Raw genomic sequence first — 205,856 nt, 5'->3', positions numbered from 1 at the left:
CCTTGCCTCCCACCGGCTCCAGGCACTGAAGATTCTAGCCAGGAACACAGAAGTGCAGGGAGGGCATTTTCATGTCTGAAAGGCCCTCTCGGGCCCACAACTCTGCTGAATTGTCTCCGCCCTCAGCTGTGTGTCCACGAGCTGCCCAGGTCACCTAGCTAGATGAGGCTGACGTGGCAGTGTGACCCAGGTGTCGCCAAAACCCTGTTCTTGTGTTTATTCCCCATTCAGCTACCCCGTGCCAGCCCTGACTTGGGGACGGGAGGAGGCTGGGCCCAGCTCCCAACAGCCCAGGCTCCTGGACGGGGCCCCGTGGCATTCTAGGCCCTTCTGGCTACCCCTGGGCCAGGTTCCCTGCTGTGCGCCAGGCCTGGGACAAGGGTCATGAGATAGGAAACCGAGGTGCCCAGTGGTTATGTTTGCTGCCCAGGGTTGCACAGCCAGAGAGCTGGTAGGACTGAGATTTGAAAGTAGTTCTGAGTGGGGTGCCCGCACTCTGCACTGAGTGTGGAGCCTGCTCGGGATTCTCTACCCCCCCTTCCCCCTCTACTCGCGCTTGCTCTCTCTAAACTAAAATAAAAAATGTTTCCTTTTTTTTTTTTTAACATTTATTTATTTTTGAGAGACAGAGCAGGAGCGGGGGAGGGGCAGAGAGAGAGGGAGACACAGAATCGGAAGCAGGCTCCAGGCTCCGAGCTGTCAGCACAGAGCCCGACGCGGGGCTCAAACCCACGAACCGCGACATCATGACCTGAGCCGAAGTCGGACGCTTAACTGACTGAGCCACCCAGGTGCCCCAAATTTAAAAACTTTTTTTAAATAAATAAAAGAGAGGAAGGAAAGAGGACAAGGGGGTGGAATAAAGGCCTCCGGTGACAGCCTCCGGGAGGCCAGAAGTCACAGCCCCACAGAGCCTGTGTGTCTTCTCTTATACACGACCTGGTATGTTTGTATTTATTCATTTACTTGCGGATCATTCCTCTGCCCCGCGGAATGTGTGTTGTCCCCACCGGAGCCAAGCATGGGAGAGGCGTTCGGTAATTATTTATTGAATGAATTAATGTTTGCTTTTTAATGTTGGTCATGACCCTCTAAACAGAGCTCACAGCCCACCAGGGGGTTGTCTCCCAGTCCTGGGCAACTACCAAGAAAGAGACTATTCTTGAGAGCGTTCTTTCCAGTGGCAGGAGTGGGGGGAGGCAGGGAGGGAGGTAGGCAGGGGCTCCCTGCTTTCAAACCCCTCCCCATCTCTGTTCTCATCATTTCTGAGCCCCCAAGGACTCCACTCTTTTGGCCCCAGGCCAGGCAGCCTGCCCTCTGGGCTTCAATCCCTCCCCCCACCAACGCCCTCCCTCCCCGCCTCACCACCTGCCAGAAGTGGGCACCACAAAGCCAGAGCTGGGCCCTAGTATGCAGCCCCTCTCCATCCTTGGTAGGTGCCCAGTCTGGGTCTGGGTACTCTCACCATCAAGCCCATGGCCTCCACGCTGCAAGGGGCTGGCGTGGGGGTGCTAGAAACACCGGTGAGCCAAAGCCCGAGGGTGGCCCTGGGGCCTCTGGAGCCTCTGAAGATGGGGCAGTGCCTGGCTAGACCACAGGTCTGTGCCTGCTGCAGGACAGGGCCTGCGGGTCTGTGAGAGCCTGGGCCCTGGGTGGGTGGGTCGCTGGGTTCCACAGTAGCATATGGAGCCACTGGGGACTCACGATGGCCTCAGGGAGCAAGGCGCTGGGGCTCCTTCAAAGTTCTTGACTGTGCTTTCCGCTGGCACCATGACAATGGTGAGCAGACCTCCTTGGTGGCAGAGTGACCATATTTAAAAAATGGAAATATACCCATTAGGATGACTGCTATTTAAAACAAAAACAAAGGGGCACCTGGGTGGCTCATTATGTTAAGCATCTGACTCGATTTCTGCTCAGGTCATGATCTCTCGAGCCCCGCATCGGGTTCTGCACTGACGGTGGGGAGCCTGCTCGGGATTCTCTCTCTCCCGCTCTCTCTGCCCCTCCCCCGCTCACACTTGCACACGCGCACTGTCTCTCTTAAAAAAAATAAACTTAAAAAAAAAAAAAAAGGAAAAAATAAAGATCGGCGAGGATGTGGAAAAAATTGAAATCCTTGCACCCTATCGGTGAGACTATAAAATGATGTAGCCACTATGGAAAACAGTACGGCAGTTCCTAAAAACAATTGAAGAAGTATCACGTGAACCAACAAACGCACTTCTGGGTAAATATCCAAAAGGACCGGGAGCAGGGTTTTGGAACAGATATTTGCACACCCACGTTCACGGCAGCATTATTCCCAGCAATCAAAAGGTGGAAACAACCCAAACGTCCATCCACTGATGAATGGATAAGCCTAACGTGGCTTGTACATACAATCGAATATCATTCGCCCTTAGAAAAAGAAGAAAATCCTGACACTGTGCTACAGGAGGGATGAAGCTTGAGTGAGGACATTATGCTAAGTGAAATAAGCCAGTCACAAAAAAGACAAATGCTGTATGATTTCACTTATATAAGGGCCCCAGAGCCTTCCAGTTTGCAGAGACAGAAAGTTGAACGGTGGTTGCCAGGGGCTGGGGGGAGAGGGTAGGAAGGGTCATCATTTCGTGGGTGAAGTTTAGGGTTTGCGAGCTGATGAGGTTCTGGGGATTATACAGCAACGTGAATATACTTAACACGGCTGAGCTGTGCACTTAAAAATGGTAGATGGTAAATTCTATGTTCTATGTATTTTGCCATCACTTTTTTTAAAAAGCGGGAGGGGGCGCCGGGGTGGCTCAGTTGGTTAAGCGTCTGACTCCGTTTTGGCTCAGGTCACGATCTCGTGGTTTGCGGGTTTGAGCCCCGCATCGTGCTCCGGAGCCGGCTTGGGATTCCTCTCTCCCTCTCTCTCTGCTCCTCCCCTACTCACACTCTGTCTCTCTAAATAAGCAAACAAACAAACAAATTTAAAAAAAGAAAAAGTGGGGAGAACACCACTTGCTGGGCAAGACTCTTGCGAGGGTTCGGTGAGGGGCGTTCTGGCCAGTGTCCTGCACACGGTGGGTTGGGCTTTGTGGGCTGTCACCTGGGCAACTGATGCTCCCGCAGCCCCACAGCTGGCTTAATGCTACTGTAACTGTTAAAATGCTTCATAATTTTTGAACAAGAGTACCTGCATTTTCATTTTGCACTGGGTCCCTCCAGTGATGGAGCTGGTTCTGGCCCTCGGCCCCTAAGAACCACAGGAGCTGGTGGTTCTTAGTAAGAAGGACACTTGGACAGACTTTGTCCCTACTTCTGTGCAGGAAGAGCTCAGTGTAGGGGACATGGATGGTGGGGGTAGAGAAGGGAATCAGGGCCACATGATGACCTCTTGGGGTGGGGGGGGGTTGAGAAGCAGTGGGGCCACCTGCGGAGAGGGCAGAGGGCCACAGAGAGAAGAGGTTGGGAAGGGGCTGGGTCCAGATCGTCCCAAAAAGGGGCCCTAATGATGCACAAGTCAGTATTTCAAGTGTCCCTTGGAACCGGCCTGGGAAACTGGCCGTTGCTGGTACATTTCATCCAGGAGATAAGGTTTATTGAACACCCATGAGCCAGCAGCGCGAGGCCGGAAAGCCTCACCTGCATGATCTTCCTGTTCTCGTTCACCTCCTTGGTTTAAGGTGACAACACCAAGGCCTGGAGCCCCGGAGAGACCAGGCACGGAGGGACAGGGGCAGTAGAGGGTGCGAACTCGGCCAGTCAAGCTCCGGTTAGTGCTGGTTCCACTAGGTGGCGCTGAATGGAAATGATGATGGACCTTGGCTAGACTTGTGGGGAGGTTTCAGGCACGCTCCTAAGCGAAGCTCAGAGCACCATCTAGAAAATGCACCTGTCTTCTCCACAAAGCGGCTCTTTATGTTCTGGGGAGGCAGTGGTGTGAATGGTCAGGTTTCCAGGGTTCAAATCCAGCCTCTGCCACTTACAAAGTCCACAAATTTTCACAACTTTTGAATTAAGTTAAAAACATAATTGAGAATATACATATGTTTTTGTAATATGGGTCCACTAATGAGGAGGATGAATTTCTTTCTTGGGGGGAGGAGGGGGGATAACTTTCACTAAATTGGGGTTCAAAGTTAGCGTGTTCCCTGTCATCCAATCGATTGCAAATGGTCATGGGTATAAACCATTCTTAGCTTTCTCGAACTGTAAAAAACAGGTGGCAGGCTGGATGTGGCCAGTGGTTTGCTGTCTCCTGACCTAGCGTATTAACTGTATCAACTCTGTTTCCTTGGTGCTCAGTTCTCCTTTGGCTGAATTTTGTGCCATGGTTGTTCTTTAATATTTTCGTCCGAACTCTCTCTTTCATGAACTGTTTATTCTCATGGGGCAGTGGACTGAATGTTTACATCCCCCCCCAACACTTAATTCATGTGCTGCAATTCTAATCCCCGACGTGATGCTGACAGGAGGTGGGGGCTTTGAGGAGTGATTAGCGCACCAGGATAGAGCCTTCATGAATGGGATTAGTGCCCATTGAAATAAAAAAGAAAAAAAAAAAAAGGACCTTAGAGAGTTCCCTCACCTCTTCTGTCCTGTGGGGACAGGGTAAGGAGATGATGGTCTGTGAACCAGGAAGTGGGTTCCCAGCAGACACGAAACCTGCTGGTGCCTTGATCTTGGACTCCCCGGCCTCCAGAACTTTGAGAAATAAATCTGTGGCGTGTGAAAGGCAACCAGTGTCTGGGGATTTGTGATGGTGGTCTGGGCAATCCGAGACGGTCTAAGTGCTGGATCTTCAGCACCAGTGACAATGGGATATGGTCATTGATCTTCAGCAAACCCAGAGGCACGACTGAGAAACAGAAGATCTGATTTATTTATTTTTATTTTTTTAATTTTGTTTTTAAATTTACATCCAAATTAGTTAGCATATGGTGCAACGATTTCAGTAGATTCCTTAGTGCCCCTGACCCATTTAGCCCATCCCTCCCTCCCAAGCCCCCTCCAGTAACCCTCTGTTTGTTCTCCATATTTAAGAGTCTCTGGTGTTTTGTCCCCCTCCCTGTTTTTATATTATTTTTGTTTCCCTTCCCTTATGTTCATCTGTTTTGTCTCTTAAAGTCCTCATAGGAGTGAAGTCATATTTGTCTTTCTCTAATTTCGCTTGGCATAACACCCTCTAGTTCCATCCATGTAGTTGCAAATGGTGAGATTTCATTCTTTTTGATCGCCGAGTAATACTCCATCCTGTATATATACCACATCTTCTTTATCCATTCATCCATCGATGGACATTTGAGCTCTTTCCATACTTTGGCTATTGTTGATAGAGCTGCTATGAACATGGGGGTGCATGTGTCCCTTCAAAACAGCACATCTGTATCCCTTGGATAAATACCTAGTCGTGCTATTGCTGGGTCGTAGGGTGGTTCTATTTTCAGTTTTTTGAGGAACCTCCATTCTGTTTTCCAGAGTGGCTGCACCAGCTTGCATTCCCATGAGAAACAGATGATCTTAAGACAAAACCTGATAGGGTAATTCTTTGGTTTGGATGCCTTTGGTATTTAGAATCTTGAATGATTCATCTTCTACTGTATTTGTCTATTTCTTCTGCTTTTTCATTGCGATTTGGGGGTGTGAGGGGAAATACGTATGTTCAGACTGCCATTTCAAAATTGAAACAAGTTGAACTTTATTTTATCGTAGCTTTTAAAAAATTACAAAATAATATTTTTGTGCTACTAAAATCCAGACAATAAAAGATACAGGCTGGGACTGCCTGGGTGGCTCGGTTGGAAAAGCATCTGACTTGATTTCCGCTCAGGTCATGATCTCATGGTTCGTGACTTTGAGCTCTGTATTGGGCTCTGTGCTGACTGCGCACAGCCTGCTTGTGATTCTGTCTCCCTCCCTCCCTGCCTCTCCTCCTCTCTTTCTCTCAAAAACACATTTTTTTAAAATTTATTTATTTATTTATTTATTTATTTATTTATTTATTGAGATAAAGCACACACACATGAGCAAGAAAGGGGCAGAGAGGGAGAGAGAGAATTCCAAGCAGGCTCTGCACTGAGAGTGGGGGGCCTGATGCGGGGCTTAAACTCACGAACTGGTGAGATCATGACCTGAGCCAAGATCAAGAGTCAGATGCTTAACCAACTGAGCCACCCAGGTGCCCTAACACGCATTTTCAATGTATCATTTAGCTTAGTTGATTTTCTTTTTAGCCTCTTACAAGTTATGCTTTCACAACTTGTGAGGATGGGTCTTTCTAAGCACAACAGGAAACGAGATGCTAAACTGGAAAAGGGTTATTAACAGATTGTAGCTACTTTAAAAACGAAAACCAAAAAAAAAAAAAAAAAAAATAAAAAAAAAAAAAAAGCGGGGCGCCTGGGTGGCGTAGTCGGTTAGGCGTCCGACTTCAGCCAGGTCACGATCTCGCGGTCCGTGAGTTCGAGCCCCGCGTCGGGCTCTGGGCTGATGGCTCGGAGCCTGGAGCCTGTTTCCGATTCTGTGTCTCCCTCTCTCTCTGCCCCTCCCCCGTTCATGCTCTGTCTCTCTCTGTCCCAAAAATAAATAAAAAACGTTGAAAAAAAAAATTTTTTTAAACGAAAACCTGGTTATCTTGATGGCAATGGAAAGCCCTTGAAGGCTTTTTTATTTTAAATACATTTATTTATTTACTATTATTTCTTAACGTTTTATTTTTGAAAGACAGAGTGCAAGCGGGGGAGGGGCAGAGAGAGAGGGAGACACACAATCCGAAGCAGGCTCCGGATAGCTGAGCTGTCAGCACAAAGCCCTACGTGGGGCTCCAACCCACTGACCATGTGCGATCATGACCTGAGCCAAAGTTGGATGCTTCACCGACCGAACCAGCAGGTACTCCTAAATACATTTTTTAAAAAGCTTATTTATTTTGAGGTAGAGAGAGCCAGGGAGGTGCAGAGAGAGAAGAGAGAATCCCAAGCAGGCTCTGTGCTACCAGCGTAGAGCCCAATGTGGGGCTTGAACTCACGAACCAGTGAGATCATGACCTGAAGTGAAACCAAGATTTGGACGCTTAACCGACTGAGCCACCCAGGAGCCCCCAGCCCTTGAAAACTTTTTAAACTACGTTTACGTGATCTCAGTTTGTCTTTTCCCTCTGGGATCACCTAGCTCCCAGTTAATTTTTCATATTGGCCACAACTTTTTTTTTTTTTTTTTTTTTTTACTGTTTGCTCTTCCCTGTGATGTTGGTCTCCTTCCATTGGCTGTCGCCAAGCCTTCTAGTATTTTGGCTGCTGGTGATGCATCTGGAGTGGCACGTATGCTGCATAAGGCAGGAGGATGTGGGAAGCCAAGTGATGCGACTTCCTAGGTGCCATGCACCAGGAATTTAAAATCTCTTCCACCCCTGAGAGACGGAGATTTCTCTGGGGAGAAACTGTAATGGAGAGGATCGGAGGTGCCTGTGCCCAAACAGCTAGAATGTATCAGAGCAGGGATGTAAAATTCTGTTTCTCCTCTTTCCGGCTACAGACAGGAAAACTGAAGGTCAGATAAGGGAAGTGACCTGCCGAAAGCCACATAAGCTAGTGGACTTTGGAGCGAGGGCTCAATCCAGGTCTGGCTCTGGTTTTAAATTTCTCACTGGGTCAAGCTGCCTCTTCCTGATAGAGTTTACAAAATACAGTTAGAGAAACTAGACCTGCGCCACGCTCAGGGGACACTTCACAAAAGGGGTGACCTTTGAGTAGGCCCCGTACTGATTATTACGTGCCGAGCACATGTCACCTAAGGACAACGCACCCGCCAAGGGAGGCACTACCGGCAGCGCCAAGCGCACAGACACGTTAGCTGAGCAGGAGAGGGGACCGGACCCCGGGCCCTAATCACCCCACGGCTCTGCCTCCCACTGTCAGGCTCCACCTCGCGCCCCGACCCTTCTCAACCTCATTCCTGGGTCCTGAAGCCTGCGAGGTTCCCGGGGATGGAGGGCCGGCTCTTCTAGGATCTCCGCCGAGCGCGCGGCGGGCGGGGGGGGCCTAGGGAGCGGCCGGGAAAATGTGACCCCGGAAGCAGTCGCCGCGCCGGCGGCCGCGTCTTCGGTTGCCAGAGCGCCGCCCCGGAAGTAGAGCGCGGCGCGCGGCGGGCCGGTCCGCGGGGCGGCGAGCGGCGTCCTGCTGCCGGCGCCGGAGTGGGGCTGGAGGCGGGGCCGGGGCCCGGCGCGGGGCCGCCCTGCCCGGTGAGGTCCCGCAGGTGAGGTCCCGCCGCCGAGGCCGCCGCCTCCCCGGACGAGGGTGTGGCCGCTCCTGGTGGGCGGGTGCGCATGCGCGAGCGAGCGTGGGCGCCCAGGTCTACGCGGCCGCGACCGTGTGGTTTAGATGCTGCTTGCCGGACCCGCGGCCCCCGGGAAGCCTGCGCCGATCACTGTGCCCCTGTTTTTCCTCCGAGTTCCTGTGACTTTCCTTGTGCTGCCCGCTCGTTGTAATTGCATTCTTCTTCATATGGGTTATCCCCGCATTTCATCGTTCCTGGGCGTTTCCCATTCATTTGCAGTCTGCATTGTTTCTCTCGGCATCTTTTGCAGGGCGCGGTGTACCTGTGGCGGCAGCTGTGGTCTGGAGACAGATTCGTGTCCCCCGCCCTGCTCGCCCTTCTCTGAGGGATGGGACCTAGGCACTGCCCCTCCCCGTGCCCTCATCACTCAAAGGGAGTGGGAGCGAGTGGGTAGGTAGCCATGCACCCCGTAGAGTAGCTGGGGCATTACAGGGCATTCGTTCGAGAAGTAAAAGTATCCTATTGTAAGCAGTTTACGGTTTGCAGAGAGGTTCTTTGTTCACGAAAACATTTAACGAGCACATTTCAGTGCTGGCTTGTGGCAGCGCTGAGAGGTTGGTCTTGCTCTGTGCCCAGGGGATTACCAATAGTGCTGAGTAGTTGCTGTGGAGGCTGGCACTGCCTCCCGGTGGGGTGTGGACCTGGATGGTGGCCATACAGCGGTGCGGAAAGCCCTTGTTTTTCACTATGAGCTATTGTTTTCTTTAAGGGTGGCATTTTTGTTTCCTTCTCAAGGAAGACCGGCCGGAAAGGAATCGAAATGCCCTTAGAATCCTGGGCTCGTTGGGACTTTGTGGAAAGTGATACTGACCAGAGTGTTTGGGGGGGGGGGGTAGTGGGGATGGAGACAGAGAGGGCTCCGGTTTTTGTTGTTGTTGTTGTTGTTGTTGTTGTTATTTTTTTTTTTAATGGCTGGACCCAGAAAAGTGCAGTGACTCTATGAATGGAAGTTCTTCCCTCTGTCTGCTTTTTCTCCTGAATGGCTGTCCTGGCTGTAACTGGATGTAGTCATAACTCCGGGATGTGAAAGGCCTTTTGGCAAAGTTCTGTCCTCCTGGGGTTGTGGGTCCAGCTATTCCCCGAGATGTTCTCTCGCTCAGCAGAAATCCGCCCAACTCCAGGTCTGCTTCAGGCCCCTGGAAAAGCTGTGGAATCTGTGGGTGCTTTTACTGGTTTTCTGTCCCCTGCAGGGCTGACGGCCCCTGTGGGGCTGGGCCGTGCCTCGTTCTCTACTTGGCGCAGACAGCACTTGTTTGAGGGTGTGCGGAGGGAATTCCCGTCCTTATTTTTAGTTAACTCGTGAAATATTGATTGAGCACCTGCTGTTGTTAGACAGTATTCTGGACGCAGGGGATTCACTAGGCAATAATGCGGAACAACACGTCTGCTCTCCTGGTGGGAGATGTGTGTGTCAAAGATAGGGAGCCACCAGGGAACCGAGTTCATGAACTAGACCAGTTCATTTTGAAGATTCTTCTAAAATGTTTCTTGGGTGAGTTTTGAGAGAGAGAGAACCAGCAGGGGAGGGGCAGCGAGAGAGGGACAGAGGCTCAGAAGCAGGCTCTGTGCTGACAGTGCGGAGAGCCTGACGCGGGGCTCAAACCCACACACCATGAGATCACGACCTGAGCTGAAGTCAGACACTCAACCGACTGAGCCATCAGGCGCCCCTAGGCCAGTTCTTTTCAAACTTGGGCAGGGGTAGGAGTCTCACCTGAGAGGTTATTAAGATACAGATTCCTGGGCCCCACCCCCAGAGAGTCTGAGCGTGTGTGCCTCGGTGTAGGGGTTGGGGGAAGCTCAGGAATGTGTCTTTCTAACAAGCTCCTGGTGGTGCGGCTGCTGCGGGTTCACGGGCCATGCTTTGAGTTGGCCCCGGACCGGACGATCGGGCACAGCCGGGGTGCCACCGGGAAGCAAAGCGACAGCGTGGTGAGTGGTTGGGAATTGGGAAGGCCACTCGGAAAGGCTGACCTTTGCGAAGGGGCCGGATGCAGGGGTAAGAGCAAAGCCTCAAGACAGGATGCGGCTTGGTGGGTGTGAGCAGCTGAAGAGAGCTGGCGCGTGGGGAGACGAGGCCCGAGAGGTGACGGGAAGCCTAGACTTCACGGGGTCCGCCTTGCAAGTCATCGGCAGACTGACAGCTTTATTCTGGGTGCTTTATTCTGGAAGCCCCTGGAGGCTTAGGGGCAGGGTGACGCGATTTGCCTGGTGCGTGTGAAAGGGGTCAGTCTGCTGCCGGGCGGGGAATGGGTGCGTTGGGCTGCGGCCGGCACTAAGGAAGCCAGTGGGAGCCTGCCATGGTCATCCGGGATTACAGGGACGCTGGGGAGAGACATAGACAGATCTGGAATCTTCTGGAGTAGAGCTGGCACGATTTGCTGCTGGATGAATTAGTAGTCACTTCCCCCTCAGGACCACGGTTGAGCTTTGTTGGGGCGCCGACGTACTTTGCCGCTGGGGCCCTCAGCGGATGGGGTGTGTTTCTTGCCTCCCTGGATCAACACCGTCCACGGGCACCTCGTCCCAGGCAGCTCTGTGCCTCCCGTCACGGACCCGGCACAGAGCGGCTGCCGGTGCTGAGGGGGTGGGTGAGAAAGAGGCTAGGCTGTCGAAGCACAGACCCCAGGGCCATCCCTGTGCCAGCCTGTCCTCACGCTTACGAAGGTCCCACCCACCGGCCCCAGCAGTGGGTCCCACGTCGTGTTCTGAAAATTGCCAACTGCCTGGTTTCCGAATGCCTTTGCCTGGCTGACGTACCTTAGGAGGTGACAACAGTCCGCGATGATTTCGAGCACGGTCAGCGTAGAGATCAGCACACAACTGACTGTTTTTCTGGGTTAGGTTTTCTGATGTTCAGTTTGAAAAGCAGCAGACCGAATGGCTTTAACGCGCAGTTCCTGGGAACCACTAGAGAGGTGACCTATCAAGTTCATTGCAGGCTACTGTTAACCGAGCTTTTTTTTTTTTTTTTTTTTTTCCTCTTCTAGGAGGAAGTAACAGGAAGACCATCTGACGGCAGGTATTTTCTTGATTTTTCTAAGGCAAAGGGCTTAGTATTTCTTAGGGTTGGGAAGGAGGCAGCCCCAGCTTCTGTGCCGGGGGCGGATTGGCCAGCTGGCTCCTTCGCCTGTTCCGCAGACCATTTCTGAGCCCCCTTCACTGTGCCTGGCCCCGGCTGGGTGCTGGGGGGACACAAACGAATCAGCCCACCCCCGGCCCTGTGGGTGAACTGACAGTCGACACTGTGGGAGGGAGGCGACTGTGGGTGTCCTCAGGCTGCCATCTGCACTCTGCCCGTTACTCTCGGAGCCCCACTGTCCCCATCTTATAAATGGGGAGAACACCTGCCCCCCGGCAGCCCGGGAGCCAGAACGGTACCCGTGGTAGAGAAGAGCGGGTGCAAACTGCCCAGCTCTGTGCCCCGTGGGTCCTGGTGTTCCGTGAATGGTAGCCGTTGTTTCTAGTGATAACATACAAATGCAGTTACCGACCCCGAGAGGGTGGGGAGGGTCGCCAGCACCCAGCCAAGGGCCCGGTGGGCCCACTGCAGGTGGGGCTGAGTGGAGGAGTGTGCAGGGCCGAATCAGGGAGAGCTGAGGCACTCGTTTCCAACCCAGTGAACCGGAGTCCCTGTGGTGTGCCAGGCCCACACCTGCCGACTGTGCCGTGATCCCCACAGTACCATGAAGGACCTGTGGCTTTCATTCCCGTTTTGGGGGGGAGTGCCGAGGCCCCAAGAGAACTCGTGAGCACCCGTGGGCGTGCGAGCACCAGAAACGAACCGTCTCCAGGGTTCAGGTGCAGAGGAACCTGCCATCCGGTCCTCTGGCCCCTCCCAGGCTGCCTCATCGTTGGTTCTCCGTGGTGGTGACCGTGCTGGTTTGGTGCATTTCTGAAAAGAAATCCTGTGTGTCTTTAAAGGAGAGGTGGCCTGAGTTCGTTTCTTTTTCTTCTTTTTTAACCGTCAATAACTGGTCTGCCCTGTCGCCCATCACTGTGCTGTGCTCTTGCTCCCACATGCGTATTTAAAGCCCTTTATGGGTGGAAGTTTCTTCTTCGTCTCCTCGTGTCTGGGACGGTTATATTTTGCGTAAGTTTCCGAGGGCCGTACTGCCAAAGGGCCATGAAGTGGGTGGCTCAGGGAGGCGAGAAGTCTGAAATCAAGGTGTCGGTGGAGCCACGGTCTCTCTGAAGAATCTGGGGCGGGTTCCTCGCCTCTTCCAGCCTCTGGCGGCCCCAGACTTTTCTTGGCTTGTGTCAGCATCGCTGTGATCTCTGCCTTCATGTTCCCGTGACCGTCTTCCCCGTGTGTCTGTACGACCCTGTGTCGTCACATGGCGTTCTCTGCCCGTGTCTGTGTCCAGATCTCCTTTTTTGTTGTTGTTAGTTTTTTTTAAGTTTATTTATTTTTGAGAGAGAGAGACCGAGAGAGTGAGCGGGGTGGTGGCAGAGAGAGAGGGAGACAGAGAATCCCAAGCAGGCTCTGCACTGTCAGCACCGGGCCCGACGTGGGGCTCGAACTCACCAACTGTGAGATCGTGACCTGAGCTGAAACCAAGAGTCAGACCCTTGACTGACTGGGCCACCCAGGTGCTCCTCCTCCTCCTCCTCCTCCTCCCCCCTTTTTTTTCAAGTAATCTCTACACGCAGTGTGGGGCTTGAACTCATAAGCTAGAGATTAAGAGTCGCGTGTTTCACCGACTGAGCCCACCATCCGGAGATGATGGGGCCGGCCGAAGGGACTGTGAGCTCTGTTGCAAATGCCCCCACCTGAACCTAGAAAGCATCGGTGGGATGAGAAGGAAACAGGTGACTGAGAGAGCCCTCACCTCGCACACTTCTAGAAGGAACGTACGCAAAGAACTAAAACACAAGCCAGGAAGTTGTGTGCCGACTGTATCCCAGGAGAGGGATACAGGAGGTTTGGTGGAGGGAAAAGGTGACCAGAGCGGCTCCCTGGGGGAGGCGGCCTTTGAACCGCGCCTTGTGTGATTGGCGGAGCTGGATCCGGAGCAGCAGCGGGGAGGTGGTGGTGTTCCACCCAAGCAGGGGTGCGCGAAATGAAGGAGTGTCACGGCAGCTCAGCGAGGCCGCGGGAGCCAGAAAGTAATAGAATTCAGAGATACTTGGCACAGTGAGGCCCCGAAGCATCTGGCGGCGTGCCCTTGTTCGGCAGAAGACGTATGTCCCGGATACCGTGGCGAGGCGCGGGCTTGCGGTCTTCTCTGTCTCTCGGTCTTGTGCTGTGTACATTTCGCCTGCGTGTTCGTTTTGTTTTAGGTAAGAACCCGCAGCACGAGTCACTGAAGGAGAGAAATTGGACGTTCCTGTTGGCTCCATAAGTACCTATGGTGGGTCCGGCCTGAGCGATTGGTTTTCCTTAGCACCCGTTGTCCACACGATGGAAAGGGGGAGCCGGGGGCGGGGGGCGGGGGCGCACCAAGAAAACCTCCCCTTGAAGGCTCCGTGTCCTTGCTCAGTAAAGTGAGGATGAGAATATCTGTCCTGTCTGCCTTATTGGTTTTGGGGATCGTGCCTGGGAAGCATTTTCTTTAAATGTTTACTTATTATTTTTGAGAGAGTATGAGAGAGAGAGAGCATGAGCAGGGGAGGGGCAGAGGGAGAGAGGGAGAGAGAATCCCAAGCAGGCTCCGCACTGTCAGCACCGAGCCCGACGTGGGGCTCGATCTCACTAACTGCGAGACCGTGATCTGAGCGGAAATCAAGAGTCGGATGCTTAACCGACTAAGCCACCCGGGCACGACTCCCCCCCTTCCCCCCCCCCCGGCCCCCCCCCCCGGAAGTATTTTCTGACCGTTAAAGCACAGGGCAGGTATCAGGCACTGTGCTGGGTCACCCGGGGTGGGTCAGCACCTGTGCCAGGGGGCAGGGGCGCACTGAGATGTAGGACTTCGCCCCTGCTGGTGGTGGCGGTGATGTGGGCGTTTCCGGCCTGGAGTCTGCAGTCTGACTGGAGGGGGCAGAGCAGAGCTGGAGCCGCACTGGGCAGGGACGCAGGCTCTAGAGGCCGCACTCAAGTGGGGAACCGGGCTCCCGGGCTCCACTGTGGGTCTTGACACTGTGGGGAGTTTGCTCGGTAACAGCCGTGGGGATCTGGCTCCTGTGCTGCCCCTACCGTCGTTCCTGAGCGGTGACTGCTGAGTCTCCACGTTAACAGCCTTACGTTGTCATATGGCACCTTCTGGCCCACAGAGGACGATTACCTTGACCCCGTGGCCACCGGCATCATCCTGACGAAGGCCAGGGAGGCAGAGGACCGTGCGAAAAGAGGTGGTGCTTCAGAGTCGGGTCACCTTCAGTTCAAATCAGGGCACCGTGGGTCCCTTCAGTATGATTTTTTTTTAATGTTTATTTATTTATTTTGAAAGAGCGTGTGAGAGCGAGTGTGGGCACCCACAGGCACGAGCGGGGGAGGGGCAGAGAGAGAGCCTCAAGCTGGCTCTGTGCTGGCTCGATCTCACGAACCATGAGATCATGGCCTGAGCCGAAATCAAGAGTCAGATGCTTAACCGACTGAGCCATGCAGGCGCCCTGTTCAGTCTGATTCTTTTTTTTTTTTTTAATTTTTTAATGTTTATTTATTTTTGAGAGAGAGAGAGAGACAAACAGAGTGTGAGCATGGGAGGGTCGGAGAGAGAGGGAGACACAGAATCCGAAGCAGGCTCCAAACTTTGAGCTGTCAGCACAGAGCCCGACGCGGGGCTCAAACCCATGAACCATGAGATCAAACCTGAGCCAAAGTCGGACGCTTAACCGACTGAGCCACTCAGGCGCCCCTCAATTTTTTTTAATGTTTATTCATTTTTGAGAGAGAGAGACAGAGTGCAAGCAGGGGCGGGGTGCGGAGAGAGGGGGGAACACAGAATCCGAAGCAGGCCCCAGGCTCTGAGCTGTCAGCACAGGGCCCGACGTGGGGCTCAAACTCACGAACCATGAGATCATGACCTGAACCAGAGTCAGACGCTAAACCGACTGAGCCACCCAGGCGCCCCAGCGTTCAGTCTGATTCTCATACAGGTTCTTAATCTTTGAGCTTCAGCTTCCTTACCCATAAGGGGGATGATGACAGTCATAATACCAGATATTTCTTGAGCACCCTGTTCTCAGTGCTTTAACGTGTTCATTCAATTAATCCTTACTATAACCCCGTGAGATGGGTAGTTGCTGCCGTTCCTCGTATTTTACGCCTAAGGAAACAGAAGTTCAGAGAGGTTAAGTGACTTGTCCAGAGTCACACAGCAAGTGAGTGTCAGAACTGGGCCTCAGACTCAAGCCCTAGAGCCCGCACTCTTACCACAGTCCCTCCTCTGACACCGCCATTGCCGGCAGGTGAGGAGGCAGTGGGCTGATTTCACGTGAGAGCCCCGCGGGAGTGCCTTCTCTTTCCCTCTCCGAAAGCAAGCGCAGGCCTGGGGCCACAGTCGGTCAGTCTGAATGGAGCATCCACTACATCCCAGGCACAGTGCTAGGCCCTGGGCACAAAGCAGCGAGGAAGAAAGCCGGCCCCCTTGCCCTCTAGCTGGGACAGAACTGCAGGAGTGCCGAGGGGCCGTGTACCTGTGTACCTGGCGTCAGGGAGGCCTGGTGGAGGAGGTGACATTCACTTATGCTGGCAGGTGGGTGGGCAGCAGCTTAGCCAGGCTGAGAGGGAGGGAGAGTGCCGCTGGCAGAGACAACCAGCACGTGCCAAGGCCCCGGGGTGGAGTGTGGGCAGAGCAGTCCAGTGTGGCGAGAACACAGCAGGTGAAGGAGAAGCAGGTGAGGGGCAGGGGTCTGCGTATCTTAAGCTCACTGGGGAGCCACGGAGACTGGTAGACGGGAGTGACGGGGTCAGATAAACTCGTCAGCGTCACCGGCACTTACAGAGAGTGAATTGGAGCGGGGCAGGGGAGGAGGCAGGGGCGCTGGGGGTGCTCACGCTGGGTTAGGCGCTCTCTCCCACCCTTTGGAAGTCAGCTCCAGGGCCTCCTGCTCAGGGTGGTTCTCCCCAGCCACCCTGATGGGCAGCTCCTGCCGTGGCTCTCACAGCCCCAGTGCTGTCCCTGCCTCGTGGCTCCTGTCACAGTGGTGATGTACACTGGGTGGCGATTATCCGATTGCTGTCTTTCTCCCCCGCTTAGGCCAGGATCTCTTAGTCTTGGCCCAGTTGACATTTTGGCCTGGGGGGCTTGCTTTGGGGCTGGGGGAGGGGGCGTCCTGTCCACTGCAGGGTATTGGGCAACATCCTGGCCTCTACTCACTAGATTCCAGAAGCCTCCCTGCCCCCAGTTGTGACAACAAAAGACGAGGCCAGAGGCGCCTGGCTGGCTCACTCGGTTAAGCATCCAACTCTTGATGTCAGTTCAGGTCATGATCTTGAGGTTCGTGGGTTTGAGCCCCGCATCGGGCTCTGCACTGACAGTGTGGAGCCTGCTTGGGATTATCTCTCTCTCATTCTCTCTCTGCCCCTCCCCTGCGCGCGCTCTCTCTCTCTCTCTCTCTCTCTCTCTCAAAATTAATAGATAAACTTAAAAAAAAAAAAGACGCAGCCAGATGTCCCCTGGGGGCCAGAGTGGCCCCTGGCTGAGACCCACCGCCCAGCAGGTCGAACTTGGGATGTGCAAAGGGGAAGCTTGTGGCCACTGCCGTTTCAAAGCTCTAACAAGTTGACTTCTTCCAGGATTATGGCAGGGAAAGTGAAATGGGTCACTGACATCGAGAAGTCGGTGCTGATAAATAACTTTGAAAAGAGAGGATGGGTCCAAGTGACAGAAAACGAGGACTGGAACTTCTACTGGTAAGTACGAAAAGCAGGAGTTGATTGTTTTTCCGAAGCCTGCTTTTTTCTTTTTTAACATTTATTTTCATTTGTTTTTGAGAGAGAGCGTGCACAGGTGCGCGTGGGGGAGAGACAGAGGGAGAGAGAGAATCCCAAGCCGGCTGTGCGCTGTCAGCACGGAGCCCGACCCTAGGGCTCGGTCTCACAAACCGCGAGATCATGACCTGAGCAGAAATCAAGAGTCGCTCAACTGACTCAGCCGCGCAGGCGCCCCTGAAGGCTTCTTACCAGTCTTGTGAATGGCGGTAGCCCAGGCACAGGCTGTGTTCTCAGAGGGCCCCCCACCCCCAGACACATCTTTCATCCCAAGCTCTTTGGGAGCACGCGTTGCGGGGTGCCCTCATACTCCCGTTTACCAGCCTGGCGTCAGAAGTCCCAGGACGGTTCTGCACAACCCGGCCTGGCGAATCCCGTGGGGGGTCGGGTGAGAAGCCAGAGGCCCCTCCTGGCGGTGCCAGTCAGTGCCTTATTGCCCGGCGCTGGGGAAGGGGACCGTGGGGGAGGGGCCTGTGCCTCCCTTGCTTCCTCTCACAGGGCAGAGGGCGCTGGCTGGACTGGTTAACGACAACCGAAAAGCGAGGGAGACGCACGAACGGGAGAGCAGTGTGTTTGGTGTTGACTCCCCGGTGGTGCTCCTTCCAGCCAGAAAGCTGGGAGCTGTCCTCGTCTTCTGCCCCCGCCCCGCCTCCCCCTCCTCGTGGGCTGAGGTCCCGTGTCCTCCCTTGTCCGGGCCTGGTGTGCTCCCCGCTGCAAGCCGGCCTCCACCCTCTGGCAGGGTCGTGCGCCCGAACACAGATCCGTGGTCATCTCGCCGGGCCCCATCCTCCGCAGCTCCCGGGCCCGGAGCCCTGAGCGAACCTTTGAGGGAGGGGAGCTGGTGGGTCTCCGGAGGCCTTTTTACCCCATGCGTCCCCCACTCCCTGAGACCCACTCCCTCCTGTTCCAGCCACTTCCTTCCCCCCCACGCCCCAGTGCAGCAGCCGGCACGCTTTCCCCTGCCGACCCGCTAGGACGGGCGGTGCTCTCTGCCTCCTCAGCCCATCCTTCGGGGACGCCACGCATCCGGTGGTTAGACGTCCAGACGCTGGAGCCAAGTCGTGCCTGGCTTTACACCCTGGCTCCCCCGCTGCTGCCTGTGTGGCCCTTAGCAGAGGACTTGACCTCTCCCTTCAAACGCAGCTGTCGGAAGCCTGAATGAGCCAGTAAAGCACAGAGCATGTGGCATGTGATAGCGGCCAGCGGTTGCTGGCCTTCGCACACCACTCCTCGAGCCTCCTGCCCTGGAAGCCACCTGTGCCCCCCAGCCTCCCAGGCGGCTCCCCTCAGTGCTGTGCAGCAAGTGCCGCGTGCCAGGATTTGGGATTTCCCCGCCTGTCCCGTCTTTCTGCGCTGCTGTGAACCCGATGACAGTGAGGACCTTGTCTGGCTTGTCCCAGCCTCCCAGAGCCCGGCCGTGGCCCAGGTGCGGTGTAGACTGGCAGCCTGCTTCCATCTCCAGCAGCCACTGCAGGGATGACCCTTTCTCTGCTCCCCTGGCAGCTGAGGATTACTTGTGCTTTAAACCACGATCCAGTTTCCGTGGGGGGGCATGGGATGCAGACGGGGAGAGGCTGGTAGAGAAGTGCAGCCCCTGTGTGGGCTTTGGCATCGGGTTCACGTCCTCGAAGGTAGAGCGAAATAATATAGCCAGAGCCCTGCTTCACGGGAGCTCTGAAAGAAGAGAGTTTGGTACTTACGCTCTGCGTCCCACGGCTCTGTGCCATGGGCTTAGCCAGTTCTCAGCGAGCCCTTTTGGCTTCTCTGGGTAATTGGCGCTGGGGAGGGTGTCGAGCGACTCCCGGCTTCCTACCACGGAAGAAGCATCTTGGAGCCAGTCTTCACAAGACAGAGAGAGAAAAGAGCAGAACTGTGTAACTTTGGCTCTTTGGTGCCTTAAGAGCTCCTGTCCTAAGCACTCTGTGTACCCTCGAGTCTTAAAAATTGCTTAGGGTAAAGGGGCGCCTGGGTGGCTCGGTCAGTTAAGCGTCCGACTTCGGCTCGGGTCATGATCTCACGGTCCGTGGGTTTGAGCCCCGCGTCGGGCTCTGTGCTGACAGCTCAGAGCCTGGAGCCTGTTTCAGATTCTGTGTCTCCCTCTCTCTGTGACCCTCCCCCGTTCATGCTCAGTCTTTCTCTGTCTCAAAAATAAATAAACGTTAAAAAAAAAATTAAAAAAAAAAATTGCTTAGGGTAAAATACCGGAAACAACTAAATGTCAGATGGTTAGGAAAAGGTAACCAAGTTAACCGAGTGGATTATGGTGCAGCCCTGAAAATAATTAGGACAATTATAAAGCAATTTGGAAAATCTTATAACAAAAAATCTGAAGAAAAACCTATTATGAAACTGTATCTGTGTTCTGATCACAGCTTGAGTATAGGGCAGGAAGTAGGAGCACGTGAAACATGGGAGTCAGGGCTGCGCTAGGGAGATGCATTAATCAGCGATTGCCAGATCGATGGCGTGTAACAAACACCACAGAACTTAAGGCTTGAAACGACCATTTGCATAGCACGCGCATTTATCGGTTTGGCTGGTCGGTTCCTTTGGTCCAGCAGGACTTAGCTGATCCTGCCTGGGCTTCCCCTGCTGTCACCTGGGGGGTCCAGCTGGGGCTTGTCTGGTCTTGGATGCCGTTGGCCAGGACCACAGTGCCTTCTCACCACAGATCTCTCGTGGCCCTCCAGCCAGCTGGCTTGGGCTTGCCCTCCTGGGGCGGTCGGGGTCCAGGAGGGAGGGAGGAAGCTCTCAAGGCCTCTCGGTGCTAGTCTCAGAAGCGACACGCCATCGCTTCTGCCTCTTTTTTGGCCAAAGCAGAGCCGAGGTGAGACGGGTCTGGGCCCAGGCCTTAAGAAACTAGCAGCTTCCCCTTCCTTTATGGGAACCGTCTGCGGGAGCCCCAAGCTGCCACGTGAGAAGCCTGGCTACCTGGGCCTCTCTGGCTGGAGGAGCCGTGTTGTGTGTGATAGTTACAGCCACTCCTGGCCTTGCAGCCGTGCCCACCAAGGTGCCAAACATACGAACGACGCCTTCTTGGACCCTCCAAATGGGGTCATCTTCCGGCTGAATACCACCGAGTGGCCTCGGTCTGTGCCACGTGGAGCAGAGGCAGGCTCGCCTGAGCCCTGCCCAAAATTTTGGTCCACAGGGACACCTGGGTGGTTCGGTGGGTTGAGCATCCAACTTCGGCTCATGTCACGATCTCGCGGTTTGTGGGCTCGAGGCCCACGTCAGGCTCTGCACTGACAGCTCAGAGCCTGCTCGGGATTCTCTCTCTCGTTCCCTTTCTCTTTGTCTTTTCCCCGCTTACGCATTTTCTCTCTCTCTGTCTTTCAATAAATAGATTAAAAAATTTAAAAAAATGTCTTGATCCACAAAGCCACAAGATCTGATGCAATGGTTGTTGTCTTAAGTTGCTAACACCAGGCACCTTGCTTTGCAGTAAGAGGTACCCAGAATATATCATCACATACCCGAGAGCGGTAGGGAAGCAGCTCATTATCTTGAAAACCGATAAATAAAGGGCAAGAATCAAGCATTTAGTTAGCCTTTCCTCTATGAGCTGTGTTTTGGGGTATCCAGATTGTTGATGAAGGGACATTTCTCCTTGTAGAGATATTCCTGCTAACACATGAACAAGAAATGCAAGCAGAGGATCACCATCTCGTCGCCCCTAATGACCTAAGGGTCTAGGCCCGCCCAGTATGGATGCCGCTGAGCTCAGGGCTGACGAGCACTTCGGCGTGGCGGGCCCAGTTGTAGGTGTGCCCCAAACGGACCTGCAGCTCCCCAGGCCTTGCAGTCTGACTCCTGATTTTCAGGTGGCACGGGAGCCAGTACACTGGGCTGAGGAAGAAGCATGTGAGGACCTAGAAGGCAAGTGGCCCAGGGTCCTCCAGAGACAGATGGCCTAGGGAAAAAGAAAGCAGGGAGACTGTAGGTTAAACGAGTCGGGAGAGAGAGAACAACTCATCAGAAGGCCTGACCCTTATCTGTACAAGCTCTAAAAATACTTATCAGATGACTTGGGAAATATGAGCACTGATTAATATTTGATGATATTCAGAAATCACTGCTGCTTGTTTTTAGTTGTGACAGCAGTGCGAAGTAGGATATCGTATCTCTCTTTAAAAATTTTTTTTAACATTTATTTATTTTTGAGAGACAGAGCACAAGTGGGGGAGGAGCAGAGAGAAAGAGACACAGAATCTGAAGCAGGTTCCAAGCTCTGAGCCATCAGCACAGAGCCCAACGTGGGGCTCGAACTCATGAACCACGTGGGGCTGAAGTCGGATGCTCAACCGACTGAGCCAAGGCGCCCCAGTAGGATATCATATATTAAGAAGTCCGTAACTGTTAGACATTCTTACAGGAGCATTTTGGTTGGAATATCGTGTCTGGGAATTGCTTCCAAATAAGCCAGTGCCGTGGGGCACAAGTGGGATACAATCAAGACAAGACCGGGTGCCTGGTTGCAGCCCCTAAAGCGAGCAATGGGTTCTCTCACACTTTCCTCTCTGCTTTTGCTTGTGGTTGAGCTCTTTCATAATGAAAAGTTTGAAAACTCCCCCATCATTCTAATGATCATAGACTCAGAAGAGACCCTTTGGGTGCTTGGGGCCCTCTGTAGGTTGGTGCCCGGGGTGGGGTGGGGTGGGGGCCTAGAGCAAGAAGCCATGCCAGCCTGCCTTGCCTGTGGCTCCCTTGTGAGTGCCAGTCCAGTCCTTCCTGCTCCCTCCCTCCCTCCCTCCCTGCCTCTCTGAGGGGCTGGTAGGGTGGAGGGGTGTGTCCGGGAGGCTGGGTTTCTTAGAGGATTAGAGGGAATCAATTTCTTTTTCAACCGTCCTCATTTACTGGGATGCTGGCCTGTCATCGGTTTCTACAAGAATATGACCCAGAGCCCTTAAATCACCCTGTGATTTTTTTTTTTAAGTTTATTTATTGTTTTGAGATGAGACAACGCAACCGGGATAAGGGCAGAGAGAGAGGGACAGAGAATCCCAAGCTGACTCTACACTGTCAGCCCAGAGCCTGATGCAGGGCTCAAACCCACGAACCGTGAGATCATGACCTGAGCCAAAACCAGGAGTCCGACGCTTAACCGACTGAGCCACCACCCAGGCGCCCCTGCCCTGTGATTTTGGTTTAAAGGGGTCCGGGTGCTTCTTGACTTTGGGTGCAAATACTGTGTAAATGATTTTCCGGATTTCAGAGTCTGAAGGAGGCCATTTTTCATTAGTTTGTAATCAGCAGTCAATGGTATCATTGATTCATCAGTAAGCATTTATCGAGCATCTTCTCTGTGCTGGGCAATGACACCGCCCACTGTTAGACGGACTCAGAAGTGCTCCTGCCTCAGTTCAGGTTCAGGTCACAGCCGGTCACCAGACCCAACGCTGTGCCACTGTGGCCCGGGCATCTCCGGGTCTGGGTGCTGGGACTCAGGGAACAGGCCAGCCCTTCTGGTCGCGAGCTTTAATGAGAACTGCCACCACGGGGACCTCCTCTGAGCTTTCGCCCTGCACGTCCCTTCTGTGCTTCTCTTTTAGGATGAGTGTGCAAACCATCCGAAACGTTTTTAGTGTCGAAACTGGCTATCGGCTCTCAGATGATCAAATAGTCAACCATTTTCCGAACCACTATGAACTGACCCGGAAGGATCTGATGGTGAAGAATATTAAAAGATACAGGAAGGAGCTGGAGAAAGAAGGGAGTCCTCTGGCAGAAAAAGATGAAAACGGGAAATACCTCTATCTGGGTTTGTGCCTTTTTCACTGGGCTCGTGTGTTAAATGAATCCTAGAGTTCCTTAGTCACACGAGCTACCGGGATGGCGACGGCTGGCTTTGGTGGGTGAACATGTTCGTGCCAGCTGTGACAGGCGCCTCTCTCATTCCACGTGTGTCTGGAATGGGCAGGCTGGGGCTCACGTTGGGATCTGAGTTTCCATGGGTGCCCAGGGAATGTGGTGCATGCGAGGGAGAGAGTGTCCCCGGTGTGTGGATGGAGGGAAACGGCGTGAGCTGCAAGCTGCATTTTGGGATTCACGGTCACTACCGCATCTGGCTGTTCCCAGGGGGCACGGCGTGTCCCTGTTCCATCTGGTGGGCTGGCCTGCCGGATAGTTCCAGAATCCTTTTACCTACCTGGGAAAAATTGTATAACCAATCTCTCTGGGCCTCCATTTCCTCATCTGATAAATGGGAATGATAACAGGTTGCCGTGGGCATTACAGGTTTGTAAAGCGCTTAGCACACGGGCAATGAGGTTATTGGACGGGGACTGAACGGCACAGGGCCTTGATCTTCAGACGCTGGCCTGGGGCAGAGGGCACGAAGCAGCCTCCGGGAAGGCCGTGGCAGTGTGTTTCCGTCCGTGGCCGCTGTTGGGCTAGCTCACCCGCCGCCGTCCTCTTTTTCACCTTGCAGACTTTGTTCCGGTCACCTACATGCTGCCCGCGGACTACAACCTGTTCGTGGAGGAGTTCAGGAAAAGCCCCTCCAGCACCTGGATCATGAAACCTTGTGGCAAAGCCCAGGGAAAGGGCATCTTTTTGATCAACAAGCTCTCGCAGATCAAAAAGTGGTCCCGGGACAGCAAAACATCTTCGTGAGTGCACCTGCTTAAGATCAGGGCCCAGGGTGTGTGGGTCTGAATCTCTGTCTACACTTACCGTCTGAGGACCTTTTGTTCTGTGGACGCTTACATGCTTCACCTGGGTAAACTGGGGACGGTAGCAGCACCATCACGGGGGCAAGACGGGGATGGGACAGGCGAACACGGGAGTGTCTGTGATCAGCGACAGGGGTAGCGCGAGGCCGCGTCAGGTCAGGTCTCTGCCCAGCGTTCGAGGGCTCCCCAGAACTGAGATACCAGGCCAGGCGGCTTTGTCTGGGGCCCGCCCTGCCTCTGCGGGTCCTGAACTATACAGAGATGCTGGAGGTGGTTCTCTCCCGGAGGGCTGGTGGCTCACCGTTCCCGGGTGTGGCAGGGTCACCTTCTCCCTGTGCGGAGCACTGAAGTTTGAGTGCACGTTGCCGGCCCCCAGGTGGGTCAGGCGCAGGGAGCACTTCCCTGGTGGGTTCCCGGGGCGGGGGGAGGGGCTGCTGGCACTGTCCTCTGGGGCGGGGTCTCAGGCTTGGGGGCTCCCGCGTGGACGCCAGCTCACCGCCGTCTTCTCCCCCGACGCGACGGGGGCCTTTGGACTCTGCCATCTAATTTTGACCGTCTCCACCGCCCTTAGGTTTGTGACCCAGTCCACCAAGGAGGCCTACGTGATCTCCCTGTACATTAACAACCCGCTGCTGATCGGCGGGAGGAAGTTTGACCTGCGCTTGTATGTGCTGGTGTCTACGTACCGCCCACTGCGCTGTTACATGTGAGAGTCGCTGGGGTTTTGTCCTGTTGGTCGGCAGCTCACGAGACGCAGCCCTTCAGAGACAAAGTAGATTAGCGGCGTGGGGGGTGACTGCTGGCGGTCACAGGGTTTCTCGGTCGTGGTAGTGGCCCTGCAAATCTCAGGATACCGAGAACCACCGCATCATACGCTTTAGGTGGGGGAGTCCTGTGGCCTAGGAATTGTACCTTAGCGTGACCGTTCGAAGAAAAGAACCGTAAAACATGAAAAAGCAGCTCTTTTAACGGCCTGAATCAAAAAGCAGGTCTTTCTATTATTATTTTTTTTAATGTTTATTTATGAGAGAAAGAGAGAGAGTGTGAGCAGGGAAGGGTCAGAGAGAGCAGGGAGACACAGAACCCGAAGCAGGCTCCAGCCTCTGAGCGGTCAGCACAGAGCCCGACGTGGGGCTCGAAGCCGCGAACCGTGAGATCTTGACCTGAGCCGAGGTTGGACGCCTGACCGGCTGAGTCCCCCAGATGCTCCAAAAAGCGGCTCTTGTAAGAGAACAAAGTGTTCGGTCTTATCTGTGCTTCTCCTCAGCGTGCTGACGCGGTCTGAATTCCCACGCAGGTATAAACTTGGATTCTGCCGCTTCTGCACGGTGAAGTACACCCCAAGCACCAGCGAGCTGGACAACATGTTTGTTCATCTCACCAACGTCGCCATCCAGAAGCACGGGGTGAGTGCGTCCCTTCGCTGGAGCTTACGGAAATGGGCTGCTTTTGTGGGTCTCTCTTTCCTTCTTTTCGCGTGCGCGGGCGAAGCGGGTCCGGGAGCCGGATTCCAGATGCCCTGGCACTCGTGAGGAGTGGGAGCTTTAAGGATCTGGCACATCAGCCCTTCTGGTTCCGTGGCCGTGGGCACGTCAGTTGGAACTCTCGGAGCCTCGGTTTCTCCATTTGTGAAAGGAGATCCTGTTACCCCCTCATGGGGGTGGCGGAAGGATTCACGAGAGGGCTCCTGCGTGGCCGTTCGTTCAGCAAAGTCTCCCTGAGCACCTGTCTGGGTTGGTCTCGTGCTGAGTGCCAGGGCTACATTGATGGTCCCCACTCACGGAGCCTGGCCCGTAGGGGAAGACGGCCGTCAAGTAATCACACTGGTGAATGTGTCATCACAAACTGAGCCGCGTGCTCTCAAGCTAGGGGACGCAGATCCGGAAGAGCATGGAATGAAGTCCCTGGTCCAGGTGGCCGGAGAAGGCTTCCGTGTGCAGAAATGCTCAAGCAGAGACCTGAAGTATAAGCGGGGGTTACCCGGGTGGAGGTGGGAAAGGAACGTTCTAGCAGAGGGTACAGCCTGTGCCGGGATCCCGTGGCAGGAAGGAGCGTTGCAGGAGCTGAGAGACGGCCAGGGTGGCTGGAGCCCCCAGACCGAGGGTGGTGGAGTTAGAGGTACCTGGTGAGGCCAGCGAGGCCGGGCCCCAGGACCTTGTCGGTTCTGTGTGGGCTTTGGGGCTTTAATCTGGTCCTAACAAAAATGTTCTGAAGGTCTCATTTCTTTATGAAAGACTCTTCTGTTTGGATCTTGCTTGATTGGAGGCCTTGAGTATCCTGGTCCTTTTTGTATAATTTGAGTGGAAAGAGGGTAAGCATTGATAGAAAACAAGCTTCTTTTTCTTTCTTTTTTCTTTTTTTAAGTTTATTGTTTTAGTAATCTCTGTGCCCACTGTGGGGCTCACATGACCCCAAGATTAATAGTTGTATGCTCTTGGGGCACCTGGGTGGCTCAGTTGGTTAAGCATTCAACTTTGGCTTAGGTCATGATCTTGCAGTTTGTGGGTTTGAGCCCCGGGTCAGTCTCTGTGCTGACAGCTTGGAACCTGGAGCCTGCTTTGGATTCTGTGTCTCCATCTCTGTTTCTGGCCCTCCCTCACTCAGGCTCTGTCTCTCTCCTACGAAAACAAATAAACATTAAAAACAATATTTTAAAAAAAGGGTGGCATGCTCTTCTGACTGAGCCAGCTAGACGCCCCCAAACCAAGCTTTTCTGAGTCACCTACTGAAGGCTTTGTTCAGAGAAGCATGGGCTCAGTCCCCCGTCTGTCACTTCTCTCTGTGTGACTTGGGCAAGTCACACGGCCTCCCTGGGCCTCCTCATCTGCAAACAGAGCCCTGGCATTACCTTGCTGGTAATGAAATGACAACGGCCACCATTTACTGAGGGCCTTGACGGTCTTCTGTGTGAGGCCAACTCTGGTTCACTGTCCCTCGGGTTTCCCTGGGAGCGAACTTCTGAGCATCACTGTTACATGGTCAAGATTAGAGGAGAAAGGATGGCTTGGCCAGAACTTTATTCAGAAGAATTGGAACAACGGAGACGCCTGGCCGGCTCAGTAAGTGGAGTGTGAGACTCTTGATCTCCGGGTTGTAAGTCCGAGCCCCACGTTGTGTGTAGAGATTACTTAATAAAATCTTGGAGTGCCTGGGTGGCTCAGTCGGTTAAGCGTCCGACTTCAGCTCAGGTCATGACCTCACGGTTCGTGGGTTCGAGCCCCGTGTCGGGCTCGGTGCTGACAGCTCGGAGCCTGGAGCCTGCTTGGGATTCTCTGTCTCCCTCTCTCTCTGCCCCTCTCCCGCTCACATTCTGAGTCTCTCTCTCTCTCAAAAAATAAATAAACATGAAAAAAATGTAAAAAATAAAATAAAATCTTGAAAAAAAATGAATTGGGAAAATGAGTTTTCAGGGGACGCAGCCGTTTGGAGAAAGCTGAGCAATGACATCAGGCCCTTTGTAGCCAAGTTAGTGAGGCCTGGGTGTGGGTGTGGCCAGTGGTGTGGGTGTGGCCAGTGACAGGCCTCCAGTCCTCTTGGTTTCTCTGAGGACAGTGCAGAATATGTTGGCCTGCCCCAACCCCCCCTTGGATTGCAGGGCCACACTGACACTGGGAGGGCTCCATTTGATGGGCCTTCTCAGGACACCAGTCAGCTGAGTCACTGCTGCATCAATAAGAAACAGAAGTCACTTTTTTTTAACCCGTGGAAGGAGAGAGCAGAGGCAGGACCTTACCTTGGCATTGCCGCAGTGTTCCAGAAGCCTCTGTGCCGTCCCTGTCGGTTCTGTTGGTAAATGCTTAGCTTTTTAACGTGAGGAAGTCCTTCCTCTGAGGAGACTACTTACTGGTAGCCTCACGTGGCTCCGATTCAGAATCGCACGAAGGACAGATGTTACACGGGACGCTGACACGTCAAGCAGTCGACGGCTGCATCTCCCGAGTGTCCCTGGGTGCAGAGCATAGCCCGACACCTGGGACAGAGATGCCCTTGGACAGCCTGCCCTCAGGAGGCTCAGAGACCAGCAGGGGAGGCAGATCACAGAAGGCTGATGATAAGGGAGGCTGCAGGGCTGCGGACGGGGTGCAGGAGTGTGGGGCGGGGGGCACCAGGAGGCGGGATCAATCCAGCAGGCAGAGAAGGGGATGGAAAGATCAGGGGTGCATCCCGACATGGGCAGTGTTTGCAGATTGATTTGATAGAGTGTCCTGGAGTAAATCTGATAAACTAGTGTTGCTACAGTCCTAACAGCAGGACACATTTCCTCGCTTTTTAGGTCTGTGCTTGTGGAAGACAGTGTTTTGCTGTGTATACTTTGTATGTCTAGAACTTATAATGTTTATTTATTTAAAAAAAATTCTTTTTAACGTTTTTATTTATTTTTGAGACAGAGAGAGACAGAGCATAAACAGGGGAGGGTCAGAGAGAGGGAGACACAGAATCTGAAACAGGCTCCAGGCTCTGAGCTGTCAGCATAGAGCCCAACGCGGGGCTCGAACTCATGGACCGCGAGATCATGACCTGAGCTGAAGTCGACTGCTTAACCGACTGAGCCACCCAGGCGCCCCTGTTTATTTATTTTTTTTTTGAGGGCGAGTGGGGGCGGGAGGGGGGGCAAAGAGAGAGGGAGACACAGAATCCGAAGCAGGCTCCAGGCTCTGAGCTGTCAGCACAGAGCCCGACGTGGGACTCGAACTCACGGACTGCGAGATCACGACCTGAGCTGAAGTTGGACACTTAACCGACTAAGTCACCCAGGCGCTCCTAGAACTTTATCTTTTAAGTAAACTTTTCTTGCTAGTGAGAATCTGTAACTGGAAAAAGAAAGGTGTGGGTGGGCAGGTAGCCTGGTTTCCCTGTAACTTCTCCGAGTCCCTGTTTTTGGGGTACAGACACTGAGTTATTAGAGAGACGATTTGAGGTGAACATGCTTGGGTAGCTCGTCTTTTAAGGTATCTAAGTGAAACTGATGTGTAAGTGTGTCTCTGACCTCAAAGGTATTTTTTTTAACATGGTTAATTCTGTTTTTCTATGAAAACCAAGTCCGTTTTGAGTCGGTGGTGTTTGTCCTTTCTTAGGCTGGTTTTCTTTTCATTTCTTTTCAAAAGTTCTCACCTTTTTATTTAGGAGAGTGAAACCTAGCCTCACAACCTCCAGATGTACTTCGGGATTTTTAGCTTTTTGCCTCCCAAAAAAGAGGAGTGGGGTAGAGATTTCATGTTTAGAGTCAGAGAAATAAAGAGCGCTCTGGATGGGGGGTGGGAAAGCCAGGCTCGGGTCCCAGCTCCCTCACAGCCTGCGTGGAACCCTGGGCAGGTCAGGTAACCTCCCCGAGCCCGAGTCCTCTTTCGCGCAGACGGGATGTTGTGACCAGCTGTGTGGTGCTCTTGGACCACGGTGCCTGGCACCGGCCTGTCTCAGGTTGGGTTCTCTGGAAGCAGACTCGGAGGCAGAAATGAATGCATGGGGGGTTTGCTGGGGCAACATGGGGAGGGCAGGGGGGTGAGGACAGGGCAGAGGGAGGGTCGAGCTGGGGCGCAGCTGCAGCAGGGGCCGAGATTCCCTGGCATCAGCCCGTCAGGGACTACGGGCCGCTGGAGCGGGCGTGACCTTGGACTGTTCTGCTCCCCTTAGCCAAGGGCAGCTCCCAGCGAGGGTCTCCGCCAGAAGAGGGAGTGTCTTGATCTTGAAGGGGGGTCTGAGTGACATACTCCACCCTCATTGCAGGGTATGAATTGCTAATTATGAGTGAACTACAGAGGTGGTGTTTCTTTTTTTTTTTATTATTTTTTTAAAGTTTATTTTGAGAGAGAGCACGAGTGGGATGGGGCAGAGAGAGAGGAGAGGGAATCCCAAATAGGTTCTGCACTGTTGGCACAGAGCTCGATGTGGGGATCGAACTCGTGAATCCTGAGATCGTGACCTGAGCCGAAACCAAGAGTCGGGCACTTAACCGACTGAGCCCCCCAGGCGCCCAGAGATGGGTATTTTATTTTTTTTTAATTTTTTTTTAATTTTTTTTTTTTAAATTTCTGAGAGAGACAGAGCATGAGCGGGGGAGGGGCAGAGAGCGAGGGAGACACAGAATCCAAAGCAGGCTCCAGGTTCGAGCCGTCAGCACAGAGCCCGACGCAGGGCTCGAACTCACGAACCATGAGATCACGGCCTGAGCCAAAGTCGGGCACCGACTGAGCCCCCCAGGCGCCCAGAGGTGGGTATTTGAAACCAAGCCCCGTATAGGAGGTCCAGGTCCTCACGGGGCAGGAGTACCCAGCACCGTTCTAGGGTGAGAGAGCAAGTGCTGGGGTCCTCAGGGTGCATTGCCTGGGGCCCCGTGTCCTTTCCCGTCGCCAGGAGGACTACAACCACATCCACGGGGGCAAGTGGACGGTGAACAACCTGCGGCTGTACCTGGAGAGCACCCGAGGCAAGGAGGTGACCGGCAAGCTGTTTGACGAGATCCACTGGATCGTCGTGCAGTCGCTGAAGGCCGTGGCGGTGAGAGAAGGGCGGGGGTCGGGCCTGGGAGCCGCCGAGTGGGGCGGGGAGGGCTGCTGGTTCTTTGGCCACGGAGACTCGTCTTTACGGGCCCACCTCCCTCGTGGCCACGCGTCTGCCAGAGGCGGGGGCAGCTTGGCGGAGGGAGAGGGGCCAGCTTCCGGCCGGGTGCCGCCCAGGGCGTGCCGGGTGCCGGGCCTTCCGCGGCAGCCGCCGGCCCAGGCGAGTCCTGCCGGTGTCCCCTGCAGCCCGTCTGTGCCATCGGATCGAGGGGGCGTGTTTTGGCGTAAGCTGCTGGTCAGAGGTGGACTCGCGGTGGCCTCCTCGAGTTCAGGCCTCCCGCTCTGTGGGGTCATGGACGTCGGGATGCTGGAAACCCACCTCCCTGTTGCCCCAAGCGTGCTCCTCGTTGGCTGGCTCGCAGTCCCCGTTGGTGTCTTATTTTGCTGTGCCGAAGCAGGTGTGCGGCTGGTTTTGAGGGAACGGGAAGGAATAAACAGCAGGCCACCGGTGCGCGGGCGGCTGTGCCCCGAGCTTCACGTGTGGGCTCCCAGATGCTCATCACCCCGCGACTCAGAAGCAAAACGGAGGCCCGGCCCCGGAGTGGGGAAGCGCGGGGACAGGCGTTGGGGCCCAGGCCTGCCGAGGGGGCTCCCAACAGACCGGCCCAGTGGGTGTGACACCTGAGGGCACTCGGCCCGGCTCGGAGAGTAGGCGGCACGTCCCGTGGAGGGTGTATGCCCAGCCCCTCTGAGCCTCGGAGGCCGTCTCTGGGAAACCGGGAGACAGTGGGGTGGGGGCTGGGGGAGCTAGCAACCTCCTGTCCTGCACAGGCTGCCTGGACGGTGGTGTGGGCAGTGGCCGGGGTAGGACCGCTCTCCGGCGAGATGCGGGCCCACTGACTCCCCTGGGAAACCAGCCTCTGCCCCCCCAGCCTAGTTTTCCTCCAGTGAGTGAGGCTGGACTGGCCTGCGTCCCCCTCAGGAGTTTTTGGTTCTAGATCCAGCATTTGAAGTAGAGTCCACACGCCCACTAATGTGTGAAAAGGCCTCACTGCTGTGTCTGTGGGCTTTACTCACTGTGGGGGACAGCAGGGTCCCCAGGTGTATGTGACATGGCTGCTTGCTAGGCCTTCCCACAGGTTTTCATCCAAGCAGCCTCGGTGGGGCCTGGGGACCTGCATTGTAAGCGAGCGGCTGGCAGGGTTTTTTATGTACCCAGAGAACAGTTTATAAAGTGGAATTGAAAGTTAAAAAGAGGGGCGCCCGGGTGGCTCAGTGGGTTAAGCGTCGGACTTCAGCTCAGATCAGGATCTCGTGGTCTGTGGGTTCGAGCCCCGCGTCGGGCTCTGTGCTGACGGCTCAGAGCCTGGAGCCTGCTTGGGACTCTGTGTCTCCCTCTCTCTGCCCCTCCCCACTCATGCTCTGTCTCTCTCTCTCTCTCAAAAATAAATAAACATTTAAAAGTTTTTAAAATAAAAATGGAACAAAAAAAATTAAAAAGAAAATCCCCAAATTTTTAGTAAACAGATTGGCTTGTCAAAGAGAACAGAGGTTCATAGCCTGGCTCCCCGCATCCCTAAGGACCTGAGAAGGGCCTGTGACGAGGTTGCACAGGCCTGCACTCTGGAGCTGGGCTTCTGTCCACTCTGAGGACAGTCCCATGCCAACAGACACATGGTTGCTTTGATCAAGCCTGTGATGAGTGAGACCCGGAGACACCGGTAATCACTTCAGGAAGTGCCCTCAGAGGCCGAGGGAAGTTTCCGAGTCTGGGCCCTGTGGGAGGAGCCGGGGAAGGATGGGAGGCGGCACTGGGGGTGGAGGTGGGGAGCGCTGATCTTGGTGGTGAGACCCCATACGTCACGTCGGGACCCCGAGCAGGTCCTGCCCCGTGACCTGCCCTGTGTTCGGGGCGGTGGTCCCAGCCGGGCCCTCCCGAGGCTGGCTGTACAAGACACTAGTTCCTTTCTTACAGCCGGTGATGAACAACGACAAACACTGCTTCGAGTGCTATGGCTATGACATCATCATCGACGACAAGCTGAAGCCCTGGCTGATTGAGGTAACCGCCCGCAGGAGCGCGTGTGGCCGGTCGCCCTCCCGGCTGCCTCTGCCCCGTCTCTCAGGCCAGGCGGCAGGGCCGGGGCATGTGAGGCTCTGGAAGGTGACGGGGACAGACAGGCAGGTCGGACAAGTTTGCTGATGGTGGACAGTGGGATCCGCCCCTGCAGGAAGCTGCCGGAAGAGTCAGGTTATCAGGGAGCAAACTTCCAAAATAGCACTCCCCGCGTTACTTCTTACGCCGTCCAACCCGCGTGTGCAGAGATACACACAGATATGTAGAGAGATCGACAGATGCGTGTGTAAAATATTTACGTGCTCTGGTTTTCCGTTTCAGAAGTTCAGTGCGCTAGCCATTGCACTACAGAGCCCTTTTTTTCCATTTTAAAGCGAGTCACTTGAATGGCAGTCAAGCTTTCCTTGATGAGCCAGGACCTTAATTGGGAATATGACGAATACTCCTTCTAACATAACAGACCTTAATTGTAGCCTATTTATGATAATTAGGGCATGACGATATGCTACAGTGGTAATTTCAAGGGCGCCTGAGGTTCATGCAGCCCCTTTGTATACGTTAGATACCCTACCAGCAGCACGAAGACACAGCCTGACTGTTTGGGAGAAACCCGAGTAACTTGCAGGTTTTTGCCTCCACTCTGCCGTGGCCTGACGAAGCAGCTAACCAAGGTCATTACAGCTGTGCCTGAAGTGGAGTAAATAGCTGGTGACTGAGGGCCTGCGTGACTCTCCACACAGTCCGTGCATTTTAACCTGAGGACTCCTGACGTTCCTTAGCTCCTCAGAGGCCTTAGGGGACTAACCTTCCGTTTATCAGATGGGTTCCATTTGTCAGAATATTGCTTTATTGGTGAGGTATTACTCTCTTCGCCAAAAAGGGGCCCACTGGGGACGCCTGACTGGCCCATTCAGTGGAACATGTGACTCTTGATCTCGGGGTTGTGAGTTCGAGCCCCACGTTGGGTGTAGAGATTGCTTAAAAGGCGGAGCGGAGGGGACGCATTCCTTTTTTTTTTTAATTTTTTTTTTAATCTTTATTATTTATTTATTTATTTATTTATTTATTTTTTTAATGTTTATTTATTTTTGAGACAGAGAGAGAGCATGAACGGGGGAGGGGCAGAGAGAGAGGGAGACACAGAATCCGAAACAGGCTCCAGGCTCTGAGCTGTCAGCACAGAGCCCGACGCGGGGCTCGAACTCACAGACCGTGAGATCATGACCTGAGCCGAAGTCGGACGCTTAACCGACCAAGCCACCCAGGCGCCCCTTTATTATTTATTTTTGAGAGATCGAGAGAGAGAGAGTATGAGCAGGGGAGGGGCAGAGAGAGAGGGAGACGCAGAATCAGAGGCAGGCTCCAGGCTCCCAGCTGGTAGCACAGAGCCCGACGTGGGGCTTGAATCCACGAACCGTGAGATCATGACCCGAGCCGAAGTCGGACACTTAACCAACTGAGCCACCCAGGCGCCCCGGGGACACATGACTTTTTACTTCAACCCACGATGCTACTTAGGGTAATTGGGTTTGCTGATTCTAGCAAAGCTCTGAGTGGCTTCCAATACTTGGGGGAGAGTGTCTACACAGGTAGACACGGAGGTTAGGTTTATGATCTGCGTTCACTTAACATTTTTATCTGTGTGCTGAGCGATTTGTAGGTCGTAATCCCAACCTGTGTCTGACTTTTTATATTTCATCTAACAGCTGAATGAAAGTAGGATCCTAAAACGCTTCCTATACGAGGTGCCTGAAGATACTATACATTAACGGGACGAATTGACAATTTTGCCTAAAACGCGCGGTAGCCCGCGTTTTCCTCTGCAGTGTGTGTTTTCATGCCAAAGGAGCCAGTGATCCACGTGAAGAGTGATTCCTTTCCTCTCGTAGGTAAACGCGTCCCCGTCTCTCACCTCCAGCACCGCCAACGACCGAATCCTTAAGTATAACCTGATCAATGACACCCTCAATATCGCAGTCCCTAATGGCGAGATTCCAGACTGTAAATGGAACAAATCACCCCCGAAGGAAGTTCTTGGCAATTACGAAATTCTGTAAGTTTGCGTGCGGACCGGGCAGCCGTCCTCGTGTGTGTCAGACGGAGGGGTGGCAAGGCCCAGCTTGGATTTTCTGGTTGTGTGTGGACTTGCCTTGTTTGGGCTGAGTCTTTCTTTTACTAACGGTGTTCCGGGATAGATCACATTGTCGCGAAAGAACGGGTATTAAACTAAGGTCTTTGTCTAGGCCTTTTGTTTGATAAGTATTCATGAAGCGTTTGCCACACGCTGGGCACCTTGTAAGGTGGGAACAGGAGATCTCTGTGGCTTACCTCCCACCCCCCCACCCCGGGCCCAGCTCGCACCCAGGCCCCGCCACTTGGAGATGTATGACATTGAGGAACTCTGCAACTCTTTGAGCCTCAGTTTGTGCGCCTTTTGCGTGGGGCTGTGGTGCAGAGGGAAAGACAAGAAATGGTAACAATAGTAGCAGGCAGTTGAGGGCTGACCACATGCCAGAAACTGCCAAGGGCTTGACTCACGTGTTTCCGTGCTTCGTTCCCCCAGCCCCCTCCTGAGGTCAGTGTCATCATTAGCTCCACCTTAGGCATGTGGAGACAAAGGTTTAGAGAGGTGGTGTGGCCCATCGGCAGTGACAAAAAGTGGGAGCAGCGTCAGGAGGGCAGTGGATACATGAAGTACCACTCGTTCGTACCACGGGGTAGTGGGTGGCCACTGACACGTGGCCCCGGAGCTCTGCCATGGGGCCGGGGACGCTGAGGGAGGAAAGCGCATCCCAGAATCCTTGTTAAACGGGCAGTGGCCTCAGCCCCCCCCCCCCCCCCCGCCCCCAGCGTGGACATACGTCTGTGTGTCGGGCTGCCTCCGTGAGCGTGGGCGAGCCCGGAAACATGGAGGGCCGCGCATCAGCTTGTCCACACGGATGTTGCCGCCACGAGCCGTGAGGTGTGGAAGGGAGCCGGAGAGAAAAGGGAGATAGCGTCCCGAACTGGAAGGGGCCCGTGTGTCAGGTTCACGTTACGTATTTCTGTGAAAGTAAAAACGCGTGTTTAATGTTTCAAGAAAACAAGGGAAGAAATTTGTAGTGAACTTCTCGCAGCACAAGGTCCCAGGCCCCCAGTTGGAGGCGCTGCGGGCGGGGGGGCTTGGACCGCAGAGCCTCTGCCCTGCGTGGTGTCGATGATGGGCGAGTGGTACAGGGGAGGGTGGAAGGTCAGCTCCGCAGACAAGAGTGTGGAGCCTCCAAGGGCGGCGGAGGGGAGCTTCAAGCGCGAGCGCTCGGTGCCCTTGACCGTTTTCTCCAGCCACGGTCAGCTGCCTGGTCCGAGTGCAGGGTGAGCAGAGGGTGGGAAGTGAGCCGCTCCGGGGGCTTGTCAGGCAAGGAGGATGGCGAGAGAGGAGGACGGTGGGAGGGGTGGGAGGTGATCCGAGATCCCGGTGGTTGGAGTCGCTGGGGTGGGGACGCCCGGGAAGCGAGCGGGAGAGGAGCAGTCAGGGTGAGCGTCTGCGGTCCGGGTTTTGCAGGAACGGCGGTTGCTGAACGGGACAAGGTCAGGTGCCGTGGGAATGGTCTGAGCTGGGGGAGGACAAGGTCGTGGGGGGAGGGGGCGCAGGGTCAGGGAACTGGGGTCTCCTCTGTTTGGTCATTGCGGTCGCCGGGGTTGTGAGCCAGGAGCCCAAGCCTTAAGCAGTTAGGGGCAGTGCCGTGGAGGGTTCTGGGTAACCGTGCAAGGAGGGTGGTGGGTCCTCCCGACCCGGGAAGGAGGTTTTGACCAGCGGGGCTCACTCCAGGCCCAGGGGCATGATGGGTGGGAGAGAGAGCACCCCTACGGGTGGGGCTGCAGGGAAGCAACGTCTTCAGGGAGAGCCAGGTTTTAGCACGGGAAGGTGCAGGGGACGTTTCCAGGATGAGGCCGAGGACTCGGGTTTGCTGGCGACGGAGATCTGAGGGCGCGAAGGAAGAGTTTGGGGGGGGGGGGGTCAGACTGGAGCGTGTGCGGGGCCTCCGGGGGTGGCAGCGAGGGACGTGCAGGGTGACGTGGAGGAGACGGGGGGCTGAGCCCCGACAGCCTCTGAGACAGGTGGGGGCAGAGCGTGGGGAGGAGTCTTGCCTCTCGCCAGCAGCGTGAGGGACCTGGATCCGCGAGCTCCCAGCCCAGGGTGGTGGGTGGCGGGGCTGCCGGGAGCCCGCGGAGGAGGGTGGCAGACACTCTGCTCCCCGTTGAAGATGCGGAGGTCAGAGCCTCCCCGCGGTTAGGTGAAGAGACGGAGAGGTGACCCCCCCTCCCCCCACCAACCCACTCAGCTGCCCTCTCCCCGCCCCACACGTAAGGAAGGCTCCAGCCCAGAGCTGATAGTTCCAGACGCTTCCACTCAGGACTGCTCCCCGTGCTTCAGATGACCCTGTTTGTGGCTCACAGCCTCGGCCTCCCTCCCGCAGCAGGAGGCTGGGCCCCGGCTTCCTGCCCAGCTAAGTGCTCTGCCTTCCTGGAGTGTTGCTCCCAGCGGTCCTCCGGGGGTGCCGGCAGGAGGAGGAGGAAGCCGGGGTGCCAGTGAACTGCCCAAGGTCACAGGGCTGCTGCTGCCGCCGGCCCCCAGAAATAGGCGCTCTGGTCGCCCTGATTGTCGTCCTGGCCTTCAAGCCATGAGGCCCCGCCCCCTGTGCCTGCGGCCTCCAGGCCCAGGTCTGAAGGTGCTGGGTATACTCGTACAGGCCTCAAAACACTGCCTGAACCCTGCCGATGACGGCCATCCACTTGTCAAAAAGCCAGGGGGAGGGGCGCCTGGGTGGCTCAGTCGGTTGGGCAACCAACTCTGGATTTCATATCAGGTCATGATTTTGCAGTTCGTGGGATCGAGCCCTGCATTGGGCTCCAAGCTGACGGCACAGAGCCCGCTTGGGATTTTCTCTTTCCTTCTCCTGCTGTCCCTCCCCTGCTGTGCGAGCTCTCTCTCTCGGTCTCTCTCCCTCTCTCAAAATAAGTCAACTGAAAAAAAAAAAAAAGCCAGGAGGAAAGCCTGCTGGAATGGGAGGGGGCCCTTGAAAACCCTCCTGCCTGATTCTCCTCCATCGGGGGCCATCCCACCCCTGGGAACAGCTCGTCCCAGATGCCAGCTGCTTGCCAAATGCTTGTTTCTGTCAGGTTTGCAAGCTGCACACACCAGCACAAATGCACAGTGAGACTGGTAATCCCTGTGTGGGTCTCCCCCCACCCCATCATTCAGCACATTCTCACTGCACACCCGCCCCAGAGCGAGGTGCTGGGGCAACTGCGAGCCAGACGGATGGGGTCACTCCGGCCCTTAGGTCAGCAGCACAGGCACAGAACCGGCAGCAGGTGCCAACGGGTGGGTGCTGACATGCGAACGGGGCGTCCAGGGGCTCTAGCAGTCCCTGGGGTGGAGAGGGGCCTGGGAGGACCCCCCACAGGCGGACCCTCCAGCATCCCTGGGGAGTCCTCCCTTCGGCATCATCTCTCCTTAGGGAGACGGGGGAGACGGGGGTCCCCCGTTGTTGCCCTGATCCCCATCCCGACAGAGAGAAGCCCAACAAACTGGCCTTCCCCCTCCTTGCCCTTCCTTCTCAGCCCCCAGTTTGCCACCAGAAGCACGATGCAGAGACTGTGTTCTGCAGCTTGAGAAGCTTCTGTCCCACACCACACTCTGATTCTGGGAATAAACATTTAACAGAAATATACCCTTTTCCCAAAGTGAGCAAAATTCAGCCAACGCGACATAACTCAGCATCTTAGTCCCTGTTGCATTTGGCACGGATGTCTGCTTATCACAGAGGGTCCTCAGTCAGGGCGTGGCCACCAAATGACCCCCGTGAATGAGGTTTCACAGCATACAGAAAGTGGGGATCGTAAGGCCCGCTGTTCTGAGTCAGGAGGGTGATGTGAAGTCACGGTGGGGAGAGGAGACCTCGTTCGCCAGAGCCTGCACCTGCCAGGGCCGGCGAGCGGTGCAGTGGGGTTTCTCCACCCTCATGGACCCCGTAAGAGAGGCTCATCGTGGCGAGAGGGGCCAGGGACTGCCCCGATAGATGTCATCATCGGGCGGGAGCGTCCAGGGTTCCAGCTCAGTTCTTTCCAAGGCGAAAGCCCAGGCTCTGTTTCCTACACAGATCATGCGCTTTCCTACACGGGCCTGGTGCGCGAATGTTAGTGGAGAGGGGCGGGTAAGTCGAGGCTGGTGGAGGCGGGATCTAGCCTTTCTTGGGAGGGCCCTGCTTTCTTGTGAGCCTCTCCCTGTCCTGGCCCCCTCCTCCCGGGTGGGTCATTCACACCCCGTTCCCGATCTCAACCGGGGTCAGTCATAACCTGCCCCCAGATGCTGTGCGTAAAAATATTTCCGGACGTCAGCTTTCTCCCTCACCACCCTGGTGTCTCACTCATGTTTCCCTTGGGGTCATTGCGCCGTTCCATCTGGTAGCCTTTTATAAGATGTCAGCTGTTCTCGAAAACAGTTTAACAAGGCAGCACGCCTGCGCTCTGTGGCCTCGGGCAGGGTTTGGTGGGCTGGGGGAGCGCAGGGTGGGGGCCGGGCCGCTTCCCTGGCTGCTGCGGGATTCGCCACGCCGCCGCTCAGTGGCCAGTGGCCGTGCGTGGCATTGCTGCTGCTGGACCCTGAAGATGTCCCTCTGTTTCCAGCTATGATGAAGAGCTGGCGCAGGGCGACGGGGCTGACCGGGAGCTGAGAAGTCGCCAGGGCCAGTCGCTGGGGCCCAGAGGGGGCCGATCGAGAGACTCGGGGAGAACCGTCCTCACAACCTGGAAGTGACCACCAGGAGGCGCAGAAGACCGCAGCCCGACCCTCCCACATGCTCCCCACACCTGGGCCTATTTTGAAATTTCCTTTTTTCTAGAGCTTTTTTTCCTTTCGTAAGCCCTGTAAATAAATAAAGGCACTTCTTTGGAAGGTTAAGGAGTGTCTCGCGAGGGAGAGGGGCCCTGCTTCTCCATCTCTCTCGCACGGTACTTCGGACCCAGACGGGGGGATTTTTCCCACCCCAAGCGATTCTGCGCGTCTCCGGCTGGTGCTGGGTGTCCTACGATTTAACTCAATTCTGACACCATCTGCCTGGAGATGGCGTCGGATCCCACGGGTGAAGGGCCCACGTCCCGCGAGACGGCCCCTCCCGCGCCCCCACTGATGCGCTTTTGAAGTGACGGTGGGGGTCCGGGGCCCACAGCCAAGAAAGAATTCTTGAGACGTCTTTGGTGCGAAAAGGTGATTCTGTTAAAGCACGTGGACAGGACCCTGGACAGAAAGCTGCACTGGGGTCGTGAGGCGTGACTGGTTCTATACCACAGAGTTAGGGGAGGCGAGGGAAGGCCAAAGGGAGGCCTCCAAAAGGACTTTCAGGGGCTCCTGGGTGGCTCATTCGGTTAAGCGTGGACCTCGGCTCAGGTCATGATCTCACGGTTCTTGAGCCCGAGCCCCGCGTCGGGCTCTGTGCTGACAGCTCAGAGCCTGGAACCTGCTTCCGATTCCGATTCCGGGTCTCCCTCTCTCCCTGCCCCTCCCCGGCCCCCTCTCTCTCAAAAATGAATAAACATTTAAAACTTTTAAAAAACAAAAGGACTCTCATTGCTAAGGAGGATTCCTAGGATACCTGAGCCTTTGCTTGTCAAGCTAAGATTGTTTTTTTTTTCCCTCCAGCAAGCAAAGCATTAACCTTAAGACCCCAGGGGCTTCCTGGAGGAATGTTCTCCTCTGTATTTGCCTCAGGTATCTGTCATTGCGCTGCAGGTTACAAGGACGCGTAATTTTATCTACATTTTCTTCTTGCCTTAGTTCCCCACAGCACTCTGGAGGGGAGGGTGACGTTAGGGCTCCAGGAAACGGAGGCTCGGAGGCTCGTAGGTTTCTGGAGCTTGCCTTGTTTTTCTTGTAAATCGTTAAAACAGTTGCAGACTGACGGAGCCTCCTATCCTGCAGGACCTCGATCTCTATCAGGTAATCATTTGTGCTTTCCTTTTTTAGCTTTAGGGCTCCCTCAACCAGCCCCCTCCAGGCCACCCCGGAGCCCCAGCCACCGCTCAGCCTTTAGCACAAACTGGTTCGTTCGAATCCGAAAAACGCCCATTTCAACCTTTGCTATCTGGAGCTATTTCAGGAACTGGGAACACACGAAACGTGATAACAAAGTGATGTCCCTGTAGCTCCTGGAAAGCAAATTAACAAGGGTTTTTTTTTTTTAGGAACCGTGTGACAACCAAATATATGTTGCTTATAAACCCCAGCGCCCCATTCTATTTCATTAGAGCTGGAAGAATGGATTCACAAGCGGAGGAGACCAGCTCCTTCCGCAGAGCGTACCAGCCTCGGCGTGTGATTTGGTTTTTTACGAGGTCTTCACGTTTTGAAAATACCGCACGAACTTCAAAAACAAAACCTGACTCTCTCCCCTGCCGCTGTGCCAAAGCGAGGTACTGAACCTGACAGCCGTCTTGGCTTCCTTCCCTTGCACTTGACTCTGAGGGAAACCTGCCCCTGCAAATACTGGTCCGTAATTTATCTTTACGAAGGCCTTTGTCTGTCGGTGCTGTCGGAAGACACCCGTTTCCGTCACTTGGGTTTTGTAGGTGAGTCTGTCAGATGGGCCCAGACGGTTCCCGCCCCGTGGCTTACGTGACGTCAGCATCTGGGTTTGCCGCAGGCCTGGGGGGTGGGGGGGTAAGCACTGTCCGAGGCCATCAGCCAGGACAAGCTCTGGGTGTGGTGTGTGGACACGATGCCACCCTGGACGCTAAGTGACCCAGAGGAAGACACGGGAACACCTGAGTCAGTTGGGCAGAGTGACTGACGCATGTTCTAACTTTGAGACGCGGGTTACTTTTTTCTTAATTTGTTTTAAGTTTATTTCTTTTTGAGAGCAGGGGAGGGGCAGAGAGAGAGGGAGACAGAATCCGAAACCGGCTCCAGGCTCTGAGCGGTCAGCACAGAGCCCGACGCGGGGCTCGAACTCACAGACCGCGAGATCATGACCTGAGCCGAAGTCGGCCGCTTAACCGACTGAGCCACCCGGGCGTCCCTGTGGGTTACTTTTAGTAAGAGCCTTTCACTTGACCTTCCTGCCGGACACCTGTTTGCTGATGCTTCAGTCACCGTCTTGAATCTATCTTTAGAACTCCCCCCCTCTGCTTTTTGGTTCCGGTGTTAGTCACAGGATCTGTTCTCATGCTATTGTCCCGAGGACATAAGAGATCGGGCTCTTTCCCGTACCCAGGTGTGAACGCACGTCAGGCTTGGATGTCGTGTCGCGTGTGTATGCGCGCTCCCGTGTGTTAGGGAAAAGGGCCTTTTACGTGGTAGGACGGAAAGGGACAGAGGTACAGTGTGAATATCAAACCAGCATCCGGATGAATTGCACTGGGGGGGGAGGGGGTTGTCTGCGGTGCTCACTTTAAGCCCGAGAAGCTTCCCCCTTAATGACGGGACTTGTATGTGCGTCTCGTGCAGCCCTCGATTTCACGTCCAGTGTTGACGGCGGGTGCGGCTTTGAGTTTGAGTTTGAGTCAGACCTGGGCTTGAGGCCTGGCTCTGCCATTTATTAGTTTGTCCCAAGGCAGTCAGTCGGTGGATCTTGGGACCTTCTCTTCCTAGCGTGCAGAAAGGGGATTAAGTATATTTGCTTCAGGAACAAGCAGGGCCCTGGTCCCCGGGTCCTGGCTCTGACTGCGGCCGCTCACCCCGGGGCGGGGGCGGCCTCCGGGCCTGGCTCCAGGCTCCTGCACGCAGCCTTTCCCCCCACGAGTTCCTACAACCCGGCTAATCACTTACTGGTGGTTCTGCTCTCAGTGTATCCCGGACAAGGGTGGAGTCAGTCCCTGGCGGGGAGCGGTGACCTCAGCCTGAGCACGGAGGGCAGCCCCGTCCCATCAGGAGTGAGGTGCTTAGTTTGCCGACGACCGGGTTGCTAGGTGAGAGCGAGTGTCTGCTAAATAGATTTGTCACATGTTGACTGTTCCATTAGTGACATCAGATGTTTCCTCTGAGCTTCTGGAACACAGGAGGGTGGGAAGTGCGCGATGGCCGAAGCAGGCCGGGAGAACAGCGGCTGTAAACGCGGCTCATGGCCGGGCCCAGGGCTCCAGCAGTGGTCCTCGCGTGGATTCGTCCAGATGGCACTTGGCGCTTTCTTGTCAGCTTCCATTATTTCCCTTTGGATGGGCACTGCGGGGGGGGGGGGGGGGGGGGGGGGCGCAGGTTCCCAAAGTCTGAGGGTCAATTTCACCGTGATTCTTTTTTGTTCAAAGTTTATTTTGAGAGAGAGAGAGAGTGAGTATGCGTGCACCCGAGAGAGAGAGAGAGAGAGAGAGAGAGAGAGAGAGCGGGGGGGTGGGGGGAGGGCAGAGAGAGATGGGGAGAGAGAGAGAATCCCAAGCAGGCCCCGCACTGTCCGCTTGGAGCCACCAACTGTGACGTCACGGCCCGAGCAGAAATCAAGATTCAGACGCTTAACTGACTGAGCCACCCAGGCGCCCCCGCAATGATTCTTGGTTTGATTTGTTTGGTTTTTCCCAGACTACATTCATCATTTGCCTACTTGGCAAACTGGGTGCTGAAGCTGGGAACGAAGATGTCTTCCTGAAAGTCTCCCCTCCCCCCCCAGCCCCTAAGCCTGGTGACAGCCTCCTCACTTAGCCTCCTCTCCCTCCCCCCCTCCCCCCCCCCCACCTCCCACCTGGACCCCTGCCAGAGCCCCCACCGGTCTCAGCCTGCAGCCCCCTCCCAGCCAGTCAGGCTCCACCCTCCAGCCAGTAGGATTTTTCCGGAATTACGGCCATTTCTCCCCAGCGTGTGGTGGTTCTACAAGCCTCTTGTCCTTGGGGGGATTCAGGAAGCCCTCCGTGCACGCTCTGTCCACCAGCCCCAAACCCACGTGACTCTTCTCTGCCTGGGCCATCTGTCCTCCCTCTGGGTCCTGTTTCCAGCTCTGCCTCCTCTCCCGGCCAGCCCAGGGGGCCTTCCTCCAGGCCACCTGGCCCTCGGTCTCCCCAGCATCAGGCTGTCACCCTCCCACAGGCCAGGGAGGCAGAGGAGGGTCTGCTGCAGGCACCCTGGCCAGCTTGTCTTCGGGCCCAGCACCTGGTTCTGCTCAGTGACCAGGCACCCACAAGGTGTCCACTGTGTCATTGGACAGGTGCTGCCCTCAGGGCATTTCAGGCCCCTTCGTGAGGCAACAGGGCCATCGTCCGATTTTGTTGCCTGTTTCTCATTTGGGAGGGTGATGTGTTTTTTTAATATGTTTTTAATGTTTATTTTTTTTTGAAAGCGAGAGAGAGAGAGACAGAGCGTGAGCAGGGCAGGGGCAGAGAGAGAGAGGGAGACACAGAGTCTGAAACAGGCTCCAGGCTCTGACCTGTCAGCACAGAGCCCGACGTGGGGCCTGAACCCATGAACCACGAGACCGTGACCTGAGCGGAAGTTGGACGCTTAGCCGAATGAGCCACCCAGGCTCCCTAGACAATGTATTTTTACATTCTTCTCACATATCTTCTGTTTTATCCCAGCCTGAACTATATTGTATCTCCTGTGCTTTTAAGTTGCAAATAGAATTTCCATACGTTGGCGCCTGGAAGTGTTCAGAACGGTCCATCTCACGCTCACTGGTGCCTCATATAGAAACAGAGCCTGGGGGACTGCGGTGTCCCCTGTAGGGAGCCACAGGCTTCGCCTGACTGCCACTTGCCCAAAAAAAATTTTTTTTTCATTTTCGAGTTTAACCCCCTTGATTTTCCTTCCATAAAAACGCTGCCTGGAAGCTCCAGCTGGACCCAAGGTTCTCTTTCCAGGTCCTTGGGTGGATCTTCAGAGACTGAGTTCCTGAGCACAGCCTCCTTCCAGGGCTCAGGCGAGGAAGCTATAGCTTGGACGGGACTTCGAAGGTGGCCGGACAGAGGGCCCAGGTGGCCGTGTAGGCCCTGGCCCAAGTGTAGCAGGCCTCACTGACCACCGCTGGTGGCAGCTTCCTGGGCGGGGGGTGGGACCAGGCATGCTCCACAGAACTGCGGTGGCAGGGGCCAGTGGGGCCTCGCTGGCCTCGTCCCTCGTGACCATTCCCCCATCCCCCACTGCCCCCAGCCTCTCCCCCCCACCCCCCCACCCCGAGCTGCTTTACCTAGAGCACCCCCAAGGGGTCAGGTGCTGGAACCCTGGTGCCTCCTGGGGAGAGGGGACCGTGAGAGCTCTCTCCTGCTGGGGGTCTCACCACTCACACGGTGGCCTGATTCCCATTCTGGCTGGAACAGCGAGGTGGACTGGCACAGGGTTCCAACTGTGTCCCCGTCCACCCGCCCACGGAGCAGCGTGCTGCGGCCGCCTTCCGTCCCAGGCCTTAGGCCCTGCTGGCCCGCGGTGGTTCGGAAAAGACATCTTAAAATGGGGGCTCCGAGAGCTCTTCCAGCTGGAGAGACCAGAGGACTTCTGTCCTCTGACGTTGTCCCCGAGGAACAGAAAGTAGCCCTGATGGCCAGGAGGAGTAGGCCTGGTCCTCACAGCGCGGGGGCCTCCCGTGGAATATAAACACTTACACGGAATATCAGCGTCCAACAAGGCCGCTAACGGATCATCAAGACGAAGACAAGACCCCTGGGTCATCACTGAACACGGACGACAGCATGAACATCGTTCAGGCCACAGAAGGACCAAGCCTCCCCGGCCCGGCTGCAGGAGCGCCGGCTGCTTCACCGGCCCCGGCTCCGGACAGGACCAGGCTCCCTTCCCTGTGGATGAAGATCATCCAGAACCCCCCTTCCTGCCAGCGGCCGGTCCGGAGCAGACCCCCGCCTCCTCAGGCCCCCCACAGCCCCAGCTCCCCCCACACGCCGCAGGTCCTTTGGGTGCCTGGTCACTGGGCAGAACCAGGTGCTGGGGTCCTCCAGGCCCCAGGCGATCGCCCCTCCAGCCTTGGTGGGGAGAACGCAAGAACACAGAGCACGTGTGACAGGTTCCTGTGGCGGACTTCGTTACTTTTGACAAGGCCAAGTGTTAAGAAAGATGGACGTCTTCCCCGAGGTCGGCAGGGGCCCCGTTGAATCTTGGAGGACAGGGAAACACATTCTTCTCTTCAGCAGGCGCTGTGAGTGGCGAGCGGGGAATCAGCCAGGGGATACCTGGCCGGGGCTTCTCTGCACACGAGCCCCGCGCCTCCCTCCCCTACGGTTACATTGCGCAGCTTGCAAACTGCTTCTCTCACCAAGCCCGAGGGGCCTGCTGAGAAATCATCATCATCATCGAATGCCAGCACCTCATCTGGGAACCAGGGGACGCGGCTGGTCCTTCACTGTGGGCGGAGCTTCCCAAGGTCACACAGCCGTTGAAGGGCACGGACCTGGCAAATGTAACTTCCCACCGGCTCTTTCCAGCACAGGGCGCTGTCTGCTAGGGAAGGGCTTCCTTTTCACGTGGAAACAGCAGGTCACTGTCGCCGCGGGACAGTGTCCAGGAACTGACACTGAAGATGATAACCCAGAGATCCTGGCTGTCACTCTCCGTGGATGAGGTGTGGGAGGCACACGAGGGAGCCTGCAGGGGGTAACGGAACAAGGACAGAATCGGGGCAGAAGAACCAGCTCTCTCCCGGCCCCCCTGCTTTCTTGCTGTGCGCCTGTGGGGAAGTTACTTAGCTTCTCTGAGCTTTGTTTCCTCGGCTGCAGGGTGGAGATAATAGCCTGTGCCCGCCCACCTCAGAGAGTCATGGAGAGAAAAGGAAGATAACGGTTGTAAAAGTGCCAAATCACTATCAGCTTTTTGCTACAACTGTTTTGCTACACATTTTTGCTACCCCTTTGAAGTATCCGCGCCTGCCCCTCAAGGAGTTCACGAGCTGTTTCTTGTAAAGACCAGGCCTATGCAGCAATGAAAGAGACAGCAGAGGCTCAGTGCGAGAGAAGCAGCATGGCAACCTGGGGCGGCTTCCTGGAGGAGGAGGAGTTTGAGCTGTGCCTTAAAGAATGAGTGGAAACTGCATGGAAGGCGGGGGAATGGTGAGGGCTAATTGCAGAAAGATGGCTCGGGGCCATATCACGAAGGATACTGGATGCCAGGCTAAAGAACTCGGACCTATTCCACAGGCACTAGGGAGCCATTGAATGTTTTTGAGGAGGGACAAGATTGGTGTCCTTAGAGATGTGAGTCTGGGGGCTGTTTTGGAGGATGATGGAGATGGGAAGGGGCGGGAGGGAAGCACAGCAGTGGAGAGCTGAGGAGGTGAACTCAGGGTGTGCAGGTGGGAGGGTGGGGGGGTGGCGGGAGTGGCTTCGGCACACCTGGGCGAGAGGGGCTCGGGAGGCAGGAGCGATTCTCAGTTGCCCAGCAGGCGGCGTTTGTGTGAAAGGGGTTTGAGCCTTGAAAGCAGAGTTAAGGAAACGGGGCAAAATGGAGTTAACTCGAGTGCATCCGATCCTCGAACCACGCAGGTTTGACCTGCACGGGTCTACGTATTCATCGGTGGCTTTTTCTCCATCAGTACAGTAGCGTAAACGTTATTTTCTCTTGCCTGTGATACAGTTTCTTCTCTCTAGCTCGCTTTGCTGTGAGAACACGGTATATAACCAATACATATCGAATGTGTGTTGATCAGCTTGTTTGCGCTACCAGTCAGGCTTCTGATCAGCAGGAGTTACGCTTTGGGAGAGCCAGAAGTCACAGGCGAAGTTGCGACTGCTGGCGGGAGGGCGGTTGTCCGCCCGCCCGACCCCTCGCTGTTCAGTGTCAGCCACGCTTTCCAGGAGACGTTCAGTGAGGCCCCGCTCCTCGTGACTGTGAAATAACACCGCTTCCGGGTCACGGCGCTGGGTCGTGAACAGTGAGAAGGTCACCGGCTCCTGAATCGGGGACTCGTGGAAAAGGAAATCAGAGCTTTCCGACTGAGAGGGAAAAGAAATGTGTCGGAAAACTGACTTCTAGGCAAACTCTTGTTGGTACGAAGGTGTCCCCGACAGAAATCTCTCTCCAGCGAGCCGACGTCCCTGCCTTTCCACGGAGTCCCCCGGTGTTGGAGGGGCGTCGACCGTTTGATCAGCAGGCCCTGGGGCCCAGCCGTGAACAGGACAGGCAAGTCCCCACTTAGCAGAGATCATTCTAACGTTTATTTATTTTTGAGACAGAGAGAGACAGAGCATGAGCGGGGGAGGGTCAGAGAGAGGGAGACGCAGAATCTGAAACAGACTCCAGGCTCTGAGCTGTCAGCACAGAGCCCGACGCGGGGCTCGAGCTCACGGACCGCGAGATCATGACCTGGGCCGAAGTCGGCCGCTTAACCGACTGAGCCACCCAGGCGCCCCAGCAGAGGTCATCCTAAAGGGGAGAGAAAGGAACAACGCCAAGGACGGGGAGAGATGCAGTGACGCGGACGGAGGGCAGGCACTGAAGGTCATGAAGGAGGTGCCATGAAGGGCCCGAGCTGAGTGTGGCTGGGCAGGGGTGGGCGGGGCCAGTGGGCCAGAGAGGCCAGCCCTCAGGGTTGTGTCTGGACCGATGCTCAGGATCAGGGGGGCCCGTGAGCTGCTTGGGGCTTTGGGAGGGCTGGCTGCGGGACACAGGTGATTTCCTCGGGGGTCTGGAAAGAGCTGATGCTCGCGCTACATGGGCCCCTCCCCCACGTTGGCCCAGTTGAGACCAGAGCGGAGAGACTGTGAGGCTGAGTTACTGAGGCGGAGTCCCCTTGCAAGAAGGACCGTGAGCTTGCAAGGCCAGGGTGTGGGGGCTGCCCACTTTCTCGATTTCCCTGGTCCCGACCGTTCGGTTCTTCCTTCCATTCCACTGTCCTTCCTCTCTGTGCTACCGTTAGCCTGAGCTGTCTAGACACGGCCTCTGATGCCCGCAGCCCACAGCATCCTCACCTATAAAAAGGTCACTGTGGTTTCAGTAAGGGACACAGAAGTGTCACCTGAATGATGGAAGGCGGCGGTCTGGAGAGAGAGGAGATGCTTAGAAATAGCGCAGACAGGACTTGGCGAGGGGATGAGTGAGGAAGGGGGAGAGAGGCGTCAAGGAGGATGCCCAGGTTTCTGGAAGGTTCTTTCAAGGCAGGGGCTCTGCGGGGGAGCAGGGCTCAGCGGAATGAGGACCTTCGGTTTTAGAGACGTTGAACTGTCACGCTGGCAGTTGAGGATTAGGCTGGGCAGTGACACAGAACTGAGGGCCACCAGCGTGGAGATGGGAGGGGTGCCCCAGCAGGTGGCCTGAGGGCAGAGGGCAGCTGTCCTAGGTCAGCCCACAGGAACAGGCAGGGCACGGCATTTCAGGAAAGCCAGGGGTGAGCACTGCACAGGGTCATGGTGCTGAGACCTGGGAGGGGGGGAGGGGGGACACTGGGACTTCACAACTTGGGAGTGCAAGGTCACAGCTCGGCAGGGAGACCCATGAGTGGGCCAGCCACGTAGACAAGTCTTTCAAGTAGGGAGATGCAGGAGAGGAGAGAGGGCGGGACCTCCCGCGGAGTCGTACGCCCAACTAAAGGCTATTACTTTTTATGGCTTTGTTCATTCATGCGTGCATTCGTTCATTCCGCCAATATTTACTGGGTGCTCACTGTGTGCCCAGCTGTTCTAGGTGCTGGGGACACTTCGCTGAAAAAGATGGGCCAGTCCCTGCCATCACGGACCATAAAATCCAGCGGGTGCTTGAGTTTTGTTGAGGTTGCAATTTAAACCGTAAACACTCAATTCAATGATTTTTAGCAAACGTACGGAGTTGGGCAACCACCACAGTCCAATTTTAGAACGTCTCCGTCCCCCGCAAGACCCCCCATGCCTGTTTACAGGAAGTCCCCATTCCTACTCCCAGCCCCTGACAACCGCTACCCTGCTTTCTGTTTCTATAGATGGGTCTTTTTCGGGCATTTCATGTAAATGGAATCCCACAGCATGTGACGTTTTATGTTTAGCTTCCTGTCCTTAGCATGATGTGTTTGAGGTGACAGGATACCCCAGCGTTTCCCCCCTTTTGACTGCTGGGGTACGGGTGGGTAGGGGTGGGGAGAACACATGGTGTTTACCCAGCACCGAGCTGATGGCCCTGGAGTTGTTTTTACTTTGTAGCCACTGTCACGGTTCGTAGCCATTGTGAGTAACACCACTCACCGGCTCTGCATATCTGTGCACCGTCTTTATGTGGACAAAGGTTTTCGTTTCCCCTGGGTAGATATCTAGGAGTAGAGTGGCTGAATCACAGATAAATAAACGTTTTCGGAAGCTGCCAAACTGTTTTCCAAAGCACAGCGCGCCATTTAACGTCCCCGCCAGCGGTGCGTGTTGGATTTATTTTTCTCCACGGCCTCGCCAATACCGACTGTCTTTTACAAATCTTTTGTAATGTTTATTTATTTTTGAGACAGGGAGAGGTAGAGCGTGAGTGGGGGAGGCGCAGAGAGAGAGAGAGACACAGAATCCGAATCCGAGCCGTCAGCGCGGAGCCCGACGCGGGGCTCGAACCCACGAACCGTGAGATCACGACCTGGGCCGAAGCCGGACGCTTAACAGACTGAGCCACCCAGGCGCCCCTTGACAGTCCTTTTACATCTAGCCATCTTTGTGGCTGGGAAGTGATGGGTCTCTGTGCCTTTGATTTGCGTTTCCCTGATGGCTAAGGATGTTGACCTCCTTTTCATGTGCTTATGGAACGTTTGTATGTCTTCTTGAGAGAAACTGTAGTGAAGAGCTGAATTTTTCAGTTCTGGTAGGAGATGGTGACTTATCTCTAATTCCGCGGTGGAAGGTTTCACGGACTCTTCCACGAAGGCCTTACTGATAGCTCTTGTCTACGCTGGTCTCCCCTTTCTCTTAGAATTTAAAGCATAAGTCAGATCGTATCTGAGGCCTCATGCCCTCCAAAGGAACTTCCCCTGGATCTGAGAATAAACTCACGCTCCTCACCCCTCTGGCCTCATCTCCCACCGCCCTCCCATTTCTGCCCCTGCTCGTTTCGCAGCAGCCTCTGAGTGTGCCACACTCTTCCCGGCCCCAGGGCCTTGGCACTGGCGGGCCTCTCTACCTGGAATTCTCTTCCCCTCGCTCTTTGCAGGACTGGCTCCACGGTCTCTTTTCACCTTCTGTTTGCCTCAAAGCACTGATCACCGGCTAGGACCATCTTAGTCAGGTGTTCGCTTGCTTTTTTCTTTTCTCCCCCTTGCAAAGCCTTTGCGAGGGCCACTCCAGCATCCCTCCCCCGGCCCTGGCCCGGCGTCAGGAGGCATGGGATACGGGTCGGCTGGATGACTGACCGAAGGGGACGCAGGTGTCTGCTCCTTTGTGACTGTCCTCACCCTCCAGCCGTGTGGCTCCCGCTGCCCGGGCCTTTGCCATCCATCTCCAGGCGGAGACGAGGCACAGCTCGAGATCAGGGTGACATTCCATCCTCTGTGTCCTTGACGGTCACTTGGTGAAGCATTTTGGGACCGTGTTAGGGCAGCAGGTGCTGGGGGCACCGACAAGCCAGAGCAAGACCAGACGGGGGTCCAAGGAATGGTTTAAAAGTTGAGGAAAGGTCCTCCCAAGAAAAGATTCAAGGGCAACGTGAAGGATCCGAAGGGCTGTAAGGTGAAGAAGAGTCCTATGTAATGGGCAGAGGGCAGAACGGGGAGCCGCGGGCGGAAGGAATGAGGGGGTAGGTGCTGGTTTGGCATAAGCGGGACCTTTCTGTTAGCACTGTCCAGCTCTGGAATGGCTCATCTTCTGAGGCAGTGAGCCCCCTGTCCCAGGGAGAGTCGCCCCTGGGTGTGGTGGGGGGGATACACCATGGAGAAGAAGGTTGGGACAGGTGGCTCGCTGGACCTTTCTGCCTCTGAGCCTCTAGGAATCCCCTAAGCCGAAGGGTGCGTGCCGCACCGTGCCAGCGTCCCGAGGTGGCCTAGAATTTTGATCTGGTGCTTCTGGAAAAGGGGAAAGAGCCACTTTGGGGGTGGGGGGGAGGAAGGAGAGCAGCGTGCGCGTGGCATCCCCAGAACCGGCCAGCAGGGAGAGGAAGGGCTTCCCTCCAAGGCCCTGAGAGTGACTTTGCTGCTCCCTCGCTGATTTGTGGGGGATCCCTCTCCCCCATAGCAGGTCTGCCCCACGAGGGCAAGGGCTTGTGTCATTCACCATGGCATCCCCGGTGCCCAGGACAGTGTCCAGCGTCTGGTTGGTGCTCAATAGACCTGAGTTCAAAGCCCAGTTCTGGAAGCCACCTCCCTGGGAGAATCCCCGCCCACGTTGCTCTCGGTTCCTTGACCTCTGAGTCTGTTTTCCTTGTTTCCTCAGTGTGGGTGGTGACAGGAGGGTGACAGTCATCCCTGCCGGCCAGGGGGTTGCTCTTCTGTTATTCTTAGTAGGTCTTTGTTGTTGGGTCCCGCCTCCCCCATTCCCACCGTCCCCTGGGCAAGGGAAACTTTAAAAAGTTTCCAGGTCCCGCCCCGCCCACCGACTCTTGGAGAAGGTCACCCTGGCTAGTGGAGCCAGAATGTGGGCGAAGGTGAAGGCTGAGTCACGGCCACAAAAACTGAGGGGCGTGTCATGGGGATACGATACCCCAGTTCCGGCCAGGAGGCTGCTGTGTCTCACGCCCCAAGGCAAGGAAGCCCAAACAGAAAGGCTTTGAGAAAGAAAGGAAACAGGGCTGTGAATGGAAAATTTCAACCGACAGCCATCCAGGAATCCCCTTGGTCTGGGGTTGTCTTTGGAGCATCGGTTCCCCACCGGCACCGGGTGGCCCCCTGTCACCTGGCCTAGAGTGGCTTCCCCATTTGTAAATACAGGTGAGCCTCCAGGCATTCCCCACCCCCCCAGGCATCCTTGCTCCGCAGTGTCTAGTCCCAGGGCCACAGCAAACACTGTGCCCACAACCTGGCGTCTTCTTTCGCTCCCACCTCGACCCCCTGAAATCCTGCCCCTTCCTGACGCCCAATTAAAACACCATGTCCTTAGGGCATCATGTCCTTAGGGCATCGGACTCTTGCTTTCGGCTCAGGTCGTGATCTCATCTCATAGTTCTGGGTTCGAGCCCCGCGTCGGGCTCTGTGCTGACAGCTCGGAGCCTGGAGCCCGCTTCGGATTGCTGTGTCGCCCTCTCTCTCCGCTCTTCCCCTGCTCATGCTCTGTCTCTCTGTCTGTCTCTCTCTCCAAAATAAAACATTAAAAATTAAAAAAAAAAATAAAAGAACAAGCTAATTTAAAAAGAGACAACATGTCCTTGAGGCTTCAAAGCATCTTCTGATGCAGCATCTGCCCCCCTCCTCTGCCTGCAGGTGACATTTCAGGCCTCGGTGACCACGACCTGGTGGTCAGCTGGGGTTGCACACTTCCCTCATCACAGGCTCAAGCTCTCCCACACTGGCTCATCTTCTCTTTCTCCCCAGCTCGAATGTGCTCCGGTGGCCTCTCCCATTTTCATGTAACTCTACACGTACTTACCCACATGTCTCGTCTCGTAGGTGCTTTTTCTGACCCTCCGTCTCCAGGGTCCAAAATGACTGCCCACTGAAAAAATACATCAGCGCCCCTTGGTTTTGAGCCAGACGAGCTGACAACTCGGGTCCACGCAAAATCCTGCACCTGGACGCCCATAGGACCTTTACTGCCCATCGCCCAAACTTGGAAGCTACCAAGGTGTCCTTCAGGGGCCGAATGGATACACTGTGTTGCACGGAAGGGGATTTTATCAGAGATAACAAGACGCGAGCTGCCGAGTCACAGAAAAGGCGTAGAGGCAACGTAAGCGCATAAAAAAATCTATTCATCGAGGCGCTTGGGTGGCTCAGTCTGTTAAGCGTGTCTGACTCTTGATTTCCGCTCAGGTCATGATTTCACGGTTCATGAGATCATGAGAGCAAGCCCCACATCTGGCTCTGCACTGACAGCTCAGAGCCTGCTTGGGATTCTCTCTCTCCCCTCCTTCCTTCCTTCCTTCCTTCCTTCCTTCCTTCCTCTCTTTTTCTTTTTCTTTCCCTTTCTTTCTTTCTTTCTCTCTTTCTTTCTTTCTTTCTTTCTTTCTTTCTTTCTTTCTTTCTTTCTTTCTTTCTTTCTTTCTTTCTCTCTGCCTTTCCCCTGCTCTCTCTCTCTCTCTCTCTCAAAAATAAACAAATCAACTTAAAAAAAGTCTATTCATTGAGGCACCTGGGGGGCTCAGTCGGTTGAGCATAGGACTCCTGATTTTGGCTCAGGTCAGCATCTCCCGGCTCATGGGTTCAAGCCCCACGCTGGGTGTTAGGCTTTGCGCTGATAGTGCGGAACCTGCTCGGGATTCTCTCTGCCCCTCCCCCGCTCTCTCTTAAAATAAACTTTAAAAAAAAGTCTATTCATTAAGAAAAAAGAGGGGCAGCTGGGTGGCTCAGTCAGTTAAGTGTCGACTTCGGCTGAGGTCATGATCTCACAGTTCAAGCGTTCGAGTCCCAGGTCAGGCTCTGTGCTGACAGCTTGGAGCCTGGAGCCTGCTTCCGATTCTGTGTCTCCCTCGCTCTCTGCCCCTCCCCCGTTCATGCCCTGTCACTATCTCTGTCTCTGTCTCTGTCTCTGTCTCTGTCTCTCTCTCGCTCCAGGGCCGTTGGCTGAATTTCCTACCATGCCCAGTGGGTGCAGTGAGAGGTTTCCACATCTGCACTGAGAGGGTTTGGGCAGCAAACAGTTCCTGAGCCCAGGTTAGGGGGCTGCGGGCTGCGGGGCACTGAGACGCCTGGGTTGGGCCTAATGTGGGCAGAGCTCTCACACTCCCAAAGGCTGGGCAGAAATGGCGGGTCCAGGTCCCAGCATCACCCCCTCCCTTCCTTCAGCTAGGTTTGTCACTTCTCTGAACCTCGCTCTTCTCATCTGTAAATGGGGAGCACAATTCCTGCCCCACAGTTGGGAGGGTTAGATCCATATCTGGGCTGCTCCCTCCCATTAGGCATGGGCGTGACCCCTGCCCTCAGGGCCCTTCTATCTGGTTGGGAAGGGAAGGCCCACGGACTTTTAAAAAAAAATGTCACACCCGCAGTGTGACAAATGAAGATATAGCAGGAGAGTTGCTGGAGACGACTTCTGTGTTCTCAGTGGTTTCCAAAGGGGGACAGGGCCATGTGAGAGGTCTTCTGGAAGCGTCCAGAGGAGGGCCTCCGAGGAACCGTGTATTTGTCTGAGAAGGGACGTTAGCCATTAGCCGGTGAGGAATAGCCAGCAAGAGCCAAAACAAGGAAGTGGGAGAGAACACCACAGAGCGAGTGTCCAGAAGCAGCCTCCGACGTCTGGCAGGCTCCAGGGCCAGTGCTCAGGGAGGCCCCCAGACCAGGAACACTGGCCAGTGACACGAGCCCTGCTCTTCCTGAGCGGTCTGTGCTGGGAGACCCAGCAGGGTCTGGGGATGCGAAGGGCGTGGTTTGGGAGCCAGACAAGAGCTGCATGACCTTGGACAAGTCACTTTACCTCTCGAACCTCAATTTCCCCAAATGCAAAGTGGGGGTGGTTGTGAGTTGCAACATACACAGCACCGCCACGGGGCCTGTCACCACGGAAGGGGGTCATTTGCGTGGCAGCCATGATTATTATTGGGGGCTGGGAGAAGCCAGGGCCGCTTGAACCCCTTGGACCCTCCCCGGGTGCCCAGCCTGAGACGCGTCCCTGCAGGTGCCCGGTGAAGGCTGACGGACCCACGACTGCACGGATGGGGGAGCGGTGGCTCTGTCCCCAGGCCTGGCCCCAGGGAGGGCCTGTCTCTGGGTGCCCTGTGGACCCATAGCAGGAAGGCCGTGACCCGTAATTAACCAAGGCCCGGCTGGGCGGGCGGCCAGGCTCTCCCTGGTGCCCACGTGATACTCCCGTCAGCCTCCATGAGCACACGTGCCGCAAGCTGAAACCCAGCCACAGGCTGGAACCAGTTGCACAGAGAACCGAGTTGTCACAACAGGAAGGGCGTGTTTGGAGGCTGCCAGAGGGACAGTGGAGGGGGCCTGGGCCCTGTTCTCCCACACCCCAGGCCGCCCAAGAGCTGCGAGGCCGCAGGTGCCTAGAACACGGCTACCGGGAGCGTGTCCTTGGCAGGGTGCTGGATTCAGCCCTGGCCAGCCATCCCTGACCTCGGCCTTCAATTGTGAGGATTGTTCGTGCCTTAGGAATCCGCGTGCCCTGCGCCTCAGGCCAACAGCTCCACTCCCGCTGCCTTCACGACCTGCCCCTGCAACATGTCCTCCCGAGGCCTGCTTATCATCTTGGGGGATCTGCTCAAATTCTGCCCTTCGCAGGAGCCTCCAGGGCCCCCAGGGCTTGCTTGGGCCCCTTGGGAGCCTTGTCCACAGCCCCCCACCCGGCAGGAGGCGCTCAGATGTAGATAACGTGTGTTCTTCATTCATGCCTTGCTTGGTCCCCGGTATTATGTGTCTGCTGTGTTAGAGGGAGAGGTGGCGTCAGTGTGGGTAAAGAACGTTGGAGAAGGAGCCAGGAGCCCCAAGTTTGGGAAGGATCCGTGGCCCTGGGCCTTCCCTGGGCCTCTGCTTCCTCACCTTACAAGGAGTGTAGGACTCACCTGGCTGCCCTGTGGGGTCTTGGGGCTTTGATGTTCTATGGTCCCAGATGCTGTCCCCAGTCTCCCCCCCCCCCCCAGCCAATCTCTCCCACCTGCCCCACTGCCAGCCCAGTACTGCTAATGTGAAACCGTCGCCCCTATGCCTGTTACCCTGCTGATCGCTTATCCTGATCTAGTGTCTGTCATTCACGCACCTGGAGAAGAAAAGGAATATTCTGAGCCTCTGCCACAAGGCGTTCACATTCGAAACCATTTGACCTTACCCTGGCAGCCTCTGGCTTGGATCTATCATCTGCTGCCCAAACCCAGAGAGAAGAGAAAGTTGCAGGCATGCGCGGTCCACCCGCCAGGGGGGGATTGCTTGAACCTCATATGGAGGGTCTTGGCCCTTCCCCACCTCCCACCTCCACTGGGGCCGTTTGGATCGGAAGGTGGGTTCTGATGGGTTGTTCTCAGACTTGGTTGGAGGCTCCCACAGAGGGAGGAGGGGCGGGGGGGGGGCAGGAGAGGAAGCGGGGGCAGGAGCAGAGGGCCGTGGGGGTGAGAATGCAGGCAGTAGGGTGGGGCAGCCTGTGAGAGCCGGTGCCGCATTCCTCATTCCTCCGCAGGTGAGACAGCAAGGCCACCTCTCTGGGAACAACATCTACCTGACAGGAAATGCAGGAGGATTTCACAGACCAGCAGGTGGATCTGGCCAGCAGGTGTATCATGGTATGGGCCAATACCGGCATCAGTCAAGCAGGTGCCTATGGCATTCTGGGCACCGTGTGAAGGGTTTTGCTTCTATCCCTGCATTTAATTCCTCAACGGCCATCCTGTTAGGTAGGGGTGAGCCATCGTCCCCCTGTCCAGATGAGGACATTGAGGCTGAGAAGTGAGGTGAGTTGCCCAAAGCTGTATCCCTAAAAGTATGCTAAAAAAAAAAAAACAAGTCTCTTAAAACAAAAACAGAGCAAAGCACAATACAAGGAATGAGGAACTTTTGAGCCTGTGACTGAGTCCCAGGCTCTCCTAATTGCTGGGGGAAAAAATTCTTCTTAGCAAAAGATTAAATGGCCTGTGTCACTCAGGCCTCTCCTCCTCCTTTCTTCTGACACGATGGGGTGACTGGGACCCAGTTAAATATTATCCTGAGTGGGGTGTCCCTGGAAGCCTGACCTTCACTGCTGTCTCTTGTACGACTGCCACGGTGGTGACATTATGCTGCGTAAAATCCTGGGCCCAAGACCATTTCACCAGGAAGTGCCCCGCCCACCCCAGTATGTCACAGATGGTGATTGAACACGTCAGCCACGGACACACGGACGCGGGTCCTGCCCGTTCAGCGGGACCTTTGGTAACAGCTGGTCTGGGGACCAAGAGCAGCCCTTGATGGCTCCCCACCGTCTTCTAGTTCTTTGTGTTTTTACCTGTGGCACTCTTTCCATGAAATTTGACGTCTGGTCAAAAGCGGCCCTCTATGGGTGAGCATTTATTTTGTAACATAAGCATGGTATACAACTTCTTTTATAAGTGTGAGTTTCTAGCGTTCATCTGTTATAAAGCGATTCAATAAAAGCAATGCCACTTTTGGGGTGCCTGGGTGGCTCAGTCAAAGCACCCCACTTCAGCTCAGGTCATGATCTCCCGGTTCGGTCCGTGGGTTCAAGCCCCGCGTCGGGCTCTGTGCTGACGGCTCAGAGCCTGGAGCCTGCTTCGGATTCTGTCTCCCTCTCTCTCCGCCCCCCCCTCTGTGCGCTCTCTCTCTCTTTCTCTCAAAAATAAACATTAAAATAAAAAAAGCAATGTCACTTTTTTGATGAACGCACATTCTGTGACCGCTGCAGCTTTTTTTTTTTTTTTTTTTTGATTAGCTTTGGTATCTAATTTCATTTGGCATCAAGGAAATCTGGAATCACAGAAATAGTTGCATATGGTAACTTTGTAAAACAAGAATTTGTTTTACAACCAGGAGACACCCTTCCATTTGGCTGATCCAGGAGCCTGCCAAGGGAAAGATGACACTTTGGATTCAGCATGGCATCCCTCCTGGCACCCAGGACCTCTCATCCTGCTGAACTGCAGGAACTTAAAGAGGGAGCTCGGGATGCGCTGAGAGGGCTGGGGATGTGCGGCTATGTTCGTTGCAGGGTCCGATGCATCACATTAAGCCTGGGCATTGTTAGGTCTTCCTCCAGTTTCAAAACATTCACTTTATGTACTGATTTCCTTGTTGCCACTTGTTCCCTACTAAAGTACAAATGGCAACGTTGTAACCTTGAGCACCCCCCACTGGCTTTTGCCCGGAGTAAGAGTCAGAAGAACCCTCTGGGAATACGAGGAGCTTGTGGAAGATGGGGTGATCCCGATGCAGGGTGTCCTGGAGATGCCCACTTTGGGAAACACCGTCCAGCTGATGCGACCATATCCTGCTGACTTTGGGCGGGAGCAGGCTCCCACCCTGCAGAGTCGGCTTGAACGTGGCACGCTCAGTGAGTGCAGCTATGTACTTGACGGTACAGTTTTACGTGAGCCGACGTGCACAGGCCAGAACGGAACAAAACGGAGCAAAGCAAGAAAGGCCGGGATAATTGCCTCCTAATCAATGACACATTTGCAAGGAATCCAGATCTTATACAACTTGGCAGGGAAGAGCTTCATTCTGAGGTGTATCCAGAAACGTGCTCCTCTAGCCTCCACTTAACGCTTTGGGGTCTCTAAAATATTAATAGTTGATGCAGAGTACACGTTCCTGCATCTGGTGTATTGGGTCACAGTTAAAAAATTTAAAACATTAAATATATCCCGAGGCACTCACTCAACCACTGCTGACTGCCAGGATCCGTCCTAAGGGCAGGTATGATCTCATGGATCCCTGAGGTTTCCCTAAGCATTGGATCCTATGATTTCCCCCATTCTGCATTTTTTAAAAGTTTATTTATTTTGAGAGAGAGAGAGAGAGAGAACATGAGTGGGGCAGAGAGAGGAAAAGAGAATCCGAAGCAGGCTCCCTGCTGTCAGTGAGCTCCCGAACTGCAGAACTGCGGGCCGAGATCAAGAGTGGGGCACTTAACCCACTGAGCCACCCAGGTGCCCCACTCCCACCGCACCCCCTTTTTACATTTGAGAAAACTGAGACCTGGCAGGGGGGCCGGGGTGGGGGAGTGAAGTGACTTACCAGCACCCACAGCTATTCCCTGCACGGCTGCCTTCCCCACCTTAATTCTCCTTATTTCTCCTCATGCCTGCAATGCTCTGGCCAAGCAGAACCCTCCTCTCTTCCTGGAGAGCAGGATTGCTTGCCTCTGGGCTTTTGCTCTCATCGTTTCCGTTCACCTTGGCTCAGTTAAATATCACTGCCTTCAATATTGTGGCCCTCCCACTGGACGGGTTCTGGTTCTCCGGGATCGCTGCTGTCCCTTGATGGGGAGGTCTCTTCCAGACTCGATGTCTTTGCTGGGTCTTCTCAGGTCCGTCCCTCCCCAGACTGCCAACTCCCCCCACCCCCCACATCCTAAACATTGGACTTCTTGTTTTTAAAGTTTATTTATTTATTTTGAGAGTGAGAGAGCAGAGGAGGGGCAGAGAGAGAGGGGGAGAGAGAATCACAAGCAGGCTCCGTGTTGTCAGCACAGAGCCCACTGTGGGGCTCGAACCCACGAGCCATGAGATCATGACCTGAGCTGAAACCAAGAGTCGGATGCTTAACAGACTGAGCCACCCAGGCACCCTGACGTTGGAATTATAGAATGGATGTCTGTAACAGCTTTTGATTTTTTTTTTTTCTCCAACAAGGAACATATATCTCTGTATAAGACAATTTACCAGCTATACAACTATATCTGGGTGTTTTTATTTTTTTGCAGAGCGTTTGGATCTCAGTGAAAATGTTTTAACCTGGGCTATGTAAAGTTTATCCAGGCTGCCGAGTGGGGAATGGCTAATAAAGGACTAACTGGGTCGCTCTTGGTTCCAGACCCAGGTAATGGGCACATTTTGTGGGGAGGAGGGACCACAATGTCAGTTGACAAAGCATGGCTGATGTTAACTGCTCAGATACTGAGTACTCACTCCTACATGCATGCTGTCCACACTCTTTTTTGTCCCACTCACTCCTTACCACAACGTACGATGGGCTTTGTTATCACCCCCGTGTCACAGATTGGGACAAGGAGGTGCAGGGAGCTGCAGTGACTTGCCCAAGGCCCCTCAGTGGGGAAGGGTCAGAGACAGGATCTGGCTCCAGGCCAGTTTGAATCTGATTGAAGGAGGAGGCTGGATCCAATTTTGTGAAATGTTTGTGGGGATCGAAGTTGGGATATTCACATCCCCGGCAAAGGGGAGCGCTCTTTGGAAAAATACCATGCTAAGCTGCTGGGACGGAGCGCAAGACTCAAAGGGCTCGGCAACAGTAGCTCAAATTGCTGGTGTGAGAAAACGGGGGGAATTTTGGGTTTGTCCTAAGACGGAAAGGAAGAGACAAGAAAGGAGCCAATGTGTGGAGGCTGGAGCGCTGCTTGGGTCAGGTGGCCAGGAAGTGGCTTCTGGGGCTTGGAGGCCAGAAAGGCTCGGGAGGTGTCTTACTGCCAGCCAGTGCCAGGCTCAGTGCCTCCCCGTGGTGTCCTGTCTGCAGGGACCCCCTTCTAGCCTCACAAGTGTGCAGCGTGAAGGGGGATATGTGTGAGCATGTGTGTGCATGGAGAAGGGGATGAGGGCAAGGACCGAGGAGTATGTGGGGAAGAGCAGGAGGCGGGAGACAGAGGTGTCCCACTGGAGGTTTCGGGGCAAACCTCTAGTCACAATTAGCAAAAACAATGCAAAAGAACGAACAGTTTGGAAAGTGAAAAAACACTCTCTTTGCGGACTCTCCCAGAATTTGTAGAATTTGTTTGTTTGAGAGAGAGAGTGAGTGCAGGGAAGGGGCAGAGAGAGAGAATTCCAAGCAGGCTCTGCGCTGTCGGTGCAGAGCCTGAGGCCAGGCTTGAACCCACGAACTGAGATCGTGTCCTGAGCTGAAATCAACCGGCTGATGCTCAACTGACCTATAGGCGCCCCTGTTGGTAGTGGAATTCTACAGTCTCCACCATTTTGTGTCCTGCTTCCCCTTTTACCATTCTAGCTTAAGCATGTTCCAGCATCGCTGCACCGTCCTCAGGGTTATTCTCCCGTGGAACCAGCGCAGATCTGGGTTGGGGCGGACTTGGGTTTCTAATCCTGGCTCCGCCCTTTACCCTCTTTACTCCAGCACCACCCCCCCCCGCCCCCCGCCGTTTAGCTCCCCAAATTGCCTGGCCTGTCTCCAAACCCTCCCTTGGGCATACTCGGATCATCCTCTCTACCAGGATCCTCGGAAGCAATGGTTGGAAAGCGGTCAGCGAATGTTGGTAATTTTGTACTCGTTGTTATTTCTGTCTGCAGAATGGGGCTAATACTCCCATCAAGCAAGGTCAGGTAAGAACCAGAAATAAAGCGCTCCATTGTGTGGACCATCCATATGCCCTCCCTGGCGGCTCTGTCCACACACACACCCCTCCACCACCACCACTCCTCCCAGGGCTTAAATTAAGCGGCTCAAGAGGAATGTACTCTTGTGGCGGGAATCGGAGGAAGCCCTGTTGACTTTGGCTTCGCCGAGCGCCCTAGGAGAGGAAACTTTCAGAACGACTACTTCCCTGAATTCCCAGTAGGGTGAGGCGCTGCCCTACGGCGCTCCCCACGCCTGGGTGCCAGCAAAGCCTCAAGACTCTGGCCCCAGGACGTGAGCGCGGCGAAGCACCGCCTGGGAGCGACCCCGGGACAGTGACCCCCCGCACCCTATCGGTTGGTTAAGTAGGCACTCCCCCTTGATTGACAGGAGACGCCGCCAATGGTGCCCAGAGGAGGTCCTTTTGGGCGCCAGGGGGCGTGCCGCCTCCCGGCTCCCTGGTCCAATCCGAGGTGTGGAAGGGGCCGTGGGGCGGGGCCAGGCGCTCAGCAGCCAATGGGGCGAGCACGGCGGGCGCGTCGGGGGCGGTGCGCTCCTGGCCGGCGGCAGCGGCGGCAGCGGCGGCCGCGGCGGGGCAGGGCAGGGCTGGGCTGAGGAGCGCGGCCGGAGCAAGGGCGGGAGCCGGAGCCGGAGACGCCGTCGCGGTGGGAGCGGGGTGAGCGGCGAGTCGGGAGAAGAGCGGCGGCCGAGGTGAGGGGCGCGCCGCGACGGTTGGGGCGCCGCGGGCGGCCACGGGGGCGTCGGTGGGCGGCCGGGCCCGCGCTGCTCGGCCGGGGGGAAGCCTGTGCGGCCGCGCGGCCGGCGCGCGGACTTCCTGTCTCCGTGGGAGGGGGCGTGTTCGGGGGCGGCGGGCGCCGAAGCGCGAGCTGGAAGATTCTCGGGTGGGGGTCGCTGGGGAGGGCAGCGCCGCGGCGAGGCCGGCGGGGTTGGAGGCTGCTGCCGAGGGGGCAGGTGGGCGCTCCGCAGACACTCGGGGAGGAGCGGCGGGCGCGCTCCGGGGAAGCCGCCCGGCCGAGGGGCGCGGAGGTTCAGTGGGGGACTCGTGGGGGGCGAGGGCGGCCGCGGGGGAGGAGCGGGGTGGCTGGTAGGCGCCACTTGGAGGGCAGGCGGGACACCAACGCGGATGAGCTTATTTGGGGGCCCTTTGAGGACTGCCCTCTATTTCCTTCCTTCCCACCCTCCCCGTGTCTCTCCTGGCTCCACGGGGGTGAGGGCGGCGAGGCCTTCCTGGCGAGCAGGTGCTGGGGCAGGGGGGACAGGCAGGAGAGGCCGGAGCTCTTGGCCCCCGTTCCACCCTCGGAGTTTTCCCAGACTGTCAGTGGTTCTTAGAAACGTGAACACGTTCTCTCTTCTGGGGTTTCCGAGCCTGCCCGGGCATCGGAATTGGAGAGGGGTCCCGGATTGGAGAGGTAGCAGTTTCTGCCCCTTAATTTCAGTGGTTCGTTGGGTTTTGGCTCCACTGGAGGCGGGGTGGGGGGGTGGGGGGGGCGGGGGACTTTGCTTTTCGGATGGAGCTGGTCGGGAGGGCAAACTGTGCTGCCTCCTTGGGACTCACGCAGCTGCTGTCTTTGAGGATGCTGCCCTCCAGTTGGGTGCCCAGGGGAAGGTGTCCTTGGAGGTGGGGTGTGTGTAGCCGTTCCCGGGTCTTCCCTCCTCTACTGCAACTGTCCTGTGTTTTTGTGGTTGAGGAGGGTAGGCTGCCCAGAATCTCCACGGCTACTCATTACACTGTTTACCAAACACTCCCTGGCTGTGCTGATGAAAATCAAGAGAACAGCTAAAAGAATTCAAACCTGAGTTGCCGACGGTGAGCTCATAGCTTCCTTCCCTCCTCTGCAGTTTTAGGCTGAAGTTCTGTTTTAACCCTCCCGGGATTGCCAGGCTGGAGCCCAGGGCAAGGAAACCAACCAGGTGGGCGCTGGTGAATGCCAGCCCTCCCGTTCTTGCCCCCAAATGTTCTTATTGGACTTGATTCGCAAGCCTGCTTGAAGCCTCCACGTACAGGCATTGAATAGGAGCCAGGGCAACTGGGGTTTCTCTTGATTCATGTGGGAAACTCATCTGCGTGCATCTAAACTTTCTTCTGGAGCTCGGCGTTCTCCTTGGTGAGGTTATGCTACTTGAGATATGAGGCCACCACATCAAAAACTTTTCTGTGGTGTGTGATTTTCTTTTGACAGTTGTCTTCAGGCTTTAAAGAAGCCGGCTGTTGGGCCGGTGATATTGATTACTTGGGAAAGTAACGTGACAGGGAAGAGCAGAAGGGTGATTCGGTCTGTACTCTTTATTCAGGTTTCGGAGAGGAATGAAAAACTCATTTGAACGGAAGTGGCACGTCCAGCTCGTGGTGTTTGGGAGTTGGGACTTTATTACTTTCAGTCACAGGTGTATGAGAGGTTGTAATATTTAAATTACCTAAAAGTATGCATCTGTGAAAAAGTGTGCGGGTTCCCGGCACCGCCTGCTGCTGGGAGATAAGGTTGTCTTTCCCTTGTCCTTGATGCCCAATCCAGATCTCTGATAGCCAGGCCATTTCTGGGGTGGGAGCTGAGGGGTATTTGTCCTTTTCATTTTCTTCTCTATATTCACTTGAAAATTGCGTTGACCGACTTAAGGACACGATGCTCAGGCTTCCTGCTTCTGACCGGGTCATCGGTTGATCCTGGGATGTTAAGGAATATCAAAAAGATTCCACAGACGCCTTAATTAATAGTAATGGTGCCTTGCGTTTAGAGATGGGGTAGCTGTTACCCAGTGCTCTTAGGCCACACTCAGTGGAGCCTCTGCGCTGACTCGTGCCTGCCTTATCTGCCATCAGATTGTCACGGTCGCCGTACGGAGGCCTCCCCGTAGATTATGGGGGTAATGACCACATTCATGTGAGCCGTGGTGCTGGCTCAGTTTTTTTCCAATTAGATTGTTTGGAACTGCAGTTGGCGTACCTGAAGGCAGGGTGGCAGTGCCTCAGTTAGGAAGTCAGTGTGCATTCCGCAGGTAGAGACCGACCTTTACGGCCCTGGCGGTGATCCGTCACAAACCTGAAAGTATCTTGGTGCCTGAAACCTGACTCCTGATGGGTCCCAGTGGTGGTCCCCGGGGCGGCTGTGTAGGAATTCCTCCAGACGTTTGGTATTGCGATGATTATGTCCTGTCTGCTGACTGCAGACAGTCTTAAAAGAATTCTCCAAGTATACTCAGAGGTATTCTGTGCCATGCAATGTTCTTGACGTGTGTGTAGTTCCAAAGGTAACTCTTTAAAGAACAGCGGCCATCTGGGAGCACACACGTTGGTAGTTTGATAAAAAACACACATAAAACAACAACAGAGGTGTCCTTTCTTTAGTTATGTGTTGGCTTCCGTTTATTCCCAGAATAACAATTTATTCATTCTGCACGTTAATCTGTTTGCTTAACAGAACACCATGTATTTTTTAAATTCCTAGAATAAAATATTTTGTATTTTAATTATTTATTTTTATTCTATTTTAGAGAGAGAGCATGAGCAGGGGAGAGGGGCGGAGAGGGGCAGAGAGAGAGAGAGAGAGAGAGAGAGAGAATCTTAAGAAAGCTCCACACTTATTGTGGAGCCCAACATGGGGCTGGATCCCATGACCCTGGGTTCATGACCTGAGCTGAAAGCAAGAGTCAGAGTCTCAACTGACTGAGCCACCCAGGAGCCCCTGTTTTGTTCTGTTTTTTTAAAGATTTTTTTTTTTTTTTTTTTAAGTAATCTCTACACCCAGCGTGGGACTCAAACTCACAACCCTGAGGGCAAGAATCACACGCTCCACCGACTGAGCCAGCCATTTGCCCCCAAATCTTTAGTTTTTAATTGAGATATATTGGACATACGTTTATGTGTTTCTCTAAAAAAATTTTTTTTAATGTTTATTTATTATGGAGAGACAGAGCATGAGCATGGGAGAGGCAGAGAGAGGGGGAGACACAGAATCTGAAGCAGGCTCCAGGCTCTAAGCTGTCAGCACAGAGTCTGATGTGGGACTCAAACTCACGGACTGTGAGATCATGACCTGAGCTGTAGTTGGACACTTAGGCGACTGAGCCACCCAGGCGCCCCTCAGGTTTTATATTTGTAAGGTGAAGGCCTGAGAGGTTCTTCACCTTTTGAGAATTTAATAAAAACTGGGCACTCCTTCCCAGAAAGCACACAGCTTCAGAGGGCTGGGCCAGATTGAGGTCTCTGGGATCACCCCATCTCTAACCCCCTTCACTGCTGATACTCTGTAATCCTATTTTCTCGGTCATCTTTGAGCTAATAATAACAATGACTTATATTTATAGAGGACACATTCCAAAGCATTTTCACCTCTCTCTTTTTTTTTTTTTTTTTTTTTTGGGTCCTTAAAATGTTTCTGAGTGGTTTGGGTGGTGATGGATAGTCCTTTTCATGATGAAGAGAGGCGTACGGGGGCTGGCTATTCCTTTGGTAGGATCACACAGCCAGAGGCTTGTCCTGGGACCAGAACTGGGGCACCTGGTTGCCAGCTTGGGGTTTTTCCATTAGGTTTTGCTTCCTTGGTGGTTGTCATTACCAGTTATGTTTGGCAGTGTAAATATCCCAGGATGTGTCACTTACAGAGGAAACTATTTGCTCATCTGCTGAAAGGGCTGTTTTTTTTTTTTTTTTTTTTTTTGTCGGAATTTGGATCACTGAACACCTTTCTGCCTGACTGTCAAAAGGATTATTTTGTTTTTGTTATGTTTTTCTTGTCATATTTTCATAGGGACACGTTTGTAGGACTTAGGTGTTTTGAGCAGACTCGTTTAATGTTTATTGATTAAAGGGTACATTGAAATGATTACCTCTCAGTTGCTTAGCACTTGAAAAACGTGTGAAGTCAGTGTTAAGTCAGAACTGTTAAGTCAGAACTCCAAATGTTTGACTCCATCCAAATATGTACTTCAGATGAGATGTCCCCTGCAGCCTGTGAGGCCCCTCCCTGGGCCCAGAGCTCCTGGGTGGGTTTGAGGGTTGGGTGGGGATTGTGCCAATGACCATGACTTTCCAACAGTGGCTTCTTGTGGCCTTCTGGCCAGAGCCTGAATATTTTAGGGACTGATTTTTTTCAGTTTATTAACAGAGCACAGAGTCTCAGCTCATGTATGCAAAAGAACACTGAATTTTAAAGACTCACGGACGTTAGGTGGTTTATTACTGATGGAAAGAATCATCGCAGTGAAGATGTTTTGAATACTCAGATGGAGGTGTAGGACGGCATACAGTAGGTATCCCTCAAACGTGGTGTGAGTACGTGCGTGTGGTCCTGTCTTCTTGTTAGGTTGCACCTGAGACTATTATTCATCGTCCAGAGGTGGAAGAAGGTATTTGCTCCTTATTTGCTCATTTCACCATGCACTTCTTTGGGAAACCTACAAGGGCCAGGCAGATATGCACCTTCTCCCTGACGCTGAACAGAAAGCCTCATGCCATGTGTCGGCTTCCTTAAATGAATTGCTCCCCAGAGAGAGGAATTGGTGGAGGCTACAGGCAGCAGTGAATTCTGAGCATTAAGCAGTTGGAAGTCCCCAGAAGTAGCAGCCTGGTCAGGAAATGAGGCTGTCGGAGGGCAAGGCCCATGACGAGGCCCCAGGCTGCCCGCCCCCTTGCAGGGATGGTGTCCAGTTAAACGTGACCTGCCATAATGGCTCCTTCATTAGCTCTGCTGGTATTTACAAGCCCTTCCTCTGACCAGGAAGCTTGCATCTGTAGGTTGGCGCTTCTCTTCCAGTGGCCTGCTCTCTGTGATTTAAATATCGATAAGAGTGGTTGTCAGCTCCATTAGACTGCCATGTCCAAGTGCCTGCTTTTTATTTTAATTTCACTCCCTGGGGCCGAGAGCGTTTGGAGAGATGTTTGTGGGTGTGGGGAAGTGGGCAATGGGGGGGGGTCGAAGCTGGGGGCATCCTGGCTCCCGAGTGTCCAGTGTGCCTGGCTCCGCCCACAGCTCTGGGATCCCAAGATGAAGGTGACTGTCACACTCTGCAGAGGCAGCTCAGTCAAGGAGGCTGACCTGGAAGCAATCACGTTTTACCAGGACAGTAGCAGATAGCGTGTACAAAGTAGAGGGGACAGAGGTGGGAGGGTCTGACTGCCCTCAGAACACTGCAGAGAGCTGACCTTCAGGGAGGTGACTTTGGAGGTGTTTTCCAGATCCACAGGTGCTTTCCAGGGGACGATGCCTGGAAGGAGAATCCCAGTCGGGGAGGCACGGTGCTGTTGAGAATGTGGGAGTGTGAGTGGCTTGGGGTGAGAGGAGCCTCTTCAGGTGGAGGGAGGGAAGGCTGGGTGGGCAGGCTTCAGGTTGTGTAACCTGCCCGGCACGCTGGCTCGGGTTTTGGACCTCTTCCTGGAGGATGGGAGTTCAGTGGGGAGCTGTTTCCGGGCAGCAGACACAGCAGGTTGAAGCTCTGCACAGAAAGGAAACGTCAGTTGAGAAGTCTGGGATGCAGATGGGGACGGGTGGTTAGGTAGCTCATTTTCACCAAGGTCACCGCTGTCTCCTGGAGGCTCAGAGATTGCCATCCAGGTTTTTAGGAAGCGGTGGCTGCACTCTCTAACGACAGGGGCTTCCAGAGTGGGATTGGCAACCGTCTTGCCTCAGTCTCTTTGCTTATCGTGTTGCTTCCGGTTTTGGTTGGTAATGCAGTGGCTGCCTGGGTTCTGCCTTTTCCCTGTGGTTTTTGCTCACCAATCCATGCAGTCAGTAGGTAACTTTCACCTCTGGTTCCTGCAGGAAGGTCATATTGCACTAAGCTATAGGAGGTAACACGGTTTCAGAGTCGCACGGTCCCGGTTTGAGTTCAGCTCTACCCCTAGGTAACCGTGTGGCCTTCCTTGGCCACATGCTTCAACATCTTCAGAACTGGGCCGCTGACCGCCCCCTCCTCACATGACCTAGGGAGGGCAGTGTGGCCCCGAGAGCTCAGCACCTGTGCCAGCTCCACGGTGCGGGCTCAGTAACTTTGGTCGAGCTCAGAGTCCAAGGTCTACTTAAGTGAATTTGCTGAGTAAGCAAGTGTGCCTATAAAATGCCTAATTTGATGTTATGTTATCCAATTGTATTGCAGGTCCTCCTCCAATGTTTTCTTTCCCCAGTGAAAGTCTGTTTGGTACATTTGGACCTTTCCTTGGTGACCCGGGTCATAGGGACGATGTCGGGTTGTCGATGGGGGCTGGGCCTCTGGCCATGCATGGAGTGCCGCCCGCCCTGGCACTTGCAGGGCCTGGCTCCTGTCTCCTTGCCGCCTCTCTGCTTCTGTCTGAATCTGCCCTTCCTGTTGGGGCGCAGGCCGGAGGGCGGTCCAGCCTCTCCCGAAGCCTTGCTCCTTCTGGGAGGGCGAGATTCTGTGCCTGAGTTGAATGTTCTAGATGGTGGAGAGCCTGAGTCTGAGATGACGGGCCGATGCTATGATTTAGTGACTCTCAGATTCGAAGGCGCATGTGTGAGGGTGATGATGGCTGTCACTGAGGTGACGAAAAATACCACGACTTGAGAAAGCCAGTTGCGAAGGTACACGGACACTCGTCCCATGGGGAAAGTGTTAGAATACGTGCAGCGATGGTAGTTAGGGCTGTAGAATTATGGACGGTTTCTCCTTGTGTCCCAAACTGCACCATGACCCTTCTCCTTTTAGAATTAGTATTTGTGCAGGAACTTGATTTTATAATGACAATATATAAAAAACAGCCTGGTTGTGCAGGCATCTGCAGTTTACCAGAACTTTCCTAGAGCTCTCGTTTTGTTTCCAGAGCAGCCTTATTGGCTGGCCTCACTCTTCATTGTTTGGAGGAGGAAAAGAGGGAGGCCTGGGGGGCCGGTGGTTTGGCTGAGGCCAGCCGGCCAGGACCCCGACCGGGCCTCCACCCTGAGCCGGGCTTCCCTGGGAGCCTCGGTGTGGGGCCTGTGCCGGGGCCTGCAGGCGGCCTTCACAGAACGGACCGCGTCCAGTGTTGTGACGTTTCCTATTCAACCGAATGAAATTTTATTATAAAGCGGTGCCTAAACTATGCTTTGTGAACATTCTCGTATTTGAAACTACAATTTGTGTTCCGTTGTGCCAAATTATGTTGTCGCCAACCGAGCGTGCCAAGTCTGTGAGTTGTGGTCTTCAAGAGGAACCACAGAGCCGGCTGTGCCCCCCGCACGGACCTCCAGGCCCGCTATTAGTGGGTTTTTATAGCTGACTCGTTGTTGGAGGCTGGAGCTGGCCTGCCTGGGTGCCGTTTAGCTTGGATGTGACGGTGTTTCAATGCAGGGAGCAGTTGGGACAGACGTCCGGTGCCAGTAAACGCATCCTCAGCTCAGGAGTCTGGGCAGGTACCGGCGAGGAGGCCCGCGACGGTGGGGGTCGGTCGAGGGTGGAGGCCACCACCTGGGACAGGCCTCTGGGTCCTGGGGTTCCCGAGGGACCGTACAAGAAGCTTTACATTCCTGCTCCCTTGATTCTTGCAACGAGAGAGCGTTAATTCCACTTCCACGTAAGCAGATCAGAGTTCTGAGAGATGAAGTGACCTTCACAGGCTCGCCGTCAGAGCTGACCCTCAGCTTGACTCTGAAGCCACACTCTTCTCACTCATCTGCTGCCTTGAATAAGTAGATTCTGGGTCAGTCACTCTCCTAGGAAAATAAGCATTACATGCTAGTCCTCCTTCCCCACCTCTCAGAAACAGAAAAGAGGTGAGTCATGTGGTCTTTTGTTTTAAGATAGGATCTATGCCTGCCACTAACTTGGGTAAGATAATCTGGAAGTTTGTAATTTATATAGCAGGGAGATAAGGGCGGAAAAGGGAGAGGCTTTTCAGTAGCCCAGCTGCTAGGTGTGTGGTCACGGCCTGTCCATCATCCACCTGTCCGCTGCCACTGTCCGCTCCTGACTGGTGTGTGTGTGTGTGTGTGTGTGTGTGTGTGTGTGTGGTGCTGGGGGGGGGGGGACAGCATGCCTGGGGATTCCAGAGCTCCCGGCTTAGGCGTACCCTTGCCTCACCTCCCACTGGCTGTATTTTGAGAAGTGTCATATATCGTTTAAAAACAGCGAGTTGAAGGAGAAATTACATTTCTGTAAAGCACTCATTTTGCACTGTGTAAAATTGTGAAAGATATTCACATTTTGTCGCCATCGTGATATCAAATGAAGATCCGTTGTCGAGGTAAATTAGAGCAGATGTTTGTTTGTATGCTGGTGATAATTGTTAAAAGGCTTTTACCAAACCCCGTTCTTGTCTTTTTCTTTTAAATACTGAAGGTGCAGAGGTTTTTCTTTTTTTTTTTTTTTTTTTAATGTTCATTTATTTATTTTGAGAGAGCGTGCACTAGCAGGGAAGGGGCAGAGAGGGAGGGAGAGAAAGAATCTTGTGCTGGTGGCACAGAGCCTGACGTGGGGCTCGAACTCTTGAACTGCGAGATCATGACCTGAGCCGAAAGCAAGTGTCAGACGCTTAACTGACTGAGCCACCCAGGCGTCCCAGAAAATAGAGTTTTCTGAATAAAGAACTCTTTCTGTGTTTTACCTTCCGCATGCATAGGGGTTTTCAGTTTATCTTAGGAGTAGTTGCCACCTGCTAGCTGCCTGCTTTGTTTTCAGGCTTCAGGGGAGGCCAGGGAGGTGCATTGCCTCTGTCCGACCTCTGACGTCACCAGTCTGAATGCAAGGACACTGCAGGAGTGAGACCGTGTGCCTAGTCCAAGGTCATTCAGGTTGTAAACAGGGTTGTAAATGGCAGGCACCAACCGCATGTGCCTCTTTTTTCATTAATCTTCGCTGGTAGGAATGCATTATTCAGATCCACTGAAATATTTTATCTGATGTTTTCCAGGGTTTTACCATCGTCTTTAACAAGACCTGTAATGATTTTATAATCTTGTGAATGTAATGAGATTAAACCATTTCCTTAATGCTGGCCATTTTAGGTAATTTCCAACTTTTTTGGCTATTGTAGATGAATTTGTAATTTACAGTTTCATTTTTCTTTCTCCATTTGTGTGTTCAGTTCCTGGGAATAAATTCTCAGAAATAGAAGTCCCAGATTAAAGAGTGTGAACGTCTTAGAGTGTTTTGAAAGCCTTCTCTGTTGCTTGTGGGTTTGTTTTCCTGATGCTTATGAGTGAAAGTATCGAGGGATTCTCTCTCTTTAAGATGCCTTGGCCTCTGGAACTTGCAAGGATCTGTGAGATTAAGAAACTCTCGAGAGGTTTTCTCAAATGAGTCACGTTTCCTTTCTAGGTTTCTGGCTATCGTTTTACTTGAATTAGCAGGAAACAGTCTTTGAAAAAGGCTTTGCTACTTTATCAATCACCCGAGCTAATGTTCTACGTCCCCAAGGTGGTAAATGTTTGTGGCTGCATTCCTCCGTGAGCACAGTGGTCCTGCCGCTCTGGGCCACCACATCTCTTCGTTCTCTGACAGTGTGCGTATCGGGAAGGGCTCTGCTGTGCCAGGTCGTCCCCGCCAGTGTCACTGGGATGTCAGGACAGCCTGGGGATCAAGTGATCCTGCAGATTTTGCCTTGTGTAGCTTCTAGAGGCAGCTCTCAGAGATGTTCCTGGCCCTGTGAATGGTTAGAGTCCAACATCTCAGAGAACATACTGGGAGGTTTATAGTGTTGTGCTTGCTCTCCTTGTTTTTTTTTTTTTTTTTTTTTTTTTTTTTTTTTTCCTGTTCGGAAGTTGTTGTGTCCTTCACTGTCCCTCACCGTGTCCCTTCCCCGAGGGATGGCTGGCTTTTTCATCTTCCACAGTCCCTTAGGTGTCCTCCCTCAGACTGAGTGGAGTCCTGTTTTCCTGGTGGCTCGTTTTCCAGGGTCTGCAAAAGACCTGCTTATCAGGAACTAGGAGGGGCTCTGGTGGGGAGCGGTGCCGGGCCTCAGGGCCTCCGCTCTCCCCCTCCTGGAGCCCCTCCCTTGGATTCCTCTGTGCCTCCTTCGTGGCCTCCCATCTCTGGGGTGGGCAGGGCCTGCTTCCCCTCGAGTCCTCTGTCCTCCCCAGGACAAAAACTCTTTTCTTAGTTCTTCTTATCCTGGCTAAGAAAGGCTGACGTCCACAACGGAACAGAATGAGAGACATTAGTATGAGCTAAGGTGGAAGTAAGAGGAAATCATCGCAAACACCACAGAAGCATAAGGAGAGTGTTGTCTCCCAGGCACCAGTGGGTTCTCGCTGCCAACAGTGCAGGACTGGCTTCTCTGGGTCCGCTCAGCTGGGTGCCACCTCCATTCCTGCTTCCCCTCCCCACTCATGTGTATTCTGTCAATAAACCCCAATTTTGTTTTCATTTAATTTTAATTTAATTTAATTTATTTTAATTTATTTAATTTATTTATTTTATTTTATTTTATCTTTAATGTTTATTTGTTTTTGAGAGACAGAGCACGAACAGGGGAGGGGCAGAGACAGGGGGAGACACAGAATCCGAAGCAGGCTCCAGGCTCCGAGTTGTCAGCACAGAGCCCGACGCGGGGCTCGAACTCAGGAACTATGAGATCATGAGCTGAGCCGAAGCTGGACGCTTCACCGACTGAGCCACCCAGGCGCCCCAATCAACCCCAGTTTTAGAGTCATGCTTTGCTCTGTGCTTAGCAGTCTGTGTTTGTATCACAAGTATGGAAACTGTACTTTGCCCTGGTTTCCACAGATGCCTAAACGGGCCTAGGTTAGCTGTTGCCTAGGCAACTTGCCAAGCCTTTGGTTGTGTGTGCGGCAGAGGCTTTGGCAGGGGCTGGAAGGCTCAGGCATCCCTGCAGCTTCTCAGCCTAGCTGGATGGTAACTACCAAGCCCCAGAGGCTCACGCTCTTAGCTTCCCCTTGTCTTTTCCACACTTCCTGTTTTATTTCCCGAGAAATGTCTGCTCAGCTGCGGTGACCTGGCTGGGTGGCGTGGCGTGAGGGCTACTGAGTCTCAGGACGGGCCCTCTGATACCTGACCTTGAGGCATGATTCCTTAGCAGCCTTTGAGCCACGCTTTATTCTGGGTTCAGCAGGGTGCACGGTGGTGGCCCACCAAGTTTCTTCTGCTTCTTAGACCTGGGGCTGGCCACTGGAGCCCCGGGCTGGGCCTTACCTGAGAGTCCCCCGGAAACAGGGCCTCGCGGTGGGGCGAGAGGGGTAGGTAGACCTGGCCACGTGTGAGTCATGGGGAAAAAGTTAACGTCTCTTTTTATGAAAAGTGAGTGAAGTGGTTGGTATAATAAATTCCAGACTTGTTTTTGTTATTTTCTCTTTAATGCTGCTTTTATTTCCTTTCGGATTTCTCTCTTCTTGCTCTTACAGGGGGGTGTGAAGTTGCCTGATTTGGGGGGAGAGGCTGTTTTATCACCTCCCTTTAAAGCTCAAGACCAGTCATGTGACCCTCCTTGAAGGTTTTGTGTTTGTGTGTGTGTGTGTGTGTGTGTGTGTGTGTGTGTGTGTGTGTGTGTTCGTCTCCAGAATTGTTGTTTTAGACCTGTGCTTTTTGGTCTCTAACCTCCAGCAGGAACGTGTAGTTTACGAAATTCAGAAATGGTTGAGACCAGGGGCTCCTGGGTGGCTCAGTCAGCTGAGCGTTTGTCTTTGGCTCAGGTCATGATCTCGCCATTCGTGAGTTCGAGCCCTGCATTGGGCTCTGTGCTGATAGTACAGAGCCTGCTTTGGATCCTCTGTCTCCCTGTCTCTCTGCCTCTCCCCTACTCGTGCTCTCTCGCTCAAAAATAAGTAAAAATTTAAAAAAAAAAAAAAAGAAATAGCTGAGAATCATGTGCCTTCTAACTGATAGGAGGCAGGGTGAGGGGACTCCTTTAAATTCCTGCCTTACAAAAACAACGTTAGCAGCATGATTGGAAGAGGTGGAGGCCCACTCCCGAGAGATGAACTCTGTCAGCCCTGGGTGCCGGGTGGGGGGAAGCGGCTTTCCCTCCCGGGGTGGAGGTGGCACGTTGCCCCTGTTCAGAGTCTGCAGAGCCCTGCTCTCAAGTCCTGCCGCCGTCTCCTCACCCTCCTCACCGGGGACCCGGGTTGCCTTCCCCTGTAGGAGGGCCCCTCTCTGAGCAGTGGGACGGGGACGAGACTGCTGAGTTCTGGTCACGGGCCAGCGCCGTTTCCTCCGCTACAGATGTATGCAGTTGAAGGGACAGGCTCACAGATCTGCTTTAAAGCCCTCTGGCGCATTGGTGGTCCCCACAGGGACGCTGGCTCCCCAGGAGGTGAGGGTGTGGCTCCAGAGGGATTGCGCACTCAGAGCTGTGCCCACCAGGCATAGTTTGTACACAGGGTTTTCGCTGGCTTTCGACTTTCTTGTTGCAAAGTACATTCCAGAATCCGAACTGCAGATGTAAAGGCTGGGGCCTGCCCACGGCAGAGCCGAAGACTGCGTGGTGGCCAGCCCTTGAGAAGCCTTGTAAGTTCCCCTCTGGTTGATTTTGCTCTGTGAAGTTTGCTGCCTTACTAACATAACCTTGGTCATTAGCGTTCTGAGATGTGGGTGGAACTCAGCGGTATATCCTGACTTGGGTTTAGTTCTGAGCTCTCTTTCGGAATTTCATGACAATAGACTCCCCCCCCCCCCCCCAAGAGGTTGCAAGCGTTTTTGCACGCACTTCCGGGGAGTTCATAAACCCTCATTTGTTTATTCAACAATATTTGAACGTCCGCCTCTTGCCAGGCCTGATTCCTAGCACTGGGGTTACAGCAGGAACACAGTAGACCAAGACCTTACATTCTGGTGGGGGACGACTCATCAGGGGACTAGGGATGCTTAGACAACGCATGCCCTAGTGCGGAGGGAAGGCCAGCCTCGGGGCTGGAGGGTCCAGGCCTCATCCCGCCTGCTTAGGGCTTGGCTCCTTCCAGCCTTCACTTTCCTAAACTGTTTTTTTTTTTTTTTTTTAGCTTCATCATTATCATAATGATACTTAAAAATTTAATATTTATGGAGGCTTCTTTGTGGCAGGTGCCCTGCTTTGCCATGCGTGATTACCCTTATCCTTATGACAACTTTGTTTTGCAGGTGGGAAGCTGGGCTTAGGTTAAGTGACAGGCCTCGTAGCTCGGCCGGCCGTGCAGTGTGTGTGAGCAGCTTGGGGTTGTGGAATTCAGCAAGCTAGGCCCGAGGGCATCATCAGAAAGGCCACCGGAAAATGAAGTCTGGCCCTTTTGCCCGGGACATCTCGTTCTCTGATTTCTTCCTTCAGCGCTGAGTCAGAAATGTCTTCTTTGCCTGACTGTCCCGTCAAGTGGTCTTGTTCCAGGATGGAAACGTGGGTTTCAGGCCCCCGTGTGGTAGGCATCATAGACACTTGATGCTGCCGTGTATACGTGTCTGTGCCTTTAGCAAAATGGCACGATCTCATCGCCAGTCCCAGACGGTTGCCTCGTGAATGGCATTTGAAATGCACGTTGTTCACTGCTTGGCTTAAAGGAGGAGGAGATTTATATGCACAACAGATTTTCCACATCAGAGAGTCGTCTTCTTGTTTTTTAACTTCTGAGGCACGGCCCAGAGGACACAGGGACTTCCTGAAAAGTTGCTTCTAAAAAGTTCCTCTCTTCTCTGGAGGGTGGGATGAGGTAGCATTTGCGATCTCGACTGGGCCCCTGACATCACAGAATCGTTACTCTGACTGGAAGTCGCAGGCCGCCGTCCTCCTGGCGTCCGTAGCTGCTGGTTCTTTAAATATTTACATTTAATAACTTCATAGCCTGCTTCCTTCTAAGGCTTGCCACGACTTGGTGCCAAACACAGAGCAGCACCTTTAGAGTTATTTTGAAACGTGACTGAGTGCCGGGGTTAAGTTTCTCTGCGGCCAGCTCATCCCGTGGAGGGTCGTCGGGTTCTGCTCGGGGCTAAGTCAGCATTGCAGCGTCCGGGCACTTTTCCTGTCGTTGGGTCCCGAGCAGTCCCGAGGCTGGGAGGGGCAAGTCATCGCTTCGTGCGCTCAGAGAGAGCGGGGAGGCGTTCTAAAGCGTTTCCAGTCGAAAGGGGGGAGGCGGAGTGGGGGGAGGCCAGATTCGAAGTCCAGTGAGATGGGGATCTGGGGATCGGGGAAGCGGTGGCGGTGGGGGGCGACAAGAGAATCTGTAGGGTTTCTGGGGCGGGGAGGCAGTTCTGTGGCTTCTTGCCCTGGCTGGGAGGCTGTGGCTCCGGGGGGGTGGGGGTGGGGGGCGGATGTTCGGGGGCCGCAGCGCACCCACACGCCTTTCATCCACACTTCAGTGTATATCAGACTGGGCCCGTGGGACTCCTGCCTGGGGCCCTCTTCCAACGCGACTCTCCCCACAGGGTGAGGAATCTGAAAGGCCAGGGGCCGTGCCTGCCCGGAACCCGTGTCTCTCCTTGCAGACCAGGCGCGGGGACAGAGACCCTGGAATTCTCCCCGGCCCCCTGGTAAGAGCCGTGTGGGCCTCTTCCCCCGCCGCGTCCTACTGAGGGCGGACCGTGCCTCGGTGGACACGCACCTCAGGCTGAGAGGCGACCGGATGGCGGTTGCGTCCGGGTAGCGTCTGCGTGGACGGGGCTCGGGTGTGCAGGCCGGCGTGTTCTCGCGAGTGCACGAGTGGGGGTCGTGTGGTGCGGGGAACTGCTCCGGATTCCGTGTATGTTTGGTTTCTTGAAGTGACAAAGTCCCTGCTCGGGGGACTTGAGTGTGCTGGGCCCTGCCGTCCTTGCTGCTCGGGGCACCCTGCAGGGCTGGGAGGCGTCCCTCCCTGCTTGACAGCTGGGGTTCGGGGAGGTGGGCCCCAGAGCAGGCCTGGCCTCTTCTCAGCTGTTCTGACCACCAGAGCAGCCGCACACGATGAGATCACTGGTCGGGCCCCGTTTTATCTGCAGTCTCCTTCTGGGGTTTGGCTAATTGAGGTCTTCGGGATCTTGGTAGCATTCTGGCACAGCATCAGAAGATTCCGGTTTAGATCGTGGCCTTCTTTTATTTCCGCTTCAGCTCAATGGACTTCAGCCTGGAAGATTCCCAGTGAACAGTTTTAATGTTGACATGTGAGACTTTTCCTTGCAGCAGAATATAGACACACTGGCTTTGGGGTAAATAGCTCTTCCAGAAACAAGGCATTTCACTTCTTCAGCAGCCAAGCAGCACTCCAGGAACCTTTTGGGGAACATACTTCTTGTGTCTTCTTGTCCCCTGGAAGGGGAGGACACAGTGTCTTGGGTCACTGCCGCAGCCACAGTGTCCCACAGTACACGTGACCTTCCACGGGGCTGTTGGGACCGGGGGTGGGGGTGGGGGTGGGGCGGGGGCTGCCCCTCCAGGAGTAACTGCCAAGTTGGACGTGAAGACGAGCCTGGGAGCTGCCTGAGGATTGTGGAGCCTCCAGCGGTGGCCCCAGCCCAGTGGGTCACAAAAGCTGGTCTGAAATGGTATTGTCACTAGTCGCCCCTATATTTTAGCTTTAAAATGCCCTTTCTTTTCAGGGGCGCCTGGGTGGCTCAGTCAGTTAAGCATCTGACTTGATTTTGGCTCAGGTCCTGTTCTTACAGTTTGTGAGTTCAAGCCCCACGGAGGGCTCTGTACTGACAGTGGGGAACCCGCTTCGGATTCTCTCTCTCCCCCTTTCTTTCTGCTCCTCCCTGGCTTTCTCTCTCACAAATAAATAAATAAACTTAATAAATAAATAAAATTGTCCTTTCTTTTCTTTTTTTATTAAAAAATTTTTTTTCATGTTTATTTATTTCTGAGACAGAGACAGAGCATGAGTGGAGGAGGGGCAGAAGAGAGGGAGACACAGAATCCGAAGCAGGCTCCAGGCTCTGAGCTGTCAGCACAGAGCCCGATGCAGGGCTTGAACTCACAAACCGTGAGGTCATGACCTGAGCCGAAGTCAGTAGCTCAACTGACTGAGCCAGCCAGGTGCCCCTGTCCTTTCTTTTCATGTTTGTGAAAAGAGCTGGTAGTTTTTTTTTTTAATGTTTTTTTTTTTTATTAATTTTTGAGAGAAGGAGAGAGAGAGAGAGAGAGAGAGAGAGAGAGAGAGAGAGAGAGAGAGAGAGAGAGAGAATGTATGGGGGAGGGGCAGAGAGAGAGGGAGACACAGAATCTGAGGCAAGCTCCAGGCTCTGAGCTGTCAGCACAGAGCCTGATGCAGGGCTCAAACTTGTGAACCATGAGATCGTTGCCTAAGCTGAAGTCAGACCCTTAACCAACTGAGCCACCTAGGCACCCCACAAGCTGGTAGTTTTTAGAGTATTCTTACCTGACAAAAGGTAAGCAGCTTTATGTTATTCTCCTCCCAAATTTTAATGTTTTAAATTTTAAGTCAGCTCCATGCCCAACATGGGGCTTGAACTCATGACCCTGAGATCAAGAGTTACATGTTCTACCCACAGGGCCATCCAGGTGCCCTTCCTCCACCCATATTTTAAATAGTTTTATTGAGTATAATCAACAGGCAATAAGATGTGCATATTTAAAGGTTACACTGTGATAAATTTTGCCATGTGACTACACCCATTAAACCATCACCATAATCAAGATAATGAACATATGTTCAGTATTCCTGAGCCACCTTAGTCCTTTCCTACTCCCTACTCCCTGGCAACTGCTGGTCTGCTTTCTGCCCTTGTACGCTAGTTTGTATTTTCTAGAATTTTACAGCAACGGAATCATACGGTATGTAGTTTTTAAGTCTGGTTTCTTTGAGCAGAATTATTTTGACATTGTACATGTAGCGTCTATCACTTTTCATTCTTTTTTTTTTTTTTTTTAATTTCTTTTTTCAACGTTTTTTATTTATTTTTGGGACAGAGAGAGACAGAGCATGAACGGTGGAGGGGCAGAGAGAGAGGGAGACACAGAATCGGAAGCAGGCTCCAGGCTCCGAGCCGTCAGCCCAGAGCCCGACGTGGGGCTCGAACTCACGGACCGCGAGATCGTGACCTGGCTGAAGTCGGACGCTTAACCGACTGCGCCACCCAGGCGCCCCTATCACTTTTCATTCTTTTCTGTCGAGTGTTTGGTGATGCCGCAGTTTGTTAATCATTCGCCTGTTGATGGACATTTCAGCTCTTTGTGGTTTGAGGCTGTTGCAGACAGAGCTGCCGTGAACATTTGTGTACAGGTCTTTGTCCAGAAGCTTTCATTTCTCTTGGGTAAATACTAGAGCAGAATGGCTGGGTGGTATGGTAATGTTTGTTCAACCTTTTAAGACACTGCCAAGCTGTTTTCTTTTTTTTTAAACATTTTAAAGTTTATTTATTTATTTTGAGAGAGAGCAAGCTGGGGAGGGGCAGAGAGAGAGAGAGAGAGAGAGAGAGCGAGAGCGCATCCCAAGCAGGCTCCACACCATCAGCACATCTCACAGTATGGGGCTTGAACTCACTGTGAGATCATGACCTGAGCCAAAACCAAGAGTCGGACCCTTAACCGATTGAGCCACCCAGGCGCCAAGCTGTTTTCGGTTTCTAAGGTGCCGCACCGTGTTACGCTTGCCCCATAGCGTGTGAGAGTTGTAGTGCCTGCGTGTCCTTGCCAACATTTGGTATGGTCGGTCTTTAACTTTTGCCATTCTGGTAGGTCTGTAGTGGTGGCTCACTGTGGTTTTAATTTGCTTTTCTCTAATGACTAATGATGGTGAGCATCTTTTCATGTGCTTCTTTGCTATCTGTATATCTTTCTTGGTGAAGTATCTATTCAAACCATTTGTCCATTCTAAAAAGTTCACTTATTTTTTTTTAGTTGTAATTTTTAAAAAAATTTCTTTAACGTTTATTCAGTTTTGAAAGACAGAGCGTGTGAGCAGGGGAGGGGGCAGAGAGACAGGGGAAACACAGACTCTGAAGCAGGCTCCGGGCTCTGAGCTGTCAGCGCAGAGCCTGACGCGGGGCTCGAACTTGCACACCGTGAGCTGAAGTCAGCCGCTTAACCAACTGAACCACCCAGGTGCCCCAAAAGTTCATTTATTTTTTAAATTATTTTTTACGTGTTGTTTTTTTTAAGCGAGATAGAGCGTGTGCACGTGTGCATGTATATGCACTTGTGCAAGGGGGGGAGGGGCAGAGGGAGGGAGAGAATCTTAAGCAGGCTTCACATGCAGCACAGAGCCCAACACAGGGCTTGAGCTCAATAACTGTGAGATCAAGACCTGAGCTGAAATCAAGAGTTGTGTGTTTAACCAACTGAGCCACCCAGGTGCCCCTGTAGCTTGTCTTTTCATTCTCTTGCCAGTGTCCTTTGGAGAGAAGTTGAAACAATTTGATCAGATCTGTTCTACAGTTTGTATTTTTTTGGTCGGTATCATAGCTAGAATTTTTGTGTAATCCGGGGTCACAAGTGTTTTCTTAGATTTTCTTGTAGAAGTTTTATAGTTTCAGGGTTTATGTTCAGGTCTGTGATCCATGTAGAGTCATTTTTTGTGCCTATGGGATGAGGTATGAATTGCTGTTTATATTCTCACATGTGGATGGATATCCAGTTGTTTTGTGAAAAGTCCCTCAAATTTGGGGGGAAAATTTTCAGTTAGAAATCCCGAGGTCTGGGAATTGTGGTTCTAGGCACACAGATCTCCTTCCTTTTATGACTGGTTACCGTTCTCATCAGCTTCACACAGCCTGGCTTTTTCTTCATTCCATTGGTGACTTAAGCCCTTGGCAGCAGAGGCCCTCTCCCTGGGTCAGGTGGGCTGGGAGAGGTGTGCTGGGCTCTCATGGGGTCTCTCCCTCCAGTCTGGGTCTTAAGAGCCCTGCGCACTGAGCTCTTAAGGACTTCCTGGCGGGCAGGTTCCGGGCAGTGTCTCACTTGTAGAGGTGACTGTGGAGGCCTGCTGGGTATGGAGAGGTGACGGGACAGCTAGCCCACTGTGCCCGGACAGGTGAGTGGGGCCCAGGCTAGGCACATGGGAAGGGAAGCGGACCCATCCCCCATCTGTGTGGGCTGGCAACAGTGTGACCTGTCTCGGACTGAAGGCCCTCTTGGCCCAGCTTTAGGACCATGTGTGCGAGGCGTGGGGTGCTCTTGCTTTGCCCGTCAGTCCCGAAGGGGTCCGAACAGCCTCCGTCTTTGCATCCACATGCAGCGGCTTCGCAGGTGGCCGGAAAGGCTCATCTGCTTTTTCACCTGTGGGTACTTGATCTTGATTCGTGTGCTGCTCCCATCGCCATCACCAGCACCCAACAGCAGTGGAGCTTTTCTTGTGCCCCGGGTCCTTTGTGTGCGTCGCCCATTCAATCCTTACAGCAGCCCTCTGGGGTGGCCACAGCCCATTTTACAGATGAGGAAGGAGGCACAGAGCAGGTGACCGGATGGAAGAAGTCTTCGGCCATGCTTAGCAGACATTATTGAATGTTGGAGGAGGGATCAGGTTTTAACATTTTTCATTAACTCTTCTGAACCACAACAGGAAGGGTGATTTACCTGGCTCTCTCTTCTGAGTCTTCCTTTCCTTATCAGCAGTGGGAGCAGTTGGGCTGTTTGACCAGATTAAAATTCTTTGGTGGCTCCCTGTGGCCATCACGGTAAAGTCCAAACTTGTGATCTGGCCCTTGCATGCCCCTTCAGCCTTATCCCTTGCCGCGCTGAACTTCCAGTGTTTCTCCCTTTCCACAGATCCTGTTATCTCTGCTGCAAACGCCCTTTCTTCCCGTCATTTGCCCGCCGAACTCCTCCCCATCCTTCGAAACTCAGCATTACTTTTACACCCTTGTCCCAGTCCCGGCCGCAGAGTGCAAGTTCTCGCATGTGGTGTGATTGCTGACCACCTGCTGGTCCTCTGCTGGGCTGGGAGCACAGTGAGGCGGAGGCAGGGGCTGCCTGTAATATCGGAGTCCCCGGGTGTTAGGTCTGTGCCGGCCAGTAATAACAGGCAGGTGGACATTTGTGGCATGAATGACTGTGGCACGAGTAACATGCGGACCCTCAGTTCTCAGGGCTTGCCACATTAGGGGAAGGAAGCAGCGTTGACTGACTGCAGCATGTGGTGTATTTAAAAAGCATCATTCGGTGATTTCTTTAAATCCTGAGCTGGGTTTACACAGATCTTTTTTTTTTTTTTTTTCTCTTTGAGAATAAGTTTCCTGTTGTGTTAAGAAATACACTATTTCTTTGACCATCTTTTAGATCACAGATTTGTCTGAACATTTTTTCCCTAAATGTGTGTGATGGCATTATACTTTTTTATGGCAAGCTCAGTACGTAATTTGAAGTTTTGAAAATGTTTCTTTGGAGTGTTGGAGCCATCATGGATTAAGTGTAGTTTGGTGTAGGTGCCTGGGTGGCTCAGTCAGGTAAGCGCCTGACTTCGGCTCGGGTCATGATCTCGCGGTTCGTGGGTTCGAGCCCTGCATCGGGCTCTGTGCCGACAGCTCGGAGCCTGGAGCCTGCTTCGGATTCTGTCTCCCTCTCTCTGCCCCTCCCCCACTCATGCTCTGTCTCTCTTTCTCTCAAAAATAAGCAACTATTAAAAAAAGTTTTTTAAAGTAAGAAAGAGAAGGAAGTTTGACGAGAAACGTTAACCGTGTTTAGCACAGAGCAATTTAGGAAGGCTTTGCTGCATTACACTGCAGTCCGCATGCCGTGGCCGCATGGGTTTACTCCTGAGCTGCCGTGGTGCCGGGAGCAGTTAGACGTCCGGCCAGTGGGCCCTGCGGCTGGACTCGTAGGGGTTGTTGAGATACGAACCTTTGAATGAAATTTTCAGTTCATTGCAGAACATGTTTTCCCTTTTAGGTTACTGGGAGGCAGGATTTAGCAATCTCACCTGTCTACTTTTCTACTGGGGAACGGGCAGTGGAGGGAGGTAAGGGAAATGGAAGGTTGAGTTGTATCTTTATGAAAATGAGTTCAAGTTTCATGTGGCCGTGGTCCACTCTTGCTCTTGGCACGTGCCTGACTTCTGGACATGGCACCAGTGAGGTGTGGAGCTGTCGGTCCTGAACTCAGAGTGGGTGGTCTTGAAGGACCGTGGTGGGTGGCCAGTGAGGTCCTCGAGGGGGGGCCGGTTGTATGTAGGGTTGGAGTCCTTCTCTGTGGAGAGCCGGCCGGTGGTATCCGTGGTCCAGCACGTGGCAGGTACTTCACGTATGTTCCATCCACCTCCCGCTGTAGTGCTGCAAGGCTAACGCTGCCTCCTTTTTCCATGGGGAGGAGACAGAGGCTCAGGAAGGTGAAGGTATGTGTTCACAGTCACCTAGCCAGTAAGTGCACAGCCAGGCCCGTCTTGGGCTTTCACCTCTGCCGTGGGATTGGCTGATGTGCCACGCTCTTGAGCTCCTTGGCATAGACCCTTCTCCCAGTGTCCGGTGGGTCTGGGCCAGGCTGCAGAGAGCGGTGAGGGTAGCCTGGGATGTGAGCACGTGGCCTGTGCCCACACAGAGTTCCGCGCTGGGGTGTCGGGTGACGTGCGTCCCGTGTTCACCTGAACGCGGCGAAGTGCACGGCTCTGTCCTGGTCTGTGTGTTGGCGGGGCGGGGGGAGGGGTAGAGACGCAGACACTCCCCAGCCGTGGGAAATACCTTTTCTCATTAACCAAGTATCAGAGGGGTGGTGGACTCTCTAGCTGTCAGAGTGGTGTGAGGGGAGAGTGCTGGGGGCCCAGCTGGTAAGTCATAAAGAGCGGCTTCCTGGAGGAAGTAGAGATGTCTGTGCCTCTGTGTATAATTTACATGGAGTGAAATCCACACGAGAAGTTTGGTTCTCAGGGACTATTACGTAGGCAGTAGGAATCAACAAAGTTTAATTTTTTTCACTTGAAATCAAAAAAAAAATTAAGATATAAAGGACAGTATAACATTATGTTAGTTGCAGGTATACAGTAGCAATTCGATGTTTGTATATTTTGCGAAGTGATCGCCACCGTTGGTCTAGGTAACATCCGTCACCGCACAGTTGCAGATTTTTTGTTCCTTGTACTGAGAATGTTCAAGAACTGCTTTCTTGGCGACTTTCAGATGTACAACACAGTATTATCGAGTGTGGTCACCATGCTGTACATTAGACATTGATTCCTGAGGACAGCAGCCTCGGGGATCCTCCTGTTCTCTCTCTCCTGAGATTAACAGGGGTCTCTAAGCAGAAGAGTAAGGTGAGCTCAGATCTGAGTTCCGGAAGGTTTTCTGGAATGGAGAGAAAAGGATAGAGCCGAGAGGCAGATGTCTGAGGCAGTGGCAACGGCCCCTTCTTAGGGGCTTTGCACATGTGGTGTCCACTCCCCGGACTGTCCTGTCTGTCTGGCTCCTTCGGGTCATAGCACCAAAGCCACCTCCTCAGCGGACCCTCCCTGGCCACTCAGTCTAATGGTGTCCCCATCCTGCGATCTCCGCGGTATGTCTGAAGTCATTGTGTTCACACCTGGGTTTCTGTGGATGTGACCTCCATCCTTTTGTTCGGCTGTCCCCGTCACATGAGCAGGGGCCCGTCTATCCCCTGTCCTCCCTCCGAGAACAGTACGGGGCCCCTTCCAGGCCTCCACGAACCTGTGGTGGGAACCAGTAGTTGAGGTGCAGGATCTGAGGTGCGGTGGGACCGAGCGGCGCTGCCCGGAGCACAGGCTGGAAAGGGGACGGGGCACCAAGGTCACTCTTTTCAGTTTCCTTGAGCCGGATGGATGCCGCCCTTGATTTGTACTTGTGGACGTTTCGGCTGGGTGGCCACTGCTCTTTCCTAAACAGCTGGGATGTTTGCCAGACTTGCCGACCGCTTCTGTGGCTGAGCTTTGTGGCTTCCAACAGCGGCACCGTTTTGCTTAGTTTGGATCGCGTTTCCTTTTCCGTTGGGCGAGTTCTCCTCTGCTAGCTGTCGTTTCCCTCTTTTAAATCTCCCAGTGGAGCTGTTGCTCTTCCTTTTCGTGTGTCTCTCTTGTCCACTGCTTCGTTTTCTGTATTCATTCTGGGAAAAGGGAAATTGACTCGGGGTGGCTTGACCAAGCTTACAGAGCACGGGAATCGTCGATTTTGAAATGACACCTCCGACCTCCTGACTCTGGACATTTGCAGCGGGCCAGACCCCCGACGCTCAGTCAAGGTGACCGTGATGTGCCCTTTCTGCTGGTGTGTGGGTGTGGAGACGGGCGGCGGCTCTCCGTGGACCCATAATGGACGCGTCCGTCCCGCATTCCGGCAGCGAGGCGGGGCGCGGTGGGGGTGGGGTGGGGTGGGTGGAATTGCTTCCAGCGGAGGTAGGGCTGTGGAGCCGGGGGCGGCACCTGGGGTTTGCTTGGTGAGGCCAGGGTGGGGGTAGGGTGGGGGCACCTGCCAGATGACTAGGATTTTTTTCAGACTTGACCCCTTCCTCCAGAGTAGGCGCGGTGCAGAGGCCGACACAGGTTGGATGGCAGATGTGGGGTTGGGGGGTGGGGGGCGTGATTCGTCGTGCTCTTTGATGTTTGTGAATGTCTCAAAACCGCGCGGGCCCTGCTCGGGTTGGCTGAGGGCTGGCGGGTGGTGTGGCTGATAGGGGGTGCTGGTGAGTAAGGGGTGACCCTGCTGAGCCCTGGAACTGGGTCTGGACGCGGTCAGGGGACCACGAGTTGCCGCCACGGGGCCTCCAAGCGCACCCATCTTGGGGCGCTGCTGGGTGGCGTGTGGAGCCCATAGAAGCGGCTCCGGGGGTGAGCACCGCGGTCGGGGAGCCGAGCCGCTGAAAGAGGAGGGGGCTTCTCTCTGGTGCTGTTGTCCCACACGCTTCCTGACTTCATTCTTTATAGGAAGCGGCCGGCTTTCCTGACCTTTGGTTACTTAAACAAACCAATGTATATCCATTTTTAGGATTAAACAAATTTTTTTTCATGTTTACTTCTGAGAGAAAGAGAGGCAGAGGGAATAGGGGAGGGGCAGAGAGAGAGGGAGACGGAATCCGAGGCGGGCTCCGGGCTCCGAGCTGTCAGCACAGAGCCTGACGAGGGGCCCCAACTCACCAACCGGAAGATCATGACCTGAGCCAAAGTCAGACGCTTAACTGACTGAGTCACCCAGGCGCCCCTAGGATTTAATTTAGAATAAGGAAGATTAAGTATTGGCCTCACTTCTGTTTTCCAGCTGCCTCCCCCACCTTGCTTTTTTTGGGTAAGCAGTTGTCTCTTTTGGAGTAGTCTTTTGAAGTTGTAAACCGCTTGGCTTTGCAACCTCATCGTTATTAAATTGGTGGCATTGTTGATATGCCAAGGGGCAGAGCCCTGTGTGTCTGTAATGCGGAGGTGTTCAGCCCTTCCCCCCCGGTGGTAACAGTCAAATTAGGCCACAGCTTTGCCACCTCTTGGCCCAGGTGAGGTAAGAGCAATTTAATTTCCGTTTCCTTCTTGTTTACTTTGCTCCTTATTCCCGGATGCCCTGAAGTGCCGAGTAAAGGGAGTGGTTTTTCCCCTTGGAGCCGGCTTTGCATCAGGGGTATATTACCCAGCTGGCCGGGGTCGGGCACGTAAGTCTCGCTTCGTCCCCAGATGTGGCCTGGGGAGACGGGCAAGCACGGCGGGGAGCAGAATCTTGTTAGCAGGCTGACATCAACATCAGAGCACCATCAGGGAAGCCCGGGGCTTTTCTTTCAGATTGGAAGTTGAGAATTCTGAACTAGGTACTTTTATTAATTTGTCTTGGTCTGTAAACACATTACATAGCTGTTCTGTTTTCATTGGTGGTGGGGAAGAATGCTTCTGCTCTGCTAAGTGCTGTGTCCCGTAGGCTGTGGGCGCCTCCTCCAGCCCAGTCGTCTTCTAGTGTGTTTCCCTTGAGGCAGCACTGTCCTTGGCACTTGACGTGATGCCTGGTCAGTGGTCGCTCAGCATTTGTCTCGTGAGACCGAGACAGGCCACCCACCGGTCAGCTAACTGAAGAGGCTGGATAAAGCAAGAATCATACAAAAACCATACAGAGTTTAGGCATTTTATTTTATTTTATTTTATTTTATTTTATTTTATTTTATTTTATTTTATTTTATTTTATTTTATTTATTTATTAAAAAAAATTTTTTTTAACGTTTTATTTATTTTTGAGACAGGGAGAGACAGAGCATGAACAGGGGAGGGTCAGAGAGAGAGGGAGACACAGAATCCGAAGCAGGCTCCAGGCTCTGAGCTGTCAGCACAGAGCCCAACGCGGGGCTCGAACTCACGGACCGAGAGATCATGACCTGAGCTGAAGTCGGCCGCTTAACCACTGAGCCACCCAGGCGTCCCTAGGCATTTTATTTTTTTTTAATTAAAAAAAAATTTTTTTTTTAAACGTTTATTTATTTTTGAGACAGAGAAACAGGCTCCAGGCTCTGAGCCATCAGCCCAGAGCCCGACGCGGGGCTCGAACTCACAGACCGCGAGATCATGACCTGAGCTGAAGTCGGACGCTTAACCGACTGAGCCACCCAGGCGCCCCTAGGCATTTTATTTTTAACATAAAAGAAAAAAATCAGTGCATTTCATGTGCCAGTCTCTTATTGACCTTTTACTTTCTGTCTGCGAATCAGAACTGTGAGTCGTTTTCCTGCATAAACCACGCCCATAATTTATTGTCTTCCATATTCAGTTTTTGGATGAAGAGGGTTGACAACCAAGAAGATGCATGAAGCAATCTGAGTTGCTAAATCTAAAACGTTTTACACATTTTCACCCAATCCTTTATACTTGTCTTACCTGTCTCACCCACACCTGTAATTTAGTTAGGGTTTATAAAAGTCTTAAAAAAAATTTAGCAACTTCTAATTTTCATAGAAACAACCGTAGTTATTTCATGGGTTTCTTTAGTTAAGTGTGTGTGTGTGTGTGTGTGTGTGTGTATACGTACAAGTATACATATACGTATATCTATATGTAAATGCTTATTTTTGTACCCGTATATTTATTGGTACAATGGCATAAATAGGTTTGGGGATGTTGACTTTAAAAATAAAAATTCCCAGTTATTTTACCAGCAAAAGAAGGGTTTATTCAGTTTATTCAGGAATAAGAGAATTACAATCCGGGCCAAACCAGTTTTGGCAAAACTGTAGACAAGTCCAGGGAACAGCGGAGAGGTGTGCTTTTTTAAGGAGAAAGGGGTAAGCCGAGAAGGTTGTTACAAACTAAAGGTCCATTGGAGTAACCTGGGAGTTCAAAGTATGGTGGGTCTTCGTTGGCTGAGCCCTTGACCAAGGGGATAGGGAAGCATCTCTTCCCCCTGCTGGAGTAGTGGAGTGGTATGCGTGCAAGGTCAAGTCTGTCTCTTCCTCTTGGGTCTGCAGTTCACCAATCGGTGGGGGGGCTTGGGAGCTCCCCCTGCCAGAACTCCCCAACTCCCTTTCAGTGAGGTTTCCCGGTGCTAATATTCCCAGGGACAAACACTTGCTTAGCACATTGGGCAGCGTGCGGGGTCTGTTTGCCACATGCAGTTGATATACCAAGAGGGTCCTTTAGTAAATTAGGTGGGGATTCTGTTCTCCGGAAGCCTTCAGCCTCGTGGGGGCCACTGCTGTATTTCAGTAACTGATACGCAAGTCGAAGACTGGCAGATGTCTTCAGAGAGAACCTGTGCTCCCAGCAGGAAGGGGTCAGACTGCATGGAGAAGCAGGTGTTTGACCGGCCAATCATTTCTTTCTGTTCAGCTGCGTATTTTTCTGTGAGTAGAGATTTAAATGTATGTAACTGTCACTGGGTCTTGGGCAGTGGTAAGTGAATCTATTTTTGAAGTTTCTGTGTCTCCATCCTTTGTAGAGGCACAGGCTATTTCTCCTAAGTGACAGAGCTTTAAAATACCTGTGTTTGTGCTCTGCTCCAGTGGATCGGTCAAGAAGGATGGTGTTCCTTTCAGTCACGAAACGGTGTACCAGTCACGGTTCTGTGGTTCTAAGCTAACCTGAGCATAAAATCGCTTCCTTAGAAGACAGCGGGTGGGGTGCCTCACAGACCGAAAAGGAGTCAGGGAAGGGACGATTGTTTCCAAGGGGTGGGGGGACCCCCCACCCCCGAAGCCCAGTTGGAATGCCGTAGCCAGAAGGGGGAGAAATGGGTGCTGGGCAAGGAGCAGCCTGTTGGGAAAGGCTTTGCAGGGCGCCCTGTGAAGTGGGATAACACGTTAACAAGGGCCAGGATGCATCCAGGATGCAGAGACACTTTTGTATGTGTCTCAGATGAGTTCACCTGAACTTCTAGAGGCTAAAAGTATGTAGCATGTCATCCATAGGAACTCAAGAGTTCAAGCCGTGTTTCCAGCCTGCCTCCCAAAACTTACTGTCTGTATGAGAGGCGAAGTCTTCTTGAGATGCCCCCTGTGTGGGTGGGTGAATTCGAGTGAGGAGACACAGCGTCATCCCGGAGCAGAGAGCCCAGCTTTGCACCCGTCGGCCTGACAGGGGGTGGACTCTGGACTCTGTGCCCCAAGCCGATGTGGACTTTGTGCTGTTCTTTTGTTGTGTGTAAACCAAAGCCGTAATATTCTTAGATTTTTTGAAGTTACAGGTTACTGCCTTTGTCACTCTATGTTCAGGCCAAGCGAAACAGAAAGATGTATACACGTCCAGGCGGTGGTGAACTTCCAGTCACAACACTGTGGAGATAACCCAGCACTGACCTGGTGCAGCCGAGCCTTCCACAACTTTCTCTAGGCTCTCACAGACATCAGAGCATGTTTTAATAAAAGCAGGAACATACTGTAGGCACCGCTCAGCAACTGGCTGTTTTCACTTCCTTTTAGTTTGCAGACTCCTGAATTTAAGCTGTCTGAGAAACAGAGCTCTGACAAAGTGCTCTGCGTGTCGTACGTGTTTGTTGTTGGATGAGTGAGCGAGTGAATGCTGTATTCTGGATATCTCCCCACGGCAGTAGTTTTCGGTAGTTGGGCCGGATTGAATTGCTTCAGCCTTTTTGTAGGACATAATTACAGCAACAGCGTGTGACTCGTGTGCCTTTTCTGGGCATTTCCACCAGGCGCTAGATGTTTGTCTTTGGCTAATCTGATGGGTGAAAATAGCATCCCGTTGTTGTATTATATTTTCCTGAGTACCGGTGAGGCTGAGGAACATCACACATATTTATTAGCCGTTTGTATTTCTTCTGGGAGTTTTTTTTTTATCCATAATCCTTGTCCATTTTTTTTCTTTTATTGAATTTGCTTTTCGGTTTTTAGGAGCTCTTTGTACGTTGGGCTATAAATCCCTTGTTGTATGAATTGCAAATATGTCCCTCTGGCTGGTGTTCCTATAATTTGTTTTTATTTTGTTTAGATGTCTTTTTCCATAAAGCTTAAAAATTTTTATGTAGTCCTATGTGTCTGTCTCTTCACAGTGTTTAGATTTCCTCTTCCATCCATGGTCTAGAGAAGACTATAGACCAATTTCCTGTGTGTGTATGCATATGTATGTTTATATATATTTGGAACATTTCTAAATATATTTCTAACTAGAACAGTAATTTGAATATAGTGGTGTATTAAAAGATTAGAGAGGGGAGGTGGGCTGGGGGATGGGGAAATAAAGGGGATGCATAGTACATTTATGGTGATGAGCACTGAGAAATGTACAGAATTGTTGAATCATTTTATTGTACATCCTAAACTGATAACAACAGTGTATGTTAATTGTACTTGAATTAAAAAAAAAAAAAAAAAAAAAAAAAAGCTTTACTCTCCATGACCAAGTAAGGTTTATTACCGGAGCACAGGGTAGCCTAACAGGAAGTGTGTCAGCCGGCAGAGGCTCTGGCTCAGGGCTTAGGAGCATGTTGTGTTCCAGTCCTGACGTCTGTCAACTCTCTGACTTTGGCTGAGTTATTTAAATCTCCTGAGCTTTGGTGTCATCTGTAAAATCAGTAGCACAAGAACAGCACCGTCGTATAGGGTTGACGTAAGGGCTAAATGTGGGATAAATACGTCCACAGTGATGAGAACAGGGCTTGGTGCCTGGTAAGTACTCAATGTTATGCTGACCAATTCACTACATAAAATCAAAACCTACGTTGACGGTGTTAGCAGATGTTTAAAAGGCGTATAATAAAATCCAACAGCTAATCCTGATGAGATTCTAAGTAAAATGGTCATAGAAGGAATCTACATAAATACGGAAGTATCTCCCAGCAGCGGGCAGCAGGCACATTAAGTTGTCGTTCTGTTAAGTTCCGGCACGACAGGGAGGCCCGCCTGCAGCCCTGTCCCTTCACAACCGTGAGCCCCCGGATGATCCTGTGGACGTGACAGGTGCATGGGGAGAGGGGCCAGAGGAGGGGCTGTGGCAGTGTCTGTCCAGTGAGCTGGCCCTGTGCTTGTCTTCTGCCTGGAGCGTGTGACCGCTTGTCCCGAGGACTTCCCACTGGCCTTTCACCACCAGGTGTGGCTCCTGACGTCACCCTGCAGGAACCAGGAATGAATTCCTGGGGTTGGGTGGCGGAGACGATTGTTACCGCGAGGAGCCACCTCACCGGCCAGAGGAGCGGTACGAGTACCGGGAACTGAGTGCCGCGTCCGGATTGCCGAGGGCCAGTGGCAGCGCGGGTAACCTGGCAGGTGCCCACGGTTCTGTACCCTCTCTGCGAGGGCTTAGCCCAGCCATCACCTCTGACCTCTCCCTTCCTCTTCCACATGCAAAATAAGTGGACCAGTGTTCTTGAAATGAGGGGGAGGGAAGGCTGGAGTGCTCTGAACCCTGGGCTTCGGGTCAGATGGCAGCTTCTAGACTGGTCCCCGCAAGTTTTGAAGCATAATAATGACCTTGAAGCCAGCCTCCCAGCTTGGGAATTTAACAGCCCTGCACCACAGGGAAGCTCCTAGTAGGTATTTCCTGCCAGTGGGTAAAGGTATTCCAGGATATTTTATCATTCCCTCATTAACCTGCCTTTTTTTAAAAAAAAAATTTATTTTAATTAATTATTTTATTCTAAATTTTTAAAATTTTTTAACTTAAAAAAGAATATTTATGTATGCATGTATAACCAATGTATTCACTGTTTGTTTACGAGCTTTATAAAAAGAGAATCGTAAGTAATCTGCAAATTCCTTTTTACTGCTGAATAGCGTTCCATTGTGTGCATTGTATCAGTCAGGTTTTCCAGAGAAGCAGAACCAATAGGATGTGTGTATCTGTAGAAAGAGATTTATTTCGAGGAATTGGCTTACGTGCTTATGGAGACTGACATGCCCAAATCTACAGTCTGGGCCAGCAGGTGCGAGCCCTGGAGACACCGTGCTACAGTCCAGGCCCTCCTGAAGGCCGGCTGAAAGAGGATTCTCTCTTACTTGGGGGAGGGTTGGCTATTTTGTCCTATGTTCAACTGATTAGATTAGGATCCTCCCACATTGTGGAAGGCAATCTACTGATTAAAATGTTAATCTTATTCAAAAACACCCTTGCAGAAAAACCCAGAATAGTGTTCGATCAAATACCTGGGCACTTTGTGACAGTCACCTTGGCCTATAAAATTAATCACATGCATAGACATTCTCTTCCACACTGGCTATTGTCACACTTCCTTTTTTTAAACAAATTTTTATATGTTTGTTTGTTTATTTATTTATTTATTTATTTATTTTGGGGGCGGGGAGGGGCAGAGAGAGGGAGAGGGAGAGGGAGAGGGAGAGAGAGAGAGAGAGAGAGAGAGAGAGAATTCCAAGCAGGTTCTGTGCTATCTGTGCAGAGCCCAAGGGCTCAAAGTCACGAACCGAACTGTGAGATCATGACCTGAGCGGAAATGAAGAGTCTTACGCTTAACCGCTTGAGCCACCCAGGCGCCCCTATTGTCACACTCCTTAATTGTGCCCATCTGATGGCTGTCAGTGTTCTCGTTCTGGCCTTCATTTGCATCTCTCTGGTTACTGATGAAGATGAGCATCTTTTCATGTGGGTGTTAGCAATCCATGGGTCCTCTTTGGTGACGCCTGATGAGTCTTCTGTACGTCTCTTGGGTTGTCTGTATTTTCCTTATTGATTTGTGTTGGTTCTTCTTCATTTGCATAGTAGCCGATTTGCTGGTTCAGTGAGACACAGATATTGCCTCCTACCTTGTCCATGTGTTTTTATTGTCATTATGCTATCTTTTGTTAAACATTTTTAATTTCATTGCAGTTCACTAGATTAAATCTTTTCTTTAATGATCTGGTACTTTTAATGACTTTTTAAAGGAAACCCTTCCTTGCCTTGAGTCTATAAAGATATTTATTTTCTTCTAAGAAAAGTTTTTTTTTAACATTTGTTTATTTTTGAGAGGTAGAGACAGAGTGCAGGTGGGGGGTGGGGCAAAAAGAGAGGGAGACACAGAACCTGAGGCAGGCTCCAGGCTCCGAGCTGTCAGCACACAGCCCGACATGGGGCTCGGACTCACGAGCCGTGAGATCACGACCTGAGCCAAAGTCAGACGCTTAACCGACTGAGCCACCCACGGGCCCCTCTCCTAACAATTTTAAAGTTTTGCTTTCCACATGAAGCCTTAGCCTATCTGAAGTTGATTTTTGTAATTGTTTTTTTGTGTGAAGTAGGAATCCAGTATTATTTCCTTCCATGTGGATGACTGGTTGATGTGGCATCACTATTGAGAGACTCCTCTGTGCTGTGGGACACCACCTCTGCCATAGAGGAGTTTAGAAGTATGTGTGGGTCTGTTTGTTTTCTTTGCTTTTTTTTTTTAAATTAAAATTGACTTTATTTATTGTAGTAAAGTATGCATAATATAAAATTTACCAATTAAACCATTCTATTTTTTAATTAAAGATTTTATTAAAAAATTTTAAATGTTTACTTTTGATTAAAAAATTTTTTTAAAAATGTTTATTTTTGAGAGAGAGAGAGAGAGCATGAGGGTGAGGGGCAAAGACAGAGAGAGAGAGAGACAGAATTTGAAGAGGGCTCCAGGCTCTGAAGTGTCAGCACAGAGCCCTATGTGGGGCTCGAACCCACTAACTGCGAGATCGCGACCTGAGCTGAAGTCGGATGCTTAACTGACTGAGCCGCTCAGGCGCCTCATAGATTTTATTTTTTAAAGTAATCTCTACACAGAACATGGGGCTTGAACTCACAACCCCGAGATCAAGAGTCACATATTCCACCGATGAGTGACCCAGCCAGGCACTCCTACCATTTTAACCATTTTAACCATTTGAAATTGTTCACTTCTGGGGCACCTGGGTGGCTCAGTCGATTAAGTGTCCGACTCTTGATGGCAGCTCAGGTCATGATCTCACAGTTGGTGAGTTCGAGCCCCGCGTCAGGCTCTGCTCTAACAGTGCAGAGCTTGCTTGGGAGTCTCTCTTTCTCTCTCTCTCTCTGCTCCTCTCCTGCTTGTTCACTCTTGCTGTCTCAAAACAAATAAACATTTAAATTGTGCGATTGTGTGGCACGAAGCACATTCCCATTGTTGTGCAACCACCACCACCATCCGTGTCCAGAGCTTTTTCATCTTCCCAGACTGAATCTGTCCCCATGAAATGACAGCTCCCCATTCCTCCCTACCTCTGGCCCTGAGAGTCTGTTCCTGGTCTGTGCCTGGTCAGCTTACCACCACTAGAGACAACCTCCCTTCCTCCATTCTGCCTTTTATTAAAGTGTTTGGTATTGTCTTCCTTATGAGTGAACCTCAAGGACGGAGACTCTCTAAGTGGATCTCTGTCTCCCTTAAAATTAGCACTTTTACAGTGAGCATACGACGAGAGCTTCGTAAATGCTCATAATTGAGTACCGATTGGAATCGGGTTTGAGTGAGTTAGTAGGTTACACTCACTCAGGTTGGGACCCGTGAGAGATGCCACGAGCGTCAGAAGTGACCAGATACCCTTCATAACCGACGTGGAGGATATGGTGGCACTAGCCGGGTGGATTTGCTGGCTCTCCCTGACCCGCCTTCGGGCATGGCCTCCTTGAAGTTTCGCTGGGTCTCCCGAGCAGATATCTTTGCTCCAGATGGCGGCCTTGCATTGGTCTGCAGGGGAGAGGGAAGGAAAAGAGGCCTTAATGAGACCAATGCCGATGACCTCTTCTTTATTTTTATTTTTATTTTTATTTTTATTTTTATTTTTATTTTTATTTTATTTTTATGTTTTTGCTTTGTTCTTGAAGTGTAGTTGACGTACAATGTTATATTAGCTTCAGGCGCACAGCGTGGTGTTTTGACAATTTTGCACGTTACGCGGTGCCCACCATGGTAAGTGCCGTTGCCGTCTGTCGCCACGCGGCGTTATTACCGCATTATTGCCTGCATCCCCTGCGCTGTGCTTTTCATCTGTGACTTACTTATTTTATAACTGGAAGTTTGTACCTCTTAATCTCCTTCACCTATTTCGCCCATCCCTGCACCCACCTCCCTTCTGGCACCCACCAGTTCTCCGTGTGTATGAGTCTGTTTCTGTTGTTTTTTGTTTGTTTCGTTTTTTAGATTTTACATATAAGTGAAACCAAATGGTATTTGTCCTTGACTCATTTCCCTTAGCACACTGCTCTCTGGGTCCACATCCATATTCTTGCAAAGGGCAGAAGCTCATTCTTTTTTTATGGCTGAGCGATACTCCAGTGTGTGTGACACACGTACCACATCTTTGTTATCTATTCATCTATTGACGGACACTTGGACGCCTTCCGTATCCTGGCTATTGTAAATAATGCCGCAATAAACATAGCAGTGCATGTATCTTGTCAGATTAGTGTTTTTGTTTTCTTGGGTAAATACCCAGTAGTGGAATTACTGGATCATATGGTACGTCTATTTCTAATGCTTTGAAGAACCTTCATACCATTTCCACAGCGGTCACACAAGTTTACATTCCTGCCAACAGTGCACGAGCGTTCCCTTTTCCCTGCATCCTCACCAACACCTGTTAATCGTCTTTTTCAGCCTAGCCATTCTGACAGGTGTAAGGTGACATCTCATTGTGGTTTTGATTTGCATTCCCTGATGGTCAGTGATGTTGAACATCTTTTCCTATGTCTGTTGGCCATCTGTGTGTCTTGTTTGGAGAAATGTGTATTTCAGTCCTCTGCCCATTTTTCAATTCGTGTGTGTGTGTGTGTGTGTGTGTGTGTGTGTGTGTGTGTGTGTTGAGTTGTGTAAGTTTTTATTTTGGGTATTAACCCCTTTCCAGATATATCACAAGCAAATCTCTCCTTCCATTCAGTACGTTGCCTTTTTGTTTTTTTTGATCGTTTTTGTTTTTTGTTCTTTTTGCCGTGCAAAAGCTGTTTATTTTTATTGGGTATAGTCCCAATAGTTTATTTTTGCTTTTGTTTTCCTTGCCTGAGGAGACTTACCCATGAATACATTGTTGAGGCTGTTGTCCAAGAGTTTATTGCCTATGTATCTTCTGGGAATTTTATGGTTTCAGGTCTCACATTTAGATCTTTAGTCCACTTGGAGTTTATTTTTGTGTATGGTGTGAGAAAGAGGTCCGTGTGGCTATGCAGTTTTCCCAGCACAGTCTTTCCTAGTGAAGAGACTGTTTTTTGCCTATCGAATATTCTTGCCTCCTTTGTCGAAGATTAATTGACCATATAAGCGTGGGTTTATTTCCGGCCTTTCTGTTCCGTGCCATTGATCTGTCTGTTTTTGTGCCAGTTCCGTATTGTTTTGAGTTCTTTAGCTTCGTGTAGTAGATCTTGAAATCTGGGATTATGGTGCCACCGGCCTTGTTCCTCTTGCTTATGATCTTTTAATGATAATCTGCACCCAGACAAGAAGCCTGTGTTTGGTAGCTGTCCCCTGCCCACCGAGAAGAGTGTGCGGCTGTTCCCCCGGGGAGGAGTTAGACACGGGGTAACAGACCAGGAGCACTGAGAAAATCCTCCCTCGTGGAAATCAGTGTAGAGGTCGTCGGAATACAAATGAAATTCATAGGCAGTTGATAGATGAGTGTGGTGGGTGTGGTACCTGTCATCTGGTGCCCGCGGGAAAGAGCTGTGCGGGGACAATAAAGCCGGCTGTGCTGGCTCCTCAGTGGAATTGGCTTTTTGTTGTTCCGTGGTACCTAGGTCTTGGAGGGCAACCAGAAGGAGAGTGGATAGAGGGATTTGGGGGGAAGGAGACTGAGATTTTGGGACACGATAGGCGGTCAGGTGCCAGACCAGGTGTTTTATCTCACCTAATCCCCCCCGCAACCTGAGACGAGACCTGCCGGTCTTCTTACAGCCGAGCACCCCGGCCCCGTTGGGCGTCCGGCGAAGGCTGCTGTGCCTGGTGCCGGTGTGGGGCTTGCCAGGCCTGGCGAGCCTGGGTACGGGGCCCGAGAGCTTGTCCTCTAGAGTCTATCAAATGTGTAAAGTCCAGGGTGTATTTGGACAGTTTCTAACTCAATACGGTATTTAAAAAATGAATGGAAAAGAGCCTATGTGGCCTTTTTGTCAGTGTGAAGTTGAAAAGCGAAGGCTCAGTGGAGGGCCGTCGGGCAGTGGCCCTATTGTACAGACTCCTGGTTGCGTCACTCAGGGCGCTGGGGGACTTTTGACCTGAATTTTGCAAGACAGTCTTCAGTTACTCTCCAATTACTGGATAAGCAGAAATAATGAAGTTGCTCATCGATGAGAAACGTGGCAGACTGTCGTTTTCAAGCTGTTGTTCTGGAGAACAAGTACAACCTTTTTTTAGCTGTCTTTTTTTGTTTTTTTTTTTTTAAGATTGTTTAAAAAAAATCGCTACTGGTTCTCTCTCTTTGTCTTTCAATAATTTTGCTGCACAGCACTTGGGCAGGAGTATTTCACATCAATTCTTCCGTGGGCTGACCTTCAAGTGCAGGACGTTTGCTCTAGTGCCCAGGAGGACATTGGCTGTGCTAACGTGCTTACTTTGTGTTGACTCCGGCCACAAAAGTCTTCTTAAATCCAGTTCTGAATGAATTAAATTCCCATATGCTGTTTATAATTTGAAAACCCAGGTGTGTGCTTTGATTTCTAGAACTGTGTCCTGTTTCAAATATGGGAAGGCACTGTTACGAAGAAGCACATGCAAAGCTGTTGAAAAGCACGAGTGAATTTTCAGTCTTTGTGAGGCGATAGGCTCCACCCTTCCAAGCATGGTCTCCGGGTCAGAAAGACCAAGGGCAGAATCCTGCTTCTGCTGCTTCCAGCCCTTTCCCTGTGCAGAGCTCAGCCTCATACTTGCTAGTGCACAGTTCTTTTCTTAAAAATTAAAAAAAAAACGTTTTAAAATATTCATTTGAGAGAGAGAGAGAGAGAGAGAGAGCGAGCTCACGCGCGCATGAGGAAGGGGCAGAGACAGTAGGAGACAGAATCTGAAGCAGGCTCTAGGCTCTGAGCTCTCAGCACCGAGCCCAATGTCGTGCTCGAACTCACAAACGATGAGATCATGACCTGAGCTGAAGTCTGGTCTTCAACCGACTGAGTCACCCAGGCGCCCCCGTTAAAAAATAAAAATTAAAAAAAAATTTTAAGTAGGCTCCACACCCAATGTGGGGCTTTGAACTCATGACCCTGGGATTATGAGTCCTATGCTCTACCAACTGAGCAAGCCAGGTAACCCCCCCCCCACCCACCCAGTGCATTTCTGATAACAGCTCATCTTTTCTCGACATTTATAAAAAACTATGTTTTTATTTTTTACATGTTTATTTATTTTGAGGTGCCTGGGTGGTTCAGTCGGTTGAGCGTCTGACTTTGGCTCAGGTCATGATTTCACAGTTCACAAGTTCGAGCCCCGTGTCGGGCCCTTTGCTGATAGCTCAGAGCCTGGAGCCTGCTAAGGATTCTCTCTCTCTCTCTCTCTCTCTCTCTCTCTCTCTCTCTCTCTCTCTGCCCCCTCCCTCATACTCTGTTGCTCTCAATCTCAAAAATAAACATTAAAAAAAAAATTTTTTTTAATGTTTATTTTGAGAGAGTGCACGAGTGAGTGGGGGAGGGACAGAGAGAGAGGGAGAGAGAATCCCAAGCAGGCTTTGTGCCGTCAGCACAGAGCCCGACTCAGGGCTTGATCTCACAACCCTGGGATCATGACCTGAGCCGAAATCAAGAATCGGGTGCTCAACCGACTGAGCCACCCAGGCGCCCCCAAAAAACTCTTGTTTTAAAAATGAATTCTCATACGGTGGTATGTAATCCCTCCTCCTTTTATTGTTTTCAGTCCGCGAGCCAGCAGACCCTCAGAGCTTGCTGAGTGAACCAGGAGAGGCTCTGGAGGGGAGAGGCTGGGCGGGAAGGGAGGGCGGGAGCCCGGGCCTGCTCCTGGCCGGCTCTGCTGAGGCTGGAGTGGGGAGACCAGGCAGTGCAGTCTGGTGGTTTGGTGGCCACCTCTGTCAACCCAGTTCATCGCTACAGTCAGGTGCCCCCGCGTCCAGTGGTGCACAGCGTTAGCGACCTTGAACGGCCTTCAGCTTCCTTCAGGTCAGCGGGCTCCCTTTCTTGGAGACTCTTTAGCCAACTTTTATTTCTTCACGCTTCGTCTTCCCTGGATGAATTTTAGAAGGAAGGCCACGTTGCCACCGACTCCTCATAAAGGGTATAATGAACACTTATTAGCCAGTTGAATTTTTTATATTATTTTTTCTGCGATAAGCTTTTTATTTTGGAAAAAATTGAGGTATGCAGAAAAGTTGCAAAGACAATACAGAGAGTTCCCACAGGCTTTTCGCCCAGTTTCCCCGAATGTTAACATCTTATGTGACCGCAGCACACTTGGCAAAACCAAGAATTTCACGTTGGTACAGAGTTATTAGCTAAACTACAGACTGTGCTTGGATTTCACTGCTTTTTCCACTGAGATTCTGTCTGTTCCAGCATCCGGTCCAGGACATCACATCGCGTTTATCCTGGTCTCCTTCATCTGTGATGGTTTCTGCCTTTCCCTGTTTTTCACGACCTTGACAATTTTGAAGAGTGCCGGTCGGATATTTGGGGGGATGTCCCTCACTTTGGGTTTACCTCATGTTTTTTTTCACATTATTGGATGGGACTTATGAGTTGTGGGGAAGAATACGGCAGAGGTGAAGCGCCTGCCTGAAACCGTTTCAGGGAGCGCAGTGACGTCAGCATGATTGATCCCTGGTGAGGGTCACCTTGTGGGATAGTATTTTTACTCCTCAGTGTGACACATGGCTTGAGCGGCTCTGGCTTCCCAAAAAGTTGCCATTCCCTTCGGGTGAGGGCCTCTCCTCTGCCGTGTGCCTCTTCCCAGAGTAAGCACCCGTGCTGTGGGCCTGCCGGGTCCCGTGAAAACACATCTGGGGCCCACGATTCTGGGAGCATTGAACAATTTTCTCAATCACAAGTGAAATGAGGCCAGCCCTCCATTGGTAATTGTTGAAACTAGGGGTCATGATTCTAGTCTTTTTACTTTTTATATGGTTGATGTTTTCTTTTTTTTTTTTTAATTTTTTTTTTTTTAACATTTATTCATTTTTGAGAGACAGAGTATGAGTAGAGGAGGGGCAGAGAGAGAGGGAGACACAGATCTGAAGCAGGCTCCAGGCTCCGAGCTGTCAGCCCAGAGCCTGACACGGGGCTCGAACTCATGAACCATGAGATCATGACCTGAGCCAAAGTCGGACACTTAACCGACCGAGCCACCCAGGCTCCCCTACGGTTGACGTTTTCTGTAAAAGATGAAGAGGAAAACATTTCCAGTCTACAGATACAATGAATCCCACATGGTTTTGAGGGTGTAGGTGTTATGATGTTGGTTGTTGCCAGGGTCGTTCGGGCTGGTAGGACTCATCTTGAAGGTATTTGGTTCTTCCCCAAGGCCTCCGTGGGAAGACAAGCTTGTGTATAAACCAGTGTTCAGTGGTACTGCTAATGATCATGTAATGGCAGTATTTCTTAACGTCATAGACGTAGCACAATAATTGGTGTACCATCAGAAATTAATCCTGCAGAAAACGAGGTCATAGATGAGTTGGAATACGTTTGTGGAACAGACAGAAAATCTTAACTGTGGTCACATTAATTTGTTGGAAAGAGCATCTGAATCTAATGAATTTGGACGTGGCCTATTTCTTATATATGCACTGTTTTGAACATTACACATTGTGAATCTGGCGTTTCGATAAGTGAAGCAGAGAAATACTGGTACCAGTTAAAGATCCCAGTCCCCCCCCCCGCCGAGCCTCAAGACCCTTTCTAACAGGTGGGGAACTGGAAGTGGATTTGGAAGGGGCACACTGGGGGAATAAGCACAAAGGGCCCCAGGGTCTGGGTCAGCTTGCTCTTCGCGTCCAACTCCTCCCCCCCCCCCCCCATTCACCCACCAACACAGTTACAGAGTGAGGAGTTGTAAAAGTGAACACTGTCATGAGCATCATAAACATGCTTGGTGCCACATCTTAAGAAGATCTTGGCCTTGGAAGTCAATGCTCTGGACTGTTTATAAAATTTCCCCCAGCCCCGGGGCACCTGGGTGGCTCAGTCCGTTGAGCATCCGACTTCGGTTCAGGTCATGATCTCACAGCGCATGAGTTCGAGCCCCGCGTCGGGCTCTGTGCCGACAGCTCAGAGCCTGGAGCCTGTTTCAGATTCTGTGTCTCCCTCTCTCTCTGCCCCTCCCCTGCTCACGCTCTGTCTCTCTCTCTCTCTCTCGCAAAGATAAATAAAGATTAAAAATTAAAAACAAATAAATTTGCCCCAGCCCTAATCCAGGTACGTAGGTACTGTCACAGGACCGTCTTCCCTGTCACGACCTTTATACAGCTTTGTGTGCGTATGTTCGTTGTATGGGTTCGGTGGTCACCCAGCTCTGTGGGTCATGTGTGTTGCCAGAAGCACTGGGATCCTTGTCCCCTCTTAGGGAAGGGGCTGTCTGGCAGCTGACTCCCCTTTCTCAGGGTTCTCACTGGGAGGCGTCAAACTGTGAGAGCCTGAGAAGTCTCCCCTGCCTGTGTGTGGATGGCCCTGGGGACGGGGCCTTCATTTGGTTCTGTTCTTCTGGTAACCTCAGATGTGCTTACCCTCCACAACGGCTCCCTCAGACCCGCCTCTGCGTGGAGTTAATTTGGGTGATGCCGAGGTCTTAAAGAAGCGTTCTACTGTGGATGAGATCGTTGGTCTGAGGCCGGGGCCAGCGTCTTCTGCTTTTGGATGCGGCTGGAGAGCCTCGACCCTTCCTAGGACTTAAGTATGTGTACGGAAATGGTTCATAAGATCTCAGACGGAGTTACGGAGTGAATTGTGGGGTATGCCCAGGAACCCCATCCCTTGGCTTTCCCACGTGAAAGACTGCACAGCCAGTGAGACCAGCTGCAAGGGTGACGTGCCTCCCTTTGGAGGTTCTGTCAGGCTTTGGTTGATGGCATCTTTGCCCCAGGGTTTGTCCAGAACGGGGGGTTTTATGGAAGCCTTGCAGGCAGGGGTTCGCCCCCTGGGTGTGCCGTGCCCAGAGGCTTCCGAGCGTCGTGGTCCCAAGTGCCTTCTGTGCAGCCGTGGGCCCTCCACAGGCCTGCCACGCACTGCCTTGGAGTCACCCGTTTGGGTTTAAACTCTTGTAAGGAACTCCGTTTATTCCTTCATTGTAAAATCAATGCACGTACTTTGTAAAATACAAGTACAAATTATTCAAAAGAAGAAAATCACTGTCAGTACCTTGATGTTCACTTCTCCAGAGCATTACGTTTACTACACACAAATGTGATTTTTAGAAACAAATGGGATCATATGATTTAAGCCATTTGTAACCTGTCCTTTTTTTTTAATGTTTACTTATTTATTTTAAGAGCGCGAGAGGGAGAGGACAAGTGAGGGAGGGGCAGAGAGAGAAGGAGAGAGAGAATCCCAAGCAGGTTCCTCACTGTCAGCACGGAGCCCCATGTAGGGCTCGATCTCATGAACCGTGAGATCATGACCTGGGCTGAGATCAAGAGTTGGACGCTTAACCAACTGAGCCCTTGTAACCTGTCCTTTACTTCAGTCTCACTCACGGGGGAAATGGGCTCCTCGTCTATACTCTGTCTTGAGCCGGGTCACCGGGCACGGATGTGGGGCAACCACCGTCAGGCTGAACAGCTTGCTCTCTCCTGCGACCCCTGCCAGGGTGCTCGCCGTGTGCCCCTGAGACCTGTCCCGGACTCAGCCCTCTCTGCCGCTCAGCCCGGTTGGCCTCTGGGCAGAGCCCCCACACTTTATTTTCCTTCGCGAGACCATCTGAAGCAGTCCCGTCCATATCCATACGTGGTTCCTCGTGGTCACCGTGGGTTTGCCTCCATTCGGATTGCATTGTTGAGTTTCTGACCTGTGTTGGTCGCCTGCCCTCCGAATTTCCTGGGGTGCTGCTGCCACCCGAGTCCCTGCGTCTTTGCCTGCTACGTTTCCACCCTATCCTAGGAGAGTCCCCTTTGATCCTTCCGCGACTTTGGCTGTGGTCGGCATCATGGGGCTGACCTCAGCGGCCACCATGTAAAAATGCCCTGTGTGTACATTACCTCCCTTCATCTTCCCGAGCCCCGGTGTGGCAGCTGAGGCTGTCTTCGTGTCACAGGTGGAGGAGCTTAGAAGCCTGCCAGGGTCCCGCGCCTGCTCACCACTGCCCCTCTCTGTTGCTTGGCCCCACTCAGCTCCACCTTGCCCACGGAGGCCAGCCTGTAATGTCCTCACTTGGCAGGGTCTCGTGCCTTGTCGAAGTACAACTGGGAATGTCGTGTTTAAGATTGTTTAGAGTAGGCTTCAATTTTAAGTGGTAAAAGTAGAAGGAAAACACGAAATTTGTAAAACGAGATACACTTGTAAGTTTGTCGTTGGTATTCTATTTATAATCCCATTTCAGACCTGAGAATGGGAGCTTTTAGGGTTAGAGAGCATGTCTTTAAATTGAATTTTTAGGGGCACCTGGGGGGCTCCGTTGGTTGAGTGACCAACTCTTGACCGGCTTGCGTCATGATCTCACCGTCTGTGAGTTCAAGCCCCACATTGGGCTCTGCGCTGACAGTGAGCAGCCTACTTGGGATTCTCCCCCCCCGCCCCCGTCCCTCCCCTGCTTGCTCTTTCTCTCTTTCAAAATAAATAAAAATAAACTAAAAAAATAAATAAATAAATTGAATTTCTACAATACTCAACAGTGCCTGCAGGCTTTAGATTCATTCATTAAACTCTAAATGTATATTTACAGGCCGGGCTGAAGCACAGCATTCTTGAATAAGGGTTTGGATGTCCCCTATTTCTTGGCACATCGGGATTCTCGATCTTCTCCCATCTTTCCCATCTTCTTTATCGCTGGCACTGGTCTAATTGGAGGAGAAGGTAATGAGAGCATTCTGGGATGCTTGGAATCGTGATTTCACTTATTTACATATTTATACCTCTCCTGGTTTCATGAAGGGTTTGAGTTGGTTGTTTGGGATTATCAAAAAAAGAAAAGGCAAGAACTGAATTCTTCCTTTGCCACCTCCAAAGCAACAATAAAACATGTTTAGTTCTTTAATTTTTTTCAAAGTTTATTTATTTTCAGAGAGAGAGAGAGAGAGAATGAATGAATGGGCAGGGGAGGGGCAGAGAGAGAGAGAGAAAGAGAAACCCAAGCAGGCTCAGTGTCCAAAGTTGGACGCTCAACCGACTGAGCCACCCAGGTGCCCCAGAACAGGTTGAGTTCTGATAAGGCCCTCAGAGGTCTCCCACACCGTCACGGCATGCTTGTGGGACCCAGGACTCCGCTGGCAGAGGGAACCAATTGTAGAGCTCTGTGCACTGTCACCACTGTGTGACCATCGGCAAGCCACCTCCCTAGAGCTCTAGTTTTCTCTTTCAAAAGATGGGGACAGGCCTCCCACCCTGCAGGGTTATCAGGAAGTATAGTCATTGTATGTAAACATCATGGCACATGTGTATAAAATGTCATAAATAGTCCCTAATTTTACCTAATATTTGTAGAATTTCTAAACACCAGTTCATGATGGTGTTTTTACTGCCATGGGGCCAAAGTATCAACATTGTAATTATTCTTTACAAAGCCAGAGATATTTAGCTTGAGGCTCTTGATTTATTCTGAAGTTGTATGACCTGCTTTTTAGTGTCAGATGCCTTTTTTATTATTAAAATGCCTTTGAAATGAAATAATGGGGGGTGATTGGTTTTTCTTCTTGTTTTAGTGCCCTTGGTGGACAAAATAACCCTGGTGGGTAAAGTTGGGAGCTTCCATCCGGTGCCCTCTCCCCTCTTGGGGGAGGAGGGAGCCTCAGCCCCTTCCTTACCTGACTCCACCCGTGGTCCAGCTTCCGGAGAGTTTTCCCATCTCCCCCACCCTCCTAGGTGGGGCTCCCTGCTTCCCATCTGTTAGGTAGCACCCGTCACACTGGGTGGTCCCCTGCGTGCTTGTCTCCCTACCCTCCTAAACTCTAAGCTGCGTAAGGACAAGTGTGGGGAGCGATTTAGCTTGTAATTTCTGGAGCCTAGCACAAAGAGGGTGCACACACATACAAGAGGAGGAAAATTGCCAGTAACACTCGAACACAGCATTATCTCTAACTTTATTCCTGCAGATACCCAAAACTCACCACAAATCTTGCTCACCACTCCTTTTTGAGTTCAGACCTTCCTTCAGGGATCAGTTTCCATCTTCAGTGTGTTGACCCAGGAGGGCCTGAGGGGGCCCCAGAACCGAGAGTGACATCTTAACCACGCACATGTTGTGTTAGAAGCCCAGGGGTTTCTTCTCGCGATGGCACGTTATCAAATGTGTAAGAAAAGAAATTAACATTTTTCATATCACATTGGTGCTTTGAAGTTTTTCTCAATTGGGCTTTCTGCTTTAATTAGTCTGGCTCATTTTTTTCTTTAGCTTTGGGCAAGTGCCAGGGAAGCAAAGAAGCTTATATAAAGGGTTTTAAAGGTTTTTTTTTTTTTCCCAAAGATAGAACTGGTACTTAGTTCAGCTTGTTCTGGCACCTTCTTCTTTGATCGAGAATGTTAGAAATTTGGCTTGGATTGTTCCTTTTTATATAGATATGTGGGAAAAGTAAAGGCAAAGACGGCTCTATTTATGTCTTATTCCATAGAAATATGAAAGGCTAACAAGTAGGATTTGAACACGGCCACTACTCTCTCCACCAACCAACACCAAATAACCTATCGGACTGCTTTCTAGAACCCATTTAAATTCTAGAATTTCAGATTTACTTATCATCTGAGGAGAAAGAAAAGCTAATAATTGTAATTATCGCATTAGATTTTACTTGCTTTCCGACTGTCAAACAGCCATCGAAACCTGTCACCGAGAGCTGCCCTTTCTAATCCGCTGACTAGACGTTCTTGCGCTCTTTACTGCAGTGCTAAGGGAGAGCCGAGTTCACCTGGTGAGGGGGTAGGGCACTCGGGTTCATCGGGATCGTTTGTGCCTGTTAGGGGACCAGCTGTTCTAAGAACTGAGACCCAGTGCAATACACGCACGCTGACACCGCCTGGAGCTCAGAGGCATCTTGCCGTGTGGTCCTTGGCGAAAGCAGCTTTGCTGCACTGGCCCTGCAGAGTGGGGACAGTTCCGATGTTCAGGTTCCGCACAGGGCTTTTCTTCTTTTCCTGTCTCTCTTGCCTTCTCCCCCACAGTCCCTCCTCCCTGCCTGCTCCCCTCCCCTTTTCTCCTCATTGAGATATTAATGTCCATACAACCGAATGGACCCATTTAGGGGCTTTGACTAATGGATACGCCTGTGTCGCCACAGCCCCAAGCAAGACAGAGAACATTTCCATCGCTTCAGAACTTCCTTTGTGCCCTGTGCACTCCGCCCCCCGCCCAGCCCGGCCTGGCCCAGCCCGGCCCCAGCCCCAGCCCCAGCCCCAGGCACACACTGATCCTGTCCCGGTGGGTTTGTTTGGCCTGGTTTAGAGCTTCGTGTCAGTGGAGACACACAGCAGGCACCCTTTCGCGCCCGCCCTCTTTTGCTCACCACCAAGTTTCTGTGATTCACCCGTTTGCACCTGTCGGAAGCTCATTCCTTTTAAGTGTCGAGGAGGAGTTTCCTGCCCCTCACGCAGCTGAGTTTCCGCCTGCCTCCCGTATGGAGAAGTGTGATAGAGAAATCAGGGCCCCGCGGAAGTGCCTGCCTGGTTGGTCTGTGGATCCCCTTGTCCCAGCTCCCCTCCGCACTGAGGAAGGCTCTTCCTGAGGAAGAGCACAGGAGGCACCTTCTCACCCCGGCCGTCACCAGTTGAGAATCTTGAAGAGTTGGCTTCTCAATGTGACTCCGATCTGGTTGGCGCCAGCCTGTGGTAGTGGATACGATCCTGGTTTGCCTTTCCGGAGATGGGGAGATGGGCATTGCTGCCGGTGTGGGGCCTTGTGACCAGAGGGGTCTTCTAGAGCTTCTGCATGACTTCCGCCATCCCGGCAGGTGCCAAACCACCAGGCTCTGCGTTGAGCGCTCGCTAAGTTCAGGGACACGAGAACGAGAACCGCGGAGCCCAGCTAGCATGGGGCCGCCAGGTACCTCCACCCGTCCCCCCAGCACCTGACTCTGAGCTGTCCGGCGTTTCCCTGGCCCTGTCCTGGCTCGTCTGGGAGCTCTGTTTAGCCCAGGAGGGAAGACTGAAGCACAGAGCTGCAGTCTGCACGGTTTTATTAACATCCTGATTACTGTGTGTCCATAACCTCTTTAAGGGTCACCTTGCGAGAGGCAGTAGTTGCTTAGGGCTGGGGAAGGGGCAGGGAAGACGGGAGGGAGAAGGAGGTGGCAGCTAAAGTGCACGGGGTTGCTTTTTGAGGTGGTAACAATGTCCTGAAATTAGGACGTTGGTTGCCCAACTCTCTACATGCACTAAAAACCATTGAATTACATATACTGTAAATTGTGAATGGCTGAATTATATGGTATGTGAATTACATCTCAGTAAAGCTGTTTTGGAAGAGGTGTGGCATTAGAGCAAGGGCACACCGGTAGCAGAATGGGGGAAAAAATCACATAGTGGAAGTCCCGTTCTCGCCCCCATGTGACATGACCTGTTGCCACATGTCCTCCTGTCCCTCACGAGGCTGGCTCCGTGGGAGGCCTGAGCCCGGTGGAGAGACCGTGGGCTTTGAAAGTATCCGGTAGACCTGACTCTGAATCCTACTCTGCCATGATTTGCTGGGTGGTGCTGGGCAGGTTGCCTAACTTCTCTGGTGGTTTCCCTTCTGTAAAACGGGGCTAGCGGTACCTATCTTACGGCGTCTTTTACAAGAGCTCAGTAAAGGCAGCCGTTTCCGCCCCGCACCGATCATATAACAAAGGTGTCAGAGAGAGGAGGCAGCCTGCCTGGTGTCGTCCTGACGTCTGGGGCTTACGCTGGGCTGGTGAACTGCAGGGCCAGGACTCAGCCATTGGCTGAGGACGGAGGTCATGGAGGCTCTGGTAGCATTTAGCTGACTTGCTGGCCTGGGTCTCTGAATTTCTTTTCCTGCCTTAACTACGTGGTTTGAGTAGGCTGATGACACGCTCTTGGAGAACCCTCCCCTGTCCCTTTCTTCGTGGAGCCCTCCCCGACCCCGCTTCCCACCCTGGGTCGCTGCCGCCCTCGCAGTGTTCCCTCCGCCCCTGGTGCATGCTGGTTCTCGCAGTCATCAGCCCGTGCCGTGTTGATTTATTTACACGTGTGTCCTGCCCCGACACTGAGCAGTCCCGGGCAGGGACCTTGACTTTCACAACCATGGGGCCCCCGAGGCCTTAAGCACTGTGCCTGCCACTAATGTTTGTTGAATGAATGCCCGATGGTTTCAAGTCCGGTGACAGAAACCAGATTGGAACTGGAAATACCAGTTTAGGCACCAGGTGCCAGAGGTTAGCAGGTGGGTTTCCCTGGAGCAGTGTTTCTGTCCCAGGACTGCCTTAGGGCGGGAGAGCTGCCTGAGACAGTCTTGTCCTCTGCCAGAGGGGCAGGACAGCTTGTCTCTCGCTGGGAACTGGGAACGCACTGGTGAGGTGTGGCTGAGGTTGTGGGGAGCGGGGAAGAATGCCCCAGCCACGCTGGAAGGAAAGCTGGGCTCTTTACTTCATAGTCCCACTGCCATCTGCATTTTTCTTTTAAGGTTATTTATTTTGAGAGAGAGAGAGAGAGAGAAAGAGAAAAAGCAGAAGCGGGGGAGGGGCAGAGAGAGAGGGAGAGAGAGGATCCCAAGCAGGCTCTGCGTCGTTGGCCCAGAGCCTGACGTGGGGCTCAAACCTACAAACCGTGAGACCAGGACCTGAGCCGAAATGAAGAGTCGGAGGCTTAGCCGACTGAGCCACCCAGGCACCCCTGCTCTCTGCATTCTTAATTCACTTCAGATCAGATTTTTATTACACAGCAGCTGTATCCAAGATTCAGTTCTGGTTTATCGAGGGAGGCCACAGTGGTGAGGCAGCGGGGTGGGGGGAGTGGTTAACAGCTGGATTCAGGAAGCTGATTCAGATCTTAGCTACCCCCATGCGCCAGCTTTGGGACACAGGGCAGGTAATAGAATATTTCTGGACCTCAGTTATCTCATCTGGGAAATGGGAGAGGCAACAGTGCCCTGATGGGATTATTTTCATGATTAACCATAAAGTAAGCATTGTATAAATGTTCCCCAAGCAGCTTGTGTTTGTTGGATTACAAAAAAAGTAAAGAGAATGAGGGTCTTAGAAAAACAAAATGAATAAATCTATCTCGCCACGATTGTCCTGTCCCGTAACCAAGAGCCCTAAGTGGGCCTCTGGGGCGGGGTTTTCTGTCATGCCAACCGATGAAGAGGAAAGGTAGACGATCAGCTGGCTCTACCAGAACTCAGGTGTTTATTCTTTCTTAGTGGAAGAAAATACCCCCAGAAAAGGACTTTTGTGACCATACTTTGTGCTGCTTAAATTTAGTTAAAATGCTTTGGAAGGTAAATGCCAGGCCGTTAGTTGTAGAAAGCCTGTCTGCGTGTCGTGGTCAGGTACACCGAAGTAGTCTCTAGAAACATTATTTAGCCTTCTCCAGCCTTAGTGTCCATCACTGGACAAAATGACCTTGAGGGCCATTAACTCCCCCCAGCAATCCCCGGTATGAAATAGGCACCTCCCTGCAGGCCAGAGGACGCCGGAGGCCCCGTGCGGCTGGCCTAGAGCTCTAGCATGTGTCCCTCTGTAAGGGTGCGGGGGAACCGAGCGGACTGTGGGGTACAGCGAAGTCTGCGTTGGGCTGACTTCTGTGGGGATTTTCTTTCGGGGGCCAGAGGGTGACATGATAATTTTCCAAGTAGTGTGAATTATTATCACATGTCAAGTAATTGAGCCTTGCGTCGGCATGGTCATTGCTTTATTGGTGTTTTTCCACTAAAGCATTTCTAAACACAAGATTCTGGAAAGATATTCTTAACCTATTCTCTTTCGTGTTGTAAGGTCAGACTAGAGGCCCATGTTGCAAGGAGGGAAGGATCCAGTTCTGGCCACCGCCGCTTAAACGTAGCATCTAGCTTGCCATGGGGGTTGGGGGAGGGGTGCACATTGTATCTTCTGGGAGGGTACTCTGGGGAAACTGAGATCTTAAAACATTTGTTTCTTGTGTTTTTACACATTAGTTTCAACATCTGTTCTTTTTTGTAGTGTTTGTATTTTTTAGTATTGTTGCATACGTTTTAAAAACACTTTTCATTGAGACATAATATATACATACAAGTGCACACATTACACGTTTGCATACCAGTGAGTTTTCACAAACGGAGCACACAGACAGCTCAGGAGACAGAGCCCTGCTCAGAAGTGCTCGTGGCAACCCTTTCCTGCTTAGTCCCTTCCCGTTCTGCCCTGGCTTCAAGCAGCGTAGAATGTTTGTGTCGGCTCTTTCCTTTAACTCAGGGGAACTCTGCAGTATGTATTCTCATCGGCACGTATATTTGAAAATGAGTTAGGACCCCTGCCCCTTCCCCTAAAGTTACGTTATTCTTTTTCCTTCACTTTTAATTCTTTGTCAAGCTCCAGGAGGAAGGGTGTTTTCTGCGTTTAGTTTTTATTCTGGCGACTCCCACTGGCGCGTTTGAGGGCCTCCGGAGGCCGCCTGTGCTGCTGAGAGGCCGGGGTCTCCAGCTGTTGAGCCGTTTTCGCCTCGCTCTATGGAGTCCCAAAGAGAAGTTGAGTTTTACGTGTAGGGACCATGTAAGATCATCCCCTGCAAGTAAGTCCCTGTCCCATGATCTCCCGTGACTCCCGGCCCCTTAGCTCCAGCGCAGGTCTCTCTGCTCCTACCTGGAAGGATCCCAACCGCAACAGATCCTAAGGCTGTCGTGTGCAGTGTCAGTCAGTCGATGGACAGGTTGATTTGGGGAGGGTCCTATGCCTTTTGTCCTCAGATCTCCTCTGACTTTCTCTCGAGTACTGAGATTTCCGTTGGGCCGCTTTCTGAAAAGAAAGCGCTTCCGTGAGGGTCCCAGCGGGCCCGGAGCGGAGGTCTGCGGACCTGGTGCCCGGAGGGTGCCTGCAGCGTGGAGGCCCGACCTTATCTCGCTGCCAGGAGTCGGCAGCCAACAGGAAATGATGAAATGCGCCGGGAGAATTCGGCGGGGAGCCGGAGGTCAGACACACCAGCAGGGCCGGGAGGAGGCAGGTACGGAGGGAGGCTGAGCTGCAGAGGGAGGCAGTCGAAGCTGGCGTCTGACAGAAAAACGTGAGTGTGCCATCTGAGGCGTGTATTTCCTTGAGGGGAGACCTTTGTAAGAGCAGAGTTGTCATGGATTTTTTTTTCCCCCCCTGGGTGCTTGGGTTTAACGGAAATCTCACCTTTTAAACACACCTCGTCTTAGAGCTTCTCGATGGAAACGTTCACCCGGTTCAACAGGAACCGAACTAGCGTGGAGTGTTCTCTCCGAAATGCTTTGCGAAAATGTCGGAGTAAATGTTTGATTTCTTGCTTGGTGAATAGATTTTTGGCCGAGACAAATGAAAGGTTGGGCTTTATCATCTTGACTCTGGTTTTAGAGCACACATGCATGCTTCATTCCCAAATAGATGGAATAAATGGGAGACTTGGGCCTGGCTTGGACCAGCTTACACACTCCCAGCTGTATTTTTTTTTCTTACCGGGTAGCTAAATGAGTTCCTTGAGTTAACTGCTGGCAGGGGTTGGTTCCTTCTCCTGCCGTCGGGCACATTCTGTCTTTGCATGCTGCCGTTTCTTTTCTTCGCAGCCAAATCTAACCTGCAGACATGAAAATGGGACTTGTGAGAAGAGGCGACCGAATTCGCTTCGGTTGACACTAATTGTTTCACGGCCGCCTGCCCCAGACTCCCACGATTAGCCTGTGGCTCGCTCCAAGGGCCCCCCCGCCCTCCTCCGTCAAGTTCTTTCTTATTCCTCCCCGCAGCCGGACCCTGTGCGCTCGGCCCCTTCTGACTGCCGTCACTAGCCCCTGTGTTTTTATTTTTAGCGGATAGCGGAGGGCAAAAAGCTCCATTGTTTCCATAACCGAGCAGCCTCGTGTGCGTATTGCGTTGTTTCCTATCTTGGAAGTCGTGTTCTGGAATTAAAAAATTGTGGCTTCCTCCTTATTGTGTATGCAGTACTCAAAGTGCTTCTGGTTAGAAGGGCTTTTAAGCTCCCGGCGCTTGAGTGATCGATCGCAAAGTGAATATACTTTTTGGATTACCTGTCGCCGTGAACATTAGAAAGGCAGCGTCCGGGTCCTTTCTGTTCTCCAGAAAGTGCCCTGCTGGCTCAGCCTGTGCCACACAGAGAAGCATATTTTCTTGTTAGGCCGTCACCTTGTACAATTTGCGTATTTCAGACACTTTCAGGGTTATGCTTTCCTGTTTTTTGGTTTTTGTTTTAATATTTTTATTTAGTTTTGAGACAGAGAGAGAGACAGAGCATGAGTGGGGGAGGAGCAGAGAGAGAGGGAGGCACAGAGTCGGAAGCAGGCTCCAGGCTCCGAGCTGTCAGCACAGAACCCGATGTGGGGCTCGAACCCACAAATTGCAAGATCATGACCTGAGCCGGAGTCGGACGCTTAACCGACTGAGCCACCCAGGCGCCCCAATGTGCTTTCCTGTTTTTAGAAATCTCCCAAATATAGACTATTTCCCTCAGACCTTAATGAGGTCCACAGGTTTTGCCCTTGCTGTTGTAATTCTGGGTAGCTCCCCAAACTCTTTTCCTTCTTCACTAAGATATCTTACTGAATTCTAGATGAACTTTGAATGCTGTGTTTATGGAAAGTAACAGAGAGGTGTCATAACTTCAGACTGAAACATGTCTTGCAGGTCTGAGATTGATGCCCGTAATAAAAATAAGCCTCCCCTCCCCCCCGCTTTTTATACATCATTAGTCCTCTGTTTCGTCCCGCCACATAATTCTGCTATTCATTTGGTGGCATAAAGAGATGGGAACATGATATTTTGGGTTGCAGTGGCTCTTGCGGGCAGTATAGTCAGGCCCTTCTTTTTTTTTTTTTTTTTAAAGCAAAGGAATGAAGCCAGAGGCAATGCGACACGCCTTGTTGACTTGGCCAAGGTCACACAGCTTGTTGTTGGTAGCTTGTGGGCCACTGGCCTCTCTTCTCCCTGCTTTCTCCACACATTATCTCACGATTAATAGGACTTGGTCAAGAATGGCTTTTCTCTTCTGATGAGGCCGTTTTCATTTGTCTCATTTTCAAGTATTCAGCTTTTTTGCAGCAATTTCCCAAAGCCAGCACCAGCTGGTACAGGTCTATAGTGAATTACCTGAAGCCCAAAGTGAGCTGACATTTCTGTCTCTGAGAGCGATTTCTTCTTAAAACTAGAGTTCTCTATGGTACAAAGTTCTTGCTTCGCCCCTAAACCAGGCCTGTTATAAGTGTTATAAGTATACCTCATTATATGATCACCTGCTAGCTGAGAAATCCAAACTTCTAAAAGTTTATTTATTTACTTTGAGAGAGGGAGGGAGGGAGGGGCAGGGAGAGGGAGAGAGAATCCCAAGCAGGCTCCCTCCTGTCAGCACGAGCCTGATGCAGGGCTCGAACTCAGGAACTGTGAGATCATGACCTGAGCTGAAACCAAGAGTCAGACGCCTCCAGCGACTGAGCCACCCAGGTGCCCCCAGAGATCCAAACTTAATAAGTTCACAAGAATACAAGAAACAGACAAAAGTACTTGGTTCTTTGAAAGAGGATTCTTGAGGATGTGGGGGAAAAAAAACAAAAAACAAACCTCAAGCCTGGGGACATCTTGGTCCCTCTGAGGGAGTTACAGCCTACGTTTTGGAATGTGGCAAACTTTAAAACAAAAGGTTATCATTTAAAAAAAAAAGGGTAACAATTTAATATATAACAGTGGAATTCACTCACAACTTTCCAGAATCAATTAAAATAGTCTCTCCTAAGAATGGAATTTGAATCCTGAAATTCAGGTATGCGAATTAGATGCAAATAGAGACCTACCGAGAGCAGTAGGTAACTAACTGTTCTTAGACCCTGATATGCTCCCACTGTCCAAAGCCACCTCCAATCCCTTGTAGAGGCTCACAGAATAGTACTTATCTGTATTTTTTGAAGTATTTAAGAGTATATGCCTTCAAGAATTTCTGAAACAAATACGCTACAGGGAAATAGGCATTTTCTTCTTTTTTTCTTTTTTATTAAAAAATTTTTAAAAAACGTTTATTTTTAGAGAGAGAGAGAGCAGGGGAGGAGCAGAGAGACAAGGAGACAGAATCCCAAGCAGGCTCCACACCAGCAGCATGGAGCCTGACGTGGGGCTCGAACCCACGAACCTTGAGATCGTGATCTGAGCCGAAATCAAGAGTCAGACGCTTCACCCCCTGAGCCACCCAGGTGCCCCCAGAAACAGGCATTTTATAAATACTTTACTTGTATTTGGAATTGTGGTCAGTAACTTTATGCCTATTTTAATTTATAAACCCTAAGAGTGAGTAGGACACGTGAGCAGTGTTTTTATGCGGAGGTTTGGCGCTGTGTTTCCCTCCTGTTCTGGCAGGCGCTTTTGTCATTATCCTTGAGAAGCTGCTGCTTTCAGTGGCAGAGCCAGGTGACCTCACCCAGGGGTTAAAGAAAGGGTGAGCAGGGAGTGGCTTGGTTCGCTTCTCCCATAATTTAGTTCCCTTGGCTCCCCAGTTAGCATTTTACCTTTGCTGTCATATTTTCGGTACATTGTTTCCTTTTCTTCATATGTAATTGGCCTTCTTAATATGTGTGTATATTCGTAACTGTGTATGTAAATACATGTATCTGTAAATATGTAATTTACATACCATTGCCCTAGTCAGTAGGTAACTGGCATTCCTCCTTGCTCCTGGCTCCCGCTCACATTAGTGTGGACTCTGGTATACGTGAGAATTTAAAGATGTGAAACAGGTATGGTGCTGGCTTTGCTGCAGACCGAGGAGGGGTTGAGGACGGCTCCTGGGGCCGCTTTTGGCCCAGAAGCCTCTGAGACTTTGTGCTGCCGGCATGGGCCTTCCTCACTTCCGTCTCTGTCCGGGGCTTCTCTCCAGGACAGCTCTGAGTGGTCATCTTGGAAAACCTTTTTCCAGTATCCCAGCTAGAGCCAGGTAAAGAGGAAAGAGAGAGAGAGAGAGAGAGAGAGAGAGTGAGTGAGTGTGTGTGTGTGTGTGTGTGTGTGTGAGACACAATATGAGGGGAAATAATCATGGAAAACATGGACCGTGGATTTGAATGAATAAACGAGTTGCAGTGGTCCCCTTTCCACAGAAGTTGCCTTTGAAGGCACTATAGTCCTGTGTCACCAGGCTGGTCTAAGTGCATTTGCATCTTGCATTCTGCGTGGGCACCAGGTGACAGACTGGGTGCTTATTTAATGTCTCCTCTAGCCCTGGGAATCTGGCCTCAATTTTTTTCTCATTAGATTCTGTCATCAGTGAATCAAAAGAAGTGACTCTGTATGTGGACTCGTGAAGCATATCGTTCTATTTTTGGTTAACTTAAAGAGTCTCACGGAAAGTATCCTGAATATGAAATGTGTGCCAATGGCACACATATCACGGCCGTCATAATAGTAAGGGACTAAAATTTTCTTTTTTGTTTTTTACCCCTCCATGAAGCCAGTGCAGTGAATTTCCTACTCAGTCTTGTTTCCCACCAGGACTGTTCCACAGTGGAGTCCTTAAGGGGGATCAGGGGAGAATGATTTTGCCTATTTGACAAGACGTTGTTGGTGTAATTAATAGGCTATTAAAACGTTGACCTTCCCAACTTGGAATTCTGTCTTTGTGTTCAGTACCGGTAGGGCTAGTACAGCAAGATAAATGAGGCACAGGGCAGCTCGGGGACGACAAAGTGACCTCTTTATGGTTCTTTTCACTATGAACTGACACACGAAGAAAACATAGCACAGGGCACAGTGGTCCGATGACCTAGTATCTGTTGAGCTGGAAAGCGGAAGTGTTCTGGTAACTCACCGCCTGTGAGCCTGTTCCGTGCAGGCTCACTTAGGTCTGGCCTGCACTGTGCAGGGAGTGTGTCATATGCAGCAAGGAAGGTCCCGAGGCCGTGCAGAGAAGCAGCGGGGCCACTTGCGGGGGAGAAGTCTTTGCACGGTCGATGTTGAGCTCCAAGCCTTACGTTTCCTCCCAGGAGCAGCCAGTAGACCGCCGAGGCCGAAGAATGCGAGTCCGGGATGGTGGCTGCTGTCCCTGCGAGGCTCACGTAGACCGTGGTCACCCCGGCACCTGACTGCTTTCAGTGATGGCCGTGCGGCCACCTGAGCGAGCTCCGTGCTTATTTCCAACTGTCCATTAGGGGACCACCCGGGGAGACGGGTCACCGGGCTGCTGGGTGGTTGCTCCGGGTGATTGGCTCGTTTGTGCCTGCGTGCGTTCATACGTTCAGTTCACCCACTTGGCAGAGCCTCTCGTCCCCTGAGTGTGCCTCCCGTCTTGTGCTAGGGCCCTGGGGTGCGTGATGGTAGAGACTGAGTTCTTGCCCCTGAAGAGCTCGCAGTCCGTTGGGCTAGAGACTTCCGAATGCCAGGGTGATGAATCTTTTTATAGACCTGGAGGGGCCTTATTCTACTGTGCGGGGTGGGGGAGGTTGGGGAAAACTTCAGTTTGTTGGTGGGTTTCAGAGAGAGGGGCCTGTCAGGCACACAAGGGAGCTGGAGGAAACCGTGTGTGCGGAGGCAGGGACGTCAGAAGGCGTCTGCCGCACTTGGGGTGTGACGTGGCTGGCCCGTGGCACACGTGTGGATGCCCTGCAGGCGCCTCTGACTTATCAGGCCCAAACCAGTTATTTTCATCCGAAACCAGTTCGTTCTTCTGAACCTTCTGTTTTCCTTTGCGGCATTACTTTCTACCTTGCCTCCAAAATTAGGAATTTTTAATCCCCGTTACCCACCCCCCCTCCTGGGATACTCGTTCGCGAAGTCCTCTGTTCTTCCTGACCGTCCTCTGTCCCGGTCTCCTAACCGTTTCTCTTGCTTCCTCTCTAACCTGTAGAGCCGCACTGCGCTAAGCACACGTGGCTGTTTATGCGAAAATGAATGAAGAGTCGCTGTGACGAAGGGGACAGTTCGTCAGGTGTATTAGCTGCAGCTCACGAGTGCGGTGGCTGGTGGCTTGGGCGGCTCGGCTCTCAGAGGCTCCGTGGTCTGGGCTCCACTCTCCGTCGGAGGGAACTTTTCCTTCCCGGACCTTGACCAGGTCCCTCCCCGCCGCCTTCCAGAGGAGCCCAGATCCCTAGCGTGGCCTCCAAGGGGCCCAGCCTCTGGCACCGGTTTTGCCTCCTGGTATCTAGCTCTTCCCTCTTCTCCTCCCCCACCCCCCTTTGATCCTGCCCCTTTGAAGGTACCCTTGTACCTTCGCGTCGCACCCTCTCCCTGCAGAATGTCATTCCCCGCCTGAGCGTTCCTCTGCAGCCCGCAGACCTAGCGCCTGCTCGCTCGCTCCCTCCCTGCCTTTCGTCTTCTGTTTGTGCTCCGGAGTACTGGCGGTCACCCGAGAGAGGACCCACGGTGCTTATCCTGCGGTTTGTCTCTCTCTCTGGCAGCCACCGTGGTTAGGCTTTGGGGACAGATAGACTTAATTGCAAAACCAACCCTTTACTTGCCAGGTGGCCGTGGGCACGAGATTTTAGCTTCCCTGAGTCTCATTTCTTCGTCGGGAAAGTAAGTGGTTCCTCCCTCGTGGTAGATGAAAGCGAATGCTTAGAGCCCCCGGCCCTGTGCTTAGCTAGCTCGTCCATGGTGGCTGAGAGCCCTTGCTCTGGACGTCCTTCCGGTGCCCTTCAGCCCTGCTAAAACCACAGCGTCTACGAATAGTGATGCTTTGTTTCTTCTTTTCTCATTTTACTGAGTTTCCTTATTGCACTGGCCAGTGCCTCCAGTATAGTTCGATTAGAAGTGGTGATAAGAAGCAGCCTTTTCTTGTTCCTGTGCTTTCTGTTTGCTACAGTTCTGGTGAGGTGTTTTGTTTTATTTTGTTTTGGTCTTTTGTTTCGATTGAGTTCCATCATGCCCTCCACCTCCATTTTCTCTCTCAGTTTAGAAATTAAATTCTCTGGGGCCTCCTGGGTGGCTCAGTTGGTTAAGTGTCCAACTTTGGCTCAGGTCATGATCTCATGGTTCATGAGTTTGAGCCCCGCATCGGGCTCTGTGCTCACGGCTCGGACCCTGGAGCCTGCTTTGGAGTCTGTGTTTCCCTCTCTCTCTGCCCCTCCCCTGTTTGTGTGTGCGTGCGTGTTCTCTCTCTCTCTCTCTCTCTCTCTCTCTCTCTCTCTCTCTCTGTCAAAAATAAATGAATAAATAAACTTTAAAAAAAGGTGGTCTCCTTCTGGAACTTTCTTAGATGTTAAGTTAGGCTTCACTGTTTTTTCCAAGTCTTTAATCTTTGTTTTATATTTTCTTTCTTTGTCTCTATTACCTCAGAAGGAAAGGTGACTTATCTACTTCCCTCCCCTCCCCTCCCCTCCCCTCCCCTTTTCTTTTCCTTTCTTTTTCTTTTTCTTCTAATTCTTCTTCTTTTTCTTTTTCTGTTTCTGTTTCTGTTTCTTTTTCTTTTTCTTTTTCTTTTCTGTTCATTTTGTGGGGGGAGAGGAGACACAGAATCGAAGCAGGCTCCAGGCTCTGAGCGGTCAGCACCGAGTCCAATGTGGGGCTTGAACTCATGGACTGTGAGATCATGACCTGAGCCGAAGTCAGACGCTTAACCGACTGAGCCACCCGGGCGCCCCCTCCTTATATTTCTTCTTCAGATTTGCCTTTTTCGTGTCTTTGGATTCCTTTATTATATTTTGGAGTATAATAAAGTGATGCAGTTCTATTTTATTCAGCTTTTCAGTTTTTTCAGTGGGAAACTCATTAAGATATCCGGTTTGCCTTGCTGCTGAAAACAGAAGCCTGTCCTGTCATACTCTGTGTTTGTGCCAGAGCCTAGCACATTCCTTGACTCGTTCATTCCAGACATGTTTATTTTTGCTCCTGTTGTGCATTGGTGCTGAGGATGCAGGGGTGAAGTAGACACAGTTCTCGTTCTTCAGGAACTTGCGTTCTTGTGGCTGGAGAGAGACAGTATATAAATACGTAATTTGGCCTGGGAGAAGGAGTGTTATTTAAAAAATAAAGCCGAGTTTAGGGGCTGATGTGTCAGAGGAATGGGGACGGGTTAGGCTTTTTAAAAGAAGGTGATATGTGAGCAGATGTGTGATGATTTGAGGCAGCAAAACCTGTAGAGCCTGGAGGAGGGGTGTTCCTGGCAGAGGAAGCAGGTGTGAAGGTAGGCCTAAGCCTGGTGCATTTGGGGGCCCACAGGAAGGTCATTGTAGCTGGAGGAGCCAGGCAGGGGTCGGGGTTGGAAGGAACTGACGCCGGAGGTGGAGGCCGGGACCAGTTTGCAGGGGACCTTGTAGGTCAGGGAGGGGAGTGTAGATCGGTGATTAGCATTTTCCGGCACACGGCCGGCAGCTCTTGGCAAGTTGTAAGTTCGCTGGCTTGACCCAGGCTAGCCGAAGCAGAAATCGTGTGAGGTGACCACACCGTGGCCCTGTTTCGAGGCAGAGCTGAGAGATGTGGGGTGTGAGGGCAGGAGAGGCAGCGGGGTGGCATGGAGGCATTTGTCTTAAGGAAGCAGCTTGCGTAGGTGATGGGGCTCTTTACTGAAGGAGGAAGACTGGGTGAGAACCTGTCCGAGGGGGGAGGAGCCAGGGCTGAGTTTCGGGCAGGGTGTCAGAGAGGCCCGTGGGGTGCCGAGGAGTTGATGCTGAGCCAGTGCTTGGGGCTGTGCCGGAGTGGAGCTCAGGGGAGAGGTCTGTGCTGGGGAAGTGAAGTCAGGAAGCATCAGAGGGGCCGGGGCTTCAAGTCACAGAAGAGGAAAGGCAGTGTGGGCGCTTGTGCTGAGCGACCGTGAGTGACACTGGGCCGATTACCGGTGACTTGAAGATAAGGGACATGGACTCCTTTACCAGAAATCTTGCGTTTCATGATTACGGAAGTTACAGAAGGTGCCTCGGTGCTGCCTTATTTTCCTTTTGAATTTTCAAGAGAGACCCAACCAATATTCTTAGGGCAGAAAAATTAAGAAATACAGACATACAAAAAAATAAAAAAAACAAAAAACCCCACCTCCCAAACTCACACGTTCCACCGTCTGGAGGGATGTGAATAAATGTTAGCATTCATTCAACTATTTGCTCAAGTGTCTCCTTCTCAGGAAAACCTTCGCTGACCGCCATGCTGTCTACAGTAGATCCCAACACTCTGTCCCCCCCCCCCGCCAACACCGCCTGCCACTGCGTTACCTCCTGGTCTGTCTGGAAGCGCTCTGGCCCCCGCGACGTCAGCGGGGACTGTCTCACCCCTTCACCCCCGTGCCCCATGTGCTTTGCCCTCCCCCGTGCCTGGAGCCTCGTCGGCCTTCAGTACTCTTTGTTGAATGAAGCAGTTCACGTTTTGGTACATAACCTTCTGGACTGTTTTTCTGGGTGATCGCCTACTCTTAAACATACGTGTGTATGTACGTATGTTTATATACATATATATTTTTTTAATGTTCATTTGTTTACCTTTGAGAGAGTGTGAACGGGGGAGGGGCAGAGAGAGAGGGAAACATAGAATCTGAAGCAGGCTCCACCACGCCAGCACAAAGCCCAACGTGGGGCTCGAACTCACAGACCGCAAGATCACGACCCGAGCCGGAGTCGGATGCACAACTGACCGAGCCACCCAGGTGCCCCTTAAACCCCTATTTTGAAATAAGCTAAAGTCATAAGCAATGTAGATGGCAGGTGCCGCAGCACAGCCACCTGTGCCCTGGTGGGCGTCGGGTGCCCTCGTCAGTCTGTGTCCAGCCTCGGAGCCCATGCCTCGGTTGGAGTACCACATCCTCACTCTCACCCGGCCGCAGGCCTCTCCCTTCCTCTTCCAAATTGCTCTCCCGCCCACCCCTCCCCCGTCCCCTGGCCTCCGTCTTCTCTCCTCTCTGTCCCCGAATCAGGTGTGACCTTGTCTTCTCTTTCCGGCTGCACTACGAGCTCCTGGACTGCAGGGCTGGTCTGATTACGGACTCGCTTTGCTCCCTTCCTTCCCCCAGCCCCCAGCAAGGTTTCGCGGCACTCAGATAGTCCGTGCTTTAAGAACAATAAAAAAAAATTAAAAATTAAAAAATAAGTAAAAGAAAGTCCACGTTTTTAGAGTATTGGGATGAACGTACGTAAAATTGTAAAAAATATCCTTGTTTTGATTTATAATTTTACTGAGTTTATCAGAATAAATTACATATTTTATGGAAAACGTTTAAAAAGTTGGCTATTTCTTGAGCCAGCCAAACCAACAAATGCTCTTTATTCAGGATAGGCTCTTCCTGCCTGCCTGCGTGCGTGTGTGTGTGTGTGTGTGTGTGTGTGTGACAGAGAGAGAGAGAGACAGAGTGTGTGTGCACATATGAGCATAGATGTGTGCCTGGTAGTATAACTGAAGTTAAGGTAGTAAAGCATTTTCTTGTAGGGCTTCTCAGATAATATTATATATGGTAATTAGGTATTTTGTCATAAATGGGAAGGTCATTAATTCTTCTCTGTAATCTGGTAACTGGAAATGTTTCTCTGGCAGGTAGCATTGGGAAAAAAAAAACATAGAAGAGGCTTAATATTACAGCTTTTTGTTTTGTGTTCCTGGAGTTTTCTGTAGCATAACTAAGGAACGAGCACACGAGTCCTGCTTTACTCAAGTGACATCTGCCGTGCGGGCCAGAGAGCCCAGGAGGAGCTGGACCAGGGACAGGCAGGTAGAGTGAACACTTACTGAGTGCCTCGTAGATGCGGCACTCACATGTGAAGTGTCATTTAAGTGTCTCATAACTTCCCCATCAAGTAGGTTGGCCGTGTTTGTCCCCACTTTACGTGTACAGAGGATGAGGTTTAGGAGCTAAAAGTTGCACCTGTCACAGCTAGGTCAAGCCCTGCTCTTTCTCCCTGTCTGGTGGAGACTTTAGCTCTTTGTTTTGTGTTTGCTTGTAGCTCATTAGTTTCAGATTGCTGCTGGATAGGTTCCCTCTTCATTTTTCCAGACCACTGGAGAGTCCTTCGTATTATGTGAACTTTTTAAAAAATGAAATCACTGTCCCGTTAGAACTCAGTTGTCAGTGTGTCATGGCGGCTCCAAGCTGGCCCTGTACCTTCTCTGTAACAGGCTGCTTTTTTTTTTTTTTTTTTAATTTTTTTTTAATGTTTATTATTGAGAGACAGAGACAGAGCATGAGCAGGGAGGAGCAGAGAGAGAGGGAGACACAGAATCCGAAGCAGGCTCCAGGCTCCAAGCTGCCAGCACAGAGCCCGACGCGGGGCTCGAACCCACGAGATCGTGACCTGAGCCGAAATCGGCCACTCAACCGACTGAGCCACCCAGGCGCCCCAGGAACGGACTGCTTTGACTCCGGCTGGTGCATCTGAATGAAATGGAAGACTGTCTTGAGAAAGTGACACCATAGCCAAGTGCATAATACTTAAAAACCAACTCCTTCTGTGGTTTGCATGACTTTGTTTTTTTTTGTTTTGTTTTGTTTTTTAACTTCAAAGGCACGTATTCACAGCACTGCTTGAGGAGTATTCGAGCAGCTTATTTCCTGACGGCTGTGACTGTGACAGGCGTGCTTTCTAGTCGGTGGTTTCCCGCCGACTCTCTTACCAGGACGGGCTCCTTTTTGTTGTGAGGAGAGGAGCCACACAGAGCAACACAAGTCAGTCTTCTTGCAGCGTAAGGAGCGACTCGTGCCGCCAGGCTGGGTGGTGTGCCCCCCCCCCCACCCGCCCCGGCACCCTGCCACTCTTCGGCAGTTCCCTCTCCCTTCCTAAGTCACAGCCGCTTCCCAGGGCTTGGCCATCAGGGCCTGTGTGACCCTGGGCTGAAGTTTATCCCCTTCTCTCTGCCACCCAGGAGCCTCCATCCGGAATGCCCTTCCCTACTTCTCTAGCCGGTGAATTCCCCCTGGAATGTCAGCCCCGCGCACTCTGTGTGGACCCTCCTGTGTCCCCACAGCGCCGTGTGCAGAATTCTGTCCTAGTGCTTGGCCCTGTGGTGGAGGCAAGGCATCTCTGAAGCCCGTGAGGAGGAGGATGCCTCCGTGATTGCGCCTGGCGTCATTGACCGAGGCTGGCCCGTAGTCACCCTCACTCTGGTAGCTGGCTGTCATCGAAGAGCACCCCCCCACCCCCCACCCCCCGCTGGCACTGTGCCGGGTCTCAGACAGAGGCCATTTGATCCTCACAGGCTCCAAGGAGATTGGATTCCGTGTTACGAGAAACAGCATCCATCACAGACCTCTTAAGTATTTTGCCCGAGGTGACTGGGCCACGAAGAGGTCACGCCGGCGCGTCTGGTGAAGAATCCTAGATGCACGTTTCAGGGACCTTCTAGATGTATGCTTCCAGGGGTGCCATGTGCTTCTCTCTCGCTGTCCTTAGTTTCCAGGTGGGTGACTTTCGCCCTTCAGCCGGGGCCGCAGCCCCTGTAGGGGACAGGTGCTGCGCTCGGGCTGACTTGGAGGGAGGGAAGACCGAGCGCCCCCGCTCTGCGCGGGAAAGGAGGCAGCGGGGAGCGGCCCACAGAGGCCCTTTGTGCCACAGGAAGTCCTCCTTCTGGAAGGGGCTGCCTCAAAGTGGAAGGGCTGAAAGCCGCCGAAGTGCTTGACCTGAGGCCACTCTGACTCATGCGTGTTGTTAATAATGCCCTTTGTTGGATCTTGGGAACCTGCTTTACAGACCTCGGAGGCCTCGTAACCGCTCTCCGCGGCCTGCGTGGCTCTTCCTCGCTCTCCCTATCTTGTCCGTCCTTGTTCAATGCTCCCATTTTCTTGCCTGAACAAAGGACAAGACCCATCCTATGTTTTTTCCTTCTGCTTTTGCCAGAAGACTCTTTCTGGCGTTCATCTGGGCCTACGTGTCTTTTCCTTTCTGGGGGTCACGTGTGTCTCTTGAGTTGGAAAACTCGCAGCTCAAGGAAGAAGAGAGACGGAGTTTTCGGGAAGTGTTGGATGTAGCTGGAGGGCCGGCTGCGGCGGCCCCGGGGGAGAGGGGCCACACTCTCAGGGTCTCGGGGGGCGAAGGCGAGAGGAAGGGGCCTGGATCGACAGCCCCGTTTCCTGGAACTTCGTCGCGCGCTGTCTCTCGCGTCTTGGCCATCTGTCGCTCGTTGGGTCCCGCGGCTCGGGTGTGAGGACGCCCCGAAGAGAACGGGGAGGCGGCGGTGGCGGTGAGCTGACGTGTCCTCACGTGCTCTCCGGCCCTGACCGCCGGCGGGACGTGCGAGGAGCCGCAGACCGGCAGGAGCGTGCGCGCGCGCGCGCGGAACACGGCTTGTGCGAGGGCATTCCGAGATTCTGTTGGAATAACGCCGCTTCGGTCCCCGGCACGCGGTTTCTCGCGTTGCGGCGTAGCTGGGGCTCTTTGCTGGGTGCACACGGTGGCAGATCAATGAGTGCTTGTTCTTCAGTGCCTTGAAGCGAGTCTTTGTTGAACGCGACTGCCTGGGCGGCCGGTCTAGAAAGCTTCCATTCGTGAGGCAGAAGCCACATCCGCTGAGTGTGTTTAATCGTGGGTGATAGGGACTTGGTGGAGATTTTGGCGAGCACAGGTCATAACCCCTTTCCACGTTCAGGGAGGTAGCAAATCGGAGCCGTGGAGACCCTTGCCATCTGGCCCACCTCCACCCCACACAGTGGAGAAGGGAGAAGGTGGGAGTGGGCCGGGTCCGCAAATGACGCTAGCCCCTTCCCCAGTCAGGTGATGCCACCTGGGGTCGGTGACTTGGTGGCTCGGCGTGTGGGATGGGGTCGGCTGCCGACTTCCTGTGAGTGTGAGGGGCCACGTGGAGAACGGCCCGGTGGGGGGGGGGGGGCGCACACGGCGTGCTTTTCCCGTCACCAAGTCAGGAGCCAGGAGGGACCTGTGACGCGTCCCCCGCCCTGACGCGTCCTTGGGCTTTGTTATCTTTCTCCCTTCTTCACCCTCGGGCTGCCGGGACTTGGGGCACTTGGGGCTCTGGAGGCCCCGCCCTGGATGATCCCAGATACGTGGCTTGATGCGCTCTAGTACGCACTCACCCTCAGTTCACACGTTTAAGCTCCCACTACAGGTTGTCCGCTGTGGCCGAATGAGCACAGCGACTGGAGCGCGGTGGGAATGGTGAGCTGGGGCGGGGGGCGGCGGTTGGGGCCGGGGGACCCCGCTGGCCACCTGACGAGTCTTGGAGGGGTTCCAGGCGGAAGCGTCACCTCGTCTTCCAGAAGACACGTGCGGCACGGCGGCGGCCTCCCGGAGGATGAGAGGAGGGGGGACCAGACCCGCTGCCGTCAGCGATCTGGGCGGAAGAGGGTGGTGGCCTTTCCGGAGGTGGCCGTCGTCGGGGGGACGGCGAAGGAGGAGGGTTCAGGAGGTACCGAGGGCCCGGTGTTGTCAGGTCGTGGGCGCCGAGTACGTGCGGCGGGGTCAGGAGGGGCTCGGGTGTGGGAAGAAAAGGACCTTCTGGCTCGAGCGGCCGTGTGAGCGGTGGCACCATTTCCCGATGCGGGAAACCCGAGGACCGGAGCGCTCTCGGGGAAGGCAGGAGGTGATTTGCAGGGACCGCGTGGTGACCCGGCGGAGGCGTCCGGAAGGCGGTCGGACGTGTGCGTCTGTCTGGCCTTTTGGGCCGGAGCTGCAGATCGGGGGCCGTGAGGGGAAAAGGTTGGCTCGACGGTGGGAACGGAAGGGCTCGCTCGGGTAGAGCGTGTCGCTAGAGAGCAGGGCGTCGGAACCCTGGGGAGCCCCGGCCAGCATGCGGGGCCCGGGCGGAAGAGAGGGAGAGAGGCAGGAGGCGCGGCGTGGGGGACGCTGGGGCGTGACTGTGGGGCGGGGGCACGCGGTGTGGGGGGCGGGGGAGGGCGCGGCGCGGAGGCCGAAGCCGCCCTGGGTTGGACTTGACGCCAGGGGGCCTGGGGAGTATCCGCCTCTGACACCGGGATGGTCTGTCAGAGACGGGAGAGGAAGCTGCGGGTGGACATTGGACCGGGCAGGGTGAGGACCGGAGAGCCGGCAGCTCTGGGAGGAAGGCGGGCCGTGAGCGCCGGGTGGGCGGAGTGAGGCTCCGTGTCCCGGGGGGCGGAGGCGGGGCGGGGCGGTGGGGGGGGGGGGGCTTCCACAGGGGTGTGTGTGGCGAGGCGGGCCTGTGGGCGCCGACGCCTCCGGGCGGCACAAGGAGCGGAGGGGCCCCTGACTGCCCGCTTGCCCGTGTTGTGCGAGAGGGAGGGGGGTGGCCCCGGAGGAGGTCGCAGGGGCCTCTGGGGAGGGCGGGGGAGAGCTGCCCCGAGACAGGGCGGCGAGGAGGACCCCCCCCTCCCCCAGGAGGTGTGGCTTTTCTGCAGCTCCCAGCGGGGCCGCTGGGGGCTGCGGGGGAGGCCCGGGTCGGAGGAGAGGGAGGAGGTGTGGACACGAGGAGGGTGTGTCTCATGAGGCGCGACTCCGTTGTTACCGCCCTGTGAATTCGCGTTGAGTTTTCCCATGGATGTGAACGTCGGTCCAGAGGAAGAAGCGGGATCGTTCTAATCGCGGACGGAGGTTCTGTGCTTACGGACGGGAATCCATTAGACAGCAAACACTGAGTGTCCAGGTGTCTGAACGAGGACACCCTCACTCCGTGTCCACTGCTCTGCCGGGCACGTCGGCACCCGCAAAACCAGCCAGGCTGTCCAGCAGCCCCCCCCCCCCCTCCCGGGGGCCCGACCCCGCCTCTCCCTCCGCGCCTCGCCGACAGGTGGCCCGCCGGCCTCTCCAGGGACAGCGCTTACTGAGGATTGCTTCCTGGTACTCGAGAGCTTGAGGTTCAGTGAGTTTTTCTTTGCGTAACGTCACGCACCCGTTCCCTCGAAACATGAATCCAGCTTCGTCACGTGAAGAATACGATTTCACCTCCCCCGATACAAACGCGCGCGTCTGAAAACGTGCACGTTAAAGTTGTGTCCCAGAAATAAGGAGCACTCGACTCCATCACCACACGGTCTCCTCCCGCCCCTGTCAGCCCCGTCCCGGCTATTCGTCGGTTGAGACGTTCAGTCACTTTGCAAACATCTGAGCGTCTGCTTCACGCTGAAGCCGCGGGGTCACAGAGGCGAAAACACGCAACTCTTGCCTTTCAAGTTTATGTGTGATAAATGTCCCTGCGTGGTTCTCCTGCGCCTTTTCACTTGTACTCGGTTGTGAACCTAAGAAGATTCACCTGCTTGTCCTTTAAAATGGCCGTGTGGTGTCCACTTTGTCAATTCACCATTGTTTTCTCACTTTGTGAGCATTTGGCTCGTCTCCAGTTTTTGCTGTTATAAATATCGCTGGGATGAACATTTTGTTCGAGTTATTTTTTTCTTTGACTTTATTTGCTTGGGGGCCTATTCCCCAGAGGCTGATAACTCCCTTGTTCTGGATTTCCAGATTTTTCCATGAAGCCTATCCTCAACGTTAGAGTACGTTTGTATTTTCCTATAGCCCTACCCAAACTGGCATTGTTATTTTAGTTTTTCTTATTTTGCCGAGTTATTTCCATTTTTTAAGGAAGTCGTGGTGTTTTGTCCCCCCACACGGTCATTTGTTGTGTGAGATTGGGCCAGGTTATGCTGCAGTAATAAGCCGAACCCCAAATATCAGGCTTAACGTAATAAGGATGTCTTACTTTCTCTGCGTGTGCTTGTGGGGCGTCGGGGGTACAGTTCTACACAGTCAGTGGGAGCCAGGCCGATTCGGGAGGCTTCCCTGTCCTGCAGCTGCAGCATGATCCCCCTCAGTGGGTGACAGGTAGAAGTGAGGGGGCCGGGCGCCGTGAACAGGCTTCTCCCTAGGAACGGAGCCTGGCTTAGCAGATGGCACTTCTGTGAGCATCCCTGTCTGTGCCCCGGCTGTCTTTTCTCCTGTGTGCTCATCTCTGACAACCTCTTTGTGCAGTGGAATAGGATCTTTGGTTCTTCATGTCAGTCCTTAATATATGCTAGGCAGTAAGATTTTTATCAATTGCGTTGAATCCATTTTTCTTTCTTTGCTTTTCACGTCACATTTTGTTGTACAGAGGTTTAAGTAATTGCATAAGTTTTGGGCACTATGTCTTGTTTAATATTACAAATTCACCATTTTCTTCACTTTTTTTTTTAAGTTTTATTTATTTTGACAGAGAGCGGGCGAGCATGCGCACGTGAGTGGGGAGGGGACGGCAGGGGAGAGAGGGAGAATCCCAAGCAGGCTCTACGCTCAGTGCAGAGCCCGACTCGGGGTTTGATCCCATGAACTGGGAGATCATGACCTCAGCTGAAATGAAGAGTCAGATGCTTAACCGACTGAGCCACCCAGGCACCCGTTTTCTAAGTAAGCTCCACACCCAACATGGGGCTTGAGCTCATGACCCTGAGATTAAGAGTCACACATTCCACCAACTGAGGCAGCCAGGTGCCCCCTACAAGTTTATTGTTTTCTTAAAGCCAGAGAATAAGCTATTGCTTTGAGTTGCTTAAAATAGATTTTTATTTGCCTCTAGGTGACCCTTCACGTCCTCCAAAGTATATAATGTCAGGTGGTTTTAATCTAAGTTAACTTTGGTCCTTGGTGATACCTGTTTGTTCTGCAACATCAAGGAAATCTGTGCAACACCTCTTCATGATAAAAGCACTCAGCAAAGTAGGACTAGGAGGGGACTTTGGCCTGAGAAAGGGCATGAATGAAAACCCCTAGGGTTGGGAAATAGAAGACGGAAAGGACAAGGATGTCTGCTCTTTCTACTTCTGTTCACATCGCACCGTGGGTTCCACCCGGGGCAGTGAAGCAAGAAAAAAATAAAAGGCATATCGATTGGAAAGAAGAAATAAATAAAATGATCTCTGTTTGCAGATGGCATGTCCTTGTATACGGAAGACCCTAAGGAGTTCATTAAAAAACTATTAAAACTAATATCTGAGTTCAACAAGGTTGCAGGATATGAGATCAATGTACAAAAATAATGGTATTGCTGTATGCTAGCAACGGATAATCCAAAGAAGTACAAGACTCATACACTGAAAACTAAAAAAAACGTTGGAAAAAAGTTAAAGGGACCTAAATAAATGGGAAGATCTCCCACATCCGTGGATTGGAAGACTTGATGTTGTTCAGGTGGCACCACTTCCCAGTTTCTACAGATTGAGTGCAGCCCCTACCAAAAAGCGCAGCTGCCTTTTGTTGTTGTTTTTGGTAGAAATTGACCAGCTGATTCTAGAACTCATACGGAAATGTAAGGTTCCTAGAGTAGTCAAAGTGATTTTGAAAAAGTAGAACAGAAATGAAGCACTCACATTTCCTGACTTCAGAAGTTTCTACAAATCTACAGCATTTAAGGCAGCGAGGTATTGGCACGTAGGGTAGACATATAGATCAATGGGATAGAGTTGAGAGAACAGAGCGTAACTTTTTACGTTTATGGTCACTTGAGGGCACTAAGCCAGTTCAGTGGGGAAAGAACAGTCTTTCAACAAACAGTGCTGGGACGACTTGATATCTACATGTGAAAGAATGAATTTGGACTCTTACCTCCTACCAAATATAAAATTTAGCTCTAAATGAATCAGAAACCTCAATGGAAAAGCTAAATCTATAAAACTCTGAGTAGAAAGCAACACAAATCATCCTCGCTTTGGACTAGGCTGTGGTTTCCTAGATAGGACACCAGAACACAGCAAGAGAAACAAATAGACAAATTGGACTTTATCAAAATTAAAAACTTTTGTGTTTCAAAGGGTGCTATCAAGATAGTGAAAAGGCAACCCACAGAACGGAAGAAAATATTTTCAATCCTATATCATATTTGCTAAAGGACTTGTACCTAGGTCATGTAAAGAACTCAGTTAAAACCCAGCGATGAAAAGACAAATAACCTGATTAAAAACTGGGCAAAGGATCTGAACAGACAGTTTTCCAGAGATGGTATACGGATAGTCAAAAAGCACATGAGAAGGTGTTTAACGTCATTAGTCATTAAGCAAATGCCCATTGAAACCCCTGTGGGGTGTTACTTCCCACCCACTAGGATGGCTGTAACAGAAAAGACAGACAACAGCGAGTGCTGGTGAGGATGTGGAGAGATGGGACCTCAACTCAGGAGCAGCCGACTCTTGATTTCAGCTCAGGTCATGACCTCCTAGTTTGTGAGTTTGAGCCCCGCATCAGGTGCGGAGGCTGCTTGGGATTCTCTCTCTCCCTCTCTCAATGCCTCTCCTATGCTCAGTCACTCTCTCTCTCTCTCTCTCTCTCTCTCTCTCTCTCTCTCAAAATAAGTAAACTCTCCCCCTCTCAAAATAAGTAAACTAAATTAAAAAAAAATTTAAAAAAAAAAGAACTTTCAAAAACAGCTCCTCAAAAGGTTAAATACAACTTTAACTGTGCAATATGACCCCGCATGTCCGCCCCCAGAATCTACCCACGAGAAGTGAAGGTGTATATCCGCACAAAGAGTTGTGTGTAAATCCCCAGAGCAGCATTTATAGCAGCCCCAAAGTGGAAACGACCCAGAAGCGTCCATCCCCTTGGCCATGGGTAAACAAACTGCTAGATGCGTAGAATGGAACAGTGGCGATCAAAAGAAATGAAGGACCGGTGTGTGCTTCAGCGCGGATGAGTCTCGAAACCGTTGTGCTGAGCGAGGGAGGCCGGTCACAAAAGATCACACGCTGCCGGATCGCGTTGGTGTGAAATGTCCAGAATAGGCAAATCCGTAGAGACAGAAATTAGGTTCGGGTCGCCAGGGCCTGGAGGCGCGGGGATGGATGTGACTGCCAGAGGACGCAGAGTTTCTTTCGGGGTGATGCGATGTGCTCAAATCGTCCGTGGTGGTAGACGCACGACTCTGAACACACTAGAAATCATCGGCTACGCTTTAAATGGGTGAGTTGTGTGCGAATTATATCTCCATGTAAAAAACGTCAACATTTGGCCGTTAAAAAAAAATAGCAAAATTCCAACTGCTTAAACCGTTGTCCCTCCCACACACAACCTCTTCTGGCCCAATAATGTCACTCCTTTGTATGTTCTTGAGACACGTTTGGGTCGCTCTCATTGATGTAAACGAGAGAATTATTTTAGGAGCCTCCTAAGTGGTGACTTCCAGGATTTAACACTGAGCCCCAAGGTGGGGGAGGAGGCGGCGGAGGCAGGGGCGCCAGCCTGAAGGGAACGGGCTGACCCCCTGTCCTCAGCGCAGGGCTCCCCGCTTCCGACCCCACCGGCTGAGCCCGCTGACTCGGCTTCTCCCTCCTCCCCGCCCTCCCACATCGGTTCAAGGAGGAGCGGATCTCGAGGAGCACGGGTGAAGAGCGCCCGCAGCCCGTAGGCCCTCTGCGCACCCGCTTTATTCTCACCACCAGGAGCCACTGTTGGTCAGCAAACGCACGCGGACCCTGTGCCGGGTGCAGCTTCTGAGTTTCAAGGTGAAGACACGGGCTTGCCCTGGGGCTGCGTCCAGTCTGATGATTTACGGTGCGTGTTTTTCCTTTGTTGCATAGGAGATAAAAATCTGTTTTTGGAGTAAAATGCTGCCCGTGTTACGCGTCGTTAAGAAAGAATTTGAGTTTTTACGCCAGTTCTCTATCTTTCCGTCTAGCGTTCGCTTTGTGTGTTAGGCTGATCACCAGCGTCGCGCCCCCTTCCAAGGAGCTTCCCCGGGGCGGGCTGCACTCGGGCAAGGGCCAGGTTTAGAAACCTAGTAATTGGGTCTGGTGGGGCAGTCCCACATTCAGCACTTTAGCAAAGGCCTGGCGCGTGCCAATGCCACTAAAATGCAAGGTATAAAATGTGTCGGGGGCTTTATCTTACACGCCGTGATCTCGACTACCCGGAGCACGGTAGGTCTCAAGATCTGTTCTTCCGCGAGTGAGTGAGCCGAGGGACTGACCGCATGGCGCTGTGACACTGTTCAGGCAGCTGGTTAGTAACAGCCCCTTCATCCCCGCCCGAGAGCTGGGCAGGCCAGCCCCACGGCGGATCTGCCTTCCTGGGGACTGTGGGGAGCGGTGGGGGGGGGGGGGTCACTGGAGTTCAGCTGGGCCCGCTTCCAGCTATTTTCCTTCCAGATCTTGGGACTCTTCCTGTACGTTTTCTTGCACTGCTGTTTGCATTCTCACATTGATATCAGATTTGCCAGTGTGTCGTTTTTGGTCTTTTTAAAGTAGCTTTTTCTATTTTTAAACCTGTGGAGCATCAAGTCAATATTTAGCTTGGGGAGATTTTCAGCCCCTGCCTCCAATGTTCCCAGGGCGCCTGCCAGCAGAGGGAGGTCTCACAAGTGTCACCGCAAAAAAATCAGTCCCAGGCACAGACCTGTCAGCTAATGTGTCTCCATCGCATAAGAGAAATGAGTTTTGGGGGCGTGGGTCCTCGTTAAATTGTGTGGGTGAACTAACAGCAGATGGGCTGGACTTCCCCCTCTGGAAGAGCCAGAGGGGCCGAAAACGTCCAGTGATGGGTGGCCATCGACTTGTTTCCTTTGAACTGTTAGGATGTAAAAGGCACCGAGGGTAAAGCAAAGTCATTTTAAGGGTTACTACGTGACTCCAAATCTAGTATTTTTTGGTACTGATTTCTCGCACAGAAAATCTGTCACCTCTATCCATCAAGCTGTAGCTCAGACAACACCTCCTCTCTCTCCCCTCGTCTTCCCGTCACCCGTGGTCCGGTCTCATTTCTCCAGCACTTGTTGTGGGTTCTACAGACCGATTCCCGCGGAATTCCTCATGCAGAAGGACCCCTGCGAGCCTTGCAGATGGCAGGTGGAGGGAGTGCGGGAGGAGACGGTGGACGGACACCCTCCGCTCGGCGAGGCCTTCCTAGAGGGAGAACTTCCTCATCCACTTCAGAAGTCTGCTCTCGGTCAGAACAGCGTATTTTGAGATTTAAGTTCATTTCCTGTAAGATAATCGGAAAGGAGAGGTCAAGCCTTTTAACACCTCTTCGAGTATAACAAAGGGAGAGGCTTTAATACGCGTTTTCTGCATCTGGGGCTTTCCTTTCCTCTCCCTGCCAATTTTAAGGATAAAACAAACAGACACTCCTTTCTCTGGATCTTCAGAACCATTCAGTTTTCATTCTTAGGCCTTAGGAGTTCACTGCTGAGTATTTGCTGTTCGCCTCTTCTCCTTGGTGAGCCCAGGAGATACTTTAGAAATGAACTCCTTAGCGCAGGTTGAGAGTGAGGTATTTCAAGAAACCCTACCTATGCTTACCTGAAGTGCCTACTTGCTGTGCCCCAAAACCATTCACATTCTGCTCGGGTCACATGGCATCAGTTCCGGGGCTCCTGGTGGCTCAGTCAGGTAAGTGTCCAACTCTTGATTTCGGCTCAGGTCATGATCTCACGGTTTGTGAGATCGAGCCCCGGGTCTCTGAGCTGGCAGTGAGGAGCCTGCTTGGGATTCTGTCTGTCTTCCTCTCTCTCCCTGTACCCGTCCCCCTGCACTCTCTTTCTCTCGAAATAAATACAGAAACTCTTTTTAAAAATGGCATCAGTTCTTAGTGCCGTCAGTGTGAATCAGCATTTAGCACGAGGATTTTGCTTTACTCTGCACACGGGTGGACCGAGGGTGGTGAGGAAGTGAGCTGGGAAATGTCTGCTTCTGGAGGTGGGGGTCCAGGACCGCTCGAGCAGGATGGAGAAGCTGCTTGGGCTTCGTGTCTGTATAGCTGGCCCTAGACAGTTTGGGACACTTGGGGTCGCCGGACTTCCCCGCAGCTGCCTGGGAAGGGCTCAGGGCCCGAGTCCCTGCTCATACCCGTAGCGGGGCTCGGGCAGGTCTGGGTCTGGGGTGGGGAGAGCCCAGCTCGGGAAACACAGGCACGATGGCCCCTGGGCACGTGATTGTTGAACGACTGAGCCGGGAAACCCCTGCGGCGGGTCAGGGATGGACACTGGTGGGATAGAAGTTGAAAGAGTGAGGTCATTTTCTTTTATGCTCAGTATTCTCTCGGAGCTCACGCGTCATTGTTTCTGCTGCTGTCTGCCTGGCCTCGGCCACCGTCCTGTCTCACTGGGTGACACCATGGTGGCGTCTGGCCGTTCCCCAGCCGGGCGGGCCTCCTGTGCCTTCATCTGTGAGCTTCCTTTTGCCAGGTGCCTTTCCCCTAGAGGCCCTCCTGGCCTGCCCTTCGCTTTTGTCTCAGGTGCCGCCCGCTCAGTGAGACCTTCTCCAGCCGCTCCACCTAAAAGCGCAGACTCCTTTCCGCCTTCAAAAGCCTCATCCCTTTCCCTCGCTCTGTTTCTCCTCATAGCGGCCACTCTGGGTTCTTTTCCTTGGCAGTCACTTGCACTGGAGCGGAACTCTGCGAGAGGGGAGGGATTTTTGTGTGCTCCGTACCCTGTTGGATTCCCCAGCACGCAGAACATGGGCTGACCGCAGGTATGGAAGGAATAATGGAAATTAAGTGGGTAGCTACCATCGTATTCCCAGTGGATGTCCGCGAATTGAATGAAAAGCAAAACCGCCTTTTGATTGCTGCTTTTATTTAATAAAAAAGTCAGCTTTCTTCATTTCTCGTTTTGACACAAATTGCATAATACGCATTTTCACTGAAAACTTCTAGCCAGCGCCAGCCCCAGCCCCAGCCCCAGCCCCAGCCCCAGCCCCAGCTCATCCTCTCTCGGCCTGCACTCCCAGTCTCCCCTAAGCACGTCTGAATCTCCGTAGCGCCTGAAGATCACCTACTTTGTGAACGAAGAAACTGGAGGCCCAGGGAGTCTCGTGCTAAGTCCAAGGTCATGGTGCCCCATCTGATGACATTTGCACCAGAGCCAGGGAAGGGAACCGACATTTACCGTTGGCTGCATAAGAGAAGGGAAGGTCCTTGTGTTATCTAAGCTGATCCTCTTTAAGAAGCCTGCTCCTCGTCATCCCCATCTCGTGAGTGGAATATCAGAGGCACAAGCAGTAATGTGACGCTGGGGCACACGGCTAGCAAGACTTGGATGGCGGGGTCAGTCCCGTTCCTGGCCAGTTCTCTTGGGGACACCCCCGGAGCCCCTCACGGGATGCACAGGGGATCTCCTGAGCCGTGGTGGTGAGCATGGATAGCACGCTTTCCAGATCTTTCATTTGATGCTGCTTCTGGCCTGTCACCTGTGTTTCCATTGGCTCAGTGTATTCCAGCTTTCCTGCCACGAGCATGTTCTCACGTTGACCTTCGTCTCTGTGGACAACACTTTCCCCTGCCCAAAGCTGGTGTGCGTGAGTGATTCTCCTGGGCTTTAGATCACAAACAAAACTGAAATCTCCGTGATTAAGGGACCTGATGAATAATTTCTGTTGCAGGAGATTTTAAAATCAGCCCTAAACAAAGTAAAATGTAAAGGATTGCCTAAGTACCGTTTCTTCACTGCAGCTGTTCACCAGCTAGCAAAAGCTTTTGCAAACAAGCTTTTCTGGGTCTTGGACCCCAGACACAGCTGTAGGTGAGTGTGGTAGTCGGTCCGAAACGGGTCTTTGGGGATGTGGGAGAGTGGCAGTTTGAGGAGCATAATTATTTTCATGGGCAAAAGGAGAGGTACAGTAAGTAGGGCAGGGGAAGGGGGAACAGGCTGGGAGGCAGGGCCTGGGCTAATGAGGTAATGGCACAGATAACTGCAGGATGGGGGTTCCCTAAGAAATTTACTCCCTGGCTCCATTCTTCCTTCAACAGTGTTCTCCAAGCAGCCGAAGTTACTGTGATGGGCACCGGGGTCCCCCCAGGAGCCAACAGCTTGGTTGGGGGAATAGGGATATAACCAAATAATGGCACCGTGGAGGGACGGTGGCAGGCAGAGGGTCATTGGTGTGGTTGGGGGGCTCCTCAGAGGAGGTGACGCTCAAACTGGGCCTTGCAGGCTGGGTAGGAAGGAAGTGACCAGGAAGGCTGGTCTCAGGCAGCAGAGCGTTGCACCTGTGGTTGTTCAGCACCCGGCAGGAGGCGAAGGCGGGCCGAGCAGGTAGGGCAGGCCAGCGCAGGGCCCCCAGGGCTAAGACCTGTGAGTTTCTTCCACGTGTGGGCCCAGAGGAGTCTTGTGTGTGCGGCTGCCACATTAAAAGGTGTGTAAGTGTAGCTGGAGTACCTGCAGTGGAGGTGGGGAAGAAACGGAAAGGTGATCACACATACAGAATGCCTTAGAAGGTTGTACGTTAATGACAGAAATTGTGTTGCGGTTCGTGACCACGTCCACTAGTATTGGAACACTCAGTGTAGCACACTCTGGGGCCTCAGGCTTTTTGAATTTAGTTTGGCTTTTGTTAAAAGCCTCAAGACAGTTAGTTCTCTCATCATGAATGTATGTTTCTGTGCTCCCATCAAACTGTAAAACTGTAAAACATATTAAGGTCTTATTCATATCAAGTTGCCGGTAAAATTAGAGAAAATTTTCAAAGCGTCTTTTTACTTTCTTTGTCTCCCGTTTCTCCAGTCGGGAAAAAGACTGGGAGACTGTCAAAGAACTGGCTGTTCTCAGAAGTATTTGAGGAGAACAGTGTGAGTCATTGTAGCTTTTTACTGGTATTTTAGTATCCGGTTTATTTTTAAACAGTTTTGTGCGACTGGAGTTTCTGCCGTGGTTTCTGTTACCATGGCTCCATAATATTTCCTCAAATCTGCTTGTTCATCCTTTCTCACACTCCAGCATCAAATCTCCGATGCCCTAGAATCAGAATATCTTATTTGTGATATCCAAGAATGTTTCTCCCGCTGCAATAGCATTTTGCTCCAAAGTGGGAAAGTTACTTGTTTTTCCCATCAGAGGCATGGGGAGGAAAGAAGGTTTGGTTCTGCGAAGGATAACGCAGTACGTGGGGATGGGCGGGGGCCCTTAGGAGGCTCCCGCTGGTGGTCTAAGCAGGGGACCAGTGTCATCTGTGTGGAGCCACTTCCCCTTTAGATCCCACAGTTGGGGGTACAGGATGGGCAAGCTGCCGTATTTGCTTGGGACGTGCTGGCATTGGCCATTTTAGTCCAGACATCCAGCAGACTGTCGGTTCTTGGTTCTCCTGAAGCATCAGTGTGTCTCTTGTCACTCTATTTATTCATTTATTTTTGGACTTGATTGAGGCTTCCACTTTGGGAAGGCCTCTTGCTTTTTGGAATCTGCAGTCAAAAGGAAAACAGTGCTGGTCCTGGCAGTCACTGGTGAGGTTTGCCTTGCCCTCTAGACTTCCCGGCATTTGGGATTATTCAAGGAGCTACTTTTCTGAATTTCATGGCTTTGAGAAACGTGTATTTTCTTAAAGGAGTGTTCTGGATTTAAAACAAAGTCCCAGAATAATACGGAATCGTAGAGGTAGTTTGTTTCCAGTCTCTTAAGGTCTTTGACCTCTTCCAATTTTTCCGGGATAACGAGGTTTTCCTCTGACACGTGAACGTAGTATCAAAATGTAGGTTCTGGGTGTGTGTTTGGGGTTCATCATAGGGGATCCGTCTGGCCAAACCTGTGCAAATTCTATAAGTACAAATGTTGATACAATGATAGAGCAAGTCCTAATACTTGAGGATTTCAAGGCTGGTGTAACTGACTGGGCCTTTAGCTCCTAACACAGTTGTTTCCTTTGGTTCAGGAAGGACCTCTTTGCAAACAACAAAGACAAGATAAAACTGTGGTTCTGGGTGCTCTGGAGGCTGCCCAGAGAGCTCCAGGTGGGAAGGTCCTCTCACTTAATGACTGTACAGGCTGGCCATTGTGGAAGAAGTGACTTTTTAAGAATCACTGAAATATGAAGTTTTGCTGTCAGCTCAAGAAACGTTTTGTGGTTAGTCATATGAGTAGCCTTTTTTTTTTTTTTTTTCTGTGTAATCCAGGAGATGTCAGCTACAGTTATGGCCACAGAATATTACTGTTATGATCTTAGAGATCTTATAGGGTGGTGGTGGTGGGAGGTGGGGCTGGATGAGAAAGGATGGTCAGGGAGGCCCTGAGGACCTCTGGGCAAAGGCCCGTATGGCGGCCATGCAGTTATCTTAGGAAAGAGCATTCTGGGGGAGAGGGAACAGCACGTGCAGGGGTCCTGAGGCAGAGAGGAGTTTAGTGTGCTTGGGAAACACAGGAAGATCACTGTGGCTGGGGCCAGCTAGGGCCGGTCAGTGAGGAAGAGTGGAAGAGGGCGGACAGGGGCCAGGTCGTGATGGGACTTGCAGCAAAATTACGGAGTTAGGGTTTAACTCCGAGTATGATGGGTGTGAGCAGGGAAGTGTCACGCTTTAGGTCTTTTAAAAGATTGCCCTGGGGAGACTAGAAATTGAAAGTGAGATTGGGTTTTGTGATCTGCCTAACACTGGGGTTCTCTGAGAAAACATTCAGCTTTTGTTTTCATTTTAACTTTGTGGAGTTTTAGAGTTATTAATACCACCTGCATTCCTTGTATTTGGGATTCTGTGATGTTTTCTGTGCTCTTTTTTTTTTAATTTTTTTTATCATGTTTATTTATGTTTGAGAGAGAGGGAGAGACAGTGTGAGCAGGGGAGGGGCAGAGAGAGAGGGAGACGCAGAATCCGAAGCCAGGCTCCAGGCTCTGAGCTGTCAGCACAGAGCCCGATGCGGGGCTCAAATCCACAAACCGCGAGATCATGACCTGAGCCAAAGTCTGACGCTTAACCGACTGAACCACCCAGGCACCCCTGGGCTCTTTGTGCAGAGAGGTATTATGTCAGTAAATAACACCCTGGTTGTTGACAATAGTAATAACAAAAGGATGTCTGCCTAGGCCTGCCAATTTAAAAATGTAACTGTTAATAACATATAACATTGCTCTCAGCCCAGCCAGCAGCTGGAAGATTACAAATTATGAGAAACTCCTCAAGTTTAAACCACATGGGGATTTTTATGTAGAAATGTGACCCCATTTCCTCCTTCCTTCCTCACTGTTTCTGTTTCAAGGTGGGCATCGGGCCACGCTGAATGCTCTCGTTGACACTGGCTGGCCCGTGCTCCCTTCTTGCCCCCATCAGCCCACCGCCACCCTTCCCTAAGGATTCTCCTGTCTGGGGCACCTTGCCCTTACCCCTGTGCACCTGCCTAATTCCCACTGGCTCCTCGGATTCAGCTCGTTGTCCCCTGGGAGGCTGCTGCGCGGAAAGCGCCGCCGTTCCGGGCCTCAGCATCCTGGCGGAGAGCAGGTACTTCGCCTGTCACTGGGGTGTTTCATCCGCCAACAATGCCAAGGAGTAGTAGTGTCCGTTTTACTTTCTGGACGAGGAAACTGAGGCTCAGAGAGGTTAAGGAATGTGCCCACGGTTATCTAGTTGGTGCGCAGCAGGCCTGGGGGCATGGGTACTCGCTCTGCCTCACATGTGACTGTCCCGTTTATGCTGGGCCCCGTGCCCAGCTCTGGGGTACAGCTTCGAGCGAGGCAGGCACAGGGTACGCGTCTGTGTCCCTCACTGCCCTAAGCCGTTTGAGCAGACGTGCTTCTAGGACAGGACCCCTCCACGGTGCTCAGTGAATGCCGAATGAGTGAGCGTGTGCGTGCGTTGTCCCCTTGCTGGAGTCCCGGCTGGAGTGCTGTCCCCGGGAGGCCCCCCAGCTTTCTTTTCGTCAGAGTTTCGCTCACATCACTCACCTCTGCCTCTCCTTGCAAGGAATCTTCTTCGCCGTGCCTCATCCCAGAGACCGTGTGGCCTGCCAGCTAAGGGGCAGGCTCTGGGGCACCTAGCCCCGGGTTTGAGTCCCAGCTTCGCCACCTGCCAGCTGTGTGGCCTTAGTCAAGTTATTTAAATGTACCTCATTTCTTCATCTGTAAAATGGGGATGATGGTGGTAGCCGCCTCCTAGGGCTGTTCTGAGAATGAATGGGGCCTCGTACCTAGGAAGCACTCAGCAAATATGGCTGTTCTTGTGAATTCTGAGGTCTGGTGGGAACAAGAACTGAGCCCCGCTCAACTCTGAGGGCGCTGTGAGCCCCCCCTCCCCCCCCCGCCCCGCATTGCTCTTATCATGGTGTCTGCCACCAGATCAGGGCTTAGTAAATGTCAGGTGAGGGAGGGGAAAATGAGAGACTGTCCAGGGAAGAGTTCCACCCACACTGGTGCATCTGGGGGCTGTGGGACTGTGGGGCCCTGGCCCGGTGAGACCCTTGTGAGAACAGGATTGCTGGAACTATGGTCGGCTTCTAGCTCTGTTGTCCTGGCCTTTTCTCCTGGCTCTCCTAGGTTTGACAGCTTCCCTTGATTTGTCCTACTCAGCTTTTCCCTTCTGCCCACCGTGTCCCTTGTCGGACTTGCTGTTACATCCAGTAAGTTATGAAATTAGCTCGTGCGTTGTGTACCCCTCTCGTCAACAGTAACTGAGACGACCCCTCATCACCTGCTTTTGCCCAAGTGCGTCTAGGAGGTCTTTGCTGCAACTGCTGTGGCCTCAGTAGTGATGTTTCTAAATTTATGAACTTCATTTGTTGAATATTTTCATGCTTTGAATCAAGGAAGTACATGTAAATAACATTTAACTTGCAAAGAGAATAATATACCAGGAACTTGAATATTAGTTCAAATTAAAGTCTTCAAGATAATCTGACTTCTCATTAGAAGCCATTGTATTCTAATACATTTGTCATCTGTCTCTGAGATTAGGACTATCAGTAAGAAATAAAGCATTCTTATACTTTTGAATTTGAATTGTCAGAAACTTACATTTTGTAATTTTTATTTTCTTTAAATATTTATTTTTGAGAGAGCAAACGGGGGAAGGGCAGAGAGAGAGGGAGACAGAGGATCCCAAGGGAAGCTCTGTGCAGACAGCAGCCAGCCCCATGTGGGGCTCGAACTCACAAACCATGAGATCGTGACCTGAGCTGAGGTCAGACTGAGCTACCCGGGTGTCCCTTAAAAAAAAAAAAAAAATGTGTTTTTTTATTTATTTTGAGGGAGAGGGGAGAGCATGAGCAGGGGAGGGGTGGAGAGAGAGGGGGAGAGAGCATCCCAAGCAGGCTCTGTGCTATCAGTGCTGAGCCTAACACAGAGCTCGATCCCACAAACCATGAGATCACGACCTGAGCCAAAACCAAGAGTCGGATGCTCAACCAACTGAGCCATCCACGCACCCCTCGATGAATTTAAAAGTAAGAAAGATAGTCACTTGCAAAATAGTGTGTCCCTTTATTTAGTGTGTGTGAATGTGCACATCCATGTGCTTCTTGGGTCAGGATTGAACTGGGAGCAGAAGAGAGAGGTTTATTTCTTTCACGCCTGATGCTCAGGGGTGGGATCCCAGGGGCTGGGCAGACCACAGAGCCAGAGGCTTCGACTTCCTGTCTCTTGTTGTGTTGAGCACAGCTCAGGGCCTAAGTCATGTCATGGTCAAGATGGGATAAGTAGGACTTTTGTATTCAGTACAACTGACTTTGTGCTATGATTGGGATACAAAAATAGACACCATGTGGTCTCTGCCCTCAAGGACCCTTTGTCTCTTGATGGAGACAGATAATCTATAGATGATAGATCTGGATAGAGTGAGTCCTGTAGGAGAGGAACGTGCTACTCAGGGCAGGCCAGGCAACAAAGCTTAATATTAACTGGGAATAAAGGAAGGCTTCATGGGGGAGGTGACATTTGATCTTGACCTTGAAGAATGATGTGGAAGGAGGTCTTAGGGCCCAAAAGGGCTGGGCTTTCCTGGGCCTTGGGGGGGTTGGGTGGGAGTGGCTCCGAGGCCCAGAAGGTGGGTAACCTCCCTGCGCTGTCCCGGTCGGTCGGGAGTAGGTCATCCGCTAGAGAGCAGGTCACAAGATTGGCAAGATGTTCCCAGCCACGTGGCCTTTGTGAGATCCATTCTAAAAGGCGGACAAACTAACCTTGAAAGAAAACCGGGGCGCTTCGGTGCCTCAGTCGGTTGAGCATCCGACTTAGGCCCAGGTCACGATCTCCCAGTTCTTGGGCTCAAGCCCTGCGTTGGGCTCTGTGCTGACAGCTCAGAGCCTGGAGCCTCCTTTGGATTCCTTGTGTGTGTGTGTATATGTGTGTGTGTGTATCTGCCTGCCTGCCCCTCCTGCACTCATGCCCTGTCTCTCAAAAATAAATAAATGTTAAAAGGAAATTTTTTTTTTTTTTAAAAGAAAGAAAACCTTGAGTTATCACTTGTGGGGTTCGGGGATGCTCTTTCTTCTGCTCAGAGTTTGGAAGCAGGATTAAGCCCTGGCAGGCACGCTGCTCCCACCTAACGCTCCCCAATCTTCTGACATCCCTGCCCCCCGCCCCAGAATTGTCACTGTGCCTGACCTCCCAGCAGCCAGCGATGGGGGTAGGGGGTCTTCTCAAGAAGCCCTGGGACGTAGAGTCAGAGTGCCTGTCATGACGGTCGTGCCTCTTTTTACTCGTTTTGTAAAAGGCACATGTTAATTGCTATCGACTGTCCCTCTAAACTTCAGATTCATACGTGCGGAACCGTGACATCCTGTGTCCCCGGGAACACTGTTCAGTAATTTCTGTGATGCGGACATGCTCAGGAAGCATGGGCTCTGTGCTGACCGAGGCGAGTTTTGCCGTGAGCCCCTGCGAATGAGTTCAAGCGGGACTCTGGGGTCTGGGTGAGAATGTCCTCACAGGGTGGCTGTGAGGCTCAGATCTGATAAAGTGGGAAGGCACTTTGCAGCCGTGAAGGTCCCTGCAAGCACATATTCTTACAATGACTTGGCTTTAATTCACTCGAGTTCTCCCACAGTCTCTTGCCAGTAGGAGGTTCTTGTGAGACATTCTGCCTTCATCTGAAGGTAGTGAGATGCAGGGCCGTTGCCCTGGGTCCTGGCTGTTCAGTGGCAAACTTGGGCTGAGTCTTCCTAACACTGGCCCCGAGAGCCCTCAGAGTATAAAACGGCTTCTAAATCATCCACAGTTAAGATGGGTTCAACGTAGTTTTGTTGGGCTGGTTTATTTGGGGTATGTGAATACGTGTGTGGGCGCATGCGTGCATGTATGTTTTAATTTGGCGTTCCTGGCGGGCTGTAGCCACCCTGATTAACCCTGAACCACACTGATTGACCACCACCACCAAGCCTTCATTCTTGCCTCTTGAGGGGAACTACATTGAGGGATTCACGCTGGCCCACCGGCTGGACACGGGCCCACCGGGATATCCATGTGTGGGTAACTGGTGTCCACGTCGGTTGGAATGGAGTCCTGAACTCTCTGCATGTTTATACGTCAGAGGCATCTCATATGTAAAATTTTATAAATATTCGTTTCCTTGAGGTTTCTTAAAAAGAAACAAGAGCCCCCCACCGATCTGATTTCTGTATTTACCAAGCAAGACACGAGAAGCAGTGGCTCACTGTGTCCCCCACGGCTGAAGCCTCCTTTCCATGGGAGTTCCCTCTTCAGTTTTCCCTTTTCTGCGCATTTCTTACTTGTGTGCAACATCGTGCGACATTCATGTGAATGCCTTTAAGGTACTCTGATTCACCAGGTAAAACAGGCCCCTCCCTCCACCCACCGCCAGACAGCAGCATTTTTCTGCCAAGATGTGTCTTGGGGCCTTTCATCTCTTCTCCTGTGCTTCTCAGGGTCTGTTCCCATCCCTTCTTGGCGGGTGTGATCTGGAGGAGGTCAAATTGAAATCCTGCTTTTTCAACTGTAGCCCAGAGGTCCGCCAAGTGTCGTTAGGGCGCATGAGCCTCATGAAGCGGCAGGACAGACCTGGGGAGCTCCCCGGTCTTGGCTCTGACTGGGAAGGACCCAACCCCTGGTCAGGCCGCGAGGCCTGGGCCGTAGCGTGGGACCACGGCGTGACTTTGCACGGCCCTTAGGACGGACAGGAAGACGGCCGGACAGCCGGGGAAATGCTTGCCGTGCTCGCGTTGAGGAAAGCAGACCACGGCTGGCTCGTTGGCCACAAATGTGGCAAGACAGACCACGGGTGGTCAGGGAAGAAGAGCCCGAGTAGTGAGAGCCAGGGCGGGTGGGCCAGGCCCTGCACCAGGCAAGCGGGGGGACAGTGGGCCCGACTCGGCGCTGGCCGAGAGCAGCTGGGGAGGGGCCCTGGCCGCCGTGGGGGCCGCACTTGACGTTGCGGGAGAGCCTCCCTGGTTTCCTCCTTGCTTCCCCGACACGGCTTTCTCTGTGGAAGGAAAAGGGCTGCTGTGTGGCGTCGACTAAAACAGGACAAGATGAGCCCTTCCCCTGCTTTTTCTGTCTTCCGAACTGGGGCGTTCGGGAGGCTGGGCCGCGTCTGCTGGGGCGAGGCAGCTGCGTGTCCTCACGGAGTTCCGGAGACCCCCCACCTTCCTGTCCCCAGCACCCCGGTTAGTCCTCCGCCGAAGTGCTCGGACCCTCTGCTAGTTCCGGGGACGGCTTCCACGGCCCCCCAAGCTGGCTGCGCACAGATGCCGGGTCTTAATCCCGCAGCCCCTTTCAGTGTGTTCAGCCCACACGGCCCACCCTGGGGTGCTCGTGGAGGACCCTGCCCTCCCTGCCCGGGCCTGTGGCTTGCCGTGCCACCGGCCCCCGGGTCCTTCCCCCGCGGGGGCAGCCTTTAAAACCAAGCATCCTGCCGCGCACAGGCGGCCTTCCGTTGTTGAAGTGAACCCTCTACACGGTGTTCCGGAGATACAAGTCACTTTATTTGCTGATCTCTATCTCTTCCTTTGAGGACTGTTCACTTTTCCAGATGAAATCACCGGAAACAGAATAGGCTGTGCCAGATATTTAAGCTATTAAAAAAAAAAAAAAAAAAAGCGTTCCTGCTTTGTTAATGGTGCAAAGCAGGGTATTAGCTCAGGCCTTGCTCCCACCTAGCCCACCTCATGGGAGGCGGCTAGCGAGCCTGTCCTTTCTCACGGGGGGCTGCCTGGACACACAGAATGGCCCGAACCGAGGCCGGAGGCTGGGAGGACCGGGAACCTGTGGGCCCCAGGGGTGGTCCGGCCCAGGAGGCTGAGTGGCAGAAGGGCCTCCTGTGTGGCCTGGGTGGGGAGGGGGACCGGTTTAACGTATGCGGTATTGGTAATAAAAGAATTCTAACCACTAGAGTTAAAACATCTTCACAGTCAAGCTCCGAGTATTTTCCACCTGTGGATCTTCAATCTGTGGAAGTCAGAATTACTGAGACTGTTTAGTTCAGCCTTTCTCATCCTGAATTCGTCCAGCAAGCCTGTACGGAGCGACTGTGGCGCGTGGGACCTCGGGTGCTGGGATTTACCGCAGTGAACAAAACAAAAATCCTTGCCCTGCGGCAGCTCACATTCCAGAGGGGGAGACGGAGAGTAGACTGTGGACAGAAGGATCGAGTAAATGATACATCTCCTTGGAAGGGAGTAAGCGCTCGGGGGAGAAGGATAAGGTGGAGACGGGGTCTGGGAGTGTGAGAGGCTGTGGGGGGACCACACGGGTCAGAGAAGACCTGCCCGGGGGCCCGAGGACGCCAGCCTCCCGCTGTGGGCTCCCCGGGGGAAGCTGGTCGCAGGGAGTGGGCGTGCGGGGCGGTGCAAGGCTCGGGGAGGTGGCGCGGTGGGCAGTGAGCAGGGCGGGCTGCACTCTGCACGGGTGCTTTGGGCCTTTACCCTGCGGGAGGGCGGCGATGGGGTGTGACTTGAGCTGGGAGAGGGTCACACTGTGTTGAGAATAGGCTGGAGGAACAGGGCTCCCCGGGATACCCTCCAGGCGGTGCCCTCCGTCGTCGCAGGGAGAGGTGGTGGTGGACTTGGACACCCGGTGGGCAGGGCTGGGGTGGGTGAGGAGGGGCGGTCAGTCCTCGGGGTGCACGTGGACCTCTTTTCTCTCAAAGATGCGGGGCAGCCGCGCGGTACAGAGGGGACTGGCCTTCGTTCCGACACAGGCTGTTAATGAAACAAAAGGGCGTGTTTTTATTAACTAGTTTTTCTACTCTAAGAGTGTTACCTGCCCATAGTCAGAATTTTCAAATCGCTTAGAAGGTTGGGGGGAAAACCGCAAAGTCCCTTCCTGGCCCCAAGGCACCCCCTAGAGAAGTCAGAGACCTCACTGGGACTCTGTGTGCGTGGGTGCGCTTTGGTGGGCGCCTGATTGTTTTGTAATACCAGTGGGCTCGGACTCTGTCTGCCATGCGACACCCACTGTTCCGATTGATGTGTGGGGTATCTCTCATGTCTGTACACTCTGTCCCCTCCCTCCTCCTCTGTTCTACTGGCATCTTTTTTTTTTTTTTTTGATGTTTACTCATTTGTGTGTGTGTGTGTGAGAGAGAGAGAGAGAGAGAGAGGGAGAGAGAGAGAGAGAGAGGGAGAGAGAGGATGAGAATATGAGCCGGGGAGGGGCAGAGAGAGAGAGACAGAGACAGAGAGGCCAAAGGGGGCTCTGTGCTGACAGCAGTGAGCCTGATGTGGGGCCCGAACTCATGAACCCCGAGATCATGACCTGAGCCAAAGTGGGACGCTCAACCGACTGAGCCACCCAGGCACCCCTGTACTGGCATCTTTGATTCTTGACGGACAGTCAGGGGTTTTCAGGATTTTTTTTTTTTCTTTCTTTCTGTTGCTATTAAAAATAACACCATAGTGAATACCTGCGTTTGCCTCTTGGATGAATTTATCTGTAGGATAAAGCTTTAGAGGAGATAGTTGGGTAAAAGGCCAGATGTTCCTCTTTTGTGAAATACACCATGCGTTGAGAGGCATGTGACAACACACGAGGACAGATCTGAGATGACCGGGCATTCACATCGCTTGCTCTCCGAGAGCGCGTCTTAGGGGCACTTGAGGCTCGAAGTCTGAACCGGTCGCTCAGACGGAGGGATCTGTGTTCCATGCAGCTCACGAGTGGTGCCAGGCCATCCCCGCCGACCTCAGTGCTGCCTCGGGCACGCGCGTGGGCTCCCACCGTGCTGGGTGCTGGAACAGGCCCGGCACTCGTGGGGCCTTTGCTGCTGCCCTCGCTCTTCTGGAAAAGCCTCTCTCCTGTCCGTCGCGTGCCCTCACAGTACAGCCGTTTGTACTTCACTGCATGCCAGTGTGTCCTGTTAGGGTGTCGGCTCCAGGGGCCGGGACCGTGTCCGTCGCATTCACCGCTGCATCCTGGGGACCTAGCCGCTGTGCCTGACACACGGTACGTATGCACACATCAGCTCGTGGCATGAATGGGTAAATCTGCCCCGCAGGGAATGAATCTCCCCTCACTCCGGGCCAGATAGTGGCTTGGGAGAAATTGTGGTCACTCTGCAGTGAGTGAAGAATTTCCCACCGTGGATAATGAAGAAACCGACCTAGGTCTGGCGTGTGCTCTTGCTGAGAGGCCTGCAGGGCAGCACGGGGCAGGCCAGTGTGGGGTGGGAGGCAGCGGCGACGTCGCCTTCCTTCCGGGTTACGGAGGACCGCAGGGGGCTTTCTTCCCCGTCCCCGCCAGGCCGACTCTCAGGGGAGATGAAACATGGCACCTTCACTCCGACTGTGCTTGCTTTATAGTAATAGCTTTTCGGCCTAATGACCCGTTCTCTTTTTCCTTTTTAGAGCAGATTAAGGGCATTTCGAGCGAGCTAGATGTACCTCTGTAATTTGTATTTTTTGTTTACCTGATACCTGTTATCAGGCCCAGAGGGGAAGAAGGTTATGCCGGTTCCCAGCCTGGGCCAAGGGCACCCTCGGCCACCTCCATTAACCTCTGAGACCGCCTACCGTCTTAGGAGTGGCTCTGACTCACCAGTGTTTACATACGTCAGTGGCAGAAGTCCCTGGAAGCCAGAGATCTGGAAGCATTCCCCCTGCCTCAGTCGTTCCTGGGTTCCAGATTCCCAGATCTTCGTCAAGTGCTTCTTAGCACGTGCACTCAGTTAATATCTATTGAGGGCCTATCGAGGGCCTACTGTGCGCCCAGGAGACGTGAGGAGGGCCACGGATATGCATTTCAGGAGGGTGGGGAGGAGAGGGGGTGATGATCTGTACACCTTTACACTTTACCCTTGTACATTTTTACACTGTAAAACCTTTTACAAGGACTTCCTTGCTTTTGAGTCGTGAGCTCGCTGCTGATATACCTTTGGGGGACAGACAAGGTCTCAGACAGAAGCACACTGTCCCTGCCTCTTGAGCAGCTGGAATCTTAGGGTCTCCAAGGGGATCCTGCCTTGGACTGCACTGACGACCCACAGGTCACTGCCGCAGAGCCACCTTCCTCCCAGGGGCCTTGGAAAGAGAGGAGGGGAAGGCTGTAAACCTGTTCCTCTCGTACTCAGGTCTTTGCTGAGCACCTTTGACGTGCAACACTGGGGGTGCTAGACGTGAGGGGTAAGTGAGCAACGTGCTGGGACTCCTGGCCCCTCCCAGCCTGTAGGACCTCCTGTCCCTTAACCAGCCTCCTGCTCACGTCTCTCTCTCTCCTGTTTTATGTAATAGGAAATGCCTGTGGTCTTATCATCCACGAAGTCAACTAGCTTCAGCCATAGTCTCGTCATTCTGTTATACAGACTATCCATCAAAATGTTAATTTTGGTAATAAGGTTCCTAAAAATCAAGAAAACAAATCTTATTTCTTGATTGCTCCTTTTTCATAGCAGCCTGTTCCTGTTTACAGCAAGCCTTGACTTTCTTGGAGAAGTCTTATCAGAGTTCCTTCGGGTTTCTGTCTCGTTCCCTGAAGTATCTGTGTTTTCCCTAGAGATCAGCTCCAAATGAAAGTTGTCCTGTTGATCTTGGTCTTTTCATGGTTTGGGTTTTTATTTCATCATTGTTTATTTCGTGGCTCTTCTGCCATTGGTCCTTCCCTTGGTTATCAGTTCATGTTTATGAAAAAAGAACAGGATGTGTAGGAACTTGTTCTGGGTTCCCAGGCAGGCCTCCCTGAAGGGAGTCTAGGCTTGCTGGTCACAAATGCAGTTTTAAAAATTCCTGTGATTGCCCCTCAGGGCCCCCCTCCCTTGGCATTTCTCGGCCCTGGGCTTGGCACTCCTACCCTGGGAAGGCTCATTCCCACCCTGGCGTTTGGGCTGGTTTTCTTCTGGCCCAGACCTGTCTGCTAGTTTCTAGCGCGCCCTCTAGCCTGCTGCTGTGACGTTGCGGGGTTACGGGTGTTACGCGTGTCTTCGTGCCTGCTCCGTGGGCCCTTGTGGGGAGGGAGGGAGACGTGTGTGTGCCTCTTTTGAACCAGCTGCTTTGTTGTGATTTGGGGGAAAGAAAGACGGTTCGAGGAAATACACGGGGAACATATTGTCTTCTCTTCGTCTTTCCCATTGTGATGGGAAGGAGTCAAGAATAACTGAGCATACGCTACCTCGTCCCAGAGGTTCGTTTCGGAATCCGTTGTTTGACATTCAGTTGGCATTTTCCTGTCACTGGGCTGGACCGTGAAAGCCTGTTGTGGTGACTTCGGCACATAGCGTACCCCAGGGGGTAGACCGGGCGGGGGGGCGCGTGCAGCGTTTGTTCCGAGCTTACGGCGGAGTATCACGGTTCATTTGCTTCAGGAAGAAGTGATCAGTCCCTGCTGGGTGCCGGACAGGGTGGCATATACCGAAGACACGCTCGCTTCCGTCCCGTCCTCGGAAAGAGCGGCACTGACTCCTTTGTCGCCTTGCGCTTTTCCAGAGTTCTCCCGCGTCTGTTACCTCCCCTGAGCCTCCTCATACCTCGGGAGGTCAGGGCGCCAGTGGTGTCCCCGCCTTAGAGGACAGATGGGGCTCTCACAGGGGACGACGACTTGAGTCCACAGAGTCGGAGCTGAGATACCCGCTGCCTCCCCGGGACCTTCCCCTTCCCCTTGAGAAGCACCCAATTAATAAATAAATACACACTATATGCTTTTGGCATCAGTAAACCTACTTCGGGAGGTATTCGGTACCCTTTGGCCTCAGAGGTCAGTGTGTTCTGTAGCACATCCTCAAGCTTAGTCGTGGCTTAGGTTGGCTCAGGACCCTGAAAGAAGGAAGGAGGCGGAACCAGGAAATTCGCCTGACCCATCTCCTTTTGGAGGAACGGGCTTGCGGTTCTCTCGTTGTCCTCAGAGGCCTCAGTTGCCCCGACTTCCATGTTTCTTCAGCCCAGGTGTGCTAAAACCAGATTCATTTTTACGGCTAGGGACGCTTGCGTGTGAACAAAAAATCTGAGCGATATTCCCTGACAGGCCGAGGACCACTGGGGATGCTTCGGGTGTCAGTATCAGAGTAGCCTCGATAGCCTCGATCAGGCTATCGCGACAGCCCTGAGACTCAGGCGCCCTTTCTGAGGGAGCGGCCTCCCATCCACACGGGGTCTCCAGAGCTGGGGACGACTCTGGCTGGACGACCGGTGTCCTGCTGCGGTCGGGCCGCGTGGAGTCACAGGGGCCGGGTTGAGTCCTCGCCTTTTGATTTGACACAAGCGTGGCCAACCTCGGCCGAGAGAGCCTACTTTGGGGGTATCATTCAGTCCTTAGATAGTTATTGAACACCTGTGTGGTAGCATTAGCCAGTTCTTCCGGTTCCTTCTGGTGGCCTTGGTTTCCCTGGGCGTGGCCTGGTCTGCAGCTGGTTCCCGCTCAGGAGGGCGCGTGCTCGGGTGAGCGTCCACCCTGGAAGGGAGCACCGGTGTCGGGCTGGACATTAGGGGTTTTTGTTCAGGAATCTCATGTTCCTTAGAGCACGGGCTGTGTCCTGGGGCCTCTCCTCTTACCTTAGGGTTGCTTGTCTGCAGCTCTAGGCGCTCACACACGCGTCCACCCCCACAACGAAGTGATGCTGGGAAACACACTGGGAGGAGCAGGCCCTGTGCTGTGTGTGGGCGCTGCGGCGGTGGCTGACCCTTCTTCCTGCCTTTCCTTTCTCTGCCGGACTCTCCTCTGAGTTCTCTGCGGAAACGTGCGTTCTTTTTGTTTTCCGAAGCTGCAAATGCAGCTAAACAAATAAAAATAAAAAAGGATACCCAAGCCGATTGGTACACTGAGACCCCTTAACGTCGGGTATTATCGCTTTTTCTTGTCTCGTGTAAATTTGTAGGACAGACATTATGAGACTTTATTTTGATTGCCATCAAGCATTCATTACCAATTTCACTTTATTTACAGCTCTGTAAAGGCAAAGAATATTTCTTCTGCTTGCATTTGACAGATTTAACATTTGGATCTTCCCTCATTTTCCCATTGTTCTAGTCCAGTTTAGTTGTTTTCAGTTTCATTTAAAAGAAACCAAGGTCTAGCTCATGGGCCGTTTGCGTTCCCGGCACTAATAAGCTCAGTTCTTGAAACTTAGATCTTTGTTGAATGAACGAACGAATGAATGAATGAATGAGGCTCACCAAGAATAGCCGATAATGGCAGGTCTTCCCCTCTTTCCAATTTTAAATTGACACATGACCCTGGCGTCACGGGGCCACGTGATACTTTCTGGGCGCCTTTCTTCCAGTCCCTTCCAGACCATCTCTGGGCCTGGGTATGGCTGGTGTGACTCAGGAGGTCATTTGGGCCAGGAGGAGTGGCTGATCGTTGTGCCTTGTTGAGTCGTGGCGCCGGTCACATTCTGGTGGTAAAAAAACGAATCTCTCTGTTGGTCAGGAGAACATTTCTTATGTGAGCCCTGAAGGCTGGGAGCTGATTCTGCTTTTGCAAAATCTGTTTTGTAAAATCACCCGTCACGGATTTCCCGGGAAATGAGATTCCCTGGTCTCCCTTGAGCCATTTTGACCACCTTCTCCACTTATAGATAGGAAGCCCTTCTCTAGCCCACAGGAGCAGAGCCCATCTGCCTGCCAGTCCCTTTGCAGCTTTTCTTACACCCCATGGAGGAAAGCACTCCTACTTTCTTGGTATTTTCATAGTATAATACCCACAAACAGCTAATTATATGTAACAAACTGTAAAAGGAAGAACTTGGCATTTTAGAGCCACAGAACCTCGCCTTGAGTCATAATCTCACCATTTATCACCATTTATCACCTTAAACAGTTTACTTGACCTTCAGTTTCTCATCTGTGAAAAGGGAATAAAGATACCTGCCTCATGGGACTATTACAAAAAATAAATGAGGTTGTGGAATAGCTAAAATTATACTTGGAGAGAAATACATAGTTTTAAATGCATATGTGAGAAAAGAGGAAAGAAAGCTTATAAGCTGCACTTCCATATCCAGAGTCCGAAAAAGAACAACCTGAAGCCAAAAATGGTAGAAGGAAGGAAATTAATAAAGGGAAGAGATCAAGGAAAAGGAAGACAGATACTCAGTAGACAGCTGAAAGAAAGCAAGCTAAAAGCTGAGTCTTTGAAAAATAAAAATGAAAACTGATAAATCTCTGATGAGACTGATCAAGAGAAAAGGCACAAAAACCTAATGCCAACAATGAAAAGAGGGACGCTACTACAGTTCCCTCAGTCTTTAAAGTGATCATAGGAGGAATAATATGAGCAATTTTATGCCAATAAATTTGAAAAAAAGTCGCCTGGATTCCCTATAAAACCACAACTTTACAAAATCACACAAAGAAATAGAAAATACATAAATAGTCTTCTGCCTTTTAACTAGAATGTATGATGAGAAGTGCTTAAAGAAAACTTCAGGCCCAGGAGACTTCACTGACAAATTCTGCCAAACATTTAAGGAAAAAGAAAGCCAGTCTTAACGTAAACATCCATTTGTGATCACAGCTCTTAGAAGAATTACAGTGGAAAGGAACTTTCTAACCTAAAAAATGATATTTTAAAATATCGCATAGTAGACATCATACTTCATCGTGAAATGTCGAAAGCTCTGTCCTTGAGGCCAGGGGTCAGCTTGGCGCCGGGACCGCTGTCACCTGGGGACTGTCGCAGTGGGCTAGTGCAGTGCCAGGGTGGGCTCAGGACCCTGGAGTGAGGGAGCATCACCACGTTGCCAGTGTGGGGCTCGGGCGAGGAAAGCTGGACTCGCCTTGTTCCTGCTGGTCAGCTCAGAGCAGGCCTCCTCTCTGAAGCCCTTGCAACTCCATCCAGTGTTGCCTGGTTTTGTTACTTGGCGATTCAGGTTCTGGCCCCTAGAAGTCAAGTAAGTGTGTCTTTTTGTGCTGTGAGCCCAGTGGCAACCTCTTCTTGGCTCCCAGCACTTAATAGGCTCTTAATAAATCTCAGGCAGAACCGACCGTCCGTTTACGTCTACACCATGGCTGAACCCCAGCCGAGTCTGAGTCCCTCCGGCTGAGCTCTTCAGGTATCGAGTTGCTTCTCAGTCCAGATCCCTGCAGCTCCTCCCTGCAGCTGTTCCCGGAGCTGGCCAGGCAGCCTAGCCAGCGGCCGGATCGGACCACTTTGAGACTTGCCTGAGCCCAAAGCCCAGATATTTCCTGAGGAGCCTGGAGCAGAGACGGCTGGCCTGGGTAGAAGACTTTCTGCCACTGCAAACATGGGCCGGCGTGCTCCCAGGAGGGCCCGGGCCAAGAGCACACGATTGCATAGATGGGGGGTGCTGTGGGACGTGGCACCAGGGCCCAGCCAGAGAAGACGGTCGGCCTTTCTGATACCCTGGAGTTAAAATGACACGCTGCCCTGTGATGTTGGAGCGAGGTCCAGCCGGCACGCTGTCAGGAAGTGTGTGCACGTGGCGCCCGGGCAACCGCCTGGCTGTAGCGTGCGTGAACTTGGCGCACTTGGCTTTGAAGTACCATCATCCGCTCTTTGAATTTATTGGCTGTACAAGTGCTGTGTTCATCTTCAGAAGCTGTGACATCCATCACATGAAGCCTTTTTTTTTTAATATATATATATATATATATTTAATGTTTATTTTTGAGACAAGGAGAGACAGCATGAACGGGGGAGGGGCAGAGAGAGAGGGAGACACAGAATCCGAAACAGGCTCCAGGCTCCGAGGTGTCAGCACAGAGCCCGACGCGGGGCTCGAACTCACGGACCACGAGATCATGACCTGAGCCGAAGTCGGATGCTTAACCGACTGAGCCACCCTGGCGCCCCTCATGAAGCCTTTTTAATAGCCACTAGATCTTAGGTTATAGGACACCAGATTTATTCAAACTTCAGATCGTTCTTGGAAAACATCTTGGTGCGATGGAGAGAACATTACCGTAGCAAACTTGTCAAATGTTTGTCTCCGCCATTCATGACTTGGGTGACCGTAGGCAAGTTACTTAACCTCCCCTCCCTGAGCATCAGTTCTCTCAACTATAAAGTGGAGACAAAAGTAACGATAGTGGTAATTATTACTATCTAATGACGTTACATTGTAATTTACTGTGTCCATAGCGCTCACTACGGACCACAGTACTGTTTGCCTCTGTGTGTCTGGCCTCATTTCACCCTCACTGTAATTCTGTGATGTACGTCCCATAATCAGATAAGGCTGTTGAGGCACAGAGAGGTTGGGTAACTTGCCAACTACTGCCCAGCTAGTGAGTAACAGGTCTGGGATTAGAGCCCAGGTAGCCTGACTCTAGAGCCCGTGTTCCTGTTCCTTACCACGCTTCTGGATTGTTGCTTCGGGGGTTGTAAGAATTAAATGCGGTAGCATATGGAAAAGGGTCCAGAACAAAGTCTTGTACCTTGGAGGCTTAGCAGTGTGGGTCACCCTGCATCCACCCCATCCTGCCTGGTCCCTCCCCGAGCGAAGCTGAAGCTTTGGACTCCTGACTCTGGTCGTGAGGGGAAGTTCCAGAACTCTGGCTGTGTGATCTGGACACAGGGTGATGGGAAGGAGGGGAGAGTCAACTTTTCACCAAGAAGCCAGCGAGTCTCATGTGGCGGTGGACGGGTCATGCATCGCTGTGGTCTGTGCTCGTGAGCATCGTGGCACCTCCCTCTAGCAGGGGGTTAATCACGCCTTTACCCTTGCCTGGGTTTAGAACACCGCCTCATGACCCAGAAGTGGTCACTTTCGCCTGTTTGTCTTTACTCTAGCTGACCTTCACACTGATGGTATCAGAATAAACTGGTCTGATCTGGGGCCTCAGTGGCTGAGGTGACATTGCCCAACACAGTGGCTGGGGACACACTGCCCAACACAGTGAAACATGGGGGAGCCTGGGGGTGGAGTCAGGTGTCCAAGTCGGATGACTTCCTCTCGTGTCTGACTGCAGGGCCTAGTCCTGCCCGGTGGGTGGCACAGGCTGGGGCAGGGCGAGTCCAGAGATGCAGGAATTCTGCCTGCTTTCGCTGTTCTCTGCACACGTGCTCTCCTTCTCCAAGCGACGAGGAAGCTTGTTTAGTTAGGTTATCAATCTGTTGGTCTAAGAACACGAACCGTTCTCCAGAAAGCTCTTTGAGCTCTTCAGTAAGGTGTTGAGAAGGTTCACTTGTTAATACGAAATACACACGCGCACGGGCATATAACACATGCATATGTGTGTGTTTATTGATTTTCTCTCACCTAAAGGGAACGTTTGAGACTGCTCTGTACTAAGGCAGTAATGGATATGGAAGTCGTGTGATGGCCGTGACTTGCTTCTTACCTTAAGAATTTAAGGGGCGCCTGGGTGGCTCAGTCGGTTAAGCGTCCGACTTCGGCTCAGGTCATGATCTCGCGGTCCGTGGATTCAAGCCCCGCGTTGGGCTCTGTGCTGACAGCTCAGAGCCTGGAGCCTGTTTCAGATTCTGTGTCTCCCTCTTTCTCTGACCCTCCCCTGTTCATGCTCTCTCTCTCTCTCTGTCTCAAAAATAAATAAATGTTAAAAAAAAAAATTAAAAAAAAAAGAATTTAAAAACCACAATGATGTGCTTTTTCTTTGACAGGTTTGTCTACGGATTTTGAGCATCTGAAGTTGACCTCTGCGTTAAGCATTGGCCGCTGCTCCCTCACTGTCCGAAGAGATGTCTGTCGCTTACGACGACTCCGTTGGAGTGGAAGTGTCCAGCGATAGCTTCTGGGAGGTAATGCCCACGCTTGCTTCCTCACGTGTGCGGAGAGCAGGCCGATGGTGCCTGACGGGCCCGGCTTCTCCTGGCCGGAACTGGGGAGGAGATGAGCATACCCCAGATAGGCCCTGTCTTCGGGGTCAGATCCAGGTGGCGGCAGGGGTGGCTTGGCTGTCAGTGCAGGTGGTGAGCTGACCTTGCCAGGAAGGACTGATAAAGCAGCGTTTGTCAGGGTCTTAGCGCCTGTCCGTTCTCGGATCTTCGTTTTCGTGCTTAGCCGTGTTGTGACTTGGCTCTGTGTATGCTCGTTGTGGGGCTTGGCCCGAGAGGCCGCGTGGCTTCTGAGTCGTGTGTGGAAAAATGGACGGCGGTGATGTGACACCATGCTGGGACAGTGCAGGCTGTCCAGGGGGCCGAGCAAACCGCCCTTGAGCTGTCAGAGCATCTTCCCGTGAGTCTAGGCCCATGAGGAACTCCTTCCCCGATTAGAAATTTTGTGGAGGTGGTGGGGGGGGTGGGGAGGGAGTTTTGTTTTCTCTGGAAGTCACTCTTCCTGAGCCCATTTACTTTTTTCTGCCTGCTGCTTAAAGGAAAGTCCATTTTTGTTCTTGGGGCAAAACCCCTGGAACTTTCCAGGCAGCAGTGGGCTTAGTGGAGAGAGCACAGGCTTTGCAGTTAGAAAGATCTGGGTTCTGTTCCCGACTGTGCCATCGCTGGCTGTGATTTCGGGCAAGTGGCTTGACTGATAAGAGCCTCAGAATCTTCATCTCTAAAGGGGGGGTAAGGGGCGCCTGGGTGGCTCAGTCAGTCAGGTGTCCAGCTCTTGATTTTGGCTCAGGTCATGATCTCACAGTGTGTGGGTTCGAGCCCCATGTCAGACAATGTGGAGCCTGCTTGGGATTCTCGTTCTCCCTCTCTTTCTGCCCCTTCCCCACTGGCGGGCACACAGTCACCTCTGTGTGCGCGCTCTCTCTCTCTCTCTCTCTCTCTCTCTCTCTCTCTCAAAATTATAAATAAACTTAAAAAAATAGAGGATACTGGCCTTCGGGGAAGCTGCAGGATGAAGTGAGAATACAGACGTCAGCACCCATGTGGGTGCTTTCCAGGCAACAGAGGCTCGAGTGGCGTGAGATACAAGGAGGAAGCGCTAGGGTTTGCTGGGGACTTGGACGAATTAGTTTTATAAACGGAGATTGAGTAGGTGTATCGTTTTGTCTGAGAACAAACACCATCTGATATTATTGTCTAGTAGAGACAGTGATCACAGGTGCCCAGTGTTAAAAAACGTGAGCAAGGAACTCAGAGTTCTTTTAACACTTTTCTTTCCTATGTGTTGGCCAAAAGGTCATTATTGACTTTTAGCTGAATACTTCATCTTATGAAAAGTCTGTGTTTCATGAGCAGCTACTACGTGCTAGGTCATGTGAGACTCCATTGGGAAATGGGACGGTCCGAGTCCTTACCCCTCAGCCTCCCTGGTGGGTATCCAGGCCAGAGCCCAAATTTCAGTAGCCAGAGAGGTACACCTGCCTCAGGAAACATTCCTCAGAAGGCCCTAAGAGTGACAGGGTGACGACAGAGTCACGGTTGAGTCCGGCCGCCACAGCAGTGGCTTCCTGGCGTTGTTAGGAACGTCCTCACGCCGTGGGGGTTGTGGGGTGTCCGTGGTGGACTACGTGAAGCTGTGTTGGAACAGGCAGTTACAGAATACGGTCTGGAGGTGCCTCCGGGACAGCGCTGGAATTCAGGACTGCCCCCCGTGCAGGTTCAGGTTCACGGGCAGACGGGTCTCACTCGCCCCCAGGAGGGAGACTGGCCTTGCCAGCTCACGGCCAGCCAGCGATGGCTGTGCGGAGCCCTCCCGTGAGCTCCAGTGAGACCGGGTGTGTCTGGTGGAGACGCAGGTCCTCATTAGTTTCGACCCTGAACCCAAACTAGACAGAATCCTTTAGCTGTGGGGAGACTTTTTGTTTTGTAACTGTGGTGACATTACCGTCTGGTACTAATCAGCACCTGCCTTGAGCTGGATGACGGTGCCGAGAGAGGTCGGCACACACAGCGGGCTGGGCCTTGTGAGCCATAGGCCAGGAGAGGCACCGGGACCGGTTCAGAGGTGCGGCCTAGGCTCGACTCCTGGTTCGTCACTAACTGCATAGGGGTGGAGGGTGGGGCGCTTGGGGCAAGTTACTAATTTTTCTTTGCCTCAGTTGCCCAATCCGTAAGATGGGGGTAAAAATGGTACCTATATCCCAGTATTGTCGTGAGGGTTCCAGGAATGAGCGTGTGGAAAGGGGGCTTCAGGACAAGTGCTGGCGGGGAGCTCTGTCCCTCCGATGTGGGAGCTGGGGGTCAGCACGCACACAGCACATCACCTGTTCCCGCAAGGTGCGTTTGGCGGCATCGTTTGAGTTCCCAGTCGGTGGCTGAAACTGCTCTGGAGACATCAGGGATCTACATATAGGGCTACTGCAGAAGCCTTCAGCTGCTACTTTAAAAAAAAAGCTTAAAGTTGCCAGTATATAGTGTCAGCATATATTAAATCGAGTGGCTTTAACAGGTCCTGTCGCTGATTGGAGCTCTCAGGCTCCCTGTTAAATTCTTAGCTGCGATAACGTCCACGGCCAAGAACATCTTTTGCCCGAGGAATGCTAAGGCCAACGATTTATTTTCTAGGCAGGGTCGGCTCACCTTGTGATGCTGTCTCTGAAATCACTTTTCAGCTTGTATAACTCCATGCTGCCCACCTCCTCCTCCTCCGGGATGGGTTTTTGCTGCAGGGAGGAGCGGTCACTCAGGGTGAACCCGCCCCGTCGGGCTCTGAGTGGCGTCGGTGCTTGCGGCCAGCTGCGCATCTCTCCAAGCTGCCAGCAAGGTCGCTCTTGCCCACGAAAGGTGTCTTCTCGCTGATGTGGCCACAGACCTGTACGAATCTCAACACAGCCTGGTGGTCTCGAGGTGGAGAAGTCCTCATGCTCAGTCTTGCTCCTTTCCGCTGAAAGGTACTCACTGGAGTGGGTCATTCCAGAAACCTTTTCTGCATGCTGGCCATGTGCCTGCACAGGAGGGACATGACCCCGCCCTCCGGGAGCCTTTGGCTGTGACCTTTGGAGGCAAGCTCCCGTGGGAAGAGACCGACACTAGACAGATCACTGCGTGGGCTGCCGGAAGACTGGCTGGAGAGCGGCGGAAAGTGGGGCTCCCCCTGGGGGGGGGCAGGAAAGGTGCTTTGGAGGACGAGCGGGATTGGTACTCACTCCGCACTCACATGTTTGCTAGATGAGCGAACAGGTCCTGATCTGTGGGAGGACAGATCACCCACGGGAACTAGTATCAAATGGAAGTGCTTGTGGGTATTTGGAGGGGACATTTTGTGTATCACCCAACACAGAGTGAGCCATTTAGAGAAGAGGGGCCCCGCGGGGAAGGCTCTGGGTGGAGAACGGATGCTGGTCTCCATGGGGTCTGAGGGCCGTGGGACCAAGCCGCAGTCTGCCTCTGGGCGTCGCGTTCGGAGGAGGAGAGCCTGCTGGCTGCAATCACCAGGGAAGGTGTGTGGGGTGGGTGGGGCTGGGCTTTGAGTCGGGAGCAGGGAGATGGGGCAGGCTTCTGGGTTGGAGCAAAGTCTGGAGGCCGGAATGAGCAGGGCCTTGCAGAGGGCTGAAGACCGTGAACTCTTTGGAGGCGGGAAGTCACGTGGGATTGGGTAGGTTGGGGCCGGGGGCGGGGGGCTGTTCAGCAAGCAGCGGGCGGCTTCTTCGGCAAGTTGGAGCCTGGCACGTCCCCTCCCCACAGGCTTCCCGGCAGGGGTAGGGGGGCTCGGTTACCTCTGGCACGTCTTCTGGCTCTGGCTCTGGCTCGCTCCAGAAGCCCGAGGGCCCTCCCACCGTGTCCGCCGCTTCTAGGCCCTGCTCCCGGGTCTTCTCTTTGGCTCTGGGGCCGGTGCACTGAGAGCCTCGGCTGCGAGTTGTGGGGCTTTTCAAGTGTCACCAGTGCTTCCTGGGAGAGCCCGGCCTCCTCTGTCTTCGGGGGCTCCGCACACAAAATGGCGGGTTTGTCACCTGCAGGCCTGCTGCTGCCCGGGTCTCCGAGGACCCCTTGGTGGCCGGGCTGGGAGGGCCTACTGCTGACTTCAGAAACTGGGCTCTGAATCCGCCTCATCCCCGAGGCAGGGGTTCTGCTCAGCCGCCGGCCATATGTGCGCTTAGAGCTCACATCTCCCCGGAGAAGCCAGGCTGGGGCTGACCCGTACCGCGCGCTCTGTGGGCGCCAAGAGCCTCGGAGGAGAAGAGTATTTGGGGGGTGAAGAGGACAGAAGTGTCTTGCTGTAACATGTTCTGGGAACCTTGGCCCCCGAAGAGTCGGCAGGTGCCTCCTTCACAGAAACCTCCCCCTGCAGCCTCCTCTCGGACTGTGGAGACGGGGTATCACTTGCGGGCGTCTCCACACGCGGCGCCGTTTGGCCTGGAAAGTTGTCCGCGTGGAACGGGGTGCGCTTCTCCCGTCCCTCTAGACGAGTTTCGTAGGCAACATACTCAGAAGATGCCAGTGTCCTGTGTCCGTGGCTTCCGCAGAGCCTGATGGCGGCCGCCGTGGTCCAGACCCTGGGCTGAGTCCACGGTCTTGAGGCCCCGGAGCCAACGTTTGCCACGTCGGGCAGTCACAGGGCAGCAGGCGGACGGTGAGCGGAGGCACGAGGCACGTGGAGACAACAACCTTGGTGCTCTGTGGCAGTGACCTATTCCACTCGCTCTCCGGCCACCGCCCTGACGTACGCAGGCCTGGACGGAGTTCTCCTCCGCGTGACGGCCTGTCCGTGGGTGCATCGCCTTTGTCGTAATCCCGCCGTGCTCAGGCCTAGCTGCCGGCAGGCTGGTGGCAGGCCGTCATTTCCCTAAAGTTTCTAATTCATTCATTCTTTCAGGCAAACTAGTACCTGCTGCGTCACGATGGAGGGTCAGGGCCCTGGCCTCCCCTCTGCCGTGTTCAGTCTGTTCTCTAGCCTGAAGCCAGGGCGGCTTGTCCAGAAAAGCAAACCTGTGCGATTCCTTGCCCTGGGGGTGGGAAGCTTCTGTTTTGTGCATCCCCTCCACACTGGAGCCACACTCGTTAGCATAACTAAGACCTAAGCCCGTGCTGGCAGCTGCTGAACCACCTGGTCCTTCCTGAGCGGCACTGCCCTGGGCTCCAGCTAAACGGAGCGCCCCCAGGCTCCTGTCCACAGGGCGCTGCCTGCCTTGCTCGTGGTCTTTCCTCCAGCCTGATCTCCGTTTCCTTCCAGCTCCTTCTCGAGGCAGCCTTCCCCGACCCCTTCTGGCGGGGCTCAGGCGGCCTTCCCGCAGGCCCATCCAGTGTTGTAGTCTCACCGTGTGCGTCTCCCTCTGGGCTCTGATAACCTGGGGGCGAGGACTCGATTCTCCATCCTCCAATTCTCACGCCTGGGTGCCGGGGACTTAGCACGGTGCCTGACACGCTGAATGATCGTCGACTGGATGCATGAGTAAGTCAGAGAAAGGAAGGGGTTTGATGCTGGGTGGTAAGACCTGCTCTGCTCATAAGCTTGCGTGAAATATTCAGAATTAAAATATGTGTGCAAATAACCACAATAGTGGGCAGAAATCAGTCTTTCGGTGAACAATTGTAGAGCGCTGCCATGTGCCAGGCCCCGTGCTAGGCCTTGGGGACACGGCATGAATAAAACAGACACGAGGGCCTTTTAAATGGTCCAGAGCAAACGCTGTGAGGATGCGGAAGAGGCTCCCCTCCCCCCACCCCGAGTGGGCTCACCAGGGCTGTGTTAGAGGTGGCTCTGGGCGAGCAGGGACTTTTGTCCCCCTGCCCCCGTGTCCCACGCGTGGGTGTGTACTCGCTGCTAAGTCACCCAGCTGTGTGCGCATAAGCTGTGTGCTTATGGTCCGTGTACTTTTAGCAGAACGTGTTAAAAGTAACGTTAACCGACAACGAGAAGTTTAGAAATGAAAAACAGTGATGACGGCTAGCATCTAATGCACACGTGCTCTGTGCCAGGCCCCTGCTCTGGCTTTGTGGGTGTTCTCGGTTCTTACGACTGCCTTCTGAGATGGTCATCTCCACTTTGCAGGTGGAGAAAGCGAGGCTCGGGTGGTTGGCGGATGCCCGGCTTCCCGGAAGTAGTCGGTGGCGGAGCCGGGGTTTGGGCCCAGGCGCCTGCCTCTGGAACTGCTCTCTCGCCCCAGCTCTCAGCCTCCCGGGAGCTGCTTACGGGAGAGAAGTGTCCCTTTGCTCTGAGCGCCACACACTTAATGCTTCTGCTTCAGCGTGAAGACGGTCGAGTCCTGTCTGGGCGGACCCTGGCGCCACTGTTCGCGAGCGTGTGACCCTCGGGCTCAGAATAGAGAGACAGCCTGCTCGGGTTTCTAGGCGGACCTCTCCTCCTCGGGGTGCTTGCGGGGATTATAGTCAGCCTCCACAGGGCCCGGCCGTGATTCCCGAGCCCCGGGGAGTGTGGCCTCCTCGCTCACCCGCTTCTCGGCCCTGCACGTGCATGTTGTGTACACGGGAACGGGCTTGTCCCCCCCCCCCCACCCCCCCCCCACCGCCCCCCCCCCCCGTCCAAACTGCACGTAAGGAGCCGTTCCTTGAGAGAATCGAACACTCAAGGTGCTTTGCCGTCAAGCGTGTCCTCTGAAGATAAATTATTCTCTCGTTTGATCTCAGTGATGTGAAAGCAACTTGTTTAAACCATGTAAGATACAACATTTTCCCTTTCTACTCAGTAAATAAATAGAATTACCCAATTTTAGAGCTGGTGGGCTCTTGAATGCTCAATTAGGCCGTGCTGGCTTAGCTCCATGGAGACATTTGTATGCAGACGTTTGGGGCTGGAGCTGAGGGGCCCAGGCCTGGAGTTAGGGTGAGGCAGCCCGTGTGTGTGTGTGTGTGTGTGTGTGTGTGTGTGTGTGTGTGTGTGTGTGTGTTGTGTGTGGGGTGGTTCCAGGAATCATGAAGGTAGAACCAGGAATTCTGAGGCAGGGGACCAGGGAGGGGTGGGGGGACTGTGGAAGCGGGATTTGGGGAGGGGCTGGGCCTGGAAGGAAGGGGGCACCGCCTGGAGGAAGTGCTGTTCTCACCTTTCCAGTCTGGCAGTCTCCCCCCGCCAAGGTGATTTGGCTTTGTGCCCCAAGGGTTCACCTGCTGTCAGCTCTCTAACTGTCCCTGCCCCCTTTCACGGTTAGAGCTTCCGACAACAGCTGCCAACGAGCCCTGGCTGACGCACCTGGCAAGACCCGGCTCACCATCCAGGTTAGCGGCAGCTCTTACGGCAGTGGGGTGCCCCTCGCCCGGCGCCTGCCTGGGGTGAGGGAGACTCAGGGAGGGTAGTGACCTAGTCACTGGGCAGCCGTGTCCTCGTGCTGTTTCCCGGGCACTCGGCTGAAGGGTGAGCATGTGTGAGCGCCAGGGTGGAGTCTTGGGGGTGATGGCTTGCAGGTGGGGCGTGTGCTGTGCTCGGGACAAGTCCATGGGTGTCGCCGGGCCTTTGCTGACGCTGAGCATCGCATGCTGAGGGCGCAGAGCACAGTGAACCTAGCTGGCCACCCTAGGAGGAGGTCAGCTCTGAAGTAACTTTGTTTAAACGCATCCTTCCTCTCGACACGATGTGTTCTGCCTTCGGAGTTAGACCTGAGAACCGGGACTTCTGGGATTCTGGGTCTTCTTTTTTTCGTTCGTCATTTGGGACATTTAAAGATCGGTAAGCAGTTGATCTTCCACGGTGCTGAAGGCTGGGATTTGTGCTTTGAAATTGTCGAGCGGCACAGGGTGCCTTGGCAGGGTAAGGAGCCTCATTTCTTCACCCTCCTACTTGGTGAGCACGGTTCCAGGCACGGCCGGCCGGCAGGGCCGGTCAACATTGGGAGCGAGAGCTGAAAACCGGATCCGGGACCGGAGTGAGGCCCCGGAGTGAGACGGGACTGGCGCTGGGTCAGAGGCAGCCAGAGCACAGATCGGGCTCCCGGAGCCCCGCCAGGTGAATGACATTACCCCGTTTTGAGGAGGCGGAGCCCGGTGAGGTTAGGGCCGGTTCAGGGGAGCACCAAGGTGGGGAACTCCTAGATCCTCTGGTTCCAGTGCAGGGTGAGTTGGGAGCCCAGATGGTGGGCGAGCCCAGCTGGAAGGCAGCGGGGAGAAGTCAGGTGGAGCCCCGTAGAACGAGGGGCGCCAGAGCACAGCTTGCAAGCGGGCACAGACTCGAGGGTTTTCCAGAGCGAGTCCGCGCTCCCCGGTGCTTTCAGGCGCCCAGCAGATTGCACAACCCTGAAGTCGATGGTGACCCCGTTCGGAAAGGGGGGTTCAGAGTAGGGCCTGGGCTAGGCTGAGACAGGAGGCTCTGCGCTGGCACCGTGGGGCCCCCCTGCCTCTGTGTGCGGGATGTGGCAAATGACGTGCGCCCCACCAGGCACGTGGGTGGGGAAGTGGCGACACCCCAAGGCCCAGGCCTGGAGCGCTCCCGGCCTGCCTGGGGCACGGGTAGACCTGGGGCCGAACTAACTCGGATCCTGGGTTTGAAGGAAAGCCTCGTCAGCATGAGTGAAGCAGCCGCGGGGCTCTCTGCTGCTTTCTGCTTAAACGGCTCTTTCCAGATTGGCACGAGTGTTAGTGACATCCGTCATCCCTGGAGGTACTCTCTGGTGGTGCTCCAACAGTCCATTCCTTTTAGTTTTGTGAGGAGTGCTGGAATGGCTCACTGGATTAAGACCTTGGTAAATAAAGGATCACGGGTTGCTTCATTGCCCGTGCGTCCAGCTGAGCGCTTAGCAACTTTGCCGTCCCTCCCGCTCCAGCGGCATTCGGGCATTGAGGGGATCTTACGGGGTGCCCTCTGTGGGCCTGGCCTGGAGGACGGAGAATAAAGGCACGGTCCTTGCCTCGGAACCCACTGTGTTACTGCATTTGGGCTTGTAGCTACATGTGTCATACGGGAGTAACGAGGGAGGGTGAGCTGGGGTGGGGGGGGGGGCAGTTTCCCCGAGGGGGTGGCGTCTCGTGTGGCTCATGCTCCGTGGGGCCTTGATATCCTGCCTCGAGCCTTCAGAAAGCAGCCTTGCCCCTCAGAATTCTCTTCGCTCTTGCCACAGACACCCTTTCCTTCAGGCAACTCCGATGACCCAGGGCATTCCTTCCAGAACTTGTCACCGTCTGTAATTGTGTTATTTATCTGACCACAAACCCCAGGAAGGTAGGGACCACAGAAGTTTGTATCCCTCGTCCCTCCCACAGTTCTTGGCGCAGTTAGGTGTTGATGACACATCGGTGTGTGGCAAGAGGGTGGCACCAGGCTGTCAGAAATTGAGTTATGAGGGCTTCAGGGGCAGCCGGCCAGCTGGTAGCGTTGACAGACCCTTCCATTAGAAATCCTCTAATTGAGAAGGACCCTTGCAGGTCATCTGATCCTATGCCCCCATGGACAACCTGCGGAAATGGCCCGGTCTTGTCCAGCGATGCCTGAGCCGGGCTAAGAGTGCACCCGACCGGGAAGAAACCCGGCCCGTACCGTAAACCCACCCTAGCCCAGTGTGATTAGTCCTTACAAAATCAGTTCTACTTCTGCCTTACAGCTGAAGGAATAGAAACGTGGGGAGAGAGACCCACACAAGGCCATTTATTTCGGGGCAGGCCCAGGTCTTTGCCTCTCCCTCCTGAGAGGCGGCCGCGTCGGAGAGGGCTGGGGGCTGGGGGACTCAAACCAGGTAACAGAAGCTCATTCAGCCAATCTCCCCACCGTCTGCAGGCCTGTAGTTAAGGAATCCCAACAGGGTCATTTTTCATCCTTGTCTTTCAGAATGTCCCGGAGCCTCTCCGTGTACTTTATCACCTTTGGAGAAAACATTTGACTCTGATTCCATGGACTTGCCGGGAGGGAGGGACAACACCAAGGGCTTTTCCTTCTGTCCGGTCAGCTCCGCACGGCTGGTTCGCCCTTGAACCTGCCTTTCCAGGATGTGCAAGGAGCAGTTGTGGTGCCTGGGCCTTCAGTGTCCCAGGTTAAAGGGCATAATAAGCCTTCTGGGCGTGAAATCGAGGTCATCTTCGGCAAGCGGTCTCAGTAGTTTACAGATTTGGGGTTCCTGATGAGCCTCAGTGGCACACAGTGGAATCAGGAACGGGGCCCGTACGTTACTTCTCTGTCTTGAACTCTGTCTGTGGCCTTCCCTGGGACCCATAAGGCTGGTTGGAGACACACACGTCACTTGACATTGACTCGTTAAGTCTTGGCTTTACTCTCTCTCTTCTCAGCCCGAGGAAGGTTCTGGAAGGCGGGCTCTTCCTTTTTCTGGCTGCACGATCGTGGGTGACTCTGCCTCTTTAGACCCCAGTTTCCTTTTCTATAAAATGGAAACACTAATGGTATCCACTGCTGAGGATTGTCACAGGAGGGGACACATGCAGAGCTGTTTTACACTGCCTGGCACAGCGTTGACATGCTCTTTTATGATGCTGCTGCTGCTGCTGAGAAGCACTCATTGTGATGCCCGTGTCCAGCGGCTTGCAGTCCAGCTGGGGCAGGGAGGCGGCGAACACGCACGATCGTGACCCGTGTGGGTTGAGCTGCGGCTGCAGGCCATGGGGACAGTGTTTGGAAGGGCTCTCGTGGCCCCCACGTGGACCAGCAAGCAGGAGCCTGTGGTGGGGAATTGGCCCCACCTGTCTGCGAGTGCAGGCGCTACAGGTGCTCCCCCTTGGTGGTCCTGCAGGGACAGCTGGTCTCAGGGAAGCCTCCCCGGGGAAGACAAGCTGCGCCTCATCAGACCGCTGGGACTGGTAGGTGGGATGCGACCCAACACCCACATCCTTCACCATCTCTCTCCCTGCCTTTGACGCTAGTCCCTTCCCTTCTCTAGTGTCGTGGCTTGTGTTAGCCCGGGTTCTCGTAAACTTGATAGCCTTGCTTTGTGTGCGGCTGTTTTTAATTCACACCAAGGCTGTCATGCTGCCCACCGTTGCCGTTCTGTTCCCTTCTGTTCGTGAGGTCCGTGCAGGTCGCAAGGTCTGTACCCCAGTCCTGCACTTTTCCCGCCGCTTGCCTCCGCCTTGGTGTGCCACAGCTCCCCCCGCCCCCCATTCACCCACGCATTCCCCAGGGTGAAGACTCCTGTGTGCCCACAGCCCAAGAGAACATTTCTGTGGGGATGACTCAGGAACAAAATTGCCAGGTCCTCACAGGGCATGTGTCTGCTTAATGACTTAATTACTGCCTGGTTGTTCTCAGGCCTGCCTCAGGCTACCTTCCCCCAGTGTATACAGTAAGGGTCCCGTATGCCGTATGCCCCCCCCCCCCCCCCCCCCCCCCCCGCCCCACGCTTGTCAGTTCCCACTCTCTGGGGTTTGCCAGTCTGTCAGGTGAAGAGCCTTCAGATCGTGGGCATTTCCCCAATCACACGAGTGTGAGCGCCTCGCTGCCGTCAGCCCCTTGGACTTTGCTTCTCTCTGAAGTTGCCTGTTCATACCTTTTGCCTGACTTCCCTCGGGGCCTTTTTCATGTTGGTATATAGGACTTACTGGGATATTCCAGTTTAGCGTGTTGTCAATTTAGACGTAGCAGATTGGGAAACAGTGTTTGTGGTCTGTTAACTTTGTCCGTGGTGTTGGCTTCTGAACAGAAATCCTTAATTTTTGATGCAAAAAAGATGTATTCATAGACATACACACGCATGCGTGTAAGCGCACAGCTTTGACTTTTGAAATTTTAAGGATCTTGCCCAGCCCAAAGTCACCTGTATTTTCTTGTAGTCACTTTCTGGTCCTATCTTACATTCTTGCTGAGTGCCAGCTGTGTGGCAGACCCCGTGGAAGGCAGTGGGGGAAGAGTGGTGCATGAGGAGGTCCACACCCTCTTAGGGCACAGTGTGAGACGCACGGTATTTGGGGGTTGGCGTCCTGTGCGCTGCAGGTCTGGCCTGCACAGCTCGGGACGGCAGGAAGTAAAGCTGTCTGGGGGCATGGACACAGGAACTGGCTGGGGAGGGCAGGGTGTTTTGGGGCACAGGCTGCCACTCCCTCACTCTGTTGTGCATCGAGTCGGCAGTGAGGCAGCCACAACCTCACTGGGGCTCCTTGGGGGCCCCAAGTCCATTGGGAGCGTTGGTAGTGTTGAGATGAGCCACGGGCAGGAGGAAGCCAAGGCAGCTCAGGGTAGGAGAGTGTGGGCTTTGGGGCGGCCCTGCCTGGCTCCGTTCTCACTCGGGCCATTGGTTTCACTCTGGGACTTAGGCTGTAACAGGTAATCTGTCTGTGGTGGGTCTGGTGGTCAGCAGCCAAAGAGGAGGGTACAAAGAATAAAATGGAAGGTGTACTTGAGATGACCAGTGCGTGGTACCTTGTAGGTTCCTCTGACCCAGTGGCCTGTGGTTAGCATAGGTGATGGTAGCTGAGCCTGTACTGGGGCTCGGCCCTGGCACTGGGAGGCCGACAGGTGGGGGGGCTCCGAGGAGCTGCGGGTTTGCCTTCGCTCGCCCTGTCACCCGCCTGGGAGCCTGGCGGTCTCACTGGGCTGCTTCCAAATCCTCCAGCTTTCCTGTTGCCTTTGGCCACCGTGCTCCACAGAAGGGGATTGGTCCGGATAAGTTGGCTCCAAAGTCAGAGAAGCAGGCGTTGTGCAGCGTCCTTGTGAAAGGCAGTTCCGGACTGTTTCCACCCAGAGGATAAACGAGGAGCTGGTGCGACCTGTCTAAACAGTCCCTCCCGGCGCCCCTGTAATTATAAACCTGCTGGGGTTTGGACAGAGCCCACTGTCTCTGTTCTGATTCCCGATTACCCAGATGTTTCTGCACAGGGATCACTGCACCTCCAGCCCCAGACTCGCCTTAGCTGACTATAAACCCAAAGGTGTGTCTGACGCTGGATTCTCAGCCCCTGGGGTGGAGGGAAACCCGAGGAACGACTGGAGTCAGACTTACAGAAAGGGAGAGGTGGGCTGACTGCTAGGGGCTCCCTCCAGGCCTCAGGGTAGGGAGTTGTGGGTGGAGAGAGGATGGAGTGATTCTGATTCCCCGGAGGACAGCGAGCTTGGTGGTGGGGAGGAGTGTGGCCCCCTAGGAGGAGTGGGGGCAGGAGAGTGGCTTCTGGAGGACTCTAGAAAGGTGGTGGTTCTGCTCTTTCCCAGCCCAGCCTGCATGAATTACAGTCCCCCCCTGCCCCCGGCCAGGTGCCTGGCCACTGGGATCCTGCCCCCACCTGCCACCTGGAGGACAGAGCGGTCCCTTGTCCTGCCTTTCCGCTCTCTGTCCCCACTGCTGAGGCCCCAGCCTGAGGAGGTTACGCTCGCACCCTCCTCTGGAAGCTTCGCACTCCTGAAACCGCCCCCCCCCTCGAGCCCCCCGCCCAGCCCTGAGCGTGTCACCTTCCAGGATGAACGCCTGACCCTCGAGATTTCTCACCATCTGATTCCCCCACCCCCAGCTGCACCCAACCCCCCATCGAAATGGCCAGTCGTTCCCTTGCGTTCTGTGTTCCATGTTCCATGCCTCATGGCCAGCACCCCTGGGTCTCCTTGCTGGCGGAGCTTGTCGCCCATACTGTTCTCTCTCTCCAGATGTGTCCCTCTCCTCCTCTCCTTGCCTTTAACCTGGCCAGCGTCCTACTGGTCCTTGAAAATTTGGTTTGGATGTTGCCTCCAGTAGACCTTCCCCACCTCTCGCCTCTCCCCTTGGCTGGGCAGCCCCTGAGGAAGGGGGGTGTCCCAGCCCTGCACCCAGGGACATGTGTGGTGAGTGTCTGCCTTTAGTATTTTGGTATCTGAGGGGGTGAGCCTGAATTTAGAGGAACTTAGGAACATAGGTGGCCTCAGACCCTACTGGGCTTTCTGTGAATAAATCAACTGATAATAAGGTTTGGAAGAAATCTTGTTTAGTTTTTAAATTTCTACATAAAGTTATCTGCCATTTGGCTATCTCAAAACAAACCGGTGTTTTGTTTTGTTTTGTTTTTTTAACATTTATTTATTTTTGAGACAGAGAGAGAGCATGAACGGGGGAGGGTCAGAGAGAGGGAGACACAGAATCTGAAACAGGCTCCAGGCTCTGAGCTGTCAGCACAGAGCCCGACACGGGGCTTGAACTCACAGACTGCGAGATCATGACCTGAGCCGAAGTGGGCCGCTTAACTGACTGAGCCACACAGGCACCCCATAAACCAGTGTTTTGAAAAGCAAGAGAGAGGGGCACCTGGGTGGCTCAGTCGGTTAAGCGACCGACTTCAGCTCAAGTCACGATCTCACGGTTCATGAGTTCGAGCCCCATATCGGGCTCTGTGCTGACAGCTCGGAGCCTAGAGCCTGCTTCAGATTCTGTGTCTCCCTCTCTCTGCCCCTCCCCTGCTTGTGCTCTGTCTCTGTCTCTCAAAAATGAATAAAAACATTAAAAAAAAAAACTATAAAAAAAAGAAGAAAGCAAGAGAGAAACTTTTAAACTACAAAACTGGTAAAGCAAAAATAGCTAACCGTGTATGTCCTCACTTTATCATACGATCGCTGTGTCACATATTTGCAAATTAACTTTTCTTGCACTTCAAAAACCAGTCAGCATTATACCTCAATTTTTTTAATGTATTGAAACAAAGAGAGCACACTCTATCAAAGAAGACATATGGGCGGCAGACAGGAGCGAGAAAAGGCTGTCAGCATCATTAGACGTTAGGAAAGTGCAAATTAAAATCACAGTGAGACAACTGCCACGTACAAACAAAATGGTAAAATATTCCAAAAATGAACCCGACGCGGCGCCAGGTGCCAGGGAGAGCACAGAGCAGTCGCAACCCTCATACCCTGCAGCTGGGAGGCGAAATGTGCAGCCACTTGGGTCACGGTTTGGCGATTTCTTACAAAGTTGGATGTGTGCTTATCGTATAACATTCCCACTCTTAAGTGTTTGACCCGCCCAGGAATCTTTATAGCTTCTTTATTTGTAATTGCCCCAAACTGAAAACAACCCCAGTGTCCTTCAACAGGACGAAAGGGCAAGCAAGTACATGGCAGTGTCTCCACACGATAGAACAGCTCTTGGTAGTAAAAAGGAATAAACTACTGACCTAGACAATAACATGGAACCGGCTCAAAGGCCAGGCCACATGCCGGGTGGTTCCATTTATCCCGGACGTCTTGGTAAAGGGTGTTGGGGAGGAAGAATTTCCTGTGCCCTTCAAGGTCCTTCTGGCTGGACTAAGAATCAAATTGACATGAGGCAGATTAACAGAAGAAGAAAAAATTTAGTTTGTACACTTGGGGAATCCACACAGACGTGGAATATTCCGAAGACAGGCAAAGCGAGGTATGTCTGTCATCCTGAACTAAGGAGAAGGGGTAGGGGTCTGGGGCTTCAAAGGGAAGGAATGTAATTCACAGGTAAATGAAAAAGAGTCAATGTTTGGTGGACAAATGTTTGCCGAGCCGCCAGGAAACAATGGGACAGAGAGAACTCTGATCAGACAGGCCTTCCTGGGCCCTTCTCTGTCCACCACGCCTAGCTCACAGAATAACGTTATCTGTGGCATACGATAGCTTTCTTCCTGGAGCAGGTCCTCAATCCAGATCCTTTTTAGGCAGTGGGGGTCGGGGGTGGGGGAGGTAAAGAGCTTTTCCTGAATCTGTTGGGGTTTGCTTGCTTTTTAACTCAAAATAATCTTCATGCCACAGTGGCCTGGCTTGGGGCGGCCTGACCTTTGCCCCCACAAGGGACGCCAATCAGATCAGTGGCTGCCGGGGCTGTGTGGGGCAGAGGCTGACTGCAGGAGGGCACGGGGGACAAGGCAGGGAGATGGAAGTTTCTGTACCTTGATACGGTATACACGGCTTACATGCATCTGAACTCGTCTAACTGTATCCCTGTGAAGGGTGAATTTTATTGTACGTAGATTATATTTCAGTCCAGAGAAACAGCTGTCAGCACCCTGACCGCCAGGACCTTGCTCAGGGGAGCGGGAAGGCCACATCGCTCTGTCACTGGGCAGTCTGTGCAGATGTTGATAGTACTTCCTGGTGAACGTCCCTGGGTGTGGACTAAAGGGATAGGCGTCTCGAGCCCATATGTAGCCTTTTAATGGAGGAAAGCCCAGTAGGGCAGACGTTCCTAGAGCATCTCAGTGCCTGTTGTCATGACCACTCCCTTCTCCCCTTGGCCTCAGCAGTGGTCACAGCGGCCAACATTTAAACCCAAAACACATGATTCTGGAAACGTCCTGCCTGCATTCCTTGCTGCAGCTGGGAATGCGATTTCAGATTTCAAGAGTTGTCCTTAAGTATGAACAGCGGCTGAGGTACTGCTCAGGACCTGGCTTGGACCAGCGTGTGCCTTCTTAACAGATACCCTCTTCTGTTCCCTAAAATTTTTTTACGAGGCTTTTGAAAAGCAGAGAGGTGGGTAGGTTTCTGGAGAGCCAACACGCTGTGATCTTGATTACCAGTTTGGATATTGTTGGTGACAGGCGAAAGCCAGCTCCGCATCACGGTCTCACGTCGCCTGTCGAGCCTGAATCGAGCTGCGATGATCTTAGCCCTTGTGGCCGCCAGCTCAGCGACACAGAGTTGTGTTTTGTTGGCTATTTATTTATTTATTTTTCCATCCTGCTGTAGATTTCAAAATGACAGCAGGGCCCTATTTTAAAGGGAAGTGAGCACTCGGTGTCACTTCCAGCTGGTTGTGAAACGCTTGCTTTTTGCCTCGCTAATGACAGGGCCTGCTGAGGATACAGTCGAAAGCTGCCCGTCTTGGTCAGGAGCAACCGCCTGGCCGCGCGCTCCCGGAGCTGTGCGTGCACTTCGGCGTCTGGTGGAGAAGGCTGCCCGGGCCGCCTGGCCTCCGGGGCTCCTTGCTGGTCCCCTTGGGAGCGGGGTCCTCTCTGGCCTCAGCGACAGCCCTTCCTGAGGGGCCAGAGCTCCTCCCCTGTTGCCCATGCCCTTCCGGGGGCCCCCGTGTCCTGTCCCTCTTCAAGGACTTCACCACTGCCCCCCTCCCCTCGGTTAGTTCAGCTCAGGGCAGGAGAAACTCTAGCGTGAACTCTTCGTAAACCGGAGTTCGACAGGCTGTGCCGTTGTCGGTCTCCGCAGCCTGCCCGGGAGAGCGAGGACTGTCCCCTTTTGTGTAGGAGTGGGACCTAGTCCTCTGTTCCGCAGGAGCTTCCAGACTGAGTCTAAACAGGGGTGAAATAGGAGAGGGATCAGCCCGCAGAGAGACCTTCAGAAATGGTAAAGTTGGTCAAAGTTGGTGAAGATTTTGGAAGCGAGTGGGAAGGAAGGGTTGGAACGGCATGATCGTTTCTCTGCCACATTTCCTCCAGCGCCCCAGTGTCCGCGCTGCCCTTCTAGGTGGTCTGGTGAACGCTTTGATCCTCACTCCAGCACAGCCACTAATGTTTTCTTAATTCTTCTTTTATATTCGATAATTTATTTAAAAAATTTTTAATGTTTATTTTTGAGAGAGAGAGAGTAGGGGAGGGGCAGAGAGACAGAGACAGAGACAGAATCCGAAGCAGGCTCCAGGCCCTAGGCCCCGGGCTGTCAGCACAGAGACAGACGCGGGGCTCGAACTCACGAACTGCGAGATCATGACCTGAGCCGAAGTCAGATGCTTCACTGACTGAGCCATCCAGGCACCCCTATATTTGATAATTTAAACGAGCTAGTCTCTCTTTTCATATGTGAGAGGATGTAGTCCAAACTCACCTTAACACTGGTCAAAGCAGAGAGGAGCCTGAGCTTTGCCATGGAGACGGTCCTACCCGGAGCCGTTTGAGATGCTGCCTTCAGCTGCTGCCCCCGATCTTAGTGACCTAGGTCATCCCCTAAGCCCTGGTTTTCTCATCTTCCTACTTGCCATGGCAGGGCGGTATTTGCAGGTGCAAAACACCTGCTGTGTTGCCTGGCACATAGTAGGGGCTCAGAAAGTGGGAGAGTGTTGAGTGCTCTAATCGGGAAGTGATAATCATCCAGCACGGGATGATGTTAAAGTGGGAGGTGCCTGAAACCTGTTTATACCAGTGATTTTCCAAAGGTCTTTAGCCAGTTCTGTAATATTAATTATAGAATCATTTAAATCCGAGCCACTAAATTATTATTATTATTATTATTATTATTATTATTATTATTATTATCTCTCTAGTCAGACATCACTTGCTCCAGGAGCTGTCCCTCACCCCTTGGTCTACATGAGATGCCCTTCTGGGCACCTTCAGCTCGCCATTCCCTCCACCACAGCCCTGCCTGTGCCGGTCTGTCCCCCTCCCTGGCCCGTGGTGTCAGAGCGTGGACGCTGGCCACGTGGTTTTTGAGCTCTGAATTTTTTTTTTTTAATGTTCCTGCCAGTAATAAAAATGGGGAGCTTGTCATCTAACAACGCAGGGTGCCTTTTGAGTGGAAGAGTGGATGAGCCCGGCTGGCACGGAGGCTGCGCGTGCAGCCGCGGGGGTCAGGCCTGCCCCAGTCCCAGGAGGGGGCCCCGGCCTCACCGTGTGGTTCTGTCTCCTAGGTCGGGAACTACAAGCGGACGGTGAAGCGGATCGACGATGGCCACCGCCTGTGCAGCGACCTCATGAACTGCCTGCACGAACGGGCGCGCATCGAGAAGGCGTACGCGCAGCAGCTCACCGAGTGGGCGCGGCGCTGGAGGCAGCTCGTGGAGAAGGGTAGGGAGGCCGCCGCCCCGGGGGGCAGCGGGGCGCCGTCACCCAGCAGCACGGGCGGGGTGAGCTCTCTTCCCCTTTCTTTGCGGCACGGGGCTCCTCTCTGCAGACGGCACCCGAGCCCCCCTCTGCGGAGCCCCGGTCATCCGCAGGACTTGCTACGCTTGCCAGCCTAACCCGGGACGGCGCCTTCGGGACCCAGACTCGAGTCAGCGCTCTCATGGCAGAGAGCTGGCTGCTTTGCACGGCGGGTCCGACACAGAGGGTTGTTTATTCGTAAGCTCGGCTGTGTAGCAGATCAGGAAAGACTAGATGGTGACATCGCCAGGCTTTCTAATTTGGAATTTTAGCAGGAATAACTAGAGGTGTCGTATGGTGCGTGTTCTGCCCCCGCTCCCTCCCTAGCAAAACGCTCGGAAGATTCTGGAGTTTGGTAACCGACTGCTGCCGTAGATATGGATTGTGCTCAGGACGCACCTCCCGGCAGTAGAGGGGGGCTTGATGGCTTCCAGGGTTTCCTGCGACAGAAGCCGGTTGGTGGGGCTTTCTCAGGGTGTGCCGTGGGGCAGGCCCTTTCCCGTGGCAGCCCACCTCAGAGGATGGGGAAGTCAGGCCGCTGGCCTCGGGGTCCGGCGGGGGGAGGGGGGGCGGGGCCCCAGGCAGCTTCGGTCCGGTCTAGACCAGCTGCCCGTGTCTCCCCTGCTGCTGAAACTGGTCGTCGGTCAGGTGGGGGTGGTTAGCACAGTGCCTTGGTACAAGCAGGTGCCAGGGAGTGAGGTGGTCACGCACGGGTGACGAGGAGCCGTAACTTGTTACTTTATTTCCACCTCTTGGGGTCCAGCTGCCAGCACCGTCCCTTGTGTTGATTCAAAACTTGAGGCTCACTGAGCACCGTTGCCCCCCTCACCGCGTGGATCCCACCACCGCGTGGCAGACCGAGGCAGGACAGGGAGCAGCTTGTTCTGTAGACACAGGGAGTCGAGGTTCAGAAGGGTTCACACCCCCCACGGCTATCCACCCCTCCGGTGCCTCTCTGTGTCAGTACGCAGCTCAAACAGCAGTTGTCCCCCTCAGATTCCGTCACAGCTTCTTCCTCCCTCACCTGAGGCCAGCACCCCACACCCTCAACAGAGTGACAGGCCGATTACGAGCTTCCTTCCTGAGCGCAGCGTGCGAGGGGACCACTGCCTAGAGATTTCCATCTGGCCAGAGCAGCTTCCTGCCTCCAACTCTCCTTCCTCTCCCCAAGACAGGGCTTCCATTCTGCTGAGGAGACAGTCCTCTGTTTGACGAGCAGCTCTCAAGTTCCTGCTCTGAGCCAGGCTCCTCCTGGGAGTGAATGAGGGAGGTGCTGGAGAGCCCCCCCGCGGGGAAGGGAGAGGCCTCAAGAAGGGGGAGAGGTCAGCTCACTTCAGAGGCACCTCCTTCTCCAGCCAGCCATAAGCATATTAAAACTTTCAAGATGCTAGGGCGCCTGGGTGGCTCAGTTGGTTAAGTGTCTGACTCCTGATTTCAGCTCAGGTCACGATCTCCTGGTTCATGAATTCGAGCCCCATGTCAGCCTCTATGCTGACAGTGCTGGGCCTGCTTGGGATGTTGTCTCTCTTTCTCTTTGCCTCTCCCCCCCCCCCAACCCTAATAAATGAATAAACATTTAAAAAATATTAATTAGGAAAAAGAAAAACTTCCAAGATGCAGAAATTCGAGTTTTTAAAGAGCTTAGTGACTCTAAAAAAAGGAAACGTGGGTAATCCCCTGATTTCCCTAACAAAAGAATGGCTGAGTACATCCAGCTTCGCTTCCTTATTCTTTCTTCATCCCAGGCTGAAAAAGGAACAGCCACTGAGAGAAAAAGATCTGAAAGAACCCAAAGGAAACCTCTCGGCCCAGCAGCCAGGCTGCTGGGCCTAGAATCCGGTCCTCACAGCAGAGACAGGTTAACAGAGCAAATCCCCAGGGCAGGGCCCCTCCGGGAGCCGCGGGCGAGTAACCAGCAGCTTCTCTCCTGTGCCAGGGCCCCAGTACGGGACGGTGGAGAAGGCCTGGACGGCGGTCATGGCCGAGGCGGAGAGAGTGAGCGAGCTGCACCTGGAGGTGAAGGCCTCACTGATGAACGAGGACTTCGAGAAGATCAAGAACTGGCAGAAGGAAGCCTTTCACAAGCAGATGATGGGAGGCTTCAAGGAGACCAAAGAGGCGGAGGACGGCTTTCGGAAGGCGCAGAAGCCCTGGGCCAAGAAGCTAAAAGAGGTGCATGCCTCCTGCAGGCAGCTCCGTGCCCGGCCCGGCACCCCTGCTTCCTGGCTGCTCCCCCTCTGACTGCTTTGGGCAGCGGTAGAGATGGGCCACCCCTCGGAGGCCCGTGGTGGCTAAGATTTACTCCAGTTCAAGACCCCGCAGTCCCTTTGGGCTGGTAGAAAGGATTAATTTGAAATATTTCTTTTGTATGTGTTTTTCTCTGAAATTTGCAAATGATACTGATACTGGTTTTTCCAGACGTAGCAACCGAAGCCACTGAGCCTTGCCCAGCCTTGGCTCGCGGGAGGCTCTCAGACACGCACCCCTGCCCTCACCACCCGCAGCTCGCCAGCCCCATTCCTTGGGTGGCCGTGCTGCTTCCTTCCTTGCCCGTCCCCCAGCTTTTCTCAGGAGCCATACTGCCTTCCTCCTCCCCAGAACCGCCCAGAACAGACCTCTGTCTTGGGGTTGTAACGACAGGCTCTCCTTTTCTCTGTTGTCTCGGCCTTCGCCACTCTCCTTTCTTCTTGTCCGCGGCCTCATTTGTAATGATTATCCCCCTCATGAGGCCACGGTTACAAAACTCTTTCCTCTCTAGAATGAACTCTGTGACTTTGGCTTAAGCAGGGAAACATCTGTGAAGTAAAGATACACGCATCCAGGGGCGCCTAGGTGGCTCAGTCGGTTGAGCGCCCAACTTCGGTTCAGGTCATGATCTCGCAGTTCGTGAGTTCGAGCCCCACGTCGGGCTCTGTGCTGACAGCTCGGAGCCTGGAGCCCGCTTCGGATTCTGTGTCTCCCTCTCTCTGCCCATTCCCCAGTTGCACTCTATCTCTCTCTCAAAAATAAACATTAAAAAAATTTTTAAAAATATGAAAACTTTTAAAAAACTTAAAAAAAAAACTATACAGACATCTGCACATGTATGCGTGCGTGTATATATGTGAGAGAGCCGTGGAACACATGTCCTGTGACTCTGCCTCCCGACACCAGCCCCTCACGTTAGCCCTGGAACTTTGTATTCGCTGTTCCAGCTGCCTGGCATGCTCTTCCCGCAGACAGCCTCACCTCCTTCCCATTCCTGCTCCGTGGCGTCTCTCTCGGCCGGCTCTCCCCAGCCTCCGTATGCAGCTCGGCACGGCGTCGCCTCCCCGCTCTTCTCTCCTCCTTGGCACTCATTACCCTCTGACTCTGTTCTTCAGCCGTCTCTTGTAGTCGCCTCTCTGGCTGGACGGAGAGCTCCGTGACAGCCCGGGGCCTTGGGTGCCGCACCCCCGGTGCCCAGGAGGGCGCCCGGCCCCAGGCAGGCACCGCGCCAGCGTCTGCTGGATGCCCTGTCGCGATCGTGCGGCGCGCAGAGCTCTGCACCTGCTCCTCCCTCTCGTCTGGGTGGCGCGAGCAGAGTCTGGAGCCTCTAGTCGGGACTCTGTGCTCCCGACGTGGCGCTCAGGAGCTCCCTCTCCCCGCAGGTGGAGGCAGCAAAGAAGGCCTACCACGCGGCGTGCAAAGAGGAGAAGTTGGCCACGTCACGAGAAACCAACAGCAAAGCAGACCCATCCCTCAACCCCGAGCAGCTTAAGAAGTTGCAAGACAAAGTAGAAAAATGCAAGCAAGATGTTCTTAAGGTAAACCGGGCACAGCTTTTCCACGCTGAAGGCGCGTGCCTCAGCTGGCCACCCGTCTGGCCCACGGCCTTTGTCGCCGCTGGAGCGGATGCGGGGGGAGGTGCCACGGCAGCGGAACCTAGTGCTGCCCTCGAGAGAGTTCCGCGGTGAGCCCCTTCCCGCGGCCCCCCCGTGCCCTGCTCAGGACCGGGGCGGAAGCGAGTGCTGGACAGGCAGGGGAACGGGCCATTCCTCCGCTTGGGGAAGGGCGGCGGGGCTGCTGCCTGCCAGGCGGGAACAGCTTGTGCGGGACGTGGAGGCGTGAACGTCGGCGGCAGGGAGCTGACGTCTGAGCTGGCACAGGGGGTTATGATGTTCAAATTGCCAGTGGTCTTGCAAGGCAGGTGGTGAGCTTCTGACGCTGCTAACAGGGAGCCACTGAAAGAAGGTTCCAGAACCCGGGGAGGGCACAGGTGTGGAGGAGGACCACAGCTTACAGGGATTGCTCTGGTGGTGAGGGGCGGGAGTCCCATGGCAGGACAGGAGTGCCTGGAAGGCCCAGGGCACTGTGGCCATAGGCGGGGTCGAGGGAGCAGGGCCCAGCGGTGAAGGCCCCGGAGAGGTGCAGGCGCACAGGCAGCGTGGCATCCCGGGTGCCCTCTGTGCAGTGCCGTGGATCAGAGAGCGGATGGGAGGGCGGTGTGACCATGAGGGCGCCCGCGGAGGCCGGAGTGATCCTGCCCGGAAGGCCCGGGGCACGCAGTGCCAATGCTGGACAGGTTCACGTCGTTTGAAAGTTCCCGGGAAGTGAGAGCTGACGTGAGCGAGGCCCCGGGCCACCGCCTCTGCTGTGCGGTGAGGGTGCAGGGGGCCGGGGCCGTCGGGCTGCTCTGCGGCAGGGCTGAGCGAGGAGACGCCAGCCTGCGTCTGGAGAGAGAGACGCAGAGAAGTGGAGAGGCCCTGCGGCCGGGACAGGACGTGAGGCCGAGGGGAAGCAGGAGCCCTGAGCTGCTCCGTGGACACCCTCCACCGTGTCCGGCTTGGGTGAGCACCACTGAGCCCGGGGACTTAGGTGGTGGCATCTCTGTGTGTGACTGAGGAAACTGCGTTGGGAGAGGCTCAGTCTTGTGCCAGCTGGTGATGTGAGCGGGGGACGGCCCGTACCCTCTCTCTCCGCTCCTCGCTGCTCTGTCGTCAGCGTAGCGAGGGGGCGGGGTCGTGCAGAATGTCGTCTGTGGAAGAGCCCATCCCTCAGAGCGAGCACCGGAGCCTCTTGGGGAGCAAGCCCCCACTCCCCGCTCCTGGTTCTGGGCCTGGGGCACGGTCAGGAATGTGGGGTTTTAGAGCAGCTGCTGCCTCCGCTGTGGGATCGGGTCAGGAGCCTGGGGCTACGCGCTGAATAGGGAGGGCACCTGGGCTCCGGGAACGTGAGGCCGGCGGGGTGCTGAGGGCCGCTTCTGCCAGGTGCCCAGGACGGCGCCCAGAGGAGAGATGCGCCGTCTCTGTGCCGGGGTGTGGGTGTGAGGGAGATGTAGACACATACCTTTCCTGTTTTATTTCCAGCCGCTCCGAACAGAGTTCACTAAATCGATGCTTCGGCAGAACAGACCCAGGGTCCAAGGTCGGATGTAAGGCGCCTGTCAGGATGACTGGGCCGCATTGTAGAGATTTCCCTCCTGGCTCTGCGGTCTGGTCGGTGACCTTGAAGCACGATGGTCCTCGTAGGCCGAGAGCCAGCCCAGAGAGGAGGGCACCCCCACCCCCACCTCCCCTTCCTGAAGCGGTTTCCAAAAACCAACCCTAATTGGCTGCACACGCCCTTCTGTATTTCTTACCGGTCAGGCAGTGACTGCACCTCGCAGTATCCATCAGAAAGAACTCCTCACGTTCAGTGCTAAAGGCCACCGTCCACAGGAGAGCGAAGGCTGCTTCTCGTTTTGCTCCACGGATGTTTACTGGGAACTTTCTAAGTGCTCTGTGCTGGGGATTCCCCAGGGGTGGTGATCGCGCTCTCTGTCTGGCCTTTGCTGGGGCAGGACTGTTTGTGAACACGGGCCACGTGCCCGGGGAGCGTCTTGTCGCCACCGGGTGCCCCGGGGTGCCCAGGGAGGCTGCTGTGTTGAAGTATCCCAGAGAAGTGGTTGCTCTGTGTCGCCCTGGTGGTACCGCTGGGCGCCGGCTGTTTAAACTAGAGCTGCAGGTCTTCGGGCCTCCGAGCTAGTGATCCCACACAGGGCCTCACACATGCAGGCGGCCGAGGAGGAGGAGGAGGAATAATCAGGGCAGTGGTGGCTCTCTGTTCCTGCTGGGAATGCCCAGACTGGAAGGAATGACCTTTCTCTGGGGTCACAGAGGACCCAAGCCCAGCCAGGAGGCTCAGAAGCAGGACAAGGAACGGTAGATACGGGAGGGGGCAGGGGGTTGTTCCAGGGAGTGGACGGGGCCTGTTGGGGAAGTCTTTGAGAAGAGAGATCCCTGGGGCATAAAGGGGAGTTTTCCAGGGCCTGAGTCACAGAAGCGTGCCTGGGAGGGAAGCAGTATAGACAGTAAGTAGACTTGGGGTCTCGAGCGGGGGCAGAGAAGCTGCCCCCGAGGTTGCGGGGGACCCACAGCCGGGGTCCCAAGGCATGGCCTTGATCCTCAAGGCGAGGCGGCCTGTAACGGCTCAGGGAGGCTCAGCCCTTTCTTGGAAGCCCACACTGTCATCAGGACCAGAAAAGCCAAGTTCCTGCGTGGCCAGCCCACCCGTCCGTGGTCTCCATAGTGGAAAGGTTTACAGTAAATATGGCCCCAGCTGGAAAGGCTTATCGGAAATATCGCCCCAGCTCTGCTGTCCCTCCATTTGCCCCAGGATACTACCGTGGTCCTATCATACTTCCTTTCTGGTAAAATCCCTTCTCAGGACGGTCTCTGAAGGAATAGCTGTGTAGGGGAGTGTAGTGGGCCGGAGGACAAGGGGCCCAGAACTTTTTTGGATTCCTGCTTTGTGCAACTTGGTGCCCATCTTGTGTTCCCTCATTTAAATACCAGAATGTCGAAGTAGAAGTGCAGGCCCTGGGGTTTTGGTTCTGGACCCGCCACAACGAAGGGAGTGTCACAGTAAAGCAAGTCAAATGACTTTCTTGGTTTCTCAGTGCATATGAAAGATACGTCTGTGCTATAGTGTAATTTACAAAGTGTGCAATGGCATTACATCTAAAAACGACGTACATACCTTAATTAAATATTTTATTGCTGAAAAGTTCTAACCATCAACTGAGGTTTCACGGAGTCATCATTAGTCACAGATCACCATGACGAAAGTCATAATAATGGTAATGATAGCGGAAAAGTTTGAAGTATTACGAGAGTCACCCAAATGTGATGAGAGACCTGAAGTGAGCGAATGCTACTGGGGAAGTGGCACCGATAGACTTGGTCCACGCAGGGTGGCCACAAACCTTCAGTTTGTGACAAAATGCAATACCCGTGGAACACGATAAGACAAGGGTTGCCTGTACCTCATGTTCTGCGAAGGAAAGTGGGGCTGTCAGAAAATGGGGTGCCAGGACCCGCCCCCAGGTCTGTCTGGCACTCAACCCCGTGATCTTGCCTCTGACATAACTTCTGAGTCACCGCTGTCGTGGGCAAGGTCCGAGGCACGTGGGTGACCTGGCAGCCCTTCCCCGGGGAGAGAGGACACGGGTAGATGACGTGGATGGGAGTCAGCGTGGCAGCGGTTGGTGCCCGAGACCACGCACCCTGGGCTCCAGAGTGAACACCCCTTCCCCAGCATCTACCTGTCTGGGCCGGTTCTAGCTGAGAGGCCCAGTAGATGCCAAGAGTGTGGTTTGCAGTTCAGAAGTGGGGCAGCTTGGACTTGAACTTGAATTTGAAAGTGGAGTCTGTGACACTCCGGAGCTTGTGCTCTTTGTGCTTTGGAATCTGTAGAGGCCTGGGCGATGAGCCTGGGGGGCCTGGCCACGTGGGGGTGGGAAGGGCATCTTGCCCAGTGTTTGCCCCGCCCAGCTCGGGTGGGTGTCCCCTTTGGGAGCAGGGGTGGAGCGGGAGTCCCGTGGGCTGGGACCTGAGGGGCGTCGAGGAAGTCGATCCTTGGACTCTGGGTCCCAGCTCCTCACCCTGCTTACTCCCTATGAAGCCCCTCAAAGCGTCTGCCCGAATATTGTCACCCGACGAGTCTAGATGCCGATGACGCCAGAAGTGGCGGAAAGGGACAAAGGCGGGTGAGGAACAGGGTGGCGCAGAGCCCGGCTGGCTTTCTCTGTGCCAGAGGGAGCCGGGGTGAGTGGAGACGACCCTCCGTCCCGCGGTGCCGGCTTTTCTTGTAGACCAAAGAGAAGTACGAGAAGTCGCTGAAGGAGCTGGACCAGGGCACCCCCCAGTACATGGAGAACATGGAGCAGGTGTTCGAGCAGTGCCAGCAGTTTGAGGAAAAGCGCCTGCGCTTCTTCCGGGAAGTCCTGCTGGAAGTTCAGAAGCACCTAGACCTGTCGAACGTGGCCAGGTGAGTTCCCGTTCAGAGAGGGAGCACGTCACCGTGTGGTCCGTGGAAAGTGGCTTTTGCGTACAGCTCGGTAACTGCTCTCCAGACCGGGGCTGGGGGTGGCCGCGTCTGTCCCGAGACCTCCTCCCCGCTGAGTTCTCCTGTCCGGGGAGGGTCTTGTGCCACGGGGTCGGCCTGTGTGGTGTACTCCCCTCCCCTCCCCCTGCCTGTGGCAGCTGATGGCCCACGGCTGGCCTGAGCCGGGGGGCCTCGGGCCACGCGCCGCCAGCTCCGCGGACGCGCTCTGGGCCCGGGTAGGAAGGGAGGGCCGCGGCTTGGACCGACCACAGCGGCGTATCTGAAATCAAGCCAGGAGCATTTCCCCGCGCTTCCCGGGCCGGGGTGCCCCACCCTCAGGACCACCTCGCCTCGAAGCCCTTCGCGAGGCCCTTCCATCCAGAGCAGCTGGCTGCCTGCTCAGCCCTCGACTTCTCAGTGGCCCTTGGACGGCACGGGGCCTCAGAGACTCCGCTCTGAACCGTGACGTGGACGCCGCGGTGTTTCTTCCACACTCGCCTCGTCCTTGGTCCCGTGATGCCTCCTTTGGGACAGAGGTCCGGGCTAACTGTGGACGTGGACTTCAGCCGTCCATATAGCAGAGCCGTTCAGAAAGGACTCACAAGTTAAGGCTCGTCGTTCGCAGGAAATTACATTCTCTTTGTCTCCTGTGTGACACGATAGAAACAGTCCTCGCGGAGCTACTCTCCCGGCATTCATTGTTCCTTAGGAGAGTCCGTACAGCGGGAGGCACTGTTTCCCATCTCGCTGGCGAGAAAACGGAGGCCGGCTGTGGAGCGTGACTTGCCAGGAGCTGCACCGCTGGCTGGGGCGGGGGGGCGGGGGCTCGCCTCCCTGGGGAGTAGATGGCGAGTGGCCCCCTGGGGCTGTCGTGGCAGAATACCAAAAACCCGTGGCTTAGGACAGCAGAAACTTACTCTCTCACGGTTGGGAGGTGGGACGTCTGAAGGGAAGGTGTCGCGGGGCCGTGTTCCCTCTGAGGCTCTAGGGCAGAGGGTGCTCCCAGCGGGCAGTGAGTCTGCCGCCAAGCCCCGGCCCGTTTGGTTTAAAAGCCAGTTTGTGGGAAGGGTCCCCCGGGTGGCTCGGTTGAGCATCTGACTTCGGCTCAGGTCACGATCCCACGGTTCGTGAGTTCGAGCCCCACGTGGGGCTCCGTGCTGTCAGTGCAGAGCCCACTCCGGATCCCCTGTGCCCCCCTCTCTCTCTGCCCCTCCCCGCCAAAAAATAAAAAATAACAACGACAAAAAGCCAATTTGTGGGAAGCCAAAGCTGTGGCTCGCGCACCGTGATCGTTGTCTGTCTCCTGTGCACGCGGAGGCCAGGGGACCATCCCGCCGACCCAGGCAGCACCTCCCGGTCCGTACTATGAAGCTGATTCTAGTGTGGCTGGAGACCACGTGCCTGCTGTGCCCCGGCTCTTGGCTGGGATGAACGGTAGCCTTCCCTGCCTTTCAAGACGGTCCTGTCTCCTCTTTTTGATTTAGCTACAAGAACATTTACCGCGACCTGGAACAGAGCATCAAAGCCGCTGACGCAGTGGAGGACCTGAGGTGGTTCAGAGCCAACCACGGGCCAGGCATGTCCATGAACTGGCCACAGTTTGAGGTAAGAGGAGGCTGTGCCCGTGACCCCGCTGGTCCGGCAGGGGCCTGGGCCCGTGAGGTTGAGACATGTGCTGACTTTCTCATTCAACTCTCTGCTGGCCTTTGCCCTGTTTGTGGGGCAGCCTTTAAGCATGGCTGTTCTAGAAACCAGCTTCATGTTCAGAGTCCCCAGGGCACTACTGAAGGGCCTTCTGAATCTCAGTAAAGACCCTTCTCATTAGGAATTCGGACGGTCACTTGGTGACCACTGGCATTCTCTTCTTGGTGGTGAGTGCCAGGACCCACAGGTCACGCGGGGGCCCCAGTTCCCCGCCCCACCCTGCCAGACGGCTGAGAAGGGGGCAGCTGCCGTGCAGCTGGGCTTGGCAGGCCTCCGGTCCAGGACGGGGTGGAGAGCGGGCTCTTCTTCCCCCTCACACGAGGCACTTTGCCTTGTTTCAGACGGGAAATTCAACCAATTTTGGTTCAGGGTTAACTTTCCTCTTTTCCTGATTTCCTGGGTCCGAGCCTTCCAGTATCTTTACATGTAAAACGGGAGGCCCTGAGGCCCTCGGGTCTCTTCCAGACACAGGACTCGGTCGCCAGGCCCCATCGGGCCCCACATGAGTCCTACCACCCTCCTCCTCTGAGGGAAGGGATTCTCCGCGCCTTGTGATGAAGCAGGGGCCGGGAAAGGCTTTGCGGGCCCGCGGGTGCTGCCTTCTGGGAAGGACGCCTTGTGCGAGGGCCGAGGGGCCTCCCCTGCCTCCAGAGCTGCCAGGGTACAGGCTACACTCACGTCTGGCCTCACCACTTACCAGCTGTGGGACGCTGAGCGAGTGATTTGTTCCCACGTATCAAATGGGGAGGACCACGGGCGCCCATCTCCTCGGGCAGCTGGGGGTCGTGACCTGGTCCGTGCTGGCCGTTGTGTCAGGCCTCATACGTGTGCCTCCATCTTCTGGAGCTTCTGAAGAAAGCTGGGCGGGCCCCCTGCACTGTCTGCATGAGCTCTCCCAGCAGGACGCCGAGAGCAGACTGGGCCCCTTCCTCCGAGGCACCTGCACAAAGCAGAGCCCCAGGGCCCTCCAGGGTGGAAGCGGACCTACAGGAGAAAGCACATAGCCTCCCTGCCCTCCCTCCCCCCCCGCCCCCAGTGGCGGTGGATGGGGAGTTGACCTGTGTCCTGTGGACAGAGCCGGGATTTCCCCCTGCAGGGGGCGTGTGCTGCTCTCGGGAGCTGGCTCAGGAGGTCACCCCCCGCCAGTCCCTTAGGGAACGGAATGGTCGGGGAAGGAAGACTTGACAGGCCGTCCCACTGGGGTGGGTGTCCTGGCCGGAGCACACTGTGGCCCTTCTGTCTGTGGATCCTGCAGGCCGGGAAGCAGCACCCCCATGTGGCATATGCTTAATGGTTCTTCCAGGGTCATGAAATTACAGGGTCTAATGAAATTATTTGTTTTTATTTTCCATGCCGCAGGATGAAGTAAGTTTCTGTTCTTTGGCTAATGTATTGAATTCCAAACCTTGTGCCGTGTGTGTCCAGCCCGCGTGGGCTGCGTGTGGGCTCCACAGCCTGGTGCCGGCAGAGGAGCTGAGGCAGCATTTCTGCCCGTGCTGGTCATTGTCCTCGTGAACGGCCGGCCCTCCTTCCCCAGCCGGCCTGGTGTCGATTACGTGGGCCCTGGGGAGCCCACCCAGTCGGGACGGGTCTCTCTGAGTCAGCTGATTTTGGTTGGGAAGATAATTATCAACAAATAGGTGACCAGGATCTGGAGTCAGGCCCAAGTCTGCCACCAACTCTGTGTGGCCAAGGTCACGTTTTCTGTCTGGGCCTCAGTTTCCTCGTCTGACAAGTTGGCAGGTTAGACTTGGTGTTTCTAAGATGCCTTCTAATCTGGAGGCCCTACAGGTACATGTGGGCCACGCTGTGGCCTCGATCACACCAAGGGTGAGTTCAGTGGAGGTGGTTTGGTAACGGGTGGGGTTACCTGCCTTTCTGCAAGATCGTGTTAGGGACACGTGTTAGGGATGGCCCTTCTTCCTTTTCCCCGCTTCCAGCGTCCCTCAGTGCAGTTGATAAAAGCTGTTTACGTGCTGGGAAACTAGGGAACCTTTGGGGAGTTGCCTCTTTGGTTAGCCCCGCAGTACGTGCTACCAGTGAGGGAGCCACTCCCGGAGACCTGTGAGGTCGAGCTGGCTTATCTGCCCCTTTGGTGATGTGACATCCAGGCCCTGTGCGTTTGCACCCCGTGGTGTGGTCCCCACATTGCAGGCTTGCTCAGAGTCCTGTAGCCAGCCCTCCTGTTCCCCTGGGAGCCAGAAACACTTTAGGGAATAAATAGGAAGGATCTTTGCTGAAAGAGCTAATTTGGAAGGCTCAAGGAAACTGGCGAGGCCTCTGGCGACCCCTGGTGGCTTGAGGTGGCCGGAGGCTTAGTGCCACGTGGGCAGGGGCCGGATGGGGAGGCTCCCTGGACACCTGCGTGCTGGCTGGCCAAACTCTCCTCCCGAGACCAGGCCACCACAGGCCCAAGTCCCCACCTTTAGCAGTGAGGAGGGGGAGTAGGAAGGTGCCAGGAACCTGAGGTCGGCTGGAAAACAAGGCAAAATCGAGGCAGCGAGGCTACGTGTCACTAGCCAGGCAGGGCGGGCCACTGGCTGGCTGGCCGGTGTGTTAGACTGACGTGGCCTCAAACTAATGAACTTCCCTGTCTCTCTCCCTCGGTGCCTGCTGCCCAGGAGTGGTCCGCAGACCTGAATCGAACTCTCAGCCGGAGAGAGAAGAAGAAGGCTACTGACGGCGTCACCCTGACGGGCATCAACCAGACAGGCGATCAGGCTCTGCAGAGCAAGCCCAGCAGGTGGGCACTGGGGCAGCCTCCGTCCCCTGGGATAGGTCCCCTGGGTCCTCTGCGTGGGCCGGACACTCCCCAGTGAAGCCTTGCAGGGAGCCCCACACACACGTCTTTCCAGATGCTTCCAGGGCATCCAAGCTCTGCTGGGTAGTGGTCCAAGGGCAGCCCTGGGAAGGATCATCAGCTCACCTGGTGCCAGAGCTGTGGAAGGACCCAGAGAAGGGAGCCTTTGCCACACACATGGCTTCTGGCCCCAAGTGAGGGCGGGAGCTGATGTCAGGGGCTGGATCTCCACTGGCACACGGGCAGGTGGAGGTCGCTGTCGTGGCTCCCTCTGGTGGGACCGGGCATCCTGGCCAGGTTGCTTCCCTGTGCCGTGTGCAGGGGCCTGATTTGGGAGTGGGGGCAGCACAGGACAGCATTGTCATGTGTCCCACCCACCCCCTTTTTTTTTTTTGAGAGCGAGAGAGACAGAATGTGAGTGGGGGAGGGGCAGAGAGAGAGGGAGACAAATAACCTGAAGCAGACTCCAGGCTCCAAGCTGTCAGCACAGAGCCTGATGTGGGGCTTGAACCCACAGAACACGAGCATGACCCAAGATGATGTCGGACGCTTAACCGACTGAGCCACCCAGGCCCCCACATGTCACCTCTTTGGTGAGAGCGTTGGTTATTTTATTTCCCATGGCACTGTTTGCTGAAACCTAGTTTGGATAGAAGAGGTGATGCTGAGGTCATTGGAACCTCTGGGAAAGCGTGTGCTGGACGAGGCCTGTCCCCGGGCCTCCGCGTCCCGGCGGGCAGGTGTTGCTGTCCTCTGCGGAGCTGCCCCTCTCAGAGGCCACTCCTGCCGCACAGGCTCCGCACCCAGAGGCTTCCCTGCCACAACGGTAATGACAGACCTCACGGTTGTGCCTCCCGGGAGGGTCCGTGAAGGTTCCGGAGCCCTTTCTGCATCCCCGGGCACTGAAGCTCCTACCCGGGCCTCCTGGGCAGACGTGATGGGTCACCATTCAGATGGCTGTGCCTCCGTCTGGACAGGTGAACTTGGTGAAGTGGCCAGAGCAGTACGAGCTGTCCCAGGGATCAGGCCAGCACCTGTGTGACTGGCGCAGGGGTGTGGAGGGTGAGACACCACCCCAGGGGTCGGGGAGGAGGGCGTGGGAGAGTCTAGGCAGCCGGGGCCGCCCAGCACCAGCCCCCTACAGAAAGAGAAAGGTGCCAGGGAGGGAGGAGGGCCTGCTGGCCTCAGGCATACAGCCCAGGCTTGGGTCCGGTGCCCCTCGCCAGGCCACTGAGGCAGTGGCTGGCCACCTGGGGTCACTGGTGGCATTTGTGCCCTGCCCCCCCCCCCCCCCCCCCGTCTGGGCCATCCATCCAGCGCCGTGGGTGCCGACCGCACACAGTCCCCCACTTGGCGGCAGGAGGCGGTGCTGGCCCCACAAGCCCCACCCTGCCGCTTAATTCCACAGTCGGGTGCCGGGGCTCTTAGGGGCCTGTCGCGTTTCTTGGCCATCCTGTTCTGCGCCTTGTGCCCACAGTCACTGCATCCTGGCTGTTGGCCACCGGGCCGGGCTTGGGTCAGATTTCTCTCCAGTCTGTCCCCTCTGGGCCTGGCACCCAGTAGGCGGCTGATACAGTTGTGCAGATGGATGTTCTCTCTGAGGAGCACAAAAGGGCTCCTTCTTTCTTCTTGGAAAGGGCTTGGAAAGGGCTTCAGTAGGCTTTGGTGTCAATTTTGGAAGCTCTAACCCCAGAAGTGGGGAGGAGGCCACCGGACCCTTTGTAGTCAGGAGGAGGAGAGTGCTGTGCTGTGGGGTCTGGCGAGGGCCAGGGGCCTCCCTCCTGCTCTCCGCAGCAGGGCTCTGAGCCTCCCAGGCTGTCTGCTCCCCAGGCTGAGCCCCTCAGGCTGGCCCGCCAGCTCACAGCATCGGGAACGGGGGCCAGGTTGGGGGGCTGTGGGGAGAAGCCGAAAGCCCAGACATGACTTGGGCTCCAGCGGCAGCCTGTCCCGACCCCAGGCCTCCTGTTCAGGATAGCCAGTGTCCAGAGGCAAGGAGGGGAAATGGCAGTGTCGTCCTCTCTTAGACGCCGTAAGTGTGTTTAGCCACCAGAATATCACTAAGTGTTTTTGCTAAGACCATCTTCCCACTCAAACAACATATCCTCCTATCCGGGGCGGGGGTGGCCGGTGTGTCCTTTCAGACCCTGGCCCTGTGATCCTGCAGCTGGGAGCATGCAGGCCCCGGGCGGGGTGCCGAGCTGGGGTCCCCTGAAAGCTGTCTCTCTCCCTGTAGTGACCTTAGTGTCCCGAGCAACCCCACACGGTCAGCACAGTCACTGTCCAACTACAACCCTTTCGAGGACGAGGACGACACGGGGAGCACCGTCAGTGAGAAGGAGGACGTTAAGGCCAAAAAGTTGGTGAACAAACATTTCCCTCCGGTTTCCACCTTGCTCGCTCTGTCTCTCGTCTCTCTCTGTCCAGGCTCCTGCCCCCTTGGCACTCAGAGCAATGCACGAGGCCTGCAGGAGGTGCCCGGCTGCCGGTGTAGACAGCCTCTGGCTCCTCTTTCGCTGGGCGGGGGGGGCACCCGTTAATAATCCGTGCTCGCTTCTTTTCTGTACTCTGCTAACCCTCGTCGAGGCCCTCGCGCCACCACCACAAGGAGACAGGTGTGCCGAGGGGCTCCTCTCCTGCCGAAGGAGCCCCCTGCCCGGCCCCAGGGCTCTGCGGCCTCCCCTGGCAGGGGTGAGGCTCCAGGCAGGGCCTCGCGCCTCTGCCGGCCCCGTGCTCGGAGCGCCGGGTCAACCCTTCCTTTCTTGCAGCGTGAGCAGCTACGAGAAGACCCAGAGCTACCCCACTGACTGGTCAGATGACGAGTCCAACAACCCGTTCTCGTCCACGGACGCCAACGGGGACTCAAACCCATTTGATGAGGATGCCACCTCGGGGACAGAAGTGCGGGTCCGGGCCCTCTACGACTATGAAGGGCAGGAGCATGACGAGCTGAGCTTCAAGGCTGGTAGGTGGGCTCCCTGGCAGGCATCTGGGGGGGATGCTTCCGACCTGCTAGGGGCTTAGGGTTTAGGGGGTGTCTTTGTTTTTCTAAGTCTGGGAAACTCCTGCAAGTTTCGTTTGCCGGTCCTCCCCGCCACATTTCAAAAGCAGCAGGTGCTCAATGCCACACGTTAGAAGGCATGAGGTGCCCTGGTGCCTTTGCCTGAGGCGCCACCCCTTGCAGGACCGCGGACCGGGCACAGCGGGGCACTGGGCAGGACATGCTGGTCTCCAGCACCAGCCAGTTTTCCCAGCAGCCCTGGGGGTCCCCAGGGGAAGCCTTTCTCCAGAGACGCCCCCAGCTGGCAGAGGAGCCCTTAGCCAGCCTCCTGGCCCAGACCCCAGAATAGCACTCGGTGTGCCCCTGGGCCACCTGGAGTCCCGTTTTAGGGTAGTGCCTTTTGAACTTACTCCTGCGGCCACATCGTATGTGTTCTATCACCAGCACACCTTTGTTGCCAGTAGCTGAAACTTCTGTTTTACAGAACAGTCTAGATCCAGATTACGGGAGCCCTGTGCCGCAGATTTTCTAGCCTTTGTCTTTTATTGTTTGTTTGTTTGTTTGTTTGTTTGTTTGTTTGTTTGTTTTTTAATGCTGGTTGCAATTTGCCAAAATGGGTTGCAACCCTCAGTTTGAAAGAGCCTATCTTAGAGCCTTTCAGAGGAGGCCCACAGACGTGGGCCCACAGAGAGCCAAGCTCCTTCCTTCTGCCTTGCTCGCTCCTCACAGACACCCCAGATCCAGCACCTACCCCTCTAGGTGGATGAGCTCAACCAGCGCAGGCTGCCGTGTGCACTGGGACGGACCCCCGTGCCCAGCTTGTGGGGCGGAGGGCCGTGTCGTGTGCTCGGCAGGCCGGCAGCTGGCCCCACACCCTCGAGCCCAGGGTTGGTCATCAGGTGCCCCTGGCCGCTTGTAGAGAGTCCTTAAGCACCATAACGCACCTTTGCCCAGTTTCTGAGATCTAGTGGTCATTAGCCCCTTACTTCATCTGTTCATTGATTCTTTTTTTTTTTTCCTTTTAAGTTTATTTATTTATTTTGAGAGAGAGCAGGCGAGAGAGAAAGAGCGAGGTAGAGAGAGAGAGAGAGAGAGGGAGAGAGAGAATATCCCAAGCAGGCTCCCTGCTGTCAGTGCAGAGCCCATCGTGGGCCTCGAATTTACAAATAGGGAGATCATGACCTGAGCCAAAATCAAAGTCAGACGCGTAACTGACTGAGCCACCCAGGCACCCCCTCGATTTAATCATTTTTAATTCCTAATTCTTTCTGAGTCCCGCCTGTTGGATTTGCCAACAGCTTTTAAAAATTTTTTTTTTTTCAACGTTTTTTATTTATTTTTGGGACAGAGAGAGACAGAGCATGAACGGGGGAGGGGCAGAGAGAGAGGGAGACACAGAATCGGAAACAGGCTCCAGGCTCCGAGCCATCAGCCCAGAGCCTGACCCGGGGCTCGAACTCACGGACCGCGAGATCGTGACCTGGCTGAAGTCGGACGCTTAACCGACTGCGCCACCCAGGCACCCCTGCCAACAGCTTTTAGATACAAACATCCTCGTCTGCTCCGAGTGAATTGATAAAAGCACGCTGACTGAGACCCGTGCTTTTAATCACCGATTCACGTTTCACAGCCCAAAAGCTGCCCTCTTCACCGTGTCTGTTTTCTGTGTTATTTGTAACGTGACGTCTGCCCCCGGCTGCCACCGCTTCCTTCTGTCTGTAGCTTGTGCTGGCGCTCGCTGCTCCTCGGGGTCTCAGGTGCCCACGGAGCCTCTCCCTGGCGCCCTTGCCACCCCGTGCGAGTGTCACGGAGCTGGCCTCGCCGTGCACCCGCGAGCCTGGCGGCACGCAAGGCGGAATGAGGGAAAAGCCAGTTGTAGAAGCGTCGGCCCTGCCAGGAGCCCACAGTGGGGGGCGGGAAGGGCAGGAGAGGATGGAGTTTACCGCTCGCGACGCTCACCTCCGCCCCGCGTTCGCTGCTGATGTTGCCGAGTCAGAGTTGCGCGGGGGCCGGTGCTAACAGAGCGGCCCGGTGCCCATCTCGGGCGCAGCGGCTGCAGGGAAAACCACCGCCACGTGGGAGTGACGGCAGCTGCTCAGTGCATATCGGCCACCACCCGGCCCTTCCCCGATCTGACGCTTCATCCTCCCGGAACCCGGTCTGCAGATGAGGAAACGGGGCCCAGGCGCAGGGCGCTTTGCCCGGTCTCCTAGCCGGGCCGACCGGCTCCCACCGGCTCCCCGCTCCCGGGAAGGTCCGGGCTGCGGGTTCCCACGGCGTCTCCGCAAGGTGGCTCCTCGCCCGTCCCCTGGCTCTGGCCCCCTCTGGCCGCCAGGCCTGGACCTTCCCCCACCACGGCCCCGACCCCACCTTTGGTCTTCGTCCCCCTGGTCTGGCTCCTGGAAGGGCCGGGCCTCCCTCTGTCCCCTCTCATGAGTGTATCTCCTCCACTGCCCGGGGCCTGGCTTGAATTCGTGGTGCCTCCGTGTCCGAACAGACCAGACGTGCATCAGCCACGCTAACACACGCGGCGAATGGCTTCCATTTCACAGTGTTTGGAGGGGGGTTGAGGACAAATGCCCCGAGCTGGGCGCTGGGGACCGAGTGATGGGTCCCTGCCCTTCCCACAGCCTGCTCTGGACACAGATGAAACGAAGGCATGAGGCAGGGCAGTGAGTGCTGGAGGAGATACCAGACCGAGTGGGCCAGGGCCCGGGAGGGAGGACAGCAGGAGAGGGTGGAGGAGGGGTGGTGTGGACCCTCGGAAAGGATTCCTCTGACCTGGCCTGGGACGGTCAGGAGGCACGGGCCTGTGGCATTTAATTTTGCAGTGTCTGTGGGAGCTGCTTGTTTTAGGGTCACTGAGAGACGGCAGCCATGACACCTCTCAGAGGCCCCTGTGGCCGAAAGGACGGCTTCAGGTGCAACCTAGTAGGGAAATAACCAGGCCGCAGGCCCCGCTTTGTCCCCCAGAGAACGCCTGCCCCTTCCCCCCAGGTCCGAGACCCTCCGTGGGCCCAGGGTGGGGGCTGAGCCACGAGGGCGACTCTGACCGGGCGGTCAGCCTGTCGCCCACCCACTCACCAGGACCGCTCCCTTCTTGTCTTGAAGGGGACGAGCTGACCAAGATCGAGGACGAGGATGAGCAGGGCTGGTGCAAGGGACGCTTGGACAACGGACAGGTCGGCCTGTACCCCGCGAACTACGTCGAGGCAATCCAGTGACGGGCCAGCCGGCTGGCTGGCGGAGGGTGGAGGCAGCGGTCCCGGGAGCTCCGTTGGCCGTCGGGCCCGGGCAGCGACACCCCCGGCACCAGCCGGCCGTGTGAGCGTCCGCTCCTTTTCCTGCAAAGGCTGACGGTTCCGTTGCTCTTGGCTTCATGGTGTCTCTCGAAGGCGGACGCGCCGGTCATTTCACCCGGGACCCGGCACCCTTCCCGCACGCGGTGCCGACGGAGAGGTCTGCGCGCAGGAAGCCACAGTAGGACGGCAAGCGCCCCGGCCCCCGTCCCGCCCGCTGTGCGTGCTGTGCTGGCTTTTCGCAGATCTGTGTAGTCTCGCCCTCGTCTTTCCTCCTTTCCTCCTCCGAGTCGGCAGTGGCTTCCGCTGATTCTCGCTCCGCCGATGGCTTTCTCCGACGAGTCTCCTCACCCGCAACTCAAGTGGACGCTTCACTCGAGTGAGGACTTTGAGGTCCTTCGTTTAAAGGCTGTGTACAGTGATGCTTTTTTTACATGCCTGTTCTTCCACTCATTTATGCTTAAACGATGGCACAGATTGATATACACCAGTCCTGCGGTGGGGCGGGGGGGTCTGTTCCCGTGCCGCCCGGTAGGTCCTGCCGTGGCTCATCGAGAGGGGCGGGCGGCCTGGGAGGCAAGAGAGAGCGGTGGGAAGGCAGGAGCGCATCAGGCTGGGCACGGCCGCGAATGCTGTCTGCGTCGGGGCGTCCTCCACGAGTTTCGGGGGTAACCTTACGTCGTACTCCCCGCGTCGCCATATTTAAAAGCTATTTTCGTCCTATTTGCGTTTAAGATTCTACTCTTGCCGGTTAACGATTTTGTCAGAGATTTGGAAGGTTAAAAAGTAAGACTAACTTTTCAAGCACACGCATCTGTAGCCGAAGATGCTTTACGTCTGACTGTCCTCTCTTGGTGTATATCTGTATATATTATTTGATATTCAGAGAATCTAAAGAGTTCGCCTACTGTTTTAACGAGACGTAACGGCTTTTGACAGTGGGTTTAACTGAACTGCTTGAAGACTGTGACATTCGGGCACAGGCCTGGCCGGTGGGCCAGGCCTCCTCTGGGCTTGGGACGCGGCCCTGGGCCTCTGAAGTGGAGACAGCTGTGGGGAAGCGTGTCCTCGCCGGCCAGCCGTGGGTCCACCTTCTGACCAGCCTTAGTCCTTTCCGTAGCAGAACACTGTACAAACTCCCGTGTCTTTGCGGCAGCCGCAGGGTCCACAGTCCTCCTTTATTCCTCGTGAGTGCACGAAAGCTGGGTCTCAGCCCAGAGCACGGGGGTCTCTTCTGAGCAGCCGTGGTCATCGGGAGCAGACGTGCTGGGGCAGGAGCCACACTGTAATGACAGGGCAGGGGAGGGAGGGGAGGAGGGAAAACCTTTATTTTGTGTAACTCAGACATTGTTGGAATGGCCGCCGCCATCACAAGCTATGCATTTTCTCAACGTTTCCAGTGAGCTTGAGGTCTTGCTTGGAAAGTGGGTGTGTGTCTGTTTTGTCATGAAAACTTACCAGCAGAAATCCTCATTCCTTTGCTACAGATCTACCAAAAATTGTCAAGTCTTTTCAGTTAGGAGTTTCTTTAAATGTATAGTATTTTAGGAAAAAAATCAATAAACAGTTGATCTCGTGAGTGTGACCGTCTCAGAGCCGTGTGTGCCTCACGCTCCCGTCAGCGGTGCGACCGTGTCTCCGTCAGCATCTACCAGCTCTGGAGCTGGGCGAGATCCCAGGCACCGGACTGCTGCCCAGAGGGTTATTATGTCCCCTGCAAAAGAAAGAGGTTGGGGATTTGAGGCACCTGAACCCCTCAGGGTTTTCCCCAAAACCCGCCACGCTGTGGCCTGGGCTTCCCCGGTGTAGACAGGCTGGCTGGACCCAGATGAGTGACTGTCCATCACCTGGGCTGCTGTGAACACACTTCCTGGGCCCTGTGCTCTGCTCATACGGTACCTGCAGATAACATGCTCCTCTCCGGACGTCCCGCGAGCGGGATGAGGCTCCCCGTTGCATTTTGCAGCGGACACGGAGGCCCCTAGAGCCATAGTTACCCAAGGAGTCCCAGCCGGCCTGTGGCACTAAAATCCCTGTGGGGCCCTCCGCCCTCCCGGGGGTGGCCTGAGTCGAAAGGGCAAGGTGAGAAAGAGCTGCGAGGGCTGCCACAGCCCCATACACCGAACCCTGGTAAGGCTCGTCCAGAAACGCGCCCGTTCTGGGCACTGGGCCCTCGGAGTCAGAGGAGCGAGGCGGGCGCCGCAGCCCCGCTCTGCCCAGCTCAGGAAGGCGGAGACCAAGCCTCGTCACCCGATGGGCGATGGGGCCCCTGCTCTCCGCTCATGAGGAGTTGAGCCCATCAGAGCTGCCCCCGGCTGCCGCAGAGATGCGAGGTAGGACAGGGCGGAAGGGAGGGGTCGGAGCAGGCTCCCGTCCCCGAGGCCCGAGCCGGCCAGTCCTGGGCACGTGGTGAGCTCGCATCATGACGGCCTCGGGGGAGGCTGGAGTCCCCCTGCTTTGCAGAAGAGGACACGGAAGGTCTGGAAACTCAAGTTCTGCGACTTGCCTGAGGTCCCGTGACAGAACTACAGGGTTCTCCAGGGCAGGCCCTTCCTCGCAGCCCCCACTGGCGGCTGAAGAGCAGGGGGTGAACAGGAGGAACCCTCAGAAGTCAGGATGAAACCCCCTCTGCTCAGCCAGGCCCTGTTCGCAGCCTGTCCTCTCAGAGCTCCTGCAAGAGATCCTGAAGGGCCCTCCCTGCCCACCTGCCCCCTCCCGTCCTGGCCCTCAGGGGATCCCAACCCACCCCTCGCTTGCCCAGGCCAAAGTGGTGCCCGCCTTCCTGTTGGAGGGTTAGAGGCAGGCGTGCAAGGCCCCGGGGGCCCAGGAGGTGGTAACTGTTACTGTGGTGATGAGTGACACCCCCCTCCCCCCGGTCCCCAGCCAGAACCTTCTGGCATCCTTGACTGCCCCTCCCACACCTTCTGTGCTGGACCACCGAGTCCTCTTCGTCCCTCTGTCCTTCCCCCTCCATAGCAACCGCCGGGGTCCCAGCTGCCTCATCTCCGGGATCACTACTGCACGCACACCACCTTCACGGGGCCCTGGGACCCTCTGCTGCCTGCCCGGTCCCTTCCCCTCAGCAGAGGGTGGGAAAGGGTATTTCAGCTCCCGTCCAAGCCCCAGGGAATGCCCCGAGGGCCAGCAAGCCCTGGCTGAGTGACCCAGGCAGAGATCCCCTCTGCAGCAGCTTGAGCTAAAACACTAGGTTTTCCGAGTTCCGAGCGGGCCCCTGTCCTGGGCTTCGCGGCAGGACCCTTTACCACCCTTTACGTGCCTGGTCTGGTGTTTGCTGGGTGACCTGTGGGCTTGGGCTGTGACTGGGGGCAGACTTGGAGGCGGCTGCCTACAACCCGTCAACATACTGATGGGGGAGGTTGGGGAGGGTCCCTGTGGGCCACGGGACCACCCCCCCACTTGTTCACGGGGAAACGGGCCACGTCAGGGGCAGGGGCAGGAGCGAAATTCCCGCAGTCGCAGAGTGAATGGTTGGGGGGCGCTGAGCGGCTCCTGACCCTGAGTAGCCCCTGCTGGCGGGGAGTCAGCTGGCCCTCTGCCTGGGTGATATTCATTCACCGAGCATTTCTTGAGCACCTACTGTATGCAAGGCTAACCCTCTGGGTGATATTCATTCAACTGAGCATTTCTTGAACACCTACTATATGCAAGGCTAACCCTCTGCCTGGGTGATACTCAGGAGCATTTCTTGAGCACCTACTGTATGCAAGGCTAACCCTCTGCCTGGGTGATATTCACTCACTGAGCATTTCTTGAGCACCTACTGTATGCAAGGCTAAGCGGTGCCAGGACAGAAGCGAGGAAGGACACAAGTTTGCCTCGAGGGGACTCCAGAAGCTCAGGGAGGGACCGAGTCATTCTGACACCCGGGAGGAGGGGTGCCTGGTGAACTCTGGAGGCCACCCTATAAGTCTCAGGAAATTCGGACAAACAGGGCCCCCAACCCAGCTCCAAGGCTCTTGGGGGCACAGTACTTGGGGTCCTTGAGCTGTTGCCCCCACTTCCGATGGGAAGCATCCCTTGCCTGGCAAGATGTCGGGATGGACTGCAGACTGACGGGGGAGGACCCCCACCCCTGTGCGGCCTGAAGCCCGAGCAAGTGCCTGAACCTCAGAGCCTCGCTCTCCATAAAATGGGAATGATCTTGGGGGGTGTCCGGAAGCAGGAGACCTTGCTGGACCGGTGCCTTGCCCGCTGCGTCCCTTCCCCAGACACCTGCAGGAGGTGTGTGCCCCTCTCTGGACTCTGTTTTCCCTTAGAAGGCCAGGCATCGACTTCCGGGTGGACCTCTGTGGTCTCTGGTGGGAGTGAGCAGCAGGGCCCAGGCCACAGCGCCCGGTACACAGATGTGGGCCACTGGTGGAGGGATCTGGGGCTGGGATAGAGGCGCTCCGCTGCCCCAGGGAGGACAGACCCAGGCCAGATGGAATCTGGCAGGCTTGCTGTTGAGGCACAAGGTCATCCTGCACCACGCGGGGCCACTGCCAAGCACAGAGTTCGAGGAGCCAGGCTGAGCCCGCACGGGCAGGGGACAGGCAGTTTCTCAGCCCACTGTTTCCATCCAGCCTTGGGCTTAACATTTATCAGCTACACGTCGGGTCCGGTCCTGAGCACCTTTCTCGGCAAAGGGTCATACAAACCTCCTCGTTACGTCTGAGCGCCATTTTGCAAATGAGGAAACAAACCAGAGAGGTTGACTGACTTGCATGAGGCCACACAGCAGGTTAGGGGCAGAGCTGGGGTTTCAACTCCAGTGCCTAACTCCAAAAAGCAGGTGCTATCGAACCCCCCGAGGACTCGTTACAACCCAGCTTCCTGGACCACGTGCCAGAGTTTCTGAGTCACGAGGTTGGGGGTGGGGTCCAGAGTTTGCCTATCTAGCAAGTCCCACGATGCTGATCCAGGACCACACTTTGAGAACCGCTGGTCCAACCAGCAAGTCAGAGCCTCCAAAAGTACCAGCGATCCCATGTACTCCTTGATTTGTTCATATGACCAGCGGATGCGTCTAACCCAGCTCCGGGGCATGGAAGCTGGGCTCTGGGGACCCAGAGACTGATAGACCACGGTCTGGCCCAAGGAGGTGGGGAAAATATGTCCAAAGAGCCCAGGGAGTAAGGGACACAGACCAATGTGACATCCCATCCCTGGCTATTCCCATGATTCCCATGCAAGGGGCGGGGAAGGTTAAGGGGCAGCCACCTGGCAGAGGGAGAGATGTCCTACCAGGGTCAGACGGGCACCTCGTGTCAACCGATGAGCTTCAGGTCCTCAGGTAAGCCCCTCCCCCTCATCTGGAAAATGGGGAACCGGTTCCTACCTTCTCTTTTTCATGATCATGCGGGGCTAGAGTGCGAACGTGCTTGACAAACACACAAATCTGGGGAACACTGTTGCGGAGGCAGTCTAACCCCGAATGTCATCCCAGCTCAAGCCGATAATTGTCAAGGTAAGCAGATCTCCGATGGAGAGTCCAATTCCTCCCCGACCAGTCCTTCCTCCAGACCCCATGTGTTCATCCATGTATGAAACTGTATGCAAGGAGGCTGGGTTTTTTCTGCACCAAAATCTGAGAAAAGATTTTTGTTTCCCTGAAACTTAACAACAGTCTTACAAAGGCATAAAAATGAAGCTAGTGGTTAAAAGCATGGGCTATGAGGGGCGCCTGGGTGGCTCAGTCGGTTGAGCGTCCGACTTCGGCTCAGGTCATGATCTCACGGTCCGTGAGTTCGAGCCCCGCGTCGGGCTCTGTGCGGACGGCTCGGAGCCTGGAGCCTGCTTGGGATTCTGTGTCTCCTTCTCTCTCTGCCCCTTCCCTGCTCTCTCTCTGTCTCTCAGAAAATAATAAATAAACATTACAAAGTAAAAAAAAAAAAAAAAAAAGCATGGACCATGAGGTAACGGTCCTTTGCGCTCAGACTTGGTCCAACTGTGTGACCTTAATGAGCTACGCGAGCTTGATTGAAATACTTCGTCTCTCTAAGCCTTGGTTTGCTCATTGATAAAATGGGAATAGTGGTTCACATTTGTATTTCACTCTGTGCCAGACCCTGTTCTAACCTCTGCAGCGTCTGTTAACTTCCTGAATTCTTACAGCAGCCCCATGAACTACGTGCATGAGATCATTCCTAGTTTTACAGGTAAGGAGCTGGAGGCACAGAGAGGTTGGGGCACTTGCCCAACGGGCCACAGCTGCCACCCCGCCAGGCGGGCGTTCAGACGCGGGGGGGGTGCAGTACAAGCCATGCCCGCTAGGCTGTGCCGTTGGACTGTGAGGGCGAGGAGGCGCCCGCCCCCCGGCGGCGCTCAGCAAAGGACACGTCCGGGACCCAGTTCCCCAGCAGATCGCTGCCTGACCGAAAGGCCCTCCCCTGTGCTCTGGAGCACCCCACCTCACTGTCACTGCGGGCACGAAGAGCAAGCCGCTTGGTGTGGGGACTGAGCCTTCCTATCTCCAGCCCCAGAGCTTGTCTCTAGCGCTCTGGCGCTCGCGGAGCTAACCTGAAAAGATGAGATGACATCCATTCTGGACCGTCCAGTGAAATTCAGATTCTAGTGTTTTCGACCTCTTCGAATCCTTTGTGGAAAGGACTGGGAAATGAAGGAAGGGTGGAACGTGATTAGGGAGCGTGGGGCAAGCTCCCTGATCACAAAGTACAGGCTAACAGCGCCCCCGCCCCCACCCCCGGGTAGAATATTCCTCGGAGACTCCCGGCCCCCCAAGAACAAAGGCGAGGGGTTTAAGTGCTTGCCGTGGTGCTGCGGGGAAGCTCGGGCAAATGAAAAATTAAGTTCCCTTGCTGCCTACAGCCCATCGACAAGTCCTTGAAACCAAGAGTGACCTCCCTCTAGGAGCTCAGCTGCCTAAACGGTAATAAATGACGTTCCCCTGGCCACGGCCAGCCCCTCAAGGTCCTGGAAACCTTGCTTCCAAAATACCTTAGAGATCTACTCTCTCCCTGCCCCCTGCCAACCCGGGGGGGGGGGGGTCGCGTGTAATGAGTTACCCCTCACGACCCCAGCGCAGCTCTTCCTGCCCACGGGTCCTGTCCCCGGGCTTTAATAAAATCATCTTTTTGCATCAAAGACGTCTTCAAGAATTCTACCTTGGCGGTCAGCTCCAGACCCCTCCACCGTCACCCCAAAACTTCATCGGAACGGATGAACGAAGAACTACGTAAATAACATCGACCGCTTTGAGGAAAGGATAAGTAGCACTGTGAGGTCAGGTCCGGTGTGGCAGAGATGGCCGGGCCGCAGAAACCTGGCGGGGAGGTACAAAGACAAATAGCCCGGAGCCCAACGGCACTCAGTCGCCAACGCAAAACTGACCGCAAGCAAACTGGGTGCAGCTAACGCGCCACTTCCGGGTCAGGACAGCCAGGCTGCTCCTGCCCCTTTATAATATTTGCAAATAACAAGGTTAATGTTTCTCGCTTCGTTGTAAAAAGGAACGAAGGTTCAGCTGGACACTGGGAAACTGGGCAAAACGTATTCAGAAAGACAAAGTCACCCGTGGTCCGGATGTCCATGCGTCGCACTGCTCATATTCCCGTGTATTTTTATCTAGTCTTTCTTCTACACACGCACGTGCGTAGCGCACGTATCGTGTCGTCGTTGCCAGCAGTGCGCACGCGGTTTGCAAAATTGGGATCATACCGCAAATGTAGTTTGCCACCCTGCTTCATTCTCTTAACGTTCCACGAGCCTTTTGTCAGGACCCTAAATATGCTTCCACTCAAAATAGAACATTTAATGGCTGCGTGGTATCCCATGGGTCCCGAGTCCCATATTCCTGAGCTTTTGTTTCATTTCCTGTTTCTTTTTTCACGTTTTAGGTATAATTTACATACGGTAAAATGCGCCCCGTTTCACGTACAGTCAACTTCTGACAGATGCATATAGTCCTGTAACCACCACCACAATGGAGAAACGGAAGTGTCTCATCACCACCGAGATTTCTCCTGGCTGCTCTGTAATCAACCTTTCCTTATGGCCTCAACCCTTGGAACTCCCTCGTCTGTTTTCCCTTTGTACACTTTTGCCTTTTCCAGAATGTCCTAGAAGCTCTTCCTGTCCAGGGGCCTGGTCCTCGTGCTTTAGTAAAACCACTTTTTGGACCAAAGATGTCTCAAGAATTCTTTGTAGGCCGACAGCTCCGAACCCCAACGTTTCCACATCCATATGTAGCCTTTGTCTTCTCTTCTTTTGCTTCACATGATTAATTAGAGATCCATCCATGTGGTTTCAACTATCAATGGTTCGTCCCTTCTGACTGTGGATAGTCTCCAATGAATGAATTCACTATGTTTTGCTAATCCATTTGTGTCGTTTCCAGTTTTGTTGTTTTTATTTTTTTTATTTTTATTTTTAAAAAAATTTTTTTAACGTTTTATTTATTTTTGAGACAGAGAGAGACAGAGCATGAACGGGGGAGGGTCAGAGAGAGGGAGACACAGAATCTGAAATAGGTTCCAGGCTCTGAGCTGTCAGCACAGAGCCCGACGCGGGGCTTGAACTCACGGACCGCGAGATCATGACCTGAGCCGAAGTCGGCCGCCCAACCGACTGAGCCACCCAGGAGCCCCTGTTTTTGTTTTTAAAGAGAGAAAGAGAGCATGAACAGGGGACAGTGGGAGAGAGAGAGAATTTTTTTTTAATGTCTATTTATTTTGGGGAGAGAGAGAGAGAGGGGAGGGGAGGGGCAGAGAGAGAGAGGGAGACACAGAATCCGAAGCAGGCTCCAGTCTCTGAGCTGTCAGCACAGAGCCTAATGTGGGGCTCAAACTCACGGACTGCAAGATCATGACCTGAGCTGAAGTGGGTTGCCTAACCGACTGAGCCACCCAGGCGCCCCTTGAGAGAGAGAATCTTAAGCACGCTCTAAGCTCAGCATGGAGCCCAGTGCGGGATTCGATCCCACAACCCTGGGATCATGACCTGAGCTGAAATCAAGAGTAAGATGCTCAACCGACTGAGCCACCTGGGCACCCCCCCCCCCAATTTTTGTTTTTGTTTCCAGTTTTTGATGATTGTAAATACATTTTTTATAAACATTCAGGTACAGGTTTTGTATAAACATAGTTTTCATTTCGCTTTCCAATTATTTTTGCTAATGGTGTAAATATTATAGCAATGAGGATATCCCAAATTGTTAATCCCATTACAGGAGCTAAGGGCATCAGCTTAAATTTCTTTTTAAAAATCAATCAGCAGGGTGCCTGGGTGTCTCAGTCCATTAAGCATCCTACTTCGGCTCAGGTCGTGATCTCGCCGTCTGTGAGTTCGAGTCCCACGCCCGGGCTCTGTGCTGACAGCTCGGAGCCCAGAGCCTGCTTCGGATTCTGTGTCTCCCTCTCCCTCTGCCCCTCCCCCACTCGCACTCTGTCTCTCTCTCTCAAAAATAAACATTAAAAAAAATACAAATAAAAAGTAAAAATCAGTAACATCAAGGCAATAACAAACATCGTTATTTATATATTTGACCTTTTAAAGCGGGGCATTTGTGAATTGACAAGTGTGCACTATCCGAGCATCATAGGCGTTCGTGGGAATCAGATAATGCTGCTCGTGATTTCCTGAGTTCATTTTCAGATATATCTGACCTGCACAGAAATGGCGTAAGAGATAGCATTCCTATGTTTTTTTCCTCTTCAGCGCTAACCAAAGTTCACTGGTGTCCTCCAGGGGCAAGGGACAAGGTCTGTGCCTGTTCTCACTTTGTGATTCATCGTATGACTGTCTAGGCAAGTCTGCTTTTTCCGTTGAGGGGCACTTGGCTTTCAGCAAGCTCCTATCTAACTGAATGAACTGAATAAACTAAATATTATTTCACTTGGCCACAGCCACACCAGAATGTCTTCGTAAGAGGTAAATAGCAGGGACGGTCCCCGGCAGGCCACGTGGACCTGCCTGTCGGCTGGTTCCTTCTGTATTCTGTTATTCTTAAATCTGGAGCAGTGAATTTTTACCTGCCCTCTTGAGAGCGAGAAGCCCTCTTACCCTCTTTTGGATTTGGTATTACTGGGTTTTGGTTCTATTCCTCTTCTGGCAGCAGTGGGTCCTTGCCTGAACCCTGAGGGAGAGTGCTTGTCTGCCACTTTTGTTTTCCAGAAGGGATGCGGGTGGGGTTTTGCGCCCATCTCCGGACAGTTGGAAACCTGACTCACCCAGGGGTGTCTCTCAAGTCTCTTTGCCTCCATCTTTCTTATGAAGAAACGTTTCTGATGGAGGTTCGTGGACAAGAGCTCGTGAATGAATGCAAACCCCTTGCATCTGAGGCCTCTGGCTGTTTCAAACTGACATGCCAGCCCACACTTGGCCTTTAAGAATTCATGACAATTGTAACTGAGTTCCCCTTGCCCACTTGCATGGCGGCCACCTTTCTCCTACGCTTTGCCAAAGGTGAAGGAGTTCTTGTGTTCCTTTGATCTTTGGGGAGGCTCGTTTCTCTTTGGAATTCAGTTTACTTGGTGGCTTTGCAACCTCAGCCATCTGACTGGCTTAAGAAAAGGTATGCTTTTGTTGATTATCCAGTCTTTTCTCATGATCATGTTGGGAGTGGCGCTCTTTTTAGCTTCCTACCTTCGAAGTCTGTTCCGAACATCTTTCGTGAATGTACACAATGTGCCAGGCACGTTCTGGGTGCGGGGGACAGAGGCAGAGACAAAACAGATCTGATCTCAATAAACTTACACGCAGTCGAAGAGAGGCAATCTGTAGTATTACAGACTGTAGTGTTAGGTGCTAGTAAGTTCTATGAAGGACACTAAAGCAGATGAGGACTAAGAGAATGATGCGTGTACAAACGATGGTTTTCCTCCCTTTATACCCCTGCCTATCAGCGTAGACACCGCACTTCACTGGATGGCTTTTTCTTCTCCTCGGGGATCTCTATGCCGCAGAGCAGATAATACTCCGAGTCTGATATGTAACTTGGTAAGTAAGATTTCAGTTCCAAAGAGTAAACAGTCCCATCTGAAAAGATAGGACTGTTCCTCATAAACGTGCCGGGTGTTGTGTGTAGGGCCAAACAGCTATTGAGACAGGGAAACTGAAGGGACCTCGTTAAAACGAAAAACACAAAGCACAAAAACGCTTCTCTGCTCCTTTTCCTACGGGAACCTGCACCCCTGTCTTGCGCATGCCTTCATGTATATATCCTCCTCGTAAAGGTCAAGGAGTTAATGATTTCTTGAGAGCCTTCCAGCATGATAGAAACATCCAAGGAGTGACCAAGCAGGATCGTCAGGTACATTTTCCAAGACCACAGACTCCAGATACCTCGATGCCAAGACCCCGGGCTCCAGGGCTTCTGGAGGACGCCTGAGCACCTGTCCTTGTTTTGACCAGTCCTGAGATGCCTAAGTCATGTACACCAGACCACAACCTTCCATTAAAACCCCAGACCCTCCGGGTGCCCAGGTGGCTTGGTCAGTTAAGCAGTTAAGTGTCTGACCCTTGATTTGGGCTCAGGTCATGATCTCACGGTTGGTGGGATTGTCTGTTGGGCTCTGTGTTGACAGCATGGCTCCTGCCTGGGATTCTCTCTCTCTCTCTCTCTCTCTCTCTCTCTCTCTCTCTCTCTCAAAAAAAAAAAAAAAAAAAAAAACAAAACAAACCACGTTAAAACAACAACAACCCAGACCCCAAGCAAAGGAGAGACTCTCTTCTTTCCTTTCCGAGTCTCCCAGACGTTCCGTCTGCTATGTTGTATCACTTACACTATGTGATAACCTTTGCTCTCACTTC

The 205,856-nt window shown here is 53.5% G+C and overlaps 2 protein-coding genes and 2 long non-coding RNA genes across 12 annotated transcripts; 3 read left to right on the top strand and 1 right to left on the bottom strand.

Annotated features, from left to right (window-relative positions):
- The first annotated feature begins 7,784 nt into the window (after positions 1-7,784).
- TTLL1 (tubulin tyrosine ligase like 1) lies at positions 7,785-39,468 on the top strand. Of its 6 annotated transcripts, none has more exons than XM_042993452.1 (13): positions 7,789-7,944; positions 11,295-11,326; positions 13,588-13,658; positions 14,521-14,598; positions 16,988-17,104; positions 22,735-22,943; positions 23,613-23,793; positions 24,428-24,562; positions 25,154-25,262; positions 30,208-30,351; positions 32,329-32,415; positions 34,320-34,483; positions 39,100-39,466. In XM_042993452.1, exons 5-13 carry the CDS (start codon positions 16,992-16,994, stop codon positions 39,227-39,229), a joined length of 1,272 nt encoding a protein of 423 aa, XP_042849386.1. In that variant the 5' UTR covers positions 7,789-7,944; positions 11,295-11,326; positions 13,588-13,658; positions 14,521-14,598; positions 16,988-16,991; the 3' UTR covers positions 39,230-39,466. The 6 variants fall into 6 exon arrangements, with proteins under 6 accessions (XP_042849387.1, XP_042849386.1, XP_042849382.1 ...); XM_042993448.1 differs by having other exon boundaries at positions 7,789-8,223; XM_042993450.1 differs by having other exon boundaries at positions 7,789-8,223; positions 14,486-14,598.
- LOC122240485 lies at positions 34,479-42,390 on the bottom strand. Its single transcript, XR_006220280.1, has 4 exons — positions 42,236-42,390; positions 35,292-35,474; positions 34,969-35,028; positions 34,479-34,874 (listed from the first exon to the last, which is right to left on the bottom strand). It is a non-coding gene; the product is annotated as an uncharacterized LOC122240485 (long non-coding RNA).
- An 87-nt stretch (positions 42,391-42,477) lies between these two features.
- On the top strand, positions 42,478-53,172 carry LOC122240486. The gene is made up of 2 exons (XR_006220281.1): positions 42,478-42,596; positions 52,866-53,172. It is a non-coding gene; the product is annotated as an uncharacterized LOC122240486 (long non-coding RNA).
- Positions 53,173-61,962: 8,790 nt separating this feature from the next.
- Positions 61,963-195,666, top strand: PACSIN2 (protein kinase C and casein kinase substrate in neurons 2). Of its 4 annotated transcripts, none has more exons than XM_042993444.1 (11): positions 61,963-62,078; positions 156,119-156,256; positions 174,730-174,886; positions 176,898-177,133; positions 178,591-178,746; positions 183,054-183,229; positions 184,771-184,891; positions 187,612-187,733; positions 190,024-190,146; positions 190,556-190,752; positions 193,900-195,666. In XM_042993444.1, the coding sequence occupies exons 2-11, from the start codon at positions 156,197-156,199 to the stop codon at positions 194,010-194,012; spliced, it is 1,461 nt and encodes a 486-aa protein (XP_042849378.1). In that variant the 5' UTR covers positions 61,963-62,078; positions 156,119-156,196; the 3' UTR covers positions 194,013-195,666. The 4 variants fall into 4 exon arrangements, with proteins under 4 accessions (XP_042849378.1, XP_042849380.1, XP_042849379.1 ...); XM_042993446.1 differs by lacking the exon at positions 61,963-62,078 and adding an exon at positions 85,170-85,338; XM_042993445.1 differs by lacking the exon at positions 61,963-62,078 and adding an exon at positions 111,507-111,739.
- The last annotated feature ends 10,190 nt before the right edge of the window (positions 195,667-205,856 follow it).

The sequence above is a fragment of the Panthera tigris genome, chromosome B4, assembly GCF_018350195.1.
Source record: "Panthera tigris isolate Pti1 chromosome B4, P.tigris_Pti1_mat1.1, whole genome shotgun sequence".
In the NCBI taxonomy this organism is placed as follows: domain Eukaryota; kingdom Metazoa; phylum Chordata; class Mammalia; order Carnivora; family Felidae; genus Panthera; species Panthera tigris.
The sequence above is the reverse complement of the archived record's forward strand: the minus strand, read 5'-3'. Positions and strand labels throughout refer to the sequence as shown.

Excerpts from the sequence above, each read along its gene's own strand:
- TTLL1 (XM_042993451.1), top strand. The coding sequence starts at position 16,992 with ATGGCAGGGAAAGTGAAATGGGTCACTGACATCGAGAAGTCGGTGCTG. Across the intron at positions 32,416-34,319 it reads TGAAGCCCTGGCTGATTGAG|GTAAACGCGTCCCCGTCTCT; the intron begins GTAACCGCCCGC and ends TTCCTCTCGTAG. Across the intron at positions 34,484-39,099 it reads CTTGGCAATTACGAAATTCT|CTATGATGAAGAGCTGGCGC; the intron begins GTAAGTTTGCGT and ends CTCTGTTTCCAG.
- PACSIN2 (XM_007079520.3), top strand. The coding sequence starts at position 166,838 with ATGGGGACAGTGTTTGGAAGGGCTCTCGTGGCCCCCACGTGGACCAGC. Across the intron at positions 174,887-176,897 it reads GAGGCAGCTCGTGGAGAAGG|GGCCCCAGTACGGGACGGTG; the intron begins GTAGGGAGGCCG and ends CTCCTGTGCCAG. Across the intron at positions 190,147-190,555 it reads GAGGACGTTAAGGCCAAAAA|CGTGAGCAGCTACGAGAAGA; the intron begins GTTGGTGAACAA and ends CCTTTCTTGCAG.